Below are 288,358 nucleotides of genomic sequence, written 5' to 3'. Positions count from 1 at the left end.
TTTAATAAAAAAATTACAGTAATTTAATTGATTAATTATATTTTTTTATTTTTTATTATTTTAGTTAAAATTGAAATTGAATAAATAAAAATTTATAACTTATTCATTTTATTATTTAAGTTGTAATTTTGATAATATATATTAAACTAAAAATCATGTATCACATTTTATTAATAGTTTTAAAATATTATAAATTCAACATTTTCATATTTTAAAATAAAGTTTTTTTAAAAATCTAACTAAATAATAGAATTTAATATAGTTTTAAAATATTATAAATTCAATATTTTCATATTTAAAATAAAATTGTTTAAAAAATATAACTAAATAATGGAAACTAATTTGCATCCATCACAAACCCGGATGCGGGTGTTAATGCTGCGCATTTATGAGGGTTCATTCATTGCAGGCAGTTGTCCCTGCACCTGGCTCACGGACGAGGATTGCATATCTCAATGGCATGCGATATCAATTGGACAGAGGACGGAATTATGGTCGCACAGATCGTCTTCAATGCGCGCTTGGTTCGAGAGTTTACGCTCGATGTTTTATTCATGGCCTGGTGTCTGGTTCACGCCATTGCCCTCGGCTCTTTTCACCTCCGCCTGATTTTCTTCCCGCACCCCTGTTTCGTTCAGGTAGTCTAGAAGCACGCTTGGGTTTTAAGTCTTGCCTGGTTCGTCTGTGCTCAGTCCTTCCCTCTTCAGCTCTGCCATTTTCCCTTACTTGGTTGCTCAGATAATTCGAAGATGCCTCGCCATCGAGGAGTCTCTCGCCGTGGAGGAAATACTGGTAATAGAGGCAGGGCCTCTCATTCTGCTCCTCAGAACATAATCCCTATTGCTTCTGCCTCCCCGTCCTCTCCGCCCTCCGGCCATGCTAGACCTCTCCCGCACAACTCCTTTCAAACAACCCGCTTCACCTTCCATAGCAGGCTCAACAGGCCAGTGTTGTCAGCCAGTATCACTGTTATTCTTGCTGAGGAGGAGGATAAACCCAGCAGCTCGGCCCACACCACCACCTCTTAGTCTCAGGATGACAGTGCCCTTCAGGGGGAGATGGCTGGGGTCGTGTTTAATGAAGACAACATGCAGGAAGACGACACTGTTCCTGAGGCACCTCAACCTTCGGCAGAATCGAGTCAGTGTGAGGTGCTTGCTTGCGGGCCGGTTCATTGTCCAGGTAGCATCTTGAATCTGGTAATTCCTCCAAATGGTGGTATCGAGGTGATTGCAGACAATGAATTCGTCACTTGGATTGCCTCGTCCAGCCAGGTGGACAAGGATGCGCCCGACTCTCCGCAACATGTCGAATGATGCTGGTTCATTACCTACGGGTGGCACTCTTGCCTCTGCTCTATTTTATTTTGTGTTATGTGTCTATGTTTTGGGTCTCTGGTTACAGGCTTGGTCTCAGTTCTTGTCTTGTATCGGTGCGAGCCAACTTGATCTGATGTGCAGCAACAATTCTTGGCTCGGCAAGCTTTGTTTTGGCCTCAATTTTGTCCATGGCGGGTATGATAGAATGTTTACCAGTAAAGCCATTGTAGGCGATAGTAATGCTGTGTTAGACTCAGAACAGGATTATTTTTTTGTATGTCAGGGTCTAACAAATCATGTTTTGAAGTCTCTTAATCCTGAAAGGGCAGATAGCAGGATCTGTATGTCTCAGAATCTCTGGCTGAGGGCTGCCTTCTGCCCCCTCTGAGGTCTCGACCTCCATGTACATATTTTTCTCTTTTTAATAGAATTAGTCTTTACGCAGAATTTTTTTTTTTTTTGCATCCATCACAATGACATTTTATTTAACCAAAAATAAAAATTAATTAACATAATAGGGTGGTGATGATGATGATAATTAATGCTTACTAAGACCAATGTGGTTTATCCAACTTTAAGAAAGCAAGAGATTAACTGGTGCTCTTTAATATTTTATTTCTATGATAAAAAATAAGAGAAAGTATCTCTCCAAGATCACTATAGTTTTGGTGACTTAACAATTCAAGGAGGTTGGTAGTGTGGCAAATGTTTTGGAAATGAAAAGCGGATGTGAGTAAGAGTTAGATAATCTAAGAGAAGATGTTTTTCATCTTCAACCCTCTTAGTATTGCAAAGGTGACAAATTCTTTTGTCCCAGGGTGTTTTGGGAATAGACCAGTCCCCAATTTCACTTAGAAGCTCATGAGATAATTCTTATCTTTGCAATGTTCACCAATGCCCTATTTCACTTAGAATCTCATGAGAATTAGTTGTTTGTTCAAAGACAAATAATTTTGGTTAGCAAAGGTGGGGTTGATCACCTCCTTATAATACCTTAGCTTCATTTTTCCCTCTAGCTCCTTATCATCCCACAATTTATCCTTAAATTTGGAGGTAATAGTATTTTTAATACTATCTCTATTCCCGAAGATAATCTCCTCTTGTAGGCCCCAGTGGTCGAAACAATGTAAACTTTGAAACAGGAACTATAAACTCAAAACAGGAAATCTGGCCCAAAAACCCCAAAAAAACATCAAAAACAGTGCTAAAAACTAAAAGTGCGTATACTGGAACGATGTTTTTATTTTTTAGGCGTAAATTTTGAACATGTTTTAAAAATGGCAGTGAATACAAAATTTACTATGAATTTTTTGTGCAAATAATAGCTTCAAAATGAAAGTAATGATACTGGAATAATGATTTTTTTTTTAGGGTCAATTTTCAAAATTTTTAAAAAATGCTAATAAAACCAAATTTTTATGTCTCAAACAAATTTATTTATGAGGAAAAAACGCATTAATGTTTTTGGTAGAATATCATTTTTCTTTCCTAAGTATAAATTTAACATGTTTTCAACCATAACATGCTAGATACAAAAGAAATTGAAAAATTTTCAACTATAAAATTAAGAAACCATGACATTATGAAAAAATTACATCACTAAATGAATTCAAAAATCTTTATTTGTATACTAAATAAAACATACATTATATCTCTAATTTGATATTGCATTGTAGATATTTAAACAATAAAATTTATCATACTTAAGACATATAATCCAACAACACAAAAATGATTCATAACTTCTCATTTAACACCATATGGAAAACATTAATTTTATTTGAAGATACGATGAATACATTAGTTATATAAATTGTCTTAAACAATTATTCAAAATCACTCATATTTTCTTGCACACCATCAAAATTCACATCTTCAGATGAGTGACTGGATGCTGACGAAGATGTTCCATATTCTTCTCTTTCATCAACTAGTGCCCCATCTGAGTCCACATGCATCCCGAACATTCCAGGTTTCAAAATTCTTCTAGATCTACGATTGGTTTCAGCAGACTCCCATGTCAACACAGTTCCTTCTGGTAACAACCTTTTCAGAATCTTTATCGTCTTGAAGCAAAGAGTTCCTCTCTTTGTTAAATTGAAGTCATAAACAAGTATGTCAACATCCTCCAATTGTAATATGTCTGTGCAACGGTGATTTATATTTGTACCCTTTCTTTTTCTTTTCCCACCATTTTTTTTGTCAACTACCTTCTCTGGCTTATACACACCATTGAATGGGTGTGTATTTGTGGCATACCAATGTACTTCAACACCTGTAACATCCTCATTTTTTGTAAAGACCTTTATAACTTTAGCAACCCAAAATGGATAGCCATTGGGATCTCCATCTGCTAGCACTGCAATCATGCAACCCTCCTTAATATCCTGTAGTAAACCCCTATAAAGGTCTTCCATGGCTTCACGTTGTGCACGAGATCTTCTGGAACCAATATACATCTCTCTTTCCGTTGCCTGTGAAGAATTAATAATACCTTGACTTTGTTGTTGTTCAACAATGTTTACTTCCTCATGTTCATTCAACACATTTTGTGGCCAACGAAATGGATTTTTCAAGGGTATATCTTCATTTGTTGTTGTTGAAATGATATCACTTTGATTATTGAAAAATGACTCCCACCAAACTGAATCAACAATGTCAAAGTACTCATATGTATATCTAATACATTTTTTAATTTCTTCTAGGAAATCAGAATAATTTATATGTCTATTCTGTCTGCGTGCATTCTGAACTTCACCAACTGATTGTAATAACAATATTTTTGATGCAAATATTGGAAAATCTGGAATGAACTTCAAAAATTGCAAACCTGATGACGGTGCCCATTCTGTAGTAGTTGAAAACTTATTGCGCCATATTAGTGTTTTCCCATCAATTTTTTTGATACGAAATTGATGTTGGAAGCTAATGTCATTAAGTTGTTCAATGCATTTCCCCTCACCATATGATCCCAGAATAAACCTTCATATGTCAACAGTTTCTTCCAACACATCAAACGTAGGCTCTAGCATGTATGATTTCTTAATACATTCAATTAGTGATGGCAAGCTCCCAACTTCCTTCCTCCTCAATGTGACTGAAAAACGACTGAACATCTGATCAATATGGTCATCAGTGTGCCCAACAAGAAGGAAACCAACCTTTACCTTTTGAAAAATTCTCAATTCAACAAGCATGTTTAGATATCCAAAAACAACCTGATTTTTGTTTTCACGGCAAGTGTTGTGCAATTATAGATACAAAACTTCAGGAAGATTACCAGACCAATGAGAAATCACATCATGAATTATGGTTATGGTCAGATTTGCATCATTATGAATATTTGGAGCTGTGAAGTACACCCTTGGCAACATTTTCCCATTGAAGATCATACAAGCGACCAAGTGAAACTGAATAAAATTTTCCTCTTGTCAATTTTTGGGTGTGCGAACAAAATGTGGTAAAAGTGTTTTCTTCTGGTCCATACCATCAATTATAAAACCCAAATATTTATTTGGATTATCATAACACTTCTTTCGATGCTTGTACAACTTCTTCCTTTCATTTGTTTGTTGTTCGTGATGCTCCTGAAGTTCTTTGACAATTAAATCTACACAACATAAAAGAAATTCATTAAGAAATACGTTTTCATAGTTGATGACTATACAATTTTAAAAGTTAAAGTAATGAACGCTTACCTCTTTCTGAGCCTTCACATTTGTCCCTTTTTGATTTAAGAGAAGCACATGTACTGCAAATCCCCATCCTTGTCTTCTTAGGAATACAGACATTATTGAATTCTTTCTTCCATATCTTCACAAAATATTGATATGTAATAAATTGGCCATGTCCCTCAACACCTTCTGCATATTCTTTGTATAAGTTGTAGATTTCTCACATTGAAAAATTATGTAGAATATGTATTGTCTCTCTATTTGGCATACACTCTCCATGCTTTGAAAAGAAATCTTTCATCCATGACATTGCAGTGTTTGATAATGGCCCAAACTGTTTTTTATGACGTACTTCTGAATAAAATGTGGGATCATTTTCCAAATTTTCTTGAATTCTCGAGAGACGAAACTTCCCAATCGAATGAAACATTTTGAAAGCTTTTCTACACAATAATAAATTCCTAATATGATAATCATAACCCGACAATGTAGATTGCATGCATCCAACTAAATATGAATTTTGCATGCCTTTATTCATTGACAAATATTTGTTCCTACTTTCTAATGCATATGTGAAATCCATATGTTTCAAGCAATTTTTTTGGCAACATTCACTTGAAATGAGAGCACTGACAGAACTTCTTCTCGTCAAATATTCTGCTCTACCCCTTGTATAACTAGAACAGCTTGCATTTATACGAAAAGGTCTGCTCCTACTCCTCGATACAATATTTCTTGGCAACATCTCCATCATTGGATCATCATTTTTATAAGGATTTTCATCATCATTAAGAGGAATGTTATCCACACTATGATCAGCTCTACTTTTCAGATATTGACTTAGAGGATACTCTTCATCTTCCCCTTCTTCAGTGCCACTGTCATAGTCTTTAGAATTCAGACTGAATGGAAAATTTGACTCAATGTTTAATGGATATTCTTCCTCATGTGCATTGTCAGTGCTACTCTCATAGTTCATAGAATTAGGACTACGTTGAAAATGAAACTGTTTACTTATTGAACATGCTACATCATGTCATTTGTCACTGCTACCTTTATAATCATTAGAATTAGGACTAACTGCATGATCTTGTCCTTCATCACTGCTGCTCTCATAGTCCTTAGAATTAGGACTAAGAGGACATTGTGACACTCCAATCTTTTGAAATTCATCATCCCGCGCTTCATCACTGCTGCTCTCATAGTCCTTAGAATTAGGACTAAGTGGACACTTTGACACTCCATACATTTTAAATTCATCACCATGCTCTTCATCACTGTTGCTCTCATAGTCCTTAGAATTAGGACTAAGTGGACACTTTGACACTCCATTCTTTTGAAATTCATTACCACGCTCTTCATCACTGCTACTCTCATAGTCCTTAGAGTTAGGACTAAGTGGACACTTTGACACTCCATTCTTTTGAAATTCATCACCATGCTCTTCATCACTGCTTCTCTCATAGTCCTTAGAATTAGGACTAAGTGGACACTTTGACACTCCATTCTTTTGAAATTCATCACCACGCGCTTCATCACTACTTCTCTCATAGTCCTTAGAATTAGGACTAAGTGGACATTTTGACACTCCATACTTTTGAAATTCATCACCACGCTCTTCATCACTGCTGCTCTCATAGTCCTTAGAATTAGGACTAAGTGGACACTTTGACACTCCATTCTTTTGAAATTCATCACCACGCTCTTCATCACTGTTGCTCTCATAGTCCTTAGAATTAGTACTAAGTGGACATCGTGACACTCCATTCTTTTGAAATTCGCCATCATGCACTTCAAAACTGTTGCTCTCATAGTCCTCAGAATTAGGACTAAGTGGACACCGTGACACTCCATTCTTTTGAACTTCACCATCATGCACTTCAAAACTGCTGCTCTCATAGTCCTCAGAATTAGGACTAAAATGACACCGTGACACTCCATTCTTTTGAACTTCACCATCATGCTCTTCAAAACTTCTACTCTCATAGTCCTCAGAATTAGGACTAAGTGGACATCGTGACACTCCATTCATTTGAACTTCACCATCATGATTTTCATCACCGCTGCTTTCATAGTCCTTAGAATTAGGACTAAGTGGAATCTGTGACTCTTTATTAATTTGAAATTCTCCATCCCCTCTTTCATCAGTGCTGCTCTCATAGTCTTTAGAATGGGGACTAAGTGGAAGAATTGACTTTCTATTCATAGTGGAAGAATTCTCGCTTTATTCATCAATATGAATAGAGTTGTTACGCGATGAAGATGTTGATGGTGTATAAATCGAAACTTCACTATCAGAACAATTCATCCCTTTCAAATAGGAGATGTTGAATGATACAAATGGAGTCTCCTAAGGATATTATATAGCTTAAAGAATGAAATATTCCCTCCAAAATTATTCCCTCCAAAAAGTTTCGCGAAAATATTTCCCTCCAAAATTTTTTGCGAAATAATTTCCCTCCAAAATTTTTTGCGAAATAATTTCCCTCCAAAAGTTTGTTAGATTTATTTACCTTCATTAATTTATTCTACAATTTATTGAAAAACGCAAACTAAATTTTTTTATGAAATAAATCACTAAAATTAAAATTGTAAACTACAACTTGTACATTAATTATTGTAATAGTTAAAGTATATAATATTTACTAACAACTGATTTTTTTTTAATTTTTATAATATATTCTAAAACAAATTAATCCCACATTCAATCCGTTGTAGAACAATTCTACAATATTCGCTCTATAATATTTTAAAACAAATTATGCCACATTAATCGTACGTAAAAACATATTCGTAATTTCACTTGTATATTAAATTTCATTATCACTATTACTCATGTCACATCCAGGTTTTCTGAGGTTCGTTGAAAGACTCGTGAATTTGTGGAGCAGCTGTATTGTTATCAACAACATATTGAACAAAGATTTCTCGCAATTGAAAGGTAAGTTCAATTTTTTTCCTTCAAAATTTTCATATTAAATTAATTTAATGAAGAAGATTTTTTTTTTTAATTAATAATTGTTTTGAGCATGGTGGGCCCGATGAAACTCAATCGCCCAATAACTGTGGGTAGGCCGTCATCGTGCCCCCCATGTCCCACGCCACCCTCCCTCAACCCATGCGCCCTCCTCCCCCACCTCTCAGCCTCCCCCCAACCCATTACCGACCTCTCCCCCTCACCCATGCCCTTTTCACCTTCCTACCCAACCCATGCGCCCCCCCCCAACTCCCCTCCCTTACCTCCCGCACCCCCTAACTCCCACGCCCCTCGCCCAACCCAATCCCCGACCCACGCCCCCCCTAACACCCCTACCCCCCCCACCCCTAACTCCCCTACCCCACCCCCCCTGTGGATCCCCCCGCCCAACCCCACTACCCCCCCCCCTGGCCCATGGCCGGCCCCCTCCCCCTAACCCCCCTGCCCACAACCCCCCAATCCTCCCTAACCCCCCTAACCCCGCCCCCCCCCCCGGCCCATGGGCCCCCCCTCGTGGGACGGCCCGCCCCACCCCCCCCGGCCCACGGCCCTGCCTCGTGGGACGACGCCCCCCCCCCCCCCCCAAACCCCCCTACCCCCCCTTACCCCCCTACCCACCCCAGCCCACGGCCCGGTCCCCCCACGACCCCCCCCCCCCCCCCCCCCCCCCACCCCAACTCCCCTACCCCCCACTCCTGGCCCACGGCACCCCCACCCCACCCCTCGACACCCCACCCCCCCCCCCTCCCCGCCCACGGCCCCCACCCCCTCCCCACAACTCCCCTCCCCATCTCACATTGCCCACGCGGCCCTCCGCCCCGCCGGTCGGGCTGGGCGGAGGGCCGCGCGGGTGGCGCGGCCGAGGACAGCGCCACGGAATCGACCCCCCGCCAGTCGGGTGGTGGGAGATGGGGAGGGGAGCGGCGGGGGGGGGGGTTGGGGGGGCCATGGTAGGGGGGGGTGGGGGGCAGGGGGAGGGGGTGGGGTGGGGGGTAGGGGAGTTAAGGGTGTGGGGGCCGTGTGCCGGGGGGGGCGTGGTGGGTGTAGGGGAGTTAGGGGGGGTCCGTGGGGGGTGTAGGGGAGTTAGTGGGGGGAGTTAAGGGGGGGGGGTAGGGGAGTTGGGGGAAGGGGGCCGTGGGCGAGGGGGGGGGGGGGGTGGGGGCATGGGCCGGGGGGGGTGTAGGGGAGTTAGTGGGGCTATTGGGGGGGTGTAGGGGAGTTAGGGTGGGGGGGGCGTGGGGGGGTAGGGGAGTTGGGGGGGGCCTGTCGGGGGGAGGCTGGGTAGGGGTGTTAGGGGGGGGCGTGGGCTGGGGGGGTAGGGGTGTTAGGGGGGGTGGGGTAGGGGAGTTAGGGGAGGGGGGGCGTGGGCCGGGAGAGGGGGGGTAACGAGGATTGGGTTGGGCGGGGGGCGTGGGAGTTAGGGGGTGGGGAGGGAAGAGAGGGGAGTTGGGGAGGGGGTGCGCATGGGTTGGGCAGGAAGGTGAAGAGGGCATGGATGAGGGGGAGAGGTCGGTAATGGGTTGGGGGGAGGCTGAGAGGTGGGGGGGGGGGAAGGGCGGATGGGTTGAGGGAGGGTGGCATGGGACATGGGGGTAGAGGGGGGTGGCATGGGTAGGGGGACAGGTCGGTTGGGTAGGGGGTTGTGGGGGGCGCATGGGTAGGGGGGTAGGGGGCTCGCCCTCACTTGCCCAGCAGTCCACTTAGCTTCGTCGTCCCTCACTCGAGCTCCCGCCCGCCCATCGACCTGCCCGCCCACCCGTTAGAGGTGGCTGGGCCATTTTGATTATACAAATAACAAATTTATGGTATATTTTCATTGTTAATTTAAGTTAATATGCTTTTTTTTATTTACTAATTTATGTGTTTTTATTTTTTAAGAAAATGGCATCAAGGAAAATTTTTGTGAATCTTTCTAGACCAAAGACTCTTAAAGGTGCATCTTCGAAAAACATTGGTGAACGAACTCCACCTGAGCTGAGGCTACAAATCATTCAAGTGCCTTAAGTGATAAGAAGATAATTTCAGACTGGAAAACTTCAAAAGAGTTGAAATTTCCATCAAGAGCCCGGTATGTGAAAGAAAGAGAGAGCACAAATGTGAATATATATCTATATATTGATATACCCCATAATAATGAAAATTTGGAGGTGATGGGAAGAGTCATAGATATGTGTTCGGTACCGAACACTGAAGTTGTTTATGTACTTAAAAAAGCTCCCAAGTCACATGAAAGGATTAAATACTGACTATCATATTCATTATATGACACGAGAGAGGTATCTACAAAGTTGTGTAAACAAATCGTAAATGAGATAACACAAAACATCGTAAGTATTGTTATTTGTATTTTTATCTTGCGTTCTTGAAAGTGTCTCGCTAAATTTTTTTAATTTTGTTTTTATTGACATATGATATTTTGTTTGGAAGAATTTTGTTGAAAGTTGTTCAATTAGGTTGGGAGGCATTCATTTCATAGAGCATGATATCATGAAAGTTGTCAGCCATTTTTACTCAGTGTCAGAAGAAGATATGGAAAACATGGAAAATGTAGTAATTGATGATGCTACAAAACTACATCCAAAGAATCAGAAAAAAAGGTCTCTGGTGGATAAATCTAGCAAGGGTAAACAAGTTACTTTTGAGGACGATGAAGTTGAAATTGACAGTGAAGCATATGTTGCCATTACTGAAGATGACATTGGAACTGAGGAAAGTCGTAAAAGACCAAAAGTAACAATGCCCAAGAATAAATTTGTTGAGAATGTTATGATGAAGAAAAGTAGAGTTGAAGATCTTGAAGTAGTCATTACCAGCAGTCAAGAACCTAGTGAAACTTCAAAAGAAAGCAGAGAAATCATTACACCAGGAGCTGATTTAGATGATGGCATTATCAAAACAAAACAAAATGCCATTCGACAAAACTTGACAAAAAGAAACTGAATTGATGGTGGTCATACATTTCAGGTAAATGTCAGACAAACCTATAAGGCAAGTGAAGGACAATGCCAATATCAAGTCAGAAAGCCACATCTTCTGCATGTTCACAACTTGAAGACATTGATCAGTTACAATCCATATGCTCATGTGGTTAGTTATGTGCTTCTTGTTGATCCACTTCAAGTTCCCAACAAAGAAGCATTTGATAAGTCAAAATGTTTTGAATACAATTATTACGTGCTTGGGGGGAACTATTCTGTAGAAGCTCAAAGACAATTGATGGAGGAATATCCTAATAACCCACGTTTTGAAACAATGAAATGTATCATTTATGCTGGTTTAAATAAAACAGAAGCAAAGTTAGTGGCATGGGACCGTAATTCAGATAATGAATATAGGATGTCTATGACTTTCATCCAAAGGGTTAGATTTATTCATAGTGAATTTCAAGAAAAATGTGGTGGGGATAGGATACATGTTACTGCAGATTTCCGAAAGGAATGTTGTATGGAAATAGGCTATCAAATTGAAGAGAAAACCAATTCAAAAGGTGGAAAAGACAACAGACATAGTGATTTATTCAAAGGTGTTGATAACATTTTCCAATTGGCACTTAGAACTGGAGATGTTTGGAAGTTGATTGATGAGATTTTTAGCATGTGGGAAGACATTGGCATTAAAAACCATAGGGTCAAAAAGTCTAAGCCATTGATATGTAGCAACAGTAAATCAGCTCCTGAACTGAAGCAACTTCCAGGCGATATGACCATCACGCCTTGGAGGGTGATGCAAGGAGTGAAAGATGAAAAAATTGTCAAAACAATATTATCTCGTGTGAGGTCAGGGGAATTATCATTGGAAGAAATGTCTGAAGAAGTTCAAAAGTAAGTTTGCTGAATTATTTTTATTTATTTCTAGGATTATAGTTATCTTTTAAATAAAACATGTTGTTCTTGGTAGTATTTGTTATACATATCATTATATTAAATTTTTGTTACTTTATCTATGCAGTCACAAAGTTTACATGAAAATTCAGGAACAAATGGTTAGATCGTTGAATGAAGATAGCTGGGATGATGTTGTACGCAACTATCCAGATTCAAGTTCTACATCAACATCAAAAGCTTTTTATCTTGCATTTAAAAAGGTATCTTGATTTATACATTCAGTTTTATTCATCTGTGTACTATTTTTAATTTAAAACTTACACATATATTTGTTTATTTGATAAAAGATGAGGAAGGAAGATAATGGAGCACCAGACAGTTTCAAGACTTTTATTGAAAAAATAAAGATTGAAAGACTGAGGAAGCAACGTATTAAGAATGTTGAACTTGATCCAACTCTTAATCATTTCATTTGGAATGGGCTAGACACTATTCAATATCAAGTAATACAAGGCAACTGTGAAGACATTGCTAAACTCATATCAAAAAGGGATTATGCCCTAGTTATTGCAGATTATCCCCATGGTTTCAATATTCCAAACATTTACTATGATAGTGACCCTTATACTTATCAAGCTTTTAATCAAGTGGTTGCGGGATTTGTAGAAGTGACGTTATCACCATTATGGAGATTTGTGACATCTCATTCAGACACACAATTGGCAATGATATTGTCAAGCTTCAAGGGGAAAACAAATTCAAGGAAGTAGCTTACATGGTAAGACATTTAAAAGGTGTATTTGATTAATGTTGAAAAATTCATTTATGTACAAGTTAACTGAACTTTTACTATTTCATGTTACAGGCAAAAGTCAAATCTTCTTAACAATGAAGATCAACAATTTATAAATGATTGTGAGTTCATTCATATTGATAGTTGGGCAAAAGATGATAGCCCTATGTCTATGATTTTTAATCGGGTGGACGAAAAGAGTCATAGCCAAATACTGACTTATGATGTTGTTGTGAAAAAACTAACATATGAAGACAAAGAAACGAAAGGAGAGATAGTTAACATTTATCAAAAACCACAATTATTGATTAACTATCTTATAGACATATGTTCAAATGAAGGAGATTGAGTTCTGGATTTATTTTCTGGCTCAGGTAGGTTTTTCTATATGGAATTGAATTTCAATATGTTCTTTTTTTAATTAATATGTGACTGTACTAATTTACTTCATTATTTTTTTTGTGCTTGATAATTAGGTACAACACTAGCATGCTGCCTTCAAAAAGGAAGAAATTGCACTGCAATTGAGAAAGATCCATTACAATGCAATTTCATTTAGCAAAGAATTAATGCTCTTCAATTTCTTCCAGATGCAATGCAAGAAATTGGGTTGAAGAAAGGGGACTTTAGTGAATCACGTGTGGCAAAAAAGGCAAAGGAACCCCAACCACCATTACATGGTATGTTTGGAAAGACATACATTGGGAGATTCGTAGACATCAAAGACCCATTAAAAGAGGAAAATGCGCAAAATGAAGCAGAAAATATTGTGGAAGAAGATAATGATGAAACTCTAGAGGACGAAGAGTTTGGATTACGTCACATTGTTGATTAAATTTAAGTTATTCTTGGAAATCAAGTTTTGCAATGTTTTGACTCTGACATTTTATGAAAAGAATAATCAATCAATTAAAGTTGTTATGTGTTCAATATTTGTAATTTGTGATTTTCGCATTGATTTTTAAGTTAATTATTATTTTTTGAAAAAAAAAAGTGATTATTATTATTTTTTGACATGAAATTCATTAAAAAACTATTATTTGACCATTTTTAGTTAAAATTTTTGTATAAAAATTGTGATTTTGACATGTTAATTCTAGCAAAAAATTATCAAAACATGTAGTTTTTTTGTTATTTTTATGTCCATTGTTAAAAAATATTGTTTTTTAGAAACAATTATTTCATGTGGATTGAGAAATTAATTAAGGATGTATAAATATGTAGATTATCTAAAATTCAAACTATCGACTTTCTAATTTAAAAATGCAAAACAATAAAAACCCCACTAAAAAAAAAAATTAAAATTAAAATAGAAAACAAGAAAATATGAAGAAAACGACCATTTCAAAAACTATCAAATTTAGAAAATAATTATTTACATTTCATACACTAGAAAATTTAAAGTCAAAAAATAGGTCTTTTAAAAAAAGGGTGTGATGCAGAATACTCACTTTTTTTAAATCAGCATGAAAATCACTACCATTCTAAAATGTAATGCTCATGAAAAAAATTAAAGTTCAAAAAACTATGTTCTAAAAAAAACATGTGTGTTCTGCATCACCCCTTTTCAAAATCAGGTCATTTTTTTGCTATCTCTACGAAATGGGTAACAATATCAGTTCCTGTTTCAAAGTTTACATTGTTTCGAGCCAAGATTAGGCATCCTTATGCCATCCACATTTGAGATAAAGCTGAGTGTTTCGGCTAGAGTTAAAAATAATTTTGGGAAACCTCTTGAGTTCCATGTTGTAAAGCTTCTTCTTATACCTCAAATACCTAAATATAACCCAAGCTATTGAAGAGATTTGTTGGCGACACGAGCGTCATCTGGTCTCACGGCCAGGAAGAGCTGGATCTATTTTTCCAACATGTCAACAATCAATCCCCATTCATTAAGTTCACTATGGAACATGAAGTTAATGAATGTCTGCCTTTCCTTGATGTTCTCATTTCTAAGAATGAAGACGGTTCTTTCTCCCACCAAGTGTTTAGGAAGGAAACCCATACAGAGCAGTATCTTCATGCCAATTCCCATCATTTCCTTGCTCAAAGGATGGGTGTCCTCAACACGCTTGTGACTCGTGCGCTAAGGATTTTTTACGAAAAGAACCTTAAGAAAGAGAAAGACCATCTTCTTAACGTGTTTGTTAATAATGGTCATAGTAGGCACCAAGGCCTGAAAGCTTTCCTAAAAGACAAAAAAGGTCCCAGAGTTAAGAAAGACCATAAGGATAGGGTATTAGGGGTTTAACTCCCGTTCATCCAAGGAACCACTGATAAGATTGCGAGGATCCTTAAGAAGCATGATTTTCCCCTTGCCTTTAGACCCCTTAACACCATACGTAACTCCCTTAGGTCAGTAAAAGACCCTATTAACCCCAAGTACATGAAAGGTGTCTACGTTATTCCTTGTTCTTGTGGGACCCCCTACATTGGTGAGACAAGGCACTCCATTAATCAAAGGATTCACAAGCACTCAACTGACATAAAACATGGGAGGATCAGTTCTTCCACCTTGGCAGAACACGTAGAAAAGACTAAACATCACATATGTATTGAGGAGGCATGTGTTATTGCCAAGATTGCCCCTTTTCATCACTAGAAATTTAGGGAGGCCATTGAAATTGAAAAGAGGCCAAGTAATCTCAATAGGGATGATGGCTAGAAAATTAGCAGCTACTGGATCCCTGCCCTTTCTTCTTAGCTCGCCTCTGGTCCCCGCCCCTTATGTTGTCCTTTAGTAAGTTCGTCTCCATTCTTTGCTTTCTCAAGGTTTTTTAGTAATCTTATTTAATTTTTCTAGTTCCCTTCTAGGTTGGAAATAAGAGTATATTGGTTCCATTTTATTATGTATTATAATTCCTTTTTAATTAATTTAATTATTATTATTTATTTATAATAACTATTATTATTATTGTTTAGTTAACATTATAACTATTATTTATTATTATTATCTAGTTAATTTCATTACTATTATAATACTAATAGCTATTTTTCAATAACTATGAATAATTATCAATAATATTTCTCTTAAGGGTTATAATTAGACAGATTAGATTATTTAACTAACTACATTAGCTAATCTTCTAATAAATCATTTAGTCCAAATACTATTAATATTACAATAATGAAAATTTATGCCTTTAAATAAGATGAGTTAATTGATGATGATGATGATGATGGTAGTTAACGTCCACTGAGACCAAATTGGTCTATCGGACCTACAATTTTCTTAATTTTTACTTGTCTGGCTCCTCGTCTTTCTTGGCGAGATTGGTGTTGTAGCTTTCTTTCTTTTCTCTACGGTCTTCCAACTTCCTTTGTCTTGCATCTCCTTCGTCTCTTCTGGTTCTTGGGACATTGGTGTCATAGCTTCACGATCTATAGTCGGAGAAGTTTGGTTTAGGAGATCTGCTTTGGTATTCAAATCCTCATCACTGTTGATTTGTTGGGGCGGGCTTTCTCCTTGCTTGCTTTGAGAGTTGTTATTATCTTATTAAAAGCCAAATTAGTTATTCTTTTAATAAACCTTTACTACTTATTCATTGATAATATTAAGGGTTATTGTTAAATAAATTGGGTTATTTAACTAAATAAGTTAGCTATTCTTCTAACAAATTATTTATTACATATACTTTTGATATTATGGTATTAATATTTGAGCCTTTAAATAAAATAAAATTAATTATGAATATTAACTTAACTAAATAAGTTAGTTATTTTTCTAACAAATTATTATTTGATTTATTCCATATACTTTCAATAATATAATATTAATATTTAAGTCTTAAAATAAAACGAAATTAATTATAAATATTATCTTAACTAGTAATAATATATTCTTTCTCCTAAGGGTTAGTAGTTGAAATGATTTAAGTTATAATAAACCTTTATTATTTATATTCTATTAAAACTTTTTATCTATATACAATTAATAACTAAATACAATTCATTGATAATATTAATAGTAAAATAACTAACTTATAAATTATCTAAACTAATTCTCCCTATCCCTATCTCTTTCCCTTGGTCGAATCAAGTCAAATATAGCCATTGCCTCTATCCTTTGGTTCAATGAAGTCAAATATAGTTGTTGGATGATCTTCTCTTTCTCTATTTAACATGTAGTGATAATCTAGTTCACGTTGACAAATAATTAATAATGTTGGATGATCTTCTCTTTCTCTATTTAACATGTAGTGATAATCTAGTTCACGTTGACAAATAATTAATAATGTGATTTACGACAAAAAAACCCATCATATATTTGTTATAGATCAAAAACCTCAATTCTATAACTATATTTTGAATAAGAAAAACACTAATTTCAAAAAAATAAAATTAATTTTTATAATTAATTAATTTATTAATCTATTACTGATCTCTCACAATCAACCCACACACCCGGCGACAATAAAAGAAAGAAGAGAACAAAAAGACCGACCTTATTACTCCATTTCAATTTAATTGAACTTATAACTTCGTTGGGTGGCCCGACTGGCCTCCGAGGCATCGAAATAAATATGATGCTGACGAACGTGCGGAATATTTATTTTTAAGGCATTAATAAACACAATTTGCAACGAGATATCTGATACGGCTGAAAATAATCAGCTTGCTAATAGGCTATAAATCTATATGCTAGCCTTTGAATTATTAGCTTGTGAAAATCCAGGCGCAGGTATATATAACTATTGGGCATTTATGAAGAGTTAGTTATTTGTTGCCGTAAAATAAAAGCCGTAAGATATATTTTTATGCTTTCCGATATATATCACATTGTCTTTACACAAAAATCTGTGTTGGATTATCCTTTTACACTGTTATTAACGGGGGTTCTGATATCACTTGAAACGGGGGTTTTGATACTACTTGTTGAGTCATGATTGCTGTTGGGGCTCTGATACTACTTGTTGGAGTCATGATTGCCATTGGATTATCCTTTTACACTTGATACCACTTGTTGGAGTCATGATTGCTGTTGGGGCTCTGATACCACTTGTTGGAGTCATGATTGCCATTGGATTATCCTTTTACACTGCCACAGCCATTAACGGGGAGCGCAACAATCCCCCCAATGCGAGCCAGGGTGTTTTGAACTTGAGACCTTTGGCTTTGATACCACTTGTTGGAATCATGATTGCTGTTACATCAAAACCCATTGGTGTTAGTAAACAGACACATCGCTAGATTTAAGCACATGCCACGAAACACACACCGAGCGTTACACGAAAACCCCCCACAGGGATTAGTAAACAGATGCATCGCTAGATTTAAGAGCGTTACACCAAAACCCACAGGGATTAGTAAAGCATCGCTAGATTTAAGCGCATGCCACGTGGGAAGTGTTGAATTATCCTTCTACACCACTATTAACAAGGATCCCAACATATTTTATAGCACATGGACAGATTGGTTATTTGTTGCCATAAACTTGCGACAATCCAACAGCAGGTATATACAACTGCTGGGCATTTATGACACATAAACAAGCTGGTTATTTGTTGCCGTAAGATACACTTCTATGTTTTCTTTGTTGCGGTAAGATACACTTCTATGCTTTCTCATATATATTTTATGACACATAGGCAAGACGGTTATTTGTTGCCATAAAATACACTTCTATGCTTTCTGATATATATGACAAGCTGGTTATTTGTTGCCGTAAGATACACTTCTATGCTTTCTGATATATATATATATATATAAATAAACTTCCAAACTTTAGAGTTCGAAGGCTTCCCAAATCTGTCGATAGGCATGCAATATTCTGACAAAGTAGTTATTAAACTTGTGGTTTTATAATGTCTGCTCAAGATCTCAGTGGAAAAGAATTGTCTGTGTTTTGGCTGATGCTGGAGCGTTTCCATGCGGCACAGACCACAGGGAGATCTGATCAAATAATCAGAGGCGCGTACCTGCAGTTTGGTCTGTACCTCACTGAAATGTTTAATAACTATTTTGTCAGGATCTTGCATGCCCATTGACAGATTTTGGAACCTTTCGAACTCCGGTCTGACCTGTGCAGATATTTTATGGAGCTATGCTTGGCTTCAATTGCAAGAATTACATTCGTGCAATTCATTGAGTCGAATTGGCAGTGGTTTTTTAACTTGCGATGGCTGTTTGACCAGCAGTAGACAAAACGTTTCGTTCCCACTATCTTTTTCACGCGGTAAGGCGTTTCTCTCTCCGATTCTGCGAATCATACATTATTCGCCGCCCTTTAGTTTGTTTTACGTTCGCCGGATACGTTCGAGGGTCGTCTATATCTGCACGCCTTCACCCGGTCCGGTAGGTATTGGGTGGGGCTTTGTATTCTGAGATCTCATGTCACGTTGGTCATATATGGATGTCTTCACACAGGATAATTCATTATCTTTTTTTTCGAAGGTTCTTTAATGTATGGATTTTTTTTGGATTCTTTTTGAATAGAAATTTATTTACAACGTTTTTTGAGTATGTGAAAATTAGGTCTATCTTCTATAATATAAATGTGTATAATATTTTATTATACACTTTTTTATCATTTTTCTATTTTACATCTTTGGAGTAACACAATCCAATAACTATTAATTTATTAATTATGTTTTAACCCACTCCAACTTAACCATCACTCTAAATCCATTTAATTATGTTTTAACCCACTCCAACTTAACCATCACTCTAAATCCATTTCATATATTCTTAGTTGTTACTCCAATTTAACCATCACCCTTAAATCCATCTTTTTCCGGGGAACTCTAAATCCATTTTATATATTCCTAGTTGTTCAAATCATCGTTAGTAGACTGTTTTTCTATTAACTTTGTCTTCTCATTATTATGCAAGTAATTTAATTGAAATGAATTGACTATTAAGCAAAACAAACTTTAATCATTTTAGGTGAATTTTTAAGAGTTATAAGAATAAATCCATCTTTTTCCGGGGAACTCTAAATCCATTTTATATATTCCTAGTTGTTCATTCATTTTTAAACCATGAAATCATCGTTAGTAGATTGTTTTTCTATTAACTTTGTCTTCTCATTATTATGCAAGTAATTTAATTGAAATGAATTGACTATTAAGGAAAACAAACTTTAATCATTTTAGGTGAATTTTTAAGAGTTCTAAGAATATTTTATTTGTATTAACTAGTTAATGCTAAAGATATTATTAAATGAAACTTTCATATTTTTGGTCTTCCATATTTTCCATATTTATAAGAGAGTTTCATATTAATTTTTTCTAATTTTAAAATGTATTAATGTATATGTATCGTTGAAATAAAGTTTATCTTTTACATATAGTATTGCATAAACAACCTCCAGGATTAGCTCATGTGGTCTATTTCTCATCATTAATGCACCTTGCTATTCACAAGCCACATGGTCAATTTACCTTGGAATACTGTTTCCATGTACATAGTTTTCATAGACCACATCCTATATAAAAAAAATTACCAGTATTAATGACTAAACTAATTCCTATTTGTTTATTTAAAAAAAAAATTATCTCCTCAATGATATACCTTTTGAAATCAAAACTTTTCTTAGCTTATTATGTCCAAATATATACCTATACATTCATATCCTATTTTATTATTCATATGATTTTTTCCTTCAAATTAATTTACTATTCCTAAATCTACATCTATATCGTCCTTCATATCACTTCCATTGTAACCTTGACTCATATCCTTGTACAACATGCTTTATGTGATTACTTTTTCTCTACATGCTATTGCATCTCAAATTTCTCCACATACTCTCACATCATAATATTTTGCATAAACATTATGTAGCTAATCTTTGAAATACAATTGATAGAAATTGTATATGATAAACTTGATTGATTATCTAAATTCTTAGTTCTTTTAATTTATTTAGGCTGTTTTAAACATATCTTCAACGAGGGTTCTTTGGAATGAAAATATTCTTCTTTTAACGAAGATAACGAAATCTTCAATTCGTGGTGTGTCATCATCTTAATGTATTATGATACAAGTATTCATCATGTTTTTGGAGTTATGGTAGGTTGTGACTTCCTAAAGGTAGTTTTTTCACTTAATATCATTATCCATGTGTCATGAGGTGAAGGAAAATTTGAGCACAACTTGCAAGTTCGAGTGGTTGGGGATTCAAAGCAATGACACTAATTTATTGGATGGAAATCCCACATAATATGCTAGGGAAAAATCATCATTGTCAGATATACACAACATTATTATTTCATATTATTTTAATCCAATGCACTTACACTATGCTTTCACAAACTACCTTAAAACCAACTACTACTACTACATATAAGTCACGCAAAATAATTGCATGTTCAATAGAAAATAAAACAACTATACTAGCAATTGCACCAAATGTTGCAAACAAAACGTTGTAAGGTGATAGTAAAGGAAATTGTAGCATAGAAGAAAGAAGTTCTTAATGGTCATTGTATCTTAAATTTTGTGAATAACATATTGGAAATGGTTTATCAATTGTTGTCACATTTTTATCCTTTGCTAGTGTTGAGTTTGGATAAAACTATTGTGAAAATTTTTGTTTCTTCTACACTCATCTCCAACAAAATAGAGTACTCATAACAAAAACCAAATTGGGCAAGATGGGTTCCTCTGTAACATGACCATAAATAATAAATGATTGTGGAAAACTAAACAATGACAATGTTGGCTACTCACAACCTTCTTCCCTTACCTGAACACCAGCAACAATGAATCGATAACCAAAATCAAAACTCATGATCATCAAAATTAATAAAAAATCACGATCAGCAAAACACGCTCCGACACCTGTGTAAATAAGACATATATTAAAAAATATAGAACAACTTTCAAATAAAAAAACTAAAGATAGATGTGGAGGATAAAGGAGACAAAATATTGTATTCACTTACTACTCCCTACACAAATACAAAGAATACAATTATGCTAACAAAAAGGGCATCCTTGCCTGATACCATCCTCATAGTGTCACAATATACTTACATAATGTTAATGCTTCATTTATAGCTATAAAGCAATGATTGTTGCAAGTAGCCATGTGTAAAAAAATTACAGTAACCAACATGGGGAGTTATATTGTTCTATTAATTGATCTTGGTTACAATTTTGGTATTCCACATGTTCTAGCCAACCATTTGTAACAAATCCATACCCCTTCTAACAAACTTCTTGTAAATATTTCATAACTGGTGTGATGGACACTACACAAAGGTTTGCCATTTTTAATATGTTATGAATGTAGGAAGAACCCTTCTCTTTGAATCCACCAAATATACTCAATAATAATAATAAATTTGGGTATTCACGTATTTTAAACATCACTGAAAATGTACTTCAAGTAGTTGTAGATACAGCCAAGGACCTAATATTGAATAGCACAATTGGTGGGAATTTGTATACGAAATTTCTGATTTTTATTAAAGGACTTTGCCCACAGATGTCCATACAAGCTTGGAACAACATACAGAGAACCCATGATTGACACATCTAGGCATGGTTTTTAGTATTCATCCCACATGACAAAGGAAGAAGAAAATGATGACACAAAATACATGACCATCAAATATAACATGGTTGAGTAGAAACACAAGGGTAAGTAATCCAAAAGACACTAGATTTCTTTGTATTAACTGTAGGCCAAAAACCCTTTGTCTCTTTCACTAAATTAATTCACATCGTTTGTAGAAAGTCTCGAACCCCCATAATGGTTCAAATCTTCATCTTTTGTATAAAATAATTAGAGCAGAGAATGGACACAAAAATTTATCACTGGGAAAATAACAATGTAAATTAATGTTTTCCTGAAGACTCTACAATCATCATTCGTAACGCAATTTTTTTTTGTGTGTTTTCCTCAGGCACTGTCACTCCCCTGGGACTACATTTTGTTCTCCAAGTTATTGGACATTGGGACGAAGTCTATATTTTCCTCCCAATCAATTGACAGTTTTCTAGAAGTGCCTCCAAGTAGTTGTCACCCTCGAGCTTGAATGTCCCAGAGATCCCATAGTTAGAAAATTCCATGGACTCCAGAGGAATGGCATGCCTCCAACCTTTAGGTTCAAAGAGAATCCATTTATATTTAAGGTACATCCACCTACAAGCGATAATGGATTTCCAAACAATTATGCATTGATCTTGGTAATTATGACTTACCAATAGAAATTCGATGCTCAACGTCCTCTGTTCTTCTTATTTTATAGGGTTGCCTTGTCCTCATTTCTCTTTGTGCACTTCCTTCTCCCCTTTGTCCTATTCCATTCAAATTCCTTTAATTTCCTCTTCTAATGCTTGGGTTTCAGTTTCTAGTTAGTTAGGGTTCCCTACAGGTAGTTAGAATCTTTCCTTAACCCTCACTTATATAAAGTTTATTTCATTTACAAATTGTGAACGTAGTAATGTGTTCATGACAACCTTAAGGTATTTGCATTTAATTATGATTTTATTTATGATATATCATAATTATGAATTTAATTATGACATATTCATACCATTGTGTGATATTCTAAGAAAGCACCTTTCATATTATTAAACCATTAACATTTGCAGTTGCAAACATTACAATATTATATAAATGCGAATATGATTTGGGTCATTACAACCCTCCCGTAAAAAACTAAACAATGTCCTTGGTGTTCAATATTGTTATATTTATCATGCATGCAATTCATTTTTATATGTCTTATAGAGTCTTCTCTCTTACTACAAACGAGGTTAGTGCATAAATCAAGTCATCATAAACTAGAACATTACATCAAGTTAGCCCAATCATCCACGTTATTATAAAACATGCAAAAGAGTACTATAGCTTCGATACTTACCTTGATTTGATGAACTCTTCCTTGTATGGACATGGGTTTGTTTGTCTATCGTGGCTAGCACATGGAGGAAATCATGTCTTCCACGACCAAAGTGTGGGATCCAAGTGGTTGCTTGAATGCTTTAGGTACCCTCCAAACTAATTTTTCAGGTATTGCTTCAACAACATATTTCTCTAGGGCTTTTAGGTACCTTCCAAGCTAACGACCTAGGCACACACCCCACCAGGTAGTCTTCTGTCGACAGAAAACAGATGTATTCGTTACTTACCATAGGTACATTTCTGGCATAAAATAGGTGTACTCACTACCAATCATGGGTACATTTCCAGCCTAAAACAGGCCCAGACAGTCCCACATCTATTTGGTTTAAACATGGGCCCATACAAAGCATTTCAGACATACATAACCCACAGGTCCAGACAGTTCCATATCTATCTATCCTAAACACATTACCCAACACATACTCATACACATGGCACAGTACAACTCGAATAACAAAATGCACATACACATGTACCACATATGCACATATACACATGACATGGTATGTTACACAATGTGGTAGATAACCTAGAGACCACCTTGTCTCTATGCATGTGAACCACGCCATAATGTATCACTTTTTCTTCCCATGTTATTAAACTCGACATGGGCACAATATAAAAATTATGGTCACATGATGTTCAATAATAAATCAACAAAATTTCTCTTATGCTCAATAAATTTCCCCATCGGGTTAGAAATATTTTCATACCATTCATATCATTTAATAAAGTTTTAACAATCATCTTTGGCCCACTATGATTTTGTTGCACCACACTAAAAGCCTATTGGATCATCCATCATTTCCATGGACTTAACCAGTCCACTTGGCTGCCATATGATGTTCCATTATTACCATATTCCTATCAATTTTCCCAATAAATTTCAGTGTGATATGCATGTATTGCTTCTTTATCAAGAATTTGTGGCTTCCCTACCACCTTAACCAACTTGTTCCATGGTCCCAATCATGTAAATCAAAGGACAATCTAAAATCATAAGGCAATGTAAGAGGCACCAAATGACAACATCTCAATCATAATGAAAATAAAATCACACACAAAGCAACATGAACATGCAAATTCAACAACCATTGAAAGTCACACAAGAAAAATTTAAAATTTAAAAGTAAAATTAAAAATCACAAAACTAAAATTATTTTAAGATTTACTAAATGTCCCAAGTTCAACATCCATGACATTGTCAATCATCACTCAATGTATATACAAGTTAACAAAATTAATTTCCTTTCTTTTTTTGCTTTTGGGGGCATTCTCGTTTTATGTGCTCCCCCACACAGGAACAACATGAGGTGGGTTTATTTTTCTTCTTAGTTTCATGGTGCCTTTTCCTACCATCATCATTTCCCTTCTCTAAGGGTTGGGCCTAGTATGTCAACTCTTGGAAATTTTCTTGCAGTCCAAGGTATTGCCTTATAAGTTTTGTTATCTCTGCCTTGCAGATACTCAACTTAGTTTCCCATTTCTAGAGCTGAGCCTTCAAATCTTCTATTCCTCCCATATGCTAGCATACACATCTAGTTGCTAGTTCATTTATGAAGAATAAAAACACAAATCTAGATATAGATGGTCATCTTTCTAGATGAACTCAACATGTTGCCCTCGTACTTGCAACCTCATTAGTATGCATCACATAGTTTAGAGGACAATTCATAAAGAGGAATAAACCATCGTGGAAAGTGAGTTTTAATATGTGATACCAGGGAAAAATTTATTTCTAAGGACCATCCAATATATGCAGAATTGTGTGTATTTTTTTCCATTATCCAAAGTCAAATCCAACTCAAGCTGAAAATGTAGTTGACATAGAAAAGCTAGAAGCTTGTGCATAAAATTTTCCCTTGGTAATCCCACAAAACCATTATGAAAACAATGTTCATTCATTGCAACAACAAAAAATCATAGCTATGAATAAGATAGACAGTGGGTAAATTAAGGGATAATGGAGAAGTGAAGAAGAGCACATTAATCACGAAGAGTACAAAAAATACCGCAACACTATACACTCATAAAATTCTAATGAGAACATGGACTAATAACAATATAATTATTTACTATTATTATTCTATATATATTTTGTGTACACTCTAAGAACATTTCAATGTAAAACTTATAAATGAGATTACTTTTCAAAGATACTCGGACACAACCTCACATCTCATGCAAAGGTGATTTTCTACTGCAGCTGGTTATTTGTTGCCGTAAAATACACTTCTATGGCTTTTTTGTTGCCGTAAGATATATTTTTATGCTTTCTGATATATATTTTGTTGGAGTCACGATTGTCTTTACACCAAAATCTACAGGTGTTACACGAGAATACACGGGGAGTGTTGGATTATCCTTTTACACTATTAACAGGGCTCTGATACCACTTGTTGGAGTAGCCAACTCGAGACCTTTGGCTCTGATACCACTTGTTGGAGTCATGATTGCCGTTACACCAAAACCCATAGGTGTTAGTAAACAAATGCATCGCCACCGCCATAACCCCCCAATGCGAGCCAAGGGTGTTTTGAACTCGAGACCTTTGGCTTTGATACCACTTGTTGGAGTCATGATTGCCGTTACACCAAAACCCACAGGTGTTAGTAAACAGATGCATCGCTAGATTTAAGCACATGCCACGAAACACACGGGGAGCGTTACACCAAAACCCAGAGGGGATAGTAAATAGACGCATCGCTAGATTTAAGCGCATCCCACGCAGGAAGCATTGAATTATCCTTCTACACCACCATTAATGGGGAGCCCAACATATTTTATAGCACATATACAAATTGGTTATTTGTTACCATAAGCTTGCCACAATCCAACCGCAGGTATATACAACTGCTGGGCACTTATGACACATAAACAAGCTGGTTATTTGTTGCCGTAAGATACACTTCTATGTTTTCTTTGTTGCGGTAAGATACACTTCTATGCTTTCTCATATATATTTTATGACACATAGGCAAGACGATTATTTGTTGCCATAAAATACACTTCTATGCTTTCTGATATATATTTTATTACACATAGACGAGCTGGTTATTTGTTGTCGTAAGATACAATTCTATGCTTTCTGATATATACATAAACAAACTTCCAAACTTTCCGATATATATATCACCACATGTCAGACAAGAGTTCGAAGGCTTCCCAAATCTGTCGATAGGCATGCAATATTCTGACAAAGTAGTTATTAAACTTGTGGTTTTATAATGTCTACTCAAGATCTCACTGGAAAAGAATTGTCTGTGTTTTGGCGGATGCTGGATCGTTTCCATGCGGCAGAGACCGGGGAGATCTGATCAAATAATCAAAGGCGCATACCTGCAGTTTGGTATGTACCTCACTGAAATATTTAATTACGCCGTAAGGAGTTTCCCTCTCAAATGAACTCCCCCAAATGCCTTTCTGTCCTAATCGTAGCCGTTGGATCTTTTGTTAGACGATTGAACAAAAATCAGCTGTCTGATTTAATAAAAAATGTCTTAAAACATTAAAAAACCTTAAAAAACGTTTCACTTTCCACTTGACATTTGTCCGCCCAGCTTCCGGGAGAGTTCTTGGAGTTTATTGCTGTTTCCGTTTACGGTTTCAGGGAATTTATCGTTGTTTCAGTTTACGGGCTCCAATTTCTGTATAGTTGAATCAACATTGGCAATGGCATCCCCTATATCCTCATGCCCCCAAAACCCTTCTGAAATTGAAATCAGGATAGAAATTGAAAGTTCGCCTCCTCGTTCTCACAATCTTCGTCTTGTAGTTTCAGCAAATTGACGCCTCGTCCTCCGCGACTGCAACGACAGCCTTCAGCTCATGTAATTCCCACAGCAATCGAAACTTCTATTGTGATGTATTTGTCAATCACAAAGGGCCGGATGTTAAGAAAACCTTGGCTAGCTTAGAGACATGGGAAGAGAAATTGTGGAGGCTTCAGGATTAGCCCGTCGTATTTGGCGTTGGACAGAGAACATTAATGATCTGTTGGAGCATTTTTCATACGTAAGTGCCCACATCAATCAAATCTTTATAAATTGTTTGATATAAATGTCTGTAAATTTTCTTATCCTTGTATTTCACCAATAAACAGGCAACCACGGAAGTGCATGGAATTAGGGCAACTGGTGTTCATAACCCAGATAACGATGACAAGAGCTCTCAAATATCATGGTACAAAAGGTGGAGTCACCAGCTGCTTCAGCACTGCGTGAAGAAGCTTTGCCACAATACAGCTACAAAGAAGTTGCAACTTCTTGATAGTAAAGGTGATCTGGTGGAGCGATTTTTGAGGAGGGTGTGATTACCAAACCTTATATGGCTTCGCTGGAATAAATGCCCCTGGTTTTCTCTACCTTCTTGGATACCTATGAAGAACCTTCAGGTTTTAGAAGTGCGGGGGAAGAAATTGAAATCTTCCAGGGCCTTACATTAATCCATCACCTGCTAATCAATACATAATCCATCCCTTGTTGTACCCAAAACATGTTGCCCTATTTCCCAATTGTACTTGTAAAGCTGCTTGCTTTGGATCCCCAACGGCTTTCCTTCCCCATTTCATCGGCTATCTTCTATAGAAGAGGGCTCTGTTTTAGCATAAATAATACTTAAAGCCCGTTTGAAACAGATAATCTTTGTGACATCTGAAACAGTGACTGGACTATAGAGGTAAGTTGAAAGGCTTCGTCCTTTTTCAAATGAGATATCGGTGTTTTTCTGTATATATAACATATGTGTGAGAGAGAGATTCAATGCAACTGTTGCTTCGGATCAGGGGAATGGAATGCGAGGGTTTTGATGTTTTTCATGTCAGCTGTGTATTTTTAATACTATTAATATTACAATAATGAAAATTTATGCCTTTAAATAAAATGAGTTAATTATAAATATTATCTCCTTTCTCCTCGGGGTTGTAGGAGAAATGATTAAAAGCCAAATTAGTTATTCTTTTAATAAACCTTTACTACTTATTCATTGATAATATTAAGGGTTATTATTAAATAAATTGGGTTATTTAACTAAATAAGTTAGTTATTCTTCTAACAAATTATTTATTACATATACTTTTGATATTATGATATTAATATTTGAGCCGTTAAATAAAATAAAATTAATTATGAATATTAACTTAACTAAATAAGTTAGTTATTCTTCTAACAAATTATTATTTGATTTATTCCATATACTTTCAATAATATAATATTAATATTTAAGTCTTAAAATAAAATAAAATTAATTATAAATATTATCTTAACTAGTAATAATATATTCTTTCTCCTAAGGGTTAGCAGTTGAAATGATTTAAGTTATAATAAACCTTTATTATTTATATTCTATTAAAACTTTTTATCTATATACAATTAATAATTAAATACAATTCATTGATAATATTAATAGTAAAATAACTAACTTATAAATTATCTAAACTAATTCTCCCTATCCCTATCTCTTTCCCTTGGTCGAATCAAGTCAAATATAGCCATTGCCTCTATCCTTTGGTTCAATGAAATCAAATATAGCTGTTGGATGATCTTCTCTTTCTCTATTTAACATGCAGTGATAATCTAGTTCACGTTGACAAATAATTAATAATGTGATTTACCACAAAACCCCTATCATATATTTGTTAGAGATCAAAAACCTCAATTCTATAACTATATTTTGAATAAGAAAAACACTAATTTCGAAAAAATAAAATTAATTTTTATAATTAATTAATTTATTAATCTATTACTGATTTCTCACAATCAACCCACACACCCGGCGAAAATAAAAGAAAGAAGAGAACAAAAAGACCGACCTTATTACTCCATTTCAATTTAATTGAACTTATAACTTCGTTGGGTCGCCCGACTGGCCTCCGAGGCATCGAAATAAATATGATGCTGACGAACGTGCGGAATATTTATTTTTAAGGCATTAATAAACACAATTTGCAACGAGATATCTGATACGGCTGAAAATAATCAGTTTGCTAATAGGCTATAAATCTATATGCTAGCCATTGAATTATTAGCTTGCGAAAATCCAGGCGCAGGTATATATAACTATTGGGCATTCATGAAGAGTTAGTTATTTGTTGCCGTAAAATAAAAGCCGTAAGATATATTTTTATGCCCGTAAGATATATTTTTATGCTTTCTGATATATAGCACGATTGTTTTACACAAAAATTTGCTAGTGTTATACTAGAATATATAGGGAGTGTATTCTATAGGGAGTGTTGGATTATCTTTTTACACTGTTATTAACGGGGCTCTCATATTATTTGTTGGAGTTATGATTGCTGTTGGGGCTCTGATACCATTTGTTGGAGTCATGATTGCCGTTGGATTATCCTTTTACACTGCCACAGCCATTAACCGGAAGCGCAATAATCTCCCCAATGCGAGGCAGGGTGTTTTGAACTAGAGACCTTTGGCTTTGATACCACTTGTTGGAGTCATGATTGCTGTTACATCAAAACCCATTGGTGTTAGTAAACAGACGCATCGCTAGATTTAAGCACATGCCATGAAACACACGGAGCGATACACCAAAACCCACAAGGATTAATAAACAGATGCATCCCTAGATTTAAGCACATGCCCCGAGGGAAGTGTTAAATTATCCTTCTACACCACCATTAACAAAGAGCCCAACATATTTTATAGCACATAGACAAATTGGTTATTTGTTACCATAAGCTTGGGACAATCCAACCGCAGGTATATACAACTGCTGGGCATTTATGACACATAAACAAGCGGGTTATTTGTTGCCGTAAGATACACTTCTATGTTTTCTGTGTTGCGGTAAGATACACTTCTATGCTTTCTGATATATATGACAAGCTGGTTATTTGTTGCCGTAAGATACACTTCTACGCTTTCTGATATATATATATATATATATATATATATAAACTTCCAAACTTTCCGATATATATATCGGATGTCAGACCAGAGTTCGAAGGCTTCCCAAATCTGTCGATAGGCATGCAATATTCTGACAAAGTAGTTATTAAACTTGTGGTTTTATAATGTCTGCTCAAGATCTCAGTGGAAAAGAATTGTCTGTGTTTTGGCTGATGCTGGAGCGTTTCCATGCGGCACAGACCACAGGGAGATCTGATCAAATAATCAGAGGCGCGTACCTGCAGTTTGGTCTGTACCTCACTGAAATGTTTAATAACTATTTTGTCAGGATCTTGCATGCCCATTGACAGATTTTGGAACCTTTCGAACTCCGGTCTGACCTGTGCAGATATTTTATGGAGCTATGCTTGGCTTCAATTGCAAGAATTACATTCGTGCAATTCATTGAGTCGAATTGGCAGTGGTTTTTTAACTTGCGATGGCTGTTTGACCAGCAGTAGACAAAACGTTTCGTTCCCAGTATCTTTTTCACGCGGTAAGGCGTTTCTCTCTCTGATTCTACGAATCATACATTTTCCGCCGCCCTTTAGTTTGTTTTACGTTCGCCGGATACGTTCGAGGGTCGTCTATATCTGCACGCCTTCACCCGGTCCGGTAGGTATTAGGTGGGGCTCCGGTAGGTATTGGGTGGGGCTTTGTATGCTGAGATCTCATGTCACGTAGGTCATATATGGATGTCTTCACAAAGGATAATTCATCATCTTTTTTTTTCGAAGTTTCTTTAATTTATGGATTTTTTTTGGATAGAAATTTATTTACAACCTTTTTTGAGTATGTGAAAATTAGATCTATCTTCTATAATATAAATGTGTATAATATTTTATTATACATTTTTTTTATCATTTTTCTATTTTACATCTTTGGAGTAACACAATCTAATAACTATTAATTTATTAATTATGTTTTAACCCACTCCAACTTAACCATCACTCTAAATCCATTTCATATATTCTTAGTTGTTACTCCAATTTAACCATCACCCTTAAATCCATCTTTTTCCGGGGAACTCTAAATCCATTTTATATACTCCTAGTTGTTCATTCATTTTTAAACCATGAAATCATCGTTAGTAGATTGTTTTCTTATTAACTTTGTCTTCTCATTATTATGCAAGTAATTTAATTGAAATGAATTGACTATTAAGCAAAACAAACTTTAATCATTTTAGGTGAATTTTTAAGAGTTATAAGAATAAATCCATTTTTTTCGGGGAACTCTAAATCCATTTTATATATTCCTAGTTGTTCATTCATTTTTAAACCATGAAATCATCGTTAGTAGATTGTTTTTCTATTAACTTTGTCTTCTCATTATTATGCAAGTAATTTAATTGAAATGAATTTACTATTAAGCAAAACAAACTTTAATCATTTTAGGTGAATTTTTAAGAGTTATAAGAATATTTGATTTGTATTAACTAGTTAATGCTAAAGATATTATTAAATGAAACTTTTATATTTTTGGTCTTCCATATTTATAAGAGAGTTTCATATTAATTTTTGCTAATTTTAAAATGTATTAATGTATATGTATTGTTGAAACTTTATTAAAAGTTTATTTTTCACATATAGTATTGCATAAAAAACCTCCAGGATTAGCTCATGTGGTCTATTTCTCATCATTAATGCATCTTGCTATTCAGAAGCCACATGGTCAATTTACCTTGGAATACTATTTCCATGGACATAGTTTTCATAGACCACATCCTATATAAAAAAATTACCAGTATTAATGACTAAACTAATTCTTATTTGTTTATTAAAAAAAAAAATTATCTCCTCAATGATATACCTTTTGAAATCCAAACTTTTCTTAGCTTATTATGTCCAAATATATAACTATACCTTCATATCCTATTTTATTATTCATATGATTTTTTCCTTCAAATTAATTTACTACTCCTAAATCTACATCTATATCGTCCTTCATATCACTTCCATTGTAACCTTGACTCATATCCTTGTACAACATGCTTTATGTGATTACTTTTTCTCTACATGCTATTGCATCTAAAATTTCTCCACATACTCTCACATCGTAATATTTTGCATAAACATTATGTAGCTAATCTTTGAAATACAATTGATAGAAATTGTATATGATAAACTTGATTGATTATCTAAATTCTTAGTTCTTTTAATTTATTTAAGCTATTTTAAACATATCTTCAACGAGGGTTCTTTGGAATGAAAATATTCTTCTTTTAATGAAGATAACGAAATCTTCAATTCGTGGTGTATCATCATCTTAATGTATTATGATACAAGTATTCATCATGTTTTTGGAGTTATGGTAGGTTGTGACTTCCTAAAGGTAGTTTTTTCGCTTAATATCATTATCCATGTGTCATGAGGTGAAGGAAAATTTGAGCACAACTTGCAAGTTCGAGTGGTTAGGGATTCAAAGCAATGACACTAGTTTATTGGATGGAAATCCCACATAATATGCTAGGGAAAAATCATCATTGTCAGATATACACAATTGTTGTCACATTTTTATCCTTTGCTAGTGTTGAGTTTGGATAAAACTATTGTGAAAAATTTTGTTTCTTCTACACTCATCTCCAACAAAATAGAGTACTCATAACAAAAACCAAATTGGGCAAGATGGGTTCCTCTGTAACATGACCATAAATAATAAATGATTGTGGAAAACTAAACAATGACAATGTTGGCTACTCACAACCTTCTTCCCTTCGCTGAACACCATCAACAATGAATCGATAACCAAAATCAAAACTCGTGATCATCAAAATGTAATAAAAAATCACGATCAGCAAAACACGCTCCGACACCTGTGTAACTAAGACATATTATTAAAAATATAGAACAAATTTCAAATAAAAAAACTAAAGATAGATGTGGAGGATAAAGGAGACAAAATATTGTATTCACTTACTACTCCCTACACAAATACAAAGAATACAATTATGCTAACAAAAAGGGCATCCTTGCCTGATACCATCCTCATAGTGTCACAATATACTTACATAATGTTAATGCTTCATTTATAGCTATAAAGCAATGATTGTTGCAAGTAGCCATGTGTAAAAAAATTATAGTAACCAACATGGGGAGTTATATTGTTCTATTAATTGATCTTGGTTACAATTTTGGTATTCCGCATGTTCTAGCCAACCATTTGTAACAAATCCATACCCCTTCTAACAAACTTCTTGTAAATATTTCATAACTGGTGTGATGGACACTACACAAAGGTTTGCCATTTTTAATATGTTATGAATGTAGGAAGAACCCTTCTCTTTGAATCCATCAAATATACTCAATAATAATAATAAATTTGGGTATTCACGTATTTTAAACATCACTGAAAATGTACTTCAAGTAGTTGTAGATATAGCCAAGGACCTAATATTGAATAGCACAATTGGTGGGAATTTGTATACGAAATTTCTGATTTTTATTAAAGGACTTTGCCCACAGATGTCCATACAAGCTTGGAACAACATACAGAGAACCAATGATTGACACATCTAGGCATGGTTTTTAGTATTCATCCCACATGACAAAGGAAGAAGAAAATGATGACACAAAATACATGACCATCAAATATAACATGGTTGAGTAGAAACACAAGGGTAAGTAATCCAAAAGACACTAGATTTCTTTGTATTAACTGTAGGCCAAAAACCCTTTGTCTCTTTCACTAAATTAATTCACATCGTTTGTAGAAAGTCTCAAACCCCCATAATGGTTCAAATCTTCATCTTTTGTATAAAATAATTAGAGTAGAGAATGGACACAAAAATTTATCACTGGGAAAATATCAATGTAAATTAATGTTTTCCTGAAGACTCTACAATCATCATTCATAACGCAATTTTTTTTTTGTGTTTTTCCTCAGGCACTGTCACTCCCCTGGGACTACATTTTTTTCTCCAAGCTATTGGACATTGGGACGAAGTCTATATTTTCCTCCCAATCAATTGCCAGTTTGCTAGAAGTGCCTCCAAGGAGTTGTCACCCTCAAGCTTGAATGTCCCAGAGATCCCATAGTTAGAAAATTCTAGGGACTACAGAGGAATGGCATGCCTCCAACCTTCAGCTTCAAAGATAATCCATTTATATTTAAGGTACATCCACCTAAAAGCAATAATGGATTTCCAAACAATTATGCATTGATCTTGGTAATTATGACTTACCAATAGAAATTCGATGCTCAACGTCCTCTGTTCTTCTTAGTTTATAGGGTTGCCTTGTCCTCATTTCTCTTTGTGCACTTCCTTCTCCCCTTTGTCCTATTCCATTCAAATGCCTTTAATTTCCTCTTCTAATGCTTGGGTTTCAGTTTCTAGTTAGTTAGGGTTCCCTGCAGGTAGTTAGAATCTTTCCTTAACCCTCACTTATATAAAGTTTATTTCATTTACAAATTGTGAACGTAGTAATGTGTTCATAACAACCTTAAGGTATTTGCATTTAATTATGATTTTATTTATGATATATCATAATTATGAATTTAATTATGATATATTCATACCATTGTGTGATATTCTAAGAAAGTACCTTTCATATTATTAAACCATTAACATTTGCAGTTGCAAACATTACAATATTATATAAATACGAATATGATTTGGGTCATTACAACCCTCCCATAAAAAACTAAACAATGTCCTTGGTGTTCAATATTGTTATATTTATCATGCATGCAATTCATTTTTATATGTCTTATAGAGTCTTCTCTCTTACTGCAAACGAGGTTAGTGCATAAATCAAGTCATCATAAACTAGAACATTACATCAAGTTAGCCCAATCATCCACGTTATTTTAAAACATCCAAAAGAGTACTATAGCTTCGATACTTACCTTGATTTGATGAACTCTTCTTTGTATGCACATGGGTTTGTTTATCTATCGTGGCTAGCACATGGAGGAAATCATGTCTTCCACGACCAAAGTGTGGGATCCAAGGGGTTGCTCGAATGCTTTAGGTACCCTCCAAACTAATTTTTTAGGTACTGCTTCAACAACATATTTCTCTAGGGCTTTTAGGTACCTTCCAAGCTAACGACCTAGGAACACACCCCACCAGGTAGTCTTCTGTCGACAGAAAACATATGTATTCGTTACTTACCATAGGTACATTTCTGGCGTAAAATAGGTGTACTCACTACCAATCATGGGTACATTTCCAGCCTAAAACAGGCCCAGACAGTCCCACATCTATTTGGTTTAAACATGGGCCCATACAAAGCATTTCAGACATACATAACCCACATGTCCAGACAGTCCCATATCTATCTATCCTAAACACATTACCCAACACATACTCATACACATGGCACAGTACAACTCGAATAACAAAATGCACATACACATGTACCACATATGCACATATACACATGACATGGTATGTTACACAATGTGGTAGATAACCTAGAGACCACCTTGTCTCTATGCATGTGAACCACGCCATAATGTATCACTTGTTCTTCCCATGTTATTAAACTCGACATGGGCACAATATAAAAATTATGGTCACATGATGTTCAATAATAAATCAACAAAATTTCTCTTATGCTCAATAAATTTCCCCATCGGGTTAGAAATATTTTCATACCATTCATATCATTAGTAAAGTTTTAACAATCATCTTTGGCCCACTATGATTTTGTTGCATCACACTAAAAGCCTATTGGATCATCCATCATTTCCATGGACTTAACTAGTCCACTTGGCTACCATATGATGTTCCATCATTACCATATTCCTATGAATTTTCCCAATAAATTTTAGTATGATATGCATGTATTGCTTCTTTATCAAGAATTTGTGGCTTCCCTACCACCTTAACCAACTTGTTCCATGGTCCCAATCATGTAAATCAAAGGACAATCTAAAATCATAAGGCAATGTAAGAGGCACCAAATGACAACATCTCAATCATAATGAAAATAAAATCACACACAAAGCAACATGAACATGCAAATTCAACAACCATTGAAAGTGACACAAGAAAAATTTAAAATTTAAAAGTAAAATTAAAAATCACAAAACTAAAATAATTTTAAGATTTACTTAATGTCCCAAGTTCAACATCCATGACATTGTCAATTATCACTCAATGTATATACAAGTTAACAAAATTAATTTCCTTTCTTTTTTGCTTGTGGGGGCATTCTCGTTTTATGTGCCCCCCCCACATAGGACCAACATGAGGTGGGTTTATTTTTCTTCTTAGTTTCATGGTGCCTCTTCCTACCATCATCATTTCCCTTCTCTAAGGGTTGGGCCTAGTATGTCAACTCTTGGAAATTTTCTTGCAGTCCAAGGTATTGCCTTATAAGTTTTGTTATCTCTGCCTTGCAGATACTCAGCTTAGTTTCCCATTTCTAGAGCCGAGCCTTCAAATCTTCTATTCCTCCCATATGCTAGCATACACATCTAGTTGCTAGTTCATTTATGAAGAATAAAAACACAAATCTAGATATAGATGGTCATCTTTCTAGATGAAATCAACATGTTGCCCTCGTACTTGCAACCTCATTAGTATGCATCACATAGTTTAGAGGACAATTCATAAAGAGGAATAAACCATCATGGAAAGTGAGTTTTAATATGTGATACCAGGGAATAATTTATTTCTAAGGACCATCCAATATATGCAGAATTGTGTGTATTTTTTTCCATTATCGAAAGTCAAATCCAACTCAAGCTGAAAATGTAGTTGACACAGAAAAGCTAGAAGCTTGTGCATAAAATTTTCCCTTGGTAATCCCACAAAACCATTATGAAAACAATATTCATTCATTGCAACAACAAAAAATCATGGCTATGAATAAGATAGACAGTGGGTAAATTAAGGGATAATGGAGAAGTGAAGAAGAGCACATTAATCACGAAGAGTACAAAAAATACCGCAACACTATACACTCATCAAATTCTAATGAGAACATGGACTAATAGCAATATAATTATTTATTATTATTATTCTATATATATTTTGTGTACACTCTAAGAACATTTCAATGTAAAACTTATAAATGAGATTACTTTTCAAAGATACTCGGAAACAACCTCACATCTCATGCAAAGGTGACTTTCTACTGCAGCTGGTTATTTGTTGCCGTAAAATACACTTCTATGGCTTTTTTGTTGCCGTAAGATATATTTTTATGCTTTCTGATATATAATTTGTTGGAGTCACGATTGTCTTTACACCAAAATCTGCAAGTGTTACACGAGAATACACGGGGAGTGTTGGATTATCCTTTTACACTATTAACGGGGCTTTGATACCACTTGTTGGAGTAGCCAACTCGAGACCTTTGGCTCTGATACCACTTGTTGGAGTCATGATTGCCGTTACACCAAAACCCATAGGTGTTAGTAAACAGATGCATCGCCACCACCATACCCCCTAATGCGAGCCAGGTGTGTTTTGAATGCAACGATCCCCCCATTTCGAGCCAGGGGTTTTTTGAACTCGAGACCTTTGGCTTTGATACCACTTGTTGGAGTCATGATTGCCGTTACACCAAAACCCACAGGTGTTAGTAAACAAATGCATCTCTAGATTTAAGCACATGCCACGAAACACACGGGGAGCGTTACACCAAAACCCACAGGGGATAGTAAACAGACGCATTGCTAGAATTAAGCGCATCCCACGCGGGAAGCGTTGAATTATCCTTCTACACCACCATTAATGGGGAGCCCAACATATTTTATAGCACATAGACAAACTGGTTATTTGTTGCCCTAAGCTTGCGACAATCCAACCGCAGGTATATACAACTGTTGGGCACTTATGACACATAAACAAGCTGGTTATTTGTTGCCGTAAGATACACTTCTATGTTTTCTTTGTTGCGGTAAGATACACTTCTATGCTTTCTCATATATATTTTATGACACATAGGCAAGACGATTATTTGTTGCCATAAAATACACTTCTATGCTTTCTGATATATATTTTATTACACATAGACAAGTTGGTTATTTGTTGCCGTAAGATACAATTCTATACTTTCTGATATATATATAAATAAACTTCCAAACTTTCCGATATATATATCACCACATGTCAGACAAGAGTTCGAAGGCTTCCCAAATCTGTCGATAGGCATGCAATATTTTGACAAAGTAGTTATTAAACTTCTGGCTTTATAATGTCTGCTCAAGATCTCACTAGAAAAGAATTGTCTGTGTTTTGGCGGATGCTGGAGCGTTTCCATGCGGCAGAGACTGGGGAGATCTGATCAAATAATCAGAGGCGCATACCTGCTGTTTGGTATGTACCTCAGTGAAATGTTTAATTACGCCGTAAGGCGTTTCCCTATCAAATGAACTCCCCCAAATGCCTTTATGTCCTAATCGTAGCTGTTGGATCTTTTGTTAGACGATTGAACAAAAATCAGCCGTCTGATTTAATAAAAAATGTTTTAAAACATTAAAAAACCCTAAAAAACGTTTCACTTTCCACTTGACATCTGTGGAGAGTTCTTGGAGTTTATGGCTGTTTTCATTTACGGTTTCAGGGAATTTATCGCTGTTTCAGTTTACGGGCTCCAATTTCTGTATAGTTGAATCAGCATTGGCAATGGCATCCCCTATATCCTCATGCCCCCAAAACCCTTCTGAAATTGACATCGGGATAGAAATTGAAAGTTTGCCTCCTCGTTCTCACAATCTTCATCTTGCAGTTTCAGCGATTGACGCCTCGTCCTCCGCGGCTGCAACGACAACCTTCAGCTCATGTAATTCCCACAACAATCGAAACTTCTATTGTGATGTATTTATCAATCACAAAGGGCCGGATGTTAAGAAAACCTTGGCTAGCTTAGAGATATGGGAAGAGAAATTACGGAGGCTTTAGGATTAGCCTGTCGTATTTGGCGTTGGACAGAGAACATTAATGATCTGTTGGAGCATTTTTCATATGTAAGTGCCCACATCAATCAAATCTTTATAAATTGTTTGATATAAATGTCTGTAAATTTTCTTATCCTTGTATTTCACCAATAAATAGGCAACCACGGAAGTGCATGGAATTAGGGCGGCTGGTGTTTATAACCCAGATAGCGATGACAAGAGCTCTCAAATATCATGCTACAAAAGGTGGAGTCACTAGCTGCTTCAGCACTGCATGAAGAAGCTTTGCCACAATACAGCTACAAAGAAGTTGCAACTTCTTGATAGTAAAGGTGATCTGGTGGAGCGATTTTTGAGGAGGGTGCGATTACCAAACCTTATATGGCTTCGCTGGAATAAATGCCCATGGTTTTCTCTACCTTCTTGGATACCTATGAATAACCTTAGGGTTTTAGAAGTGCGGGGGAAGAAATTGAAATCTTCCAGGGCCTTACATTAATCCATCACCTGCTAATCAATACATAATCCATCCCTTGTTGTACCCAAAACATGTTGCCCTATTTCCCAATTGTACTTGTAAAGCTTCTTGCTTTGGATCCCCAACGGATTTCCTTCCCCATTTCATCGGCTATCTTCTATAACAGAGGGCTCTGTTTCAGCATTAATAATACTTAAAGCCTGATTGAAACAGATAATCTTTGTGACATCTGAAACAGTGACTGGACTATAGAGGTACTTTGAAAGGCTTCATCTTTTTTCAAATGAAATATCGGTGTTTTTCTGAATATATAACATATGTGTGAGAGAGAGATTCAATGCAACTGTTGCTTCGGATCAGGGGAATGGAATGTGAGGGTTTTGATGTTTTTCATGTCAGTTGTGTATTTTTTGGTCTGTATGAACGAAATTTTAAGGAATAGTAGGAATTTGTTGTTCAATAGTGCCATGTTTTTATTGATGTGCATAATTTATGTGCTTCTTGATTAAAACAAATCAAGGTTTTATGGCTTGGAAAAGGATGCGATCAAAGCGGTATATTGATTGGATGAGATCAGTGAATAGTTTGTATTTGTAACAGTAATTCTCCTGTTGGGGGCAGTTATGGGATTTCTGAGGATGATTGTTCCTTGTTCATCAACAGAAGAAGACATTTTGGTTTGTTAGGGAAAGGAATTCATGTCAGCTGTGTATTTTTCAGTCTGTATGAACGAAATTTTAATGAATAGTAGGAATTTGTTGTTCAATAGTGCCATGTTTTTATTGATGTGCATAATTTATGTGCTTCTTGATTGAAAGAAATCAAGTTTTTATGGCTTGGAAAAGGATGCGATCAGAGCGGTATATTGATTAGATGATATCAGTGAATAGTTTGTATTTCTAATAGTAATTCTCTTGTTGGGGGTAGTTATGGGTTTTCTGAGGATGATTGTTCCTTGTTCATCAACAGAAGAAGACATTTTGGTTTGTTAGGGAAAGGAATTATGTGAATTTAGTATTGTTGCTGGGTTTTTTTGAAATGCTGATTTCCTGATCAGGGAGGGTTGTGTTTATTAAATAAAATCTAAGAATAAAAGCGAAGGACAAAAGTATGCTCCCTTGAGGAGGGAATTGCATGGATATAAGATTGTTGCTGGATTTTCTTTTGCAGGGTTCGTTGTCGGAGAGGGTGTTCACTAAATATATCATAGTATTTTATTTATTGTTCATTAAATATATCATAGTATTTATTTATTCTTTAAAAGCCCTGTTTGAATTGCTCAGGGTAAATTGGGGAAAAAGCACCCAGGTCATTTGAGTACTCTTGAATTAATCTGCTCATGCTGTGCTGTGGTTTTTTCTGGTGAGTTTTTTCCAGGCAAAGTAAAGTGTGGCATTGATTTGTTCTTTTTTTGAAAATTCTAATGATCTGAGTTTCTTTCAAATGTGTCCAACCCCTGGGGTCAAAGTTTCAAGTTTTAACCAGTCATACTAACCAACACCAAGATGGACCGACAAAAAAATTTAGGTCAGACCTTGACCACAATTAACTTGCTGGTTATTCAACTCACAGGGCAATGGACACACTCATCGCGTTAAATACAAATGCCAAAATAAAAGCTCTCCCTTCGAGTGATTTCTTTTGCAGAGGTTTCTTCGTTTTGATTGTTATGTGTGAGTAGTTTCCTTCTATCCCAGTGCAGCAAGTTCTCCCTTCTGAATCTGGGAGTATTGCAATTGTTGTAGCTAGCTTGTAACATTCGAATTGGGATTTTTTTATCTAAGAAGCTGCCAGTGACTCGTGAGGGGTTACGTATTCCACCAAAGTTGCCCAAGACTTGCACCTGAATCCAACCTCAAACACAAATACAAGGTACCCAAGGAGGAAAGACGTTGCCATGGACACTTGAAACCTGGTGGGGCATAACGACACCTTACTTTTACCAACCAGGCAAGCCTCTGTTGACCTGTGTTGCCGAGTTTTTGCTCAACTTTTTCTGAGTTTTCGCCAAGTCCAAGTCCAACTCTTACGCTCTAGGCAAGCCTCTGTTGACCTGTTGCCAAATATTTGCTAAACTTTTGAGTTTCCACGAAGTCCAAGTCCAACTCTTACACTCTTTTTTTTAGGGGGGAGGGGGAGAGGAAGGGGAATCTGATAGTTATACTGCTGAAGGGGATTCAGTTGTCATCCATTCAAAGACTACAAGCTGCCATAATTACATGAAAATAGCATTCCCCTTACCTTATTCTATTCATACATCTAGCTTTTCACAACCATTTCTTAAGTGAATCTAATGAGTTGTTGTTGAATAACTATGGATTCTAGAATGGAGAATTCATGAATCTTAGTTACCCCTTATTTGGGAAAATCTTTAGGCATTCTCATAATCTCTGTCACCACAGGAAGTGGGGAGTCGATATCTAGTTAGGCACTCTAGACAGATTTGAAATGCTCACGACTGCCCTTCAGTAGAGTTGTGACAAGAAACAGCTGTAAAATGGCCTTGTATCTTAATCTGGACCTCCTTTGCCTCATAAAAATGTGAATAAAGGAATTGTATGATGTAAGGTTCTTGCAGGAATTTTTTTATTCGCTAAATGGAATAGATCATGCTTAAAAATATGAAGCGAAAAAAAGGAAAAATGTAGAGTCTTATGGAAGGAAGAAATTGTATTTGTGCAAGATTATTGGGTTTTCGTTTGAATAGTTTCTTGCCTTTCTAGGGAATATGGTTGTTCATGGGAATAATCTTTTCACAATATTATTGGCTGATTGGAGAGGATCATGTTTTATGTTCATTGATTGGGATAAATATGCTAGCAGTTTTTTGCAGTAAGGTCTTATTAATCTTGTTGGATTGTGTAGGGAAGGGAGAACACTCGTAAACGAGATACAATTATATATTCAAGTTTTTCTCAGCTGCATCTTCTTTATGGCTTTCACTTTGGTGATCTCCATCCCATTTGTCATTCTTGTTATTGCCATTTGTGTGTGCTGTTACTTTCTTGGCAGAGCGAGGGGTCGTCAAGATATCCGAACACAACCACAAGTATTTGGAGTACCAATACCTCCTCTAGGCGTTTCACCTTCAGGTCCTTCACCTCCTCATTCCCCCAAGCAGGACAAATCAATGAATGTATGAGACCTTTCTTTTGAAACACACATATATTTGTTCATACTATCACACCAAGACAAGTGCCATTCTTTCGTGTCTATTTGTTTAGATGAGATCGATCTTCATCTGGAAAAATATGCTAGTATTATGCATTCTGCCTTTTGTTTAGATGAGATTGATTCCTCATCTAGAAAGCATGAATAGTATTACTGTATTTCATTGATGGGGTTTGTAAATTAGGTGACCAGAAGATTAAAAATGTCTGTATAGGGTGTTGTGCAGATGAATAGATGTGTTTTCAGTATTATGTAGATAGTTACATATTCATTTGCCTCTATGAGTCATATTGTATTCTTCACATAAACAACCTGGATTGCAGGTACATTAATACGATAAGAGCAGTAACTCTTTTCTAATAGTTGGGAATTATAAGTAGCATTCCATCTTTGTTTCTTGTGCGTGTTCACTTTCTCTTTCAGAAATGAGCATATAACTTTCCACATTAGATTCATCATTGTATAATCCCATATTTATGTATTCAAAATTTTCCCTATTATTTGAAAATGTATATAAATATTTTACTTAATTAATTCCACATGGATATGAAATATTTGTTTATTATCCCAGTGAAATATTATGCAATTTTTGTTTATTATTTGTTCAGATAAGCCTTTAGCCTAATTTTCATTTGATAATTGTATGTTAAAGATGAGACACCAGGGATTAGGGTAACATATAACTATCATATGGATTAGGGCATTCATCTCTGTAGTAGATAAATAGTACGTTGTACTATTTGTAAATTATTATATTTGTCATTATCATTAGTATTTCACATGACATGAACATGTGTAAGATGGGATTTGCATGCCCTTTGTATTAAGCTATGTATTTCTCGTGCCTGGGATTCTTATTTTTGTTATTTGTAGATAAGTAGTACGTTGTACTATTTGTAACTTCTTATATTCATCATTATCATTAGTATTTCACATCATATGATGGGATTTGCATGCCCTGTGTATTAAGCTATGTATTTCTGGTGCCTAGGATTCTTATTTTTGCTTCCCATGAACTACATTAACTGGCGATCTGAACTTGTGATGTGTCATAATGCATTTACATGCTTGTGAGCTCTTTTCCTCTTTCTTGAAAGGAAGTGTCAAAGCCATTCTCTAGAATATTCATGTGTATTTTGCATGTCATTTGATTCAAAGCACGAAAATTAAATAACACTGTATTCTTAACAAATTGGATGATTCTAGGGGGTTCGAGAAAGGAACATCATTAACAGGAAGGAACGTCATTGATGACTTGAGTCTGAAAGACTGTCCACCTATTAAATCTATTCAAATTGTTGTCAGTGTGATGATAGTTTATGTATTTTTTTTTAATAGTTTACCTTAGCTCTGATAGTTCGTTTATAGTTTCTTGCTTTTTGTCATTAGGTATCTTCCTTGATATGCATGCTTTTTGGCATCTTCTTACTAGTTGTTTTCTCACCACTGCATTGTACTGTTTTGTGAGCATTTCTTGAACATTAATATGTTTATCTTATCTTAAATTGATATGTTTTATGTTTTTGTGGTTATTTGTTGAACATTAATAAGTTTAATGTGTTGGCTCAAAAATATTTTATACAGTAAAAACCACATATTCAATGTCAATAGGTATAATTGTGAGAATATCCATTCTAATACATGTTATCACGCAAATATGCATGATGCTTTTAGACAGTCAACCATGTCATGGTTGAAAGTCTCTCCATTTAGAATGTTGTTTTCCACAAATTTGCATGACACTTTTAGACAATCAACCTGAAAGACTGTCCACTTGTTAAATCTATTCAAACTGTTGTCAGTGTGATGATAGTTCATGTATTTTTTTTAATAGTTTACCTTAGCTTTGATAGTTCATTTATAGTTTCTAGCTTTTTGTCATTAGGTATCTTCCTTGATATGCATTCTTTTTGGCATATTCTTACTGGTTGTTTTCTCACTACTACATTGTACTATTTTTTGAGCATTTCTTGAACATTAATATGTTTATCTTATCTTTTTTTTCACTTGGAAAAAACTCGTAATTTCTATTAATAAAGAGAAATTACATTTTGTAGATGCCAAAGCATATGCAGATGGAGGCAGGTTGCCTATCAAGACAAGAAGGTTATCATTGTTCTCCACGCAGGGAGTCTTGAAGCAGCTCATACAGGTGAGCTCAATGAATAGAAAAACCAAAAATTATGAGAAAGGCCACAGCGGAAAAAAAAACTATATTTTTGGGAAGATCATGTCTTCCTCCCCTTTTTCTTCTCAACTTTCCGCCATTCTCCTTGGGACGGAATTATGGGAACAAGTTGAAGTGGATTGTCTTCGCCGGGTCGAGAATTTTCTCTATCTGAATCAGAGGTGTCTGGTGTGTGCTGCCTTTTGATTCCACTGTTTTCCATTGTATTTGGATTCTTCTCCGATTGTGGTTCCATAGGCTCTTGAGGAGATGTCTTTTGGGTTTCTGTTTGGTTGCATTCATTTGGGATGGGTTCTTCGTCCTCATTGTCTTCCTCCTCTTCCGGATCTGGGGGGGCAAGTTCCATCCTTTTTGATGGTTGCCTGTTTTCTTCTTTCTCCCACTGTTCTTTTTATATTCTGGACATGCATTCTGCAAGTGTCCAGTTTGTCGACATACTCTGCACTTGAAAGCTGTGTTTTCATAGTCTAATGACTGTAGCCAACTGAGGTCTTTATGTTTTAGTATAATACTTTCCGGTAGCCCTTTGCTAAGGTCTACTTCTACACATATACGTGCGAAGGTAAATATTCCTTCGTCGATTCTTTGTGTGTCCATTTTGATAAATCTGCCAATAGAATTTCCTATGCAAGCAAGTATCTTTGGATCCTAGAAATGGATAGGGAGATTATGGAGACGTACCCATACAGGCATCCTAGAAATAACAAAATTGTTTGCATCAAAATCCGGGAACCATGGAGTGATAAAAAGACCTGATGATCCCGAGAACCATGGTCCTTCCTTAATCACAGCATCTCTGACTTCTGGTGACTGGAATTTGACTATGAAAAATCCCTTGGAGCAGAGATGGATCTCACTGTTTAGAGACCATTTTGTGAGTATCCAATGAAACAGATCTACGGGTTTGGGCCAAAAACCATTAAACCGACATATTATGGCTTGCTTTTCATAGCTGTCACGTACCTTTTCTGCTTCTGCTATATCTATTGTTAGTTCTGGTGTGTGCTGCAATTGCTCCACTATATAAGGGCTTGGTTCAGTTCCGGTCTGCTTTGGAGCAGTAGGTGGAGGTTTTCCCCTTTGTAAAATATTCTTGTAAGATGTTCCTTCATTGTTGTATTTTTGGTGCTTTGGGTTGGATTTGTACCCACTGCCCCCTGTTGTTTTGCTGGTTGCTGCACCTCCACGTAGTCTCATATTGAGAAAACTTGATATGTTTTATGTTTTTGTGGTTATTTGTTGAACATTAATAAGTTTTAATGTGTTGGCTCAAAAATATTTTATACAGTAAAAACCACAAATTCAATGTCAATAGGTATAATTGTGAGAATATCCATTCTAATACATGTTATCACGCAAATCTGCATGATGCTTTTAGACAGTCAACCATGTCATGGTTGAAAGTCTCTCCATTTAGAATGTTGTTTTCCACAAACCTGCATGACACTTTTAGACAATCAACCCTGTCATGGTTGAAAGTATTTTCATTTAGAATATTGTTTTCCACAAACTTGCATGACACTTTCTGATAGTCAACCTTGTCATGGTTGAAAGTCTCTCCATTTAGAATTTTGTTTTCCACAAACTTGCATGACACTTTCTGATAGTCAACCTTGTCATGGTTGAAAGTCTCTCCATTTAGAATTTTGTTTTCCAGTCTCATGGGGGTGCCTCAATCAACTAAATGTTCCTACATAAAACTTCAATTTCATTAGCCCGCAATACAAACTAATTAAATATCTAAAGATAATAGCAATAACAAAATTAAATATCATGTAAGAAATTAGTGTACACACCTTAACAAAAGTAAATTCAAAACAAGTGCACTCTAAATTACCATACCACAAACATAATTTAATTAAATCATGGATTAATCAAGAAGTTGACTGCACCATAATGAGTCCTAGGTGACAAGTTGCCATGAGTTCCTTCACATGCAGTGGACGTGGTGGTTGGAAAACAACAACATGGAAAGGTGAGGAGTGGTCGGAAAACTAGAACACGGAAAGGTGAGGAGTTTGCTATACAAAAATGTCTAGAAAAATGAAACGCCCAACACCTCAATTGTTGATCAAACATGCCTATTACAAGAAATATTTTCCCTCAAATTAGTAAACCCAATTGCTAGAAGTGAGGAAAAGTTGAGAAGACCTAAAACTTTGTATGTGTAACTGGTATTTATCCTTTTTCCTTTGTAGTAGTGCTTTTTGTATTTTTCTAAGTTCACTATGTTCTTTTCATGGTTGAATCTCTCTCCATTTAAAATGTTGTTTTTGAGCCTCGTGGGGGTGTCCCTATCAACTAATTGTTCCTGTATAAAACTTCAATTTGATTAGCACACAATGAAATTTCATTTTTGATTTGTCGATGATAATAGCAAATAAATTTGGAATGGTTGGGATTAGATATCTAAAGATAATAGCAATAACAAAATTAAATGTCATGTAAGAAATTAGTGTGTGCACTTTAATAGAAATAAATTCAAAACAAGTGCACTCTAAACCACCATCCCACTACATAAAAAATTATTCAATGGTTTCCAATACTTTCAAAAAGTTTAGATCAAACATAATTGAATAAAGCATGGATTACCCAAGAATTTAGCTTCACCATGAGTCCTAGGTAAAAATTTGCCATGAGTTCCTTCACTTGTGGTGGAAGTAGTGGTCTGAAAACTAGAACATGGAAAGGTGAGGAGTTGTTCTCTACAACCAAAATGTCTAGAAAAATGAAATGTCCAACACTTGAATTGTTGGTCGAATGTTGTTAAAATTGGCAACTAGGGCCAAATTCCATGTGGGTCATCTTATTCATGGCTGATAATATTTTTATTAGATTCCTCTCGTTGAGAGGTGTAGGATTGATCTAAAGATCATCTGATTCTGATAAGTATTTATGGAGATATGAATTTATTTTGATTATGGAATAATTATCAAGTTGACCTACAACTCATGTAGGCTCATAAGGTCAATAGTCGCATCTATTCAATCATCAACAGTTGTGTATAAATATAGGAGGTCTTTTCTTCATTTGGACTCACTCAACTCATCACATCTCTCTCTCTCTCCTCCGTAGAAAAGAGGCTTTTCTCTCCTGTGCAGAAAGAGACTCTTCTCTCACACGTGTGGAAGGAAGGTGCAGAATTTAGGGCTGCAACTGCAGAACCAAAGTTTGACTAGTGTTGACGATTAGTCTGCCTCTCAAAAATGTGCTGTAGGTGAATCTGGATCTCCTCTAAAGGTCGCATTTTTTGGTGAAGGAATCAAGCCGATCCGATGGTCGGTTTGCAAGATATTGTATGCCCTAGTTTGGCGGATCTAGGGTTTGTTGTTGCTGATGTAAATCAGATTTATGTACTATTTCTCTCTACTGAATTATTGAAGATAAAAGAAGATTTGATCAAATGGTTCCCCACATTGGGGTATGTCCCTGGTTAGCCGCCACATCTTGTGTCTCTTGTCTTGGCTTGTTTTCTGTCGATCGTTTAATGTTCTATCTGCACTTTACTTTATGTACATGTGATTGCTAATTTGTGGATAATAATAAGAAATATAAGTAAACTGCTATAAGCATAGAACATACCATAAATTAACATGGTATCAGAGCTGAGGTGAAGACAAAGCCCGAGCAAGAGCAAAAGCAATCACTGAAGAGAAGATTGGCAAGGCTATCTTAAAAGAACTATGGGGTCCTCAACACTCTTCCTTGCTAAAGACAAGCTCCATGAGAAAGCTGACTATCACGGATGGAAGATGTCTATCGATCTAACCTTAGAAGATCAAGGAGTGTTGGACCATGTGAGAGGCAATATTGTTGAGCCTCCATCAAATGCACTCGCTGCTGCCAGGAACAAATGGAAAACCGGTGAAGTCAAAACAAAGAAGATCATCCAGGACTCTATCAACAAGCGCTTGGTGCCCTACATCTCTGACCTAAACACCTCCAAGGAAATCTACGATAGACTGGTGAGTTTATTTAAAGTTAATGATGCAAATCAAGTTTTTCTTCTTAAAAATAAGCTGAAGGAAATTAAGAAGGGCAAATATGAGAGTATGCAAGCATATTTCTTAAGAATCACTCAAATCAAGAATGATATCCTATCTATTGGGGAGACTATTACTGATAGGGAAATTGCACTCACGACTCTTGGAGGATTACCATCCGAATGGTAATCCCCAACATCACATAAATGTCAAATTAAATGAAATGGAAAAGGTTATGCATTGATGCCATTAGAATATTTGTTTTAAATCGTAGCTACGAATCTAATTATGTTTTCCTCTCTAGTAGTGCCTTCTGTAGTTTTCTAAGTTGACTATGTTCTTTTCATGGTTGAAAGTCTCTCCACTTAAAATTTTGTTTTTGAGCCTCGTGGGGGTGTCCCTATCAACTAATTGTTCCTGCATAAAACTTCAATTTGATTAGCACACAATGAAATTTCATTTTTGATTTGTCGATAATAGCAAATAAATTTGGAATGGTTGGGATTAGATATCCAAAGATAATAGCAATAAAAATATTAAATATCATGTAAGAAATTAGTGTGTCCAGTTTAACAGAAATAAATTCAAAACAAGTGCACTCTAAATCACCATCCCACTACATAAAAAATTATTCAATGGTCTCCAATATTTTCAAAAAGTTTAGATCAAACATAATTGAATAAATCATGGCTTACCCAAGAAGTTGGCTTCACCATGAGTCCTAGCTGAGAAGTTCTCTGAAGGAATCATAGTTTTTTTTATAAACTTTAACAAAAAATTTCTAAAAGTATTTTAGGTGGTTATCAAAAAAAAATTGTATTCATTTTTTTGGAATGGTAAGGTGTAGATCCAAACATAAATTACAGCCTATATGCCTATATCAAGTCCATCTTGCAGGAGCATGCACACTAAACTAGAGGAAAGCCATGAAAGGCATAGGGTAAGATCATATTATGAAAAGTATGCTTCAGACAATAGGATATATTTAAGACATCATATTCGATAGAAGAATATATTTAAGACTTCGTATTGCTTGTAGAGTGAAGAAATTATTGGTGTTGGGCTAAGAGTTTTCTTCCATCTCTAATACATAGAATTTGGTTTTTCCTCTTCCCCTCTTTCTCCCTTTGTATCTTCATCTATACATCTATTGCAGTTGCCACTGCATAAATTCTCCCAGAATTGTTATGCTTGTGGTTTTATTTTCTGCGTGCATAATAATATAAGGTCTTGTTTAACATTTTTGCAATATATTCTTCCTCTTTCTTCTTTGTATCTATATCCAAGCACTGTGCCATATCTTCAACCTAGGCCAGCACTATTTCAATTCCATGCCATCGATGAACAATTTCATTTTCCATTTTTCCATGAGGATACAACTATATTGTAGTGACCCTTGAGCCATCTTGAAATCGATGAACAATTCGATTTTCCATTTTACCACAAGGATACAACTATATTGTAGTGACCCCTGAGCCATCTTGAAATTGCCAGAGTAGACTTTTAAGGTTTTAGTTTTTATGGTTATTAATTAATACTACAAAAGGATTATTGTGTTTGGTAAGTTTATTAAGTTGTCTGGTAATGGCACCTCTTGTAGCTCAATGTTTTTTACCAATTGGTTGGCACATTAAAAATTCAGACGAATTAGTTTATTGCGTTAAGGTGGTTTGTTTCCAAAGTGGACTGTTAGTGGTTGAGTTCTGTCTATTAACTGATTGCTCCATTGAACCTGTTTCCATTCCATGTTTGCTATTTCAATTCAGTTCAGATTGGGATGTTTTCCTTTTATATGAACTATGTATTGATTTTCAAGCATGTTAAATAAATCAACAATAGAAATTTGGACTCTACCATATATCTCCTTTTTCAGATTATCCATGCCTTCCACTAAGAGATGAAGTTTATATTTATGTCTGCAGCTCCTCTTGTAGGCTACAGAAATATGTTTACGATAAGATCTCAAATGAAATACCTAAAGGGCCTTACTGTCTTGTTTACATTCATGCCTTTGTTCAAAGGAGTGAAAACTGCCTCGGTGTGTCTACTTTGTGGTTGATCTATGAATAACTTCCTCTGGATTTTAAGGAAAGGCTTTAGGTGGTGTATTCCCTACATCCAGGGCTTCAATCAAGACTATTTTTTGCAACCCTTGGTTTTTTCTTATTGACTGCAGGGTGAGTATTAAGGTGAGTTTGCATTTTGATTCAAATAATTCATTAGAACTAATTGTTGTAGATGTGCTCATGCAATTTTTTATGTGTTATGCAGTTTATACTGGAAACTGAAGTATGTAAATCATCTAGAATTTATCTGGGATTACATTAGGAAGGGACAAATTGAGATTCCTGATTTTGTGTATGACCATAATGATCAACTGGAAGACAGACCTTTGATGGACTACGATGTTGAAACAAATCCCTTTCATGTTTATGACATGGCTGCCATTGGATCATCTGATTCTTGATACTACTTGAGATGGGCCTCCTAGGCACTGTGCAAACTTTATCCATCAACTATGGCCATTTGTTGTACATCATTTTATTTTATTGCTTTTCCTTCTTTATGCAAATGTGAGTGATCCCTTTCCAAGTGACTTCCCTTGACAGGAGACTGTGTCCTTGAGAGAAGGCACTTTCTTGTTTTTCTATTGTAGTTTAGTTAGCAAAAATCCTTGTGCTATAAAATTATGCCATTCCGCATTGGGTGTACATATATGTAAATAGTCAAACCTAAAAACATGGCAGCATGCAGTTACTATGCTTTAGTAGTTCATCTTTCCGAAGGTGTTGATAGAAAATAGGGTGTGTAGTGCAGAAGCATGGTGCAGATTATTGTCATTGGAAAGAAAATCTACTTTTTTTTTTAAAACTTGGCTTTCAAAAGTTTCAAAAGCATGCCTAGACAACATTGTCTGCAGGGTTTTTGCCTCAAAGCTAGCCAATTTCCACTACTTGACTGAAGAACTACTCTTATAGTCAAATTTGTATTTTCACTGTTGAATTAACTTTTGATGTACCTTCTATGTACAAAATAATATATCCTGTCATGAAGAAAAACTTCATAACTCTTCCTGTTTGCTAAAATTTCAAAAATGTGCAGTGTTTATAATATGTCTGGTCTTCTTCTGCATCTTGGATATCACTGCAGAAGCTCTTGCATGGTTTGTTTGTGTTTGTGTGATCAGAATTAAAAAAAAAAACATGATTAACCAACTGTTCTGGACAGACATATTTATAATGGCTTGAAAACGAATTACTTGTTTTGCAGTGCTTTCCCTTCTCTGAAAAAATCTTCTTGAATGATAATGATAAGTTTACTTGGACAATGTTTAGTTATCTGAATACAAATCCTTTTTGAATGACAGATAGGTTACTTGGATTATGTGGATTTTGGTCCTATCAAATCATGAAGTTTGTTCTTATGTTCATCGATCTTTTCTCAATGATCATCAACTTTACAACATCGGATCAGTAAATTTTGCCCAATTCAGATTCCAGAGCATGAATAGTTCGGCTTGAGAGGAAAACACACCTATGAGCTCACCAAATTTAGCTGAAATGATATTGCCAGTTTGTTCTTACTGTATCACACCTGGGCTATATCATTATGTCTGTATGGTTATCTTGTTGTTTGTGTAGGGCAACTGGATGATGCACATGTCGTTATTAAAAAGATTCCCTTCAAAATTGATTTTCGGGTGTGGGGAGCCTTGCTCAGTGCCTGTAGGATTCAGAGATGGTAGCAGGGAGGATTGTACAGTAAAATTTATATGTTCCATCACCAAAATATGGCTAAGCTTAAATGGTGGGGTGTGGGGAGGCTTGCTTAGTGCCTGCAGGATTCAGAGATGGTCGCAGGGAGGATTGTACACTAAAATTTATATGTTCCATCACCAGAATATGGCTGAGCTTAAATGGTGCAATTTGCAAATGAAAAAAATTAAAGAGGCAGTAGCAGCTGCATGAGTTGTAAAGCAATTTTATCAAAGACTATGGTCCAATACACTGTGAACAATGATCAGGTGTAGCATTTTGGAGTCACTCCAAAATAAGGCAAATCATCAGAATTCTAATAAATGTTAATATTATTGGATGTTTTAGTAAAGTCTCAATGATGTGTAATTCAATCAAACATAACACAATCATTTCTCAATCAGAAATGTCTTTATTCCTAAAATAACCTACAATCTACAATTCATGAAAACTTCCCTTGCCTCATTATTCAAAGCTAGAAAACCCAATTCCACATACAAAGTTGAGAAGGAAAAATAACCTAATCATGCATCAATCTCATCTCCATACAAGCTTTTCAAGGAAGTAGAATTACAATGTCTAAATTCACCTCTTGATTTGGTGTCATAAGTTAACTAGGGGAACCTCCCCTCATCGGCTATTATATTAAACTTGTCAATTACATATCTTTCGTACTCTTACATGATGTGGCCTCGGCATTGAATTCAAGCTTCAAGCTTCCTGCAAATCTTTTCTCCGCATTGTAAATCCATTTTGATAATTCTCTGGATCCCATATACCATAATGAACTAGTCCCCTGTCCCACTTGTGACTTGTAAGACATTCAAAATAATCTTTTAGCCTACTATTAAAAGGTCTCTTGCCAAAGTTCAAAATTAGATGAGGACTGAAGGTTGGAAAAATTCATAGCCGCGTCAATTTTGTTCATTATGCTTTGGGGTTTGCTTTGGTAAACTTGAAATGTGGCTTAGAGGTCACAATCAGAGGAGGACTGAAGGTTGGAAAAATTCATAGTTGCATCAATTTTGTTCATTATGCTTTGGGGTTTGCGTTAAAATCTCCATAGTATTCATGGGATGCATAGCTATAATAATCATCAGACCAGAATGTTTGCAAGAGATCAGGAGACCCATATCTACAATTATATTCCAAGAAGAGGAGGTAGTAGTAGATTCTAAATAAATTAGCAATGCAAAAACATAAATGTTTGCAACAAATTTAGAGAGATCCACCTTCTTGAATAATGTACACACTCCATGGATAATGGATTTCTGCACTTTATGCCTTACGACGTTTCCTTTGCAACATCTGGTGCAAATGCTAGTAACTATTTTGTCAGGATCTTGCATGCCCATTGACAGATTTTGGAACCTTTAGAACTCCTGTCTGACCTGTGCACATATTTTATGGAGCTATGCTTGGCTTCAATTGCAAGAATTACATTCGTGCAATTCATTGAGTCGAATTAGCAGTGGTTTTTTAACTTGCGATGGCTGTTTGACCAGCAGTAGACAAAACGTTTCGTTCCCACTATCTTTTTCACGCCGTAAGGCGTTTCTCTCTCCGATTTTGCGAATCATACATTTTCCGCCGCCCTTTAGTTTGTTTTACGTTCGCCGGATACGTTCGAGGGTCGTCTATATCTGCACGCCTTCACCCGGTCCGGTAGGTATTGGGTGGGGCTCTGGTAGGTATTGGGTGGGCCTTTGTATGCTGAGATCTCATGTCACGTTGGTCATATATGGATGTCTTCACACAGGATAATTCATTATCTTTTTTTTTCAAAGTTTCTTTAATGTATGGATTTTTTTTTGGATTTTTTTTTATAGAAATTTATTTACAACTTTTTTTTGTGTATGTGAAAATTAGGTCTATCTTCTATAATATAAATGTGTATAATATTTTATTATACACTTTTTATCATTTTTCTGTTTTACATCTTTGGAGTAACACAATCCAATAACTATTAATTTATTAATTATGTTTTAACCCACTCCAACTTAACCATCACTCTAAATCCATTTCATATATTCTTAGTTGTCACTCCAGTTTAACCATCACTCTTAAATCCATCTTTTTCCGGGGAACTCTAAATCCATTTTATATATTCCTAGTTGTTCATTCATTTTTAAACCATGAAATCATCGTTAGTAGATTGTTTTTCTACTAACTTTGTCTTCTCATTATTATGCAAGTAATTTAATTGAAATGAATTGACTATTAAGAAAAACAAACTTTAATCATTTTAGGTGAATTTTTAAGAGTTATAAGAATATTTGATTTGTATTAACTAAGAATTATTGAAGAAAAATCTAATTAAGGTTAATACTAAATATGTTATTAAATAAAACTTTCATATTTTTGGTCTTCCATATTTATAAGAGAGTTTCATATTAATTTTTGCTAATTTTAAAATGCATTAATGTATATGCATCGTTGAAACTTTATTAAAAGTTTATCTTTCACATATAATATTGCATAAACAACCTCCAGGATTAGCTCATGTGGTCTATTTCTCATCGTTAATGCACCTTGCTATTCAGAAGCCACAGGGTCAATTTACCTTGGAATACTATTTCCATGGACATAGTTTTCATAGACCACATCCTATATAAAAAAATTACCAGTATTAATGACTAAACTAATTCTTATTTGTTTATTAAAAAAAAAAATTATCTCCTCAATGATATACCTTTTGAAATCAAGACTTTTCTTAGCTTATTATGTCCAAATATATACCTATACCTTCATATCCTATTTTATTATTCATATGATTTTTTCCTTCAAATTAATTTACTACTCCTAAATCTACATCTATATCATCCTTCATATCACTTCCATTGTAACCTTGACTCATATCCTTGTACAACATGCTTTATGTGATTACTTTTTCTCTACATGTTATTGCATCTAAAATTTCTCCACATACTCTCACATCATAGTATTTTGCATAAACATTATGTAGCTAATCTTTGAAATACAACTGATAGAAATTGTATATGATAAACTTGATTGATTATCTAAATTCTTAGTTCTCTTAATTTATTTGAGCTATTTTAAACATATCTTCAACGAGGGTTCTTTGGAATGAAAATATTCTTCTTTTAATGAAGATAATGAAATCTTCAATTCGTGGTGTATCATCATCTTAATGTATTATGATACAAGTATTCATCATGTTTTTGGAGTTATGGTAGGTTGTGACTTCCTAAAGGTAGTTTTTTCACTTAATATCATTATCCATGTGTCATGAGGTGAAGGAAAATTTGAGCACAACTTGCAAGTTCGAGTGGTTGGGGATTCAAAGCAATGACACTAATTTATTGGATGGAAATCCCACATAATATGCTAGGGAAAAATCATCATTGTCAGATATACACAACATCATTATTTCATATTATTTTAATCCAATGCACTTACACTATGCTTTCACAAGCTACCTTAAAGCCAACTACTACTACTACATATAAGTAACGCAAAATAATTGCATGTTCAATAGAAAATAAAACAACTATACTAGCAATTGCACCAAATGTTGCAAACAATACGTTGTAAGGTGATAGTAGAGGAAATTGTAGCATAGAAGAAAGAAGTTCTTAATGGTCATTGTATCTTAAATTTTGTGAATAACATATTGGAAATGGTTTATCAATTGTTGTCACATTTTTATCCTTTGCTAGTGTTGAGTTTGGATAAAGCTATTGTGAAATTTTTTGTTTCTTCTACACTCATCTCCAACAAAATAGAGTACTCATAACAGAAACCAAATTGGGCAAGATGGGCTCCTCTGTAACATGACCATAAACAAGAATTGATTGTGGAAAACTAAACAATGACAATGTTGGCTACTCACAACCTTCTTCCCTTACCTGAATACCATCAACAATGCATCGATAACCAAAATCAAAACTCGTGATCATCAAAATGTAATAGAAAATCACGATCAGCAAAACACGCTCCGACACCTGTGTAACTAAGACATATTATTAAATATATAGAACAACTTTCAAATAAAAAAACTAAAGATAGATGTGGAGGATAAAGGAGACAAAATATTGTATTCACTTACTACTCCCTACACAAATACAAAGAATACAATCATGCTAACAAGAAGGGCATCCTTGCCTGAGACCATCCTCATAATGTCACAATATACTTACATAATGTTATTGCTTCATTTATAGCTATAAAGAAATGATTGTTGCAAGTAGCCATGTGTAAAAAAATTACAGTGACCAACATGGGGATTTATATTGTGTTAGGCCCCTATACTACTAGTGTAACCCCTTATTGTTATTAGTACAACCCACTTATTATATTGATGTACCCATGTAGTGCCCATATTGTTACTATTGTTCCCCATAGAAGCCCACTATTGTTATTATTGTGCCCTTACATTATTATTGTTATGTCGGCTCTGATTATGTTATAACCCCTTGGACTCCTATATATAGAAAGGAGGTCTTTTCATTTGTATCATCCAAGAATTGTTCATTTATGTAATGTAAAGGAGGTTGCCCCCTCGAAGAGGCTGAATTCTAAGGCGTTGATCTATCTTTTCTTGAGCTGGTTTCATACCATTTGGTATCACAGTTTTGGATTCTAGGGTTTCGCTGCTCGAAATAGGTCATTGTGGCATTTTCGCTATAACGTCTTTTTGGTGGCGTTTCAGAAGTTAAAAAAAAAAACCATTTGAGAAGAAATCACGTTGAACCTTGGGTCCGAATTTCAGAGCTTTTTGCGTGATATTTGCGGAGATATGATCTGAGGAAGTTGGTATTTTTGCAGACTCCTGAATTACATTCAAAACAGGTGACCTGGGGAAAATCGTCATAACTTTCTCTCTGAGGATCGGATTGAAATTTCGAAGGTATAGAAAGAGGATGGACTGTAGTTTCTTGTATCCATTTTTCAGATCCAAAGGTTGAAACAGTGACTCGTGGCACGTCGTACAAGTTCGCTCTACTAAACTAGTCTATAAATAAGTCACTGTGGGAGATTTCACATAACTCTTCCTTGGAGAATCCAATTTGGGTCAGACTTGTGGAATTGGAAAGAGGACACAGAGGGCTACTACAGGTCACAAGTTTAGAACTTAAAGATCCGAAAGTACAGATTTAGAGTCATTTCAAGATAGAGCTCTTAAAATCAAGAAAAAACAAGATGAGGAAGTTTGATGGAAAGGATCCGGTAAATTGGATACTTCAGATGGAGCAATATTTTGATCTACATGGTGTACAACTGTTACAAAAGGTACGTATTACATCTTCATATTTAGAACCAGATCAATTTTTATGGTATGAAGGGCTTTGTTCTCGTAAACAACTTGTTACATGGTCAATTTTCACGGAGAAAATGATAGCACATTATGAGGATACAAAGAGCAACACCTTCTTTAGAGCAACACCACAACAATTGGAAAGAGTAAAAGGGCTTTGTGACATATTGGAAAGAAAAATTATGGAAACCAAGAAGCATACCCCTCACAACTATAAAGATGGAAGTGTTGTTTCTCCTAGCCTTCCACAACCTACAAGGGTTACACCACAACAATTGGAAGAAAAAAGAGCAAAAGGGCTTTGTTACAGTTGTGATAGCAAATACACTAAAGGTAATAAGTGTGCTGAGAAGAAATTATTCTACATAGATTGTCAAGAGGAAGAATAAAAGGAGTAAGAAAGGTCAAAAGAAGAAGATATACGCTAGGACCCCACCCCAGAGAAAGAAGAAATGAATCAAACCATATCTTGTAAAGCATTGGCAAGAATTACAACTCCTCAAACTCTCAAGATAAAAGGACATATCAAGAAGAAAAAGGTGAAAGAAGTGAAAGATCTCATTGATAAAGAAGAAATGAATCCAACCATATCTTGTAATTCATTGGTCGAAATTACCACTCCTCAAACTATCAAGATAGAAGGACATATCAAGAAGAAAAATGTTCAAGAAGTGAAAGATCACATCGAGCATCAAGAAATGAATCTGACCATATCTTGTAAAGGATTGGAAGAAATTACCACTCCTCAAACTCTAGAGATAGAAGGACATATCAAGAAGAAAAAGGTTCAAGCAGTGAAAGATCACATTGAGCATCAACAACAAGTTCTCCAAATTTTAAAGGATAACGCCACTTCGGTGCAAAATCAAATGAAACAACAAGTAGATCAACATCGTAGTGAAAAATGTTTTGATGTAGGTGATTGGGTATTTTTACCGCTACATCTCAAGCAAGCTATTTATGAGAAGGAAATGTTGGCAATACTACATGCACTTAAAAAATGGTGACCTTATCAAATGGGAAGACTCTTCAAGGATGAGGATGTGAAAGCATTGTTTTGTGCTATTTCTATTATCAAACCAGATTGGATAAATGAAGCAAGGGATGAATGGAAGAATGACAAAGAAGTATGGCCACTTATTCAAAAGTTACAAAAGATCCCAATTCAAACAATATTGCTAGAAATTGAAGAGGAAGGAAAAATCATATTGGAACTTGGAGCAGTCACAGAAACAAGAACCTGACAGCTACGAAATCGATCAATTTCAGAGTATCTCATCAAGTGGAAGAACTTACCTGCTGAAGATTCCACATGGGAGGACAAGAATTTTATACAAAAGCATCAAGAACTACTCAAGCGTTGAGGAAAATGCTTTTTGAAGGAGAGGGGCATGTTAGGCCCCTATACTACTAGTGTAACCCCTTATTGTTATTAGTACAACCCACTTATTATATTGATGTACCCATGTAGTGCCCATATTGTTGCTATTGTGCCCCATAGAAGCCCACTATTGTTATTATTGTTATGTCGGCTCTGATTATGTTATAACCCCTTGGACTCCTATATATAGAAAGGAGGTCTTTTCATTTGTATCATCCAAGAATTGTTCATTTATGTAATGTAAAGGAGGTTGCCCCCTCGAAGAGGCTGAATTCTAAGGTGTTGATCCATCTTTTCTATCTTTTCTTGAGCTGGTTTCATAACATATTGTTCTATTAATTGATCTTGGTTACAATTTTGGTATTCCACATGTTCTAGCCTACCATTTGTAAGAAATCCATACCCCTTCTAACAAAATTCTTGTAAATATTTCATAACTGGTGTGACGGACACTACACAAAGGTTTGCCATTTTTAATATGTTATGAATGTAGGAAGAACTCTTCTCTTTGAATCCATCAAATATACTCAATAATAATAATAAATCTGGGTATTCACGTATTTTAAACATCACTCAAAATGTACTTCAAGTAGTTGTAGATATATCCAAGGGCCTAATATTGAATAGCACAATTGGTGGGAATTTGTATATGAAATTTATGATTTTTATTAAAGGACTTTTCCCACAGATGTCCATAGAAGCTTGTAACAACATACAGAGAACCGATGATTGACACATCTAGGCATGGTTTTTAGCATTCATCCCACATGACAAAGGAATAAGAAAATGATGACACAAAATACATGACCATCAAATATAACATGGTTGAGTAGAAACACAAGGGTAAGTAATCCAAAAGACACTAGATTTCTTTGTATTAACTGTAAGCCAAAAACCCTTTGTCTCTTTCACTAAATTAATTCACATCATTTGTAGAAAGTCTCGAACCCCCACAATGGTTCAAATCTTCATCTTTTGTATAAAATAATTAGAGCAAAGAATGGACACAAAAATTTATCACTAGGAAAATAACAATGTAAATTAATGTTTTCCTGAAGACTCTACAATCATCATTCATAACGCAATTTTTTTTTGTGTGTTTTTGCTCAGGCACGGTCACTCCCCTGGGACTACATTTTGTTCTCCAAGCTATTGGAGATTGGGACAAAGTTTATATTTTCCTCCCAATCAATTGACAGTTTGCTAGAAGTGCCTCCAAGTAGTTGTCACCCTCGAGCTTGAATTTCCTAGAGATCCCATAGTTAGAAAATTCCAGGGACTCCAGAGGAATGGCATGCCTCCAACCTTCAGGTTCAAAGAGAATCCATTTATATTTAAGGTAGATCCACCTACAAGTGATAATGGATTTCCAAACAATTATGCATTGATCTTGGTAATTATGACTTACCAATAGAAATTCGATGCTCAACGTCCTCTGTTCTTCTTAGTTTATAGGGTTGCCTTGTCCTCATTTCTCTTTGTGCACTTCCTTCTCCCCTTTGTCCTATTCCATTCAAATGCCTTTAATTTCCTCTTCTAATGCTTGGGTTTCATTTTCTAGTTAGTTAGGGTTTGCTGCAGGTAGTTAGAATCTTTCCTTAACCCTCACTTATATAAAGTTTATTTCATTTACAAATTGTGAACGTATTAATGTGTTCATAACAACCTTAAGGTATTTGCATTTAATTATGATTTTATTTATGATATATCATAATTATGAATTTAATTATGACATATTCATACCATTGTGTGATATTCTAAGAAAGCACCTTTCATATTATTAAACCATTAACATTTGCAGTTGCAAACATTACAATATTATATAAATGCGAATATGATTCGGGTCATTACAACCCTCCTGTAAAAAAGTAAACAATGTCCTTGGTGTTCAATATTGTTATATTTATCATGCATGCAATTCATTTTTATATGTCTTATAGAGTCTTCTCTCTTATTGCAAACGAGGTTAGTGCATAAATCAAGTCATCATAAACTAGAACATTACATCAAGTTAGCCCAATCATCCATGTTACTATAAAACATGCAGAAGAGTACTATAGCTTCGATACTTACCTTGATTTGATGAACTATTCTTTGTATGCACATGGATTTGTTTGTCTATCATGGCTAGCACATGGAGGAAATCATGTCTTCCACGACCAAAGTGTGGGATCCAAGTGGTTGCTCGAATTCTTTAGGTACCCTCCAAACTAATTTTTTAGGTACTGTTTCAACAACATATTTCTCTAGGGCTTTTAGGTACCTTCCAAGCTAATGACCTAGGCGCACACCCCACTATCATGCTAATCGATTTCCCAAGGCAAAAAGGGTATCCAAAGGCTCACCTCTACCCTAAATCATAAAGGGTCTCTAGATCTTAGACCTTCACCCAATGATATATATATATATATATATATATATATATATATATATATATATATATATATATATATATATATATATATATATATATATATATATATATATATATAATCCCACTCGTAATTATGGACACCACCAAACCAGGTAGTCTTCTACTGACAGAAAAACAGACATATTTGTTACTTATCATAGGTACATTTCCGGCGTAAAATAGGTGTACTCACTACCAATCATGGGTACATTTCCAGCCTAAAACAGGCCCAGACAGTCCCACATCTATTTGGTTTAAACATGGGCCCATACAAATCATTTCAGACATACATAACCCACAAGTCCAGACAGTCCCATATCTATCTATCCTAAACACATTACCCATCACATACTCATACACATGGCACAGTACAACTTGAATAACATAATGCACATACACATGTACCACATATGCACATATACACATGACATGGTATGTTACACAATGTGGTAGATAACCTAGAGACCACCTTGTCTCTATACATGTGAACCACGCCATAATGTATCACTTGTTCTTCCCATGTTATTAAACTCAACATGGGCACAATAAAAATTATGTTCACATGATATTCAATAATAAATCAACAAAATTTCTCTTATGCTCAATAAATTTCCCCATCAGGTTAGAAATATTTTCATACCATTCATATCATTTAATAAAGTTTTAACAATCATCTTTGGCCCATTATTATTTTGTTTCACCACACTAAAAGCCTATTGGATCATCCATCATTTCCATGAACTTAACCAGTCCACTTGGCTGCCATATGATGTTCCATTATTACCATATTCCTATGAATTTTCCCAATAAATTTTAGTATGATATGCATGTATTGCTTCTTTATCAAGAATTTGTGGCTTCCCTACCACCTTAACCAACTTGTTCCATGCTCCCAATCATGTAAATGAAATGACAATCTAAAATCATAAGGCAATGTCAGAGGCACCAAATGACAACATCTCAATCATAATGAAAATAAAATAACACACAAAGCAACATGAACATGCAAATTCAAAAACCATTGAAAGTCACACAAGAAAAAATTAAAATTTAAAAGTAAAATTAAAAATCACAAAACTAAAATAATTTTAAGATTTACTTAATGTCCCAAGTTCAACATCCATGGCATTGTCAATCATCACTCAATGTATATACAAGTTAACAAAATTAATTTCCTTCTTTTTTTTTTCTGCTTGTGTGGGCATTCTCGTTTTATGTGCTCCCCCACACAGGACCAACATGAGGTGGGTTTATTTTTCTTCTTAGTTTCATGGTGCCTTTTCCTACCATCATCATTTCCCTTCTCTAAGGGTTGGGCCTAGTATGTCAACTCTTGGAAATTTTCTTGCAATCCAAGGTATTGCCTTATAAGTTTCGTTATCTCTGCCTTGCAAATACTTAGCTTAGTTTCCCATTTCTAGAGCTGAGCCTTCAAATCTTCTATTCCTCCCATATGCTAGCATACACATCTAGTTGCTAGTTCATTTATGAAGAATAAAAACACAAAACTAGATATCGATGGTAATCTTTTCTAGATGAACTCAACATGTTGCCCTCGTACTTGCAACCTCATTAGTATGCATCATATAGTTTAGAGGACAATTCATAAAGAGGAATAAACCATCATGGAAAGTGAGTTTTAATATGTGATACCAGGGAATAATTTATTTCTAAGGACCATCCAATATATGTAGAATTGTGTGTATTTTTTTCCATTATCCAAAGTCAAATCCAACTCAAGCTAAAAATGTAGTTGACATAGAAAAGCTAGAAGCTTGTGCATAAAATTTTCCCTTGGTAATCCCACAAAACCGTTATGAAAACAATATTCATTCATTGTAACAACAAAAATTCATGGCTATGAATAAGATAGACAGTGGGTAAATTAAGGGATAATTGAGAAGTGAAGAAGAGCACATTAATCACGAAGAGTACAAAAAATACCGCAACACTATACACTCATCAAATTCTAATGAGAACATGGACTAATAGCAATATAATTATTTATTATTATTATTCTATATATATTTTGTGTAAGCTCTAAGAACATTTCAATGTAAAACTTATAAATGAGATTACTTTTCAAAGATACTCGGACACAACCTCACATCTCATGCAAAGGTAATTTTCTACTGCAGCCAGGAAGTATTAATATAAGCTTACAAAATCAATCACAAAATAAGGGAAAATTTCCATAGCGTAGCACTAAACCTTAAAACACCTATATGACCCTCCACCAATAATTAGGCATTTGGGTGAATTAGCAGCATTTTTAATTTTATATATGAAGAAATTATTTCGATGTTTGAACAATGATTTGTGTATTGAATGTAGGCTTTCTATGTTTTTTTTTTTTTTTTTTACTTCCTTTAAACACCTAGTAAACGACTGTGAAGAAATCAAATGCATTCACTAAATTTTATTTAAAAATGATTAACACATATTAATTCTCCACAACATGCACATATAGAATGCAATGGATCTAGTAACATTTCACATTCCACCATGAAGAAAATTGCCGATAAACCTTAATCATGCTTATTTACACTACCCCTTAAAGAAATGTAGGGTCATGTAAGGATATGGTATCTATTTTTGTTCATTATTGGGGATCATATTATTCCCTACAATTAAAGGATGTTGAGTTTCCAAGATCATGTGGAAAACCATAACATCAAATACAAAATGAGACTTTGTAGTTCATAAAACCTGAAAAGACCATATTTTAGGTTCATTTGTGGACCACATTAATGGAAACAAAACATAGACGACCTTTCTTGACTACAAATGTAACTAAAAATCTATCAAAATAACCTAAAATGTTGAATGTCAACTACATCTACAACATAATGTCCTTTACAGAAATATTATCTTGACAAATATCATTCTTTTGTATTCATGGAAAAGGACAACTACAATAGTATAATAACCATGCAAAACTTGTACCACAATTTTGTTACTAAGACAAATAGAGTTTGAAACATAAAAAAAAATGTAAGCATTAAAACACATGGTCTTTATTGACAAAAATAAACAAATTTTCCACCATGTACAAGTTTGTTGACAGAGTGATGTTGCTTGCATGACATTCAGTTTCTATGGAGAGAATAGCCAACAAAGGAACAAATTAATTTAAATATATCTGGACCAACCACGAGTAAATATCTTATGCCAAACAATAGAAAATAATAATTCTTATTATATGTAGGTATGCAAATGAAATAATTCACCTTTCACCTCGAGGCCTGGCATTGGAACCCGACGCTCTAATACCTCTTACAACAAATAGCCACATTGTCCTTCTTTATAAACTCTCGATTTAGTTCCTTGAGAGAGATAGATACACAATATCAATTATACAATTTAAAGCATATTTTACTATAGATTTTGGATTGTCTTTCAGATATCATTCCACATTGTAAGCTAATTCTCTTCGTTCCTCCACCTTCACAGAGAAAAAAATAAATTCAAGAATAAGGAAAGCTTAAGTAAGTTTGCAATATTTCATGAATATTTATATCACAAGAATATTTTGAAATCTGATTAGCCAAGTTAATTATTTGTTTAACCTCATTTATTATAAAACATTTTTAGACTCTTCAATTGATATAAATCTCAATACACTTAGAAATCTCTTGTGTTGTCGGGGAGTCTGCAAATCAATTATGCAACATGGGGAAGTTGGAACTTGGAGGCAGAGTATATTTTCTTCATAACATTGTCTGGTAAATTTTGACCTATTAACAACGGTGGGATCAAATTCCCCTGAGCTTATCTCGATTATTGATTCGCCGAATATTCGGCAAATCAACCATCAAGATAAAGATGCCCATCAAATTCAATGCACACACTTTGGATTTATTTCACCCACTCGTCAATTGTGTAGTAATTCTTTTACGTTGAAATTATTCCTTGAAGTGAATTGACAGGTCGGGGATTGGAATTTAATTTTAATTTTGAACATTTACTTTATACGAACTGTCTAAATAACGATAATTGAAAATATAAAATGTGAAATGGTTAATATCCTATGACCAACCACACCCTACGTGTTAATCATGAGATCTTTAGAAGGTAAATAGTACTCAAATTGATATATCATATATGTCATTCCTTTGTTCACACCCCACTTCATCCCTCCACAACTTGGTTTTCACACTTGTGCTTCTTTGTAAGCATATACCATAAGTCATTCCTTTGTGCACATCCCACTTCATCCTTCGACAATTTGGTTTCCACAGTTATGCTTCCTTGTAGGCTGCAGAGCTGGTTATTTGGACAGAATAGAATAGGTGTGCTCTAGTATTAACTATTACTAATTTCTAATGATTAAGTATTATTAATTTAATAATAATTATATTATTAATTAATAATATTATAAACTATTGTTTTTAGTAAAATTTTCGTTTTTTTTTTTTAACTATTACTATTTTTTTTATAATATGTGTTTTTAATTTTTATATGTTTTTTTTTTTTAATTATATATATATATACATCATTCTTCAATCCTCTAACAACGAGTTTCATGTGTTTTTAATTTTTATATGTTTTTTTTTTAATTATATATATATATACATCATTCTTCAATCCTCTAACAACGAGTTTCATGGCGAATTATGATACACTGTGGTATCTAGGGAAGTTCCTCCAAAAAAAAAAAATGCCCTAAATATTCACATTTACACTTAATTGAGTTTATTCTTCAATCCTCTAACAACGAGTTTCATGGCGAATTATGATACACTGTGGTATCTAGGGAAGTTCCTCCAAAAAAAAAAAATGCCCTAAATATTCACATTTACACTTAATTGAGTTTATCTTTATTTATTTGAAAGAATAATAAATAAATATTTTATAAATTTTATAAATCAAAGATTTATCAATTGCCTTTAATAACATTTATTAAAAAAAAACAATCAAAATAACTAATTATAAATTTAAAACCTATTTTTTTTTTCTAAATTACAATTTATTTAAAATTATATTATATAATGTATGCCACCCTTTATTAAAATATTATATTTTACTATACAAAATGATCATTTTGATTTATAAACTATAAGCGGAGTTTGATTTTGCTTAACTATCTCAATTTGATAATAAAAGAAATATCATAAATAATTCAATTTAATAAAAATTCAATCTACCATATATATTTATATATTTTATAATTTAATATCTCACTTTTAATATTTTATTAATAAAATTGTATGAGATTCTCAAAGGCCATAAATTACTTAGCTAACATGTAAATATATTTGCATCATTTCTGAAACCATTTTGATTTTTGGTGTTAAATAAAAATTATTTGGGTTTTATACATAATTTCTTATTAATTTAGGTTTGATTCTTCAATTTATTTTTTTCATCCTAATATTTTTTTAATAAAAATCATAGAATCTCAAAGGTCAACTAAAATTGGAACTTGGTTTTGATCCTATTTATGATAGCCTGATATTAAAACATACAACGTTATCGACATAAATTCAAGACTAGTAATTTTTAAATAAAAAATAATTTATTAATAATTGCATAATTTATATAATAGATGACTTAGAGGAATAATATCTAGGAGTTGAAGAATCAAACTTACGTACTTGTGAATATTAGGCTATTATGGTTTTGTTTACTACCACAAACATGTTCGGCATAACTCTCCCCCAACCATAGGTTCAATTGTGCATTTTCTTTCCACAATTTTCCACCCTTGAGTCATCAATTTACTACCTCCTCTAGTCAATCCTTCCTATTCTAAAATTCTCATAGGAAAATAATGCCTCACATCCTCCTAATCATCTATTAAATAAAACAATTTGTTTCAAAAATGAAAAGAAATTCTTCATGTACATAATCCGTGTGTGTTTTTAAGTAAAATTTCATTAAATTACTGAGAGTTTACATAAAGTAAAGACATATTGAGTCTTCGATGGGAAATGTTTGAATTGAGCATATGCAAACAACAAAAAATATTATCTAACGTGGGACTAGCAATGTGCTTGTATTGGGGATGACCATCTACCGATAGATGGGAAACCATAGTTCTTCCTTGAATTCCATGAAACTAGTTCATAACTATAAAAAAACAAAACTAATATGAAAATGTGCAACAAAGACTGAAACGGTGTTGAACCTGATTCTTGGTAGTAATCAAAGCCATGTTGAGAGTTAACTAAAGGGATCATCCTAACCTTCCTTCAACCATGGTGGTCTTTCCCACTCGATAAGCATCTCGCTGAAGCTGGTGTCTACATCCCACTATGGTTTCTCTTCTATTTTCTTATATTTCATTGTTTCCTTGCTACTGGTGGCTTTTCCCTTCACATTGTTTCTCAATGACCCTTATTTTGCAAAGGTATTATGCATGTTCAACATTGGCCCCGACTTCCCAAGACTAGGTGGTTTTACACCTTGAGAAACCCAGTCTAGAGGACTCAAAGAAGAACAGTCCAAGCTGCCAGTTGGTGGGTGTTGTAGGCAGGGATGGTGGAGGGAATTGAATTCCTAGACCACCAGCTAGAACACATAGATCCGCTCTACCCTGGACGAGATGAAAGTTGAGGTCAATGATTCAGCCTTCCACCACGTGCATAGTCTCTTCCTAGTTTCACAGGTGCCAGCTGAGAAGGTTCATTAGTGCCCAATGGTCTTCCCCAATATTTTCATTCTCCTATGCTTTTAGTTTCAAAATAATTCTTCTAATGAACCACAAAATATCTTCATCAAATCGTTCTACTCCTAGAACATGCCATGGAGTTGGAGGTTGATGCTATCTTCCCCTCCCTCCTATCCTAGGATAACCATGCTCACAGAATATGGTTGTCAGCTTGTGTCATCATGAGTTTCCCCTTTAAATACCACCAACCTCCACTTTGTTCTCAACAATGTCAATGGCATATTGAACAAGCACCTATGTATAGAGATGAGATTTCACATCCTAATTCAACATTAAATGCCAATACTATGTCATCCAACCAACACATCTCATGTGGTGAATGAGACCTGCAGTGATGGTAAGCAGGGTGTGTCATTATCCTTCCACCATTAATGTATTCGATCTAGCTATCATGAAGGCTCTCAATACTTTTTTTCACCACTTGTACACCCAAATCCGAGGATACATAATGCATGTGTTATCATGTAATTTATTTTTAATTTTTTATGGCTTTATTAACTTAGTTTTTCCCATAATTTGATCTTACTTATTTTATTAATTTGTCTTTTCCCCATAAATTTATTCTTACTACTTTTTACTCTTTTTGTAAAATAATCTCCTTTATTTATTTATTATGATTTTTCCTTTATAATTTATAATTTTATTAATTATTATTTTCACTTTTATTAATTTTTATTTGATTTATTTTGTTGTTTTTATTATTAATAATTTAATAATATAAAAAATTACATATTCTTCCACCACTTCAAAGTTACAATCTCAATTATTATAAAATTTTATCTAAAATCATAAATAAATATCAAAACATTTAATATATCTTTTAAATTTTAAATCAACACAATAACAATTTTATTCACCTTCATACACATTAGGTTATTTGTAAAAAAATATCACACTACATAGAAAATAAACTTAAAACTTAACACACAATCTTTTAAAATGTCATAACATTTAAATAGGAAATAAACTCAAAACTTGAAACACAACCTTTTAAAGTGTTACACTTACCTCATAAACAAGGGTGATTGTTACATAAGGGTATAGTCCTATCTCCTTATGTTGGGTCTGTGTTTTTTCTTTATTTGAGAACACTTTGCTTCTACAAGATACATATCTGCACTGCTCATGATGAAAGCTTCATCCACACCTCTGCACTCTGCACAATATCAGTTATACCCTGGGATATGCACACTTTGTAATTGTTATAGTAGTTTCACTGAACCAGTGAAGATATAAATAATTACGCAGTTGAATTAAATGAAGGCGAGGAAAACACTCAACAATATTATATATGAAGCAAGTGCATACCTAGAAATTTAAGTCACATAAAATTAACATATCAATTTCACTCTGAGGTGTGGAGGAAGCTTGCATTATGCCAAGTGCGGAGGTGTGGAGAAAGCTTTTGTTGTGTGGATCATGGAGGTGAAAATTAAGTTTTCATTGTCTCGAGTGCGGAGGAAGATTTGATTGTGCAGAGGGTGGAGAAAAAACAAACAAAGCTTCCTCTGCACTCCGTACAATGAAATTAACTCAATTAAAAATAAATATTTAGACATATAACATCTTTCGAACTTTAAAAAATTAAAACATAGAACTATAAAGCTTCAATAATCAAAATAATAAAAGTTTCCATACATTATGTGTTTTCATTGGATATTTTATTAACAAGCTCCCCAACCTACAATGATGGATACTGACTGTGGTGCAGAAGACTCTGCACCAAGTATTAAAAAATTAACTATCACTTAGTAATACTATTAACATATATCAACGTTTAATATCATTAATTTTGACGCATTGTATAATGAATATTGGTTGTAAACATATCAATAAGATTGCAGCCTTGCATATTATAAAATATTATTTTCAGCATTTATTCAATGAATTAACCTATAATCAACACATTGTTCAAATGCTTAGTAGCATTCACTACTTGTAAACAAATCAAGAAGATGCACAAGGATCTGTAGCTAGTATCCATCGTAGAATATTGAAACAATGTATGTACAAAAGTGTGGAAATGGGGGAATAGTGGTTCTACTAGGTGAACTCCTCTTCTGCATATCCTTTCAACATCGTTTAGCCCCGCACCCTTGGATATATTACAATCATCTTCAAACCCACCTATGTGGAACATGATTGTAGGTTATCTTATCTCTATGTTATTCTAACTACTCATATACTGTGATCACAATATTCGTATATCCTTATGAAGAGAAGCAACTTACCAGTGAATCAGTAGATTACAAGACAATCTAAATAGGCATTTCTAATTATAAATAAAAGTCTATTAATGTGTGTGAGGAAGAAGCATTCTGTGGGAGAACGAGAGTGCAAACAAAGGAACAAAAACATTGTTTAGAAATGTTCTATACCTTCGCATACATTCCCGCACACTACATGTTATTATATTAATTAGCGATTTTGGCTTATTAAAGTTTGGGTCATGAAAATTTTGGGTTACGTGTATATCAAGTGCAAAATAAGGGTGAAAAATAATGAATAAGGGTGGGTTTATAACTTTATTGTTTTTTTTACAACCAATAATAATTACACAAAGCTTTAAAGTAAATGTTAGTGAGCATTTGGATGATCAACTGATTACGAGTTGATTCAATCAATAAACATTGAAAAGACTCAAGAAATGTATGTCAAATGATGTGAAAATTGGTGTCTTGCAATGTGCAAAGTAATGAAACATCACCCAAAACAAGCAAACGCGAAAAGATTCTTATATGGCCAAAATAAGTGACAGATGGAAGTACAAAACACTAGCCACATGAGACTTAGTTATTCATTTTTAGCGCGAATCCATAGTGTATCATTTAGAGCTAGCAAAGAGTGCAACCTAAAAGAATCGATGAGACAATGAAATTTATGTCATTTAACCAAAAAATTAGTGTCGGTCTTTATTTGATTAACATATGTCACGGTTACAGGGGCTAAACACAAACATGCTATCCATATCATTTGTACACATCAACAACTAATTCAATTCACCATATATTGCTAAAATCAAGGATTACTCAGAAAAGTAAACATTTTGCTTTCCATAATGAGAGCCATTTTCTATCGTAATGGAACATTAGTGTTAATCCTTGCAATCAGAGCATTAATCCATGTACTTTAAATAAATATTATATCATGAAATCTTTGTAATGAGAACAAGTGGTGTACAGACTGTTGAAAGCATTTAGTACAAAAATGTGTGACAAAGGACAAGTGTGTATGGAAGTCATATATGGAAAAATTATGCCGAGACGAAAATGTTTGTGGAGGTGTGGGAACCTATTGTAATAGATATTGATTGTGATGCAGACGACTCTGCACTCAGTGTTAAGAATTTACCTAAGGCTTAGTCCTACTATTAACATCTATTCAATGAATTGATGTTTAATTAGCCCATAGTTCATGTAGAAATTTGATAGAAATTGGAATTGCTTAAGCTTCAAACTTAAAAACACAATATAGAAAAACATGCATCGACATGCAATAAGAAAGAAAACAAATACACAGTGATTTCTAGGGGAACCCAACTAGGAAAAACCCCTCAAGCCTCTTTTCATTAATCAGTTGAATAGAGAAATTATTAGAATTGTAAGTTCCAACTCTAAGCTTAACCTGCAAAAGAATAATTCTTCTCTCTTCTAAATGAGAAACTCTGGCCAACACTTATCTAATTACTTTCTCACCAAGGCTCTCATTTCCTTATGCAAATTCTAAGGAAATTAGCCCCTAAAATATAGGATTTCCTCCAAATTGAATGCGCAATTCCCAAGGATTGATCTTCTGACTCACGCAACACCTGTACACTCAAACTAGTTTACAACTGTTGTTACGTTGCCTTTTCATCTCCACTTTTATCTAAGGAACTCAAATTCCTTGTAAGCATTATCTTTTGGGTTGATTGATTATTACTAAACTTCAACTAACTCTATCAATAGTTAGATGTTAGTTAACTCAATACAACTGAAAATAACTAAACTGGATTACTAAAATTTAGCAATCACTCATGCATAATTGAACTCCAAGCCCTCTAACTCAAATTTACTGAGCTAATTGAGTGACAAGATCCATGTCCCACTAGTTAACTCCCTCCAAGTTGTCATATTGATGTGGAAATTTGATTTACTCAATTTAACTAAGGATGAAGTCAAATTGAGCATTCCTTGCTACAATTTTTCAACAGTTCAATTGCTTAATGACATTTATTCTGACGCATTGTGTAATGATTATTGGTTGTAAACATATCAATAATATTGTATCCATCAATATTATAAAATAGTATTTTTGGCATTTATTTGTCGAATCGACGGGTAGTCAACACATCGTTTGAGTGCTTAATAGCATTTACTACATGTAAACAAGTCAAGAAGATGCACAAAGCTCTGCAACGAGTATCCATCATAACAAATTAAAACAATGTGCGAACCCCCTCTGCATGCATCTTCCGCACATTTTCCTATTTGATGGTACTATTTTTGGGAATGTTACATAGATTCAATCAACGTCCTGCAACACGAATTAGCAGATATAAAAAAAATTAACAAATATTTAATTTTACAATTAATAGAAGCTTCGTTTCCAATAAATGTAAGTATGTTATACATTTGTTCGGAAAATCAACACATAATTAGGACATCATTCAAGGGCTTCATAGAATATTAAAATAATAATTAAGGCTTAATCCTACGATTAACAAAAGCTCCCTTCCTAGTAAATGTAATCATTTATTAAGTGAATCAACACGCAATCAGGACATCGTTCAAATTCTTAATAACATTTACTCTAATGCATCATGTAATGATTATTTCTTATAAATAAATCAAAGTTGTATGCATCGATATTATAAAATAGTATTCTCAACATTTATTTGGTGAATTGACGCGTAATCAGGGCATCGTTTGAGTGCTTAATATTATTTACTGGTCATATACAAATCAAGAAGGTGTACTTGGCTCCACAACCAATCTCAGTTCTAGCAGATTAGAAGGATGTGCTGAAGGGGGATATGTGTGGGAGAACCTTTGTTCCCCCATTTCTACATCTATGCATATGTTACTCCTCTGCACATATCAAATTCTTGCAAAATGGATTAACGGATATTAAAAACTTAATTAAGGCTTAATCCTAAGATCAATGGATATATTTTCATATCTTAATGGAAAGTGCTATAAAAATCATAAGTGTTCGTACGAAAGTAATGGTGAAATCATCATATATTTAGAGCTTAATTGAATTAAAGCCTGTTGAATTTTGTTATTGGTCATTGTTTCTTGGTTCTTATTTGTTTATGCTATAGATTTGTCACTTTACTATGTCATTTACAGTAAGAATAAAATGTAACATGTTCCTCTTGTCTAAAGGTTTTCCAAGTCAGAATGAACAAGGGAACACAAGCCAATGAAATATGGACCCGTGTTCAGAATCCAAAAGTGAAATGGACGACGAAGCTTAAGTATTCTTATTTCAACTTTGAAAAAAGCAGCATGTCACAATATACATTACTGAGTAAACCCATAATCTTTACGAGGTCAAAGGACAAAGTTTAGTACACTGAAGGGAATGAAGCAACAACTTCAATTGACATCTCTGAGAAATTCATGGCTAATAGATGTACTCTTTATGGAAAGAACATTTATGGTACTCTTTATCTTATCTACTCAATTATAGTATTTTTATGAACAAGGATGATGAAAGAGTTGAGAGACCTATGTAATGATATACAAAATTAGGTAATTGATTGTGATTACATTTTATTCAATACTCAAAGCTAGCTAGAATTAAAGGTAGCAAATTAGAGAATCGGTTTACAACAACTTCAGATTTCTTGGAAGAAATATGTAAGTATGTGTAAAGAAAAGCACCGAATTTGAGATTTGTGTTTACTTAGGTTATGTACATATGAAAAAAGGTTTCCAAAGCAATGTAATCATGATGATTACATCAGGAACACTGCCTTAGAATCCATGTGGGCATATTTATATCTGCTACACCAACTACTTAGACAAACTTACATTGAATGTAATAAAGCGTCAACTGTAATTTGTCCAAACTTCATAATCTGTGAACTTTCTTTTGATTGCATGTAATATAGTTACTATTTACTATTTCCACTATCTGAATTTATGTCAAATTTGAAATTTGCAGTTATTATAAAAATACAATCAGTATGAATTAATTGTACTTTTTTCGTTGCAATTTGTCGATAACTATTGAAAGAAATGAAACTAGTGGAGCATGTAGATTTATCATGCATATTCAGTCTTAAAAGTAGAAAACTGATAAAACAAGTTCAATTATGTTATTGCAAATATTCGTTTAAGAGCTGATTTCATTGAATGGAAATATATAAAAAATAAAAGGATATTGATCCAGTTATTACTATCAAACTATATGTCAATATTGAGTAGTTTTTATTTTTGTTTACCGATACTATTCATGGTGATAAATGGATGAATAATTCAATTCATGATTTTTACTACTAAAATCGTAGGAAATGATCCATTATCTCTTACTCAAACCAATGTAGGCTTAATATTGAATAAGAAGCATCCATGATCAAGGAAACACATGATTGGCTCTACCTCTAGGTCCACTGATAGGTTTTCTCCATAGCCGACATGTGGCATAGCATTCGTTCATGTGTGTGGGAGAAAATTTGTGTTCTTGTTTCCATACATGCATTCATTCGCATAACCTTTCTCCTACACATTTTTTTTATTTCAAATCAAATGTGCAATGAAATCATACAACATAGTTTATCCATATAAATACATATCATTCAAAATACCTAACTCAAATCCTCTAGAAATATATGTGTAAAATAACATGGAAATTAAAATTTAGAAGTTTTGTATGGGTTTGACGTGTGTCGAAGAAGTTTGCAAAGAGAATATGTGCGGAAATAAAAATTTTAAAAATTCAATTTAACTTTTCATCTCATTTACCTAATGTTATAAAGTTCATAAAATCTCATATGCATGTTTACTATTTATACAAGATTAGTAGATAGTAGGTACCAGAACATGTACTTAGATATTAATTATATGTTCTCATACATTTTCTTCTCACACACAGGTTCTCCCTCACACACCCCCTGTTTTTCACATCCTTTAATCCGAATAACTGAATATATAAAAGTTTAAAATGAAAAAATAACTTAAATAGTTATAAGAGTTTTTGATTTCCCGATATTTTTGTAGATTTCTATTTCAAATTTTTTGCTTCTCTTTGTATATACATTCTCTCACATATACATCCTCTTCTGCACATTCTTTTTTCGGCACATATTCTTTATTCTTATTACAGTTTAATTTTTTAACATATGGACTTGTGTATTTATTTTGAAATGAAATAGTGTGGATCTAATCAAATTATCGATGGTTAACAGTAGCAATCGCATCAAAGAGAAGATTTCTGAGAAGGTAGCTTAATCACAATTGCGACCCCCCAAAATGTACAAGAACCATGAATCTTTGCAAATACAACTTTCTTCATTAGATTGAGGATATTTGCAAATCAATCATGACAATCATCATAGCCTTTATTAGAGTCTCTAGAGCTACTAATAATGCAATTCCTTTTTCCCTATTTTAAAATTTTTTTGCAACCTATGAGAAATACATAAATTAATTTAGGAAAATATTTTTTGGTTTACAAAGATATGGTAAAAATATGTTTTTTCACCTAGAGTATGGTAACCACTAAATCAATGACAATCTACATTGACATAGGGTATAGCTAATGAATTAAAATAGGTATACATATATACGTTACACTTGGGCGTTAAACGTTATTCATTTGATGAGTTTGATAAGATGTTATTATATTGTTCATTAGAGGGCATGTTGAGAACTGTGTAACATCCCTCTTCTAGATTCCTAGTTTGATAACGAGATAAGGTGGAATCATTTTATGGTCCAGTTTTATTGTTGTTTTTGTGTTTGGTTTTTTTTATTTGGGTCATTTGATTATTCTCTATTATTATTGGATGGTATAATGATTTGTGTATTTATGTTCTTGCTTGGGTTTTTAATGTTTGGCCTGAGTAGGCAATTCCGGGAGACTGGATTTATGCTTATGTATCTCAGTTCTAACTAGCTTCTTGGGGGTTTTGTATCTTTTCTCTTGCAGTTTGTGACTATTCATTTAGATAGTTTCTTTTGATATTACATCTTGTTTCATTCAACTGCAAGACTAGGTGGGTTGTTTTTGTTCTTGGTAGGGTTGGTGTTATGTTTAATGTAAAGGGTTTTGTCAATTTAGCATGTTCATAGCACCCTTGTATTCTACTTTTTTGTTTTTTTTGGTGAAAAACAAGATGACACATCAGTGAGGAACTCAATGTGTCGAAGGGAAATGCATAGGGAGATGTGGAATGTGCTCCATTATTTCACATAGTAAAAAATTAAAGGTTGTCTACCATATGGAGTGAAGTTATGAAATTGGGTCGTGGAGATAGTTAATTGTATACCCTTATTTTTCATCCAATATACATGTAAACCAAATTCATGCCCCAAACTTTAACTAGCCAAAACCACTAATTAATTGATTAATGTGTAGTATTGTGTGGAAGGGAAGTGTGGAGGGAGAATGTATGCAGAAGTTCGGAACATTGTGAAGAACTTTTGTGTTCCTTGCTCCACACTCCCATTCTCTCACACAACACTTCTTCCTCACACTGATTAAAAACACACTTAATTTAATATTGGATAATAAGTGTTCAATTCACATATGTGAAATCATTAATGCACTTAGTATTCGAAAACTGTGAATACCAAGGTTTGTTGATTCTATTTTGATAAAGTTTTTAAATGACTAGGAACAATAATGTGAAAGGAAAATCAAAATAAGCATCTAAATATTGAACACAAATCTAGTCAAAGTAAAACATTGGCTAGTAGTGAAACAAGCTGATAGAGTAAATGTTATTAAGCACTCGAATAATGTTTTGATTATGCATTGATTTGCAAAATAAATATTGAAAATACTTACATATACTGGCAGGGGAGCTTTAGTTAATCATAAGATTAAGCCTTGTGTTTTTATTTTTATTTTGTAACAAAATATCATTTCATGTTTTTTTATAAATTGCTTAAGATTTGTGTCCAAGACTGAAAATTGGGTTTGAACTAACACAAAAAATAACACTACCCTAAACAAGCAGTAACCTAATGCAATAAAATTAATCTTTAAATGTCATTGTATCGTTACATAAATCTAAATAAAATCATAATTAGGATATTAATAAAATAATATGATGATATCAATTTCCAAAGCATGCCAAATCATGAAACACAATCCTATTAATTGGACGAATGGGAATTTAAGGAAAGTGGATAAGGTTTTTAATAATCAATATTGGAACAATCTTTTCTGATTGATTGCAGATCAGGAAAATAATTACTAGCTAGATTGATTCAATCAATGGTAAATGAATGCCATTAAAATCAATAACAATCAAATGTCCTTTCAGAACTTTGATGTCAATTCATGATTTAGATGTCTTATAGCCTTCAATGTACTATGTGTAGGCTCATTGGCTATGGACTCATTTCTAAAAGCTATGGGAAAGTGGCTTGCTTCGTTTGTTCTTAAACTTGCGAGCATTATAGAGGTTCGATTTATCATATGTCTATTGTTTTTTTATATATCTAAGTATGGTTGGTATCATCATTGTAAAAATATTTTTCTAGTGAAGTGCCTTATGGGATTGTTTTTGTTTTAAGCCAAAATGACTTCAAAGGGAAATTTTGTTTGGATTTTGAAAGATGATTTCGATATTCTTGGCCTTATTAATTTGGTATTTCATTAGACTCCATCAAAGTAGTTCCATATAACTAGTAAGCTGAACGGGGAGCATTGTGTCACTCGATTTCTATTATTTTGTGAAATAATACAAGGGTTTAGTTGTTACTCTTGCAATACTAACACTGACACAAATGGCCCAAGGAAGCAATGGCAGAAGCATGTAGAAAGTGTTATATGTAGTAATTCAAAATAAAGTTCTAATTACGTGCATTTATTTTGGAAAAGTGCTTCTAGAATTTTAATTTAATTATTAATGACTATTAGGTGGATGGCAAGGATTTAACCTCCATAGAATATTATAAAATATTCTTAGTTGTGTAGATAGGCATGCATATATAGGAATAAGGCTTTTAGAATTTTAAATTAATTATTTATAGTTATTAGGTGGATGATAGGGATATTATAGAATATTCTTAATAGTACACATATCAAATGTTGAGATTTATTTTCAAAGTAATTATGCTCTTTCTACTTTTTTAATTGATTTTAAAAACAATGTTATATAAACATGTGTCATATGAATATGAGTTATGGTTTTTTTGGCATGTGTTATTAGTAAGCCATGGTATTGTAAGAAAGCATATTTATATGTTAAAAATATCCATGATAAAGCGAGGTGAATCTCCATGGGAAGAATCTATGAGTTATGGTTTTTTGGGCATGTGGTATTAGTAAGCTATGGTATTGGCCCATGGTATTGTAACAAAGCATATTTATAGGTTAAAAATATCCATGATAAAGTAGGGGTGAATCTCCATGGTTAAGAATCTTGTTACATGTTTTCTTAAATGTATATATGTTTAACTCATATATTAATTTTTTTATAATTAATAATAATAATGAATTATATTTTAGTTAATTTTTAGTATTTCTAAACATTTTTGGCAGTTAGGAAGTGTTTTGATACATATTGGCATTTATAAGTCATTTAATTTATATGTTTGGGCTAGTAGCATTCACAAAATGTTGAGATTATCTCCAAAGCAATTGTGTATTTTTTACTCTTTTAATTAAATTGATTAATTAAAAAATGTGTGATACTAAAATAGTATAGATCTATATGTTCAGATTTATCTCCAAAGAAATTATGTATTTTTTAGTCTTTTAATTAAATTGATTAATTAAAAAAAGTGTGATACTAAAATAGTATAGATCAATCTTATCCATGGATCTATTAAGGGTTGAAGGAATAAAATATCTTCAAGTGTGAACCTCCTTTAGGGTGAAAACATGAGAAAATGTTTATACCTAGAGAGATTTTATCTCTTTAGGCGCCTGATAGAGCCCTGGTTGAGATTGATATTTCTCTTTCAAATATATTTTACTTAACATGAGTATTGAAATAATGATTAATTATGGCTTACATTAAATTTTTTGTTATTATTAAAAAAAAATACCACATATTAATTTTATATTAAGAATTGAATGAGTTACATATCTTCTTATTATTATTTTCGTAGGAAGTAAATGAACCTTTTCACTTTCAATTATTTTTTCCTTTGAAATCTCGAGGATTAGCTCAATTGGTTGAGTGTTGTTGTTAAAGAAACTTTGCTATTGAAAGGTCATGGGTTCAATTTTTACATGTATAAGAATGTCACACTCCAAACTTACTCCCCCATATTGGGTTGTAAAATGTGTCTCTCCCGATAATGAGTTATGATTTTTTGGGCAAATGGTATTGGTAAGCTATGTTATTAGCCCATGGTAATAATCTTGTTACATATTTTTGAAATGAATATATGTTTAACTTATATATTAATTCTTTTATAATTAATAATCATTTAAGATAAAGTTTAATTTAGTTAATTTTAATGATATTCTTTTAGTAATGTGATATGTTGCGTTAGTTTAATTAAATTTTTATAACTTTTTTAGTTTTGGCAATATTAGATGTCTCATAATACCTATGAGCCAGCTAAAAAAATATGAAATAACAATATACATTCAAATTATGAATATCAACTAACATGAAGTCATTACTTATAAGGAAAATATATTTTCTTAAGTAAAATTAAAAATAAATAATATAGAATAACAATTTAAATTAACATGATAAAGAAATAATAATTAAAAAACACTCATACAATATATGTTATTTAATAGTTAAAAATAAAAGATAAAATAGTATGTAAACGATATTTTTATTTTTATATAAAACAAAAATATTTAATTGTTTAATTAACAATATTTATGGACAAATTTAACATCACAGTGGCTAAAGGAAAAAATTTGTTTTAGTCTTGTTTTTCTTTTTTTCCTTTTTTTTTAATTAAAAAAATAATTATGAAGTTTACTGGGCCTTCTATAGACAATGATCAGGCATGCTCCTAAGGCACTTCTAGATGTTAAGTTTATTTGGGTGTTATTCTTGGTCATGACCATGATGTAACCTCACCATTGCAAAATTTACAATAAATAAATAATTATGAAATAATGACATACATTAAAAAGGATAAATACTAATTAAAAAAATGTCATTGATGATAAAGAAAGTAGAGTTATATTTTTAAATAAATTTAAAATACATAATATAAACTACATTAACCTAATAAATAAATAATATTTGAGTTGATAAAATTAGTGATTTTTCCTTTTTAACTTTTTCACTTATCTCGTTCTTTATTCATTGAACATTGGTGTTACTTCTTGGTGATGTCAATTTCTTTTTAACAATGACAACAACATCCATGGGCTAAATGGATGGGTTTGCATTGCAAAAGAGAATTCATTAATTAAGTCGATAGGATTTTTATTATGAGGTTCATCATCACGACATTGTAGCAGATTCGTCGACCAAGAAAGAATATACCAATTCAATAGTGGTAATTGACACAATATGTTGACGGTGGTTGTAGATGTCGACTCATCCATCTCTTAACAATTATGTCCCTTTTGTGTTTAGCTCCTCCCTGCATTTCTCATCTCCCTACCATTCCTGTGATGGCCTTTGATAAGGCCATGTCTATGCCATGATGTTTTGTTGGTTCACCTATCGCTTTTCACCTTCACCACTTGAAATTCCCACTTTATAGAGTCGAGAGTCATCAATTGTGATGGCCTTGGTGGTGTCGTGGAATCACAATTTTTGACTCATCCATCACATAATTCCCTGCATTTAACTATCAGAGTGTTATATGCCTTGTAATATAGCCGTAATGTTATATTAGAGTTTTGCCTCATCGTGTGTTTTACTCTTAAACACATTACAAAACAATGAGCTTCGATATCCTTTCGCCCCTTTTGTTTATCCCCTTTCTGCATTTATTCATTATAGGACAAAGGGTCATGACTGAAGGCATGGCTTTAAGGTGCTAGGGAGTTTTGTTCCTACCTGGCAGCCATTTTCCCTTTCTAAAGTGCTTTGCGCCCCTAGTCCTTTAAGTCCTTCTAGCGACTGTGTGCTAGCCCAATATCGGAGCCCCTTGTATCGGAGGTTTCCAATTAGGGAAATACCATGGGAGTTGTGATATTTCAAATTCTCTAATATGCGACCTCTAACGTGACATCATCATTCCATGTAGCACTTCCTGAGTGGTGACATGTGTCACCTTGAATTCCCCCATAGGCCCCTCAAAATTCCAAAATTTCCTGCCATGTGCCCTATCGTACTGCCACATCATGTAGACATAAAATACCATTGTAGCTTTATCAGAACCAATCATATGTTGCCACGTGTCATGTCGTACTTCCATGTCATGCTAAAACCAAATACCACTGTAGCTTTATCAGAACCAATCATATGCTGCCACACGTCTTTATCAGAGCCAATCATATGCTGCCACATGTATCTTATCAGAAATAATCAGATGACGCCACGTGTCCTGCTTCACGAGAGAGAAAAGGGCTTGTTTGCCTTTGGTTTTACAATGAAATCCTTTGTAAACCTTTATCGGCATTCCCTAACAGTTTTAAATGCAATCGAAACTTTTACGATATCACAACTTTTAAAAGGTTTGAACTTAATAGGTTGCAATTCTCTGATCGTCGACCTTCTGATGTGTTGATGCTCCGACGTGCGATCTCCTCCAAGATTCGATGTTGCGACCGTCGATATTCTATCCTCGATATATCAGACCTATGATATGTGATGCACCGTTATGCCATGATGCTCTGATGTGCAATCTTTGATCTTCGATGTTGTTTAACCTCTGATATTCCTTCTTTCCTAAGGCATGAATCCTTGAAACTTCAGAAGACCATATATTTTGATCTAGGAGTCCATTTTTGGACTTCTACATATCCTTGGAAATTTGGTTCATAACACTTTCTAATGGAGAGGGTCTGATGTAAGCTTCGAGTCTTTTTGTGGCTTAGAAGATGACTATAAAATTCTCTTCTCTTTTTCACTTTGGATAGCTGAAAACACATTTTGCACTAACAGACAACAATATACTTCCGACAAGGCCAAGGCAATGAAAAATATCCAATTTAATTAGGCATTATTTGCAAACCAAACGTCAAAATGAGATGAAACTAGTTATGATAGGAAGATAAGAACATATCGAATTCATTGAAGCAATCCAAACTCTCAAACTCAAATAGTAACATGACCAACCATTCAACTAAAGGGTCCCCATAGTGAAAATTAAGTGAATAATGGGGGGGTTGTGTTTTTACCACAACAATAGCAACACACTGGGAAGAAACATTTCTCTATGGAAAAATGATGGAACTTTAAGAAAAAAGAATAATGTTAAATCAATCAAAGTGCTAGGATTCAAATTTTCAATGAAATCCCAATGACGAATAACAAAGTTTTATCATTTTATATATCTACAAAATTGATTATAAGAGTCATGCTTGACAACAATTATTTAATTGATCCCAACTTAAACTTAAAAAACAAAAGCGTATCATTGTGTTTAATAATAAAGATGAACATTCATTGTCATAGGTAGAGCCATTGCTGCCATCAGACATTCATAGCCTCGACAGGGTTACCTCTTAGCCCAAAAGAAATGTTAGTATCCCATCTATGTTTAAATATTTTAGAGGAGACATAATTCATTAATAACTCTGAAAACCATTTTCCTGGCTTGGTAACTAGATATTGACAATGCCATTCACAAGTGTTAATAGTCATGAACAATCTGGCTCGTGATGAGACCTCTTGTCTTACAGTGAATTGTGATAAGCCATTATCCTAGTTTGGTGAACATATATGGAAATGTCATACCCATCAAGACCCATGATCATGGTAGGTTGGCTCATTACTGAGACCCCCTATCTTTCAGGCATTTTACACAACTTTTAATTTACACTCTGATACTTTTATCATAAATGCGAAGACAATTTTCTCCTTAAGAGATTGGGATGACTTAGAAGAATTATAGAAATGCTAAACATGTTTGTTGTTTTTTGTTCCTTTAGGAAGAATTGTTTATAATATAAGTTGTTGCAAAAACATAATTATTTCTTATATTATAAAGTCAGATTATAAAAATGATAAACAAAAACAAAGTAATAAGAATTTCAATAGCAAATAACATAGTTTTATCATTTTGTATATCTCCAAAATTGTTTATAAGAGTCATGTTTTATAACAATTATTTAATTGATAGTAGCTTAAACTTAAACAAAAAAATATTATCATTGTGTTTAGTAAGAAAGATAAACTCTTATTGTCATAAGTAGAGCCACTACTGCCAATAGGTATTCATAGCCTCGAGAGGGTTACCTCTTAGCTCAAAATAAATGTCAGTATCCCATCTATTTTTACATATTTCAAAGGAGACATAATTCATTAATAACTTTGAAAATCATTTTCCTAGCTTGGGAACCAGATATTGACAATTCCATTCACAAGCATTAATAGCCATCAACAAGTCGGCTCATGATGAGACCTCTCATCTTACAATGAATTGTGATAAGACATTATCTCAGTTTTGTGACCATATACGATAATGTCATAAAAATCATGACCTATGATCATGGTAGGCTAGCTCATTACTAAGACCCCCTATCTTTTAAGTATTTTACACAACTTTTAATTTTCACTCTAATACTTTTATCATAAATAGGGAGACCAATCTTCTCCTTAAGAGATTGGGATGACTTAGAAGAATTATAAAAATAATAAACTTGTTTGTTGCTTTTTGTTGCTTTAGGAAGAGTTGTTTATAATATAAGTTGTTGCAAAAACATAAGTTATCTCTTATGTTATAATGTGAGATTATCAAAATGATAAAGAAAAAAAATATAATAAGAATTTCAAATCTAAATCTGAAAGATAGCAATTTGATAATTAACTTGATATTCTTCCTTTTATCAATGAATTTTATTAACCAAGAGTAAAAAATTCCCATGTATTAGACGAAAGGTGGGTGGAAAAGTCCCTCCAACTAAAAGGTTGGTAAGATCACTAGGATTAATCCCAAACAAAGGTGAAATCTACACACAAGGGGATTGCAAATGGGACCAAGAAATATTGTGGAAACAAGTCCAACCAAGAGACAAGAGAAAAGCAATCCAAATAAAAAGGGAATTAAAATAGAAGCAAACCCACTGAAAGCAAAAGCATGAAATAAGAAAAACTGAAGTGAAACAAGATAAAAGCAATATCTTGAAATAAGCAATAAATATCTTGTTATGTTCTTTGCATTACGTCAAGAATATCAAATGTTGTCTCACTTGGTGAGTTTTTTAATTGAGACTTTTATTTAAATAAATTCTCTAACTTAAAGGAGGGTTGTGATTAAAGTTTTCATATGAGAATTTAACAAGAATGTTATTCCCTTTTATCAAATATCACTTTAAAAAATGTAACTTTGAATAAACATATCTCGAAAGAGAATACGTAGGACAATAAGAACAACTTAGAAGTAAAGGAAATCTCCCTGAATGAGTTTTATTTGCACTGAGGGGTGAAAAGGAACACTGATAGGAGACGTGGGGAATATGGAAGTAAAACCAAGACTTAAATAAAATTCCATCGAATAAATTTAATTTTCATTTCCAGCTGCAACACCAAAAAAATGTCGACTGGTTGCTTAAAACTAAGATCCATCTCTTTTCAAAATCTACATATGCTTGAAATCCATGAATGTGGTACAAACTTCAAATATCTTTATGAAATAATTCACATGAATTCATGCAACAACTAGAGCCATAACTTCATTCCTTGGACTTGGATCTAACAATGTTCATCCACCAAAGCTTGAATGGGTTTCAAATATGCAAAGTATGGCATGTTCTTGCCTCAAGAAGACCTAAACACTATATGTAGTTGAAATATTATTAGATTCAAGAAATTTCAACACAACATTTGGTAAATTTAAAAGCTTTTCATATAGGAAATTTAGATATCTAATCCATAAGTAATTTTGTATAGGGAATGGTTTCACATCAAAATAGTTCATATCATTGTCTTTTGGTGGAAATATTCTAGGAAAAGGGTTTACTCTAAACAATATCCTCTCCAACATAGAAAAGCCATGTCTTCTAAGGAACTGGAAGCCATTGAAATATAAAGATCTCATTAGTACCAAAGCTCAACAATACAACCAAACCATAAAATACCCAACTCAAAGCTTAACGTTATATGCCTCAATACATCCAAAGCATAAAAAACCTAACTCAAAGCTTAACATTATATGCCTCTTATTGTGAGACATGGGACTCAAAAACTCTCCAAAAGGAGCTTGCACGTTGGGTGTCCATGTTTTTAGATAGCGTACCGTACCATATCAATCTGGAGCACGAGAGAAGAAACCAAGTGTTTTGGACAATCCATGGAATTGTGTGTAATTGCAAGGTGAAAAGCAACACCAAAATTGTTTCAAAAGTTCTCCATGGAAGGTTTTCTCCAAGTTGATATTACCAATGTTTTAGTTGCAGGGCCTTTTCCACTCATATTTGGTTTCATATATGGGAAATTTTTACTCTTATCTAATGTAATCCAATAAGAAAAGGAAGAATAAAAGGAAGATCATTCAACTATTATTTTCCAGGTTCACATTGAAGATCTAAAATTGTTATCTTCTATTAGTATTTGAATGCTTGCTTACCTTAATACACACAAGAAAACTATTTTACAATAAGCCATATCCTAAAATGAATACCAAGGTTACAAAATAAATGCACCAATTTAGTATTCTATAACTCTTCTATGTCATCCCCATCTCTTAAGGAGAGTAATTGTCTCCCCATCTATTAGCATAAACTATCGGAGTATAAATTAAAAGTTGCATGAAAACCTGAAAGATAGAGGATCTCCATACTTAGCCAACCTACCATCATCATGGACTTTGATTGTTATGACATTACTATATCTAGTCACCAAGCCAGGATAATGGCTTACATCACTACGCTATAAGACAAGAAGTCTCATCATGAGTCGATTTTTCATGGTTATCAACACTTGTGAATGGCATTGTCATATCTCATTACCAAGCCAGGACAATGGTTTTCAAAGTTATTAATGAAATATGTATTCTCTGAATACTAAATAGTAGATGGGATACTGACATTTCTTTGGGTTAAAAAGGAAACCCTATCAAGGCTATGGATGCCTAGTAGCAGCAATGGATCTACCTTTGAAAATGAGAGTTCATCTTTGTTACTAACCACAATGTTAAAATTTTGGCCTTTAGTTTATGCCGTCATTAATTAATGGTTATTGTAAACATGATATTACTCTTATGACTTATACAAGAATTATATCGGGTCCATTATATCAGAGATTTGATATTGTAGGTTTTACAATTGTAACCATTTAAAGGTTCTGATATACAGGTGGACGTGATATTCCGATTAGACCATCGTTAATACGTATATCGGGTCCGAATATCGGAGCCTGGCAGATATCAGAAGTCGGAGGTTAGAGGCGCATTGGGATATCATAAATTGGAGAGGCATGGATGTAACACCATTGGAATATCAAAACTTTTAAGAGGTGACACATAAAAAAAACTCTGATATGAGGAAGTGGAGGAAGGTTACGTGGTATGTGGGTCCTCCGCAATACTTCAGCCACTTTATAAATATATCACTGAAACCAATATTTGTTTGTTTGTATTAAAGCGATTTGTCATATGGTTCAGAGTTTATATTTGTATGTTTATTAAAAAGGGTTAAGCCACTTACCACATTATAATATGGCTAATGTATGAATCTTGGTCTCAGGGGCTATGTTTTATTAATTAATCTAATTAAAACAAAAGACAAACTACAAGTTTATTAAGTTTAGAAAAATGAATATTTTAATTAACTTAAAAGTCTAAATAGTAAAACTAAAGCTAAATTTGCAAACCATACAAGAAGATGAAACAAGCGTTAATGAAGAAGATGGCTAGGCTAAACTGAAGCAATAAATACTCTAAACCTAAATGGATGCAAAAAGGGTCCCCATGTCTATTATGATAGAATAAAATGGGGGCGTTGTGTTTTCACTACAACACGCCTCTTCCTCTATTTTAGTACACGTCAAACAAATATATCTAGAACTCAAAAAACCAATTTTATAAGTTTTCTAATATTATAAATGGATTATCCTTCCTTTTGTTAATAGGCTTATAGTTTAAATTATATTAGAGTAATATATATGCAATACATACCTTAGAGTTATAGTTTATCTTTCATTTATTCTTCTATTGTACATTTGTTGTGTAAAAGGATAACTTGTCTCATTATACTAGTCGAAACCACCACTTAAACATATATAGATCTGAGTTACAAATCTTGACTTCACATATTTCCCCAAATGTTAATCAGGGCATTTATCCCGATCAACACCGCGAAATAAAACAAATACGTGTTGGAAATGTTTTCCAATATTCTATCTCGAAAAATTTAGTCTCGTGTATCATTAACAGTAGGATCTTCCATTTTCATAATCCTATCGACGTGTCTTTGCACCCTTCCAATACAAATGCTAGTATTCAATATTATCAAAGAACTGTTCATTGATTTTGGTACCTCGCCATGTATTCAAGTTTTTTTATCTTAGTGGAGAAAGTTCTTTGAATAATTAGAATTTTTTATATCATATTTTTTTTTTTTAATGGTTTCTTATGTTTGGTGGGCGCTAAATTGAGGTTTATTGTAACTTCATTAAAATCGATAGAGGATCGAATTTCATAACGAATATATTAGCAATATCATATTATTTTATTTTATTTTTTAAAATTTTGATGATTTCTTATGTTTGGTGGCCCGTGAATTGAGGTTTATTCTAACTTTGTTAAAATCAATGAAAGATCGAATTTCATATCGAATATATTAACGATATTCTAGAATTGTTTCGAGAGAAAATATTGACTTACAAGGATTTGAACACAATCCCATAACTTTAAAATCCACCCCCCTCCCTTGGAAAGACGTCTCCTGCTGTAAACTTCAACTTCCATAAAGTAAAAACAAAATTGAATTACTTAAATACAGTTATGGTCGAATAGTCACTAAACACAAGTTAGTTGGTGGAATAGGTAATCTGATATTATAGGCAGTTCCTATTTCCAACCCTATTGAAATATAAATGCAGTTTGACATGCTAGGGGAATAGCAGTTGCCTTGCATTTATATTTCCCTCAAAGTTGACTTTGGCATGTTAGCAGCGAGGCAACTGCTATTCTCCTTGCATGTCAGACACATTTATGTTTCAATAGAGTTGGAAATAGGAACTGCCATCTGAATATAGAATATTACATTTTGTTGACAAAGTTTTGTTTTTGTTATTTTTAACTAATGAAATCCAAATTAAATGACTTTTAATATAAAATTAAAATAGATATTGCTTTGTGTTGACAAAGTTTTGTTTTTGTTATTTTTAACTAATGAAATCCAAATTAAATAACTTTAATATAAAATTAAAATAGGTCAAAAAAAACACTAAACCTGTTTCCCACTCATTTCAAATCTGGAATAAACAAAATTTTTAATATCAGATCCAATCCAAATACATTAAAATATATTCTTCGAATACATGATCTTTCGACAAGATTTGATATGTCAAATTTAAAAAATAAATTTATTTATATCAAAGTTATTTTTAATTTTAATGAAATTTAATTTAATCCATTCACTCTATTCTATTAAACTTAAAGCTGAGTAAGAATTAAATCCCAAATAAACAAACGAATATACCTTATAAATACCTTACACTTTTACACAATATTAAACATTATGTTACGTGGGTATATTAATTTAAAAAAAACATGTTGACGCGTTGCTAGGTGTATTAATTTGAAAAAACATGTTGACGCGTTGCATATGGAAGATACATTTTTTCACATCAATATTTGTGTAGAATGAAATTCGATCTACTTATTTAATATAAGTATAAATTAAATTACTATTTTCTTATAGAGAATATTTATATAGATTTTTTTCCATATGATGATTAGATGGGTGCTTTAAACTTGGTGAGGTAAGTAGATTATGTCACAATACATAGATTTATAAAAATGTATTTTAATTTAAGATAGATTTATAAAAATGTATTTTAATTTAAGATATATTGTAGATAAAAAATTTGAGGTTAAATTTTTTTAATATTACAAAAAATTGAGGAAATGTTTGTTTTTTTGGAGATTTAATTTGTCGTGATGTATGATAGAGATGGAGTTAAGAAGGATCTAAGCTCAACCATTATATGTGTGTACATGCACCATATTTCAGGTTCATGTTGAGAACACAAGGAATTATATATCTCTCAAGTTGAGCAACAACTATTCAAATATTTTAATCAAAATGCATCTTAACTTTAAATTTATCATAAGTCAAGATAAGCCATGTCACTTAAAATGAAAACATTTTCAACAATAATAATAATAATAATTAAAAAAAATTACCAAAAAATTGATGCATCTAATAAATCCAAATTTAAATAAATCTAATAATATTTATGTATATAGATAGTTATCATAATACAAAACATGGATCGTCTAGATGCACTTCGATGGGTTCATGCAATATGGCTATAGTTATCAAATGGTTAGGAAAGCTAAGGGCATGAAGACTTGGTAGTGTAAACCACTTTGGAAATTGAAATGTCCAGCGAAGTCAAGATTGTTCTTATGGTGCCTCCTTAAAAACAACATGCCCACATGGGACAACATGCAAAAAAGAACAAACATAAGCCTCGTTGGTGTATATTATGCACAAAATTTAGAAGAAACGAGTTTTCTATTTGCTTTCATTATCGAAATTTGGGAGGCCAAGTTGAGTTAACTAGGGTTTACACTTATGTGGAATTGGTAAGTATTTTGGAAGCTTGGCAAAATTGGTGGAACTTAGCACATGATGAAAACTTGAGAAATATTCCTTTGATCATCACATGGGGCATTTGGTTGGCAAGAAACAAAGGCATTTTCAAGGACACCCCTTCATCACCTTCACCTATTGCAGCATAATGTGCCTCTATTTTTGCTTTAATACCTTTGTCTTCTCCAATTCAGACTCCTCAGATCATTAAAGAAGAACAAATCAGACCACATATCCCTTGGACATATTTCGATGGTGTCTCTAACAGATGTAGGGCAGGGTTGCTAATACACATTAATGAACACAAACTATTAAAGGCTTCAGTTGGCCTTTGTTCAAGATCAAACAACTTCGTAGAATTCCAATCATTGAAATATTTATTGTGCTGGCTTCAAGAAATTGAGATTGGTTCAGTTCAAATTTTCAGTGACTCTTTAAATGTTATAAAGTGGTTTAATGAAGTTCAAAGATGTCAAAATCGCATTTTGATTCCACTCATAGAAGACATATTACAACTTAAAAGGGGTTTTGATTCTATATCGATTTGCCACATATACAGGGAACCAAAGGAAGAGGCAGACTTACAATAGGTTTTGGTCTATTGGCACATAACAAAATTGGAGGGAAAGATCTGTGTGTCGAATCAACAACCTTACAAGAGATGATCGAGAGATATTATCATTAAACACTGAGAGTTACATTTTACTTTATGTTTTTTGATGCTTCATATCAAGCTAATTTTTATATTTAGAATGGATATACCGGCTACAATTGTTTTTAAAATAATAGTTTTTATGTAAAGTTCGTTTTTCCCAATAATTAAGAGACCCATATATGAATTTATAGTTTTTTGCTTATAAATTTTAGTAGCCATTATATTTTTTTTTTGGCTTTATCGCTATGCTTTTTTTACTTCATTATCAACTCACAGTTTTCAAAAATGCTTAATACATCTACAACTATAACTTTTTATTGACCGAATAAAAAGCTTATTGACTTAATAAAAAGTTCGTTCGGTTTTTCTCAGCCAAAAAAAAGAAAACATTAATAACTATAAATATAAACTTATATCGATTGGCGTAAAAACATTGATGGCTATAAATTCAACTTTCAAAGTCAATTATTAGAACTAAATCTTATTATCGCTTAAAGTTTGCCGTGGAGCCAATGAATTTGTACCTTCAAGAATTTTGCCCAGGACGCTCGTTTTCTGAAATTTTTGCGCCGAGCAGCGAGCATGGAAGAGGCCGCCGCTAATTTTTGCGATTAGTCGAGATAAGAGGCACCTCCAAAGTGGCCAATCGTAGAACAGTCCTACCAATGAGCAACTGGCGGTCACGTCGCCGTATACAGTTCCGGACTCGCTCCCCCATGTGGCGACCGAAGAATTGTATAATGGCTATCGAAAATCGTATACAGCTCCTCACCATGTGGCAATCAAACAAACGATTGAAGGTGCTTGCTGTTCATACATCTGAATGGAAGCCACATGTTTTCACGTCGTTTCCTTGCAAGAGAATGATATATACAGCGCATCGGTTTACGAAGCAAACCGACGAAGATCAGAAGGAATTCTAGGCTGTGAGGGAAGGGCTTTCACGATTTCTCAGAAAAGATGTATAATAGAGACACTCCATCTGTAGCTGCTGAAAGATAGAAGCCACTGAATGATTTTATAGTTGATACATAATTAAGCAGAAGTTTTGATAGAGGATGTTTCGCGTTCTCACGGATGTTTTGATAGAGGATGGGGTCGCGTTCTCACGGATGTTTCCAAAGCCGTGGATACAATCAAACGATCCAACAACTTCTGCATGCCTTCATTATTTGCAGTAACATAAACCCGCATGCAATTTTTTTTTTTTTAACAATAATATTATGGATTTCTCTCCTTCCTAATATTTGGATGGTGTTGTTGCCTTACCCGTCGATGAGCATTCCATTTGTGAAAAATTTGAATTGAAATAATCACCTCTTACTCGACTTTCGTCACTTTTCTCATGCATACTCGGAACAATTATCAACGCCCTAGGCTCCAGTTTAGAAGGGATGAGCTTGGTATGAAGAACCATGCGGATTTTCCCTATAGTAGTTTAATAGGCTAGATGATAAACTAAGAGTCCCCGTGCCTCACCCCCTTCTCAATTTACATCTCTCCCCCATTTATTCTCTGATTGATATCTAAGCCATCGATCTCTCCTAGATCTTCCTGCAGCCTTGTCTGGCTTCACAAAACATGGGTTCTCCACTGATGGAGACTCCCCATATCCAATACAAATTTTATGCGCATTTGGATTATATTTTTACACTTTTTCCTAATTCCTGCGGCCTTGTCTGGCTTCACAAAACATGGGTTCTCCACTGATGGATTGTCTGGCTTCACAAAACATGGGTTCTCCACTGATGGAGACTCTCCATATCCAATACACATTTTATGCACATTTGGATTATATTTTTACACTTTTTCCTAATTTTTTATAACCTAATTATTAATGACTGAAAAAAATGTGGACACTGAAAACCCCACGATACTTTGAAGTCACCATAATTTCTACTTCAATCCTCTTCTCTTTCAAACTCGTTTAATGTAAAGCAGTAATAACAGATTGGGTAGTTACTGGCCCATCCTTGACGATACATTCCCGCCTTGGCATAACCCTTAATGAAATTTCTGATAATAACTTTCAACGTTTCCAGAACCTGTGAAAACAAAGACTTCGATAATTTTATCTACAAAAGGTAGTAAAATTTCATTTTAAGATAATGTGCAAACTCCAGAGTCTAATGAAATAAAATCATTTTCGTTTAGCCTTCTTCGTTTCCATCTCATCTTCCTTCCTGGTTTTCCGAATCATGGTGAATCGAGGTGAGGTTAAGGAGGTGGCCCTAACTCTCGATGAGTTTACCCAAATCATGGTGAATCGAGGTGAGGTTAAGGAGGTGGCCCTAACTCTTGATGAGTTTACCCAATTAGTAGGGCTTTTGACAGGGGTGCTCGTATTCATTGCCCTTCTATTTATGCATAGAACCCACCGGTATTTATTTGATTTAATATCATCATAATATTTTATATGGAGTGGATTTGAATGTCAATGCTTCCACACTCCCATCATGCATAAGTCACTATGCACAATTATACCATAATTTAATCAATTTGAGATCCTTATTTTATAAGGACCGTATAATAACATGTTATATACATAGTGAATTTTATATATTTTAGGATTTGAATTCATTCACTAAGAATCAATATTTATTCACAAAGAATCCTAGTTTCCTTTTATAAAATTTTTGGGTTATTTCTGTTATTAAAACCTGTCCACAAACATTTTGCGGAGGTGGATTGGTCCATAGGCCTCAGTGTTTGAACCTATGCTCTGATACCATTTGTAATGAACCTCCTTAGCTTACCCGAGAATTTAGCCTCTATGACCCATAAATTTAAAGTTTTGGGTTCATTCAGAGTTAAAGCTTTACCCCTCCTTGCAGATCTTGTCCTCTAAAATTTCCTTAGCCATATTACCATTAGGCCAATGTACAAATTTCTTCGTAATTGTTTTACTAGTTCTATTATATGGAACCTTAGATTCATTAGCATGTATAATGTACATGACCAATCGTTAAAAGTAATCATAGCATGTGTCTTATGAAACTCATGGTTTAATCCCCACCAACATTAATGGACAATAATTCAAGTTTATTGTAATTAGTATGGATGTGTTTCATGATCATAGTCCTTGGAACATAGTGAGTATGTTACTTGACCGATCCTTCATTCACATGCATATCTAGTTGGGCTAGCCTAAAAGGAGGTAGTCTTAGACATGCAACACAAATAAATTAAATCATTGGCCATACACTGAGGAGTATTAAGCATTAATTTTACAATTGTTCCGCATGCATAAGTATTTAATTTATCACATAACATTATAGGCACACTATATTTCTTATTTAAATGTAAGATGTAGATTTCATAGCTATCTCACATATTCATATGTGATCTCCTCTTAAACACCATTAGTATTTACAACCACATATTATGCTTCCACTATGAACTCTACTCTTGGATATAAAAGGATTCACAAGTATAATACATTATCATAAAAATCATTAACACAGGTAACCTACATATAATTGGTGCATGCAAATTCTATCATGAATCAGATAGGTCATGGGTATAAGTACTTTCACTCACTTCATACACTTGTACTGGTAACTTCACATTGTAAGGCAACATGCATAGTGAAAACCATTATATCCATAACAAAGTAGGAATTTAGATAAAACATATTTCATGTAAATGACTTAGATCATAATGAAGGAAAACACCAATAATATACTCATAAGCATCTCATTTAATTCATTCATTCATGGCGATGGTACTTAAATCATCTCATAGACAAACTGAAACTGTAGTAGAGAAAGAGTAGAATCATCATACAGATATCCCGCGCTTCTAACACCAACCAAAACCTCACTTGGAGGGAGGAGCACCACCACCTAGCCACGAATCACCTTTGATTCCCCTTGAGCCGAAAATCTTGCCAAGGATCAACTGTTCTCAATTGATTGATGCACTCGGTATTTAATACCCTCTTTCATGATTTAGTTACCATTAGTAGTGTCTCGCTTTATGGATTTTCCATTTTCTTAGGTCTTATCTGGAAAATCTCATCTTTATCTCCCACGACGATTTTCCACATAAAAGCTTGCCTTTATCTCCCACAAAGCTTTTATGTCTGATGGATCTTTATCTCCCATCCATCCAATGGATATCCAATCCATCCAAGCTTATCTAGAATCATATCTAGAAGCTTTATCATGAAATATTCATCTCTATCCCATTCCTCATGGGATTTGGCAAGAATCTCCTCTCTCTTGGTGCTCCACCCTCTAAGTGATTTATTTTATTAATTTATTTAATAATACATTTGATTTTCATATTACATATCACCTAGCTTTCCTCAGCTTAGGTGTAGAATAGTTTAACCCACAAAGGAGGGTATCAAACCTAGCTTTCCTCAGCTTAGGTTTACAACATTTAACACACAAGGGAGAATATCACACCTAGCTTTAACTTAGCTTAGGTTTACAATAATGTAGTACACAAGGGAGGGGTGTTACATATAAAAAGAGGTAATATAGAAAAAGCAATAAGTTAAAATAGAACTAGTACGAGTAGATGAATATGATGTATTAGAAACAACAGTTACTAGATATAGTAGTTTGGCTTCCCTAAAATTAGAATTTTTTTTTCCTCTCATCCCAATTCTTCATCACGATCCAATTATGATTTTATCGTTCTCTCATTTTTCAAGAGCGTTTGTCATGTCTTCAAGATAACTAGGGAAATGTTCATAAAAGGATTGATATAGTGATCAGGATTCAAAGGATCTTGGCAATGAATAAGACTTGTGTTACTTCAAGTTATTCTTCTAAAAAAGAAGAAAATGAAAAAAATGAATAGATAATTGGTCCACATAGAAATGATTTGGAATGATAGGATATCTCAAAATGATCTCCTTATGTTCCATCTCACCCATTTTGAAATTCCATTAAATGAAATGCTTTCTCTTGCGAATTTTCACACATCTTAAAAGGTAAAATGTGGAAATTTTCTACTCGAAGAGAACTAAGTTTTTCATATTAAAAAATTATTTTTCTTTATGTAAAACTGTATTTTTTATTATTTGTAGAATTTGGCAAAGTAATATTTCAATTGCATTTTTCAATACATTATTAGATTGAAAAACCAAGAGTACCTTTTTGAAGAGGACTAGTAAACAAAGATATTGGTATTTTTCGAAAAAAATTGTTTGTATATTTTATGTTATTGATTTTTTATTTAGCCCCTTTTAAAGTGTCCAAAAAAAATTCAAGTACTATGTTTAAAATAAATTAGATGAAAAATATCATATGAATTCTAAAATGTCAAAGTCATATGCCATTGGATAGAGGATTCCTTCATGAATCTAACATGATCAACTCTGTCATTGAAGGACATATTCTACCTTAAGTCTGCCAAGGTACAAAATGTTGTTGCAGAAAGAATCTGCAAAAAGGGTGCTAAAACTGTGATTTTTATGACTTCGAGAGCTCAATCGAGCACTTGAGTTACAAATTCAAATAGAAAGGGTTTAAGAAATCCTCAATCGAGCCTTTAACATGGTTAAACATAGACTTGATCTAGCTTTAAGGCTCGAAATCTAGCTTTAAGGCCCGATCTAGTTTTATGGCTCGAACAAGCCACATTTTTTAATTCCACGACAATAATTTTATTGAAAATTTATTTATTTTATTTTTGAACATTTTAATTTAATTGAAATTAAAAGTGCATACAAAAAATTTACAACTTAATTTAATATTTAAAATGTAATTTTGATAATATAAATTAATTTAAATATTTAAAGTGTAATTTTGATAATATAAATTAATTTATAAATCATATATCACACTTTCATAATACTTTTAGAATATAATTTTTAACATTTTCATTTTTAAAATAAAATCTCTTTTAAAAATCTAACTAAATGATGGAAAATTAAGGTGTGTTTAAAGCAGGGAAATCTTTAATAAACTAATGTTTTTAATTAATTAATATAATATATAGCCAATTTTACAATTTATATTTATTTAATTGGATATATAAACAAATTCAAATTTTTTAATTAATTCATTAATTTAGTGTTGGAATTCACGATAAGGGGAGTCTGACACCCCATTGTCTCTCATTGTGTAACACCATCCTCCCACATCTACCCAAGCAACTTGTCAGCTGGGGTAAATATGCGATGGGAGGTCACTATGATATAATCTGACCTCCTAAGTGATGCAGCAAAACTATATCTTTACATAATTCGCGCGGCCTGTTGGTTATGGGCCCACATCTTTGGTTAATTTATTTATCACGATCAGGATTTAAATTATTAAAACCCTTGTTTACCAAATTATCAAACCCTGGTCTCTTGTGTGGATCCCAAAAAAAATAAAATCCAGTTCAAACCTTATCGTGTCCGAATCAAATGCTAACCAGCACGCGTCTTCTGGAGCAATATCCATCGAATCTTGTCCATTCATAATGAACGATTATGATCGATCCAGAATTCAACTGGATTAAATCACAATTCATAAAATATTGCGTCCGAAAGCTGGATTAAACCTTGTGCATATTCCAACGTGATTATCGTCAGATCTGATCCCTTCAAACAAACAATGACGATTAATTGAGCTATTAGCCCAGTTCTATAAATTATCGCGCCTGATTTTGGAATTATCGTCTGCACTTGTTGGCATGCGATGGCCATTAGATCTATTGGATATATCGATCGGACGATTCAGATCTCTCCAAATAGATCATCATTGATCCAACCTGTGATCAATGATGATTTGTTAATTCATTCAATCTTCGTTTGCTTTCGATTGACGATCAACAAATTAAAGCCTTTGTCCAGACAATCTTCAAACACTTGACTCCACTAAGGGTTTTAATTTTACACACACAGTTTCCGATATTTAACAGAGGATTCAACCTACAAATTAAAGAATCAATGAAACCAAATCACACAATGAAAGATCACACAGAAACAAGTTTTGAACACAAGCTCCTTTCATTCATAACAGTGTTTACATATATATTCAGAAAATCTCATGCTTTGATCTATTCTCACCACTACTTAGCTCTCTCTAACACTTTATAACATTGTTTTTCACTCTCCTCACAAGCTTATATTTATAGATTAATTACATAATTATGGATTATACTAAATCCATGATTTTTCCCATATTTTGCTCAACTAATTCCTATTCGAGGATATCGTAATCGCAAAGCTCTCTACGAGATCTACACCTATCAATTATCCCTGATATTCTCACATAGTTGATAATATTTCATAGCCAAAAACCTCACACATAGATTTCTCACTCAATCTATACAAGATTCCTAAAAATAATTAAAAACATCACCCCCTAAATAAACCAAATGAACAATAATATTCTAAGTAGGATGCTCCTGCATCACTAAGTCACGTTAAGGAAGAATAACCGATGGAAACAAAACATACAAATATTCAACATTAGCTACAGGACCCTTAGCAACCCATCCAATACTTTAGACAGCATGTCCTTGGGTCTCACTGAACTTTTGGATAGCTTAAGCATGAGTCTCTCTCATGCTATAGGCATGAAAACGTCCATAAACCCAAAGTCATTCTCACAGGCTTGTCTACCAGTGATTAGAGACTAAATTTGTCAGTGTTATTCCAACGACCCCGAGATTTTAGCCATTTTTTCAGGCCTAGAGCCGATGTCACAGCCCAGAACTGAACCATCTCTTTAGAATAGTAAAATAACATGAAAATGATAGTATTAAAGCAAATACTTGTTTAAGACCTTAGCTGGACCCCTACTAGCCACGACAGGCATTTCGTCAAACATATCACGAATATGTAATCTACAAGTGCAAATAACAATTCCGAGCATAGGGATCTCATACTTATATGAGATTCACCATGAAGCATTGTTTGTTTATCACTTTAACTGTCATTCCGTCCATTAGGTCATAGATACATTGTTCATTCATTTACAAGTAAAAACATGATGAGACCCACACATAGCTATTGTCATAAGACATATACATAACTAGCATTATAGGGACAAAAATAACAATGAAATTACAACCATATATAGAAAGTATAATCCATCATAATACTCATATAAATACCAGGAGAAATAAATTTTCATTAATGATGCAAAATCCAAACCCGGGATGGGGCTTCCATGTTCCACCTGAATGTAGAATGACTGAGACAAATCTCTCTTCAGTGATTCATTTCCATGCCATATTCCAAGCATGAATGTGGGATCTCATAGAACACATCAATAAAAGACTATCAATGGCTTCCAGAGGTTATCTACATATACCCATCAAACAATGATTTCACTTCATGATCATACATCACAAAACCATCATCAGATTAGTATCTATCCCATCCTTCTAGGCCTCCGGAGCGTTTGTTCCAACCTAGCTCCTAGGACTAGTAACTCAACCCATGAATGACGACAAGCTCTACAACGTTTGTCCAACCAAGGCTTCCAGGACTAGTAACTCAACCCACAACATTTTTCGGACTTCTAGAGCGTTTGTCCGACCAGGGGCTTCAAGACTAGTAACTCAACCCACAAGGGCTCTAAAGCATTTTTCCAACCAAAGATTCCATGAATAGTAACTCAACCCAAGCTGTTACAAGGCTTCCAAAGTGTTTTTCCATTCAGGGCTTCTAGAATAGTATGCATGAATTCTCCACCATTCTCTGCCATAACCACTAATTTCTATGTTTCTTTTAATAACAAATCAAAATTCTGCAATGATTTTGACTTGTAGCAAAGATTGTTAACATCCACGCATATTATTCTCTCAGGTTTGGATCACAACACTAATACCAGTGTTGATTAAAATGAGAGGATCTTCATTCTGTTTTTTGCATGCTTCCTTTCACGAAACTCTTCCACGCAAGCTCTTTCATTGCTTTGTCTACCCACACACTTTTGGGGGACATTGTGTGTATACAATTAATATTTTTATTAGTTTTTCACGGACACTGTGCGTACACCTACAAGAGCATAAATTACTAAATAAAGCACAAAGCAGAAATCCATTGATAACTATGAAGTGACAAATTGGAAGCACTATATAGAAATCTAGTTAATACTAAATAAAGAACAAAGCAGAAATCCATTGGGAACTATGAAGTGACAAATTGGAAGCACTATATAGAAATATAGTTAGAGTTGTGGTGGGCAAAAATTAATAAATAAAGCATAAGGCAAAAATCCAATGGAAACACTGAAAACTAAGCATAGGCCAGAAATCTAGTCAAACCATGAAGCGACAAAGTACACGACCTAAAAATAATTATAATATTATTTTTCCATGGAAAAATATAACTAGCACACTCATTTATAAATGAGAATAAGGGTAATTATTGTGGGTTATCAATATGCTTTGTATTTTTATTAAATAGTTTAATATTCTATATAAAGTATAATGTTACACTATTAAATGTTTTATTATTGAATGTAAAGTGTGTTAGAACTGTGTTAGTATAAAATTTTGTTTTATTTATTTATTATAATTTAGTTTTATTTTTATTTTTATTAAGTTTCATATTGGAAAGGCTAAAAATAACATTTAAATAAAGTGGGTGTTCACTTTTAAATAAAGTGGGTAAGTGAACACGTAACTTAATATCTAGAAGTGTCTTAAAAGTGAATCCAATTATTTTTAACACATACTTTAAACATAAAATATAAAATTATTATATAACTAGATAGGATATCTTTAATTTAAAATTATTTTTAAAATCTAATAATTTAAAAAATTAAAATTATATTTGAAAAATAAATTGAATGATATTTAAACAAATTTAAATTTTAACTCTATAATTTTTTTTGAATGAATCGAAGATTAATTTTTTTTATGAATCGAAGACCAATAATTTCACAAATTTATTTATTTTAATAAAAAATTACAGTAATTTAATTGATTAATTATATTGTTTCATTTTTTATTATTTTAGTTAAAATTGAAATCGAATAAATAAAAATTTAAAACTTATCATTTTATTATTTAAATTGTAATTTTGATAAACATAAATAAATTTAAAAATCATGTATCACATTTTATTAATAGTTTTAAAATATTATAAATTCAGCATTTTCTTATTTTAAAATGAAGTCTTTTAAAAATCTAATTAAATAATAAAATTTAATATTAGTTTTAAAATATTATAAATTCAATATTTTCATATTTAAAATAAAATTATTTAAAAAATCTAACTAAATAATGGAAATTAATTTGCATCGATCACAAGGACATTTTATTTAACAAAAAAATAATTAATTTATATAATAGGGTGGTGATGATGATGATAATTAATGTTTGTTAGAATTAATGGAGATTAGGTGAATATTGTTACTTAGTTATGATTGAGTTTTTTCTTAGACATTCAGTTCCTATTATTTAGGTATTTGTTTTACTATCCCTAACAAAATGTATTTATTTATTCTTGGAGTTTAATGTGAAGCCTAACTGGGTGAATTTTCTTGTAGGAGCTTCTTGTGATCTACACCTATGAGCTCCTCCTGTGTTGTTTGCCAAATTCATGTCTTCCATGTGCAATTGTTGACATGGTATCAGAGCTGCAGGAAAGAGAGGCTTGCACACTGAGTTGTGGGATGTTACATCATCGCTAGGAAGCTAAAGAGTAATTGCTACAATCGCTGAGAAACTGAAGAGGGATTGCAACAATACCCTTGGACTCACACAAATTTTATTTTTCGCATTTTCGCCGGATTGTGGTGTACCTCAGCGATGATCGTTGCAGGAATCAGCTGTATCTCTGCGACTAGTCACAAAACCCTGGTGTAAGAGCTGCGACGATATGAGTTGCTACATTTTTCAAAGCTGCGTGTGTGGAAAGCGGTGAATTGTTGCATTTTTCTTTTGAGGAGGTTTCCTGTCGAAGGGGAAGATCACCCTAGTTTTGCCATGTGAAGAAGCTAGTTGAGACGGCTTATGGTTGATCGTTGAAGAGAAGTGCATGGAGACTGAATTGTGTAGAGGAAGTGTATTGACTGAGAGAAGCTCGGTGATTGCGACAGCGTTGAGTGAGAGGTTTGTTGTTCTTCCTCCTCCCCACAGTGGTGAAGAAATAATCTTCCCTCAGACAATTTTTTTTTCTCTGTGGTGTGATCTAAAACGAGATCTGGAATTGAAATTCGTATTATTGAGGGAATTTTTTTTTGTGAAGAAAATTCTCAGTGATCAGGGCATTTTTTTAACATTTGAGGGTTGTTGAAGATTTCATTCATCTAATATGAATAATAAAATTGCCAAAGCTTATCTCAATGAGAGTAATAAAATTGATGGTTCCAATTATACAAATTGGAAATTTAAGCTCTAGACCAGAATGCTTATAGCATTGCCACTGGTGATGAATTCAGGCCAACTACTGCAACTAGTGGATCAAATACAACAATGCAAGACTGGGAGAAAAGGGAGATGAAGGAAAAGGTGCTACTCAAGTTATCAGTCAAAGATTGCATCATCCCTCACATTCGAGATTGCAAGACAGCGAATGACATCTGGACAGTTCTCAAAGATATGTATGAGATCAAGAACACTAGTTGAACCTTGTACCTCAGGAAGAAGATTCTCTCAATCAAGATGGAGGAGAATGAGTCTGTTTCTTCATTCATATCCCGGATAAAGGAAGTTAAAGATAAACTATTTGATATCAGTCAAACCGTGGCAAATGATGATCTAGTGACAATTACCATGAACAGCATGACGGATGATTATCAGATGTTTATAACCGGATTGAATGCAAGAGAAAGGCTTTAGGCTTTGAAGAGATCACTGGGATTTTGCTACAGGAAGAGGAAAGGAGGTTGTCTCTAAAACCTCAAAATTTAGATCTTGAATTGATGACAAAGTTCAAGCGAAAAGGGAAAGCAGTGGCTAATCACAGGGGAGGAAGCGCATCAAGAAAAAGGACACCACAAGGTATGAGCTCGCATAAAAATGACTCTGCTCCTAAATGATTTTATTATGGTAAGATATGCCATATTAATAAATTTTTCCATAAGAAAAAGGCAGATGAGGAGAGGTACAAGCAGAGAAGACATGTAGGTCATTTTGCTGATGCAGATGCAGATAAGAATCAGGATGTCAGATTGTTTATGGTTGAGGATGAGACTGCTTTAGCTACTGAGGAGGATGAATTAGATATTTGGTTCGTAGATTTTGGAGCCTCCTCACATATGACAGGTAAAAAGAAATGGTTCAAAAATTTTAGAGAATCCAACATTGGAGTAAAAGTATACCTTGGAGATAATAGAGGGTACGAGATCAAGGGACATGGAGATTTCCTTATTACTATTCCCGATGGAAAGATTAGGAATATATCTGATGTGTGGTATATTCTTGGTATTAAGAAGAACCTGATTTCTATGTCAAAGATTAGAGATCGGGATCTCAAGGTAGAATTATTTAAATCTCATTATATTATTAAAGACTTGTTGGACCAGATGAAGCCTATTGCTACAAGTATTCATATAGGAGGATTCTACAAATTGGATGTGAAGAGTATGCCACAATAATCCTTGATGTCATCGGATAAGTCTGCTGAAAATTTGTGGCATCAGTGACTTGGGCATATCAATTTCAGTGACCTCCTTCTGTTGCAAAACAAAGGTGTGGTAGATGGTCTTCATGTTTTAAAGAAGTTGCATATTAATTGTGAAGCATGTGCATTTGGTAAGCAGCATAGAGATGAATTTACCGCCATTAAAGATAGAAAATAGAGGGATATACTCGAACTTGTACACACTGACTTATGTGGCCCGTTGCAGACAAGATCATTAGGTGGAGCCTACTATTTTTTAATCTTTTTTTATGACTATACACGATTAACATGGGTATATTTTCTTAAATATAAAAGTCATGCTTTTGAATATTTCAAGCAATTCAGAAACATGATTGAGAAGCAGATAGGAAAGTTCATCAGGATTCTTCAACCAGATCAAGGCGGAGAATTCAAGAAAGGGATTTTCATCAAATACTGCAACGAGCATGGGATACAACAACAATTTACAACACCTTACACTCCTTAGCAGAATGGAGTAGCTAAGAGGAAAAACAAAACACTGGTGGAGTATGCTCGCAGTATGTTGAAAGGTAAGAATCTAACCAATGTTTTTTGGGTAGAAGCTGTTAATACTACTGTATATTTAAAGAATAGGAGTCCTAATAAAAGTCTTGAGCATAAAACTCCTTTTGAAGCATTGTTTGGCTTCAAGCCTCTAGCAAGTCACCTTAGAGTATTTGGCAGTAAAGCTTTTGCGCATGTTCCCAAAGAGAACAGGAAGAAGTTAGATTCTATGGCCATTAAATGTACCTTCATTGGATACTGCAGTGTGTATAAGGCTTATAAATTTTTTGACCCTTCTACTCACAAGGTGTTTGTCAGTAGAGATGTAATATTCCATGAACAGGCTGATGATGGAAATCCTGTTCAAAACAATGAAGAATGGCATGTACCCCTACTTCAAGAAGAAGATAATGAAATAGGAATCAATTAGCAATAGGAACATAAGTAGGAACAACAGTAGCAACAACACGATAGTGTGGAAGGAATTGAGTTCAGTCCACAAAGAGAAGAAAGCAGCAGAATAATTGAACCCCCACTGCTCAAGAGATCGAGCATACCAAAAAGTGACCAGCTCGATATAGGGATTGTATGCTCATGACTGGTATGTTAAACATTGCAGAACCCTCTAATTTTTATTAAGCTAGTAAAAGTTCTGAATGGAAGGAAGCAATGAAGGAGGAATATGAATCAATCGTTAAGAATAATACTTGGGATCTAGTAAATCTTCCTAATGATAAACAACCCATAGGTTGCATATGGTTATTTAAGTTAAAATTTAAAGTAGATGGGTCTATTGATAAGCATAAAGCAAGGTTGGTGGAAAACAGCTATTCCCAGAAAGAAGGTATTGATTTTGAGGAAACAATTACCCCTGTTGCAAAATCAAATACTATCAGAATGATTATTGCTTTAGCCACTAAGAATCATTGGAAAATACATCAATTATATGTTAAATCTGCTTTCTTAAATGGTGACTTAAAAGAAGAAGTATATTTAGTGCAGCCTGAGGGGTTTGTTAAGAAGGGAGAAGAGCCCTTAGTATGTATATTAAAGAAAGATTTGTATGGTTTAAAACATGCTCCTAGATCCTAGTACGAAAAAATTGACTCATTTTTCCTCATGCATGGTTATAAACGGAGCAAAAATGATCCCAATTTGTATACTGTGTTTAATGATGAGGGACAGATAGTGTCGATTTATTTATATGTAGATGATGTGATCATTACAGGGAGTGTAGAAAACCTCATTTAACAAATCAAGCAGCAATTATCATAGAAATTTGAGATGAAGGACCTTGGAGAAATGCATTACTGTTTGGGTCTAGAAGTTTGGAGAGATTCAAGCCAAACTTTCTTGTCCAAGGGTTATACAGGCTCTGATTGGGCGGGAAATTTAGATGATAGAAGATCAATTACAGGTTACGCCTTTAGCATTGGTTCCAAGGTAATCTCTTGGTGCAACAAGAAGTAGCATATTGTTGCCTTATCCTCAGCAGAATCATAATATCATGCTATGTGTGCAGTAGCATATGAGGCAGTTTGGTTGCATAGACTTCTCCAAGATGTAGGAGAAGAACAAACATAAGCTACGATTATCAATTGTGATAATCAGAGTTCCATCAAACTGGCTTACAATCCCATGTTTCATAAAAACACCAAGCACATAGACACTCAATTTCATTTTGTCAGGGAGAAGGTGCAGTCCAAAGAGATTTGTGTAGAGTATTGTAATTCTTGTGATAATATGGTTGATATATTCACTAAGCCTCTGGGAAGACTGAAGTTTGATTTGTTTAGGGATACATTAGGTTTGTTTAATAACCCCTTTCTCCATTAAGTGGGAGTGTTAGAATTAATGGAGATTAGGTGAATATTGTTACTTAGTTATGATTGAGTTTTTTCTTAGACATTCAATTCCTATTATTTACGGATTTGTTTTACTATGCCTAACAAAATGTATCTATTTATTATTGGAGTTTAATATGAAGCCTAAGTGGGTACATTTTCTTGTAGGAGCTCTTGGTGATCTACACCTGTGAGCTTCTCCTGTGTTGTTTTCCAAATTCATGTCTTCTATGTGCAACTGTTGACAATGTTCACTAAGACCAATGTGGTTTATCCAACTTTAAGAAAGTAAGAGATTAATTGGGTCCCTTTAATATTTTATTTCTATGATAAAAAAGAAGAGAAAGTAGCTCTCCAAGATCACTATATATTTGGTGACTTAACAAGTCAAGGAGGTTGGTAGTGTGGCAAATGTTTTGGAGATGAGAAACGAATGTGAGTAAGAGTCAGATAATCTACGAGAAGATGTTTTTCATCTTCAACCCTCTTAGTATTGCAAAGGTGATATATTCTTTTGTCCTAGGGTGTTTTGGGAATAGACCAACCCTCGATTTCACTTAGAAGCTCATGAGGATTAATTGTTTGGTCAAGACAAAAATATAATTTTGGTTAGCAAGGGTGGGGTTAATCACCTCCTTATAATACCTTAGCTTCCTTTTTACCTCTATCTCCTTATCATCCCACAATTTATCCTTAAATTTAGAGGTAATAATATTTTTAATACTATCTCTATTCGTGAAGAAAATCTCCTCTTGTACGAATAGAAAATCTCCTCTTGTAGGCCCTAGTGGTCGAGCCAAGATTGGGCATCCTTATGCCATCCACATTTTAAATAAAACTAGGTGTTTTAGCTAGAGTTAAAAACAATTTTGAGAAACTTCTTGAGTTCCATGTTGTAAATATTTTTCTTATACTTCAAATACCTAGATATACAACTGCCATAAACTTGCGAAAATCCAACAATAGGTATATACAACTACCGAGCATTTATGACACATAGACAATCTAGTTATTTGTTACCATAAGATACACTTCTATGTTTTCTTCGCTGCCGTAAACTTGAAAAAATCCAACCACAGGTATATGTTTTCTTTGTTGACGTAAGATACACTTCTCTGTTTTCTAATATATATAAAAATAAACTTTCGTACATTCCGAAATATATATCACCACATGTCAGACTAGACCAGAGTTCGAAGGGTTCCAAAATTTGTCGATACGCATGCAATATTTTGACAAAGTAGTTATTAATCTTGTGGTTTTATAATGTATGCTCAAGATCTCACTAGAAAAGGATTGTTCGTGTTTTAGCGGATGCTGGAGTGTTTCGATGCGGCAGATACGATGGAGATCATATCAAATAATCAGAGTTGCGTACCTGCAATTTGGTCTTTACCTCACTGAAATGTTTAATAACTACTTTGTCACGATAAACAACCTCATGTGGTCTATTTCTCATTGTTAATGCATCTTGCTATTGAGAGGACATATGGTCAATTTACCTTGGAATAATGTTTCCATAGACATAGTTTTTATAGACCACATCTTTTTTATATATATATATATATATATATTTTGCATAAATGTCAATAAACCTAAATTATTAGTTTTTAAATTGCACACAATCCAGATAAATTCTTTATTAATTACAACCAATTAATAAATCTCAATACCATACTCCTAATAAATAATAAACTTTCCAATCCTAACATAATACTCTAAAAATAATTAAACAAATTCAAACTTTATTATCCGATTTAAGACTTCTATGAATTCTTAAAAGTACATAAGTACATGTAATAAACTTTCTTAAATAAACTATAAAATTTCTTTCTCATCTTTAACTCAATTTTTATTTCCTTAATATACTTGGTAATAATACATATTCCATACAACATTTAAAAAAAAAAAATACTAGTATTAATGACTAAACTAATTCTTGTAAGAAGAGCTTCGGCGTAAATCACATAAAGAGAGATCTTTGTCAATTGTCAATCACATCAACTAATTCTTATTTATTTATTAAAAAAAAGCAAGTTATCTCCTTAATGACATACCTTTTGAAATCAGAAATTTTCCTAGCTTATTATGTCCAAATATATACTTATACCTTCATATCCTATTTTATTATTCATATGATTTTTTTCTTCAAATTAATTTACTCCTCCTAAACCTACATCTACATCGTCCTTCATATCACTTCCATTGTAACCTTGACTTATATCCTTATACAACATGATTTATGTGATTACTTTTTCTCTACATGCTATTGCATCTAAAATTTTTCCACATACTCTCACATTATAATATTTTGCATAAACATTATGTAGCTAATCTTTGAAATACAATTGATAGAAATTGTATATGATAAACTTGATTGATTATCTAAATTCTTAGTTCTTTTAATTTATTTAAGATATTATAAACATATCCTTAACGAGGGTTCTTTGGAATGTAAATTTCTTCTTTTAATGAAGATAATGAAATCTTCAATTCGTGATGTATCATGATCTTAATGTATTATGTTACAAATATTCATCATGTTTTTGGAGTTATGGTAGTTTGTGACTTTCTAAAGGTAGTTTTTTCGCTTAATATCATTATCCATGTGTCATGAGGTGAAGGAAAATTTGAGCACAACTTGCAAGTTCGAGTGGTTGGGATCCAAAGAAATAACACTAATTTATTGGATGAAAATCCCACATAACATGCTAGGAAAAAATCATCATTGTCAGATATACACAACATTATTATTTCACATTATTTTAATCCAATGAACTTACACTATGCTCTCAAAAACTGCCTTAAAACCAACTACTACTACTGCATATAAGTCACACAAAATAATTGCATGTTCAATAGAAAATAAGGCAACTATACTAGCAATTACACCAAATGTTGCAAACAAAACGTTGTCAGGTGATAGTAGAGGAAACTGTAGCATAGAAGAAAGAAGTTCTTAATGGTCATTGTATCTTAACTTATCTAAATAACATATTGGAAATGGTTTATCAACTGCTATCACATTTTTATCCTTTGCTAGTGTTGAGTTTGGATAAAGCTATTGGGAGAATGTTTGTTTCTTCTACACTCATCTCCAACAAAATAGAGTACTCATAATAGAAACAAAATTGGGAAACATGAGTTCCTCTGCAACATGACCATAAATAAGAAATGATTGTGGAAAACTAAACAATGACAATGTTGGCTACTCACAACCTTCTTCCATTACCTGAACACCATCAATAATGCATCAGTAACCAAAATCAAAACTCGCAATCATCAAAATGTAATAAAAACTCACGATCAACAAAACATGCTCCGATACCTATGTAACTAAGACATATTTTTAAAAATATAGAACAACTTTCAAATAAAAAAACTAAAGATAGATGTGGAGGATAAAGGAGACAAGATATTGTATTCACTTACCTCTCCCTACACAAATACAAAGAATACAACTATGCTAACAAAAAGGGCATCCTTGCTTGAGACTATCCTCATAATGTCACAATATACTTACATAATGTTCATGCTTCATTTATAGCTATAAAACAATGATTGTTGCAAGTATCCACGTGTAAAAAAGTTACAGTAACCAACATGGGGAGTTATATTGGCTATTACTTCATCCTAGTTACAATTTTGGTATTCCACATGGTCTAGCCTACCATTTGCAACAAATCCACACCCCTTCTAACAAACTTCTTCTAAATATTTCATAACTAGTGTGATGGAGACTACACAAAGGTTTGCCATTTTTAATATGTTATGAATGTAGGAAGAACTCTTCTCTTTGAATCCATCAAATATACTCAATAATAATAATAAATTTGGGTATTCATGTATTTTAAACATCACTGAAAATGTACTTCAAGTAGTTGTAGAGATAGCCAAGGACCTAATATTGAAAATCACAATTGGTGGGAATTTGTATACGAAATTTCTGATTTTTATTAAAGGACTTTGCCCACAGATGTCCATACAAGCTTGGAAAAACATACAGAGAACTAGAGATTGACACATCTAGGCATGGTTTTTAGCATTCATCCCACATGACAAAAGAAGAAGAAAAGTAGAACATGGTTGAGTTCAAAGGAAGTAGAACATCCTTTGTAGAAAGTATCGAACCCCCATAATGGTTCAAATCTTCATCTTTTATATAAAATAATTAGAGCAAAGAATGGACACAAAAAGTTATCACTGGGAAAATAACAACGTAAATTAATGTTTTCTTGAAGAATCTACAATCATCATTCATAATGCAATTTTTTATTTTTATTTTTTAATTTTTGCTCAGGCATTGTCACTCCCCTGGGACTACATTTTGTTCTTCAACCTATTGGACATTGGGACAAAGTCGATAGTTTCCTCCCAACTATTTGACAGTTTCCTAGAAGTGCCTTCAAGCAGTTGTCACCCTTGAGCTTGAATGTCCCAGAGATCCCATAGTTAGAAAATTTCAAGGACTCGATAGGAATGGCATGCCTCCAGCCTTCTGGTTCAAAGAGAATTCGTTTATATTTAAGGTACCTCCACCTACCAGCCATAATGGATTTCCAAACAATTATGCACTGGTCTTGGTAATTATGGCTTACCAGTAGAAATTCGATGCTCAATGTCCTTTGTTATTTTTAGTTTATAGGGTTTCCTTGTCCTCATTTCTGTGTGTGCACTTCCTTCTCCCCTTTGTCCTACTCCATTCAAATGCCTTTAATTTCCTCTTCTAATGCTTGGGTTTCATTTTTTAGTTAGTTAGGGTTCCCTGGTAGTTAGAGTCTTTCCTTAACCCTCACTTATATAAAATTTATTTCATTTACATATTGTGAACGTAGTAATGTGTTCATAACAACCTTAAGGTATTTGTATTTAATTATGATTTTATTTATGATATATCATAATTATGAATTTAATTATGACATATTCATACCATTGTGTGATATTCCAAGAAAGAACATTTTATATTATTAAAACCATTAAAATTTGCAGTTGCAAACACTACAATATTATATAAATGCGAAAATGACTTGGATCATTAGAACCCTCCCATAAAAAACTAAACAATGTCCTCGATGTTCAATGTTGTTATAGTTATCATGCATGCAATTCATTTTTATATGTCTTATATAGTCTTCTCTCTTACTGCAAACGAGGTTAGCGCATAAATCAAGTCATCATAAACTAGAACATTACATCAGGTTAGCTCAATCATCCAAGTTATTATAAATCATGCGGAAGAGTACTATAGCTTCGATACTTACCTTGATTTGATGAATTCTTCTTTGTCTGCACATGGGTTTGTTTGTTTATCGTGGCTAGCACATGGACGAAATCATGTGTTCCATGACCAAAGTGTGGGATCCAAGTGGTTGCTTGAATGCTTTAGGTACCCTTCAAACTATTTTTTCAGGTACTACTTCAACAACATATTCTCCAAGGCTTCTAGGTACCTTCCAAGCTAACGACCTAGGTACCCACCCCACTGTCATGCTAGATTGATTTCCCATGGAAAAAAGGGTATCCAAAGGTTCTCCTCTACCCTAAACCATAAAGGGACTCTAGATCTTAGACCTTCACCCAATGTTACATACATACATACATACATACATACATACATACATACATACATATATATATATAATCCCACTCGCAATTATGGACACTACCAACCCAGGTAGTCTTCTACCGACAGAAAAATAGACGTACTCGTTACTTATCATAGGTACATTTCTGACCTAAAATAGGTGTACTCATTACCAATCATGGGTACATTTCCAGCCTAAAATAGGCCCAGACAGTCCCACATCTATTAAACATGGACCCATAAAAGCATTTTAGACATACACAACCATGTTCTACTTTCCTTAACCCTCACTTATATAAAGTTTATTTCATTTACATATTGTGAACGTAGTAATGTGTTCATAACAACCTTAAGATATTTGCATTTAATTATGGTTTTATTTATGATATATCATAATTATGAATTTAATTATGACATATTCATACCATTGTGTGATATTCCAAGAAATCACCTTTTATATTATTAAAACCATTAAAATTTGCAATTGCAAACACTACAATATTATATAAATGAGAAAATGACTTGGATCATTAGAACCCTCCCATAAAAAACTAAACAATGTCCTCGATGTTCAATGTTGTTATAGTTATCATGCATGCAATTCATTTCTATATGTCTTATAGAGTCTTCTCTCTTACTGCAAACGAGGTTAGTGCGTAAATCAAGTCATCATAAACTATAACATTACATCAGGTTAGCTCAATCATCCAAGTTATTATAAATCATGCGGAAGAGTACTATAGCTTCAATACTTACCTTGATTTGATGAATTCTTCTTTGTATGCACATGGGTTTGTTTGTTTATCATGGCTAGCACATGGATGAAATCATGTGTTCCATGACCAAAGTGTTGGATCCAAGTTTACAGACGCACTCATAAGGTAAATTCAATTTATAGAGACACTTTCGAAATTAGCAATTGATATATGCATAGTTTCTTAGGATATTTGAATCATGTAACTCGCTATGGCATAGAAGTGTCTATTAACTTTCGCTATGGTATACAAATGCTTGTTAATGTCGATTTATAGAAGGGGACTGTGGTGAGAAGATTTGCATACTTATGACACTGAACTGTGTGGTTTGATAGCTTTTAAAGAAATAATTTATTAAACAACTAATATGAATAAATATTTTCGTTGAATTTAAGTTAATTGTAGATTTCAAAATATTATCGACAAGAGTTTCAACCAGAGTGAACTGGATCACTATATTTATGAAATATTCTAAAATTTACCATCAAGATAAAAGTAACCAAAAATATTTGTTAAAATTATTATATCTCGACTAATTTCTATGGTGGTCGGTTTTCACTAATTATTATTTTTATATGCACAAGAATTGCATTTAATTTCTTCTTCAACATATCCAATGAATTGAATGCAGAAGTTATGAAAAGGCAAGGGTGGGATAATGTTCGGACATGTCCCAACGTTTAATGAGTACATACGGAATGCTAAAAATATGTGTGCACTAAATTTGATGGGCATCCTTATCTTGATTGCTAATTTGTCGAATATTCAGCAAATCAAGAATCAAGATAAGATCAGGGGAATTTGATCCCTTTCATGTTGATAGGTAAAATTCTACCAAACAACGCTCTGAAGCAAATATATTCTCCATCCAAGTTCCAACTTCCACCATGTTGCATAATTGACTTGCAGACTCACCGAAAATGCAAGAGATTCAAAGTATATTGAGATTTATATCATTTAAAGAGTCTGAAAATATTTTATAATAAATGAGGTCAAACAAATAATGAATTTGGCTAATCCGCTTTCAAAATATTCTTGTGATAAAGGTTGTCATAGACCTGGGGTCTTAATTGTTTTAACTTTATTTTGTTGGCAAACCAAACATTTCGCCACAAACTTTTGAATATCATATTTAAGGCCATCCTAAAAAATTTCCTTCTTAACCCTGTGCTAAGTTTTTAAAAATCTCGAGTGCCCTCCTAAGGGAGAGGTGTGCAATTCCATATGAATATTTTCTTTGAGTTGGGAATTCTTACAGAGGTATAAGCAATATTTTTACCATAACGAATCATTTTTCCATCTAAATGTATCAGATGTATTGGGGTCTTGTTGTAACTTTTGAATGAGTGCCCACACTTCTTCATCATTCTTCCATTCATCCCTTGCTTCGTTTATCCAATCTGGTTGTATAATAGAAATGGCTCTAAGCAATGCTTCCACATCCTCATCCTTTCTTGAAAGTGCATCTGCAATAACATTTTGCTTTCCTTTCTTGTAGATGATTTCAAAGTCATAACCCAAGATCTTTGTGACCCATTTTTGTGGCTCTTTTGAAGATAATCTTTGTTCTAAAAAGTATTTAAGACTATCATGATATTTTTTTACCTTGAAGTGTCTTCCCATTAGGTAAGGTCTCCATTTCTTAAGTGCATGTAGTATTGCCAACATTTAATTCTCATAAATAGCTTTGTGTAAATACTTTCACTTGGTTGGACGACTATCGAAAGCAATGGGTCTTTCTTCTTGCATTAAAAAAACACCAATTCCATTTCCTAAAGCATCACATTCCACAATAAAGGTTTTTGTGAAGTTTGGCATAGCTAAGACCGGTGCTTGACACGTTTCCTCTTTAAGAAGTTAAAAGGATTTGGTTGCTTCTGGAGTCCAAGAAAATGCATATTTCTTTAGTAATGTTGTTATAGGTGCTGCTATTCTCCCATAATTCTTAACAAACTTGCGATAATACCTCGTCAACCCGAGAAATCCTCGCAGATGCTTTATGGATGTGGGAATTTTCCATTCCTGAATGGCTTTAATTTTTCTATGGTCTACCTTAACAACTTCATGAGATACAATATGACCCAAATATTCCACCTTTTGTACTCCGAAGAAACATTTGGAGGGTTTTGCATATAATTGTTTCTCCTCCAATAGTTTGAGCACTCTATCAACATGTTGAACATGATCCTTCCAAGACTTTTTGTAGATTAGTATATCATCTAAAAATACCAACACAAATTTTTTAAAGAAGGGTTTGAAAATGGAATTCATCAAACCTTGAAATGTAAAAGGTGCATTGGTAAGGGCAAAAGGCATGACCAAAAATTCATAATGACCCTCATGAGTTCTAAATGTTGTTTTTGGAATGTCTTCAGTATTCATTCTAATTTAATGATACCCTAAACGAAGGTCCAACTTGGTGAAGTAAATTTCTCCACGTAATTCATCCAATAATTCATCAATGACAGGAATGGGGAATTTATCTTTAATAGTGAGATTGTTGAGCTCCATATAATCTAGACACATGCACCATGATCCATCCTTCTTGTGCACCAATACTATTGGAGAGGATAAAGAACTTTGACTAGGTTGAATTATACCAGCCTCTAACATTTCTGTAACCATTCCTTCAATTTCACTCTTTTGGGCATATGGATATCTATAAGGCCTGACGTTTGGAGGAACACTTCCTGGAATCAAATGAATAGCATGATCATGATCACGAATAGGTAGGAGGTCTTTTAGAGTCTCAAATACCTTGGAATGATTGTCCAAGACTTTTTAGAGACCTGGAGAAATAAACGATTTCGATGTGGGAACCTCTAGCAAACATAATTGTGTAATTACGCCACATTGTTCTTTCTTTAGAAGCTTTGTCATGCTATTAGAGCTGATTATCTTTCTCGGTTTCCCTACAATACCCCTTAATTCAACTTCCTTTCCTTCTGAAAAAAATTCAAGAAAAGTTTTTGAAAATTAAAAGCTATCGTACCCAAAGATTGTAGCCATTGGAATCCTAGTACAACATTAAAACCACCCATTGGAATGGAAAGCATTGGACTATTCAACACATATTCTCCCATGGATGGCTTGTTATTATGGCACTTTCTAGAGAAATTTATGGTTCTTCCATTTAAAACTATCACTTGACACTCTGGTGCTAGATATAGGAAGAAATTCAATTCCTTCGCTATCTTACAATGAATAAAATTATGGGTGATGCCCAAATCAATCAACACTATTACCTTTTTCTTCCTGACATGTCCTTATATCTTGATAGTTTGAGGAGTTTTTATTTCGACCAATGCATTACAAGATATGGTCGGATTCATTTCTTCTTTGTCTATGCTTTGTTCCTGCTGTGTGTCCTCTTCTTTTGATGTTTATTGCTACTCTTCTTCTTCCTCTTCACAATTTATGTGAAATAATTTATTCTCGGCATACTTATGACCTTTAGTGTATTTTCTATCATAACTGTAATAAAGGCATTTTGATATTTTTTCTTCCAAATGTTGTGGTGTCAATATTGTAGGTTGTGGAAGGCTAGGAGCAACAACACTTCCATCTTTATAGTTGTGATTGGTAGGCTTCCTTGTTGCCATAACTTTTCTTTCAATTTTCTTGCCAACCTGAATGCCTTCTCCAATGAATCAAGTTCCCAAAGGCAAACCTCATGTTGGATGTTATCCTTTAATGTCCCTATGAACACATCAATCCTATGCTCCCTTGGAATATATTTTACCCTTATATTCAATTTTTTGAAGTCCTCAATGTGCTCCACCATTGAACCTTTTTGTTTGAGATTTATCAATTGGCTAAGAAAGGTGTTACTTTTTGTATCTTCATAATGTGCTATCATTTCTTTTGTAAAAATTTCCCAAGTGATAATTTTTTTACGAGATAAAATCCATCGATACCATACAAACTGATTGGGTTTCAAATATAAAGTCACAATGCGTACCTTTTGTGTGTTTTGCACATTATGAAGATCGAAATATTGCTCAATCTGTAGTATCCATGTTACAGGATCCTTGCCATCAAACTTCCTTATATTGATCTTTGGAACATGGTGGGTCTTCAATGCAACATTAGAATCAATGAAATCATGATTAACATTTAGTTTCTTCTCGTCATGAGTTTCCTCTTCTACCTTTTCACCATTAGGAAGCATTTCTTGTAGCAACTTTACCAAACCTCCTTTCAAACCTTCCATGTCTTTCTACAAATCTTCAATGTTTACTTCTAAACCATCCATCTTAGCTTCCATGCCATCCATATTAGCTTCCACGCCATTCCTTAAACCACCCATATTAGCTTCCACGCCATTCCTTAAACCACCCATATTAGCTTCCATGCCTTTCTTTAAACCATCCATCTTAGCCTCTATTACTTTTTGTGTGAGTGAAATTTGTTGCACTTGGTCTCGTAATTTTGATATATCATGTTGCATTTCTTCCTCTTCTTCATGAGCCATGCTAGACCTTTCAGGTTGCTTACTAGGTGTTTTCATTTTATTTCTTCACAACATTAATTAATGATAATTATGCTTCACTATGTCCTTTGAATTCCTTCAAAATAATTTTTCAAACCAAACTTATGAAAATTTTTAAAAGGACTACACACCATTTTTGTCTTTATAGGAGCTCGATATTGAATCTGTTGTATCTCTGTAATTTCGGGTCTCCAAGGTATGAAATTTCATTCTGTGGTAACCCTCTAAGTCCTCATTCCAACCCCTGAAGTCTTAACACTATTGGATTCTCCAAGAAATAGTTATTCCAAATATCCAACGATGACCTAATTATAGACAGGTTCCGTAGAGCAAATTTGTACAAAGTGCCACGTATCATTGTTTCAACCTTCGAAACTAAAACCAATACAAAGAAAACTAAAGTCCATCCTATTTTTGTACCTTTTTACAAATTGTCTATCTGATTCTCAAAGAGAAAGTTATGAAAAATTTCCCCAGGTCACTTGTTTGAGATGCAATTTGGGAGCCTGCAAAACCATAACTTCCTTGGATCACATCTCCAAAAAGATAGTGAGACAAGATCTAAAATTCGGACTCTAGGTTCATCAAGATTTCAGCTCTAATGTGTGTTAATTTTAGATTCTAAAACATTGTAGAAAAAAAATTATAGCTAAAATTCCATGATGACCTGTTTGAAGCAGTGAAACCCTAGAATCTAAAGCTTTGATACCAATTGTTATGCAACCAGCTCACAAAATATAAGAAAATATAGAGAAACAACTTCAAATCAGCCTCCTTGAGCGGGAAACCTTATTTACATTACACAAATAAACAATTCTTTGATGATATAAATGACAAGACCTCCTTTCTTTATAGGAGTCTAAGGGGTCACAATATAGTCAAAGCCGACATCACAATAATAATGTAAGGGCACAACAATAAAATAGTGGGATTCTATGGGGCACAATAATAACAATATGGGGACAATATGGGCACAAAAATAACAATAAGGGGCTACAATGACAATAATAATAAGGGAATACACTAGTATTACAGGGACCTAACATGATTGAAGATCATAGGCAGTTCTGTGTTTGATTCAGAATGTTGCAGTAGATTTGAGTATGATTCAATGTTACATTTCAGAAATGCAGTAATCAAGTTTTTAGTTTCCATTATTTCAAGATATGTACGCGGGTTTCTTTACAGAAAAATGCGTATGCACATGGGTTTCCTTGAATTAAGTAGTGTATGCATTTTGGCATTTGAAAGATCAGGACTGGAGTTGATTCTGTGTGTTGATGTAATATTCTAGGTTCAGTTCTGTGTACTGGTTACAGTGATCTGACTGTTCCAGTTGATTTGTTGAGTTTTGATTAAGTGTCTGATTGAGATTTTAGTGAATGGTTGATTCAGTTGTGTCATAGTTTGATGATTGGGTTTCAGTGATTGGTTGATTTAGCTGTGTCAGAGATTGATGAATTAATTCAGTTATGTTAGAGATTGATGAATTAATTCAGTTGTGTCAGAGATTGATGATTGGGTTTCAGTGATTGGTTGATTCAGTTGTGTCAAAGATTGATGATTGGGTTTCAGTGATTGGTTGATTCAATTGTGTCAAAGATTGATGATTGTGTTACAGTGATGAGTTACAGTTTGATTATTGATATTGAGCTTAAGTGTTGATAATGGGTCTAGTCTGAAAATTTGATGAAAAGTGGCCTACAAGTTATGATGTGTTGTAGCAGGTGGATCCAGTGTGAAAATTTATGAAACGTGGTCCATGGAGGTTGCTGAGGGTTGGAGCCTTCAGTGAGGAAGTCGAAGCTTACTACCAGAAGTAGCTAGTAATCAGATTAGGGGGTTGAAGCTCCTTTCTAGTAGTAGAAGGAGAACAAGTGAAGGTTGTAGCTTTCTAGAGGTTGGTACCTACATATTGGTACAAGTTTACGCCAGTACAAGAACCAAGAGGTTGGAGCTCCCTTCCAGTAGGATCTGGAGAACGAACGAAGGTTGTAGCCTTTTGTAGGTGGGTGCCTGCGTACTGTATGAGTCTGCACAAGTACAAGATTGTAAAAAGTTTTTTCTTGATATTAAAAAGAAGACAGAGATGACAGTGATAGATGGATTTTTACTGCATTGGGTTTACACCTTAAATCCTGGTGTTCATGTGTGTTTCTTATGTGTGATGGTTTATTTTGTTCTTACATGATATGGCTACTGTTTATCTAATGTTTAATAAAGTATTGATGCATTGGATGGAGACCAACATATGATGAATTAACTGAATCATAAGTTCATTGGATGTAGGCTAGTTGTCTTAAGAACAATCATGTACACACATGAGTTCCCTTCAGTAAAGTCGTGTATAGAAATTTGAATATGAAATGTAAAAAGTTCTTGATTTGAAAATACTGATTCACCCCCCCCCCCCCCCCCCCTCTCGGTATTTTTCCCAACATATGTAACTAATATGCTGAATTCATAACTGGTACCAAACTGATTTAAAACTGTTGTATCTTAGACAACATAATTCTAAAAATTTTGTCACTATATGAAATTTGGAAACTGTAATTTTAATTGATGAACCGGTAAAAATATAACAGAAACAAAACTTCCATCAAATTGATGGAGGGAATCAAGAAGCCAACAAGCTTATAGGAAGTGAATGTGTACTTTGGACTGTTGATCTTTCGATTTCTCCAAAGCAGATGTACCCAGAGTCTATTGAGAGATCTCTTTTTGATATCTAGTTTTCTGTTGAATTTAACTCACTATAGATATGGTGAAAAGTAATCTCCTCAAAGAGGTTCTTTATCTCCTCTATCTTTATTTTCTAGGTGGCAAGATTTAGTACTTCCAACTGTACTTGCCAACCAATCAATTACACATTTGGAATCTCCAAGGATTTGAATGTAATTTATATTTTTTAATGATGCTAAAAACATAAGGGCCCAAACAACAATTAGTTTGACTTTTGTGTTTGTTCCACTTCCTAAGTCAATTATGAACTACACATATTTGTTCCATGTCATCTTAATTCCTCCTCCCTACACATTTTTTTCCTTATGCAACTCCATCAAAGAAGCCAACTAGAAGATGGAGGGACAAGCTAGGGAAAATTATCCTTCTCAGAATTTTCCTGTTTTGATTTGAGGAGAATCTCCCAAAAAGTAACATAGTTTTGGTTGCTTGCTAGAGAAAACATATATTTAAACTTTTGAAAATAACCCTGTTCCTGAGAATCCAAACTCCTTAGACTATAAATATTGGAATATTATGCAAAATATTATGATGTGAGAGTATGTGGAGGAAGTTTATATGCAATAGCATGTAGAGAAAGAGTAATCACATAAAGTATGTTCTATAGGGATATGAGTCATTGTTATAATGGAAGTGTTATGAAAGTGCTATGAAAGACTATTTAATGCTATAGGTTCAGGAGTAATAAATTATTTCGAAGAAAAAAATCATATCAATATTTGGATAAAATAAGATATGAAGGTATAGGTATATATATTTGGACATAACTAGAAATTGCACCAGATGTTGCATAGGAAATGACGTAAAGGCATAAATTCCAAAATATTTGTGCCATCTAAAAAACGATTGAAGATAAAAACTAGTAAACAAAATTCCATTCAAAGCTACAAGATAAAGAGAAATCACTTACATTATGCCAAATTGATAGATTGTATAACCTTTCCAACATAGATTGTCTTGTAATATTCAAAGATGGTCTTCCAAGTTCCAAAAGCAAATCTTTGATATATTTTGAAAAAAATATAGGTAGTAAATAAAATAATATTAATTCATGAAGGTTTAAATCTCCTGGTGGCCAAAATTCTAATTTGTATTAAACTTCTTGTATATATCATCAATTTATATTGACAATTGCAACCAACCATTGCAATATTTTACATGGTGAAGAACCCTCTACATGGTTGAAGACATTGATTATTCACACAATCCAATAAACCACGAACCAGATATAACTTGACCAACCCAAAACTAACCAACAAAAATTAATTTAAAAAAAAATAACGTAAATTTTTTATTTTACTATAAGATTATTTTTATTTTTATTTTTATTTTTATTTCAAATTTACCTTAACTATTGAACAAAAACTGATAAAAAAGTGACATACATTTTTTTATTTTAACATAGGGTTAGTTTTTTTTTAATTTTATTTTATAACCACCTCTCATTGGTTTTGAATTTATGACAAGTTTTATGACAAATGTGTTTCTTTCTAACAAATAGTTCTCCCTTTTCTGACAATTTTGTAAATTATTTTATGCTACCCTTCGATTTTAAACTACCTTTTTGTCACATTTTTTTCATAACGAATACCTTGTTTTATGCAATAGAAAAGCTTAGTATTTTTGTCACCCTCACTAATCCACACATATCTACTTTTAAGGTGTCATTCATTATCTTCTTTGTTAGGAAGATCATATCTCTCTTGTTCCAATTTTCTAAGAGTGGTTAGTACATCATTCGAGAAGACCCCATTGGAATTAATATACATGGATTTTATGTTATGTTACATTTCATTTAAATAAGCTAATTAATTTTATTTATGATATTGGGACCATCCTTTCAGGACCTGTTTTAGTCTGGAAATATTTTTTGCAAATTGAGCCATATTAGAGTTCAAGCATGAGGGATGTATGTGTGACCATGTGTCCTTGACCATCTTGTTTAGAAAACCAAGAGTGGTTGAAACAAAGTGGGTGTGAATTTTTATTTGAATCGACCAATGGTCTAGGAAAAATAGGGAGATGATTAGGCAATCCGTTGTGAGATAGTATGAGGGTTGAGAAAATCATTTGAAATGAGGATCCTATTGAGGAATTTGTATTGGATCTTGTTGATGTCCAAAGTGGTTTGTGCCAAGCTAGGAAACCTCTGCTTCATGTCTAGTAGAGGACTTTGTGCTCGATCAACAAGAATTTATCTCCTATCCGCATCTCCTACAAAGTCTTTCATCTTGCCCCAAGAAGATTTGGAGTTAGGTTTTCTATCTTTTCCATGTGTGTTTTGTATGAAGTTTTTGATTCCACAAATTCATTATAGTTTCAATGTGATTTTCAATATATAAGGTGTGAGTAGAAGGAAATCCCGGGAATTCTTTTTTGATGTTATGTAGCATCCCTATACGTTGTATTTAACTTCTATAACAAGTGACGCATTTGATTCCAATACCAGTGAACTAACAGATTATGTTAATTCAATATAGTCTATATTGACTCGTATTCCAATGAAATAAAATATAATGATAGATTGTTACCAAATCCACTTACAAGAATTTCCTTGCAAATGCATTATGTTAATGTGTTATAATCTATATTGACTCCTCTGTGAGTCAAATAAATATAATGAGAGATTGTGCCAAATCCACTTTAGAAGAATTTCCTTGCAAATGCCTCAAGTCCTATATGTTCATTATTTCAATTTCAATTTTCCATATATTTATCATGTTATTGATTTGTTCAATATTTCAGATCCTCATGTGATTCTCTACATATCCAAATTCCATAGTTGGAATGTATAGTCTGGATATGCCATTAAATTGTCAGAAGGGGGGATATGTTGACTTTCAGAAAACTGAAGAGGATTCCAAACATGAGCTAAATTAAGTAATTGAGACGAGTAGATTATACATTGGGATCCCAAGAAACACATTGAAGCACAAATATTGAAAATCAAATAATGTCAATGAAAGTATCACTCAGATCAAAACATTTATGCCCACTAATTTCCTTTGGTATATAAAAGGAAAGGGAACACAAATTCTCAATGAATGAATTCGATTAAAAAACCATGGATCCAATCCGTCATCTAGGACACTTTCATACAAAACCATTTGATGCAAATCACTGGTTAACAAATATCAATATCTCAATGTAAAGTTCTTCACACATACCAATTCAGGTAAGCTTCCAAGTGATTGCCAACATGAAGGAAAAACCTTAACGATAAGTGAGATTTATTTTATGGTTCAATTATTTGTTGTGTCCCATTGTCTTCATTGTGTGGAAATCATGAATTATATTCAGTTGTTTGTGTTTCAATGTCTTTGTCCTCCGGCAATACATGCATAATGTGTCAATGAAAGCTTCTAAGTAATGAAATTTTCAGAGTTTCAATTCATTATGCAATAATTTCTCATATGATGATATTATCTATGATTATACTATGCTTATTGTAGTTATGATATAATTTTAAATGTGAAAACTAACAATTTTATAACTCAATTTTTCTTTTTGAATGTTGAGATGTTTTAATTTGAATTTTGTAAATTTATTAGTGTAAAATGAAAACAAATTACTAAATGGTCTAAGGATGGTGAGTCGATTAATGCAGGCTAATAAACGAAAGCTACATATGTAAGAGCAAAAAATATATTACATGGCACCCTGTTTTTCATTACATGCACATTAAATGCTTATTTCTAAAAAAAATTATTAAAAGAGTTTCTAGACCTTAGTTTTTTGGTATATACAATTGGGTTGTATAATGAGCCCTCACTCAATAAAACATTTTTTTTATGTACTTCCTTAACTCCTATTTTTACTTTTAAGTATTTCTTAGATCTAAACTACTATTTTTTATTTCACAATTGAACTTGGGTTAAGATTCACATTCTTAATTTTTCTCCATGATTTATGGATGTTAAATGTGATAATATACCATTTCTCTATAATACTCAATTAACTAAACGTTCAACAATATAAATCAAAATTCATTTGTCATTATGACATCAAAGTAGCATTAGGATGTATCAATTTTTTTGTTTTATTATTATCCCCAACCCTCTTTTTATAGCCTTTGTGGCTCATGCCATTCATCTCACCCATCCAAAATTATAATTTACTTTTATCTAAAATATGCATGCTAGCATGTTTCATTCACATACACATATACAAATGTAATTACCCAATTTAAAATTTAAAATAAAACATTTTATTCATCAGTTTCCTTAACTTCTATTTCTACTCTTAGTTATTTCTTACATTTTCTTCAAGTTTGTGATTTTTGTATTACATGTATAAGTTAATTACTATATCATATTACTTAGGAGCAGGATGTAAGTGTGACCATGTGTCTTCGACCATATTTTTAAAATCCTCTTTAGAAAACCAAGAGTGGTTGAAACAAAGTGGTTGTGAATGTTTATTTGAATCGATAGATGATCCAAGAAAAATGGGGAGATGATTAAGCAATTAGTTGTGAGATAGCCTGAGGATTGAGAATTCATTTGAAATGAGGAACCCATCGTGAAATTTGTATTGGATCTTGTTGATTTCCAAAATGGTTTGTGGCAAGCCAAGAATCAACAATAAGTTCTCTCCTTTCCACATCTCTTGCAAAGACTTTCATCTTGCCCCAAGAAGACATGGAGTTAGGTTTTCTAGTTTTTCCATGTGTGGCTTGAATGAAGTTTTTTCTTCCACACAAGCATTGTAGTTTCAATGCAATTTGCAATATCTAAGGTGTGATGTTCAGATGACAAGTCTAGGTAGTCTAGAAGGAAATCTCGGGAAAAATGTTATGGTGTTATGTAGTGTCCCTATATTTTGTTTTTAACTTCTATAACAAGTGACGCATTTGACTCCACTACTAGTGAAGTAACACATTATGTTAATGTGGTATACTCTATATTGACACCTGTGCTAGTGAAATAAAATATAATGACAGATTGTTACCAAATCTACTAACAAAAATTTTCTTGCAAATGTGTTATGTTAATGCGTTATACTCTATATTGACTCCTTTACGAGTCAAATAAATCTAATGAGAGATTGTACCAAATACACTTTAGAAAAATTTCCTTGCAAATGCATCAAATCCTATATGTTCGTTGTTTCAATTTAAAATTTCCATATATTGGTTATGTTATTGATTTGTTCATTATTTGAGATCCTCATGTGCATCTCCATGCCTCTGGGTAATACTCGTTCACACTCATAAGTATCACTAGCTAGATTCAAATTTGGACTAGCGTACAAGGAGTGCATTTTCCACATTTGGATAGACAATGTCCTAACGATGAACTTGTGCCCATCAGAATATTTCTTCCTCTACAATCACTCAGTGTTGGGATTCCTTGAGGAGAACTCAACATGCCAAGATATCCCAACTTCTCAAGCATATTCATCAACATAAGTTTTAAATTTTAAAAATTATATATATAGGTAATAACACCAAGTTATATGAGCATAGTGTATAAATTAAATGAGTAATAAATATTTTTTTTGTAAGCTAAGATGGAACCATTTCTATTATATCAGGTTAAAACCAGTGCATACATGCGATGGCCTCCACCCGCCCTGAAGGGAAACCGGGTCTGTTGGCCATCTGAAGTTCTTAATGGCCATCCAAAAACAAAATTTAATGAATCTGTTTGTCCATGCTATATATACTAACCATTAACAAAAACTAACACTGTTTACTAGCTGCATTATAAAAGATAGCAGAGGGTAGCATGCTTTTCAGCTTCCTAACAAAGGAGAAAAAAACATATCTTGAATAATCATTCTTCCATTGCGCTTGACTGATGCTCCTCCTCTTTTATCTCCTGAGTAAGCTTCTTTAGATGCTGTTGTATCTCGTTGAGCTTGCCATCTTGCATCATAATGGTTATCTAAAGGTTGTTTATCTCTTTCTTTAGATTAGGAATGCCTTGGGCCAATTCAGCCATCTCCATGGCCACCTGTTCCATAGCCTTAGCCAACAATCGCTTCATGACCCAATACACATGTAAGGCCTGTTTATACAGGGACATACGACCTCTGGTATTTCCAGGGTTTGGTAACAGGTATTCCTAATCCTCCATCTCAGATTCTGACTATTCCTGGGTCGCCTCCTCTTCCAGATGCTGGATTATTCTCCTGATGTCTGAGCATACTGCACCTAGAAATTCATCGTTTTCCTTCCACGTTTGTTTCCTGCTGTTTTGGTGCGTCCCTATTCCTGATGACCCGCTTGCCACTGTCCTCTTCTCCCTCTATGACCACTTCCTCGTCCTACTCTGCCTGCATTGTATTCCCTTACCTCGCTTCCTTGTCCTAATTCTCTGGCTGGTGCTCCCATGTCGGCTTCCTCTTCTTGGCTCCTGACTTTCTTATCTCCTATATCCTTTGCTACTTGTCTTGTTTTCTCCAGGATTCTCCCTTTACCTCTATCACTTTTCCTTATCTGTTGTTGACTATCCCGTTCCAGGTCATATATCTCTTCTATGTTTGCTCGGGTCTGTTCCTCTCCTTCCCATTGCTCCGGCTTAGTGCCTTCCGCTCGCGGAGGTCTTCCTCCCCTGTTCCCCGGCATTACAGTCCTCTTCATTCCGTCCTCAATTTTCTTGCTCTGAGTTTTCCTCAACCCCGGAGGTCGACCCTGTGTGGTTTCTCCTGCTCCGTCTATCACCTTTTCTTTCCTGCCTCCGTTCACCTCGAGGACGCTCCTTTCATGCTTGCCCTTATGCCTCCACCCGTATCCACTCCCGCTCACCTGCCGACCTCTTCTGATCTGCTGTACCGCCTTTCTCTGCCGCCTGCACTCACCATAATAGCCCACTCCTTCTCGGCTTTCCCTTGTGCATCCTGGTCCTTGTCCCATCACCGTTCCGCCGTCACCTCCACCACCTCTGAGCTTGTGATTATTCCTCCTGCTGCAATTTAACATGATGTCCAGTCTACCTAACTTAACATCCACCTGCCGCGATCTCCTGATGCGAGGTGGCTCATAATTGCCACCCCTCGTCCTTTTGCTGCCTTCCCGTCTCATCATATTAACCACCCTGATCGGGGGTCCTTTCCCCTTCTCCTTATTGCATTGCGAGTTCATTATCCTGAGTGATTATTAGGTTGAGCGTTTCCCATCCCAGTTTGTTCGTGACTATTGGCCATATGCTATCCACTTTACCTTCTTTGCATCCCCAATTTGCCAGAAAGTCTGCAGCTTTGTTTCCTTCTCTCTTTACATGGCTGATGATTTTGTAATCGATACGCTTCAGGATGATAGCCATGTCTTGAGTTAACCCTACCGTCCTCCAGCTCTTGGCCACCTGTTCCCAGTCTTTCCCATTGTCAAGTTTCCTAAGCATTCCTGTTACAATCTGCGAGTCTCCTTCAATCTTCAGGTTCCTATATCCATTTCTTATTGCTATTTTAATACCTTGGTATACGGCCATCATTTCTGCTTCATTGTTGGTCATTATGCCTCCTTTGTCTACGTACACCCATCTGGTGCGGCCTATACTATCTCTAAAGATGCCCCCAAAGCCCGCAGGGCCTGGGTTTCCTTTTGAAGCCCCGTCGAAGTTCAATTTAATGAAATTTTCCCCTGGATATTTGAACTGTACCTGGCTTTGTATCTGCATTCTTTGGTGTCTTTCCTTCCGGGGATAGATCATGTTGTATTCTATATTAAGTCTGGCTAAGATTCCTTTCTCCTTGGGATTTGTTTTCCATTCCTCCTCCTCCCAGTTCTCGGCCAGAATGGTTTCTCTTATTGCTCTTTGAATTTTTTCCAAAGTCTTCCCAGGTGGATTATTTTTATCTCGAAATATCCTTTGATTTCGTTCTTTCCACAGAAACCATATAACAAATCCTACAACTAAGCTCCATACTCTCTTTACTATGGAACACGAAAATTGGCCTTTTCCCCATTGGCATATGGTCTTCTTTATGTCATTCGGGTCTCTGTTAGATTTTCCAAAGAGGTTCCTTACCTCATCCCATTGGAACTGGGCATAAGGACAGGAATTCAGGAGGTGCTCTTGGGTCTCGTTCTCTTGTCTACAAAGGTTGCATCTGGGGGGGCCTTGAAAACCTCTTTTTTGCAGCTTGTCCCACGTCAGGATTCTCTCTTTCCCTACTAACCAAGCAAAAATTGTTACTTTCGGCCACCATTTATTCCTCCATATTTGTTTCCAATCTATGTCTTCCTCTTCTCCTTCTTGCCGAGTAGCTAAATAATATGCTTCCCTGACAGTAAAGGTCCCTTTTGTAGATTTTCCCCATCTGAGTATATCTGGTCCCGTGCTTTTCTTGATTCTTCTTTCATCCATCTCTTTTGTTAGGGTCTCTCTCTGCACTTCATCAATATTTTCGTCCCATTCTTCAGGTTTTCTCCAAATCCGCCATGTTTCATCTGCCTCATCTTCTTTCCAGTAATCTTTAACTAGATTTAATCCCATCCTTATTGCCTTCTGGTAAGTGTTTTGTATGTTTTGAATATCGGCCATTCTATCCCTTTGTTTCCATGCCTCCTCCCAGAATTGGGTTGTACTTCCGCTCCTGATTTCCCAGAAGGAAAATTTGTTTATGAGCTCCATGTTTTGGCTTGCTAGGTCCTAGATTGAGGATCCTTTTGGTACTTCTTCCACTCTAAGGATGCCTTCTGTTGTTGAGTGCATGCTATATTTTTGAGTCCATATTTGTTTCCATATATCTTGTCCTCCTCTCATCCACCTCCACCAAAGTTTTGCCCCCAAGACTTGATTTAGAGTTCCTGGGTCCCTGAGGCCCAATCCTCCTTTTCCTTTTTGTTTCAATATGCCTTTCCACGACACTAGGGCCCATTTCCTTTCCTTCTTGGGTCCTCCCCACAAGAATTTTCCAAAAATTTCCTTCATTTTAGCAAATGAGTACTAATATTGATAGCAATCAAAATACTTATTATTATTTGGAAAATCGAGAATGGGGAAGCTCTAATGCCAAGAGGTTGGAAAGTTTGGAAAACCTTGATTTCATCTAATGAATTCTTATTTGTCATTTGTAAAGCTAAGATGCTAAGATAACAATAGAGGTCAGAATCTTTGGAAACCTTGATTTCATCTATTCAATTGATTTCTATTAATTTATCCATTAAGTTATGTATTAGACTAATTTTTTTTCTTAAAACCCTATTCCCAAATAAACTGCACTTATCAAAATAATTATTAATGTTATTTTTTAATTTATTTATTTTCTATATTTCTCAATATTTTTTTTTTGGGAAATATCTAGGCAGATCCACCTAAAGGGATCAACAAAGCCTAACCCTGAGGGTTACCCTGTGACCTTCCATTAGCAAGGTGCTTTTAGCAAGAACTCGACCAATTGAGCTAACCATGGAGACTATATTTCTCAATATTAATAAAAGCACTCTAAAAAAAATCTAAAACATTAATATTTAAACCTAACCTATGTCAAGCTAAAATTATTGCAAAGTAGAAAGCCTACATATTTAAGCATTCAAAACAAAGACTCCACCAATATTAATATATTTTCATCTTATTTATCTCATGAACAATTCCTTCCTTTCTATAGTTAACAACCAACATTAATGCAACGTCCCTGAGAGGAATGTTTGTTGATCTGAAACTTGCATTGCCAAATTTAACACATAGTGTCAGCCTGGCTTATTGGGTGCACATGGCAATATTAGCATGATATCAAATTTCTGATTACTGTGGTTCTGAAGAAGTATAATAAACTATTAATGTAACACCATAGATATAAAAGCCCTGCTAGCCTAGAATGGTTCTTATTGAGAGATTTTGTATTTGTTGAAGTCACAGGGATTGAGAATTTGATCTAGTTAATGTAAATTATAACAATATAAATTCATTTTCATTTTGTTCTATTAAAAAATTAAAAGTGAGAAGTAATGTTTTTAATGAAGGGGAGGTTAAAATTGGAATTTCATGAAACATAATACTTCACTATCAAGCAATTGCCAATTGAGCTTCTCCATAAGCAAACTGTTAAGTATTATTAATTTTTATTTTTATTTATTTTTAAATAAATGATATGAATCGAGAATAAAAATATCAACTCAATTCAAATTACAAAAGTTTAATTTTGAAAAACTTTAAAACTTAATGCCTGGATCATTGAGCAACTTGGCATTGGAAGCCATTTTAATTATTGCATTTTTTTATGTGATACATTTTGAAACAAAAATCAACTCAATTATGAAAAACCTTAAAACTAATATGAAATTTCAGTGATTGTTTGGCTGGTTGGCATTGCAAGCAAATTGTGAGGAGATTAAGAGGTTTGACATTGAATTTTTACCAATATTGTTGATTTATGAAAAAAGTATGATTACATGTCTTTTGATTTGGAAATATGTATGTTTCATATTTTTTCCTCATGAATGAAAATTTTTAGTTATTTTTTTTGTTAAAAAATTATTACTATTATTGTGAAGTTATAAATTTAGAAAAAAATCTAAACACATTTAATTAAATAATTTAAATATTATTGTTAATTATAAATGTTATTATTAAATTTGAAATTGAGTCAAATGTTGTATCTATTTCTAAAGTTTTTGGTTAATTTTGGAATCTTTGTATTAGATCATTGAAAATCTATCAATTGACCTTCCTACTAACTTTATGGATATTCTTCTTTTTAAGAACCCTAAGTTGCACTTGCATTGCCAAATTTAACATATAGTGTCAACTTGGCCTCTTGAGTGCACATGGGAATATTAACCTGAAATCAAATTCCTGATTAGTGTGATTCCTAAGAAGTATAATAAACTATTAATATAATATCATAGATATAAAAGCCTTGCTGGCCTGGAATGGTGCCTATTGAAAGATTTTGTATCTGTATTTTGTATCTATTGAAATCACAAGGATTAAGAATTTAATCTAGTGAAGATACATTATAATAATATAAATTCATTTTCACTTTGTTCTATTAAAAAATTAAAAGTGATAAGTAATGTTTTTAAGGGATAAGAGGTTTAAAATTGAAATTTCATTTAACATCCTACTTCATTATTAAAGGATTACAATTGAGCTTTTCCATAAATAAACTATGAAGTAATGTTAAATTTTATTTTTTATTTTTTAATAAATGATATAGCATATTTGTCATATTAATAAAAACACTCTAAAACAAAATCTAAAACATTAATATTTAAACCGAGCCTATGTCATGCTGAAATTATTTCAAAGTAGAAAGTAAGTAGAAAGTAAGCATTCAAAACAGAGACTCCAATATTAATATATTTATATTTATATCTTATTTAGCTCATGAACAATTTCTTCCTTTTGCAGTTAACACAACCTCAGAAGAATGTTAATGCAATGTCTCTGAGAGGAATGTTTGTTGATTCGAAACCTATGTTTTCAAATTTAACATAATGTCAGCCTAGTCTGCTGGGTGCACATGGCAGTATTAGCATGATATCAAATTTCTAATTAGTGTGGTTCCGAGAAAGTATAATAAACTATTAATATAGCACAAGATAGATAAAAGCCTTACTGGCGTGGAATGGTGCATATTAAGAGATTTTTTATCCATTGAAGTCACAAGGATTGAGAATTGGATCTAGTTAATGTAAATTATAACAATATAAATTCATTTTCATTTTGTTATATTAAAAAATTAAAAATGAGAAGTACAATTTTTAATGAAGGAGAGGAAAGTTTAAAATTGGAATTTCATGAAACATAATACATCATTATCAAACGATTTCCAATTGAACTTCTCCATAAGAAAACAATGAAGTAAAGTTTTTTTGTTTTAACTAATGATATAAATGTAACCAAAAAAATCAATTCAAACAAAAAAATCAATTCAATTCAAACTACAGAAGTTTAATTTTAAAAAACTTTAAAACTTAATGTCCGGATCATTGAACAACTTGGTATTGGAAGCCATTTTAATTATTACATTTTTTTATGTAATACACTCTGAAACAAAAATCAACTCAATTCAAATCACAAAAATCTTAATTCTGAAAAAACTTTAAAACTCACCTGAAATTCCATGATTGTTTGGGGCTGACATTGCAGGAAAATCGTGACGAGATTGCTCAAGAGGTTTGACATTGAACTTTTACCAATATTTTTTATTTATGGAAAAAGTCTGATTAAGTCTCTTGTAATTTTTTTGCTCATGAATGAAAATTTTCATTTATTTTTGTATTAAAAATTATTTTTATTTTGTATTAAAAATTATTATTATTATTGAGTTAGAACAAAATTTAAATACATTTAATCAATAATTCAAATATTATTAATAATTTTAAATATTATTATTAAATTTGAAGTTGAATCAAATATTGTATATATTTCTAAAGTTTTTGGTTAATTTTTGAATTCTTTATATTAGCTTATTGAAAATCTATCAATTGACCTTCCTACTAATTTTATGGATATTCTTCTTTTTAAAATCTCTAAATTGCCCTTGCATTGCCAAGTTTAACACAAAATATCATCCTGGCCTGTTGGGGGCACATGGCAGTATTAGCAAGATATCAAGTTTCTAATTAGTGTGGTTCAGAAGAAGTATAATAAACTATTAATATAGTATCAAAGATATAAAAGCCTTGCTGGCCTGGAATGGTGCCTATTGAGAAATTTTGTATCTGTTGAAGTTACAGTATTGAGAATTTGATCTAACTGATGTAAATTAGAAAAATATAAATTTATTTTCATTTTGTTCCCAAAAAAACAAAAAAAAACAAAACTAATGTTTTTATTGAACGAGGTTTAAAATCAGAATTTCATGAGATATAATATCCCATTATCAACCGATTGAGTAAGAAAACTGTGAAGTAATGTAAAAAAAAAAAAAAAATATGAATCCAAAACAAAAAGATCAGCTCAATTCAAATTACAGAAGTTCAATTTTGAAAAACTTTAAGTTTTTCAAAATTAATCCCTGGATCATTGAGCAACTCGGCATTGGAAACCATTTTAATTATTGCATTTTTTTTAATGTGATACATTCTGAAATAAAATCAACTCAATTCAAATAACAAAAATCTCAAATATGAAAAACTTTAAAACTCACCTGAAATTTCGTGGTTGTTTCATGGCTTGGCGTTGCATGAAAACAAGAGGAGATTGTTCAAGATAAACAACAACACAATAGGCCAGTAATCAGCGAAGGCCATGATCCAAAATGACTCGTTCCTCATCTCTCGGTATTCGTAGGCTAGTTGTCCAATTAAACTAGTAGTATTGCAACTGAATAATCAATATTATAACCCATCCTATCTTGCTTGAAAAATATTTGAAGGTCAGTCTTTTGGAATGATCATTTTAGTATCACGAATAGCAACGTATTCCAAGAGAAAAGCATCTCAATACCGGGATCAGAACAAAACGTTATATATCTTACACTGTAGACCTAGCCGACACAGAAATCTTAGAATATTTGTATTTAGATATATAACTGCAAGCCCTATCTGACGTCGAAATCTCAAAATATTTGTACTTATTTTTAAATAAAAATTACGTCTTGAATATGAAATATATCTTGCTCTCTCGAATTATCTTATACTGCAGACCCCATCCGATGCCCAAATCTCAGAATATTTGTATTTGTTTCTAAATAAAAGTTACTTCTTGAGTATGAATTATATCTTGGTCTCTCAGAAAAATTAGATTGGCAAACTCCACCATTCTGACTTGTTCGCCATTAATGTGTGCTTATAAGAACATATTTGTGTCCCCGATGTTCCCTTTCTTTGCTGAAACCTGCCATGGAGGGAGAGATGTTCATGGCTTATACTTATTATTTTAAAGATCAATAACTGTTATACAAATCAAGATTTGGTTGACACTTAAAAAAGTGAGATCTAAGGGTGGAAGAACTCTCAATTATTTAACAAGGGATTTGATGATGCATAATAGTACAAACTGGCAACCAAGGGAGTTCTTCTCAAAGGGTTCTTCTCAAAGAGAAACACCTTACAATGTATCAAAGGGTTCTTCTCAAAGGGAAACACTTTACAATGTAACAGGCTAGGAATAGTTTTGTTTTCAAAAAGTAAGTAAATGAAAAGATAAAATTATTTTTGTTTAATAAACAAATAGGAATTAGTTTAGACATTAATACTAATATTTTTTTTTCATCTTTATATTATATGGAATATCTATTATGAGAAGGTATATTAAGGAAATTAAAAGCTTAGTCAAGAATGAGAAATAAAATTTAACATATGTGGTTTTATCGCTTATGTAAGAAAGTTTATTACATGTATTTTTTAGAATTCATAGAAGTCATATTACATGCATTTTTAAGAATTGATAGAAGTGATAAGTTTGAAAATAATATTTGAATTTGTTTAATTATTTTTAGGGTATTATGTTAGGATTGGTAAGTTTATTATTTATTAATAGTATGATATTGTGAATTAGTAAGAAATTGGGTGTAAATTAATTATAGATAAAGAATTTATTTGGATTTTGTGATATTTAAAAATTAAAAACTTAGGTTTATTGATGTTTATGCAATATTATAATTTTTTTGGATGTGGTTTTATGCAATATTATACATGAAAGGTAAACTTTTAATAAAGTGTTAACAATGCATATACATTAATGTATTTTAAAATTAGCAAAAATTAATATGAAATTGATGTTTATGCAATATTAGATATTTTTTGGATGTTGTTCAGGGGCATTAGAGATAGGTGACAACTCTGTCTATGAAAACATTGTTCGAAGCATATCAGATCCACCCAAAGGGATCACTTCTTACCATCTCATTAATAGAGCCTAATCTCCAGAGCATTAAGTAAAATTGACCCCCTGACCTCTCAATAATGAAGTGCATTAATCACTGGAACTCGACCAATTGAACTAACATTTTGGGCTACTAGATGCAACACAATCCCTACCCATATCTATATATATATATATATATATATATATATATATATATATATATATATATATATATATATATATATATCTGTGTGTGTGTGAGAGAGAGCAAAAGTGAAATAAAAAATATATATATACAATCAATTGAAATAATAAAATATGATACACTATTAGAAATTTTATATATATATATATAAATGAAATATTTGAAATTAATTTAAAATATAGATATAAATTTTTGATATACTAAATTTAAACATAGAAATAAAAATCATAATTTCTATTTTAATAAATTTTTCAAGATCATTTTCAATTATTTTTATTTACAAATTTATTATTATTATTATAAATTTAATTTAAAAATTAATATTTTTTTAATTAAGTTTATAAAATTTATTAAAAAGTAAAATTATATGATTATTAATTTTATTTTTTTTAAATAACATGAAGATAAAAATGACGTAAACAAATATCTTTAATTTATATCAACAAATTTTTAATTTAATTAATAAAAAAGTTTTATTTAATTAAATAATAGTTGTTTGGATATTTATATCTTGAATCTCACATCACAAAAACAAATTAAAACAAATTATAGAAAATGCAATGTAGATATCTTGAATTATTCTTAATAATGCAAATCACTTATTAGTTGATTGGTATTTAGATCGTTTAGGTTACCTTACAGGCCTAGATCCTTTATATTACAGTAATATGTTGAATCTCACATCACAAAAAGAAATTACAGAAAACGCAATGTAGATATCTTGAATTATTCTTAATAATACAAATCACTTATTAATGGATTGGTATTTAGATCTTTAGGTTACCTTACCCGCCTAGATCCTTTAAATTACAGTAACACTTTGATGGGATGGATAATATTTTTTTTAACAAACTCATTATTACATTTTTTATATTGATAAATAACTATGTAAATGAAAACCAATTCAACACACTATTTAATTTGCCAAAATCAAGACCATTAGAAATTCTAGATTTTATGATATTATAGTAACTTAATAGTGAATAACTTGGTTATTTTTAAAGTCTTAGATTTTATAATATTATAGTAACTTAAAATAGATAAGTTAGTTATTTTTAAAGTCCTGCTGCTCCAATTTTGTTATGATAATGTATGAGATTTTCTAAAAATTTTATAAGTGCTTTTAATTCAGTAAAAAATCAAATAATTAAAATTTTGAATATAAATATTGATTTTGATCCCTGGAAAAATTTATCAATAATAATGTATGAGAAAACATTATATCAATATTAATTTGATATTAATTTGATATAAGTCTATATATCCACACTAAATGTAATATATATACATATATATATACAAAAATATCTCAACTAACTCATACTCTTACTCTTGGGAGCACATATCTCACCTAAAATCACAGTGTTCATTATAAGTGTGCAAGTGAAAACCCTTAGCTAATGGAATTGTTTGGATAAGCTCTCATGCCAAAATCTCATTTTGGCATTGTCTCTCTTGACAAAACATACTCATATTTTCTGTTGAATGATGTTATAAAACGTTAAGAAAACACAATCATGCTAAAAAAATTTGCACCTATTCAACTACTCGTTAATGCTTTGGTAGGGTTGGGATATTATGATCGTTGTTTTCTATGTACGTGTTGTATGCTTTGGTAGGGTTGGGATATTATGATAGTTGTTTTCTATGTACGTGTTGTATGTCCATAAGGACATTCCATACATGAACATGCAACTGTATATGGTCGTATAGATTTAATTTGTAAAATTAAGTTGTTTAATTAACAAAATTTGAATGCCGCATAAGTAAACTTAAGGTGCTGAATACATGCATGCATTCAAAAATACTTTTGAGAAAACAAAAAAATTATCATCTTGCTTAAAATTGTAGTAGATTTCAAAGATCTTAAAACAATACTTGTAAATTAGACATCTCTAAATAGAGAATGCAAATCTAAGCCCTCGTGGAAAAACAATACAACTCAAAAAATAAAGATACTATTCGTCTTAGTCCATTAACTTTTGACCCAAAAACGACGTACGGTCTCTTTCCCAGCAGTCGCAAATATGATGATCGTCATCTACATAAATCATTAGAGCATGCGTGCAACAAAAGACCCCAGAAGCACGATTCAATTCTTGATCTGGATGCCTGAAGTTGAACTGTATTTTATGATACAATGCCGAAAAATAGACAGGTTTTGTACTTGTTTTATTTAAAAAAATAAAACAATGAAAGGGATGATACTTATAATGTCGATGTCTTTTTGTTTTTTAGTTTATTGGAGTAATCTCAAAGCTTGTTTTTCAACCAATGAGCTGTTCTTTATTTCAGTGTCTTTTAAAAAAAAAATTGGTCCACTTCCAGTAGTAACGTAGTTTCAGGAAAATCTCACTTTTCAACAAATGAGTTGTTCCTTATTTCAGTGTCTGCTTCCTGTGTTTTGGCGGTCATGGGCGTTTAGTTAGTGCGTGCATGAACTAGGTGGATTTATGAAGTAACAGGATATGTTTTTTTATTCTGGTATTTTTGTTTAGTATAATGGACTTTTAATTCTCTTAGTTTAATTTTAAATGTGATTTAATTATTAATTTAATTTAATTTCAATTGTTATTTTAATTTTTATAATAATTTATTTTAGTTTAACATTGTATTTTTTTTAAGATAGATTACATTTTCATTATGTCTAATATAATATGAATTGGTGAATTTACATCCGTCAATTCACATCAAAGAGTGCTTTAATAGAATACCCTCTACCCAAAACCCCATGAACAACTTTATAAATTTATTTTGATTCTTAATTAATATATTTTATATTTTACATTATTCTTTAATTTGGTTGTATTATTACTATTAATATCATTATAATTTACTCAAATATACTTTTAGTTTTATTTTGATTACAAGATGCCAAGGATGATCTTCATGAATATTGGTGACATGAAACATTTCAAAAACTTGAAATAAGAGGAATTTATAAGTCAATTAAATGCTAACAATTTTTTTTAATTAAAATAAAAAATACTTTAATGATTTATAAAATTAAAGATCAGAAATTGTTATGATCAATGCTAAATTGATTACTAGAGTCATACTTTCAAAAATACTAATAAAATGAAATTAGAATAATCATTAGATTAAAATGAATTAAACTATAACTAATTATTAAATTGTGTCAGTTCAATAATGTAAAATGATAAATAATTAATATGATGTATTTATTTCTATTTTTACCACATGCATACATTATGGGAACCAAATTTTAAAATGTTTGATAAAAAGTGTAGGATAGACTATGCAGCATGTTGTTTATATCATAGAAGATAGACATAGTCTTGATTGACAAAAAAAAAAAATGTAAATAAACTTCTATTCACAATTTAAAAAAAAAATACAAAATTTCGTATGAAGAAATTTATAATGAATTACACTGCAGACATCAATAAATGACAGGCCTGGCAGGAGATCCCAGCATACAAGACCCACCAAATACCTACCGCACCCGATGAAGGCGTGCAGATATAGACGGCCGTGGAACGGATCCAACGAACATAAAACAAACTAAAGGGCAGCGGAATATATATGCCTCGCAGAATCGGAGAGAGAAACGCCTAACGGTGTGAAAAAGATTCTGGCAACGAAACGTTTTGTCGGCCGCTGATCAAACAGCCATCGCAAGTTAAAAAAACAACAGCCAGTTCCACTAGCTGATTTTCATAAACGTAATTCTTGCATTTAAAGGCGAGCATGGCGATAAAAGGGCAACTCCACATGTCAGACCAGAGTTCGAGAGGTTTCAAAATCTGTCAATGGGCATGCGATATCAAAGAAGTTATTAAATTTGTTGTTTTATAATCAATTTTTAGTGTGGTTTTTTTTGGAAGTTTTTCTAATTTAATTTCTTTAAAATTTGGCATGAATTTATTGAAATCACAATTTTGATGGGTAACTTATGCATTATCGAAGCAATAGATCCTATGCTATTCGATATTTAAGAGTACTATGAAGGGACTTCCTTTTAAATGACTCTTATGTATGTAATCTAAGACCATTAGATGGTTGCTCCTATACTATAGGATATTCAATGCTTTAAGAGTACTATAACAGGACTGTTGGAATATTAATTCCGATGGTTGCTCCTATACTATAGGATATTCAATGCTTTAAGAGTACTATAACAGGACTGTTGGAATATTAATTCCAACTGCAGCAGAGTTTGCGGACGTGGACCGGGACAGCGATGGCAGGGCAGTGATCAGCGGGAATCCGCCATAAAATCAGCCAGCACGCGGCAGGAAAAACCGCTTCAGCAAAACCACCCGACACTCATCGGACCGCCTTTTGTTGTGAGGTAGTTTCCGTATGCTCGCCTCCGATGCAATCATTTTTAGACGCGTGGTCCTCTGTACGTTCACAAAACCTGCCATATCGGAGCCTAACGTTCAGCAAGAAGTGGGCTCCCGAAATCTTCGTCCACCGTTCGATTGTCTTCAATGATCTCCGCCGTCCATCAGAGAAACCTGCATTCGAGCCAGCATTAAATACCTTGCGTGGAGTAAAATCAAACTTTCAGTTTGACTGCCGGTTCTGTCAGCAAAGGAATTAAATGAAACTTAAATGTGGTTCGTAAATTCTTGGTGGAACATTAAATTTTCATTACACCGGAGATATGGGAACATGTATGTTACGTGTTGTATCCTTTTTTTGTATGGTATACATATTAAAAAAATGTGAAGCCTTTTTTGTGGGGCGGTTGACCATTTGTAAAATGAAGCTGCTGAACTCACGTGTCTGTGAATAAAAAGAATGAATGCACAACAGTGCGAATAGGGAACAGGGGGATGTAATATGTTTTTTGTTAATTGTTGTTCGTGTTGACCATTTGAAAAACGAGGCAGCAACAAAAACCTCGTTGTTGCACAACAGGGTAAGATTAAAAAACGGGGGAGCGCATATGTGCGTGGAATTTTTTTTGACCAGCGTGAAGCAAGGTAGATATTGCACAGCAGTGCATAAGAGAAGATGCACGGGAGTTTTGTTTTGTGAATGATCTTGTATTTTATAAAACGCGCAGCAGTGCGAAACAAAAAGAACAGAGGTTGAAATGTATTGTGGTTTGTTGCTCTAACGTAGGGGAAAGAAATTCTTACAGCTTATGTAAGAATTGTTTTTTTTAGTAGTATGAGTAAAATAGTTTACACCAGTAAATGTGAAAGGGTTTTACAGCAGTAAAAGAAAAAGAAATTTTTACACACCAGCAGTGTAAAATCTCAGGAGGACACAGAGTAACTTCTGTTGTTGTAATTTTTTTTGGTGAATCCCTCTGAGTGAAAGAGGATGAATGTTGTATCAGGCATTATATTTTTATTGAATACAAATCTTTTTATGGTGGTGTAATACTCTGTTCTCAGAAATTTATTTTGAAGCTTCCCTATGCAAAAGATCCTGTGGCAGAAAAACAGAGCATTGTCTCTGTGTGCAGTGTGTTTGTTTGTTTTTGGGATTTTATTAGAAAAATCCCCAATAGTGGTATCAGAGCTAGTCCAGGCTCTTTGAAGACGTCAAAGAAGCTGAAGGAAGGAGTTTATTTGCTGTAACAGCTTCTCCAGCAGAGAGAAGTCTCAGCCAAAAGGATTCAGGTATTTCTCAAATTAATTTTTTGTGTTGCTGTTGAAGAAACAGTGAGTCATTTTAAAAACACAGTCAAGAATTTCAAGCATAGTTTAAAGTGCAAGAAATGGCCAGTGCCAGCACTAGCGTGGGTATGTTTAATACTCAGCTCCCACTATTAAATGAAAATAACTATGACTATTGGGCAATAGTTATGAGAGCTTTTCTTTTCTCAGAAGATTTATGGGAACTTGTTGAGGATGGTTTTGAAAAACCAGCAAATGATGATGAGTTTAGTAGCTTAACTCAAGCAGAGAAAGAGCTGTTGAAGAACTATAAGAAGGAGGATGCTAAGACCCTCTACTTCTTGTATCGAGCAGTGGATGAGAGTGTGTTTCCAAGGATAGCAGCAGCTAAGACATCCAGAGAAGCATGGGAAACTCTCAAGACAGCCTATCAAGGCATGGAGAAAGTGAAGACAGCAAAACCTTAGTTCATTGAGGAGAAAGCTTGTGATGAAAGCTTAGAGAAAACAGTAAATGTTAAAAATTGTTTGTCTCGTGATGAAGGTGATGAGGAGATGGTTGATGTACATCCCCAAATAGCAGTGCCAATGCAAGGGCAGCAAGAGACACCCTTGAGGAGAAATGAACAAGAGGCAACAAATGAAGGAATGAATTCTTTTTTTGCTTTATCTAGTCATGTTGATGACCCTGTTCATTTAGAAGATGGAGTTAAAAATAAGAAATGGAAAAAACCCATGAATGGGAGAAAGGAATTAAAGTTCCTTGAAGATCTGTTTAAAGAATATAGAGTTCGATATGTAACTCTTGCCAAGATGGTTGAGATGGGCTTCACTGCCAACACCCTTATCAATATGACAGAAGAAGAGATTGAAGATTTGATGAAGACCCTGGTAGAACTCTATCATATGGATCTTCTTATAGGGGAGAGATATGAAATTAAAACTCCCATGAGAGCAGAGAAGGAGCAGGTAGCAGATATACTGACCAAACCATTGGATCAGAAAAGTTTTGAATTTTTGATGAAATGTCTGGGTATGTCTAAACGCCCAGCAGTTGAAATTAAAGGGGAGTGTTGGAATATTAATTCCAACTACAGCAGAGTTTGCGGACGTGGACCGGGACAGCGATGGCAGGGCAGTGATCAGCGGGAATCCGCCATCAAATCAGCCAGCACGCAGCAGGAAAAACCGCTTCAGCAAAACCACCCGACACTCATCGGACCGCCTTTTGCTGTGAGGCAGTTTCCATACGCTCGCCTCCGATGCAATCATTTTTGGACGCGTGGTCCTCTGTACGTTCACAAAACCTGCCATATCGGAGCCTAACGTTCAACAAGAAGTGGGCTCCCGAAATCTTCGTCCACCGTTCGATTGCCTTCAATGATCTCCGCCATCCATCAGAGAAACCTGCATTCGAGCCAGCATTAAATACCTTGCGTGGAGTAAAATCAAACTTTCAGTTTGACCGCCGGTTCTGTCAGCAAAGGAATTAAATGAAACTTAAATGTGGTTCGTAAATTCTTGGTGGAACATTAAATTTTAATTACACCGGAGGTATGGGCACATGTATGTTACGTGTTGTATCCTTTTTTTGTATGGTATACATATTAAAAAAATGTGAAGCCTTTTTTGTGGGGCGATTGACCATTTGTAAAATGAAGCTGCTGAACTCACGCGTCTGTGAATAAAAAGAATGAATGCACAGCAGTGCGAATAGGGAACAGGGGGATGTAATATGTTTTTTTGTTAATTGTTGTTCGTGTTGACCATTTGAAAAACGAGGCAGCAACAAAAACCTCGTTGTTGCACAGCAGGGTAAGATTAAAAAACGGGGGAGCGCATATGTGCGTGGGATTATTTTTTTACCAGCGTGAAGCAAGGTAGATATTGCACAGCAGTGCATAAGAGAAGGTGCACGGGAGTTTTGTTTTGTGAATGATCTTGTATTTTATAAAACGCACAGCAATGCGAAACAAAAAGAACAGAGGTTGAAATGTATTATGGTTTGTTGCTCTAACGTAGGGGAAAGAAATTCTTACAGCTTATGTAAGAATTGTTTTTTTAGTAGTACGAGTAAAATAGTTTACACCAGTAAATGTAAAAGGGTTTTACAGCAGTAAAAGAAAAAGAGATTTTTACACACCAGCAGTGTAAAATCTCAGGAGGAGACAGAGTAACTTTTGTTGTTGTAATTTTTTTTGGTGAATCCCTCTGAGTGAAAGAGGATGAATGTTGTATCAGGAATTATATTTTTATTGAATACAAATCTTTTTATGGTGGTGTAATACTCTGTTCTCAGAAATTTATTTTGAAGCTTCCCTGTGCAAAAGATCCTGTGGCAGAAAAACAGAGCACTGTCTCTGTGTGCAGTCTGTTTGTTTGTTTTTGGGATTTTACCAGAAAAATCCCCAATAAGGACCTCCTTTTAATGAATTTATTGAAATCACAATTTTGATGGGTAACCTATGCACAATCCTAGCAATAGATCCTATGCTATACGATATTCAATGCGTTAAGAGTACTTTGACGGGACCTCCCTTTAAACGGCTCTTATGTATGTACACCATTAGAGGCACCATTGCTCATGGCGAGCAATAGATTCTATGCTATAAGATATTCAATGCGTTAAGAGTACTATGACCGAACCTCCCTTTAAATAGCTCTTATGTATGTAGTCTGACATAAGACCATCAAACGCGCCCCATCAGAGCATGACCATCCCATGCGAAGTCTGCCACCAATGAATGCAATGAAATCTTCCGCTGAATCTTATCTTGGGATGTCTCCCCCTATTCCCGCCAGTTACTCTCAGCTTCATTCAGCCATACCCTTACCCTTCCTAGTAGCGTCTGAAGAATGAGCATATGCACAGTAACAACTAACTGGTAAATAGCCATCGTTTGTGTTTGCATGGACTGCCATTTTCAACTTTCCACTCCACAAGATCGACAGTTGCCATTGTTTGCAATCGGCAGTTGCCAGAGTGCTGTTTTCAACTTTCCACTCCACAAGATCCGCAGTTACCATCGTTTTTGTGTTTGCAAGGAGTGTCGTTTTCAACTTTCCACTCCATAAGGTCCCCAGACTAAGGTAATCAACAACGTTTTTAAGTATTTACTATTGATTTTTGACCCTTACAAATTCAGTTTCTCGTGAAACACATATTGCATTAACCCTATAGCCTTCATTTTATTTACGAATAGATAATTTTTTTATTTTAGACATAAACAAAATTAAGAAAAGGATGTATATTAGCCAGCTGCTCTTTCACAGGATCAATCTTCTCAGGCCGCAAAGTATTTTTTTGTTATAACTTCGCATTTCGTAAATTGAGATGACTGATACAGTTTTACAGGTTTGAGTTCCAAGAATATAGTTCCAGTAGAGTCTAGACCGTATAAATTTTGGGATTCTTTGCAACCATCTATAACTTCAAATCCTGAAACAACTTGAAATTATATGTTTTAAAAAAAAATCATTTTGGAAAAAAAATTGAGATTCTTTGAGATCGTCCATTGAAATCCTGAAACTATTTCATAATTTTTTTACTTTTGGTCAAATTTCTATACTTGGATACTATATAATACATTTAACTTTTAAATCCTGAAACTGTACACACCATTTAATTAATAAAAACACAATGTTTTGTTTTTTCTTTCTAAAGATGGAAGGACAATAAGACTCGTGAGTCTAGACCCTAAAATTTTGGGATTCTTTGCAACCATCTATAACTTCAAATAAACAACTTGAAATTATATGTTTTAAAAAAGGTCATTTTTAGAAAAAAGATTGAGATTCTTTGAGATAGTCCATTGACATTCCGAAATTATTTCATAAATTTTTACTTTGATCAAATTTTAGAGTAAAAACACAATGTTCTGTATTTTTTTTTTTTCTAAAGATGGAAGAACAATAAGGCTTGTGAGTTTTTTTTGGATTCTTTGTAACCATTTAGTTAATAAAAACACAATGTTCTTTTTTTTCCTTTCTAAAGATGGAAGAACAATAAGACTCGTGAGTTTTTTGGGATTCTTTGCAATCATCTATAACTTCAAATCTTGAAACTAATTGAAATTATATGTTTTAAAAAAATGAGATTCTTTTAGATCGTCAATTAAAATCTTAAAACTATTTCATAATTTTTATTTTTATTTTGATCAAATTTCTATACTTGGAATCTAACTTTTAAATCTTGAAACTAATTGAAATTATATGTTTTAAAAAAATGAGATTCTTTTAGATCGTCAATTAAAATCTTAAAACTATTTTATAATTTTTATTTTTATTTTTTTTATTTTTGATCAAATTTCTATACTGGGATACTACATAATACATCTAACTTTTAAATCCTGAAACTGTACACACAATTTAATTAATAAAACACAATGTTTTGTTTTTTTTTTCTTTCTAAAGATGGAAGGACAATAAGACTAAGGCTTGTGACTCTACAGAGTGGTACAAGTTTGACAGAACGATATATGTTTGATTGATTGGTTGCAACCAATTCAATGGAGAGGTAGACATGGGTATTATGTCTAGATGATTGGTTGGAATCAATTCAGGGAGGATATTGTTGTGTTAATTGCAGATTTCATATATTTAAGACGCATTTAGTATGGAATAAAATCAATTTACTCTATATTTACTGAATGTTGAAATCTACAATCGACCTAATCTCAGAATCCAGCAAATAAATAAAAATAACTTTACTCGAGCCTTTGATTCACTCCTCACCACTTAAAATGAAAATGGTAAAAAACATGAAGTCCATCAACGGTGAAACCTTGTAGTGTTTGAAACGATTGAATATACGACGCGAGGCACTGAGATTTAGTTTTCAGAATTATTCCAAAGGACTGTATACTAATAGTGAATTGGGCTAGTTTATTGGCAAAACCCTTGCCAGATATACTTAAGAATTAAACAAATGGCTAAATATGCAATTTACATATTTTAATGTTAATTGTTTTTGTGATATAAAAACAATCAGAAATATTTTAGTAATATAAAAACAATCAGAAATATTTTTATCTATGAGATATAGATTAGCTGGTTTAAGTGGAGATTAGTTCTTATCTGGCCTCTGAATCAAATCCCATGGGAGAGGTTGAAAATGAAAACTACTTTTTAAAGAATTAAACTTGTGTGTATGAAGGGTAATTTGGAACCCAATCTCTATAAATTTGGAAATATTAAATATTCATAATTTAAACAATGAAAGCTAGACAATCACTTCAATTTTATTTCGACCTAACTCAAAGCTTTCAAACCCATCTCTATAAATTTAGAAATATATGACAAATTTTATCTAAACAATCAAGGCTAGAAAAAGTTATGACTCACCCCAAATCTATTATGTTTTCGTAGAATATTTCATCTCAACCGCTCTTAAACTCAAACACTGCAAAATTGGAAACGCACAACAAATTCTTTCTAAACTGTCGGGGTTAGAATAAGCTTCCAATCTCCCTAACTCTAATATTTTTCCATAACTTAATGACCCAAATATCTTAAAGCCAGGGTTAAAACAAATTTTATAAAAATCTCCTATCACTTCAATTTTATTTTGTTTCACAACATATTCAATCTAAACCGCCATTACCCAAAGCTCTTAAACTAAATCTCTCCAAATTTATTTTTGGTAATATTTTAGGTGATTATGATAAAATCACTGTTAGGCATGTATTATAAATAAATATATATATATTAATTATAAAATATAGATGGATTATTAAGAATGATTTATAATATAAAGTATAAATATTACTTTATTGATTTTTAATTTGTAGAATAATAATAATAATAATAAAAGGTTAAAAGGGATACACATCTGGATCTCTACCATACTGGGTTGCATGTTTCTTTCATTTAATTTAATTTAATTTTTCATGAGAATTTGTTACGATTTTGGTTTCAAAGTTGCATAATAGAATCTTGGTAGATCCAAAGGTGAAATAGATTTAGGATTTAATTATTATTCATAATTAATTAAATTATAATTATTAATTTTACGTTATTATTCATAATTAATTAAACTATAATTATTAATTTTATGTTTTATTATTTTATTTTATTTTAACCGAGTTGAGCAAGACATTATATCTCTACCATATTGGGTTACATGCTTTTTCAATTTAATTCAATTTAATTTGGCCTACTTTTTCATGTGAATTTGTTATGATTTTGGTTTCAAAGTTGCATATCTACTCATATTTATCTAGATACATTCAATATAGAATACACATTTGTGAAAATATGAAAGATTAGATATAATGAGAAATGAAGTGAGATCTTTTTCAATTTGTTTTGCTATTTTTTACAAGTCACATAGTTTAATTAGTAAAGGAGTAAGTGGTTCATAATCCACACATATTTTTTACTAACCAACATTTTTACTTGATTAGTGTTGGGACTAGGAACTGAGTGTTATTAAATAAAGGGATTAGCCCATGCTTCCTTTGCATTCTTTAGACGATCCTGGGATTGCATCTGAAAGCTTTCTCAAAGCACTTGGTTTTCCATCTCTCTTTTTAGGCTCACATAGTGTAGTAGGAAGGTAGTAAGTGGTCCATCAACTACACATTATTTTCTTTGCAGGTAAAAGACAAACATAACTTAGTGCCAGTAGGGGATTTTGTAAAGGATCATCGTATATCCACATCACTTCACACTTTTTATGTTCACTTTGTCACTTACACACACATTGCACTACACACACTAAGCTACTCTATACTTTGAACACAGGGCATCAAGTTTCAAGAGATTTTGTACATAGTTTATTCGAGCTTAATTTTTCACACCATAGGTGAAACAAGACACCTAAAAGAAATCATAACTTGAAAAAACTAAATTTCCCCACAAGGGCCATAAAATAATTTATAGTTTAGGTTAGGACTATTGCGGGTGGACATCCATTATGCAGCCATGGTCATGTTACATTTTGAAACATAGAAGTTTTCTTTTAGGGTGCTTCAAATACTTCGATCATCCCACGGAAAAGTCTACCCGGGCAGCACAAAGGTCCGATTCAGAGGGGGTTCGGCTTAGGCTCAATGCATGCGGTACTATATGGGGTTATCCGACTTGTATAGTTCTTGGTACTGATCACCAATTACCGAGATGCTAAAGACTCGACTGCCACCGTGAGACGAAGGAATCTTATTGGCCAAATTTTAGGGCATATTTCCCTATAGGTGGAGGTGCAGGAAGCACTAAAGCCTCATTCATTACGTTGGTTGATTCTTTTGTTTGTTGGAAGCGTCACTAGTTCTTTTGAGACGTAGGCCCAGCACCCGTCATAAAAGATATCTCCGCAAGGCCCAACTACTTTGAGAGTGGAAATGATGAATAGGTCTTCATAAGATCTTTTATCATACGCAAAACAAACTAAAACCATTTTTCTTGTTTGATTGACCATATAGCTTAATTTCACTTTGTTTTATGTATGTATTTTTTTTTGTATACATACCCCTCACCTCACCACAGAAGTGACACACAATCCATTTAAGAATACATAAATACTTTACTTTTTCATATTAAAAATAATAAGACAATGATACACAAAACATTCCAATTCCCGTTTCACTTAAATATACATTAAAATAAATTCTACAAATAAAAATTGAAATGAAATATTTAAGTTTACGAACAATATATTGTTAAATAATAAAAATAATTAATCAAATTATAATTAATTAAGAAAACTGAAACCATTAACTATATTTCATTCACTATAATTATAAATTCTAATTACTTATAAATAATGTTTCCTTTTTTTCCCATTAGCTATTGTGGAAATGTAATTACAATTGTAAAATATACTATTATTAGTACCAAAATTTAATAATTTAATAAAATTCAAATTACCCATTAAAAAAATGAAAAGAAGTGTAAACTTACTTCATAATATATTTTGTAACAATTGAAATATGTTCCCAAATACTGTTGTTAATGTCTAATTGTAAATTTTGTTATACTAAAATGGAAATAATAAAGGTACTTGTCATTGAGATTTTGAAATTTGTTACCAAATGATATAGAACCGGTTATGGTTTATTAAGTTTTATGTCTTAGGAGCCAAATCAGTGTTCTTAACATTTATTTATTTATAAGTAGAGAAAGAAATATAACTAGCACATTTTAATAAAAGCACAAGCATGTTGAATAAACAAATAACCTACCAAATTCATCAAATGAAATGACAAAAGTAGGATTCTAATTCTTAGAACTAGTTGCAAAGTTTATCTTTGGTTAGAAAAATTCAAAATAATAAAACTAGTGTAGCCATAAAAATGAGATGGATAATCAATATTGATAGATATCAATTTTCAAGGAGACATTCCTTTCTCAATATATATCAAAGTAAAAAATTTACCTCCAAAGCTTGTGTTTTTGGAAAAAATATGTTTGATTACAAAAGTTCAATGAAACTAGTGCAACCATATAAATTAGATGACTAGTAAATAATAGATATCAATTCATAATCAATAACAATACACAATACTTTAGTATATGTAATATTATTAAGATTTTAAAAAACATAAAACATAAAACTTAACTAAAATATAATTTTATTTTAAGTTATATTATTATTATTAATTACAAAAACAAGTAATACATAAATTAAACATCTATACATTTAGAAAAACATGTAACTAGATTTTTAGTCATGAGGATTTACACTCACTTTACCATGGAGATTTGCTAATGTAAATAAGCTTTGATACAATATCAAGGCTTATCAATACCACATGACCAAAAACCATAACTTGTTTTATATGACACTTGTTTGTATGGAAATTTTTTTAATTAATCAATTTAATTAAAAAGACCGAAAAAACATAAATATTCTAGAACATTCCACGAAAATTAAATTCCTACCACTAATAATTATTGATGATTCAATTAAAATTCTAAAAATTCTACTAATTTTCTTAACTTACTAATTAGCATGTTATAGAGTGGGGTGGTGGGTGATAGAGAGGTTATTACAAATCTTATAGGATTAATTGAAAGTGCATTTGTTTGGGTTCTTGATATTTCAATAAATAATCACGCTGAATCTTATACACTATGAAAAGGTTTGAAGGCTTCCATCAACTTTGATTTTCAAAATTTGAAGGTGGTGATGGATTTTTAGAATGTAACAAGGTGTATGGTTCACATTACTCCATTGAACACTCTTTTGGCTTTAATATTAAAGTGGGTGAAGAATGTATCTAAGACCTCTCTAGGGTTAACTTCTTGCATTCTTTAACAGAGCATAATGATTTGATCGAGATATATGCAAATCAATCCGCACATTGCTTACATGAGCAACCATTTGGTTCCACACAATTTTGACTTGGCAAGAGGTTCCACCCTTTATTCTTTAGGGATTATGGGTATAGGCTTTGGATTTTTAGCTAGAGGAACTAGATTGCAAAATAAGGTTTAGTTTGGCAAGTCTTAACTTTCGGAGCTACTTGATTTGCATGATCCTTATCTTATTCTATAACATTAGTAAGTCACCACCATTGTGTCTTGTTTTCTCAAAGAAGTTTTAATAGAGGGGATTGCCTCTTGGCTTAATTCACAACATTCTTAGTGGTTTTACTCTTGATATTGGGGGGTTTGATGGGGAGAGGTGTTATGTCTCTCCCTTTGATCCCTCTTCAAAGGGCCCCAATTAGCACACTGATTCCCAATATTGTACAATTAGTGGGGGTGTATCATTGCCCACACCCACTACCTTTTTCCTATTTCACTTCCACCATGCCTTTATCCATCAAGCCTAAACAATGCCTATATCCATCACCAAGTGGTCCGGCATCTACCCATGAAGGGAAGTCTTCTCCATGGCCCTTACCCTAGATCTTCAAAGTGAGAATGAGTAGTTAATCAAAATATCTTCATGAATTAATAAAATTTATTCTATGCATTATATTTTTTACAACTAATTGATTAATGTAATTTTTGCAGAAATATCAATTTGGAAATTCACTTGGGAGTACCATACATAAATTATCATTCTTCATTTTAAACGAAAAATATTAATACTTTCTTTAAAAAAACCCACGTAAAACACAAGTATATGATAAACAAAGCACAATATATCATCCCATGATAAATGCAACTTATTGTATAAATACAAATAATTTCATGTGCATTGTAAAGAAATCCTTGTAGGAAACAATCATAGACTCTAGCTAATAGGTTATAGGAAAGAAAACTTTGGTCCCCACTAGGACCTTCCAATTTAGCATTTTAAAAAGTGGTATACGATAAATAATAAATATTAAAAATTAACACACACTATCTTTACATAAACTAACTAATTAGTATCTACTTACTATGGTTTTTTTAATATGAACGAAATTTATTAATGGATCTATGACATTCATCAAGGTATAAACCTTCTTCAACAATGTTTTGTTTTGTTCAATCATGTCTATAACAAGAATAACACATAAATATATTAAATATATTTTTAAATTTCTATAGAGTGAAGGACCTTCCAAGACTACATAGTGAAATGCAAAGTAGTAGTTCTTCATATGTTGATTAACAGTAAAAGAAAAAAACATTGTTGGTTTCTGAAGCTTCATGGCACTTCCAAGATTTTATTGAAAGTTTGTGTTGTTGGCCATTATTTCAACAACCCAACCACTAGCTAATTAGTTGATTAATGAATTTTCATATTTATACTTTTAACAAAATTAGTAAAATACACCATTAGGAGAACAAGGGTCAAGTGAGTACGATGTTTATTAATGTTGTATAAAACTTTATTATTCTATTATCATGAATAAATTAGTTCCTCTCCCATTATCTCTTCTACCCTTTCTTCTTCTCCTCCCGGTGAAAGTCCTCATGATGGTAACTAGGAGGCTAAGAAGAATAAGAGAAGGAAGAAGAAGAAGAAGCAACATAAGAAAGGGTTTAACAAACCAACCACATCCGTGAGTGTTGGTAATGTTGAGGAACCCTCCAACATGCAACGCACACTCAAATACCTTTGAAAGCTTTGTAAGGGTGCTCAACTTCTTAAGGATTGTTCTGGTATACCTAGAGTCTTAGAAGTGTGGTATAAATATTCCCGTCAACTTATGGTTGATCCATTGACTAGTGATTCTGAAGTTCTTGGGGAAAAGGGTAAAGTTAGGTTTCCTTGTAGGTTATTTGAAGGGAGGCATCAAAATCGTCTTTTCTCTCATATGGATGTAGCCTCTAAATTGTCTAAATAAACTTTGCTCAGAACGCCCACTTTTGCTATGGAAAATGTGTCAAGTCTTCCTCCCTTTAGTAAACTTAGTTCTTTCTTGATCAACTCAAGGTCGCGTGGCATTCCTACATTAGTTTTGACCCAGACCGTCAATCTAGGATATTACAAAACCTTCCTCCTTTGAGAGAGGTGTTATATCTCTCCCTCCGGTCCGTATTTGAAGGGCCTCTATTAGCACACCATCTCAAGCCTCAGTGTTGGGCACATCCTTGCTTTTATGAGATTTTCATGTCAGGTATTTCCCTTCGACCCCTTCCACCTCAACCACTCATCACAAGTTGTACCATGAGACCAACATGGTGGCACCACCTCCACAAAGACATCATATGCCATACATGGTTAGTCTAAATTTGTCAGAAATCTCTAAGTTGATTAATGACCCAAATATTACCTTTACCAAAGTGGTTTACCTGAAAAGTATAAAATATTTACCTAAAAATGTGATTTCTATTATTAGTGATATCCATTATTCAAGACCATAATATTTACTCAAACCAAATTATTTTCAATGCATATTTTATAGGTATTTTAAGAATGAATAAGTGGGAGAGGATTAATGGGTTGGAAGTTGAAGACCTAGAGGATATAATTGAATTTTTAGCAGAAGACTTAACATGGACAAAGATTGATGGGGACCAAGTTGCAATTACTCCATATTGTTGACTTGATGATTTTATAAGAGGAGAGGAATTGAGTGAACGTGCACCCACTCAATTTCTTCTTACTTCTCAATGAAGTAAAATAGTAGAGGATATCAGAAAAACATATTTTTCAACATATCTGGAGTACATTATGTGAGTCTTTATATCTTTTTTCATTATACGTATAATTTTTTTCAATATGCATAAATGTTATATCTAATTTGTCGTAAATGTTTTATATATAGTTATTGGTGTGCATATGGTCCGAAGTGAAAAAATAGAATTATGAGTGCATCCTCATATCAAAATGAAAAGCAAAATCGACATGAAAGTATTAAAGTTAGTTGCAAATGTCGCTTCATTATGTGACAACTTCAACTTAGACCAGATGATGTTGTAATAATATATACAACATGTAGGCATATTGATAAATCCAATGTTATTTGTCATTGAAAAGATGCAATCGGTAGGCCTATGAGATTTAGTTATGCACCACATTTAACAAGGGATATGCGATCTATTGTCCAATATTTAATCCAAAGATGTTTTAATGTTACAATGATATGGGACAAGTTCATCTTTGATATGAAGGATGGGCTCGGTGAGTTATACACAAGGACATCTCGAGATACATACATGACAAGACAGGACAAGACATATTAAACATTTATAATGATACCATAAGTCTAGAGCATGTTAAAGATCAAAGTGATCCAGTTAGTGTAGAATGTTGGTATAAGGAACACACTGAGAGCTTTTTCTTCTACCAAAAACAAGATCTTGCTGAAAACATCCCTTTTATCATAGGCATATAGACAAAGTGGATGCGTTCAATGATGCTAAAATATTCTCACAACAATATAATCTCAATGGATTCAACATTTAGTACAAATAAGTATGGGGTGAGTACAAATTTATCCTAAATCTAATTCATTTATTGAACCCCATTTTAATGCTTGTATCTTATATAAATATAATTATGTACTTTGTTTGTAATGTAGTATCAACTTTACACTTTAATGGTTTTCGACAAACATCACGATGTGATTCTAGTAGCTTGGGTGATATCATCACGTAATACTAAAGCTAATATTTCTAAATGGATGTCAAATCTCTTTTCCATTGGGAAGAAAGAACGACCAATTTGGCATGTTCAAGCCTTCATTACAGATGATGCTACTGTTGAAATTGAAGCGTTAAGGTGATGTGTTTATTTTTTTATAAGAGACATATAAATATTGTTAATGTATATTCTCTCTAAAAATTATGTTTTCCTAGGTCTTCAATCAAATGTACAAATTATTATGTGTGTGGCATGTTTGTCATGCATGGTTGAAGAATGTTGGAAATAAAGTCTGAGGAAGGGAAAACAAAATCCACATTTTTCATGCTTTAAGAGAAATCATGCACACATGTGAAGATGATGAATTTGTAAAAAAGAAAGTTGAAAATTTATTTGAAGGATTCAATGACCATACGAATTTTCTGAAATATTTCAAAACAACTTGGTTAGCCAACAACAAAATATATAAGTTTCTTATAAGTGGCTTTAATGACTCTATTTTTCATGTAATATGTATAGTTATTAATTCATAACTAATAAATTATTTTCTATAGATATGTGGGCAAAAGCATACAAAATTTTTCCACATTCCGATCAAAATACAAATAATACAATTTAGTCTTACCATTGGTATATCAAGAAAAGGTACCTAAGTGAGAATAACAATGCATGCCACAGGCGGGTTGATTGGTTGATTTATGTGTTGTTGACAAAGGTTGTATTATATTACAATCATATGCAAAGTTTAAAATAAGTTGGTTTTGTACGACCCATAAAAATTGAGGAAGAGTTGAATTCATCCAAGTGTAGAGCTAACCAAATCCCAAATGAAGATTGTGTGCCTGATGAAATGAGTAACAACAATTATTTTTTTCATAGCCAAAATAACAATATTCGTGATATTTGGTACAATGTCATATATAAAGATTCCAATCTACACTTATGTAATTGCAAGTGGGCCCTGAATGGAAATGTCTGTAAACATGTATTGAAAGTTGAGATGCTGGTTAGTAACATTAATTTGGGTGAAAATGTACTGCCTAATGTCACTAATCCTACTATAGAAATTCCTAGAATTTTATTTTATTTGATTGAATCACCTATATTGGGCCGAGAAATCCAAACAGAGCTTTTTCCATGCTTTGATTCTCCTCCCAATCTAAATTATCATAATGAAACAAGCATTGATGATTTAGATAATTTCTCATATAATGTTGAATCAACCAATGTACGACTAGATAGTGCATTATTTGAAGATGATGAGATGAGACATGTTAACTCATCAACTCATGAGAAATTGAGATCCATAATACCTACAAATTTGGAACAAGCATATGCGTTAAACAACTTGGTAGACAAGCATGTCCAGAATACAACAGAATGGTTTTCAATACTATAACTCCATCCAAGATCACTACCAAGAGAAAACATAGTTTCTTGAGCCCAGTAAATAAGAAAAGCCAATGTGGTTGCAAGTCAAAAGCGGGGAAAGATAAACTACAATTGAAAGGGTTGGATGAGTTCGTGCAAAAAAAGAGAGCATGAATGAGCAACTAGAATTAGCTTCTCAACAACAAAGAAATGTGGACCACATGCTTGAGTTAGTGCAACATTCTATTATACACAAAAATGGTATGGAAATTTGATGTTATGCATTTTTTCATGTGAAATATGATATACTATCATTTGCAATGCGTAGGCATAACTATATGAACTTTTTTTGTTGTTACAGTTGAGGGGCTAACTTTTCGACTTCAATTATTTGATGAGCATGTCGGTGAAAGAAAATATAGCATTGGGAACACTTTTCTAGTCAGTACCATCCCAATTTCCTCCTCGAGGGTGTTTCCCCCTATTGTACAACCAATGGGGATGTATTGTCAGTCACATCCACCACCTTTTTCCTTCATAAATTCTCCCATGCCTATAACCACCTCTCCAAACCCTTACCAATTCCCACCCATACCCTTTAACGATCCACCCTTCTCATTTTTCCAATCATCCACCCTTAACATTCCAATTTCCCCTCCTAGGGTGATCCCTCGCCCTAGGGTTATTTCCACTATTGTACAATCGATGGGGATGTATCATCACCCAAACCCACTACCTTTTTCCTATTTTTCTCCCATCATGCCTTTATCCATCACCAAGTGATCCACCATCTACCCAGGAAAGGAAATCTTCTCCATTGCATTAGATCTTCATGGTGAGAATGAATAGTTGATAAAAAACTTATTATTAATTAACGAAATTGATTATATGCATTTTGGATTTTACAGCTAAGTGGTTATTGAATTTTTGCAACAATATAAATTTGGAAATGCACTTAGGAGTGCCAACAGTGGTGATGGTGACTTATACACCCAATTTCTAGATCAGCCATGAGGCCGGTTTTCCATAATGTCATTCATGGGCATGAAATTCCATTATCTATGTTGGGAATGAAGTTCCATTTTGTAGAAAAGAAAGATGTATAGCTAGACAAATTTGGAATACAAATACATGAATTTGAACTCACGTGTATGACAATGTCTTCATTGACTTTTAAATTCATGATGTGGATTTGATGTTATATTCTATCAATGTTACATTAGTTTTGATGAATGTAGTTAGAATGGATTTATTTGTTTCATTTATAAGTTATCAAGTTTTCAAATTAAGTTACTTTTATATCTATATCTTACTCAATGTTGCATGCATGAACAAACATATCATTACCAAGGAACTTTCCTTAGTTATAATAATAGATGTATCATGTACATGAAGAGAGCATATATATGGATTTAGATTAATTTTAATTCTTAATTTATGAAAAAGAAAACTAAAGTTGAATTTATGAAAAAGAAAAGTACACTATACATGCCATGTAAGAAAATATGCCAAAATAGATAAATATTTGAGCCTTTACCACTTCAATACTAATATTTAAAGATGAAAACTTTATTGATAAGTGGTGTAGTATTATTATATATATATTTTAACAATTCCTTTATTTATCTATAAATAGGGCACCCAAAATATGTATGGTAAGAATACAAAGAAGTGTGTAATATTTTTTTGAGATGTGGATCCCCCTTAGAGTGGCTCGATTTTTACCCATATAGTTTCGAACATGTGACATAATGTTCATCCACCCCATGGTGGGTTGTCTGAGCATGCATGTGCTCATTGACAATTTCAACTTCATCAAATCCATCAGCTGTGTCTTGGAAGTTCGAGCTTCTTATTGAAGTAATATTTAAAAGACCCATACTAATAAGCACTCAGTGTTTTTTCTATTAGAATGGTTTCCACCTAAAAATATATTGTGTATTGTCTTGGATGATGTGAATTGTTAAATGGTATTGTTAATTTATGTTATGATCTAATGCTAATTATAATTAATGCTTTGTGAAGTTAAAATTAACTAATTAAAGTGAAATATCAATTCATTCCCCTCAGTATTTCCAACAAGCATGTCCTAGAGATAATCTTTCAATGTCATCTCAACAATAAGTCACCAATGAGTTCATTTATCAAATTTTGTATACTCTTTTATTCTTACCTCATAGATCCTTCAGTTGAGCTCCAATCGAATATTAACCATCAAATCTACTTCCATAAACCCTTGCAAATTGATTCTTTGAATACATGCACACAAGAATCAAAACATTAGATCTCTGTGACATTTTCTTCAAATTGCTCAAAACATAGTTAGATCTAGGCCCTACAATAGTTAGAAATTATGGAAATAACACTATAATACTTTAGATCATAACGTAATAGCTCAACTACAAAGAATAAACACATAGCTAGTTGATCCAATGCAATCGATCAATCACACTTCTTTACTCTTGTTCAAGAACAAGACAAAATATGAATAAAAAAATGTGTGTGTGGAATATTGATGCCAGATCCAATACATATCATGAAAATGCACACTCAACTAATCAATTTCCTTATATTTTTGTAGCTTCTCTTCCTTATAATGACCATAGGAAAATCCATGGATTTCATTGATGTATTTGTCGACCATATCAGTTGAGTGTTGGATTGACCTCATGCATACAAATTCATTGGGAAATTCGTTGGTTTTACAAGAAAGCCCGAGATTTTCAGACTAAGTAACGTGGTTTCCTAGGTAAAAGTAGTGCACTATAATGTGATATGCAAAGCAAATGAGCTACAATATAATGTGTTTTTTTGACAACCCCACCCATGGTTATCTCATAAAATGCATTGTAAATATTTTTACGAATATGTGAAATTTAAAAAGGGGATTGAGTCAAAGGGACACAAATTCCAGAGCTGGGGAGGAGGATTTCCTACTTGGGATGATTGAGGTTTTCTTGTGTAGAGTAGAAACTTGAATTGCTTGGACAACCATTAAAGGTTGGTGGGTGCATTGTTTTAATGGGTCTTCTCTTAAATTAAATGAGTTGCAAAAGAAATAACTTAGGCCCATACATTGAAGAACCTTAACAAGGAAAAGAGGACAAATTTTTATGGAGGATGAGAACAGGAAGGAAACAAGGATGCAAGATGAAGAACCCCTATAGAACAAGGAAAAAGAGGTAACAAATACCATTCAAAGGAGGATTGGAGTTGGAGAAGGCACCACCTTGGAGCATCCAATGGAGAACATTCAACAAGAAGTGAAGAGAAGAGAAGGAGGACATTGGTTCGATCAACAAACAAATAGGAAGAGAAGAGAAGAGAAGGGGATTGGTCCTAAGGTCCCATGGAAGGTTGTGGATTGAGATACTGATCTTTGGATCCATGTAACAGTTTGGGGTTTCATGGAGTCTTTGGAGCCCAGTAATAGATTGGATCCCTATATGTTGTCGGTTAGGATGTAATCTCTATAACCCTGTAATAGCTTGGGTCCCTGTTTTGCTACACAACAACCCTCCCCATTTCAATTTTTTTTTATATACAACTTTAATAAGAAATGGGTCCCCTTTTAGAATATAAATAAAATCAATAAAATGTTTGAAAATAAATAATAGGTCATATAAAATTTTCTTTTAGGATAGGTTAAATCACAATCGCAATTTGCAAATCTATCAAACCCATGAAAGTCCTCTTGATAAGGTCTGATCTGATTTGAATTACAATAAAACCTTATCATAAATCTTTATTGAAGGAAAACAATTATAAAGGGAATATGTCGCATCGCGCACATCCTTTCTTTCAATAGTGGACTTAAAGTGTTCCATTGAGATCCGCCAATGTGATAACTCTATCGGAAATCGCATATCGGTACTCATCAAGAAGCCATCCCAAGTGTTCCATAGAAAACCTCTGATGCGATAAGCCGTTCAAAATCGTGCATCGCTAAAATAATAAGACACATCCCAAGAGCCCCTTTGAAATCTTCTGATGTGATTTCATTATCATGTAGCACGCTTTCGATAAAGGCAAAACATGAAGGATTACGAACATGTGCGGTTTAAAGTTATAAGTCAATTAAAGAAAATTTAAAAGATTTCTCAATTTTAAAGCATGTCGCCTCCCCATGCCAGCTCACCACTGATCGCAATCACAAACATGCAAAGGAACCATTTAAGCATGGCACTTGTAACTCCCGATCTGCGATATGCGATTAAGGTCCTCTCCTTAACAGTCCAGCCTGCTTACGCATCCTTATGGTCGAGCGATAAATCCCTCACCATCGGAATGGTGAGCCCCTACCGGGCCTCTCCTTAATAGTCGAGCCCCTCCGGTCCTTAAGGTCGAGCAACTAAAGTTTCAATTTACTTATTGGCCCCCCCAAATAAGTAAAAAAAAGAGTCGAGCCCCTCACCATCGGAATAGTGAGTGACCCCTATGAAGAAGTAAGGGCCCTCCGGTCCTCTCCCGGTGGTCAAGCAACTAAAGTTCCTCTCCTTAACAGTTGAGCCTGCTTACGCATCCTCTCCCTCTCCCTCTCCTTAACAGTTGAGCACCTAAAGGTCCTCTCCTCTCCTTATCATTTGAGCCCCCTAAAGGGTCCTTAACAGTGGAGCCTGCTTATGCATCCTTATGGTCGAGCACCTAAAGGTCCTATGGTCGAGCGCCTCCGGACCTTATGGTCGAGCAACTAAAGTTTCAATTTACTTATTGGGTGGGGGGGCTCGTAACCTCGGCCGAGTCGATGGCGGCCAGTCTTAAAGAGCGCTTGACCCGCCCGCACCTCCAGAGTCAGTCCTCCGGTCCTCTCCTTAAGTCAGGTCGAACGGAAGTATCTGAACCATAAAATTCACCTAACGGGTGGCATTTTTCATATATTATTAGGACCCATCCCTAAGCCGAAGGAGTTAACCCAAACTAGAATACTTTCAAAAATGAAGCACCTTCTTCCTAATGCCTCCTTATTTCTCGTGGCTGAAATCAAGTCCAAGGTGGGGGAAATCCACTACCATGCGGGTATCAAAAGAACTAATCCCCCTGGCCCAAAGGCACTTTATTAGAAATTGCATGGAGCCTTCCGTAAATTGAAAGAGGGACAACTCTACTAGATATCCAGATACTTGGAATGGACTCGGCACCGCAGCTGGATGGTGTACAAATACCCGCCATACCTAACCAGGGAAGGAGAGGGAGAGGGCAAAATTCCCCACAAAGGGTGGGATTGAGAGGGTAAAGCTCCACGGCGGGGCAGAAAGGCAGCGCCCTAATCTCATTGTCGACCAGGTTTTGACTCCATTCACCGAATAAGCAATACCACTCTTATAAACGAGACCATTCTCAGAAGCGATGTAAACCTTGCTTTCCTAACGTCAAGCAAGCCCCTACCGGTCCTTGCCCCTGGAGGGACAAGCAGCTTCGCTCCTTGTAAATCTTGATATCGAGTGTGTGTTCATTAATATGAGATCCTCGGTCAATAGGCTCTGGGTTTCAATAAAGAGAAAGCTGAACGGGTCTCGATCGGTTATCCTCAAAAGAATAATAATAAGTTGGGGGCAATTAGTCATCCACCCTCTCGATTAGCTATTCACTTATTGTGGTCCTATTCAAGGAACAATTAGGATTACTATCACTTACGAGCATGTTTACGCCAATTGCTCTCCCACTGCCTTTGGGTGATTGCATCGATTGGTTTACAACTTTCCCTCTAATGAAGGAGATTTCTCGCCTCACATCTTTTGGTAGGTTGGGATGCCCTGATGTTGGACTGAAATTCACGCTCTCTTTCATTCAGAGGGACTTCCGGTTCGCGTTATCCTACGGGATGGAAGGTTGGTTGGCATTTGATCTAAGTATATGTGGTACTTCTTGCCTATAGCCACTCTCCCCTCGATAGGTTGTACCCCGCTTACCTTGGGTAACTTCCTCACTTAAGAGATTGTTTCTATGTATCTAGCTATTCTACCGCCAGCCGAAAGACGGTCCCAGAGCCATCATCTGGTAGGTTTCTCACTCGCCCTTTTCTATCGAACTGGTAACGCACAGTGGCCAGTCTCTTAGAAGAAGGGTTTGCGTCCCCCATTGTGTCAATTGGACGGGAAATCTTTCCCAATCAGACCCTTTTCTTTGTCTAAAGGTGATTCTCATTGGCGTTGGATCCGCCAAGCTTCCGGCTTTCGCCGGCGGGCCAATAGAACTGGTAGGGGTCAATCAGGTCAAATACTCCACACTTTCGATTGGCACTTCTCCGGTTGTGACGATTAATTACCTTACATAATTCAGTCATTTATGACAGGTTTGATACTTATGTAAGTCAGTCATTGGTTGGACTGGTCTACGTTAGAAGGCTATCACTTACAAGCATATGAATCCAATTGCTTTATCCACTGCTCTTGGGCGATTTCATCGATCATGCCACTTTTACTAAGCTGGGGGAGGAGAGATATTTCACCCCTCACAGTCAGTCGGTTGGTTTGAGTACCCGATGTCGAACTTTTACTCACGCACCCTTCCATTCGGATAGGTTCTTTGGTTAGTGATATCAGGGCTTCTGATGTGGGAAGTTAGGCGCTGGCACATTATATATGTAATTATGCATTTTCTGCACGCCCGCATATATTTTAGTTGCCCAATACTTTGAATTATACTTTATCCCTTAGCCTTAATACTGGGTCTATTGGTTCAAGATCGTCCTTTGTTTTCGTATTATATATGTCGTTTTCCTTTCATTCCAACACCGATAATTTGTTCCCCACATTCCATAGTTCCTATCCTCACTTCCAAGCTTGTTACTTTGTATCTAGCTATTCTCCCGCCAGTCGAAGAACGGGCCCAGAGCCATTATCTGGGGGGATCTCACTCACTCCTCTCCCCATACAGCTGGGTGGGTACATCGATCAGCAGCGAGGAGGAAGGTTGTTTCACCCGTTGCGCACCTACTAGATTTCTTTCTTGCCGCCGTCCCAGCAGCGGATGTGATTCAACAAGGTCTCGAAGGGGCTTGCGCTTCCTAGTGCAAGGGAGATTTCAATTTCTATTACGGAGTTCAATTTTCAGGGACTAGATCTATTTTCACATCTTCTAAAGGGTACTTAGTGGGTCCACATGTGGTTTACTTTCTATATTTGGAGAGATATCATTGTTTACCTATACCTATGCTTTTTATATAGTGCGCTCTCCTCATGGAAGCTTCCTTACTCTTTCCTTGCTCCCCCCGATTATGGATGACATGGGGAGGCTGGATGAATGAATGGATGGTAGTCAAGTGGATTTCTCCCTATTCTATTCGTTCTTTAAGTCAAGTACGAAATGATACGCTTTAGCCAGCCTTGGCTTGGTTGGAATGTTGATGGTGAATCAGCTCCCACTCTTTGCCTTTCAATCAGGTATTAGGAGTTGCTTCTCTTCCACAAATCTCTATTTACCTTCACCTATCTGGCTATCCATTTGTATAAGAGATAACCCTTCAATAGCGGGGATCAGTCATTAGCGGCCTTTGCTAACCAATCCGATATAACTCATCTGGCGACACCCCAAAACTAATCATTGGGAAACCAATCTCCGGTCCGAGAACCAATCAGCTGGCTCAAGTCACGCCGGAAGCTTTGCTGAACTTCCTTGCCCTCAGAAGCGCAAGCCCCTCCGGGACCTTTGGTAGAGCATAAAAGGCCTTCTGCACTTCCCGTGCACCCAACCATTTTCGTCTCGGCCGGTGTGTGTTGAAGAACGTCGAAATGATTCTCCTCAACCGATGCCGACATGGGTGAATTCGCAGTACCCATACATGTAGAGGGCCAACCCATTGAGTATGCGAATGAAAGGTAGCCTGCCCGATCTATCCTTTTATTTACCGGGTGGATCTACCTACTGTTTCTTTCGAAAGGAAGGGCCAAAGCGGCTATAATTACATCTATCCAATCGGGTGGGAAGGATCAGGTTGAATGGAATCTATAGCTCATTCTCTCTTACCTAAGAGCGTGAGTGAGTGCGTCTACCCAGATAGAGAGATTGAACTGTAAGTGGTCAAAGTCAATCATATCTACAAACTCTTTGGGAAGGAAGGCCAGCATGCGAGGTAGGTACCGATTACTGCTACCGCTAGCTGATACACGGGATAACATCATCGCCGTAGATCTTTGCCGAGAGCCGCTAGTTGATGCTGTCGATCCACTTGATACAGGTGGTGGATATTTTTTCTTTCGTCTGTCTGTTCACCGATGTCTTATTATCTTTTTTGGAACCGACGCACGATGCTGACTTTTCTCCCTTAGCTACTGGATATGCTACTGGAAGGAATGCTGTTGCTGGAGGATCTTAAACAAGATATACTGGTACTGGATCAGAAACTAGATCTCGATCTCTATATACGGATATCTGGCTCGCTGGTGGGTTATGGGTATGGGTCTACAGCTACATAAATATGCAGAGATAGAGGTAGAGGTAGATGCATTTGATCCAGTCGATTTAGTTACCGGTCAAGAGTCAGTCGATCCAGCTTATCCACCACCATCAGAACCTGCATCTTGCCCAGCATCCCTTCCCGTCATAGCTTCCCTTCTAGTTCCCATAATATCGTATGTAAGATACCCCGTGCCGGAACCTTTTTATTCACTTAGCAGTAGGAGATTGAGATCCAAATCCAGATTCTGTTGACCAAGCAGCGAGAGATGGTCAAAGCAACATCAAGGTATATAGAACAAAGTAAGCCATGCTCTCTGAGTCAAGGACTAGGAAAAAGGCAGGGGTTTCAGAAGCATATGAACCAGCCATACAAGGAGCTACTTCCAACAGCCAAACTATCACCTTCGCATGGGCATACCAGAATGAATTAAGCGGCTTTTGAGCGGGGTCCTGCCGGAATTCATAAGTAAACCTACCGAGCTATTTATTCGGACCTTCGCGTGGTTCCATATCTAGTTCCAAGTACATATTCACCTGCGATTGGTGCTCCTACCCTTGTCTTTACCTCGGCCTATGGCTCTATTGCTAGGTTATGTTTCAACTGAATCCAATGGGAGAAACTTGGTCAGATGCCTTTCCCGCTCCTGCTCTGGGCTTAGATGCTGCTTGGTAAAATGAATCAACGGGTGAAGGCGGAGAAACTTCAATTGGTTCTAGTGCTTGCTTTGTTGCTATAGCTGTCTCTATCTCTGCTGCTAGGTATCGATTTCGATCTCCAACCAGATCTGCTTCTTGAACCGGATCAACTGAAGCTTGGACTGGATATGACTCAAACAAGCTACCAAAAAAGAAGGGATGCCCCGGACTCGAGAACGGCTGCCTCTGGATCTTTATCTCTAACTTCATCCGCATCTGTGTCTGGCAGCGCAGTCTTGAACGATTATGGAGAGCGATATGTTAATTAGTAGTCCAAGGCTTGCCTGGAATTCAATCTCCATCTCAATCTGTGTCTGGAAATGATCGAGGTGTTGGCTTTGATGCTTAAACGACTGCTAGTGGTGCTTATACCTTTTCCGAAGCCCTTCCAGCCTTGACCGTTGCATTAGAGTCTGCCACAGACAACAGCTTCCACTGGGCAAGGAGGTATCCAGGCAGGCTAGGCTATTGAAACTGCACTAATGATTTGGACGCATAACCACCAGCAGAGGCATTATAGACATAGGCAAAGACAAAGGTTGCAGAGCCTAGTGAATTGAAACATCGAGCAGCGGAGCCAGCATCCTTGCTAGTTCTAGATACAGCTCCAGGGCCAGTAGTTGATGAAAAAGGAGCATAGGCGGGTAAGCAGTTAAAGCAGCATTGGGAGTAAGCAGCAGCTTTCACATCTTTCCCTGAAGTCCATGTGCGGGTACAGTTAACTGGGCAAAAGCACCACCCGTAAGGGCATATCAAGCGGTTGATCTTGAACCAGAGGCATATGAAGCAACAAAGGCATGGGCAGGAGTTGGAGCAGATCCCGCAGATCGATATTGAGATCTAGTACCACCCGTTGGAGAGCCAATGCTAGTCGATGAACCAGTTTAAGCGCTTGATTCAGAGCCAGTTCGCAATCGAGATCGAGACAACTAATTGCCGGAACAGAGCCCGTTTAGCGAGTATTTCCTTGCCCTCAGAAGCGCAAGCCCCTCCGGGACCTTCACTATATCGCCCAGCATCCTGACTAGTCCCAATTAGAGATCGAGACCCCAGAAGTAGATTGAGTTGATCGAGAAGCAAAAGCAACAGAACCACTAATAGCCCAGCGGCCAGCGTGTCAGAATAAGAAGCAAAGAGAGCACCCCCAGAAATTGCATTTTCTATTTCACCCATTGATCAACCACCTTGCTATAGCCCCAGATTCTATTCCAGTTGATTGAGTTTACCCCTAGCATCCCTTCTAGGTGCTCCAGTTGGAGATCGAGAGCCATTACCTCGCCTAGATTCAGATCGAAATTGAGCAGTTCCAGTTCTAGTTCCATAGCCATATGCGGATATAGTGACCATTGAAGATCCCCTTCCATATCAAATTGCAGAGCCAAAGCTATCCCTTCCATTTATAGATCGAGATGGAGATTCTGTCTTTCTAGACCGATACCCCTACCCAGCAGGAGCAGTTCCATACGCTAATAACTTCCAATAGTGGACTTAGCTAGTGATCCAGTAGTTGACCCGGCAGTATACGAGTGAACACAAGCATCAAAGGCAGAACCAAAGGCAGCTAAGGCAAAGACATAGCTTGTTGGGACAGAGGCAATGGTTTCTCCATATATATTGATACTCGGCATCAATGACAAAGGCAAGGGCAGCTTCAGGACAAGAGGTGAGGGCAGTAATTAACGCTCTGGATCCAGTGCTAGATAAAGATCGAGAAGCACCAACTAGGCAGAGGCAGAGGCATATCTATCTATATACAATACGATGCCCCGTTAATATGATATGGTGTCCTGTTGCTCAGATGCCTCCTCCATTGGTGGTTATTAATCTCGATCAGGAATGCTCTTGGTTTCGGAACCGGATCAAGATCAACTGCTGCTACCATTACCTATGCTTCTGTGTCTTATACCTTAACCTCTGCTGGTTCAACTGCTGCTTGAACAGGGTCAAAAGACTTTCGAACAGGCTCTGCCTTTGGTACCTATACTTATGCTTCTATCTATACTGGAGGATCTGTTGCTACTTTCACTATCCTAAAAACCAAAGGTATCCATCGAGAATCGCATTGTTTTACTCACCCCAAGGCCTTGCTTCCCGTTGCTCTCTCAGCCAAGCTCTCCAAGGGGGAAAGTAGGGTATCCACCAGTTGCTATAGGAGTAGGCTCTATAATGGGCTCCGCAACTGGAGGATATGGAGTTTTCTAAGTCTAGATTCCCAAGTGGATGCAGTAATAGAAGAGCTAGCTTATGGCTCAATGGGTTGTCACCAGTCGAGGGGGGCCTAACATGGGCATGGGAGATGGAGCAGGAGAGAGGACAGATTGATAAGGGACAGGGAGGGCTTTTCTAATCGCTTTTCGGTGTGAATCGAAGGTTGAAAGCTCCGTAGCCAAGTAGTATACTTACTAAGGTGACCGACTCTAAGTAGGACGTGACGCGCATTACTTACGAGCATGGTGGGGCCTATCCTTGGGGCCTCTAATGTTAGGGGGGAAGGGGCTCTGTTTCAATCTTAGTTAGCCATATCCGTTGGTCATTCTTTCTATTTTCTATTATTGAAATATCAAATCAATAATGAAGTGAAAGGCTATTGCTGGTAATTCTTTATATTACCGAAAGCGCTTTCGGCTACTAGAGATAGAATAAGTCAAAGCATAATTACATATATAATAGAAACATTGTCTGCTAAAGCGTAATTACATATATAATAGATCTCAGGCGGCCTTATAGTCGAGAGTTCGGCAAGCTCACCCTAACGGGCCTTTTAGTCGAGCCCCCTACCGGGTCCTAACGGGTCCTACCGGGCCTCGGGGATTGGGGTGGGTGGGTAAATAGTGGTCGAGCCTGCTTGCGCATCCTCACCATATGAATAGTGAGTCCCTACCGGGCCTGATGGTCGAGCCTGCGTTAGCATCATGACTGGAAGAAATGCATAATTACATATATAATGAGATATATATTTGGATATTACGGATCGATGATTCGAGCTACGATCCCATACGACGCTAAAGCGTAATGACATATATTCTTCTATGTATTTTTCGTAATATCTTCTCCATTGTAAGGAAGAAGTTCGCAGCCAGAACCAACAGTCCTGTATTTGGGGCCACCCCCCAGCTCCTGGACAAGTACCAGGAGGACAAACATGATATCCGCGAACCTGAGAACAACAGCTATATAGTTTGGTTACACAAATGAGTCGATACGATGATCTCGATGATGGATGAGTACCGCTAGCACTCGATCCATGATGATGATCACGCTCCATGCGCCCATGATGATCGCTACCGCTCGATTATACGCCCCGCTACATACGCCCTCATGATGATGACCACTACCGCATACGCCCCCATGAGGAACGAGACCGCTCGATACCGGACCGGATGAGTAACGCTACCGCTCGATACCCGGGGGAGTAAGCTGCCGCATAGCCGAGACACTGGATACCTCGTGAGAGATGGGCGGTACACCGGACGGAAACAGATACTCAGAGATGGGCCAATGGATGGATGGATCGATACTGAAGAGAGAAGGAAGGATCCATAGTTGGTTCAATTCGCCCGCATCCCGCCCGCCATTCTCGCATTCGCGCATCCCCAATCCGCCCGCAGCCACGCAGCCACCCGCCTGTAAGTTCGTTCGTATTCAGTACGCCCAGTCCACCGTCACCGCCCAGATACCCCATTCCGTGAAATCCGCATTCCCCAGTCACATTAGATTACCCAATCCGCTTTCAGTTCCATCCATGAAAGACAGACTGAAGAAGTACAGGCAAGTCTATATACGTGAAATCCCCCATCTCGAGAGTGTGAGTGAGGGATCAAGATATGAAGATGAAGTGTGAGGTGCACAACTTCTCCATGCATTATGCCAACAGAACTGAGAGATCCAATGGATAGGAAAGAGTGAAAGCATACCCTTCATTCCAGCCATACAATTCTGTTCAAGCCAATCAACTTCTAGCTCTACTCTCTAACCTATACACCTCTTAGTTAGAGGAAGTGATCAACATCCCTTTCTTAGATTCTATTATGAATGAAATGAGATTCTATGGATACAGATCCCTAACATGTGTCTAAAGTGGCGATCAAATGAACGGAAATGGCCTTTCAGGGGCTTGTCACTCACCTGTCTGAATGAGTGGGTACGGTCATCCTTAAAGTGGGTAGGTCTTGTCCTTCATAGGGCAAGGAAAGCATCTGGCACTTAGATTATCTACGTAATTACATATAAAAAGAAAGACCCAAATTGAGAATGAAAGAGTTTCAACCTTACCGATCAAGAAGTCATTATCAGAACTTACCTCATCCATCAGGGAGTCGTTCTAACACTTACCTCAGAAATCAGGGAGTAGCTCAAAGACTAACCTCCTCAATCGGGTAGTTGGTATAATACTTACCTCAGAAAGAAAGGAGTCATTATCAGGCCTTACCTCCTCAATGGAAGTCAGAAACTACTTGATATGGTCCGTTATCCCCAACTGCTCTCAAGTGGTTCTCTCTTAATAGCAGGAATCGGGCCTTCTTGGAACTAGGAAAATAAGGTTCAACCTTACAAAGCAACCTTACCGATCATTGAGCTGGGGATATATTGATTTCACTAGCGGGCAACCCCTCCCTTCACTCACCTGGGCAGGAGATATTGTGATTTGACTGGCGGCCCCTCCTTCATATGCTCACCTTGCCAGGAGATTGGGAATTGACCGGCGACTGGGACTAGCAACTTCCACCGGCAACTGGAAAGGAATATTGGGTTGAGACTGGCGGGGAGTATTAGGAATTGACCAGCAACTGGCGACTAGGATTGGGATAGGTAGTACTTACACTAGGCGATCACTTCCTTGGACTAAGGATATGGGTAAAGGAGACGAAGCCTTACCTACCAGTTTCTTTCTTGATTGGAGGAATTATGAAAGGTAACGGGTGAAACTACTGGATGGAGATTTTGATTGATAAAAACCTCCTCCAGACGTGATACATACGCAGGTACCCAACCAATCATACATTGACCAGGTCAGTCGAAGTCCTTTCCTGGCTATCTTCATAGGGCTTTCTTTCTCCTTGCCCAGATATTGAGATTGATTTGGGCTGGCTTTTTGGGGTGGGTAAAACTATCTACTGGATAGGATAAATTGAAGGGACTTTCTTTACTGTCTGGGTGGGGTGGGTGAAACTAGATCTACTGGATAGGATAGATTTGGTACTGGCCGGGGTGGTTGAACTATCTACTGGAGATAATAGATTTATTGATTGATTGATTGGACTTATTGAGGAAGGCGAACCTTACTGCCCCGAGAGGGCGGTTCGCTACGCTCAAAGTAATCCCCCCCCTCGACTGGCAGGCTCTTCTCTTCTGGGATACTGGCGCTTGACTCTATTACTGGCTGGCTCGGGCTCGGGCTCTTGCTCAGGCTCTGACTATATAGTCTAGGGTTTGCTAAGATTATTCATTACTAAAGTCGATAACTTCTCTTCCAGCAGCTAAAAAGGTAGGTTGCCCAATGTGAAAGTACAAAAGTAGGGAGCAGACTTGAGTTGTCTCCGGCTTGCTTGGCTACACCAGCTAATTCTATATCCTACTTGATAGAAACCAACTCCTATATATTGACTAAGAATACCTACAAATCCTTCCTACTCATACTAATGAGAGTACCTACATCATAAGTCAAAGTAAATTTCCTATATATATAGTGTTTATAAACACCTAAACCAGCTTACGAGGTAAATGAAGGATATCAAGTGTGTGTCAATTGGTATTTGAAGGAGATAGAACCGTGTGTAAGAATCTTGAAAGTGGTAAATTGAGGAAGTGTGTCAAGTGGTAAATTCAGCAATGATTAGTAACAGTAACTCAATGATTGAAATAGTCATTTCTTGCTATACCCTCCGGGGGATAGGAACTTGCTCTATGCGATTAGTCATAGTGATTAGTCGGATGCAAGTCATAGCAATTAGTCTGATGCATGTGTTATTCAATAGTAAATACTCGGGACTCGGGCGGCGAGCCAACCGGCAATTGAGGTTCAAGAGACAAGGCACAAGACAGAATCGGCCTTTCGATCATTATTTGAGAATACTTGAAAGCTCATCCTTTGCACCAATGCTTCCTACCATCGCATTCTTTGCACTAGTGGGATTCAATAATATGCTTGCATGTATCAATACTAGTAAGTAAAGCCCCTATGCTTGTAAATTGAGTGGTTCACACATGATCTATAACACTTTCCAACCTTGAACAAGCCAATCGGTCACTCTCATCACCTCTAAGGATCTAGCTATAACTTCCACAAGACTCTTGGCATCTTTAGAATCAAAATTGAATGGGTACAAGCAGGCTCATTTCATTATCACTTCATTTTGTTTGACATTATTCGGAAGCTTGATTCCTAAAGATAGAACCTGGAACCGTAGTTCAAGAGGTGTAGTTGGTTCCTGTATCTGATTGAAGAGCAAGGGATCATTCTCTTCCTAATGCTGTGTGAACCCAACCGGTCAATCCTGCTCCTAATGCTGTGTCTCAAAAGGTCAATATCTCTCCGCGTCAAAAGCCAACATAACAGTGGTTAGGATCTCTATATTGGCTGTTCTTTATTAGTCCTATGAAGAAATCCCTTTGCATACATAGGAGCCATAGTTCCACAACAAGACCTAGATTGGACAAAGATATTGTTCCTCTAGATATAGACCACCTTTTGATTGATCTGATCAGTCCCTTGTCATTTCTAAGTCAGTATAGTAAGTCAGCATAGCATAGGAATCGTTTTGAGCTTGTCATAGAAATAGGAAGTGATGAGTAAGTAAGTCAGAGTAGTAAGTCAGTAATAGGTTCTATCTAGGGCCTCGTTGTGAGAAGTTATAGGTCGTAGTGGGCGAGGGTGACGTGATAGGCTGTAGTGGAGAGCTTTGATATATTAGGAACACGTTGGGTTAGTATGAGGTTCTTAAGGATTACTTTTCGTTATAGTGAAAGTCGAGTTAATAGATCGCTAGCTTGAAAGAAGAATTCCTCCACTCTATCAAGAATCTATCTACTCTATTCCTCTTTCTATCAAGGTAATCAAATAGATAATCCCCTTGTCATTACTTTATAGAGACTAGTGACTATGACTATAATACTGAAAGTCTGTCTATATTCCTATGAAACTAGATCTTCCTATCATACTGTTACTATACATCAAGAAGTGTTACAGCCGGACTAATCTTCATATCATACTTCACTCTACTACACAACATGCATATAACTCTTAGACAGACATCATATATTTCTTTATGACAAAGGTATGACAGCCATTACACAAGCAAGTCTCAATGAGCCAGTCGTAGGTTACATGTCATGTATGTCACTCCCAACACCTCATTATATTATTCACATCTAACTTCATTCACTTGAACTCGTCACAGCCTCACTTTCTCACATAAAGTAAAGTCCCCAACTTCAAACTCCTAAGCTAAGTTATGACATGATATGACCATTATAAAATAGATTCGATACATGAGAGGAAAGCGAGTCAGTGAAAACAATGCGCTATGACAGCTACCACCAAGCTTCGAAACTTCAAAAAAGTGAATGTCTTCATCTGAGTGGAAGACATAGGCATAAGAAGGGGAGGTCTCAAGTAGTACCATCATGGTGGGTAATGGGAGGGAAGAGTTGACATCGTAACTGGTAGCCACACCCGATGTGAGTGAGGGGTTATTCAAGTAGGTGGAATCAATAGAGGTTGAAATTGCGCACAGTGATTGAGACTCCAACCATGGCATCTGCAAGGGTGTAACATACAAGGAATGGAATGAAGGTGGCGTAGGAACCCTCACCATATGAATAGTGAGTGACCCCATGAAAAAGTAGGGGCGATGGCGGCCCTCTCCCTCTCCTTAACAGTCGAGCACCTAAAGGTGATGGCGGCCTTAACAGTCGAGCCTGCTTACGCATCCTTATGGTCGAGCGATAAATCCCTGTGTTCCGTATACGTAAGCCCCGTCCCGGGGTCTGGGGTCCATCCTTCTCTCGGCCACTGCTGGGTCACTTCTATCTTGTATGTTGTCAACTTGGCTCTCTCATCTGTTGGGGAACTTGATACACTCGCATAAAAGCCGTTGTTAACTGAAGCCCTGAACTGAAGCACCTAGCCCCATGTCATTCACTCTCTGCACGAAGCCGTTCAAAGAAGCCCTGAACTGAAGCCGTTCATTCACTGCACATAGCCTCGACCCGGGCACATAGTTGACAAAAGCACATAGTCCATTTTATTCACCCCTTTTTTTCCCACCCTCGGTCTATCTATCGGTTGGCAGTAGTCGTCCTCCGGACCATCCCTCTCACAGAAGACTGGCCATAAAAAGATTTCCAGGCAAGCATATGTATCTACTATGACTGGCTATGCCCTTCCTTCTGGCTAAGATCGACTATGTCTGACTGGCATATGAACCTCATTCTTGTGAATTAACGTATGTAAGCCTCTTCATTCCTTCCATCCAGCAGCCCAGGTAGGAACTATGGTTCGGTAGCGTTAAGTGATGTAGGAACTATGTTTCCGTCTCGTTAAGTATTATGCAGGTAGTAACCTATGTTCCGTACGTAAAAACCCGTAAGATGTGCCAGTGTGGTAACGCCTCTCCCGTAAGATGTATAAGTGGTAACTTGCCTCCCCACTCCTAAGTTTAGAAATCGAATCAATGCCTATCCCGATAGATCAGTTTGTTCAGTTTGCATTATATAAGTTATAACCCAACAATAGGAGGAACCTAAAGGTGAGCACTAATCCGCAGGGGCCTACTACATAGGTGCTACTAAGGATACTACAGCTACACGTACAGCTATACACATTCCGCATATACCACTATGATTGCCAGGAGCCATTCATGCCCAGTTGAACGTAACCTGTTCTCTTTCCCACGTACACAGTCAGTGAGTGAGTACGTTAGTTAGGTTTGTGAGGTTAGGGGCTTTCCCGATAGACCGAACAGGATGGAGTTCTTATACGTGACCTGTTCTCAATACCACGTGCCCTGTAATTAGGTGGTGGTGGTCATTCTATGCGCGGGAACTGTTTATCATCCCCCCATCCCTGGAATGATGTTGGGATTCTAAGTGTCGTGTTACCAGCTCGACGTTAACTGGAAAGAACAACAGGTTGTCAACGAGTTTGAGACCCACGGGATTTAGAAGAAGGAATAACAGTTTCTTGCGCTTGCTTTCTTAGACTTTCCTGGGAGTCAGGATACAGGGTAGGACGAAAGGAGGATATTGCCTTGGCAAGGGCAACAATGAATACGGCTACGTATACGGCAGATACAATGGCAGATATGGCTGCGGATACGACGGCTACAACGGATATTAGCGGATACGGCAACTGCAGCCAACGTAGTAGTTAGTTTGAGGTGCACCAATAGAGAGAGGAGGAATCTGACGCTGCTGGCCGGTATCAGCGGCCAGAGGGTCCGGATGATGTAGTCTGTGAGGTCACGGACAAATGACAGCTTTCACCTTAGTGGCCTATCAAACCTTATCAATTCAGTTAAACCATTACTGAACGAGACGGAAACATAGTTACAGCAACACATAGAGCTAATCAAAGGGGCCTAAGCCACAGAGGTTACTACACAGGGCCACTAATCGCAGGGAAGGATACTAGTAATGGGGCTACACATAGAGCTACAACGTAGAGGATTCCTTTTAGTCCTACGGCTACTCACAGGAATCTAATACACAGAGAGGGGACCTAATCCGCAGGGCATACTCAATCAATGGGGACTAATTGAAGAGGACTAATCAAAGGGGACTGATCAACAGAGAAGGGGATACTCAATTGGGCTACTCCTACAGCAGCTACACTAGAGTACTTACTTAATACACATAGAGGTTACACGATGCATGAGGTACAATGGTTACACGAGGCAGGTTCGATTACAGTCATAGCTGGGCTGGCATACTCGGATACTCAGGCTGGAGACACTCATTGAGAAGTCACATTGAGCACTTCACATAGACGATCATTGACAGAAAGACAGAAGGGCATTCCCATACATAGAAAATCATACCTTGAACTCTGCCCTCTAACCTCTCGACCTCGACCCTCGACGAAGGAACTCGACCTCAAACTATTAATCTAAATCTTCCTGATACGGAAGAACCTCAGCCCTCAAAATAGATCCTTGACCCTCAAACTCGACCTCGAACTTGAACTCTTACTTTTATTACTTCGATCTTGACCCCGAAACTCACCTATAACCAAAACTAACTATACCTCGAAACTATAGCCTCTAACGCCACGGGACATTCTCTTCATTTTCTTTCGGGATTGATTTTGGACAGTCTTACGGGTGGATGCGTGGAGAGGGCTTTTCGGATTGAATTGATTGATTCACCTGATATCATCTTCCGATAGAACCGTTACCAACTTGACCCATCTTACGAGATAGGTGGAACACTGGACACTAGCAACATCGACCGAGATAGGCCATCCAGAATAAGAAGCTCTATTGCCTGATCTTGTATCAAGCCCCCTTCATTAACAGCTGTCGTCCCCTTCATTCGCTGAATAGCTCCTTACCACCAACCACACCTGCCCAGGCCGCAGCACCCAAGGCCCAGGATGTATTCAATATCATTCCCCTGATTCTCTATTACCCATTCGCGCATTACCGCATATTCCCCATTCAGTTCGCATTACTGCATTCTGTCCCCACCAGCCAACGTTCGCCCTATCTTTCCTAGAAAAAGACCAGGGTGGAAAACCTGATACCAGCGGTCATTCGGGGTACTCAAATATATTGTTTCTTAATGAAGATTGACTTTTCAAAAATTATCTATATGATTGCCGGGATTAAATCATCTTTTAGGTTCAGCGGGTCGCTGCTTGCTGGGAGAAGACGGGATGGATGCTATTACCTTGCCCCCTTGCCCCCTTGCCCTAAGCGGACAAGCGATCAATCCCTATCTTTATCGAGGCTTTATTATATTAAGGGGTCAAGGGTCGAGGTGTAGTAGTTGAAGTTCGAGGGTATAGTTTCGATAGTTATGGCAGCTATGGGGCAAACCTCCTGGCACAGTCAAAATGACTTTCAATCCGCGATGAAAACAGGGGATTCGGCCATATGAAACATGGGATTCGTCTATAATTGGCTATTAGCAATGGGCGGGCTATAAACAATGACCACCTCCTGGCTATCAACTGGCTGGGAATGACCGGCAATGACTGGATTGACTCCTCCTTCCTGTATTGACTAGCGGCTATCAAGATCCCCCGGTGACCGGCTCTGGGTTACCACTGGCTAACAACCGTCTAGCAATGACACCTCCTGGGATTGACTATCGGCCATCAGCGACCTTCTGTCTGTCTATGCTCAGCTACGTGCGTGGTGGGGCTAAGGCTTGTATGGTGGGCAGGTGCTATGTTTTGCTATGCTTGGCTATATTCTATGCTATACTCTCTTATCTATGCTTGGTAAGCTATCTCTATATTGTTGCTATCTATATCTTTCTCTGCTGCTCTATACGCTATGCTATGCTATGCTATATGCTGTTCTGCTAATTCATTGCTACGCTATTTGTGGCTATGCCAATGCTCATCATTTGTAGCTACGCTAATTTGGCTATGGCTTGTACGGTGGGCGCTATGCTCATTGGGCATTGGCTATGCTCCTTCAGTGAGGCTATGTCGTTTATGTGAGTGTCCCCTTCCCTGTGTTGTGCTGTCCCTTGCTGTGCCGGGTGGATGTGTATTCAGTAGATGCAGCCTGTTGCCGGTGGGATCGTCTCTTGGAATCGCCAGCATCAAGTAGAAAAATAGACTACTAGCATGCTTGCTCGCTTGCCGCTCTTAGAAGTAGTAAGCTTTCTTTTTCTCTTTTTCATTGAAACCTGGCATTCATTGAAACTTGGCATGTAGTACCAGCATTTGATGGACAAGTGAAACGTAGGGCAAGTATATTGCCAACGTCCATAAACCCTATAGCCTTCAGGGCCCTATGAACTGGCCTATGAACTGGGCAGCTAACAGGACAAGGTAAATGTCTCCATGCGAGCTCATATATCAACGTATATTGATGAGAACTAAAGAGATTTAGCTACTGCTGCACTAGACTAGCTAGAGATGCCAATCGAGAAGTCACAATACCCATTTTAAAAAGGACCGTTATAAATTTGCGATGTGACATACCATCACGACATTAAAGTTTCACATTGGAAGTTACAAGGAAATCATTAACAAGTAGTTATGGTTGAATCCTTCAATAAATTCATCCGTGGTGGCTTAATATATCATAGATCCATAGCATCTATTACGCTTAATTATTGTTAGTATTGTGCGCTGTGTATTAGCTTTGAACAAGTTTTTCCATAGTTATGTCCTTTTGTTTCATTTTTAGAGCGAATATGAAGTTATCAATCTAGAAAAATGTCTAAGAAATCTCAGAAAGTAAAGGTCCCCGTCATAGCGAAAGATGAACCAGCAAAGTTGGTACTGATAGCTGATACTACCTGTTCAGGCCTCGGTAAGACTTCATGGGAGGGCATATATAATCTACTCGAAGTCGAGGATCCAACCGAAATTGAAGAAGAAGAAGCAAAGACTGGTTCAACTGATAAATCAGAAAATACTCTTAACGATTTAGCCAGCTCCTTCCTCCACAAAATAGCAGCCTGTGTGAAAGTGTTACCATACAATGACCTGGTGAGATGGGTAATAGAGAGTATCAACATAACAGACAGAGCATACTATACAACTGATGGAAAGATGTTCGAGTCATTCAGGGCAGAGGATGTCAAGAAGATGTATCATTTGCCGAACCCCCAGAAACATTATAAGGAGGCATTTTTAGAAGCTTTCGCCACGAAGAACAATTTAGAATCAGACCCTATCAAGCAATGGAGACATTTCCCAAACAAGCATAAACATGAATCCTCTAGTATGTACTCCGTAAACTCCTTAGAATCTCCCTATTGTTATGCTGGTACTATGATATGTAGACTCTTTAGAGTATCTGACTCAGCTAGGTTTTCCATAGAAATGGTGCCTTTAATGGAAGCAACAATTAACTCTTATATCATGGATTGGGCAACCATTTTATCAGATAAAATGGCCAAACAAATCCTTGATTACAAAAGAAATAGGTTTGTAACTACTAGACAATACCCCCATTCTATATGAGCGCCTATATTATGGATACCATTTGCTCAATTCTAACTTCCCTATTCTAGGTTGGAAATGGACTCCTCAAGACCCAACCCCTATTCACATTTATCATAAGTATTTGTGGAAGGCCCATTATCAAGATTATATATATAGAATTTGCCATGATTTTGTTTTACCTGTCCATTAGGCCATATTCAACAAACCTGCTCCTTGGTTATTCGATGAGGTGAGCATTGACCTAACATCAATCGGCAGTTGGTTCGGTGAAGAAAAGTTTACATATGTCTGACTTTTTGGCAGCACCACAGATCCAAATGTTCCCCCCTTGTACATTCCTGATAAGCTATTGGCTAGAGAAATAACTTACCAAATAACATAAACATGAGTGTCCAGGAACCTCAAAGAGTCCTAGAAACAAAAGTGGCCTTCATTTCCCCTCCGCTATGGTACTTATTCACTGCATGATTTCAAACATGCAGAGAAAGAAGCAGAGAAGATAAAAATTATGAAGTTAGCAGTCATTCCTAACAAACAGTATGATCCAAAAGCAGTGGCTTACAACTTTACCACTCAGGTGAAACTTGCCAAATTTGAACATGAGAAAGATGGCTATGACGACTTTTTCTCTTCGACTGAGTCATTTTCACGGGTAAAACATCTAGCAAAAATATAATTAGGAGCAAGGGAGATAGATAAGTTTATGTAATTCAGGACACAAAGGTTACAAACACTGCCCCTGGATTTATTGAACACTACCCATATGGTGCAGCAAGAAAGCCACAGTGAAGAACAAACTACTAAGAAGAGTCTTGAAAAGGAGAAGAGTCCCAAAAAGGAGCAGACAAATGAAAAGACTAGCGAGCTCCTAGATACCAATGTACATATTGATTCCAACTTAATCAAGGAATGATAGCAGTTTGATCAAATGATCAAGAACCAGAATGACTCCCAAAACATCATTATGCCAAAATTGCTCGCAACACAGGAGCCTATTGTTACTAATATTCCAATTGAAGGGGCAGTTGGCACAGTTAACACTCAGCATGATATTGAAATAATTCCAGAAAACCCTTCTAAAGTGATTATATTGAAGGTAGAGGAAATACCACTCCTGGATGTATTTTACAATCCAAAGCATAGGGTTGTGGTCAAAGGACAGAGGAAAAAGAGAAAAATTGACCAGGGACCATTCTCAACTCCTCAAGTTGAACTGATGAATGTGGTATGGAAAGACTCAAAAGTTAATCCTTCTAAGGATTTAACTAAGTTATCTCAATATGTAGGTGCCTATATAGCCACTACAATTGACAAGGCCTCCGAAGTTAGCCGACTAATCAAGGAAAAGGATCTAAGGATCAACCGACTTGAAGAGCAAACGACAGTGGAACAACAGAAGATCGGAAAACTTGAGAAACAAATAGCAGAGAAAAAATAGCAAAATGAGAAACTAAACGAATAGTTAAATCTGGAGAAATAAAAGATCGATCAGCAAGCTCTCCAGAAACAATAAAAGTCGTCTCAATAACTCAGCAAGATTCAAGTGGCAATTCAGTAGGAAAATAAGGCTAAAGAAGAACAAGTGGCACAACTGCAAATACAGGTGGAGAAATTCAAAGGTTATTTGAAGATTGGTGAATTCAAGAAAGAAGCCCTGGAAGTGACAAAAGCCTTATCTTGGCAACTAAATATCCTTTGCCATAAAATATCATTGGTTGACCCATTGTGCACTATCACTGCATCACTCATTGAATAGGAAGTTGACACCTAGCTAGAATTTGAAAACACAGATGATAAGGTAACAAAATTTCTCTCTTGGCAAAGTTCAGAAGAAGGCATGGCTGCTAATCTACCAAAAATCCAAGAATCGCACAAAGAAATCTTGTTTTTGGAGTGGGATTCACAGTTAATAAAGGCTGAAAGAACTAATTCCAGATCCAGGGATATAATGAGCAGTGTGATCGAGTTGGTAAATGACAACTTATATGGAACTAACTTGACCTCCGATTGCTCTCCAGGAAAGCCCCCGAAAGCAAAAACGCTAGAATATTAATGGAGACAGGATCTGGCTAGCAGAGAAGAACAAATCAACAAAGTGAAAAACTTGAATTGGGATGCATTTTGGTTTTTCCTAGTCAAGCCGCATAGCCAGCAGATGGCCACAAAATTCCTTGCCGACGTTGTCAATCTCATGGTTCCTGAACTTTTAGATGCTACGTACACAACTCAGCTACATTCCAGGTTGAGTCATCCTGCGGAAATTCAGCAAATGCTCTCAATTTTTTAGCTGCTAGTACAAGAGAAGGAGTAGATACAATGAATCAGTTAAAAGGCTATCGCGCTGTTATTTTGATAAACCAAATCCCAGATTTTCATATTTGCAGTTTCAACAGCTCAAAGTGATTTTCATTAACAATTAGTTTTTATTTTATTATTTAAACCCTTTCATGTCTTTTAAGAAAGGGTGCTCAATTTGCATAAAAACTTGATTTGAGAAGTTACACTTTTGTACTTCTGAATATATTTTTTAATCAATAGTGGATCAAGGTTCTACATTTTTTATGAAGAATTTTTTTCAAGACTTACACTTTTGTATCTCATGGAAGTTATTTCAAATAAGAAAGTGGAATCAGAGTGTTATTTGCATTGGAAAGACTCAAATGCATGTGGTATTTCTATCACTATTCTTTTGTCTTGTTTCCTTATGTGATGAAGCATTCCTTTTAAAAGTTGCTATTGTTGATGTATGTATGCTCTTCAAAATAATTCTTTATCATGTCATTTCTGAAGATTTAGAATTGTTATACTTTAAAGATATATGTCAGCGATATACATTGTTATGAATGCGATATGTTTTATTTATAATTACTTTGTTTAATTTCTTAAACAAAGTAATCATTATCTATGAATGCATCTTTATATTGATCAGTAATTCATCTATATGATTATTTGTCTATTAGAAATAATCAGAAATCACATTGTTAATACATTACCCAGGTTAGATTTGTATATTTTTGAGTTATAGGTTAAAGCACTTATCATCCTTATACACTATAAAACAAAACATCCATCAAACCATTCATTATATGGGAAACTGGTCCCATGATATCTAGTCGGAGCCACCACACCAAACAAAAAAGGAGTTGTACTAAGGTCTAGACTGAGTGGTTATCCCAAATGTTGATGTTAGGATTCTAGAGGCATCAATAGTCCCCTAAAGGCTGTGGGTTGAGATAGTCGGCTCTAGAGCCCTAGATAGCTTGGGAAGATGCTAATCTTGAAGAAGCAGCAAAGGAAGACTTGATTGAATACCTTTCCTTATTTCCTTGTTGTTACAGTGGATTCTAGACCTTCTGGAAGGGAGTGAATCATTGTGTGTGCACTTGGGGTGAGGTGGAGAACCTCTGGACTCCTTATGCTAAAGAGGATGGTAGCATTCAATTGGTGGGACTAAGAAAGAGGTATTCTAGGATTCCTTATCTTTAGTTGGCAGTTTCTTATCGATTCCTTAAAGAAAACACCCCCCTCAGACTCTGGAATCTGGCTTGGGGGTGACAGATGCAAGTAAATGTGCCTGCAACTGTCTATGGTTGGGTGGAGAGTCCTCATCCCAGACTCAGTTTCCTTGAAAATTTAAAGATAAGTATCCACTTATGTCTGCTTACTTGTTAGTGAATCATGATGCATTTATGGTTGCAATAGTTTTGGACTTAGGACTATATTTTTGATATTAATATGATGTACATGTATATGCACCTCTATAAAAATATGCCACTTATAGCTACGAAAATCACATATAAACATGTGTGCATATGGCATCTCTGAAATGGACAATGTCGATAATAAAACTAGGTGAATATATATATATATATATATATATATATATATATATATATATATATATATATATATATATATATATATATATATATATATATATATATATATATATATATATATATATATATATATATATATAGATATATATATATATATAGAATGAGGTGTTGTGTTAAATTGTTTGTTATTGTGGTTCATGACAACTAACATGCAACATAAAGTAAAGTGCCATATACATTAGTTAGCTTGGGTTGTATCCCTGTGCTGAACCTTAATCTATGCACCATGGTTCATTTGGAATGATTATAGCAGTTAAATAAATAGGATAAAAACATCATGCCACGCTATAGGCTGTAGTAGGAGGCATAATAACTTGGAATGAAACTAGGAATATTGGGCATAAATACCCTTTTTATTAACATGAAATAATTACATAAGAAACCGCTCACTTAGCAAGGTATGTTGATATACATGGATGTTCCTTCATTGGGATATAAACCCTTGAACCTATGAAAAAGTCGTTGTGTCAATGGTGGAAGGGTTATTCTCCCTTCGTGTAGGGATAACTGAAACCCCTGAGGAAAGCTTCACCAACCATGTATTATCAGTAGCCTGGATGTCTTTCGCTAGCATTAGGGCATATCTAGCTTGGCCCTTAAAGACTCTACATCATGCCCCTTGAAGACTCTGCATAGCGCCATAGAGTTGCTTATAGCCTTGAAATGGATTCTGACACTCTCGACGTGTGGTAGGTGAGGTGGAGACCTTTTAAGAGTTCACACCAAGCCCATGGTAGGTAAGGGTTGTAGGAGTGCCTACCCCAACATGCTTGGAATTCCTTGTCCGAGAACGGGGAATATAGATGGGCCAACAACTCCTTGGAGTTGTATTGATTCAAGTTCCGGAGGGGTAGCAATATAGGGCACCTTAATAAACGATCGATGTCATCACCGACTACTAGCATTGATCCGAAGGTCTGTAGGACCTCTAAGACATAGCCATGATCAAAATAAATAGCTCAAGGAAATCATGGCAAGGTTTAGACTTTCTCTTACGATGGTCGTAAAGATCCCTGTCTTATGAATTGTGTAAGGAAGGGTCAAGATCCCTTAGTTGAGTCATGGTAGGGATCGACTGTTAGTTCAATTACACACATAGAGGAGCACCATAAAATTATAGCGCAGTCTAACTAAACCTTATCTTTATCGAGGCAGAACCCTAGCCTTGGAAGCTTCGCATTGGTGTGGCCTGATTTCCTTTAACATGATTGGATGAAGAATTATGATAGGGTTGGTAAGATGATGTCAGTTAGGATTTGTTGGTTGACACACCAACCCAAAAGTTCTGTAATTGGTCATAGGTGGCCCACTAGCTAGGTGGTCCAGAAGATCTAGCCCAGAAGAAAAGGGGTAAGTACAATAGGGAACTCCTAGGATAGAAATCAGCGGGATGACGTTTCCTGGAGGGCCCCACCCGTCAATTTCAAGAAGTGGTGCAAAATAAATGCAAGGAGAAAACGATTGAGATGATGTCACCTGATGCCACCATAGAAGTCTCACCCCAGAGATATTAATAAGTCAAGTGGAAGAGAGCATCGAGATAGATCCAACAATATGATGTATCCTGATGGGCCTCTAAATTAGACATAATTTAAGGCCCATGCCTCTAAATTAAACATAAATTAAGGCCTATGACCATCCTTCATCACATTAAACCTCTCTTTCTACATTAGATAATGTGTTTTTAACTTTAATATATTCATTAGGAAGGTTTATGAATAATTGGATATTTGTGCTTAATATTATTTATTTATGTGGAATATTATGAGAACATTGGGCAGATTATGAAGATTTGGAGGAGGAGATACTTTAGGGATTTGCTCCGTACTACAGGAGGATCACTATTAAGTAATAAATCAACAATATATTATGGAACTATGGCACAAATTGTGGAACTCCAATGATTGAGAAAATCTAGGAATGTGTTCCCTTCCATTTAATGCAGATTCCTAGTATTAGGGACCAGATCCACTAATAAAGGGATTTTGATGGGAAATATTAATCCTTTCATGGGGAATGATTCCAAATCATTTTGTATAAGTACCAAGTTGAATTTTCCTCTAGGGGGAGATGTTCATTAGTGTTCTTGTGGAGAGATCTCGTATTTCTGCAGGTCCATTGTATTTTCTTGCAAGGATGTAATTGTATTGATGAAAATAATAAAGATTAGTGTCATGTTCAACTTCTAAATCTTGTTCTCCTCCATAGGTCTCTGAGTTTCCTTGGGATTGGCCATCCCAGAAGCCTCAGAGCCCTTTTGTATCATTTTCTTTCCTTCTTTTCACTTCTTATTCACATGCATCTCTTGTTTTTATTTCCTTCTACTTCTGCATTTAGTATTAATGATTTCTTGTTGTAGGATTGAGTTAAATGGTTAATGTAAATTCTTTTGCAGGATCACAAGAATCATTTCATCCTTGGAAAAGATTTGGAAGGTCATAGTAATCATTGAACTACTTGGATTAGCTTTCTTATTCCCAAATCTAGATTTCTGGAACTCCTTTGTGGAAAAGAACAGTAAATTTCTGCTATTTTTTTGAGCATTCTAACGAGCTTCAATCGAGTTGGTTCCAATTGCATTATATCAAAAAAAAATTCTAGTTCATAACAAAAATTATTGCACTACATTTTCACTTGATTAGGTTAGGAATTTTTTAGATGTACTAGCTCACTAGTTCACGAATTTCTAGATTTTCGACTAGTAATGTTTTTCTATTTTTTTAGCATGGGTTAACAAAGGTCTTTTTGAGTGATTCCACTTGGAATGGGGACCTAATACATCATATTAAATAAAAAAAATTGTCCCATCCAATTTGGATTTGATTTTATTTGTCATTTGATGAATTATAATTTCGTATATTAAATCTGTAACATCCTATAGTAAATCAGGGGATCCTGTAGGAAATCCTGCAGCATCTTGTAGGAAAGCCTATTTTGATTTTGAATTGAGAAAAATCATCATTGGAACTGGGATTAGGCATCTAATTTACCTCCATGCCATCAAGACCATTTTAACTCTCTTTCTCCACACTTGTCTCCCCTGCCAAAGATCAAGGAAAGATTAGCATTTGCATTTAAAAAGAAAAAAGATTTTAAAAAATGAGTTCTTTCATATTTACACATGCACACAATAGTTAATACTCTCTAGATCAGATTTCGTGCTCAGTTAATTTAAATCATCACATGTGATAAATAGGTTTAAGCTAGGTTTCTTTCACATTTAGTTCATGATCTTTATGCAATTAGAATAGGTTTCTTTCCTTGTACTTTGTTTCTTGCAATAGGTTAAGGTTCTATTACATCATGAAAAAAAAGGAAGGACACATTGTATGTTGCACATATAGTGCCTATACCTCTTAAGTTTGTATGAACCCCGGGTTGATAATTAAAGTCGGTAGCCTTGGGAGTTGCAACATTCTTGTTGCAATACCGAGGCTCATTACTTTTTGGTGCTGTTGTCGGGGAGGTGTCAAAATATGCATTGTTTTCTTCCCTTGTTGATTCATTTCTTTTTAATTTTTGCAAAAGCAAAAAATAATTGCATTAGGCATATTTCCTTTAAAAAATAGAAAATCACATTACATTATTGTTTTCGTTCAATCATAAAAACAAAAAAAATCTCCAACACCAACCCACTCCCCCCATTTGATCACGTGGTGTAGTAAGAGCCACATCACCATTCACTTTTGAAGGTAGGAGAAGAATATGGCAAAGAATGTAGAAGAAATGGATGGAGATGATGACAATGATGAAGATCCTCTCGGATTTCCCATTTAAGATACTGATGGTAGTCTGCACATGAAGAACATTTCTCCATCTTTTCTTCCAAATTTCATGGTTTAAGGTCAGAGGATCCGGAAACCTTTCTCTTTGAATTTGAAATCCTTTGTAGATCTTATGGTTACGTATTAAAAACTCAAAAATTGAGATTTTTGCCGACAAAATTGAATGATAGAGATCTTAAATGGTTCATGAGTTTAGGGACTAATTCAATAAGATCATGGAATGATATGCAAAGGATATTTATAGAAAAATATAAATATCATGATCTTAAAGAATAAATCTTTAGAATGAATCAAAGAGAAGATGAGAGTCTAGAGGATCTAATAGAGAGGTTCATGTATAATGTTAAGAGGGAAAAACTACATCATTTAGGATCCAACACACTAAAAACCCTCTTACGTAGAGAAATTAGGGATGAATGGATTGATCTCTTTAATCTCATGAGTAGAGGTGATGTATATCAATTATCATTTCAGGAAATTTGTGAAACATGCAAACACATATCAAGAGGAAAAACAAGAGTAGGTAAATCAACATCAAGATGGGTAAGTCAAGCTAAACTTTGAAATTTGTTTGATGATTTTAAAACATAAATTATTAGAAATCTAACAAAACAAGTAGAAATGTTAAGAATGCAAGATGAAAGAAAAGGAAATGCTGAAATTTGTGTTGCAGAATCACATGATGTTAAACATTGTACATCATTACCAAGGTTGAAGGAAGTTTACCAAGAGGACAATGAAGAAATTCAATCACTAATGCAGCTATGTTGTGTACTTCCAAGAGGACCATGGCAACCTATTCAAACTAGTATGATGCAAGAGCCTAATTCACAATTTCAAGGTTATGAATATCCACCTCAAAGTAATTGGAACACACCCTTTCCTTAGCAACATTCGCCATCTCAACCCCAAACCAATCTTGGCAACAAGGTTGGAAAGGAACTTATGGGATCCATCCATAATATCCTCAGTATTTTCCTCAATATACAACTCCATTTTATCCCTACCATTCATCTCCACCACAACCACATCCATCTCAAATATCCACTCCCACTCAACTATCTGTACCACCATTTCCAAACCCACACATTGAACTAGCTCAGCGTACTTACAATGTTGAGGTACAACACTTCGAAACATCTCCTCTTGAGATCAATGATATTCACCATAGCCAAGGAAGAGTATTGAAAAAAAGAGATTATCTTGGTATCATTGAAGGACAACATCCAGAAGAAGAAGATTCGAAAGAGAAGATCAAATAATCATGGGTTGCACTTGATGAAGAGAAGACATCAAAATTAGAGATTGTGAAAGCTCCCTCATGGTTACCATCCAATCCTCCATGTATTCAAGAAAACAATCAACAAAAATAGGAAGATTTCAAGGTCATGGTAGAAGAAGACATAAAGAATGATCCAAATCAGCAAAAGGACTAGGGAAATCACAACTATACTGAAATATGGTTCTAGATAGTCACTAAGTTGCAACAATACTCCCTTCTTCAATTGCGCTTAATATCATAAAAGTAAAAGAATTTGATCACTCAAATCCAGGTACATGTTGAAACATACATTTAAAGCCTACAAATCATTTTGTCTGTCAACTTGATGTGCACATGGCTCCATTGGAAGTATTATTATAATTGAAAGTGATTTTTTTTTCAAGTAGAGTATGGTAAAAAAAATATAAATATTGAAAAATAAGAGAAAAAAAAATTCTCAGGTGAAAACATCTTTTGAGGCGCCTCATATTGTCTCATTAATTGAAAAAATATATGAAGCAGTCAATGGGTTGGGAAAAAATAAAAAAGAGGAAAAAAGAAAAGATCCTAGGTGAAAACCTCCTTTAAGGTGCCTAGGTAGACCTACTAGTTGAAAACCTCCTTGAGACAACTAGTAGGTCTAGAAGAAAAAAAAAGGAAAAAATAAAAAAAAATTGCTTCATGTATCTCTCTGATAAATGCATGTACTCTCCAACATCTACAAGCAACAAAAGCAAGTTGGTACCAAAAGAAAAATTGGTCAAGCCTAGTCAAAAGAAGTCAAATTTTGACATTCTCCTCCTTTGCTCAAATACTCCAACAAGGCCAAGGCCATGCCAATCCATCACCCTCATCTATTTTCACCATCCACCCATCATTCTCAAGCTTCTATCTTTCACTTTTCTTGCTGTCCTAAAAAACTACAGGATGCTCTGTTTTACTATAGGAAAAAAAAATACATAGAGCAGAAATTTGTTTTTGCCATAACTTGAAAAACATGCATCCATTTGCCAAACTATTTGAGAAGGAGATGCATATGGATTATGGTAACATGCTCAAGCAATTTCAACAAATTCCAATGTACAATTTTCAAGAAATCAGCCTCCATCACCTATAGTCATTTTTACATTTTCTCAATATTTGTGCATCCATTTAAAAATATGTTTCATGGGGAGATACATATGGATTATGGTAACATGCCCAAGCAATTTCAGAAAATTCCAATGCACGGTTTTGAAGAAATAGGCCTCCATCACCTTCAACTAGTTTTAGTTTATCTAAAGATTCGTGCATCCAATGACCAAATTTTGGTTATGGGGAGATGCATAATGATGATGGAAACATGCTTAGAAAGTTTTAGGTCAATCCATTCTACCATTAGGGAGATATGGACAAAACAAGTCGGCTACTTAAGGTTGTCCTTAAAACCTACAGGATTCCCTAAAAACCTATAGGATCCTTCAGGATACAAAACAACACCTACAGGATTTGTAGTGAGCAGTTTTAAAAGGGAGAAACAGAGGTTGACTTCATCAGAAAGTGATAAGGGGGTAGGAGCTAAACTTTCCCACATTTTTCCAAGTGAAAAGAACATAGAAAAGCCTTCTATTGTGTTGAAAAAGTTTGCAATCTAGGGGAATTATATACGCAAAATTTTCATCTAAAATTCCTCATTCATTAAATTTAATAAGGAGACATATATGACCCTCCACATCCATCAGAGAAACATGACAGGGATATTTAACAAGAGGGATGAGTATTCATCAACATCACCATCCAGTACCTGCACATCAAGGAACAACATCAAAGAAAAAAAGAGAAAAACACATGCAACAAATACAAGCAAGGATTTCACTCTCCAACAAAAGACATCTACAAGAAGGCCATCAGGTAGGTACATGTACGAAATATTCTTGACCTCTTCCGTTGAGCATATTATAGTTAGAAATTTGTTGTCAATGTGTGAGAGGTGAGGTTTTATAAGCTAAGGATGGGTCAACAGTCTCAACATCCTTCAACTAGTTAATTTCATCTAACTCCTTCACTCATGCAATGTTGAAAAGTCAAATTATGAAGGGTGACGATTTCAAGGAATGTGGACAGAAGTTAAAAGAAGAAATTTTTACAAAGGCCAAGTTACCACAACACTCCAAGCCCTCCATCCACTTCATATTCACTATCTGTTCATCATTCATCCGTCCCATTTCATTCTTGGAAAAAAACAGAGCATCCTCCCCATTTTCACAAACCTACACGACTCCCTTTGATCCCTAGCATTATCATCCAATCCCTCTTCATCATTTCTCATCACTCCCATACAGTTAGAAGATCCTGAAAGAGGAGGAATGACTACTACAGGAAGGCAAAATGTTGCTACAAGAAGGAAAAAGTGAACAAATTATGCTAAGCCCCAAAATGGTAGAGCTTAAGAGAGACCTAATCAAACAGAGAACTTCAAGGCCATTAAGCAGTCATCTAGGCCACAAGAGAGAAGAAGAAAGCAACAAAAGGAAATGAGGCATTCACCATCAAAACAAAACTCAAACTGCAGTGATGAAAAGATGTTTTCCAAGAGGTCTCCAATCTCTTTCTAGCTTTTGTCTAAGGCCTAAAAATGGGAAAAAGGCATGGAAGTCAAGTTGAGGGCCTGTCCTAGGCTCAGAATATCATTTATGTTAAAAAAGGCTTTCCTGTAGTTTTAACAGGGTTCCCTGTATTTTTGACAGGAATTACTACAGGATGTCCTAATTCTCATCTAAATACGTTTTGGAGGTGTTCGAGGTGTCCAAATGGCAGAATAAGGTAGCAGAAGGTTGATAAGGGTGTGGAAGATCTTGTCAAACTGAAAAATATTCAAGAACCCATCTTGAATAAGGGGAAGAAAGCAAGCTAATGGTCTCAAGAAACATTGATTTTTCCTTTCAAAAATATGTTTTTGGGCTTGTCCTTGCATAACTTACAACCAATATTCTTAATGCACAAGAGAGAGGCCACTAGGACCATGAATGAGGCACAATGAGGTCACTAAGTTGCTCAGAGGATGAGAAACACTTTCAACATGGGCCTCTAAATTAGACATAAATTAAGACCCATGCCTCTAAATTAAACATAAATTAAGGCCTATGACCATCCTTTAGCACATTAAACCTCTCTTTCTGCATTAGATAATGTATTTTTAACTTTAATATATTCATTAGGAAGGTTTATGAATAATTGGATATTTGTGCCTAATATTATTTATTTTTGTGGAATATTATGAGAATATTGGGTAGATTATGAAGATTTGGAGGAGGAGATACCTTAGGGACTTGCTCCCTACTATAGGAGGATCACTATTAAATAATAAATCAACAAGATATTATGGAATTATGACATAAATTGTGGAACTCCAATGATTGAGAAAATCTAGGAATGTGTTCCCTTCCATTTAATGCAGATTTTTAGTATTGGGGACTAGATCCACTAATCAAGGGATTTTTGGTGGGAAACCTTCCTCCTTTCATAGGGAATGATTCCTAATCATTTTGTATAAGTAACAAGTCAAATTTTCCTCTAGGGAGAGTTTTCCATTAGTGTTCTTGTTGAGAGAACTCGTATTTCTGCAACTCCATTGTATTTTCTTGCAGGGATGTAATTGAATTGATGAAAATAATGAAGATTGGTGTCATGTTCAGCTTCTAAATCTTGTTCTCCTCCATAGGTCTCTGAGTTTCCTTGGGCTTGGCCATCCCAAGACCCTCAGAGCCCTTTTGTATCATTGTTTCCTTCTTTTCACTTCTTATTCACACACATCTCTTGTTTTTATTTCCTTCTACTTCTGCATTTAATATTAATGATTTCTTGCTGTAGGATTGAGTTAAATAGTTAATGTAAGTTTTTTTATTGGATCGCAAGCATCATTGCATCCTTGGAAAAGATTTGGAAGGTCATAGTAATCATTGAGCTACTTGTATTAGCTTTTTTATTCCCAAATCTAGATATATGGAACTCCTTTGTGGCAAAGAACAATAAATTTATGTTATTCTTTTAGCATGCTAATGAGCTTCAATCGAGTTGGTTCCACTTGAATTAGATCACAAACACATTCTAATTCATAACAAAAGTTATTGCACTGCATTTTCACTTGATTAGGTTAGGAATTTTTTAGATTTACTAGCTCACTAGTTCTCGAATTTCTAGATTTTCGACTAGTAATGTTTTTCTATTTTTTAAGCATGGGTTAACAGAGGTATTTTTGAGTGATTCCCCTTGGAATGGGGACCTAAGGAATCCTAGTAGATAAAAAAAAAAATCATATCCAATCTAGATTTGATTTTCTTGGTAATTCGATGAATTATAAATTCGTATAGTAAATCTGTAACATCCTGTAGTAAATCAAAGGGTCCTGTAGCATCCTGTAGGAAAGCCTGTTTTGAGCCCAAATTGAGAAAAATCACCATTGAAGCTAGGATTAGGTCTCTACTTGACCTCCATGCCATCAAGACCATTTTAACTCTCTTGCTCCACACTTGTCTCCCTTGCCAAAGATCAAGGAAAGATTAGCATTTGCATTTATAAAGTAAAAAGATTTTAAAAAATGAGTTCTTTTATATTTACACATGCACACAAAAGTTAGTACTCTCTAGATCATATTTCATGCTCGGTTAGTTTAAATCATCACATATGATAAATAGGGTTAAGCTGGGTTTCTTTCACATTCAGTTCATGATTTTTATACAATTAGAATAGGTTTCTTTCCTTGTACTTTCTTTCTTGCAATAGGTTAAGGTTCCATTTCGAACATTTATTTTTTTGTTATTAATTTAGGATTTGACTTTAGTACATGCACTCCATTATATCATGATAGCAAATGAATGACACATTGTATGCTACACATATAGTTTCGATACCTCTTAAGTTTGTACGAACCTCGAGTTGATAATTAAAGTCAGTAGCTTTGGGAGTTGTAGCATTCTTGTTGCAATACTGAGGCTCATCATATCCCAATTTCTTCTCCATTGGTAGAAGAGTGGTCCCACCAACCACATAAGCCTAGTCGTTAGCAAAGGCCCATCCTTAGGAATGGGTAGGAAGGGACCCAATAAGGTTGACGTGAGGCGGGTGTGTGGCAAAGCCGCACTATTTCCGTAGTTCTATTGTTCAGGAACTAACCCACCTGTCGAGTCAACCTGACGAGTTCACCCTGGAAGATTAAAGTAATGAGTCAATTATAAATTTTGGGAGGAGACTAGTGGGATGTCGTACCCAATTAGTGGAGAAGGGGTCCCACCAGCCAAGTCAGTCCAGCACAATGAAGGGCTTCGACAGGTAAGTGGAGCAGGCTGATCCCAAATGGTCAAAAATCCCAATTGCTCCATAGGCCAACAGTGGACTGCCACGTGGCAACCCGATGAGGTGGTAGGGTAAAAATATTTGGGAGGCAATATCTCACAATCTGGGGATCAGATTGAGAAAAAAAAATTATAGCACCATATTCGTCTTGATGAGACAAATGCAACGATGATGCTTGCTCTGAGTTTAAAGAAGTTTTGGAAATTTAAAAAAATTTATACCCCATTTTCATAATAGCAATTTGAAGATTGGGTATGCATAATGACCATCTCCTACTCTGGAGTTGGGAAAGGGGTGATGTTACATTGTTTCTTAGAACATAGGGTGTGTTACATCCATAAGTAAGCTATAGAAAATCATCACTTTTTCGGGTATGCATCACCTTACCAAGCACCTCTACATCATGCTACAATTCTACTGCCAATCACAAAGAGTGTGATAAGAACATGATCCAAATTGACTTCAAGGTCAACAAAATAGACATAATGCCAACAACCTGATGTTTAATTTGGAATTAATTACTAACATTTAAAATAAATATTAATAACACAAAGTATTTATGTATGAGCCACAAATAAAATATTTCAAGTACGGTAAAATATTTCCACTAACTTAGGCATGTGGAGATATCTCCCTATATCTCCTTCTTTGTCTCTTTATCTCCCCCCATATTGCCTTCTTTGTCTCTCTATTTACATTTATGTTCGTTTGTACTTGTTTACCCCCATCTCTTTCTCTCTCTCTCTCTCTATGCCTTCCAATCTTCTCACTATCTCCCTCTCTCACTCCTTATCTCTCTCCCCTTCCATCTATGTGTCTTCCTCTCCCTCACTTACCCTTCTCTACATATCTCACCCATCTCCCTCGCTCTCTCTTCATTCATCCTCTCCCCTATCCTTAAGTTTATCTCCATGTCTTCCTTGTCACTCTCCCTATCTCTCCACCTCTATCACTTTATGTCTTTGTTCTTCCCTCGCATATATATCTAGAATTAATATATATCATGATATATTAATATATATCGTGTTATATTAATATATATTATAATATAAAAAAAAAAATTAATATTGTATTAATCTAAAGCTATTAAATTTAATAATATTAATATTATAATATATTAATATGAATATTAGATTTATTAATAATAATAATAATAATAATAGGGTTTATAATATTTTTTTGTATAATAATAATAATAATTTAGCCCATAGGCGTCACCTAAATAAAACCTATTATTTGAGTATTAGTAAGTATAAAAAGGTTTATGGAGTAAATATAAAAAGAGGTTTTATTATGTACCATACCTCTTGTTCATTTATATTGTTATTTATTTATCATATCTCTTTTGTTTACCATGATATTTAGCCCATAGGTTTGGTATATAATTAAATGTTGATTTCTAATTCTATTTGATATATTTTTATTTATTTATCATACCTCTTTATACCTTTTTATATTTATTTATTTACCATACCTCTTTTATAAATATGGTATTTGGCCCATGATATTAATAATTATTTGTCCAATGGTATTTGGCCCATAGGCATCAGTGATGGAAAATTTTAGGGGCTAACTTTCCATGATTTTTCAAAAAAACGATTAGCCAATTTCAAATTTTTATAAAAGACGATTCACCCAAATTTTAGAATATAAAAGTATTTTACCTTAAAAATCGCCAACATTATATAGAGACTATATATAAAATCATTATAAATTTGAACATTCTTACAAATATATCACTAAACATTTAATGGTTTGCATATTAGGGATTAGTGAGATTCACCAATGTTTTTAAACTTCAAGAAAATTTTCCATCCTTAAAATTTTCTTTGGGTCACATCACCTAAATAAAACATATTTTTTGAGTTTTCTTAAATATAAAGAGGTTTATGGAATAAATATAAAATGAGCTTTTATTTATTTACCTTACCTCTAGTTTATTTATATTTTTATTTTTTTGTCATACTTTGGAGTAAATATAAAAAAAAATTATTTATTTACCATACCTCTAGTTTATTTATATTTTTATTTATTTACCATACATTTTTTCTATTGTTCGTAAACCCATTTATATTTTAAATTTATATTGTGTTATACATACTAATAATTAGATTGATTTTTAAATAGGGCTGACATTAGATTAAAAATGTTAATTACATTTACATGTTTAAGTTTACATGTGAGATCTACCCCTATACTGGTTGTTTGCCTTTACATTTATGTTTACGTTTTTAAGTGAGATCTAGCCTCATAATGGGTTGTTGAGTGCTGGGTTGTTTTCATTTACATTTATGTTTACATTTACATACATTTTTATGTGAGATCTAGCCCCACACTAGGTTGTAGAGTACATGTTTAAGTTTTTATGTGAGATCTACCCTATTGGGTTGTAGAGCGCCTCTTTGCGCAATAAACAATATTAGTTAATCATATTTTCTAATTTTTGATGATGACATTCAACAATACAACATTTTATTAGTTGTTTTATTTTTGTGATGAATTATTTGTCTTTATTATCGTTTAGTTTAACTAAGCTATATTTAGGACTATGACTATGCATTAGTTTGTCCACACTTTAACATTGGGATTTCAATTTTTGTTATTTATTATTATTATTTAAATTTGCTTTTTGTATCGTGATTGGTTGAGGTTTTACTATGGATTGTTTTAGTTACTAATTTTTTATTTTAAAGTTTTATTTCTTTTCTATTTTTCTTATTTTTATTTTATTTTATTTTTTCTATTATTTCCATTTTCCCGACTTTTTTGTATTTTTTTCAATTTATGATAAGTTGACTTTTTTTGTATTTTTTTTCAATTCATAAATTGAAAAAAAATACAAAAAAAAGTCAACTTATCATAAATTGAAAAAAAATACAAAAAAAGTCAAGAAAATGGAAATAATAGAAAAAATAAAATAAAATAAAAATAAGAAAAATAGAAAAGAAAAAAAACTTTAAAATAAAAAATTAGTAACTAAAACAATCCATAGTAATATATATATATATATATATATATATATATATATATATATATATATATATATATATATACCCGGATGCGGGTGGGCACACATGTTAACCCCCGCGACCATGGTGAGGCCACATGGAGGCAGTACGAGCTGCCAGTTCTCGCGCGTGGATGGAGGTGGAAGTTTAAGGTTTTCAAGAGGCAGGACGGAGGCAGTCAGCAGGTTTCAGAGCCGACGGGACGCGGCTTCAATTCCGTTACAGGGATTACAGAGAATGGCATTTATGCAGGGGATGTGGGTGCATAAAACCAAGGGATCGCAGCAAAGCCGAGGGGATGCTGCAATCAAACGTTATCAGAGCCAGCGCAGGTTTGCATTAACTTCTGATATGTGGGCGCAGAGCTCAACAGGAGGAAGGGGAGGCGTCAAGGACAGCTCTCACGCAGATACTCTGCCCAATTGTGTATATATATGCACAGACTATGGCATTCAGGCTCAATTGTGGCATTCGAGCTTCAGAAGCACTGGTATTCTGCTTCGGTCCCATTGTGTTACTCTGGTTTGTCTCCATAGTGTTGAATTTGGCAATCTGGGCAACATGTCGAGGGAAAGGGGCATTCCACGCAGAGGGGGGCGTTCAGGAGTCCGCGTCAGTTCTGTTCGTGGCTGTGTGCAACCGGTTTCCCCCATTAGGGAAGAGCCCCCCTCGCCAGAGTCGGATGACTCGGAGCAGGAATGCCTGCTTCCTGAAGGCACTTATCAATCATTTCGATTTCGTTTTCCCAGTCGTTTGGTTCGACCGGAGGTCGTGGTGAACTTCTCAGTGTTTTTCACGGAAGAGGATCCCTGTGCCCCTTCCAGAGCTCGTGATAACGACATCTTCGTGGGGGACGTGTCTGGCACGGTCTTCCGAACGCGGCGCGAGGAGACGATTCCAGCTCCTGGGACCATCGCCCAGCCTGTGGAACCTCGGGAGGACTCAGGTAATGATCTTTCAATTCAAGAAATTATGCACTTGCCTGATTTGAACGCGGAGGTGGTTGACCCAGCAGCACAAGCCCCCATGGATCCTGAAGATGGGCTGGTTATCTGGATTGACTCTCCAAGCCAGGGCGAAGGTGAACAGGCGGACTCAACCAGCCAGCACGGTTAACCCTCTTCTTTGCAATTTTCATGTCTTTTGTCACACAGTTTTTATACACTGTCTCCCTCATTGGCATTTCCAGTTTTCAGACTCACCATAGCAATAGCCACGGGCTTCATGTCATAGCTGCCAGGTTTTTTTGTAATACTGTGGATAATGTAACAGGGCGCTATTTCAATAGTAGCCACAGTCTTTTTGCTGGTAGGAAGTCAGTCTTTTTGTTTACAAGGTATTATCAGGAAAGTCTGTTGTCTGGTTCTAAACAAAGGCGGATAGACAGTCGTCATGCCTTCTCAGTCTCTGGTCTGGCCTCGGCCTCCATGTAAATTCCAAAGCTTGTACATATTTTTCTTTTAATTTAGCAGTAGTATTTACAGAGAAAAAAAAAAAAAATATATATATATATATATATATATATATATATATATATATATAATTTATTTGTAAAGTAATTGGTTGATGTCTTATTATGGGTTGTTTATTAATTTCAATTTCTATTAATTACTAATTTTTGGTTTTTAGTTTTATTTCTTTTTATTTATATTTTATATTTTTTCCCCTTTTTTCTATTATTAACTCCTTACCCTAGAGAAAACTTTCCTTCTCTTCCCATTTTCACTTTAAAATTATTATTCTTATTTTTTTTCGAAAATCTTAATAAAATATTATTCTTGAATGTCTTTGGCCACGGTGTGATAAAAGTGATTTTGTTCATTTATAACTTTCTACAAAGTTTCCTTTCTCGATTTTCAGTGATAAAAGTGATTTTGTTCATTTATAGCTTTCTAGAAAGTTTCCTTTCTCTTGAGATTTTCACTATAAAATTATTTTTCTTGAATTTTTTTGCCAAAATCTTGGACAAAAGTGATTTTGCCATGGGATTCATTTATCACTTTTAGTGAAGTCAATTGTTACACGCAGGCTTTTATCACACCCAACTTCTTTGAGATTTAAGTCAAGGGGGAGGGCAGGGTCCATGAATGCCAAGGCTACGGAGATAGGGTAGGATTTTATCACACCCAACTTCTTTGAGATTTAAATGAAGGAGGGAGGGCAGGGTCCATGAATGCCAAGGCTAGGGAGATAGGGGAGCTTGCTCTGTAATTGAAGCTAATTTCCTTTACATTGTCAAGCACCGCATCACTCAACTTCTTTGAGATTTAAGTTAAAGGGGGAGGGCAGGGTCGATGAATGCCAAGGCTAGGGAGCTTGGGAAGATTTCTCTGTGATTAAAGATAATTTCCTTTCCATTGTCAAGCACCACATCACCTAACTTCTTTGAAATTAAGTCACGGGGGAGGGAGGTCCATGAATGCAAGGTTCGGGAGCTTGGAGAGCTTGCTCCGTAACTGAAGCTAATTTCCTTTCCATTGTCCAGGGCCGCATTTTATGTACGATTCTATTTGTAAGATATTAAAGAAGTTATGTCCGTAAAATATTAAAGAATAAGATATTATAGAAGTTATGTCCGTTCAACATTTTTTTCCAACATTTATGAGAGAGTAAGATATTGAAGAAGTTCTGTCTCTCAAGCATTTTTTAGCAATGTCATTTAGTTTAAAAATGAAGTAATTCTATGTAAAACAAATACTTGTCCGTAAATTGGAAAGGTCAAAGGTTTGACGCTATTTTTTGAGATTTAATTTTTTTTAGTAAGTATTACTTGGCTCGTATGGTTATTCCATTGTTGTGCACCAGGGAGCAAAAATGGCAACCAACTTTGATATTCTCCTTGTGTGGCCATTTTTGTTTTGATTCACATATAGATTATTTTAGGTTCACTAAGACTTTATGTTTGAATTTTTTTGGGATTATATGTATGAGAGAAACCAAGTACATTCTAAAAGAAATTCACTGTATTAGGAGTTCTTGTAGTAATACATTTCATTTAAAAGTGTATTGTAAATGAATCTTTCCTGTGTTGGTGCTTAAAATATAAATTATTCTAGGTTCACTGAGAATTCATATTTGATTTTTTTTTTTTGGATTATATGTATTGAGAGAAACCAGGGACATTCTAAAAGAAATTTAATGTATTAGAAGTTTTTGTAGTAAGAAATTTCATTTAAGAATAAGTGTTTTGTAAGTGCATCTTTCTTGTGTTGGTACTTAAAACTGATCTTGTTTTCTAGTTACAATTTTTAATCAATAATGTAGTTTTTTAAAAGTTAATTTAATTTTATTTATTTAGAAAATAATTAAGTGCAGCCAGACAATTGTTAAGAATACAAATCTATTTTTAAGTATTTAAGAAACTAGTGTATTAGGAGTTCTTGTGATAAGAAATTTCATTTCAGAGTAAAATCTAGTGTTTTGCAACTCAAATTTTCCTAAAATAGTGTTTAAATTTGTTGTGTTGGTCACATTTTCTAGTTATATTATTATACTTGTCACAAGCATGCTATTAATCATTTAGTGTTTTGTTTCACTAGCCATTGTTTAGGTTCTTAAAGTTCATATATCATGTCAATTTTTTCTATTATTTAGGTTCTAAAAGTTCATATATCATGTCAATTTTTTCAACTATTTAGGTTCTCAAAGTTCATATATCATGTCAATTTTTTCTATTATTTAGGTTCTTAAAATTCATATATCATGTCAATTTTTTCAATCTTTAGACTTTCAATTTTATAGACTTGTCCATTGAACAATTTTTTGAAAGCAATTTGAGAAAATGTTTTATTTGAAAAGATTGAACATGATTGTTTAATTCATATTTCAATTTCTTTTTTCCATATACAAAGAGTAAAATCTATCAAATGTTATAGATTTGAAGGAGTTTAATATTTCATATTAGCATTCAAAGTGTGAGCTTTAGTAAAAGACTCATTAAAGATTTTACCAAATTGCCCACCAATGAGAGAAAATCCAGTGACTAATTAGAGATTGTTCATCAATTTTTGAAAGTGTAAAGTTCTTATAGGAAAAGAAATTGTAGATAATTATTATCTATTTTATTTAAGAAGATTTTAAAATTATATTATTTTTCCATATTAATTTAGTTAAAAAAATTATTTGTTTTTATTTAATTTTTGGTCCAAAGAAATTGACAATTAAGTTTGATTGGTACTCAGTTTGAAACCTTATATCTACACATTATTATATATCATATCACAAATTAGAGAACAAAGCACATTTTAGCAAATTATACATTCATGTTGTGTAGTCAATTGAGGTTCATGGACATGTGGGGATTCTTGGAACATACTCAAGAATTTGTTTCATTTTCAATTTTAAAAATTCTGTGAGATCATTGTTTTTTACTTCAATTTAGCTATATTTAAACTAAGTGGCAGGTACTAGCTACTACGTAGCACTTGTTTACACAATATACAATATATAAATTCTATGAAAAGTATACAATATATATATATTTTAATTAAAAATAAGAAATAAACTTTAAAAATAATATGTGTGTGTGTGTGTTTAAATGGCATGGGTTAATTTAAGCCGAGTACTTAAGAACATACATATTTTAACATACTATAAGGAATATTTTTTCCCTTTTAATTGTTTTTGTTATATATATATATATATATATATATATATATATATATAGCTTGAGTGGTTCTAATGGTTAAGATCATGTGGTTTCTCTTAAGAGGTCACAGGTTCAAAACCGGAGAGGGTAGAGTAAGTATGCCTTCGTAGACTTAGCAGTCAAATCACTACGGGGAGGTGGGTCCATTATCCCATAAACAAGGGTGTCTCATAGATCCATTGTCCCATACACAAGGGGGTCTCATACACCAATTTGATGTCTTGGCCATGACCTTTAAATTAGATAATAATAATAATAATAATAATAATAATATATACTTTAAATTAAAATGGATATTAAAATATTTGATTTATAATTAATCTTGAAAATTTTAATTAACATATTTTCTAATGAATTGTATATACATATTAAACACTAAATTATACATATTTTTCACACTAACAATTTCCAAGTCAATACAATGGAAAAAACAGACTCTTACACTAAAAAAACAATGAATACATTTTTTCAAGCCAACTAAATGAAAAAAAAAAACAAATTCTTGCCCAAAAAAAAATAAATCCTACATCCATATAAAAAAACCAATAAATACCCTTTGAAAAAAACAAAATCTCCTCTTACAAATGAAAATGATAAATCCTACCAATACAATTAGATTACTACACCTACAAAGGAAAACAATGAATACACTTTTCAAAGAAGAAATTCCTACTCCTAAAAATGAGAACAATAAATCCTACAAAACTTGTGTTATATAATGCATACCTTCAATGTTAAATGAAAGGAACACATCTTTATAATTTTAGGGGTGCAGAAAGCCAAATGAAAAAAACAAATTCCTGCCCCTAAAAGTGAAGATCATGAAATCCTACGGGTTGATATGAAAAGAACAAATTTGTACCCCTACATATAAAAACAATGATTTCCTACGGATACAAGTGGCTTTATTTAATGCATAACTTGGATGTTATATAACGTGAGCAGGAACCCATCATTGTTTAAATCGTCCTTACCTGTCACGGTCCTTTTGTAGCACATGGTGGTGGGATGGATGACCATATGGCCAACTACCCTTCCTGTATGCTCATGTATGTATGAATATATCCATGAATCCTCCGCTAGAGTTACGGTCACGGTCACTGTCATGGTACTCTTAATGCATTGAATATCATATAGCATAGGAAATATGACTCCTCGTTGCTCATTGGTAGGACTATTCTACGATTGGCCACCTTCGAGACACTTCTTAGGCCGACTAATCGAAAAAATTAGTAGCGAACTCTTCAATGCTCGTTGCTTTTGTAGTTAATCTCCATGGATAATTCTTTTTAGGGTGCAAAAATTTCAGAAAACGAGCATCCCCAAAATGCTGGGCAAAATTCTTTTAAGGTACAAATTCATAAGCTCCATGGCAAACTTTAAGGGATAATAAGATTTAGTTCTAATAATTGACTTTGAAAGTTGAATTTATAACGATCAATGCTTTTCCGATGATAGCAATCGATATATATATATATTTATTTATACCCATTATTTTATTTTATTTTTGAATCGAACTATTAGGTGAATAATTTTTTTATTAAGTCAATAAAAAGTTAGTAGATGCATTAAGCATTCCTGAAAACTGTGAGTCTATAATGAAGCAAAAAAAGCACAATGATACTGAGTAACATAAGTGCTACTAAAATCCATAAGCAAAAAACCATAAGTCCATATATGGGCCTCCCCATTATTGGAGAAAATGACCCTTACATAAAAACTATATTTTTAAGAATAATTGTACCCAGTATATCCACATACAAATAAAAGTGCGAGTGATGTCATACAAATAAAAGTGTCGGCGCTGTCAAAATATAAAAAACCAATCTAGTTGATATGAAGCATCAAAAAACGTAAAGTAAAATGTAACTGTAAGAGCTCAATGCAAATATGCCTGGATCATCTCTTGTAAGGTTGCTGATCTGACACACAGATCCTCCCCTCCTCCAATTCTGTTATGCACCAATCGCCCAAAACCTGTTGTAGACCCTCCTTAGAAAGGAGGTCTGCCTCTACGTTTCGCTCCCTGTATATGTGGCAAATCGATATAGAATCAAAACCCATTTTAAGTTGTAATATTTCTTCTATGGGTGGATTCAAAATGTGATTTTGACATCTTTGAACTTCATTAAACTAGTTTATAACATTTGAAGAGTCACCGAAAATTTGAGCTGAAGCAATCTCAATTTCTTGAAGCTAGCACAATAAATATTTCAATGATTGGAGTCTTGTGAATTTGTTTGATCCTGAACAAAGGCCAACTAAAGATTTTAATAGTTTGTGTTCATTAATGCGTATTAGCAACCCCGCCCCACATCTGTTCTGAGCATCAGAGGCACCATCGAAATATGCCCAAGGGATATGTGGTCTAATTTGTTCTTCTCTAATGATCCAAGGACTTTGACTTCGAGAAGGAAAGGGTATTAAAGCAAAAATAGAGGCACACTCTGCCACAATAGGTGAAGGTGACGAAGGGGTGTCTTAGAAAATGCCTTTGTTTCTTGCCAACCAAATGCCCCATTTGATGATCAAAGGAATATTTCTCAAGTTTTCATCATGCATTGAGTTCCACCAATTTTGCCAATCTTCCAAAAGAATTCCAAATAAATGTAACCTCTAGTAAACTGAGCTTGGCGTCCCAAATTTTGATAATGAAAGGACAACTTAAGAACAAATGGAAAACTGGATTCTTCTAATTTTTTGCATAATATACACCAATTAGGCCTATGTTTGTTCCTTTATTGTAGGTTGTCCCATGTGGGCCCTTTGTTCTTAAGGAGGCACCAGAAGAACGGTCTTGACTTCGCTGGGCATTTCAATTTCCAAAGTGTTTTACACAACCAAGTATGCACCCGTTGAGCTCTCCTAACCATTTGATAACTATAGCCACATTTTGGAGAGTATTGCCATGTAGGTGCATGAACCCATCGAAGTGCATCTGGACGATCCATGTTTTGTATTATGATAACTATCTATATACATATATATTATTAGATTTATTTAATTTTGGATTTATTAGATGGATCAATGTTTTGGTAATTTTTTTTAGTTATTATTATTATTATTTTTGAAAATGTTTTCATTTTAAGTGAGTTAGCTTACCTTGACTTATGATAAATTTAAATTTAAGATGAATTTTGATTAAAATATTTCAATAGTTATTGCTCAACTTGAGAGATATATAATTCCTTGTGTTTTCCACGTGGACTTGAAGTATGGTGCATCTACACATATATATTGTCTTAGCTTAGATCCTTCTTAACTCCATCTCTATCATGCATCAAGACAAATTAAATCCCTAGAAAACAAACATTTCCTCATATTTTTGTAATATTAAAAACTTTTAACCTCAATTTTTTTTATCTGTGATATATCTTAAAGTAAGATACATTCCTATAAATATGTTTGTATTGTTACATTTCATAATAGAAATATACTTTCTTTTTTGTTGAAGCAAGAGACGGTCCTTCTATTGACTTAAGAACGAAAATAATTTACTTAGGTTACAACAAGCACTCAAAAGCGCAAACCCCCACTAGGAAGAGGGAGAATTAAACAATGTGCCCTAAAACCCGCTTCTTCTTTTTTTTAAAGAACCATATAGTTCACTCACAAGTAGCCTCCGATGATCTGTCCCCTTTTAATCAGACGGTCCACAAACAAAACACGTGGAGCAGTGGCCCGCAAAAAACCCCCTAAAGTGCTCGACCCATTATGGCCGTCGATCTTCCCCTTCTAATCCGACGGCTAGTATTCATATCGCACAGCTTAGAAGCAGGATGAATACCGCGTGATGAGGGTGGTATTCCTTCCTCGATCCCCGCCACGTGTTGCTCTCTGAGTGGCATCACTAGCTTTTCCTAAAAACCATCTTTGGGTTTGAGGGCACCCGATAAGGTGGTAAACCGTAAGAGGTTTTGACCTTTCAGTCCCACAAACCTGCATGATCATCTGTGGCCGTTGATATTCCCCATCCTGATCCAACGGCCCCAATCGAAATCGCACAACTCAAAAGCTCGAGGATTACTGCGTGATGAGGGTGGTATTCATTCTTCTTCCTCCGCCACGCGTCGATTGCTGAGTGGCATTGCGTGCCATCCGGGAAAATAGCTTCCTGGTCAAAGGGCGCCCAATGCAGGTGGTATATCCTGAGCAGTTTTCAACTCCGGTACTCAACTCTCCTGGTTCCCAATGCACTTCCCGAGGAAGACGTGCCCTGAAGGGTCACCTTTTGCATGGAAAACACCAGGACTTGTGTTGGCAGCCATTGTCGATCTTCTCGGTAGCCCATTTCCTCAGAGCTTTTCCTTTTGCGCAGATAGCTTCTTGCCCTATGACTTCCTCCATCCCGACTTCCAGTAGCACCCAGGCTATTGTAGACTTTGTTGAAATCCTGAGCAGTCCTAAAGTGAACCTCCGCTGAGAATTTGCCTAAAGTGAACTTATTCCTCATTTGCATAAAGTGAAATGTTGTCTCTTTGTCTGTTCTGATAGTGTTGTCTGTCTATGAGGGCCCGAGATGAGCATTCATCTCTCACTCTGTCATCTGTTACCTCCTCCCACCAGCAATACATGTCAGTAAGCTTGCTTCTAACCCCCTCATTGGCTAGCCAGTCCGCCACTTTGTTGGCTTCCCTGCGAACATGCACAAACCTGAGAGTTCTTAGAATTCTTAGGTGTGATTGGATTCTTTGGTAGACTTGTAGAAGCTGCCAGTGACCTAAAATTTTCTCTGGTGCTGCTCCTACACTTAGCCTCTTGACCGAATTAATGACTAACTCCGAGTCAACTTCTATGATGACATTATGTGTGTTGTGCTTACGCAGTATTTCCAAGCATAGCTCCATTGCCATGAGCTCAACCATGTTGTTGGTTGCCTTCCCTAGATAACTGTGGAAAATTACCTGTATGTTGCCCTCCTCATCTCTCATGACCCCTCTGTACCTTGCATCTCCAGGATTTCCTTTTGAGGCTCCATCTATGTTAAATTTTAAAAAACCTTGTGAAGGGGGTTTCCAGAAAGCCTTTCCTTCTATGTTATGCTTGGTGATCTGCACAGGACTCTGAGGGAGATGTACCTGAAGCTCCAATTTTTCCAGGATGCTAGCCTCTCTGTTTCCTCTGGGTTTCTCAGAGGAAACTCTCCCCAAGATGTGGACAGTCTCCTTGAGTTGCTTGAGGATTAGCTTAATGATGCTGCTCACCGGGCCCAATTTATCTTTGAAAATCCTGTTGTTGCACTCCTTCCATACATTCCAGATCAAAAACCCTGGGATCAAAGCCCAGGCTGAGTTTATTGTCTCATTATCCGAAAAAAATTTCCTCCAATTTTTCAGCGTAGCAATGATGTCATTTTCCTGCCTGTTTGTCTACTCGAAGACATCTCCAACCCAGTTCCATAGTGAGGCAGTGAAGGAGCAACTATTGAGGAGATGATTTGTGGTTTCTTCCTGTTGTCCACACAGGTGACATCTTGAGGGGCCAACAAAGCCTCTCTTTCTTAGATTATCCCAAGTCAAAATTTTACCTTGTTGAACCAGCCATTTAAACAGTTTGATCTTCATCCAGTGAGGGTTATCCCAGAGTTCTTTCCATGTCTTGTCAGTGCTTGGAGAGTTAAGCCCAATAGTGATTCTTTTGGCCTCTTTAAGGGTGAAGAGACCCGCTTTATTCCTCCCCCATCGTAATTGATCATCCGAGGTTGAGGTTAAGATTTGCCTCATTTCCACCATACCTTGGAGGGCCTTAACTTGAGTACTTAGCATGTTCATCTCATTGTAGGTTGGAAGCTTCCATATTCTCCATTTTTCATTGCTCCTTGACTGATCCCAATAGTCACTTACCCTTCTTAAGCCTTTGTTGATGGTATCCATCTGGATACTTGCTAATTCCTCTCTGCTAAGATTTCCCTCCTCTTGCCAATTGTCCTCCCAGAACCAGGCCAAATTTCCGTTTTTGATCTCCTAAAAACTGTGTTTTTGAACTAAGGCCCTGTTCGCCTAGGCTCTATTCCAAACTTGTGAACCTTTTACTTGTCCTATCATTTTTATGAGGTTCATATCCGGCCAATTCATTGCATACTTTTGTTTCCATACTTTTGCTCAAGGGGCTCGTATTTCCTTTAGCCATCTCCACCAGACTTTAGCTCCCAGAACTCTGTTCAGAATACCTGGGTCATGGAGACCCAGGCCACCATGGGATTTAGGCATGCAAATCTTTTCCCAAGCCACCAGAGCCCATTTCTTCTTTTCTTCACCTTTCCCCCAAAGAAAGTCTCTTTGAATGTTTCTTATTTGAATATTGACTCCAGTTGGTGCCGGAATGGCTGATAGCATATAGATAGGGATGGTTTGGAGGATAGCCTTAGTGAGAGTTAGTCTCCCAGCTAGATTTAGGGCTCTGTTTGTCCATTTACTGACTTTGTCTTTCAATTTATTTAGAACAAGCTCCCAAATGTCCTTATGTAATGGTTTGTTAGTGAGGGGAACTCCCAAATACTTCGAGGGAAATGAATCTCTTTGAAAGCCCAAAATTCTGGAAATATTTCTTTGGATCGAAATGTCAGTATTGAAAAAGAAGATCTTTGATTTAGTAAGACTTACCTCAGTGCCCACTGCCATTGCAAATTCATACAGAATTTTCTTAAATGCTTTGGCTTCCTTGACTATGGGAGTGCCTTGAAGCATAGTATCATCCACAAATTGCTGGTGTGTCACTGTGTCTCCCCCTCGAGTGAGTCTTGGACCTTGAATTCTGCCTTCCTCCTTGGCAACTCTTATTTCTCTACCCAACCCTTCCATCATGAGAATGAAAAGGAAAGGGGAAAGAAGATCACCTTACCTGAGACCTCTTGTAGGCTTGAAGGTTCTGGAGGGAGAGCCATTGAGAAGAATAGAACAACTAGCAGTAGTAACTAGAGCCATGACCCAACTAATCCAGTTGTAGTCAAAGCCATAAGCTTTAAGCATTGCTCTTATGTAAGTCTAGCTGAGTTTGTCATAGGCTTTCGCTATGTCCAGCTGAATTATCATCCTTGCTTGCTTATTGGTAATAAGTGAATGAACCACTTCATGAGCTTGAATTATGTTATCTAGAATTTGTCTTCCTTCCACATAACCCATTTGCTCCTCTGACACCAAGGTAGGGAGGAGTGGTTTGAGTCGGTTAGCAATTACTTTGGATATTATTTTGTACACCACATTGCATAATGCTATAGGTCTGAATCTATCCGGAGAGGTGGCCTTTTCTTGTTTGGGGATTAAGGTAATGAAAGATTCATTAAGTGCCCTCAAGACTATTTTAGAACTGCGCGAGTCTTCCACCACCTCCAGAATATCATGCTTTATAGTCCTCCAACAAGCTTTGAAAAATCTACATTGAAGCCATCAGGGCCTGGAGCTTTCCCATTGTACATCTATATGATGACTTCCTCAAGCTCTTCCTCTGTTATTGGTATGTTGATATTGTAATTGTCTTCTCTGGAGACCAATTTAGGAACGTACTATGTAAATATTTTCGTAAACTGAGATCTGTCTACAGTGGTCTCCTCAGCAATTTCCTGGAAATGATGGACAAGAACCTCTTCCATCTCCTCATGCGTGTTTCTTTCAACTCCATGATGGTCAATGAGTTTGACAATTCTATTGTTGTTTATGTGATCTATAGTGGATTTGTGAAAGAATTTGGTGTTCCTCTCCCCTTCCTTGATCCATTGGACCCTGGATTTCTGTCTCCAAAGTATTTCCTCTTGTAGACATCTATTCTCCCATTCATGCTGAAGTGAATCTACAAGCTCTTTCCTTTCCTCTGTGTAGCCTTCTGTGATAAGAATTTGGTTTATTTCCTTTAGTTTCTGTTCCGCTTCTCCTTTAGCTTTGAAGATGTTACCAAATTCATTTTTATTCCAGTCTTTGAGTCTGCCTTTAATGTGCTTGAGCCTGCAATGAAGAAGGAACATCTTTGTGCCTTGAAAGGGAATCTTTTCTTTCCACCATCTTTCAATGTTTTTGAGGAAATCTGAGTGTGTGAGCCATACATTCTCAAACTTGAAGGGGATGTTCCTAGGTTTTCCAATTAGAGAAGCTTCCAATTGGATGGGCCAATGGTCAGAACCACCAAAAGGTAGGATGAACACTGCTAGACTTCATCCCATGCATAGAAGCTCCTCTGAAATAATGAATCCGTCTAACTTTGAGGCCACTTGGTTAGAGCCCCCCCTTTTGTTATTCCAAGTGAAAATTCCATTGCTAGTATCCATATCCACCAGTTTCATGTTGGTGAGGAAATTTTGGAAGGCAACTGACTCCCGACCAAGTGTTCTAGTTCCCCCTTTTCTCTCCATGAGAGATTTTATCATGTAAAATCTTCCCCTAGAATCCAGGGTAAAGCTGGGTATCTCTTCTTCATATCCTCCAATGTAATAAGGAGCCAAAGTTTGTCCTCCACTGGTTGGGGACCATAGACATTGGTAATCATATAACACTGCCTATCACCCACAGGTTGGATGATCAAGGAAAGGTGATGTTTGGATGCCTCCACATCTTGTATAACAAATTTCCTACGATCCCATAGAGTGAGAATGACACCAGCCGATTTATTTGACTTGACCTCAAGATATTCATATCTATTTAACCATTTGTTCTGTTTTTCTATGATCTTCTCCACAGAGCATTTTGTTTCCTATATGAACACTATGTTAGTTTTCTCCTCTCTGATCCTATCGCTTAGATTCATGTGTTTCTTTCTGATCCCAAGTCCTCTAATGTTTGAGGTTGTGATTTTCATTGAGGTGGGGTTTTGAAGGACTAAATGAACAGGCCTTTCATCCTTCCTAAGTCAATCATGAGTTTTTGAGATTCTAGTAGCAATTCTTTCTGTCTCTTTCTTCCTCTCTTTCTGCCTGGGTTTTTCGCTAATTTTCCTTCTGTTAATCCTGGTGAGGAAACCCCTTTGCTTTTCTGATTATCATGTCCTCTTTTTACTCCTACGGCTATTTGGTGTGACTTGTTGAGGAATATTTACTGAACCTTGTCAAATTCCTCCTGTGGTATGGAGTTAATACCCATGATCCCTCCTTGTTCTAGAAACTTTTCTAACTCCAGGTTTTCCCTTTCCAAGATCTCCTATAAGTCTTGGTCCTTTGTACCACTTTCACTTTGAGTCATTTCATGGTATTTTTCTATTTCCATGGTACTCAATGGGTTTGTTATGTGTTCATTTTATTCCTGTGTGAACTCCATACTTGTCTCTTTACCTTTCCCTCTTTCTCTCTAATTCTCTATTTGTATTTGATTTCCCATATCTTCTTCTTATTCTTCTAAGATCTCAAACCTATTATGACTGTTTGGTTTGTTATCATTAGGGTTCTTTTGTGTCTTCCTTCCCCCTCCTTTACCTTTCCCTCCCACTTTAGTAAAACCCATATGGTCTTTCCCTTTATTGGTGTTTTGGTATTCCTCCCTTTTGTTAAGAGGGAAATCTCTGAATAGGTGTCCATGCTCATGACATTTGCGACATCTGAAAGGGATGTGCTCATAGTCAACTTCCTGAACCCATTCCTCATCATAGACTTCAAGAATGACCTCATCTGGAAGAGCTCCAGAAAGGTCCATTTCCACACATATACGGGCATAGGAGGTATACTTTCCTCATAGGGTTGCTTATGAAATCTTTAAAAAATGACCTAGATTATTTCCTATTGCTTTTAAAGACTCTGGCATCCAATAATATAAGGGTAAAGAGTCGAGTCTAATCCATACGAGTACCGATGTGAAAGTTTCTCGCTTTGGCACAAATTTCATCGTCCATGGCACATATAGAGACCAGCTGCCGCATAGAAGTATGGTCCTCCTTCAAAAATCCTATCTATGTCCTCCATGTTCGTGAACACCACTGTAAAAGAACCTTTGGATCCAAGATGTATATTTAACTCCCCTTTTGGTTTCTAGTTGTATTTTATCCAAGTGTATAACGCTTTCTCTGTCGGCTAGATTCCCACAAACTTGCATATGATAGCTTAGTTTGTAATATGATCCCCGTGCACTTGAAGAGCAGGATCATTCAGAATAATCCGTGGTTTAGTGTTGGCCTTGGGTTTGTAGGGCCCCATCTTGGTTCTATTTTCTGATCCCTGATCACTGTCTTCAGCTTTATCCTCCTGTCGGTCTTCCTCGTGGGTCCCTTGTTCTACATGGGTTTTGCTGCCTTCCTCTTTCTGGGTTTCAGGAATTCTTGTCTTGTCTTCCAAGGAGTGTGGAGGCTTGTTCTTGTTCCATGCTCTTCCTCTGTTTGAAACCACATTGTTGTAGGAGGGAGTGGAGCTCCCTCCTCCCTACACTGCCATGGTTGCCTGTTAACCCTGTCTCCTCTATTGTTGAACCCTAGAACCTCTCTTCCCGCATGATCCTACCAGAGCTATTCTGTCATTCCATAATAGAAATATACTTACCTCACCAAGTAGCAAAGTTTTAAAATACCCATCTAATCATCATAGGAAAACATTTCTATATAAATAAATACCCATCTAATCATCATAGGAAAACATTTATATATAAATATTCTCTATGAGAAATCTCATGCTCAAATTTAATTATGATAAAAAGTGTTATTGGATTTTGGAATAAAATGACTATTGAAACCTTTTTTTATTAAAAAACTCTTTTCTAATGCTATGACACTATATATTTCTAATGCCATGACACTATATATTAGTTAAAATTTAAAATATCTTAACAAATGGATCATTTGACTATCTAAACTTTCCAATTGTAACTAAAATTGTTTATTTATTTTTTAAACTCTCAAAGTGGCTCTTTTGTTTAAAAGTGAACCATTATCATAAAATACATATAATTACAACAAGTGAATCATTTAACTATCCAAACTTTCCAATTATAACTAAAAATTGTTTTTTTTTAAACGCTCAATGTGGCGGCTTGTTTGTTTAGGAGTGAACCATTATCATAAACTACTTATAATTACAACACCTACCATGCATATAAAACAATGCATTTATAACAATTTCATCCAAACAATAACTTATAAGCTTTACAATAACTAACCAAGCATTAAATACACAATAACCAACCAAGCATTAAATACACATACACAAATTTTTGGACAAAAAACGAACTTCAAACCAGGCATCAAAAACATATTTACACAAAATTGATTTTGTACCAGAAACCAACTTCAAATTTATGTTAGCGTAGTATAACTTTATATTTTATAAAATTTCAAATTTTATATTATTAGAAAATTAAAAAGAGAGAAATGTATATAAAAATTGAAAAATTATGAACTCACTTTAAAATAGTAATTTAATTTATAATTATATTTAAAAAACTATATTAAATAAGTAGATCAAATTTTATTTACACAAATATTTATGGGAAAAAAAGTATAAAAGAATATTAAATATAACCGTTGCTATTGACGAGCCAAATTGTTGAGTTATGAAACTCTGGAAGCAAACCAACGCGTCAAAATGCTTTTTCAAATTAATACACCTAGCGACGCGTCAACATGTTTTTTTAAATTAATATACCCACGTAACATAATGTTTAATATTGTGTAAAAGTGTAAGGTATTTATAAGGTATATTCGTTTGTTTATTTGGGATTTAATTCTTACTCAGCTTTAAGTTTAATTGAATAGAGTGAATGGATTAAATTAAATTTCATTAAAATTAAAAATAACTTTGATATAAATAAATTTATTTTTTAAATTTGACCTATCAAATCTTGTCGAAAGATCACGTATTCGAAGAATATATTTTAATGTATTTGGGTTGTATCTGATATTAAAAATTTTGTTTATTCCAGATTTGAAATGAGTGGGAAACAGGTTTAGTGTTTTTTTGACCTATTTTAATTTTATATTAAAAATTATTTAATTTGGATTTCATTAGTTAAAAATAACAAAAACAAACTTTGTCAACAAAAAGCAATATCTATTTTAATTTTATATTAAAAATCATTTAATTTGGATTTCATTAGTTAAAAATAACAAAAACAAAACTTTGTCAACAAAATGTAATATTCTATATTCAGATTGCCTATTCCACCAACTAACTTGTGTTTAGTGACTATTCGACCATAACTGTATTTAAGTAATTCACTTTTCTTTTTACTTTATGGAAGTTGAAGTTTACAGTAGGGGACGTTTTTCTAGGGGAGGGGGGTGGATTTTGACGGAAAGAGGTAACCAGCCATCCCCATGGTATTTAATGTCTGGGGATATGCACGCAGCTTAGCCCAATAACACGCAAAAGTCAAAATATTAGTTAATGTCGAAACTTGGCTTTCGCGTATTATCGCGTTAACCGGCGTGCATATCCCCGGTATTAAATACCCTGGGGATGGCTGATTAGCTCTTTCCGATTTTGACTATATCTAACTCTTTTAAAGTTATAGGATTGTGTTCACATCCTTATAAATCAATATTTTCTCTCGAAACAATTCTAGAATATCGTTAATATATTCGATATGAAATTCGATCTTTCATTCATTTTAACAAAGTTAGAATAAACCTCAATTCACGGACCACCAAACATAAAAAATCATCAAAATTTTAAAAAATAAAATAAAATAATATGATATTGCTAATATATTCGTTAAACCTCAATTCACGGACCACCAAACATAAAAAATCATCAAAATTTTAAAAAATAAAATAAAATAATATGATATTGCTAATATATTCGTTATGAAATTCGATCCTCTATCGATTTTAATGAAGTTACAATAAACCTCAATTTAGCGCCCACCAAACATAAGAAACCATTAAAAAAATAATAATATGATATACAAATTTCTAATTATTCAAAGAACTTTCTCCGCTGAGATAAAAAACTTACTTAAACACAGGGTGAGGTACTAAAATCATTGAACATTTCTTTGATAATATTGAATACTAGCATTTGTATTGGAAGAGTGCAAAGACACGTCGATAGGATTATGAAAATGGAAGCTCCTACTGTTAATGATACACGAGACTAAATTTTTCGAGATAAAACATTGGAAAACATTGCCAACACGTATTTGTTTTATTTCGCGGTGTTGATCGGGATAAATGACCTGATTAACATTTGGGGAAATATGTGAAGTCAAGATTTGTAACTCAAATCTATATATGTTTAAGTGGTGGTTTCGACTAGTATAATGAGACAAGTTATCCTTTTACACAACAAATGTACAATAGAGGAATAAATGAAAGATAAACTATAACTCTAAGGTATGTATTGCATATATATTACTCTAATATAATGTAAACTATAAGCCTATTAACAAAAGGAAGGATAATCCATTTATAATATTAGAAAACTTATAAAATTGGTTTTTTGAGTTCTAGATATATTTGTTTGAAGTGTACTAAAATAGAGGAAGAGGCGTGTTGTAGTGAAAACACAACGCCCCCATTTTATTCTATCATAATAGACATGGGGACCCTTTTTGCATCCATTTAGGTTTGGAGTATTTATTTCTTCAGTTTGGCCTAGCCATCTTCTTCATTAATGCTTGTTTCATCTTCTCGTATGGTTTGCAAATGTAACTTTAGTTTTACTATTTAGACTTTTAAGTTAATTAAAATATTCATTTTTCTAAACTTAATAAACTTGTAGTTTGTCTTTTTTTTAATTAGATTAATTAATAAAACATAGTCCCTGAGACCAAGATTCATACATTAACCATATTATAATGTGGTAAGTGGCTTAACCCTTTTTAATAAACATACGAATATAAAATCTAAACCATATGACAAATCGCTTTAATACAAACAAACGAATATTGGTTTCAGTGATATATTTATAAAGTGGCTGAAGTATTGCGGAGGATCCACATACCACGTAACCTTCCTCCACTTCCTCATATCAGAGAATCCCTCATATCAAAGTTTTTTTTATGTGTCACCTCTTAAAAGTTTTGATATGCCAATGGTGTTACATCCATGCCGCTCCAATTTATGATATCCCAATGCGCCTCTAACCTCCGACATCTAATATCTGCCAGGCTTCGATATTCAGACCCGATATATGTATTAACGATGGTCTAATCGGAATATCACGTCCACCTGTATATCAGAACCTTTAAATGGTTACAATTGTAAAACCTACAATATCAAATCTCTGATATAATGGACCCGATATAATTCTTGTATAAGTCATAAGAGTAAGATCATGTTTACAATAACCATTAATTAATGACAACATAAACTAAAGGACAAAATTTTAACATTGTGATTAGTAACAAAGATGAACTCTCATTTTCACAGGTAGATCCATTGCTACTACTAGGCATCCATAGCCTTGATAGGGTTTCCTTTTTAACCCAAAGAAATGTCAGTATCCCATCTACTATTTAGTATTTCAGAGAATACATATTTCATTAATAACATTGAAAACCATTGTCCTGGCTTGGTAATGAGATATGACAATGCCATTCACAAGTGTTGATAACCATGAAAAATCGACTCATGATGAGACTTCTTGTCTTATAGCGTAGTGATGTAAGCCATTATCCTGGCTTGGTGACTAGATACAGTAATGTCATAACAATCAAAGTCCATGATGATGGTAGGTTGGCTAAGTGTGGAGATCCTCTATCTTTCAGGTTTTTCATGCAACTTTTAATTTATACTGATAGTTTATGCTAATAGATGGGGAGACAATTCCTCTCCTTAAGAGATGGGGATGACATGGAAGAGTTATAGAATACTAAATTGGTGCATTTATTTTGTAACCTTGGTATTCATTTTAGGATATGGCTTATTGTAAAATAGTTTTCTTGTGTGTATTAAGGTAAGCGAGCATTCAAATACTAATAGAAGATAACAATGTTAGAACTTCAATGTGAACCTGGAAAATAATAGTTGAATGATCTTCCTTTTATTCTTCCTTTTCTTATTGGATTACATTAGGTAAGAGTAAAAATTTCCCATATATGAAACCAAATATGAGTGGAAAAGGCCCTGCAACTAAAACATTGGTAATATCACCTTGGAGAAAACCTTCCATGGAGAACTTTTGAAACAATTTTGGTGTTGCTTTTCACCTTGCAATTACACACAATTCCATGGATTGTCCAAAACACTTGGTTTCTTCTCTCGTGCTCCAGATTGACATGGTATGGTACGCTATCTGAAAACATGGACACCCAACGTGCAAGCTCCTTTTGGAGAGTTTTTAAGTCCCATGTCTCACAATAAGAGGCATATAATGTTAAGCTTTGAGTTAGGTTTTTTATGCTTTGGATGTATTGAGGCATATAACGTTAAGCTTTGAGTTGGGTATTTTATGGTTTGGTTGTATTGTTGAGCTTTGGTACTAATGAGATCTTTATCTTTCAATGGCTTCCAGTTCCTTAGAAGACATGGCTTTTCTATGTTGGAGAGGATATTGTTTAGAGTAAACCCTTTTCCTAGAATATTTCCACCAAAAGACAATGATATGAACTATTTTGATGTGAAACCATTCCTTATACAAAATTACTTATGGATTAGATATCTAAATTTCCTATATGAAAAGCTTTTAAATTTACCAAATGTTGTGTTGAAAATTCTTGAATCTAATAATATTTCAACTACATATAGTGTTTAGGTCTTCTTGAGGCAAGAACATGCCATACTTTGCATATTTGAAACCCATTCAAGCTTTGGTGGATGAACATTGTTAGATCCAAGTCCAAGGAATGGAGTTATGGCTCTAGTTGTTACATGAATTCATGTGCATTATTTCATAAAGATATTTGAAGTTTGTACCACATTCATGGATTTCAAGCATATGTAGATTTTGAAAAGAGATGGATCTTAGTTTTAAGCAACCAGTCGACATTTTTTTGGTGTTGCAGCTGGAAATGAAAATTAAATTTATTCGATGGAATTTTATTTAAGTCTTGGTTTTACTTCCATATTCCCCACTTCTCTTATCAGTGTTCCTTTTCACCCCTCGGTGCAAATAAAACTCATTGAGGGAGATTTCCTTTACTTCTAAGTTGTTCTTATTGTCCTACGTATTCTCTTTCGAGATATGTTTATTCAAAGTTACATGTTTTAAAGTGATATTTGATAAAAGGGAATAACATTCTTGTTAAATTCTCATATGAAAACTTTAATCACAACCCTCCTTTAAGTTAGAGAATTTATTTAAATAAAAGTCTCGATTAAAAAATTCACCAAGTGAGACAACATTTGATATTCTTGACGTAATGCAAAGAACACAACAAGATATTTATTACTTATATCAAGATATTGCTTTTATCTTGTTTCACTTCAGTTTTTCTTATTTCATGCTTTTGCTTTCAGTAGGTTTGCTTCTATTTTAATTCCCTTTTTATTTGGATTGCTTTTCTCTTGTCTCTTGGTTGGACTTGTTTCCACAATATTTCTTGGTCCCATTTGCAATCCCCTTGTGTGTAGATTTCACCTTTGTTTGGGATTAATCCTGGTGATATTACCAACCTTTTAGTTGGAGGGACTTTTCCACCCACCTTTGGTCTAATACATGGGAATTTTTTACTCTTAGTTAATAAAATTCATTGATAAAAGGAAGAATATCAAGTTAATTATCAAATTGCTATCTTTCAGATTTAGATTTGAAATTCTTATTATATTTTTTTTCTTTATCATTTTGATAATCTCACTTTATAACATAAGAGATAACTTATGTTTTTGCAACAACTTATATTATAAACAACTCTTCCTAAAGCAACAAAAAGCAACAAACAAGTTTAGTATTTTTATAATTCTTCTAAGTCATCCCAATCTCTTAAGGAGAAGATTTGTCTCCCCATTTATGATAAAAGTATTAGAGTGAAAATTAAAAGTTGTGTAAAATACTTGAAAGATTGGGGGTCTTAGTAATGAGCCAGCCTACCATGATCATAGGTCTTGATTGTTATGAAATTTATGGTCACCAGACCGAGATAATGTCTTATCACAATTCATTGTAAGATGAGAGGTCTCATCATGAGCCGACTTGTTGATGGCTATTAATGATTGTGAATGGAATTGTCAATATCTGGTTACCAAGCTAGGAAAATGATTTTCAAATTTATTAATGAATTATGTCTCCTTTGAAATATGTAAACATAGTTGGGATACTGACATTTCTTTTGGGCTAAGAGGTAACCCTGTCCAGGCTATGAATACCTGTTGGCAGTAGTGGCTCTACTTATGACAATAAGAGTTTATCTTTCTTACTGAACACAATGATAAGATTTTTTTTGTTTAAGTTTAAGCTACTATCAATTAAATAATTGTTGTAAAACATGACTCTTATAATCAATTTTGGAGATATACAAAATGATAAAACTCTGTTATTTGCTATTGAAATTCTTATTATTTTGTTTTTGTTTATCATTTTTATAATCTCACTTTATAATATAAGAAATAATTATGTTTTTACAACAACTTATATTATAAACAACTCTTCCTAAAGGAACAAAAAAAAACAAACATGTTTAGCATTTCTATAATTCTTCTAAGTCATCCCAATCTCTTAAGGAGAAAATTGTCTCCGCATTTATGATAAAAGTATCAAAGTGTAAATTAAAAGTTGTGTAAAATGCCTGAAAGATAGGGGGTCTCAGTAATGAGCCAACCTACCATGATCATGGGTCTTGATGGGTATGACATTTCCATATATGTTCACCAAACCAGGATAATGGCTTATCGCAATTCACAGTAAGACAAGAGGTCTCATCACGAGCCAGATTGTTCATGACTATTAACACTTGTGAATGGCATTGTCAATATCTCGTTACCAAGCCAGGAAAATGATTTTCAGAGTTATTAATGAACTATGTCTCCTCTAAAATATTTAAACATAGATGGGATACTGACATTTCTTTTGGGCTAAGAGGTAACTGTCGAGGCTATGAATGTCTGATGGAAGCAATGGCTCTACCTATGACAGTGAAGGTTCATCTTTATTATTAAACACAATGATACGCTTTTGTTTTTTAAGTTTAAGCTGGGATCAATTAAATAATTGTTGTCAAGCATGACTCTTATAATCAATTTTGGAGATATATAAAATGATAAAACTTTGTTATTCGTTATTGGGATTTCATTGAAAATTTGAATCCTAGCACTTTGATTGATTTAACATTATTCTTTTTTCTTAAAGTTCCATCATTTTTCCATAGAGAAATGTTTCTTCCCAGTGTGTTGCTATTGTTGTGGTAAAAACACAACCCCCCATTATTCACTTAATTTTCACTATGGGGACCCTTTAGTTGAATGGTTGGTCATATTACTATTTGAGTTTGAGAGTTTGGATTGCTTCAATGAATTCGATATGTTCTTATCTTCCTATCATAACTAGTTTCATCTCATTTTGACGTTTGGTTTGCAAATAATGCCTAATTAAATTGGGTATTTTTCATTGCCTTGGCCTTGTCGGAAGTATATTGTTGTCTCTTAGTGCAAAATGTGTTTTTAGCTGTCCAAAGTGAAAAAGAGAAGAGAAGTTTATAGTCATCTTCTAAGCCACAGAAAGACTCGAAGCCTGCATCATACCCTCTCCATTAGAAAGTGTTATGAACCAAATTTCCAAGGATATGTAGAAGTCCAAAAATGGACTCCTAGATCAAAATATATGGTCTTCTGAAGTTTCAAGGATTCATGCCTTAGGAAAGAAGGAATATCATAGGTCAAACGACATCGAAGATCAAAGATTGCACATGAGAGCATCATGGCATAGCGGTGCATCGCATATCATAGGTATGATATATCAAGGATAGAATATCAATGGTCGCAACATCGAAGCTTGGAGGAGATCCCACATCGGAGCATCAACACATCAGAGGGTCGGCGATAAAATAATTGCAACCTCTTAAGTTCAAACCTTTTAAAATTTGTGATATCATAAAAGTTTCGATTGCATTTAAAACTGTTAGGGAATGCCGATAAAGGTTTACAAAGGATTTCATTGTAAAACCAAAGGAAAACAAGCCCTTTTCTCTCTCCTAAAGTAGGACACATGGCATCATTTGATTGTTTATGATAAGATACATGTGGCAGCATATGATTGGCTCTGATAAAGACATGTGGCAGCATATGATTGGTTCTGATAAAGCTACAGTGGTATTTGGTTTTAGCATGACATGGAAGTATGACATGACACGTGGCAACATATGATTGGTTCCGATAATGCTACAATGGTATTTTACGTCAGCATGATGTGGCAGTACGATAAGACACATGGCAGGCAATTTTGGAATTTTGAGGGGCCTGTGGGGGAATTCAAGGTGACACGTGTCACCACTCAGGAAGTGCTACATGGAATGATGATGTCACGTTAGAGGTCGCATATTAGAGAATTTGAAATATCACAACTCCCATGATATTTCCCTAATTGGAAACCTCTGATACAAGGGGCTCCGATATTGGGCTAGCACACAGTCGCTAGAAGGAATTAAAGGACTAGGGGCGCAAAGCACTTTAGAAAGGAAAAATGGCTGCCATGTAGGAACAAAATTCCCTAGCACCTTAAGACCAAGCCTTCAGTCACGACCCTCGGTCCTATGATGAAGAAATGCAGAAAGGGGATAAACAAAAGGGGCCAAAGGATATCGAAGCTCATTGTTTTGTAATGTGTTGAAGTGTAAAACACACGATGAGGCAAAAATCTGATACAACATTATGGCTATATTACAAGGCATATAACACTCCAATAGTTAAATGCAGGGAATTATGTGATGGATGAGTCAAAAATTGTGATTCCACAACACCACCAAGGCCATCACAATTGATGACTCCCGACTCTATAAAGTGGGAAGTTCAATTGGTGAAGGTGAAAAGCGACAGGTGAACCAACAAAACATCATGGCATAGACATGGCCTTATCAAAGGCCATCACAGGAATGGTAGGGAGACGAGAAATGTAGGGAGGAGCTAAACACAAAAGGGACAAAAGTGTTAAGAGATGGATGAGTCGACATCTACAACCACCATCGACAAATTGTGTCAATTACCACTGTTGAATTGGTATATTCTTTCTTGGTCGACGAATCTGCTACAATGTCGTGATGATGAACCTCATAATAAAAATCCTATCGACTTAATTAATGAATTCTCTTTTGTAATGCAAACCCATTCCATTTAGATCACCAAGAAGTAACACCAATGTTCAATGAATAAAGAACGAGATAAGCGAAAAAGTTAAAAAGGGAAAATCACTAATTTTATCAACTCAAATATTATTTATTTATTAGGTTAATGTAGTTTATATTATATATTTTTAATTTATTTAAAAATATAACTCTACTTTCTTTATCATCAATGACATTTTTTTAATTAGTATTTATCCTTTTTAATGTATGTCATTATTTCATAACTATTTATTTATTGTAAATTTTGCAATGGTGAGGTTACATCATGGTCATGACCAAGAATAACACCCAAATAAACTTAACATCTAGAAGTGCCTTAGGAGCATGCCTGATCACTGTCTATAGAAGACCTAGTAAACTTCATAATTATTTTTTTAATTAAATATAAAAAGGAAAAAATAAAAAAAGACTAAAACAATTTTTTTCCTTTAGCCACTGTGATGTTAAATTTGTCCATAAATATTGTTAATTAAACAATTAAATATTTTTGTTTTATATAAAAATAAAAATATCTTTTACATACTATTTTATCTTTTATTTTTAACTATTAAATAACATATATTGTAGGAGTGTTTTTTAATTATTATTTCTTTATCATGTTAATTTAAATTGTTATTCTATATTATTTATTTTTAATTTTATTTAAGAAAATATATTTTCGTTATTATTAATGACTTCATGTTAGTTGATATTCATAATTTGAATGTATATTGGTATTTCATATTTTTTTTGCTCGCTCATAGGTATTATGAGACATCTTATATTGCCAAAACTAAAAAAGTTATAAAATTTTAATTAAACTAACACAACATATCACATTACTAAAAGAATATCATTAAAATTAACTAAATTAAACTTTATATTAAATGATTATTGATTATAAAAAAATCAATATATAAGTTAAACATATATTCATTTCAAAAATATGTAACAAGATTATTACCATGGGCTAATAACATAGCTTACCAATACCATATGCCCAAAAAATCATAACTCATTACAGTGTAGAGGGAATTGAACCCATGACCTTTCAATAGCAAAGTTTCTTTAACAACAACACTCAACCAATTGAGCTAATCCTCGAGATTTCAAAGGAAAAATAATTGAAAGTGAGAAGATTCATTTACTTCCTATGAAAATAATAATAAGAATATATGTAATTCATTCAATTCTTAATATAAAATTAATATGTGGTATTTTTTTTTAATAATAACAAAAAATTTAATGTAAGTCATAATTAATCATTATTTCAGTACTCATGTTAAGTAAAATATATTTGAAAGAGAGATATCAATCTCAACCAGGGCTCTATCAAGTGCCTAAAGAGATAAAATCTCTCTAGGTATAAACCTTTTCTCATGTTTTCACCCTAAAGGAGGTTCACACTTGAAGATATTTTATTCCTTCAACCCTTAATAGATCCATGGATAAGGTTGATCTATACTATTTTAGTATCACACTTTTTTTAATTAATCAATTTAATTAAAAGACTAAAAAATACATAATTTCTTTGGAGATAAATCTCAACATATAGATCTATACTATTTTAGTATCACAGATTTTTTAATTAATCATTTTAATTAAAAGAGTAAAAAATACACAATTGCTTTGGAGATAATCTCAACATTTTGTGAATGCTACTAGCTCAAACATATAAATTAAATGACTTATAAATGCCAATATGTATCAAAACACTTCCTAACTGCCAAAAATATTTAGAAATACTAAAAATTAACTAAAATATAATTCATTATTATTATTAGTTATAAAAAAATTAATATTTGAGTTAAACTTACATACATTTAAGAAAACATGTAACAATATTCTTCCAATGGAGATTCACCCCTGCTTTATCATGGATATTTTTAACCTATAAATATGATTTGTTACAATACCATGGGCCAATACCATAGCTTACTAATACCACGTGCCCAAAAAACCATAACTCATAGATTCTTCCCATGGAGATTCACCTCGCTTTATCATGGAGATTTTTAACCTATAAATATGATTTCTTACAATACCATGGCTTACTAATACCACATGCCAAAAAAACCATAACTCATATTCATATGACACATGTTTATATAACATTGTTTTTAAAATCAATTAAAAAAGTAGAAAGAGCATAATTACTTTGAAATAAATCTCAACATTTGATATGTATACTATTAAGAATATTCTATAATATCCCTATCATCCACCAAATAATTATAAATAATTAATTTAAAATTCTAAAAGCCTTATTCCTAAATATGCATGCCTATCTCCACAACTAAGAATATTTTATAATATTCTATGGAGGTTAAATCCTTTCCATCCACCTAATAGTCATTAATAATTAATTATAATTATAGAAGCACTTTTCCAAAATAAATGCACGTAATTATAACTTTATTTTGAATTAATACATATAACACTTTCTACATGCTTCTGCCATTGCTTCCTTGGGCCATTTGTGTCACTGTTAGTATTGCAAGAGTAACAACTAAACCCTTGTATTATTTTGCAAAATAATAGAAATCGAGTGACACAATCCTTACCAGGAACTACTTTGATGGAGTCTAATGAAATACCAAATTAATAAGGCCAAGAATATCGAAATCGTCTTTCAAAATCCAAACAAAATTTCCCTTTGAAGTCATTTTGGCTTAAAACAAAAACAATCTCATAAGGCACTTCACTAGAAAAATATTTTTACAATGATGATACCAACCATACTTAGATATATAAAAAACAATAGACATATGATAAATCAAACCTCTATAATGCTCACAAGTTTAAGAACAAACGAAGCAAGCCACTTTCCCATAGCTTTTAGAAATGAGTCCAGAGCCAATGAGCCTACACATAGTACATTGAAGGCTATAAGACATCTAAATCATGAATTGAAATCAAAGTTTTGAAAGGACATTTGATTGCTATTGATTTTAATGGCATTCATTTACCATTGATTTTCATCAATCTAGCTAGTAATTATTTTCCTGATCTGCAATCAATCAGAAAAGATTGTTCCAATATCGATTATTAAAAACCTTATCCACTTTTCTTAAATTCCCATTCATCCAATTAATAAGATTGTGTTTCATGCTTTGGCATGCTTTGGAAATTGATATCATCATACTATTTTATTAATATCCTAATTATGATTTTATTTAGATTTATGTAACGATACAATGACATTTAAAGATTAATTTTATTGCATTAGGTTACTGCTTGTTTAGGGCAGTGTTATTTTTTGTGTTAGTTCAAACCCAATTTTCAGTCTTGGACACAAATCTTAAGCAATTTATAAAAAAACATGAAATGATATTTTGTTACAAAATAAAAATAAAAACACAAGGCTTAATCTTACGATTAACTAAAGCTCCTCTGCCAGTATATGTAAGTATTTTCAACATTTATTTGGCAAATCAATGCATAATCAAAACATTATTCGAGTGCTTAATAACATTTACTCTATCAGCTTGTTTCACTACTAGCCAATGTTTTACTTTGACTAGATTTGTGTTCAATATTTAGATGCTTATTTTGATTTTCCTTTCACATTATTTTTCCTATTCATTTAAAAAATTTATCAAAATAGAATCAACAAACCTTGGTATTCACGTTTTCCGAATACTAAGTGCATTAATGATTTCACATATGTGAATTGAACACTTATTTTCCAATATTAAATTAAGTGTGCTTTTAATCAGTGTGAGGAAGAAGTGTTGTGTGAGAGAATGGGAGTGTGGAGCAAGGAACACAAAAGTTCTTCACAATGTTCCGAACTTCTGCATACATTCTCCCTACACACTTCCCTTCCACACAATACTACACATTAATCAATTAATTAGTGGTTTTGGCTAGTTAAAGTTTGGGGCATGACTTTGGTTTACATGTATATTGGATGAAAAATAAGGGTATACAATTAACTGTCTCCACGACCCAATTTCGTAACTTGACTCCATATGGTAGACAACTTTTAATTTTTTACTATGTGAAATAATGGAGCACATTCCACATCTCCCTATGCATTTCCCTTCGACACATTGAGTTCCTCACTGACGTGTCATCTTGTTTTTCACCCAAAAAAAACAAAAAAGTAGAATACAAGGGTGCTATGGACATGCTAAATTGACAAAACCCTTTACATTAAACATAACACCAACCCTACCAAGAACAACAACAACCCACCTAGTCTTGCAGTTGAATGAAACAAGACGTAATATCAAAAGAAACTATCTAAATGAATAGTCACAAACTGCAAGAGAAAAGATACAAAACCCCCAAGAAGTTAGTGAGAACTGAGATACATAAGCATAAATCCAGTCTCCTGGAATTGCCTACTCAGGCCAGACATTAAAAACCCAAGCAAGAACATAAATACACAAATCATTATACCACCCAATAATAATAGAGAATAATCAAATGACCCAATTAAAAAAAAAAAAACAAATACAAAAACAACAATGAAACTGGACCATAAAATGATTCCACCTTATCTCGTTATCAAACTAGGAATCTAGAAGAGGGATGTTACACAGTTCTCAACATACCCTCTAATGAACAATATAATAACATCTTATCAAACTCATCAAATCAATAACGTTTAACACCCAAGCGTAACGTATATATGTATACCTATTTTAATTCATTAGCTATACCCTATGTCAATGTAGATCGTCATTGATTTAGCGGTTACCATACTCTAGGTGAAAAAAAATATTTTTACCATATTTTTGTAAACCAAAAAATATTTTCCTAAATTAATTTATGTATTTCTCATAGGTTGCAAAACAATTTTAAAATAGGGAAAAAAGGAATTGCGTTATTAGTAGCTTTAGAGACTCTAATAAAGGCTATGATGATTGTCATGATTGATTTGCAAATATCCTCAATCTAATGAAGAAAGTTGTATTTGCAAAGATTCATGGTTCTTGTACATTTTTGGGGGTCGCAATTGTGATTAAGCTACCTTCTTAGAAATATTCTCTTTGATGCAAATGCTACTGTTAACCATCGATAATTTGATTAGACTGACACTATTTCATTTCAAAATAAATACACAAGTCCAGATGTTAGAAAATTAAACTGTAATAAGAATAAAGAATGTGTGCCGAAAAAAGAATGTGCAGAAGAGGATGTATATGTGAGAGAATGTATATACAGAGAGAAGCAAAAAATTTGAAATAGAAATCTACAAAAATATTGGGAAATCAAAAACTGTTATAACTATTTAAGTTATTTTTTCATTTTAAACTTTTATATATTCAGTTATTTGGATTAAAGGATGTGAAAAATAGGGGGTGTGTGCGGGAGAACCTGTGTGTGAGAAGAAAATGTATGAGAACATATAATTAATATCTAAGTACATGTTCTGGTACCTACTATCTACTAATCTTGTATAAATAGTAAAACATGCATATGAGATTTTATGAACTTTATAACATTAGGTAAATGAGATGAAAAGTTAAATTGAATTTTTAAAATTTTTATTTCCGCACATATTCTCTCTGCAAACTTCTTCGACACACGTCCAACCCATACAACACTTCTAAATTTTAATTTCCATGTTATTTTACACATATATTTTCAGAGGATTTAAGTTAGGTATTTTGAATGATATGTATTTATATAGATAAACTATGTTGTATGATTTCATTGCACATTTGATTTGAAATAAAAATACGTGTAGGAGAAAGGTTATGCGAATGAATGCATGTACGGAAACAAGAACACAAATTTTCTCCCACACACATGAACGAATGCTATTCCACATGTCGGCTATGGAAAAAACCTATTAGTGGACCTAGAGGTAGAGCCAATCATGTGTTTCCTTGATCATGGATGCTTCTTATTCAATATTAAGCCTACATTGGTTTGAGTAAGAGATAATGGATCATTTCCTACGATTTTAGTAGTAAAAATCATGAATTGAATTATTCATCCATTTATCGCCATGAATAGTATCGGTAAACAAAAATAAAAACTACTCAATATTGACGTATAGTTTGATAGTAATAACTGGATCAATATCCTTTTGTTTTTTATATATTTCCATTCAATGAAATCAACTCTTAAACGAATATTTGCAATAACATAATTGAACTTGTTTTATCAGTTTTCTACTTTTAAGACTGAATATGCATGACAGATCTACATGCTCCACCAATTTCATTTCTTTCAATAGTTATTGACACAATTGCAATGAAAAAAGTACAATTAATTCATAATGATTGTATTTTTATAATAACTGCAAATTTCAAATTTGACATAAATTCAGATAGTGGAAATAGTAACTATATTACATGCAATCAGAAGAAAGTTCACAGATTATGAAGTTTGGACAAATTACAGTTGATGCTTTATTACATTCAATGTAAGTTTGTCTAAGTAGCTGGTGTAGCAGATATAAATATGCCCACATGGATTCTAAGGCAGTGTTCCTGATGTAATCATCATGATTACATTGCTTCAGCAACCTTTTTTCATATGTACATAACCTAAGTAAACACAAATCTCAAATTCGGTGCTTTTCTTTACACATACTTACATATTTCTTCCAAGAAATCCGGATTTGTTGTGAACCCATTCTCTAATTTGCTACCTTTAATTCTAGCTAGCTTTGAGTATTGAATAAAATGTAATCACAATCAATTACCTAATTTTGTATATCATTACATAGGTCTCTCAACTCTTTCATCATCCTTGTTCATAAAAAGACTATAATTGAGTAGATAAGATAAAGAGTACCATAAATGTTCTTTCCATAAAGAGTACATCTACTAGCCATGAATTTCTCAGCGATGTCAATTGAAGTTGTTGCTTCATTCCCTTCAATGTACTAAAATTTTTCCTTTGACCTCGTAAAGATTATGGGTTTACTCAGTAATGTATATTGTGACATGCTGCTTTTTTCAAAGTTGAAATAAGAATACTTAAGCTTCGTCTTCCATTTCACTTTTGGATTCTGAACACGGGTTCATATTTCATTGGCTTGTGTTCCCTTGTTCATTCTGACTTGGAAAACCTTTAGACAAGAGGAACATGTTACATTTTATTCTTACTGTAAACAACATAGTAATGTGACAACTCTATAGCATAAACAAATAAGAACCAAGAAACAATGACCAATAACAAAATTCAACAGGGTTTCATTCAATTAAGCTCTAAATATATGATGACTTCACCATTACTTTCATATGAACACATGATTTTGATAGCACTTTCCACTAAGATATGAAAATATATCCATTGATCTTAGGATTAAGCCTTAATTAAGGTTTTGATATCCGCTAATCCATTTTGCAAGAATTTGATATGTGCAGAGGGGTAACATATGCATAGATGTAGAAATGGGGGAACAAAGGTTCTCCCACACATATCCCCCTTCCACACATCCTTCCAATCTGCTAGAACTGAGATTGGTTGTGGAGCCAAGTACACCTTCTTGATTTGTATATGACCAGTAAATAATATTAAGCACTCGAACGATGCCCTGATTACGCGTCAATTCACCAAATAAATGTTGAGAATACTATTTTATAATATCGATGCATACAACCTTGATTTATTTATAAGAAATAATCATTACATGATGCATTAGAGTAAATGTTATTAAGAATTTGAACGATGTCCTGATTGCATGTTGATTCACTTAATAAATGATTACATTTACCAGGAAGGGAGCTTTTGTTAATGGTAGGATTAAGCCTTAATTATTATTTTAATATTATATGAAGCCCTTGAATGATGTCCTAATTATGTGTCGATTTTCCGAACAAATGTATAACATACTTACATTTATTGGAAACGAAGATTCTATTAATTGTAAAATTAAATATTTGTTAATTTTTTTATATATCTGCTAATTCGTGTTGCAGGACATTGATTGAATCTATGTAACATTCCAAAAAATAGTACCATCAAACAGGACAATGTGCGGAAGATGCATGCAGAGGGGGTTCGCACATTGTTTTAATTTTCTATGATGGATACTCGCTGCAGAGCTTTGTGCATATTCTTGACTTGTTTTCATGTAGCAAATTCTATTAAGCACTCAAACTATGTGTTGATTACCCGTCAATTCGACGAATAAATGCCAAAAATACTATTTTATAATATTGATGGATACAATATTCTTGATATGTTTACAACCAATAATCATTACACAATGCATCAGAATAAATGTTATTAAGCAATTGAATTGTTGAAAAATTGTAGCAAGGAATTCTCAATTTGACTTTAGCCTTAGTTAAATTGAGTAAATCAAATTTCCACATCAACATGACAACTTGGAGGGAGTTAACTAGTGGGACATGGATCTTGTCACTCAATTAGCTCAGTAAATTTGAGTTAGAGGGCTTGGAGTTCAGTTATGCATGAGTGATTGCTAAATTTTAGTAACCCAGTTTAGTTATTTTCAGTTGTATTGAGTTAACTGACATCTAACTATTGATAGAGTTAGTTGAAGTTCAGTTGTGCAGTGGGACAACAATCTAACTTAGAGAGTTGTCACTTAAATAATCAATCAACCCAAAATAGATAATGCTTACAAGGAATTTGAGTTCCTCAGATAAAAGTGGAGATGAAAAGGCAACGTAACAACAATTGTAAACTAGTTTGAGTGTATAGGTGTTGCGTGAGTCAGAAGATCAATCCTTGGGAATTACGCAATCAATTTGGAGGAAACCCTATATTTTAGGGGCTAATTTCCTCAGAATTAGATAAGTGTTGGCCAGAGTTTCTCATTTAGAAGAGAGAATAATTATTATTTTGCAAGTTAAGCTTAGAGTTGGAACTTACAATTCTAATAATTTCTCTATTCAACTGATTAATGAAAAGAGGCTTGAGGGGTTTTTCCTAGTTGGGTTTCCCTAGAAATCACTGTGTATTTGTTGTTTTTCTTATTGCATGTCGATGCATGTTTTTCTATATTGTGTTTTTCAGTTTGAAGCTTAAGCAGTTGCAAGTTCTATCAAATTTCTACATGAACTATGGGCTAATTACACATCAATTCATTAAATAGATGTTAATAGTAGGACTAAGCCTTAGGTAAATTATTAACACTGAGTGCAGAGTCGTCTACATCACAATCAATATCTATTACTGTAGGTTTCCGCACCTCCACAAACATTTTCGTCTCGGCATAATTTTTCCATGTATGACTGCCATACACACTTGTCCTTTGTCACACGTTTTTGTACTAAATGCTTTCAAGAGTTTGTACACCACTTGTTCTCATTACAAAGATTTCATGATATAATATTTAGTTAAAGTACATGGACTAATGCTCTGATTGCAAGGATTAACACTAATGTTCCATTACGACAGAAAATATCTCTCGTTATGGAAAGCAAAATGTTTACTTTTCTGAGTAATCCTTGATTTTAGAAATATATGGTGAATTGATTTAGTTGTTGACATGTACAAATGATATGGATAGAATGTTTGTGTTTAGCCCCTGTAACAGTGACATATGTTAATCAAATAAAGACCGACACTAATTCTTTGGTTAAATGACATAAATTTCATTGTCTCATCGATTCTTTTAGGTTGCACTCTTCGCTAGCTCTAAATGATACACTATGGATTCGCACTGAAAATGAATAACTAAGTCTCATGTGGCTAGTGTTTTGTACTTCCATCTGTCACTTATTTTGGCCATATAAGAATCTTTTCGCATTTGCTTGTTTTGGGTGATGTGTCATTACTTTGCACATTGCAAGTCACTAATTGTCACATCATTTGACATACATTTCTTGAGTCTTTTCAATGTTTGTTGAGTGAATCAACTTGTAATCAGTTGATCATCCAAATGCTCACTAACATTTACTTTAAAGCATTGTGTAATTATTACTAGTTGTAAACAAAACAATAAAGTTATAAACCCACCCTTATTCATTATTTTTCACCCTTATTTTGCACTTGATATACACGTAACCCAAAATTTTCATGCCCCAAACTTTAATAAGCCAAAATTGCTAATTAATATAATGACATGTAGTGTGTGGGAATGCATGCGAAGGTATAGAACATTTGTAAACAATGTTTTTGTTCCTTTGTTTGCACTCTCGTTCTCCCACACAATGCTTCTTCCTCACACACATTAATAGACTTTTATTTATAATTAGCAATGCTTATTTCGATTGTCTTGTAATCTACTGATTCACTGGTAAGCTGCTTCTCTTCATAAGGATATACGAATATTGTGATCACGGTATATGAGTTGTTAGAATAACATAGAGATAAGCTAACCTACAATCATGTTCTACATAGGTGGGTTTGAAGATGATTGTAATATAAGTGTGCGGGGCTAAACAATGTTGAAAGGATATGTAGAAGAGGAGTTCACCCAGTAGAACCATTATTCCCCCATTTCCACACTTTTGTACATACATTGTTTCAATATTCTACGATGGATACTAGCTACGGATCCTTGTGCATCTTCTTGATTTGTTTACAAGTAGTAAATGCTACTAAGCATTTGAAAAATGTGTTGATTATAGGTTAATTCATTGAATAAATGTTGAAAATAATATTATATAATATGCAAGGCTGCAATCTTATTGATATGTTTACAACCAATAATCATTATACAATGCGTCAAAATTAATGATATTAAACGTTGATATATGTTAATAGTATTACTAAGCGATAGTTAATTTTTTAATACTTGGTGCAGAGTCTTCTACACCACAGTCAGTATCCATCATTGTAGGTTCCCATGCTAGTTAATAAAATATCCAATGAAAACATATAATGTATGGAAACTTTTAATATTTTGATTATTGAAGCTTTGTAGTTATATGTTTTAATTTTTTAAAGTTCGAAAGATGTTATATGTCTAAATATTTATTTTTAATTGAGTTAATTTCATTGTACCGAGTGCAGAGGAAGCTTTCTTTGCGTTTTCTCCACCCTTTGCACAATGAAATCTTCCTTCGAACTCGAGACAATGAAAACTTCATTTGCACCTCCATGATCCACACAATGAAAGCTTTATCCGCACCTTCGCACTTGGCATAATGCAAGCTTCCTCCACACCTCAGAGTGAAATTGATATGTTAATTTTATGTGACTTAAATTTCTAGGTATGCACTTGCTTCATATATAATATTGTTGAGTGTTTTCCTCACCTTCATTTAATTCAACTGCGTAATTATTTATATCTTCACTCGTTCAGTGAAACTACTATAACAATTACAAAGTGTGCATATCCCAGGGTTTAACTGATATTGTGTAGAGTGCAGAGGTGTGGATGCAGCTTTCATCATGAGCAGTGTAGATATGTATCTTGTAGAAGAAAAGTGTTCTCAAATAAAGAAAAAACACAAACCCAACATAAGGAGATAGGACTATACTGTTATGTAACAATCACTCTTGTTTATGAGGTAAGTGTAACACTTTGAAAGGTTGTGTTTCAAGTTTTGAGTTTACTTCCTATTTAAATGTTATGACATTTTAAAAGATTGTGCGTTAAGTTTTAAGTTTATTTTCTATGTAGTGTGATATTTTTTTACAAATAACCTAATGTGTATGAAGGTGAATAAAATTGTTATTTTGTTGATTTAAAATTTAAAAGATATATTAAATGTTTTAATATTTATTTATGATTTTAGATAAAATTTTATAATAATTGACATTGTAACTTTGAAGTGGTGGAAGACTATGTAATTTTTTATATTATTAAATTTCAATAATAAAAAAAACAAAATAAATCAAATAAAAAATAGTAAAAGTGAAAATAATAATTAATAAAATAATAAATTATAAAGGAAAAATCATAATAAAAAAATAAAGGAGATTATTTTACAAAAAGAGTAAAAAGTAGTAAGAATAAATTTATGGGGAAAAGATAAATTAATAAAATAAGTAAGATCAAATTATGGGAAAAACTAAGTTAATAAAACCATAAAAATAAAAAAAATAAAAAATAAAAAAATTACATGAAATCACATGCATTCTGTATCGTCAGATTTGGGTGTACAAGTGGTGAAAAAAAGTATTGAGAGCCTTCATGACAGCTAGATCGAATACATTAATGGTGGAAGGATAATGACACACCCTAATTACCATCACCGTAGGTCTCATTCACCACATGCGATGTGTTGGTTGGATGACATAGTATTGGCATTTAATATTGAATTAGAATGTGAATTCTCATCTCTATACATAGGTGCTTGTTCAATATGCCATTGACATTCTTGAGAACAAAGTGGAGGTTGGCGGTATTTAAAGGGGAAACTCATGATGGCACAAGCTGACAACCATATTCTGTGAGCATGGTTATCCTAGGACAGGAGGGAGGGGAAGATAGCATCAACCTCCAACTCCATGGCATGTTCTAGGAGTAGAACGATTTGATGAAGATATTTTGTGGTCCATTAGAAGAATTATTTTGAAACTAAAAGCATAGGAGAATGAAAATATTGGGGAAGACCATTGGGCACTAATGAACCTTCTCAGTTGGCACTTGTGAAACTAGGAAGAGACTATGCACGTGGTGGAAGGCTGAATCATTGACCTCAACTTCATCTCGTCCAGGGTAGATCGGATCTACGTGTTCTAGCTGGTGGTCTAGGAATTCAATTCCCTCCACCATCCCTACCTCCAACACCCACCAACTCCTCGGGAAGCTTGGATTGTTCTTCTTTGAGTCCTCTAGACTGGGTTTCTCAAGGTGTAAAACCACCTAGTCTTGGGAAGTCGGGGCCAATGTTGAACATGCATAATACCTTTGCAAAAGAAGGGTCATTGAGCAACAATGTGAAGGGAAAAGCCACTAGTAGCAAGGAAACATTGAAATATAAGAAAATAGAAGAGAAACCATAGTGGGATGTAGGCACCATCTTTAGCGAGATGCTTATTGAGTGGGAAATACCACCATGGTTGAAGGAAGGCTAGGATGATCCCTTTAGTTAACTCTCAACATGGCTTTGATTACTACCAAGAATCAGGTTCAACACCGTTTCAGTCTTTGTTGCACATTTTCTTATTAGTTTTGTTTTTTATAGTTATGAACTAGTTTCATGGCATTCAAGGAAGAACTACGGTTTCCCATCTATGGGTAGATGGCCATCCCCAAGACAAGCACATTGCTAGTCCCACGTTAGATAATATTTTTTGTTGTTTGCATATGCTCAATTCAAACATTTCCAATCGAAGACTCAATATGTCTTTACTTTATGTAAACTCTCAGTAATTTAATGAAATTTTACTTAAAAACACACACGGATTATATACATGAAGAATTTCTTTTCATTTTTGAAACAAATTGTTTTATTTAATAAATGATTAGGAGGATGTGAGGCATTCTTTTCCTATGAGAATTTTAGAATAGGAAGGATTGACTAGAAGAGGTAGTAAATTGATGACTAAGGGTGGCAAATTGTAGAAAGAAAATGCACAATTGAACCTATGGTTGGGGGAGAGTTATGGTGAACATGTTTGTGGTAGTAAACAAAACCATAATAGCCTAATATTCACAAGTATGTAAGTTTGATTCTTCAACTCCTAGATATTATTCCTCTAAGTCATCTATTATATAAATTATGCAATTATTAATAAATTATTTTTTATTTAAAAATTACTAATCTTGAATTTATGTCGAAAACGTTGTATGTTTTAATATTAGGCTATCATAAATAGGATCAAAACCAAGTTCCAATTTTAGTTGACCTTTGAGATTCTATGATTTTTATTAAAAAAAATATTAGGATGAAAAAAATAAATTGAAGAATCAAACCTAGATTAATAAGAAATTATGTATAAAACCCAAATAATTTTTATTTAACACCAAAAATCAAAATGGTTTCAGAAATGATGCAAATATATTTACGTGTTAGCTAAGTAATTTATGGCCTTTGAGAATCTCATACAAGTTTATCAATGAAATATTAAAAGTGAGATATTAAATTATAAAATATATAAATATATATGGTAGATTGAATTTTTATTAAATTGAATTATTTATGATATTTCTTTTATTATCAAATTGAGATAGTTAACCAAAATCAAACTCGGCTTATAGTTTATAAATCAAAATGATGATTTTGTATAGTAAAATATAATATTTTAATAAAAGGTGGCATACATTATATAATATAGTTTTAAATAAATTGTAATTTAAAAAAAAAATAGGTTTTAAATTTACAATGAGTTATTTTAAATAAATGTTATTAAAGGTTATTGATAAATCTTTGATTTATAAAATTTATAAAATATTTATTTATTATTCTTTCAAATAAATAAAGATAAACTCAATTAAGTGTAAATGTGAATATTTAGGGCATTTTTTTTTGGGAGGAACTTCCCTGGATACCACAGTGTATCATAATTCACCATGAGACTCGTTGTTAGACTATTGAAAAATGGTGTACCAATAAATAAATAAATATATATATATATATATATATATATATATAATATATATATATAGATATATATATATAAATAAATATAATTTAAAAATATATATGTAAAAATTAAAAACACATATAAAATATAATTATAAAAAAATAGTAATAGTTAAACAAAACATGAAAACATAAACATTAGAAAAAAATAGGAAAATTTTACTAAAAACAATAGTTTATAATATTATTAATTAATAATATAATTATTATTAAAATTAAAATACTTAATCATTAGAAATTAGTAATAGTTAATACTAGAGAACACCTATTCTATTCTGTTCAAATAACCAGCTCTGCAGCCTACAAGGAAGCATAACTGTGGAAACCAAATTGTCGAAGGATGAAGTGGGATGTGCACAAAGGAATGACTTATGGCATATGCCTACAAAGAAGCACAAGTGTGAAAACCAAGTTGTGGAGGGATGAAGTGGGGTGTGAACAAAGGAATGACTAAAGATCTCATGATTAACACGTAGGGTGTGGTTGGTCATAGGATATTAACCATTTCACATTTTATATTTTCAATTATCGTTATTTAGACAGGTCGTATAAAGTAAATGTGCAAAATTAAAATTAAATTCCAATCCCCGACCTGTCAGTTCACTTCAAGGAATAATTTCAACGTAAAAGAATTACTACACAATTGACGAGTGGGTGAAATAAATCCAAATTATGTTGACACAGACTTATCTCGAGTGGGTGAAATAAATCCAAAGCGTGTGCATTGAATTTGATGGGCATTTTTATCGTGATGGTTGATTTGCCGAATATTTCGCGAATCAATAATCGAGATAAGCTCAGGGGAATTTGATCCCACCAGTGTTAATAGGTCAAAATTTACCCCACAATGTTATGAAAAAAATATACTCTCCCTCCAAGTTCCAACTTCCCCATGTTGCATAATTGACTTGCAGACTCGCCGACAACACAGACAACACGAGATTTCTAAGTGTATTGAGATTTATATTAATTAAAGAGTCTAAAAATGTTTTATAATAAATGAGGTTAAACAAATAATTAACTTAACTAATCAGATTTCAAAATATTCTTGTCATTTAAATATTCATGAAATATTGCAAACTTACTTAATCTTTCCTTATTCTTGAATTTATTTTTTTGTCTGTGCAGGTGGAGGAACGAAGAGAATTAGCTTACAATGTGGAATGATATCTGAAAGACAATCCAAAATCTATAGTAAAATATGCTTTAAATTGTATAATTGATATTGTGTATCTCTCTCTCAAGGAACTAAATCGAGAGTTTATAAACAAGGACAAGAGTTTATAAACAAGGACAATGTGGCTATTTGTTATAAGAGGTATTAGAGCGTCAGGTTCGAATGCCAGGCCTCGAGGTGAAAGGTGAATTATTTCATTTGCATACCTACATATAATAATAATTATTATTTTCTATTGTTTGGCATAAGATATTTACTCATGGTTGGTCCCAGATATATTTAAATTAATTTGTTCCTTTGTTGGCTATTTGCTCCATAGAAACTGAATGTCATGCAAGCAACATCACTCTGTCAACAAACTTGTACATGGTAGAAAATTTGTTTATTTTTTTCAATAAAGACCATGTGTTTTAATGCTTACATTTTTTTTATGTTTCAAACTCTATTTGTCTTAGTAACAAAATTGTGGTACAAGTTTTGCATGGTTATTATACTATTGTAGTTGTCCTTGTCCATGAATACAAAGGAATGATATTTCTCAAGATAATATTTATGTAAAGGACATTATGTTGTAGATGTAGTTGACATTCAACATTTTAGGTTATTTTGATAGATTTTTAGTTACATTTGTAGTCAAGAAAGGTCCTCTATGTTTTGTTTCCGTTAATGTGGTCCACAAATGAACCTGAAATATGGTCTTTTCAGGTTTTATGAACTACAAAGTCTCATTTTGTATTTGATGTTATGATTTTACATGATCTTGGCAACTCAACATCTTTTAATTGTAGGGAATAATATAATCCCCAGTAATGAACAAAAATAGATACCATATCCTTGCATGACCCTACATTTCTTTAAGGGGCAGTGTAAATAAGCATGATTAAGGTTTATCTGCAATTTTCTTCATGGTGGAATGTGAAATGTTACTAGATCCATTGCATTCTATATGTGCATGTTGTGAAGAATTAACATGTGTTAATCATTTTTAAATAAAATTTAGTGAATGCATTTGATTTCTTCATAGTCATTTACTAGGTGTTTAAAGGAAGTAAAAAAAACATAGAAAGCCTACATTCAATACACAGATCATTGTTCAAACATCGAAATAATTTCTTCATATATAAAATTAAAAATGCTGCTAATTCACCCAAATGCCTAATTATTGGCGGAGGTTCATATAGGTGTTTTAAGGTTTATTGCTACACTATGGAAATTTTCCCCTTATTTTGTGATTGATTTTGTAAGCTTATATTAATACTTCCTGGCTGCAGTAGAAAATCACCTTTGCATGAGACGTGAGGTTGTGTCTGAGTATCTTTGAAAAGTAATCTCATTTATAAGTTTTACATTGAAATGTTCTTAGAGCGTACACAAAATATATATAAAATAATAATAGTAAATAATTATATTGCTATTAGTCCATGTTCTCATTAGATTTTGATGAGTGTATAGTGTTGCGGTATTTTTTGTACTCTTCGTGATTAATGTGCTCTTCTTCACTTCTCCATTATCCCTTAATTTACCCACTGTCTATCTTATTCATAGCCATGATTTTTTGTTGTTGCAATGAATGAATATTGTTTTCATAATGGTTTTGTGGGATTACCAAGGGAAAATTTTATGCACAAGCTTCTAGCTTTTCTATGTCAACTACATTTCAACTTGAGTTGGATTTGACTTTGGATAATGGAAAAAAATACACACAATTCTGCATATATTGGATGGTCCTTAGAAATAAATTATTCCCTGGTATCACATATTAAAACTCACTTTCCATGATGGTTTATTTCTCTTTATGAATTTTCCTCTAAACTATGTGATGCATACTAATGAGGTTGCAAGTACGAGGGCAACATGTTGAGTTCATCTAGAAATATGACCATCTATATCTAGATTTGTGTTTTTATTCTTCATAAATGAACTAGCAACTAGATGTGTATGCTAGCATATGGGAGGAATAGAAGATTTGAAGGCTCAGCTCTAGAAATGGGAAACTAAGCTGAGTATCTGCAAGGCAGAGATAACAAAACTTATAAGACAATACCTTGGACTGCAAGAAAATTTCCAAGAGTTGACATACTAGGCCCAACCCTTAGAGAAGGGAAATGATGATGGTAGGAAAAGGCACCATGAAACTAAGAAGAAAAATAAACCCACCTCATGTTGGTCCTGTGTGGGGGAGCACATAAAACGAGAATGCCCCCACAAGCAAAAAAAGAAAGGAAATTAATTTTGTTAACTTGTATATACATTGAGTGATGATTGACAATGTCATGGATGTTGAACTTGGGACATTAAGTAAATCTTAAAATTATTTTAGTTTTGTGATTTTTAATTTTACTTTTAAATTTTAATTTTTTCTTGTGTGACTTTCAATGGTTGTTGAATTTGCATGTTCATGTTGCTTTGTGTGTGATTTTATTTTCATTATGATTGAGATGTTGTCATTTGGTGCCTCTTACATTGCCTTATGATTTTAGATTGTCCTTTGATTTACATGATTGGGACCATGGAACAAGTTGGTTAAGGTGGTAGGGAAGCCACAAATTCTTGATAAAGAAGCAATACATGCATATCATACTGAAATTTATTGGGAAAATTGATAGGAATATGGTAATAATGGAACATCATATGGCAACCAAGTGGACTGGTTAAGTCCATGGAAATGATGGATGATCCAATAGGCTTTTAGTGTGGTGCAACAAAATCATAGTGGGCCAAAGATGATTGTTAAAACTTTATTAAATGATATGAATGGTATGAAAATATTTCTAACCCGATGGGGAAATTTATTGAGCATAAGAGAAATTTTGTTGATTTATTATTGAACATCATGTGACCATAATTTTTATATTGTGCCCATGTCGAGTTTAATAACATGGGAAGAACAAGTGATACATTATGGCGTGGTTCACATGCATAGAGACAAGGTGGTCTCTAGGTTATCTACCACATTGTGTAACATACCATGTCATGTGTATATGTGCATATGTGGTACATGTGTATGTGCATTGTGTTATTCGAGTTGTACTGTGCCATGTGTATGAGTATGTGTTGGGTAATGTGTTCAGGATAGATAGATATGGGAATATCTGGACCTGTGGGTTATGTATGTCTGAAATGCTTTGTATGGGCCCATGTTTAAACCAAATAGATGTGGGACTGTCTGGGCCTATTTTAGGCTGGAAATGTACCCATGATTGGTAGTGAGTACACCTATTTTACGCCATAAATGTACCTATGATAAGTAACGAATACATCTGTTTTCTGTCGACAGAAGACTACCTGGTGGGGTGTGCGCCTAGGTCGTTAGCTTGGAAGGTACCTAAAAGCCCTAGAGAAATATGTTGTTGAAGCAGTACCTGAAAAATTAGTTTGGAGGGTACCTAAAGCATTCGAGCAACCACTTGGATCCCACACTTTGGTCGTGGAAGACATGATTTCCTCCATGTGCTAGCCACGATAGACAAACAAACCCATGTGCATACAAAGAAGAGTTCATCAAATCAAGGTACGTATCGAAGCTATAGTACTCTTTTGCATGTTTTATAATAACGTGGATGATTGGGCTAACTTGATGTAATGTTCTAGTTTATGATGACTTGATTTATGCACTAACCTCGTTTGCAGTAAGAGAGAAGACTCTATAAGACATATAAAAATGAATTGCATGAATGATAAATATAACAATATTGAACACCAAGGACATTGTTTAGTTTTTTACGGGAGGGTTGTAATGACCCAAATCATATTTGCATTTATATAATATTTTAATGTTTGCAACCACAAATGTTAATGGTTTAATAATATGAAAGGTGCTTTCTTAGAATATCACACAATGGTATGAATATGTCATAATTAAATTCATAATTATGATATATCATAAATAAAATCATAATTAAATGCAAATACCTTAAGGTTGTTATGAACACATTACTACATTCATAATTTGTAAATGAAATAAACTTTATATAAGTGAGGGTTAAGGAAAGATTCTAACTACCTGCAAGGAACCCTAACTAACTAGAAACTGAAACCCAAGCATTAGAAGAGGAAATTAAAGGCATTTGAATGGAATAGGACAAAGGGGAGAAGGAAATGCACAAAGAGAAATGAGGACAAGGCAACCCTATAAACTAAGAAGAACAGAGGACGTTGAGCATCGAATTTCTATTGGTAAGTCATAATTACCAAGATCAATGCATAATTGTTTGGAAATCCATTATCGCTTGTAGGTGGATGTACCTTAAATATAAATGGATTCTCTTTGAAACTGAAGGTTGGAGGCATGCCATTCCTCTGGAGTCCCTAGAATTTTCTAACTATGGGATCTCTGGGACATTCAAGCTCGAGGGTGACAACTACTTGGAGGCACTTCTAGCAAACTGTCAATTGATTGGTAGGAAAATATAGACTTCGTCCCAATGTCCATTAGCTTGGAGAACAAAATGTAGTCCCAGGGGAGTGACAGTGCCTAGGAAAAACACACAAAAAAAAAATCACGTTACGAATGATGATTGTAGAGTCTTCAGGAAAACATTAATTTACATTGTTATTTTCCCAGTGATAAATTTTTGTGTCCATTCTCTGCTCTAATTATTTTATACAAAAGATGAAGATTTGAACCATTATGGGGGTTCGAGACTTTATACAAACGATGTGAATTAATTTAGTGAAAGAGACAAAGGGTTTTTGGCCTACAGTTAATACAAAGAAATCTAGTGTCTTTTGGATTACTTACCCTTGTGTTTCTACTCAACCATGTTATATTTGATGGTCATGTATTTTGTGTCATCATTTTCTTCTTCCTTTGTCATGTGGGATGAATACTAAAAACCATGCCTATATGTGTCAATCATTGGTTCTATGTATGTTGTTCCAAGCTTGTATGGACATCTGTGGGCAAAGTCCTTTAATAAAAATCAGAAATTTCATATACAAATTCCCACCAATTGTGCTATTCAATATTAGGTCCTTGGTTGTATCTACAACTACTTGAAGTACATTTTTAGTGATGTTTAAAATACGTGAATACCCAAATTTATTATTATTATTGAGTATATTTGATGGATTCAAAGAGAAGAGTTCTTCCTACATTCATAACATATTAAAAATGGCAAACCTTTGTGTAGTGTCCATCACACCAGTTATGAAATATTTACAAGAAGTTTGTTAGAAGGGGTATGGATTTGTTACAAATGGTTGGCTAGAACATGTGGAATACCAAAATTGTAACCAAGATCAATTAATAGAACAATATAACTCCCCATGTTGGTCACTGTAATTTTTTTACACGTGGCTATTTGCAACAATCATTGCTTTATAGCTATAAATGAAGCATTAACATTATGTAAGTATATTGTGACACTATGAGGATGGTATCAGGCAAGGATGCCCTTTTTGTTAGCATAATTGTATTCTTTGTATTTGTGTAGGGAGTAGTAAGTGAATACAATATTTTGTCTCCTTTATCCTCCACATCTATCTTTAGTTTTTTTATTTGAAAGTTGTTCTATATTTTTAATAATATGTCTTAGTTACACAGGTGTCGGAGCGTGTTTTGCTAATCGTGATTTTTTATTACATTTTGATGATCACGAGTTTTGATTTTGGTTATCGATTCATTGTTGATGGTGTTCAGGTAACGGAAGAAGGTTGTGAGTAGCCAACATTGTCATTGTTTAGTTTTCCACAATCATTTATTATTTATGGTCATGTTACATAGGAACCCGTCTTGCCCAATTTGGTTTTTGTTATGAGTACTCTATTTTGTTGGAGATGAGTGTAGAAGAAACAAAAATTTTCACAATAGTTTTATCCAAACTCAACACTAGCAAAGGATAAAAATGTGACAACAATTGATAAACCATTTCCAATATGTTATTCACAAAATTTAAGATACAATGACCATTAAGAACTTCTTTCTTCTATGCTACAATTTCCTCTACTATCACCTTACAACGTTTTGTTTGCAACATTTGGTGCAATTGCTAGTATAGTTGTTTTATTTTCTATTGAACATGCAATTATTTTGCGTGACTTATATGTAGTAGTAGTAGTTGGTTTTAAGGTAGTTTGTGAAAGCATAGTGTAAGTGCATTGGATTAAAATAATATGAAATAATAATGTTGTGTATATCTGACAATGATGATTTTTCCCTAGCATATTATGTGGGATTTCCATCCAATAAATTAGTGTCATTGCTTTGAATCCCCAACCACTCGAACTTGCAAGTTGTTCTCAAATTTTCCTTCACCTCATGACACATGGATAATGATATTAAGCGAAAAAACTACCTTTAGGAAGTCACAACCTACCATAACTCCAAAAACATGATGAATACTTGTATCATAATACATTAAGATGATGATACACCACGAATTGAAGATTTCGTTATCTTCATTAAAAGAAGAATATTTTCATTCCAAAGAACCCTCGTTGAAGATAGGTTTAAAATAGCTTAAATAAATTAAAAGAACTAAGAATTTAGATAATCAATCAAGTTTATCATATACAATTTCTATCAATTGTATTTCAAAGATTAGCTACATAATGTTTATGCAAAATATTATGATGTGAGAGTATGTGGAGAAATTTTAGATGCAATAACATGTAGAGAAAAAGTAATCACATAAAGCATGTTGTACAAGGATATGAGTCAAGGTTACAATGGAAGTGATATGAAGGACGATATTGATGTAGATTTAGGAGTAGTAAATTAATTTGAAGCAAAAAAATCATATGAATAATAAAATAGGATATGAAGGTATAGGTATATATTTAGACATAATAAGCTAAGAAAAGTTTTGATTTCAAAAGGTATATCATTGAGGAGATAATTTTTTTTTTAATAAACAAATAAGAATTAGTTTAGTCATTAATACTGGTAATTTTTTTTATATAGGATGTGGTCTATGAAAACTATGTCCATGGAAACATTATTCCAAGGTAAATTGACCATGTGGCTTTTGAATAGCAAGGTGCATTAATGATGAGAAATAGACCACATGAGCTAATCCTGGAGGTTGTTTATGCAATACTATATGTGAAATATAAACTTTTAATAAAGTTTCAACGATACATATACATTAATATATTTTAAAATTAGCAAAAATTAATATGAAACTCTCTTATAAATATAGAAGACCAAAAATATGAAAGTTTCATTTAATAATATCTTTAGTATTAACTAGTTAATACAAATCAAATATTCTTATAACTCTTAATAATTCACCTAAAATGATTAAAGTTTGTTTTGCTTAATAGTCCATTCATTTTAATTAAATTACTTTCATTATTGAAATTACTTGCATAATAATGAGAAGACAAAGTTAATAGAAAAACAATCTACTAACGATGATTTCATGGTTTAAAAATGAATGAACAACTAGGAATATATAAAATGGATTTAGAGTTCCCCGGAAAAAGATGGATTTAAGGGTGATGGTTAAATTGGAGTAACAACTAAGAATATATGAAATGGATTTAGAGTGATGGTTAAGTTGGAGTGGGTTAAAACATAATTAATAAATTAATAGTTATTGGATTGTGTTACTCCAAAGATGTAAAATAGAAAAATGATAAAAAGTGTATATTAAAATATTATACACATTTATATTATAGAAGATAGACCTAATTTTCACATACTCAAAAGGTTGTAAATAAATTTCTATTAAAAAAATCCAAAAAAAATCCATACATTAAAGAAACTTCGAAAAGAAAAGATAATGAATTATCCTGTGTGAAGACATCCATGTATGACCAACGTGACATGAGATCTCAGCATACAAAGCCCCACCCAATACCTACCGGAGCCCCACCCAATACCTAACGGACCGGGTGAAGGCGTGCAGATATAGACGACCCTCGAACGTATCCGGCGAACGTAAAACAAACTAAAGGGCGGCGGAAAATGTATGATTCGCAGAATCGGAGAGAGAAACGCCTTACCGCGTGAAAAAGATAGTCAGAACGAAACGTTTTGTCTACTGCTGGTCAAACAGCCATCGCAAGTTAAAAAACCACTGCCAATTCGACTCAATGAATTGCACGAATGTAATTCTTGCAATTGAAGCCAAGCATAGCTCCATAAAATATCTGCACAGGTCAGACCGGAGTTCGAAAGTTCCAAAATCTGTCAATGGGCATGCAAGATCCTGACAAAATAGTTATTAAACATTTCAGTGAGGTACATACTACAGACCAAACTGCAGGTACGCGCCTCTGATTATTTGATCAGATCTCCCTGGTCTCTGCCGCATGGAAACGCTCCAGCATCAGCCAAAACACAGACAATTCTTTTCCAGTGAGATCTTGAGCAGACATTATAAAACCACAAGTTTAATAACCACTTTGTCAGAATATTGCATGCCTATCGACAGATTTGGGAAGCCTTCGAACTCTGGTCTGACATGTGGTGATATATATATCGGAAAGTTTGGAAGTTTATTTATATATATATATATATATATATCAGAAAGCATAGAAGTGTATCTTACGGCAACAAATAACCAGCTTGTCATATATATCAGAAAGCATAGAAGTGTATTTTATGGCAACAAATAACCGTCATAAAATATATATGAGAAAGCATAGAATTGTATCTTACCGCAACAAAGAAAACATAGAAGTGTATCTTACGGCAACAAATAACCAGCTTGTTTACGTGTCATAAATGCCCAGCAGTTGTATATATCTGCGGTTGGATTGTCTCACGTTTATGGCAACAAATAATCAATTTGTTTCTGTGCTATAAAATATGTTGGGCTCCTCGTTTATAGTGGTGTAGAAGGATAATTCAACTCTTTTCGCGTAGTATGCGCTTAAATCTAGCGATGCGTCTGTTTACTAATCTCTGTGGGTTTTGGTGTAACGCTCTTAAATTTAGCGATGCATCTGTTTACTAACTCTTGTGGGTTTTGGTGTAACGCTCTGTGTTTGTTTCGTGGCATGTGCTTAAATCTAGCGATGCGTCTGTTTACTAACACCAATGGGTTTTGATGTAACAGCAATCATGACTCCAACAAGTGGTATCAAAGCCAAAGGTCTCGAGTTCAAAACACCCTGGCTCGCATTTGGAGGATTGTTGCGCTCCCCGTTAATGGCTGTGGCAGTGTAAAAGGATAATCCAATGGCAATCATGACTCCAACAAGTGGTATCAGAGCCCCAACGGCAGTGTAAAAGGATAATCCAATAGTAATCATGACTCCAACAATGGCAATCATGACTCCAACAAATGATATCAAAGCCCCCGTTAATAACAATGTAAAAGGATAATTCAACACTCCCTGTGTATTCTCGTATAACACCTACACATTTTTGTGTAAAAACAATCGTGATATATATCAGAAAGCATAAAAATATATCTTACGGCTTTTGTTTTAGGGCAACAAATAACTAACTCTTCATAAATGCCCAATAGTTATATATACCTGCGCCTGGATTTTCGCAAGCTAATAATTCAATGGCTAGCATATAGATTTATAGCCTATTAGCAAGCTGATTATTTTCAGCCGTATCAGATATCTCGTTGCAAATTGTGTTTATTAATGCGTTAAAAATAAATATTCCGCAAGTTCGCCAGCATCATATTTATTTCGATGCCTCGGAGGCCAGTCGGGCGACCCAACGAAGTTATAAGTTCAATTAAATTGAAATGGAGTAATAAGGTCGGTCTTTTTGTTCTCTTCTTTCTTTTATTTTCGCCGGGTGTGTGGGTTGATTGTGAGAAATCAGTAATAGATTAATAAATTAATTAATTATAAAATTGAATTTTATTTTTTTGAAATTAGTGTTTATCTTATTCAAAATATAGTTATAGAATTGAGGTTTTTTTTTATCTATAACAAATATATGATAGGGGTTTTGTCGTAAATTACATTATTAATTATTTGTCGACGTGAACTAGATTATCACTGCATGTTAAATAGAGAAAGAGAAGATCATCTAACAGCTATATTTGATTTCATTGAACTAAAGGATAGAGGCAATGGCTATATTTGACTTGATTCGACCAAGGGAAAGAGATAAGGATAGGGAGAATTAGTTTAGATAATTTATAAGTTAGTTATTTTACTATTAATATTATCAATGAATTGTATTTAATTATTAATTGTATATAGATAAAATTTTTTAATAGAATATAAATAATAAAGGTTTATTATAACTTAAGTCATTTCAACTACTAACCTTTAGGAGAAAGAATATATTATTACTAGTTAAGATAATATTTATAATTAATTTTATTTTATTTTATTTTAAGACTTAAATATTAATATTATATTATTGAAAGTATATGGAATAAATCAAATAATAATTTGTTAGAAGAATAACTAACTTATTTAGTTAAGTTAATATTCATAATTAATTTTATTTTATTTAAAGGCTCAAATATTAATATCATAATATCAAAAGTATATGTAATAAATAATTTGTTAGAAGAAGAGCTAACTTGTTTAGTTAAATAACCCAATTTATTTAATAATAACCCTTAATATTATCAATGAATAAGTAGTAAAGGTTTATTAAAAGAATAACTAATTTCGCTTTTAATAATTTCTCCTACAACCCCGAGGAGAAAGGAGATAATATTTATAATTAACTCATTTTATTTAAATGCATAAATTTTCATTATTGTAATATTAATAGTATTTGGACTAAATGATTTATTAGAAGATTAGCTAATGTAGTTAGTTAAATAATCTAATTTGTCTAATTATAACCCTTAAGAGAAATATTGTTGATAATTATTCATAGCTATTGAAAAATAGCTATTAATATTATAATAGTAATGAAATTAAATAGATAATAATAATAAATAATAGTTATAATGTTAACTAAACAATAATAATAATAATAGTTATTATAAATAAATAATAGTAACTAAGTTAATTAAAAAGGAATTATAATACATAATAAAATGGAACCAATCTACTCTTATTTCCAACCTAGAAGGGAACTAGAAAAATTAAATAAGATTACTAAAAAACCTTGAGAAATCGAAGAGCGGAGACGAACTTACTAAAGGACAACACAAGGGGCGGGGACCAGAGGCAGGCTAAGAAGAAAGGGTAGGGATCCAGTAGCTGCTAATTTTCTAGCCATCATCCCTATTGAGATTACTTGGCCTCTTTTCAATTTCAATGGCCTCCCTAAATTTCTGGTGATGAAAAGGGGCAATCTTGGCAATAACACAGGCCTCCTCAATACATATGTGATGTTTAGTCTTTTCTACGTGTTCTGCCAAGGTGGAAGAACTGATCCTCCCATGTTTTATGTCAGTTGAGTGCTCATGAATCCTTTGATTAATGGAGTTCCATGTCTCACCAATGTAGGGGGTCCCACAAGAACAAGGAATAACATAGATGCCTTTCATGTACTTGGGGTTACTAGGGTCTTTTACTGACCTAAGGGAGTTACGGATGGTGTTAAGGGGTCTAAAGGCAGGGGGAAAATCATGCTTCTTAAGGATCCTCGCAATCTTATCAGTGGTTCCTTGGATGAACGGGAGATAAACCCCTAATACCCTATCCTTATGGTCTTTCTTAACTCTGGGACCTTTGTTGGATTTTAGGAAAGCTTTCAGGCCTTGGTGCCTACTATGACCAATATTAAAAAACACGTTAAGAAGATGGTCTTTCTCTTTCTTAAGGTTCTTTTTGTCAAAAATCCTTAGCACACGAGTCGCAAGCGTGTTGAGGACACCCATCCTTTGAGCAAGGAAATGATGGGAATTGGCATGAAGATACTGCTCTGTATGGGTTTCCTTCCTAAACACTTGGTGGAAGAAAGAACCGTCTTCATTCTTAGAAATGAGAACATCAGGGAAAGGTAGACATCCATTAACTTCATGTTCCATAGTGAACTTAATGAATGGGGATTGATTGTTGACATGTTGGAAAAATAGATCTAGCTCTTCTTGGCCGTGAGACCAGATGACGCTCGTGTCGTCAACAAATCTCTTCAATAGCTTGGGTTATATTTAGGTATTTGAGGTATAAGAAGAAGCTTTACAACATGGAACTCAAGAGGTTTCCCAAAATTATTTTTAACGCTAGCCAAAACACTCAGCTTTATCTCAAATGTGGATGGCATAAGGATGCCTAATCTTGGCTCAACCACTGGGGCCTAGAGGAGATTATCTTCGGGAATAGAGATAGTATTAAAAATACTATTACGTCCAAATTTAAGGATAAATTGTGGGATGATAAGGAGCTAGAGGGAAAAATGAAGCTAAGGTATTATAAGGAGGTGATCAACCCCACCTTTGCTAACCAAAATTATTTGTCTTTGAACAAACAACTAATTCTCATGAGATTCTAAGTGAAATAGGGCATTGGTGAACATTGCAAAGATAAGAATTAATTCTCATGAGCTTCTAAGTGAAATTAGGGATTGGTCTATTCCCAAAACACCCTGGGACAAAAGAATTTGTCACCTTTGCAATACTAAGAGGGTTGAAGATGAAAAAAATCTTCTCTTAGATTATCTAACTCTTACTCACATTTGCTTCTCATTTCCAAAACATTTGCCATGCTACCAACCTCCTTGAATTGTTAAGTCACCAAAACTATAGTGATCTTGGAGAGCTACTTTCTCTTATTTTTTATCATAGAAATAAAATATTAAAGAGCCCCAATTAATCTCTTGCTTTCTTAAAGTTGGATAAACCACATTGGTCTTATTAAACATTAATTATCATCATCATCACCACCCTATTATGTTAATTAATTTTTTTTGGGTTAAATAAAATGTCATTGTGATGGATGCAAATTAGTTCTGTTATTTAGTTATATTTTTAAAACAATTTTATTTTAAATATGAAAATATTGAATTTATAATATTTTAAAACTAATATTAAATTCTCTTATTAGTTAGATTTAAAAAAAAAAAAAAAAAAAATATGAAAATGTTGAATTTATAATATTTTAAAACTATTAATAAAATGTGATACATGAATTTTAGATTAATCTATATTATCACAATTACAATTTAAATAATAAAATTACTAAGTTATAAATTTTTATTTATTCAATTTCAATTTTAACTAAAATAATAAAAAATAAAACAATATAATTAATCAATTAAATTACTGTAATTTTTTTATTTATTTAATAAATAAATTTATGAAATTATTGATCTTCCATTTATATAAAAAAAATTAATCTTCGACTCATTAAAAAAAATTATACTGTTAAAAATTTAATTTTTTTTAAGATATAATTCAATTTATTTTTTCAAATATAATTTTAATTTTTAAAATATTAGATTTTAAAAATAGTTTTAAATTAACAATATCATATCTAGTTATATAATAGTTTTATATTTTATGTTTAAAGTATGTGTTAAAAATGGTTGGATTCACCTTTAAGACACTTCTAGATATTAAGTTACGTGTTCACTTACCCACTCTATTTAAATGTTATTTTTAGCCTTTCTAATACGAAATTTAATAAAAATAAAAATAAAACAAAATTATAACAACTAAATTATGATAAAAAATATTAACAAAAATAAAAATAAAACAAAATTATAACAACTAAATTATAATAAATAAATAAAACAAAATTTTATACTACTCACAGAGTTCTAACACACTTTACATTCAATAATAAAGCATTTAATAGTGTAACATTAAACTTTATATAGAATATCAAATTATTTAACAAAAATACAAAGCATATTGATAACCCACAATAATTACCCTTTTCTCATTTATAGACATGTGTCCTAATTATATTTTTCCATGAAAAAATAATATTATAATTATTTTTATGTCGTGTACTTTGTCACTTCACAATTTGACTAGATTTCTGGCCTATGCTTAGTTTTCATGGTTTCCATTCGATTCTGCCTTATGCTTCATTTATTAATTTTTGCCCGTCACAACTCTAACTAGGTTTCTATATAGTGCTTCCAATTTGTCACTTCATAGTTCCCAATGGATTTCTGCTTTGTGCTTTATTTAGTATTAACTAGATTTCTATATAGTTCTTCCAATTTGTCACTTCATAGTTACCAATGGATTTATGCTTTGTGCTTTATTTAGTAATTTATGCTCTTGTAGTTATATGCACAATGTCCATGAAAAACTAATAAAAACATTTATTGTATACACACAACGTCCCCCAAAGTGTGTGGGTAGACAAAGCAATGAAAGAGCTTGCGTGGAAGGGTTTCATGAAAGGAAGCATACGAAAAACGGAATGAAGATTCTCTCTTTTTAGTCAACACTAATATCACTGTTGTGATCCAAACCTGAGAGAATAATATGCGTGGATGTTAACCATCTTTGTTACAAGTCAAAATCATTGCAGAATTTTGATTTGTTATTAGAAGACACATAGAAATCTGTGGTTATAGCAGAGAATGGCAATGAATTATGCATACTAGTTCTGGAAGCCCTGGTTGGAAAAACACTTTGAAGCCCTGTAACAGCTTGGGTTGAGTTACTATTCATGGAAGCTTTGGTTGGAAAAATGCTTTGGAGCCCTTGTGGGTTGAGTTACTAGCCCTGAAACCCCTACTTGGACAAACGCTCTGGAAGTCCAGAAAATGTTGTGGGTTGAGTTACTAGTCTTGGAAGCCTTGGTTGGACAAACGTTGTAGGGCTTCACAGCGGTCATGGGTTGAGTTACTAGTCCTGGGAGTCGGGTTGGAACAAACGCTCTGGAGCCAGACAAGGATGGGATAGACACTGATCTGATGATGGTTTTTTCATGTCTGATCGTGAGGTGGAATCATTGTTTGATGGGTTGATGTAGATAACCTATGGAAGCCATTGATGGTTTTTGATTGATGTGTTCTATGAGATCCCACATTCATGCTTGGAATATGGCACGGGAATGAATCGTTGAAGAGAGATTTGGCTCAGTCATTCTACAATCGAGTGGGATTTGGAAGCCCCATCCCGAGTTTGGATTTTTCATCATTAATGAAACGTTATTTCTCCTAGTATTTATATGAGTATTATGATGGATTATATGTGGTGTATGTGGTTGTGATTTCATTGATATTATGTCCCTATTATGCTAGTTATGTATATGTTTTATGACAATAATTATGTGTGGCTCTCATAATGTTTTTACTTGTAAATGAATGAATAATGTATCTTTGACCTAATGGACAGAATGAAAGTTAAAGTGATAAAGAAACAATGCTTCATGGCGAATCTTAGATAAGTATGAGACCCCTATGCTCGGAATTGTTATTTACACTTGTAGATTACATATTCATGGTATGTTTGGTGAAATGTCTATTGTGGCTAGTAGGGGTCCAGCCAAGGACTTAAACAAGTATTTGCTTTAATACTGTCATTTTCATGTTATCACACACCGAAGCATCAACACTTTAGAAGGTCGACGATCGGAGAATTTCAACCTCCTAAGTTTAAACCTTTTAAAAATTGTGATATTGTAAAAGTTTCGATTGCGTTTAAAACTGCTAGGGAACGACGATAAAGGTTTACAAAGGATTTCATCGTAAAACCAAAGGTGAACGAGCCCTTTTCTCTCTTCTCAAGCAGGATATGTGGTGTCATCTAATTGGTTATGTTAAGATACACGTGGCAGCATATGATTGGCTGTGATAAAGACATGTGGCAGCATATGATTGGTTTTGATAAAGCTACAATGGTATTTGGTGTCAGCATGACATAGAAGTACGACATGACCCGTGGCAGCATATGATTGGTTCCGATAAAGCTACAATGATATTTGACGTCAGCATGACATGGCCGTATGGTAGGACACGTGGTAGGCATTTTTGGCATTTTGAGGGGCATATGGGGGAATTCAGGGTGGCACGTGTCACCACTCAGGAAGTGCCACATGGAATGATGATGTCATGTCGAAGGTCGCATATTAGAGAATTTGAAATATCAAAACTCCCATGGTATTTCCCTAATTGGAAACCTCTGATACAAGGGGCTTCGATATTGGGCTAGCACACAGTCGCTAGAAGGACATAAAGGACCATGGGTGCAAAGCACTTTAGAAAGGAAAAACGGCTACCAGGCAGGAACAAAATTCCCTGGCGCCTTAAGGCCAAGCCTTCAGTCACAACCCTCAGTCCTATGATGAAGAAATGCAAAAAGGGGATGAACAAAAGAGGCCAAAGGATATCGAAGATCATTATTTTGTAGTGTCTTTAAGAGTAAAACTCTTGATGAGGAAAAACTCTGATATAACATTATGGCTATATTACAAGGCATATAGCACTCTGATAGTGAAATGAAGGAGTTATGTGATGGATGAGTTGAAAATTGTGATTCCACGACACGACCAAGGCCACCACAGTTGATCACTCTTGACTCTATAAAGTGGGAAGTTCAAGCGGTGAAGGCGGAAAACGACAGGCGAACCAACACATGGCATAGATGTGGCCTTATCAAAGGCCATCACAAGAATGGTAATGAGATGAGAAATGCGAGGAGGAGCTAAGCGCAAAAGGGAAAAAAGAGTTAAGAGATGGATAAGTCGACATCTATAACCACCGTTGACAAACTGTGTCAATTACCACCATCGAATTGGTATATTCTTTCTAGGTCGACGAATCTGCTACAATGTCGTGATGATGAACCTCATAATAAAAAGATTATCGACATAATTAATGAATTCTCTTTTGCAACGCAAACCCATCCATTTAGCCCATGGATGTTGTTGTCATTGTTAAAAAACATTGACATCACCAAGGAGTAACACCAATGTTCAATGAATAAAGAACGAGATACGGGTAAAAGTTAAAAAAGAAAAATCACTAATTTTATCAACTCAAATATTATTTATTTATTAGGTTAATGTAGTTTATATTATATATTTTTAATTTATTTAAAAATATAACTCTATTTTCTTTATCATTAATGACGTTTTTCTAATTAGTATTTATCCTTTTTAATGTATGTCATTATTTCATAATTATTTATTTATTGTAAATTTCGCAATGGTGAGGTTACATCATGGTCATGACCAAGAATAACACCCAAATAGACTTAACATGTAGAAGTTCATTAATCACAATTCATAATACTTTTTTAATTAAAATAAAAAAGTTAAAAGAAGACTAAAACAATTTTTTTCCTTTAGCCACTATGATGTTAAATTTCTCCAGAAATATTGTTAATTAAACAATTTAAATACTATTTTATCTTTTATTTTTAACTATTAAATAACATATATTGTATCTGTGTTTTTTAATTATTATTTCTTTATCACGTTAATTTAAATTGTTATTCTATATTATTTATTTTTAATTTTATTTAAAAAAATATGTTTTCGTTATCATTAATGACTTTGAATTTTAATTATTATTTCTTTATCATGTTACTTTAAATTGTTATTCTATATTATTTATTTTTAATTTTATTTAAAAAAATATGTTTTCCTTATCATTAATGACTTTGAATGTATATTGTTATTTCATATTTTTTTAGCTCGCTCATAGGTATTATGATACATCTTATATTGCCAAAACAAAAAAAAGTTATAAAAATTTAATTAAACTAATACAACATATCACATTACTAAAAAAATATCATTAAAATTAACTAAATTAAACTTTATATTAAATGATTATTGATTATAAAAGAATTAATATATAAGTTAAACATATATTCATTTCAAAAATATGTAACAAGATTATTACCAGGGGCTAATAACATACCTTACCAATACCATATGCCCAAAAAATCATAACTCATTCTTGGGAGAGACACATTTTACAACCCAATATGGTGGAGGTGTAATTCGTTCCATGCTCAACCTAGAGTACGTGCATATATATAAAGAAAAATTGAGTATACATATTTGGTTAATTTTAATTAAAATCGTTATAAAACATCACTAATATTACTCTCACCCTTTTTATTCAACTCCTTGTTGATATCAACCTTATATTTTAACTTTTGAGTGTGATTTAAGTTTTCATGAGCGAAATATGTATACATTTTACAACCCAGTATGGGGGTGGTGTAATTCGTTAGATGCTCAACCTAGAGTGTGTGACTCTATATATATATAAAGAAAAATTGAGTATATAGATTTGGTTAATTTTAATTAAAATCATTATAAAACATCACTAATCTTACTCTCACTCTTTTTATTCAATTCCTTGTTGATATCAATCTTATATTTTAACTTTTAAGTGTGAGTTATGTTTTCAGTGTGAAAAATATGTATACATTTTACAACAGAGTATGAGGGAGGTGTAATTCGTTCCATGCTCAACCTAGAGAGTGTGCCTCTTATATATATATATATATATATATATATATATAAAGAAAAATTGAGTATACATATTTGGTTAATTTTAATTAAACTCATTATAAAACATCGCTAATCTTACTCTCACTATCTTTATTCAATTCCTTGTTGATATCAACCTTATATTTTTAAGTTTCGAGTGTGAGAAATATGCATAATTCTTAAGTATTTAAATATTCAACCGGTGTAGAGAGAATTGAACCCATGACCTTTCAATAGCAAAGTTTCTTTAACAACAACACTCACCCAATTGAGCTAATCCTAAAGATTTCAAAGAAAAAAATAATTGAAAGTGAAAAGATTCATTTGCTTCCTATGAAAATAACAATAAGAAGATATGTAATTCATTCAATTCTTAATATAAAATTAATATGTGGTATTGATTTTTTTAATAATAACAAAAAATTTAATGTAAGTCATAATTAATCATTATTTCAATACTCATGTTAAGTAAAATATATTTGAAAGAGAGATATCAATCTCAACCAGGGCTCTATCAAGTGCCTAAAGAGATCAAATCTCTCTAGGTATAAACCTTTTCTCATGTTTTCACTCTAAAGGAGGTTCACACTTGAAGATATTTTATTCCTTGAATTTCCACGGTTAAGATGGTTCTATACTAGTTTAGTATCACACATTTTTTTAATTAATCAATTTACTTAAAAGAGTAAAAAAAATATAATTTATTTGGATATAAATCTCAACATATATGGATCCATACTATTTTAGTATCACACATTTTTTTAATTAATCAATTTAATTAAAAGAGTAAAAAATACATAATTACTTTGGAGATAAATCTCAACATTGTGAATGCTACTAGCTCAAACATATAAATTAAATGACTTATAAATGCCAATATGCATCAAAACACTTCCTAACTACCAAAAATATTTAGAAATACTAAAAATGAACTAAGATATAATTCATTATTATTATTATTAATTATAAAAAAATTTAATATATGAGTTAACTTACATACATTTAAGAAAACATGTAACAAAATTCTTCCAATGGAGATTCACCCCCACTTTATCATGGATATTTTTAACCTATAAATATGATTTGTTACAATACCATGGCTTACTAATACCACATGCCCAAAAAACCATAACTCATATATTTTTCCCATGGAGATTCACCCCACTTTATCATGAAGATTTTAAACCTATAAATATGCTTTCTTACAATACCATGGGCCAATACCATGGCTTACTAATACCACATGCCCAAAAAACCATAACTCATATTCATATGACACATGTTTATATAATATTGTTTTTAAAATCAATTGAAAAAGTAGAAAGAGCATAATTACTTTGAAAATAAATCTCAACATTTGATATGTGTACTATTAATAATATTCTATAATATCCCTATCATCCACCTAATAATTATAAATGATTAATTTAAAATTCTAAAATCCTTATTCCTAAATAGGCATAACTATCTACACAACTAAGAATATTTTATAATATTCTATGGAGGTTAAATCCTTGCCATCCACCTAATAGTCATTAATAATTAAATTAAAATTCTCAAAGCACTTTTCCAAAATAAATGCACGTAATTATAACTTTTAAATTATTATAATTAATTTTTTTAAATTATCTTAAATGACTACATATAACACTTTCTACATGCTTCTACCATTGCTTCCTTGGGCCATTTGTGTCACTGTTAATATTGCAAGAGTAACAACTAAACCCTTGTATTATTTCGCAAAATAATAGAAATCCAGTGACACAGTGCTCCCTGTTCAGCTTACCAATTCTCTGAAACTACTATGATGGAGTCTAATGAAATACCAAATTAATAAGACCACGAATATCGAAATCGTCTTTCAGAATCCAAACAAAATTTACCTTTGAAGTTATTTTAGCTTAAAACAAAAACAATTTCATAAGGCACTTCACTAGAGAAATATTTCTGACAATGATGATACCAACCATACTTAGAAATATAAAAAAAAATAGACATATGATAAAGAAAATCTCAATAACACTTGTTAGTTTTAGAACAAATGAAGAAAATTGCTTGCCTAGATATTTTAGAAACGAGTTTAGTGCTAACTGGCATACAACAAGACTCAAGAAATTAAAAAAGCAATAGACACATGATAAATCAAACCTCTATAATGCTCGCAAGTTTAAGAACAAACGAAGCAAGCCACTTTCCCATAGCTTTTAGAAATGAGTTTAGAGCCAATGAGCCTACACATAGTACATTGAAGGCTATAAGACATCTAAATCATGAATTGACATCAAAGTTTTGAAAGGACATTTGATTGCTATTGATTTTAATGGCATTCATTTACCATTGATTTTCATCAATCTAGCTAGTAATTATTTTCCTGATCTGCAATCAGAAAAGATTGTTCCAATATCGATTATTAAAAACCATATCCACTTTTCTTAAATTCCCACTCAAGATAGTCCAATTAATAGGATTGTGTTTCATGATTGCTATGCTTGGCATGCTTTAGAAATTGATATTAGAATACTATTTTATTAATATCCTAATTATGATTTTATGATTTTATTTGGATTTATGTAACGATACAATGACATTTAAAGATTAATTTTATTACAGTGGGTTATTGCTTGTTGAGGGCAGTATTATTTATTGTGTTAGTGCAAACTTGATTTTCAATCTGGGACACAAATATTAAGAAATTTATACAAAAATATGAAATGATATTTTGTTACAAAATAAAAATAAAAACACAGGGCTTAATCATCCGATTAACTAGACCTCCCTTGCAAATATATGTAAGTATTTTCAACATTTATTTGGCAAATCAATGCATAATCAAAACACTATTCGAGTGCTTAATAACATTTACTCTGTCAGCTTGTTTCACTACTAGCCAATGTTTTACTTTCATTAGATTTTTGTTCAACATTTAGATGCTTATTTTGATTTTCCTTTCACATTATTGTTCCTATTCATTTAAAAACTTTATCAAAATAGAATCAACGAACCTTGGTATTCACGTTTTTCGAATACTAAGTGCATTAATGATTTCATATTTGTGAATTGAACACTTATTATCCAATATTAAATTAAGTGTGTTTTTAATCAGTGTGAGGAAGAAGTGTTGTGTGAGAGAAAGGGAGTGTGGAGCAAGGAACACAAACTTTCTTCCACAATGTTCCAAAATTTTGCATACATTCTCCCTCCACACGTCCCTTCCACACAAGACTACACATTAATCAATTAATTAGTGGTTTTGGCTAGTTAAATTTTGGATGCAAAATAAGGTTAGACAATTAACTGTCTCCATGACCCAATTTTGTAACTTGACTCCATATGGTAGACAACTTTTAAATTTTTAGTATGCGAAATAATGGAGCGCATTCAACATTTCCCTATGCATTTCCCTTCGACACAATGAGTTTTAACCAAGAGTTACGTGAGTGCTTTAATTTTCTACGGGTTCACATTAGGCTAAAAACTAACATTTTAAAGCTAATCTCAGTTTTTTTATTTTTTTATTTTAATATAGGTTTTAAATTTTTAGTATATGGATTAAAGGATGTGCAGAAGAGGCATATGTACATGAGAACATTTATTGCCCCATTTCTGCACCTATGCATACATTCCCCCTCCACACATTGCAAAATCTCAATTTTGATGTAGATATTTTGACATTCCACAACAATGTTTTGGTGAAATGTCACATAAACTCAACCGAACCCTTGTGGTGTAGATCACTGCATATTTAAAAATTAATTAAGGCTTAATCCTTGAGTAAACATGGCATTGTTTGAATGCTTAATACCAATTAATTTGAAGCATTATGTAATGTTCACTAGTTTTAAAAATATCAAGAATGTGCAAATGGATATGTAGCTAGTATCCGTTCTAGCAGATTGAAACAATGTGCGAAAGAGGGATATGTGTGGGAGAACCCTTATTCCCCTACATCCGTACTTCTACACAATCTCTCCCTTTGTGCACTTCTTCTGCATGTTGTAAAACATCAACTTTCATGGTATCTAAAACACATATTTTCCTGTTCTGCAACAATGTTTTGTCGAAATGTCATATAAGCTTAATCAACTTCCTGCATTGAAGAGTAGGTTATATTAAACATTAATTAAAGCTTAATACTATGATTAACTAAACTCATAACTTTGAAACTAATTTTATATTGGAATTTTAAAATTAGTTTTGTAACTTGACTTTGTAGGATGGAAAGCTTTTAAATTCTAAGTGTGTGGAATAAAGGATCTGCAAAAGAGCATATGTGAAGGAGAACCTTAATCCCTCTACTTCAGAACCTCCACACACATTCTCCCTTTGTACACTTCTTCTGTACATTGCAAAAAGGGCAATTCTCATCATAGTTGACACATGTTTCAACGTTTTACAGTAATGTTTTGGTGAAATGTCAAATAAACTCAACCAACCTCGCAACACAGATCACCACATATTAAAAAAATAATTAAAGCTTAATCATATGGTTCACATATGCTCTCTTGTTTGTAAATATAAATCTTTTCATCATTTGTTTGGTAAACCGACACATAACGAGGACATCATTCAAGGGTTTAACAACATTTACTCTTAGCAGATTGAAATGATGTGTGAAAGAGGCCTATGTGGGAGAGAAATTTTATTTTCCCACATCCGCACCTCCACACATATTACCCCTCTAAAAAATTCTTCTCCATACTGCAAAACATCAATTTTCATGTTATTTGATACACATATTTTCTTATTCTACATGAATGTTTTGATATAATGTCACATAAACTCAATTAACTTCCCACATTGCAGACTAAAGCATGTTAAAAAATTAACTAAGGCTTAATGTTATGATTAACCAAAGCTCCATTTTCTGTAAATGTAAGGCTTTTTGGAATATTATTCGAAGAATCGGGGCATAGTCAAGACATTGTTCAAGTCCTCAATAACATTTATTCGATAACTTGCTTTGCTACTAGCTAATGTTTTTACTTTGACTAGATTTGTGTCCAATATTTAGATGTTTATTTTGATGTTTCTTTTACACACATTCCAAATTCCGCACATCCATAGGCGTTTTTTCTATGTATACTTGTTCCATACATTTGCATTTTGCACACTACTTTCCCATACACTCTACTCCAGATGATTGCTTTCTCATATTTGTATTTTTTTCGCACATTGTTGTACTCAATGCTACCGATTGTTTCTACATTACCTCTTGTCATTACAAATAATCTGTGGCATAACATTAAATATTTTTTACAATTTAAAAATTGGGTTTGGAACTCCATGCTTTTTATCCATACGCTATGTTTCTTTTTGAATGTTTTAAATTGCATTGAGTTTACGAAAATGTTCTGTGGATAGGTTTTCAAATCCTATAATTGGTAAAACAAATTTAGCAATCACTTTATCTGCGCACATAGTCACATGCCTTCATTCTTCCACTACAAAGTAATAAGTTCCTCTAATTATATAATTATGGGGAATTGTGGCTCTATATGTTTGCGTTGCATGTATATAACTCGTAATATGCATTTATTTTTGCCAAGATATAAAATGGTATGAGTTTTTATGAATCTTAGGTTTTTATTTATGCAAAATAATTACATTTTCGAGAACAAATCAACAAAATCTTACAAGCCTCACTCTTACTAGATTTATTGGCCAGTAGGTAATTAGCAAAAATACAGTAAAAATTGCGAAAAATTGCTTCACTACCCAAAAACAAAGAGGAACATAGAACCAATTTTTTTTTAGGATCAATACACAACTAGGAGCCATTGAATATTAGGGATAGTTACGAAACAACATTATTTGGTCCTGAACTAGTTGATGACGGAGGTTGAAACATATAATGTATATGTTTCTCCATGTGAGCCAATTTTCCCTCAAAGGAGTCTAGTTTTACCTATAGACGCCACTAGCCCTTTTGCAGACTCACTAATATATTATGCATCTACCACTAGTTATGTTGGATATCATTTGTGAATGATATTCTCATATTATGCTCATCATGTATGTCTCTTATGAGCTTTTCTAGAAGAATATTTATATATCTAAGCTAATTGCCAAAGTTTTGTTGATCAAAATTAGGGTTGTTAATATTAGTTCTATTGACAAGTTAAGAATTTATAGCCTCACCTTAACCATTTCTTAACAGGTAACAATGGATTTACTCCCCTCATTCACCAACCCCTTGCGCTACTTTTCCTCACTGACATGTCATCTTGTTTATTGCCAGAAAAAACAAAAAAAAGTAGAACACAAGGGTGCTATGAACAAGGTAAATTAACAAAACCCTTTACATTAAACATAACACTAACCCTGCCAAGAACAACAACAACCCACCTAGTCTTGCAATTGAATGAACCAAGATGTAATCTCAAAAGAAACTATCTAAATTAATAGTCACAAAATTCAAGAGAAAACATATAAAACCCCCAAGAAGCTAGTCTGAACTGAGATACATAAGCATAAATCCAGTCTCCTAGAATTGCCTACTCAGGCTAGACCTTAAAAACCCAAGCAAGAACATAAATACACAAATTATTATACCACCCAATAATAAAAGAGAATAATCAAATAACCCAATTAAAAAAAATATACAACAACAACAATGAAACTGGACCATAAAATGATTCCACCTTATCTCATTATCAAACTAGGAATCTAGAAGAGGGATGTTACATAGTTCTGAACATGCCCTCTAATGAACAATATAATATAATCTTATCAAACTCATCGAATAAATAACATTTAATGCCCAAGCGTAACATATATATGTATACCTCTTTTAATTCATTAGCTATACCCTACGTCAATGTAGATCGTCACTGATTTAGTGGTTACCATACTCTAGGTGAAAAAACTTATTTTTACCATAATTTTGTAAACCAAAAAATAATTTCCTAATTTAATTTATGTATTTCTCATGGGTTGCAAAACAATTTTAAAATAGGGAAAAAAGGAATTGCGTTATTAGTAGCTCTAGAGACTCTGACAAAGGCTATGATGATTATCATGATTGATTTGTAAATATCCTCAACCTAATTAGTGAAGTTGTATTTTCAAAAAATCATGGTTCTTGTACATTGTGGGGGGATGTAATTGCGATTAAGCCACCTTCTCATAAATCTTCTCTTTGATGTGAATGCTACTGTTAACCATCGATAATTTGATTAGACCCACACTATTGCTTTTCAAAATAAATGCACAAGTTTGGATGTTAGAAAATTAAACTGTAATAAGAATAAAGAATGTGTGCCGAAAAAAGAATGTGCAGAAGAGGATGTATATGTGAGAGAATGTAGTACAGATAGAAGCAAAAACTTTGAAATAGAAATCTACAAAAATAATCGAGAAATTAAAAACTGTTATAACTATTTAAGTTATTTTTTCATTTTAAACTCTTATATATTCAGTTATTTGGATTAAAGGATGTGAAAAATAGGGGGTGTGTGCGGGAGAACCTATGTGTGAGAATATAACGTATGAGAACATATAATTAATATCTAAGTACATGTTCTGGTATCTACTATCTACTAATCTTGTATAAATAGCAAACATGCATATGAGATTTTATGAACTTTATAACATTAGGTAAATGAGATGAAAAGTTAAATTTAATTTTTAAAAGTTTTATGTCCGCACATATTCTCTCTGCACACTTCTTCCACACACCTCCAACCCATACAACACTTCTAAATGTTAATTTTCTTGTTATTTTACACATTTATTTCTAGAGGATTTAAGTTAGGTATTTTGAACGATATGTAATTATATCGATAAACTATGTTGTATTATTTCATTTCACGTTTGATTTGAAATAAAAATACGTGTAGGACAAAAGGTTATGCAAATGAATGCATGTATGGAAACAAGAACACAAATTTTCTCCTACACACATGAACGAATGCTATGCCACATGTTGGCTATGGAGAAAACCTATTAGTGGACCTAGAGGTAGAGCTAATCATGGGTTTCCCTGATCATAGATGCTTCTTATTCAATATTAAGCCTACATTGCTTTCAGTAAGAGATAATGGATCATTGCCTATGATTTTAGTAGTAAAAAATCATGAATTGAATTATTCATCCATTTATCGCCATGAATAGTATCAATAAACAAAAATAAAAACTGCTCAATATTGACATATAGTTCGATATTAATAACTGGATCAATATCCTTTTATTTTTTATATATTTTCTTTCAATGAAATCAACTCTTAAATGAATATTTGCAATAACATAATTGAACTTGTTTGATCGGTTTTCTACTTTTAAGACTGAATATGCATGATAAATCTACATGCTCCACCAGTTTCATTTCTTTCAATTGTTATCGACACAATTGCAACAGAAAAGGTACAATTAATTCATAATGATTGTATTTTTATAATAATTGAAAATTTCAAATTTGACATAAAATCAGATAGTGGAAATAGTAAATAGTAACTATATTACATGCAATCAAAAGAAAGTTCACAGTTTATGAAGTTTGGACAAATTACAGTTGATACTTTATTACATTCAATGTAAATTTGTCTAAGTAGCTGGTGTAGAAGATATAAATATACCCACATCGATTCTAAGGCACTATTCCTGAAGTAATCATCATGATTACATTGCTTCAGAAACCTTTTTTCATATGTACATAACCTAAGTAAACAAAAATCTCAAATTCAGTGCTTTTCTTTACACGTACTTGCATATTTCTTCCAAGAAACCTAGAGCTGTTGTGAACCCATTCTCTAATTTGCTACCTTTAATGGTAGCTAGCCTTAAGTATTGAATAAACTCTAATCACAATCAATTACCTAATTTTGTATATCAATACACAGGTCTCTCAACCCTTACATCATCCTTGTTCATAGAAAGACGATAATTGAGTAGATAAGATAAAGAGTACCATAAATGTTCTTTCCATAAAGAGTACATCTATTAGCCATGAATTTATCAGAGATGTCAATTGAAGTTGTTGCTTCATTCCTTTATGTGTACTAAACTTTGTCTTTTGACCTCGTAAAAATTATGGGTTTACTCAGTAATGTATATTATGCCATGCTGCATTTTTCAAAGTTGAAACAAGAATACTTAAGCTTAGTCTTCCATTTCACTTTCGGATTCTAAACAAGGGTCCATATTTCATTGGCTTGTGTTCCCTCATTCATTCTGACTTGGAAAACCTTTAGACAAGAGGAACATGTTACATTTTATTCTTACTGTAAACAACATAGTAATGAGACAGCTATGTAGCATAAACAAATAAGAACTAAGAAACAATGACCATTAACAAAATTCAACAGGTTTTCATTCACTTAAGCTCTAAATATATGATGATTTCACCATTACTCTCGTACGAACACTTATGATTTGATAGCACTTTCCATTAAGATATGAAAATATATCTATTGATCATAGGATTAAGCCTTAATTAATTTTTTAATATCTACTAATCCATTTTGAAAGAATTTTATATGTGTGGAGGGGTAACATATGAATAGGTGTATAAATGGGGGAACAAATGTTCTCCCGCACATATCCCTCTTCCGCACATCCTTCCAATATGCTAGAACTGAGATTGGCTGTGGAGCCAAGTACACCTTCTTGATTTTTATATGACCAGTAAATAATATTAAGTACTCGAACGATGCCCTGATTATGCGTTGATTCACCAAATAAATGTTGAGAATACTATTTTATAATATCAATGGATACAACCTTGATTTATTTATAAGAAATAATTGTTACACGATGCATTAGAGTAAATGTTATTAAGAATTCGAATGATGTCCTGATTGCGTGTTGATTCACTTAATAAATGCTTACATTTACCAAGAAGGGAGATTTTGTTAATCGTAGGATTAAGCCTTAATTATTATTTTAATATTCTATGAAGCCCTTGAATGATATCCTAATATTCTATGATGCCCTCGAATGATGTCCTAATACTTGTAATTCCTTTTTTTTTCTCAGATTAGAGTTGACACAACCTTTTATACATGGTTAATGAGATAAATGAGTTCAATGGTAAGGCATTATTCTTGTGACAATAGTTTTTTGTTGCAATAAACTTTTTTGTTATATTTATGAAGCCTTCGGCTATATCAACCACATTAATATTTTTAATGTGGTTGTACTAGTGAGTTAGTAATTGATAATAGTTGTATGTTAATAGTTAATAGTTAATAATAGTTAACAAAAAAATTAGAAGTTTAACTCATGGAAAACTCATTTTAACTGTTTACCTTATGTGTATTCATATTGATAGAGATAGCACTCATGCACTCATCTCTCTAAACTAATGTCTACTTTCTCAAAATCTCCCAAACAAGATTTGGGGTTTGGTCGGTTTCCACTTTTCTTTTGAGTAGTTACGGGCATGTTCAAGCCTGAGTTTTCTCCATGCAGTATTGCATTCAAAAAAGGTACATTGTTTACTATTCTAGATGACATCTTAGATACTCAGGTAACCTTTGACAAAATCAAAATATTTACAGACGCACTCAAAAGGTAAATTCAATTTATAGAGACTCTTTCGAAATTAGCAATTGATATATGCGTAGTTTCTGAGGATATTCGAATCATATAACTCGTTATGGTATAGAACTGTTTGTTAACTTTTGTTATGGTATACAAATTCTTATTAAGTTTGATTTATAGAGGGGATTGGGGTGAGAAGCTCTACGTACTTAGGACACATGATTTCTTTCTTTTAAAGAAATAATTTATCAAACAACTAATATGAATAAATATTTTATCTGAACTTAAGTTAATTGTAGGTTTCAAAATATTATCGGCAAGAGTTCCAACAAGAGTGAAGTTGATAGTTATATTTATGAAATATTCTAAAATTCACAATCAAGATAAAAGTAACCAAAAATATGTTTGTCAAAATTGTAATATCCGGAATAATTTCTATGGTGGTCAATTTTCACCAATTATTATTTTCATATGCACGACAATTGCATTTAATTTCTTCTTCAAAAAATCCAAAAAATTGAACGAAGAAGTTATGAAAAGGAAAGGGTGGGATAATGTTCATACATGTACCTACATTTAATGAGTACATACGGAATGCGAAAAATACCACGCGGTGCGTGCATTGAATTTGATGGGCATCCTTATCTCGATTGTTGATTTGCTGACTATTCGGTGAATCAACAATCGAGATAAGCTCAGGGGAATTTGTTCCCTCAGTTTTTGATAGGTCAAATTTAAAAGACAACGTTATGAAGAAAATATACTCTCCTTCCAAGTTCCAACTTCCACCATGTTGCATAATTGACTTGCAGACTCACTAACAACGCAAGAGATTTCTAAGTGTATTGAGATTTATATCAATTGAAGATTTTGGAAATGTTTTATAAAAAATGAGGTTAAACAAATAATTAACTTGGCTAATCAGATTTCAAAATATTCTTGTGATATAAATATTCATGAAATATTGCAAACTTACTCAAGCTTTCCTTATTCTTGAATTTATTTTTTTCTCTGTGCAAGCGGAGGAACGAAGAGAATTAGCTTACAGTGTGGAATGATATCTAAAATACAATCCAAAATCTATAGTTAAATATGCTTTAAATTGTATAATTGATAATGTGTATCTCTCTCTCTCTCAAGGCACTGAATCAAGAGTTTATAAAGAAGGACAATGTGGATCTTTGTTGTAAGAGGTATTAGATCGTTGGGTTCCAACGCTAGGCCTCGAGGTGAAAGGTGAATTATTTTGTTTGCATACCTGCATATAATAAGCACTATTATTTTCCATTGTTTGGCATAAGATATTTACTTGTGTTTGGTCACAGATATATTTAAATTAATTTGTTTCTTTGTCAGCTATTTTCTCCATAGAAACTGAATGTCATGCTAACAACATCGCTTTGTCAACAAACTTGTACATGGTGACAAATTTGTTTATTTTTTTCAATAGAGACCATGTGTTTTAATGCTTACATTTTGTTGTTATGTTTCAAACTCTATTTGTCTTAGTAACAAAATTGTGGTACAAGTTTTGCATGGTTTATACTATTGTAGTTGTCCTTGTCCATGAATACAAAAGAATGATATTTGTCAAGATGATATTTTTGTAAAGGGCATTATGTTGTAGATGTGGTTGACATTGAGCATTTTAGGTTATTTTGATAGATTTTTAGTTACATTTATAGTCAAGAAAGCTCATCTATGTTTTGTTTCCATTAATGTGGTCCACAAATGAACCTGAAATGTGCTCTTTTTGTTTTTATGAACTACAAAGTCTCATTTTGTATTTGACATTATGATTTTCCATGATCTTGGCAACTCAACATCCTTTAATTGTATGGAATAATATGATCCCAAATAATGAACAAAAGTAGATACCATCTCCATGCATGACCATACTTTTCTTTAAGGGGCGGTGGAAATAAGCATGATTAAGTTTTATCTGCAATTTTCTTCATGGTGGAATGTGAAATGTTACTAGAACCATTGCATTCTATATGTGCATGTTGTGGAGAATTAATATGTGTTACTCATTTTTTATCAAATATAGTGAATGCATTTGATTTCTTCGCAGTCGTTTACTATGTGTTTAAAGGAAGTAAAAAAAAAAAAAAACCTAGAAAGCCTACATTCAATACACAGATCATTGTTCAAACATCGAAATAATATCTTCATATATAAAATTAAAAATGCTCCTAATTCACCCAAATGCCTAATTATTTGCGGAGGGTCATATAGGTGTTTTAAGGTTTAGTGCCACATTTTGGAAATTTCCCCTTATTTTGTGATTTATTTTGTAAGCTTATATTAATACTTCTTGGCTCATTAGAAAATCACCTTTGCATGAGATGTGAAGTGGTGTCCGAGTATCTTTGAAAAGTAATCTCATTTATAGGTTTTACATTGAAATGTTCTTAGAGCATACACAAAATATATATAGAATAATAATAATAAATAATTCTATTCATATTAGCCCATGTTCTCATTAGATTTTGATGCGTATAGTGTTGCGGTATTTTTTTGTTCTCTTCGTGATTAATGCGCTCTCCTTCACTTCTCTATTATCCCTTAATTTACCCACTGTCTATCTTATTCATAACCATGATTTTTTGTTGTTGAAATGAATTAATATTGTTTTCATAATGGTTTTATGGGATTACCAAGGGAAAAATTTCTGCAAAACTTCTAACTTTTCTATATCAACTACATTTTCAGCCTGAGTTGGATTTGACTTTGGATAATGGTGAACAACACAGACAATTCTACACGTATTGGATGGTCCTTTGAAATAAATTATTTCCTGGTATCACATATTAAAACTCGCTCGCCATGATGGTTTATTCCTCTTGATGAATTGTCCTCTAAAATATGTGATGCATACTAATGAGATTGCAAGTACCAAGGCAACATGTTGAGTCCATCTAGAAAAGATGACCATTGATATCTAGATTTGTGTTTTTATTCTTCATAAATGAACTATCAATTGGATGTGTATGCCAGCATATGGGAGGAATAGAAGATTTGAAGGCTCAGCTCTGAAAATGGGAAACTAAGCTGAGTATCTGCAAGGCAATACCTTGGACTACAAGAAAATTTCCAGGAGTTGACATACTAGGCCCAACCCTTAGAGAAGGGAAATGATGATGGCAGGAAAAGGAACAATGAAACTAAGAAGTAAAAGACACCCACCTCATGTTGGTCCTGTGGGGGGAGCACATAAAATGAGAATGCCCCCACAAGTGGAAAAAGAAAGGAAATTAATTTTGTTAACTTGTATATACATTGAGCGATGATTGACAATTCCATGGATGTTGAACTTGGGACATTATGTAAATCTTAAAATTATTTTAGTTTTGTGATTTTTAATTTTACTTTTAAATTTTAAATTTTACTTGTATGACTTTCAATGGTTGTTGAATTTGCATGGTCATGCTGCTTTGTGTGTGATTTTATTTTCATTGTGATTGAGATGTTGTCATTTGGTGCCTCTTACATTGCCTTATGATTTTAGATTGTCCTTTGATTTACATGATTGGGACCATGGAACAAGTTGGTTAAGGTGGTAGGGAAGCCACAAATTCTTGATAAAGAAGAAATACATGCATATCATACTAAAATTTACTGGGCAAACTTATAGGAACATGGTAATAATGGAACATCATATGGCAGCCAAGTGGACTGGTTAAGTCCAAGGAAATGATGGATGATCCAACAGGATTTTAGTGTAGTGCAACAAAATCATAGTGGGCCAAAGATGATTGTCGAAACTTTATTAAATGATATGAATGGCATGAAAATATTTCTAACCTGATGGGGAAATTTATTGAGCATAACAGAACTTTTGTTGATTTATTATGAACATCATGTGAACATAATTTTTATATTGTGTCCATGTCGAGCTTAAGAACATGGGAAGAAAAAGTGATACATTATGACCTGGTTCACATGCATAGAGACAAGGTGGTCTCTAGGTTATCTACCATATTGTGTAACATACAATGTCATGTGTATATGTGCATATGTGGTACATGTGTATGTGCATTATGTTATCAGAGTTGTACTGTGCCATGTGTATGAGTATGTGTTGGGTAATGTGCTTAGGATAGGCAAATATGGGATTATCTGGACTTGTGGGTTGTGTATGTCTAAAATGCTTTTATGGGCCCATGTTTAATAGATGTGGGACTGTCTGGGCCTATTTTAGGCTGGAAATGTACCCATGATTGGTAATGAGTACACCTATTTTAGGTCAGAAATGTACTGATGATAAGTAACGAGTACGCCTGTTTTTCTATCGACAGATGACTACCTAAGTTGGTAGTGTCCATAATTGCGAGTGGGATTATCTATATATATATATATATATATATATATATATATATATATGTATGTATGTATGTATGTATGTATGTATGTATGTATGTAACATTGGGTGAAGGGCTAAGATCTAGAGTCCCTTTATGGTTTAGGGTAGAGGAGAACCTTTGGATACCCTTTTTGCCTTGGGAAATCGATCTAGCATGACAGTGGGGTGGGTACCTAGGTCGTTAGCTTGGAAGGTACCTAGAAGCCTTGGAGAAATATGTTGTTGAAGTAGTACCTGAAAAAAGAGTTTGAAGGGTACCTAAAGCATTCGAGCAACCACTTGGATCCCACATTTTGGTCATGGAACACATGATTTCGTCCATGTGCTAGCCACGATAAACAAACAAACCCATGTGCATACAAATAAGAATTCACCAAATCAAGGTAAGTATCGAAGCTATAGTACTATTCCGCATGATTTATAATAACTTGGATGATTGAGCTAACCTGATGTAATGTTCTAGTTTATGATGACTTGATTTATGCACTAACCTCGTTTGCAATAAGAGAGAAGACTCTATAAGACATATAAAAATGAATTGCATGCATGATAACTATAACAGCATTGAACATCGAGGACAATGTTTAGTTTTTTATGGGAGGATTCCAATGATCCAAGTCATTTTCTCATTTATATAATATTGTAGTGTTTGCAACTGCAAATTTTAATGGTTTTAATAATATAAAAGGTGTTTTCTTGGAATATCACACAATGGTATGAATATGTCATAATTAAATTCATAATTATGATATATCATAAATAAAATCATAATTAAATGCAAATACCTTAAGGTTGTTATTAACACATTACTACGTTCACAATATGTAAATGAAATAAACTTTATATAAGTGAGGGTTAAGGAAAGTAGAACATGGTTGTGTATGTCTAAAATGCTTTTATGGGCCCATGTTTAATAGATGTGGGACTGTCTGGGCCTATTTTAGGCTGGAAATGTACCCATGATTGGTAATGAGTACACCTATTTTAGGTCACAAACGTACCTATGATAAGTAACGAGTACGTCTGTTTTTCTGTCGGCAGAAGACTACCTGGGTTGGTAGTGTCCATAATTGCGAGTGGGATTATATATATGTATATGTATATGTATATGTATATGTATATGTATGTATGTATGTATGCATGTATGTATGTATGTAACATTGGGTGAAGGTCTAAGATCTGGAGTCCCTTTATGGTTTAGGGTAGAGGAGAACCTTTGGATACCCTTTTTGCCTTGGGAAATCGATCTAGCATGACAGTGGGGTGGGTACCTAGGTCGTTAGCTTGGAAGGTACCTAGAAGCCTTGGAGAAATATGTTGTTGAAGTAGTACCTAAAAAAATAGTTTGAAGGGTACCTAAAGCATTCGAGCAATCGAATATTTTGATTTCGTCAAAGGTTGCTTGAGTATCTAAGATGTCATATAGAATAGTAAATAGTGTACAGTTTTGAATGCAATTCTGCATGGAGAAAACTCAGGCTTGAACGTGCCGGTAACTACTCAAAAGAAAAGTGGAAATCGACCAACCCCCAATCCTGGTTTGGGAGATTTTGAGAAAGTAGACATTATTTTAGAGATATGAGTGTGTGACTGCAATCTCTCTCGATATGAATAAATATAATTTAAACAGTTAAAATGAGTTTCCCATGAGTTAAACTTCTAGTTTTTTTTGTTAATTATTATTAACTATTATCAATTATTAATTCATTAGTACAACCACATTAAAAATATTAATGTGGTTGATATAGCCAAAAGCTTCATAAATATAACAACAAAAGTTATTGCAACAAAAAAACTTTTGTCACAAGAAAAATGTCTTATCAATGCACTCATTTATCTTATTAACCATGTATAAAAGGTTATGTGTCAACTCTAACTTGAGAAAAAGACGAAGAAGGAATTACACATATTATTGTGAAATAGACCATTTTGCTAAATAAAATTTTCTTATATATTAATTTCCCCATCTAATTAGAATATGAACTTATTGGAATAATCTCAAATCCCTAGGGATTTGGCAAGTGGGGAGCCACTTGGCACAAATCTAATTTAACTTGAGAAAAAAAATACACATCTTATTCTAAAATGGACCATTTTGCTAAATAATATATATATATATATATATATATATATATATATATATATATATATATTTACCCATCTAATTAGAATATGAACTTATTAGAATTGGAATAATCTCAAACCTCTACGAAATTGGTGGGCAGGGAGTAGCACAAATATAATTTTCTTAAATTTATTAAAATTCAATGCAACCTAACAAACTTTGTAACACACTACAATAGTTGATAAGCATTCAAATGAAGCATATATTGAGCATATTCCCTTGAGAATCAATCTAGGCCTTAATCTAGTTTCTAACTATTGTACACAGTGTAATTATATATACATATTTTAAATTATCAAAAAAAGAAAAATAATGTAAATACAAATAAAATGTGAAAAAAATATATATTAAAAGTTTAATACTAAGTTTATCTAAACTAAAAGTCCAACTACCATCATAGTCGATTGAAGTGTTCTATATTGAGTATTTTGAAGTTGTTTAAATTATATTTATGTTTTATAAACTTTGGAACATAAATAAGTTGATAAGGAATATTTAAAAGTTAATATATATGTGTGTGTGTGGGGGACGCGGTGGCAGGGAATAAGTTGATAAGGAAAATAAAAAGGAAATGTAATGAGAGAACATAAGTTATGAAGGTTTTATGTATATTAAATAAATAAATATATTGTTGTTAGATGAAGGTTTTAAAACATTTTTTGAACAATGGCCTAGATGTGACTTGAATCAAGTTCTATATATTGTAATTGTGTTAGCTCAATATTACTCTACACTCCCTAATCTTAAATTTACTTTGGTGAAATTTACTTTCATTAATTATGACAATATTTTAATAGTATTATAAATATAGTCTTGATGCGGGAGCATCCAGCCAAAAAGGAAATTATTGTAAATAATAGACATAGGGGTCATGCATTAGTTTCCTAAACTCCAAGCTAATTAGATATTTTCAAAATAAATAAATAAAACTAGGAGAGCTTTTAGGCATAAAGGAGTGGATGTGGACCTTTAAGTGATAAGGATAGCTTTTCTATTTTAGAACAGGGAAAAAGATGAAAAGATGCTTTTGCCATATGTATGCATTGCATGAGCTTTAGTTGAGTGATTTTAGGATTTTCTTATCATGCTGAGTTTAATAAATTAGGGAGCCTCAAAGGCATGGAAGGAAGAAGAGAAGTGGGAGGAGTGAATGTGAGAAGTGAGCAAGGTTTCTCCTTGAGAGCCTTCGGGCAGTTTGTAAAAGGGCCATAGATTTGCATATCTGGCCTTGAAGAAAACTCTATGGGAATGGTTGTTTTATTGTAAATATGAATATGTTTGAGGTTAATGAATTCTGAGATAGGGTTTGCCTCTGTTGGCAGCAATCGATGTCATATAATGTTAAAATTGCGTGGCCGCCAATGGTTCTTATGTGTTTTCTCGTGCGCATATACCATGTAATGATTATTGAAATAGTTTGCATGTCGTTGATGGAATACTGGCTTGAAGTCGCAGTTATGCTTGGAAGCTGTCCATTATGTGCATATGTTCATCGATTTCGAAGTTACTGATAGAATAACACCGATTACAGGTTGAACGCTTGTAGGTTGAACGTTTGTATGTTGAATGCTTGTATGTTGAACGCTTGCAGGTTGAATCCTGATATATTATCTGCGCATATTTAATAGCCAGTTGGGTTTCGGTGTTTATATGCCTGTTGTATGGTAATTGCCGAGGTGCTGTATTGGCATAAAAAGATCGATATTAATTGTTGAAGATGTTGTGTGGGCCTGCGCTCTATTAAAGAGGTCCGTTTGTTTGGCGACTGCGATTTATGCGTTGACCGAAACTATACCAGCAGAGGTATATATGCGTGGTATATATGCAGAGATAGCCAATACATGTATTTCTCGGTGCATAACCAGCGGCGATATTAGAACGGAGTGTGAAAACCTACAGTGGATGGCGTAAGTGGATATCAGTATTGTCTGCATATTGTATGCGTATAACCATTGATATATATATATAACAATGTATGCGCAGGGTTAATTTGAAGATTCGTTACTCATATGACTGGTGTATGTTTAAATCGCCGAGGAAGAGGTATTGTTATAAAAAAGGTTCCATAAAACTGTTATGCATGTGCCGACTTATTAACCATGACTGTTATATATAGGTATAGCCTCGGTTGCAGAAGGTTGGAGGATCGGAGATATATATCTATCCATTCCCGGCGCAATATATATATATGCCTGTGGCCCATGGTAAAATTACATTTAAAATGTTGTGTTATTGGTAATTGAACTCTGATCAATAAGAACAGTAAGGCGCACTCTTTGATTGAGTCCAGCTCATATATATATTTGAAATTGCTTATGAGAATGTCCATTGGATTTAATTCCAAGCATGGGTTTCTAAATCATAAGATCACCTAAGCTTTTATATGCATACATGCGTGGGAAAGAAGGATCCTGGTAGGAGTGGCCTGGGAGAGGCCTAGGCTGCATCAGGTGGTATCAGAGCTACAGTAGTCCTGGTTGAAGATTCAATTTTTTTTAGTTAAGTTAATTGCATGTGATGAATGAATGTTGGATTTTGAAACTGATGAATATTGTAGCACAGAGAGGCAGTGCGGATGATGAAGTGAAACAAGATCAACAGGATCTTGAAAGGTGAGCTGACAGGTATTATTTATCTCTGGTCTAAAGGTTATGCTTGATAATTTGATTTACAGGCATAGTGAAGAAATCTCAGCAGAAAGAAGCAGATCACAGCTAGAGTGCAGTGATAAAGGAGTCCAGCAAAGGATTCTAAGTGAATGTGGCAGAACCTAAAGATTCAACCGAGGTTGAATAAAGTTGGAGATGGGAGAAGCCTACAGGAGCAGTAGAGGATGCTCGAAAGGTTCCAGCAGAGGACCAATGATTACCAAAAGACCAAATCCGGAGGGAAGGATTGGTGAGGTAAGTGGCAGCAAGAGAGTTTGTTGTGGTAGAAGCTTCATGCAACTCATAGGTGAGGAACTTATGGCGAAGGAGATGACTACTGAAGGTCATAAAGGAGAGAGCAGAGGTTCAGAAAGAGGCCACAGAAACAAAGAGAAGAAATATGCCAAGGCGAATGGCATAAGACAACAGTTGACTCAAGAAGAGTATGAGAAAGAGAAAGTTGAGATAGCAGTTCAGCTTGAGCTATTGATGGAGTTGTTACGGGAAAATGAGAAAGACCAGAGATATGGGTTATTGATGAGGAAGAGAGTGAAGTGGCAGAGACTACAGCAGAAAAGAGATTTACAGATAAGCATGCAGTTAACAGAGGAGAAGATCATTGATGATTTCTTGAGTTATTGGGAAAATCCAGATCAGATGGATAATGTAAAACCATGTATTTTTGTAGCTGACAATTGTGATGTGATTACAGGTTTTACTGAGGAGGATGTGCAACCTTGTGCAACTGTTACAGCACAAGAGGAAGTTCGTGTGGATGCAGAAGAAGTGGATCAGTCTGTAGCATGGATAAGTAAAGCAACAGTTGAGACTGTTGAACTCTGTGATTTTCAAACTGACAGCTTGTGTGTGAATGCAGGGACTGTAAGTGATGATGAGATGCTGCAACAATGCCATAGAGAAATTGCATTGTTAGAGTACTGGTTGGAAAATCCAAGATATGACAGGGAGATTGCAGAAGAAAGAGTTCAGTATAGTGCACGAGAGCAGAAATACATCCTGGAGATAGATGATAAGAAGGCGAGACTAGCTGACAATCTCATGGTGAATGCGAATCAGCATACTGATGTGCTGACAGAGAAGCTGGGAAGAAACTCAGAGCAGCATATTGAAGTGTTGCCAGCGAAAGCTGAGGAAAAAGTTGCAGATGAAATTGCAGGTGACAAGCAAACGAATGTTGCAGAGGGACAGGAAGTTTGGGAGGCAGCAACATTCATAGTGACAGCGAGAGCAACATGTAGAGCGACACTAGCAGCAGAAGAGGCACTGAGGCCTTATATTTTTTATTCTAACAATTGTTTTGTGAGTACAGGTCTTACTGAAGAAGCTGGAGAAAATCTGCTAGACAAAGAAATTGAAATGATGAGGCGGATGATGATGAAGGAATTCCGGAAGAGACCAGCAGCAGTGAAACAAAAGAGAAGCAGCAAGAGGAAGACAGCAGAAGATTGCAAGAGTACAACTAGTGGAGCAAAGCAGCATAAAATGTGGAGACCTGGAGAATAACAACAGACAGAAGCAGCGGCAAGTGCAAAGTTACAACACAAGATATGGGATCCAGGCAAACATGGAGCTGAACACATGATCAGGAGATCATGAAAATTTTCTACCTTGGGAGTATGATGCGGGAGCATCCAGCCAAAAAGGCAATTATTGTAAATAATAGCCATAGGGGTTATGCATTAGTTTCCTAAACTCCAAGCTAATTAGATATTTTCAAAATAAATAAATAAAACTAGGAGAGCTTTTAGGCATAAAGGAGTGGATGTGGACCTTTAAGTGATAAGGATAGCTTTTCTATTTTAGAACAGGGAAAAAGATGAAAAGATGCTTTTGCCATATGTATGCATTGCATGAGCTTTAGTTGAGTGATTTTAGGATTTTTTTTGTCATTCTAAGTTTAATAAATTAGGGAGCCTCAAAGGCATGGAAGGAAGAAGAGAAGTGGGAGGAGTGAATGTGAGAAGTGAGCAAGGTTTCTCCTTGAGAGCCTTCGGGCAGTTTGTAAAAGGGCCATAGATTTGCATATCTGGCCTTGAAGAAAACTCTGTGGGAATGGTTGTTTTATTGTAAATATGAATATGTTTGAGGTTAATGAATTCTGAGATAGGGTTTGCCTCTGTTGGCAGCAATCGATGTTATATAATGTTAAAATTGCGTGGCCGCCAATGGTTCTTATGTGTTTTCTCGTGCGCATATACAATGTAATGATTATTGAAATAGTTTGCCTGTCGTTGATGGAATACTGGCTTGAAGTCGCAGTTATGCTTGGAAGCTGTCCATTATGTGCATATGTTCATCGATTTCGAAGTTACTGATAGAATAACACCGATTACAGGTTGAACGCTTGTAGGTTGAACGTTTGTATGTTGAATGCTTGTATGTTGAACGCTTTCAGGTTGAATCCTGATATATTATCTGCGCATATTTAATAGCCAGTTGGGTTTCGGTGTTTATATGTCTGTTGTATGGTAATTGCCGAGGTGTTGTATTGGCATAAAAAGATCGATATTAATTGCTGAAGATGTTGTGTGGGCCTGCGCTCTATTAAATAGGTCCGTTTGTTTGGCGACTGCGATTTATGCGTTGACCGAAACTATACCAGCAGAGGTATATATGTGTGGTATATATGCAGAGATAGCCAATACATGTATTTCTCAGTGCATAACTAGCGGCAATATTAGAACGGAGTGTGAAAACCTACAGTGGATGGCGTAAGTGGATATCAGTATTGTCTGCATATTGTATGCGTATAACCATTGATATATATATAACAATGTATGCGCAGGGTTAATTTGAAGATTCGTTACTCATATGACTGGTGTATGTTTAAATCGCCGAGGAAGAGGTATTGTTATAAAAAAGGTTCCATAAAACTGTTATGCATGTGCCGACTTATTAACCATGACTGTTATATATAGGTATAGCCTCGGTTGCAGAAGGTTGGAGGATCGGAGATATATATCTATCCATTCCCGGCGCAATATATATATATATATATATATATATATATATATATATATATATATATATATCTGCGGCCCATGGTAAAATTACATTTAAAATGTTGTGTTATTGGTAATTGAACTCTGGTCTATAAGAACAGTAAGGCGCACTCTTTGATTGAGTCCAGCTCATATATATATATGAAATTGCTTATGAGAATGTCCATTGGATTTAATTCCAAGCATGGGTTTCTAAATCATAAGATCACCTAAGCTTTTATATGCGTACATGCGTGGGAAAGAAGGATCCTGGTAGGAGTGGCCTGGGAGAGGCCTAGGCTGCATCAAGTCTTTGTAAATATATCTTATACATTGAATAAGAATTTTACAATACTATAGATATTATTTAAAATATCTCACCTTTTTAAAACAAATATACTGAGATTATTTTATTTATTTAAAGCAAATACACTAAAATTATCTTATTTATTTAAATGAGATCTCTATTCTTATCATTATTATTATCATTACTTATTTTTAATATTTAAAATATGTGTTTGCTCTTATTAAGTTATAATTTTACAAAAGAATATAATATACATATTCAAATTTTCCTAATAAAGAAAATAAAACTCCAAAAATCTTCAAATTAAATTATTATTAGTAATTATTTTTTACATTACTATATATTTTAATTTTAACAAAATTTGATTATAAATATATAACATTTATTAATATATAATAATATAAAATACCAAGTAAATTTACATTGTGAAAGTTGATCAATGTGATGTAATGAGAAAACAAACATAAATTATGAATGCATATTGCTTTGATGTACAATTTGTTAACACATATTAACTCAAATTAGAAAGAAATTTTAGATCTTTTGGCCTATTTTAAAGGCTATTGTTGAGTACCATAAGAAAGTTTCTTCTAAATATCACAAAAAAGTTTGCAAGAAGAACAAAACTTTAATAAGGTGGTTGAAAGTTAAATGGAATTTATATAAATGGATAAATAAAGAAGGAATATAGATCTATCTTAATTCCAAATCTATCATGAAAAGAAAAAGTTGATCTTTATTAATTATGACAATATTTTAATAAAAACAATCCAATTTCAAATACAACTATTTCAATTTAATATTATTCCACGCAATAAGATTTTATTAATTCTAATTTTAAATATAATATTTAAGTAACACTATATATTATATAATTTTATTTTATGTAATTAAAATAATTTGATCTGAATTATTATTATTATTATTATTATAATATAAAATAAAAAAATTCAAAAAGAAATTCAATAACACAAATACAAATAAAATGGTAAAAGAAATATATATTAAAAATTTAATATCAAGTTTATCTAATCTAAAAAAATTAAGTGTTATACATTAAGTATATAATTATGTTAATTTTGAAATTTTTTAATTTAAATAATTGAAAATTTGCCATTATAACGAAATGAAAATGTGTAACAGAAAAAAGACTTACCTCACATAACAAGAAACAAGACATTTACCAGACAAAGAAGAGAATGTGCTGCCCTGAAATCACAGAGAGAAAATATGAATGCATATTATTTTGATGTACAATTTGTTAACAAATATTAACTTAAAATTTGTTAACTTAAATTAGAAAGGATTTTTAAATTTTTTTAATTATTCAAAAAATTATAATTGAATACATATTAAAATTTCTTCTCAAAATAACCCAAAAAAATTGCGGAAAGGACACAACTTTAATAAAATAATTGAGATTATTTTAATTAAAGCTATTACTATGTTAATTTTACATATATATTCAAACTTCATTACATTGTTCTCCTGCCTCTGAAATTAATAATTTAATTTCAAAAAGCAATTTAAAATATAGAATATTATTCATCAACATCTTCATTCGTATTCGTGACCTTCATTTAATTTACATACCAACCTCATGAAAAGAACATTAAAGGATTTCCATTGTAACAGGCATTTACCTTAACAATTGTATGAGAATCACGCTCACAAACACTTAAGTCTGTCAACATAATTTGGATTTATTTCACCCACTCGTCAATTGTGTAGTAATTCTTTTACGTTGAAAATATTCCTTGAAGTGAATAGACAGGTCGGGGATTGGAATTTAATTTTAATTTTGCACAACATTTACCTTATATGAATTGTCTAAATGATTAACCCAATTGAAAATGGAGTTGTCTATCGAGGTAGAAGAATTGCAGTTAAAAGTGATTGGAATCTTGGTTTAAAAAAATCAAATTTTTTTGTAAAGACAGTATTTGAATCGTGTTTTTGATGGTGGAAATGAATTCAACACCATCAAAAACATATAAGATAGCTAAAATTTTGAAATTGGATTTACAAAAATCCTTACCAATTTTTCTTTAAATATAATCAAAATTTCCATAACACCTCATTAAACTACACGATTAAAAATATGAAATGTTCCCTACGAATTAATCATAAAACCTTTAGAAAATAAATAGTACTCACAAATAAATATATCATATATGTCATTCCTTTGCCCACACCCCACATCATCTCTCCACAACTTGGTTTCCACAATTTGTGCTTCCTTGCGGGCTACAAAGCCGTCTATTTGGACAGAGGAGGTGCTCTCTAATATTAACTATTACTAATTTTTAATAGTTAATTATTATTAATTCTAATAATAATTATATTATTATTTTTATTATATATATATATATATATATATATATATATATATATATATATTTTTGTCTGTTTAATTATTATTAATTTCTTTGTTATAACTGTATTTTCTATTTATTATATGTTTTAGTTTTTATTTCTAATTCTTAAGTATTATTAATTCTAATAATAGTTATATTATTATTCTTATTATCAATTAATAATGTTATAAACCATTGTTTTTAAGCACAATTTTCTTTTTTTTAATGTTTTCATGTTTTTGTTTAACTAATACTAACTTATTTGTTATAATTGTATTTTCTATTTATTATATATTTTAATTTTTATATGTTTTTGTTGTAATTGATTTTTTTTTCTAATATCTGATGGTATACTATTTTTCAATCCTATAACAATGAGTCTACAAGTCTGAGGGTGAATTATGATACATTATGGTATCGAAAGAAATTCACCTCAAAGAAAATGTTCTAAATATTCACATTTAGTCTTAATTGAGTTTATTTTTATTTGTTTGAAAAAATAATAAATAAATATTTTATAAATTTTATAAATCAAAACCTTTAATAATATTTATTTTAAAAAAACAATTAAAATAATTAATTGTAAATTTAAAACTTTTTTTTTTTTTTAATTACAATTTATTTAAAATTATATTATGATGACGATGATGATGATTAACGTCCCCTCAGACCAAACATTGGTTTATCGAACCTAAAAATAAATTATTTAATTTGATTTAAGATTTTATTCCTATGCTCAAAATGTTTGGAGAGAAGCCTTCCGAGCTCACTATAATTTTGGCATTGTAAAAGGCTAGGAAGGTCAGTGTTGTAACAAAGATTGTGAAACTGAGATCTAATGTGGTTGTACGCGGGGCACTCTAAGAGGAAGTGGTTTTCATCCTCGATGTTCCTATTCTCACATAAATGGCATATCCTTTCCATCCATGGTGTTTTAGGAACTGCCCAATGACCTGTTTCACTATGGAGCTCATGAGAATTCGTTCTAATCTTTGCTATATTAATTTTCTTCTTTGAGCTTGTTAAAATAGAGAGATACTTTTGATCTTCTAGGGTGGTGTTGTTGACCTTCTTATAATAACTTAATTTTCTTTTAGCCGCTAAATCTTTCTCACACCACATTTTTCTTTGAACCTAGAAATAACAATATCTTTAATGTTATTTATGTCTTGCAATGCATCATTCTCGTTGATCTCCCAATAGTTTAACCAGGCCCTTGTGTCTTTATGCCACCCCCGATTGAGCCTTAGGTGGTTTTGGCTGGAATTTAAAGCTAGATTAGGAAGTCTATGATCGTCTATGTTATTGAGTTTGTGCTTGTACAACAGAAACCTAATCATAGCTAGGCTCTCAATAGGGGAAAGACCTACTTCTATAAGGAGAATAGGATAGGGTGTATTACTTTTAATTTTTAGGTTATAAGTTATAAAACGCTTCTGGATTTGCTCAATCTTTCTCCATGATTCTCTGGAGATGTTACATCCCTAAACCTCACAGTCATATAAGATAACAGCAGTGACTAAAGTTTCAAAGAGGAACTTCTTTTTATCCCACATTACGAGGTTTGTTGTTTTACAATTATTTTCAAGACCAAAATAAGCTTTCCACCCCCCATTAATCCTTTTCTCAATGCTATGGTTCCAATTGAGCTTGTGATGAATATCAATTCCTAAGTACTTGTAAGAATACACTTCTTCCAAGTTATTATTGTCATACATAAAATTAGCGTAAGTGTCCTTCTTGGATTTGATAATCATAACTTTTGTTTTGTCAGTGTTAACAGTCATACCCATGGTAGAGCAGAAATCCTTAAGAAGCCTGAGTTGCTTATCAAGATAAGATGGGCACCTTGCCAAAAGAACAATATCGTTAGCATAGAGAAGAAGGATGACGACTATCCCAACTAAGATCGTGCCATCACATCCTGCTTCCTCTAAGTAGCCTTCAAGCTTATCGATGTAAATGCCAAATAGGGTAGGGGAGAGGGGCAACCTTGTTTAACTCCGATGTTACACTTAATATCTTTTGACCACCCCTCATTTCTCTTTAGCTTGACAATTACATTCTCGTATAACCTTATAGCGGCAACTCTTAACTCGAGAGGAACCTTTAGCTCTTCTAATCTATTCCAAAGGTTGTATCTAGGAACCGTATCGAAAGCCTTTCTAAAGTCCACAAAGCAACAAAATAAATTGGATTTATCATTACGACATTCCTCCGAAATGATCCTAAGCGTAACGAGGTGGTTTGTTGTTGAGTGATGCCTTCTAAAACCTGCTTGGCCTTTAGCCTGCTTACCTTCACTTTCAAGCCATATGCTTAACTTCTTTTCCAAAATACTACCATATAACTTGGCTAAGAGAGGGTTGATCATAATTGTCCGATAATTAGAGGGGTTATTTGTATCCCCACTTTTAAAAATAGGGATAATGAGGCTCTCAGTCCAAGGTTTAGGGAACCCTTGCTTGACTACTTGATTGAAAAGCTTGTGAATGTGGGGGATGAGGACAGGACCCCCAATTTTGAAGATTTCCGCCTGGTAACCTTCAATGTCCTTAGCTTTCCCATTAGCGAAGCGATTAACCCCAAACTTAATGTCTTCTAAAGAGAAAACTTCTTTCATTGTAAGCAGGGTTTCCAAATTATCCATGACATTGGAGATTCATAAAGCTTTTTAAGATAGGAATTCCAATCGTGAAAAGAAATTTTATTATTATCTTTAGTCTTCCTAGTTAGAATCTACCTCCAAAATTTCTTAGGAGCTACCATAGAGAGGTGTAAGAGATTCTCCTGTCTTTGACGAATGTTAGACTCTTTTTCCTTTTAGTTAGGACTTTGTATATTTTTATCTTGTACATTCTAAGAGATTCATCAACAACTTCCTTAATTTCTCTCCTCGCACTTTTACAATCTTTGTCATACCATGGATTGGTTTTGCTATTTCTTTTATTATTTGAAACTTCAATTGAGAACTTGTTAATAGAATATGAGAGGGTTGTAGTAAAATTATGATAGAGGTCTTGTATGTTGTCTATACTAGATAAAGGAAGCAAATTAGTTTTTAATTCATTTAGAAAGAGATCATTTTTATTTCTATCAAATATTAAGTTCTTTTGACTGTAAGTATTATTTTCTGTGGGAATTCTATCCATGACAAAATTGAGAGTTATAAGTAAAGGCCTATGATCAGAGTCAGGTTCGTGGTCGTTTAAGATATCAAAATTTATTATTTCGTTGTATAATGGGAGATTAGAAATAACGTAGTCTACCACGCTGCTACCAAGTCCATGGGTGCAGGTCATCTTGTTGGAATTGGGCCACTTCTTTAGACTTTTGCAAATTATGAGATCTGAGCACTACAGAGCTTGACTAGCTCCGACCCAAACAAATTTTCCCCAAGGTCTTCAGAGCTCCTTTTGTACCTACTAGCCAAAGTAGGTTCTTCGTCTAACCAAAAAAGATTAGAGTTGGAATGATTGGTTAGAATATAAAATATGCCACCCTTTATTAAAATATTATATTTTACTATACAAAATAATAATTTAAATTTATAAACTATAACTCGAATTTGATTTTGGTTAACTATCCCAATTTGATAATAAAAAAATATCATAAATCATTCAATTTAATAAAAATTTAAAAATTTATTTATATATATATATGTATATATAAACATATAAATTTAATATCTCACTTTTAATATTTTATCAATAAACTTGTATGAGATTCTCAAACGCCATAAATTACTTCGATAACATGTAAATATATTTGCATCATCTCCGAAACCATTTTGGATTTCAGGGTTTTGAAAATATTTAGGGAATATTTGTAATGTCTAATTAATTAAAATTATTACATGTTTATTATGTTCTTGTAATTGATGAAATCCCCGGATATACAAGATTACTATTCACATGCATTGTTAATCTTTTTGGCTCTTCACCAATATTAAGTAGCATATAAGCTACGATATTTATACATAATTTCTTATTAATCTAGGTTTGATTCTTCACTTTAGTTTTTCATCCTAATCATCTTTTTAATAAAAATAATAGAATCTCAAAGGTCCACTAAAATTGGAACTTGGTTTTGATCCTATTTATGATAGTCTCATATTAAAATATACAACATTACTTACATAAATTCAAGACTAGTAATTTTTAAATAAAACTAATTTATTGATAATTACATAATTTATATAATAGATGAGTAAGGGGAATAATATTTAGGAGTTTAAAAATCAAAATCACTTACATATTTGTGAACATTGGGCTATTATGATTTTGTTGACTACCACAAACATGTTGTGGATAACTAACCCCTAACCATAGGTTCAATTGCGCATTTTCTTTTTACAATATCTCACCCTTGAGTCATCTAGCTCTACTAGTGGATCCTTCATATTCTAAAATTCTCATAAGAAAAGAATGCCTCGCATCCTCCTTATCATCTATTGAATAAAACAATTTGTTTCAAAAATGAAAAGAAATTCTTCATGTACATAATCCGTGTGTTTTTCTAAGTAAAATTTCATTAGATTGCTGAGAGTTTACATAAAGTAAAGACATATCGAGTCTTTTATGGGAAATGTTTGAATTGAGCATATGCAAACAACAAAAATTATTATCTAACATGGGACTAGCAATGTGCTTGTCTTGGGGATGGCCATCTACCCATAGATGGGAAACCATATTTAGTCCTTGAATGCCATGAAACCAGTTCATAACTATAGAAAACAAAACTAATATGCAAATGTGCAACAAAGACTTAAATAGTCTTGAACCCGATTCTTGGTAGTAATCAAAGCCATGTCAAGAGTTAACTAAAGGGATCATCCTGGCCTTCCTTTAACCATGGTGGTCTTTCCCACTCAATAAGAATCCCGCTAAAGTTGGTGTCTGCATCCCACTACGGTTTCTCTAGTTGGTTTGCCTTTGCTACTAGTGGCTTTTCCCTTCACATCATTGCTCAATGACCCTTCTTTTACAAAGGTATTATGCATGTTCAACATTGGCCCCGACTTCTCAATACTAGGTGGTTTTACACCTTGAGAAACCAAGTCTAGAGGACTCAAAGAAGAAGAGTCCAAGCCATCCGAGGAGTTGGTGGGTGTTGGAGGCAAGGATGGTGGAGGGAAGTGAATTCTGAGAGCACCAGCCAGAACACGTAGAGTTGCTCTATCCTAGATGAGATGAAAGTTGATGTAAATGATTCAGTCCTACACCACATGCATAGTCTCTTCTTAGTTCCGCAAGTGCCAGCTGAGAAGGTTCCTTAGTGCCCAATGGTCTTCCCCAACATTTTCATTCTCCAATGCTTTTACTTTTGAAATAATTCTTCTAATGGACCAAAAAGTATCTTCATCAAATCGTTCTGCTCCTAGGAAATGCCATGGAGCAGGAGGCTAACGACATCTTCCCCTCCCTCCTATCCTAGGATAATGTTGTGCCCTACAACAACCCCCCATTTCATATCATCTGTATTCATAAACAATCAACATATGAAATGGGTCCCTTTTAAAAAATTAATTGGCATTAATGATTTTGTTCGGAAAGGATATGATAATCAAATGTGTTTGTGAATTGAAGCCTTTTTCAAATAACAATGTTCCCAAAATAAAACCAATCTTTCGTTATTGCGATAAAGCGATCGCAAGATCGCATATCGCAATAACAAAAGAGACGCATTTAAATGGCACTTCATTCTTTGCCGATGCGATATCGCTATCGGCGATCGGCGGTATTCAATGCATACACAAAAAGAGCACATATCTTACACCCCGATGCGACGCTATATCGGCGATCGGCTATCGGCACTGCCTCTTGTGGGAAAACGCTTTAAGTTATAAACCCCGACCTGATGCGATATCGCTATCGGCCGTCGGCGGTATCCCATGCACTCTCATAAGGCGCTCAGGTTTTCCCCGATGCGATGCGACATCGCTATCGGAAGTCGGCAAATCACTTAATATGCATCTGGTAATGTATTCACGCGCTAGTCCGATGCGATGTCGCAATCGGCATTCGCCAGGACTTCTTTCAAACGATAGTGTAACTCTTTCCCCCGATGCGATGCGATATTGTTGATCGGTAATCGGCATTCTCAAAAAGTGATTGCTTTGAGCCTTAAAATTATATTTAAATCCGGTTGATAAAGCGCAGATTTCAAAATGCTGTTAAATGCAGGGATAAGGTAATGCATGCGTATTTAATAACTTTGCCCCTTCGATAACGAATAAAGCATTTTCATATCTGTTGCACGCGTTAGGGGGTCATTCAGCCGAATAACAGTGTAAAGGTCATTTAATGGGTAGCAGGCCTTAAAAACACCATTAATGCATATGCGATCTCTTACCAGTGATTGGATCCGCAGCCACCTTTTGAAAATTAATATCGCCACGCTTCAAGTGATATATATCTTTCCCATTATGCTTTGTCTTCATTATTTCTCGTGTTACGATTTCTCTTGCATTTGTGTAGAGTTCGTTTGTTGAGAAAAGCTTGAACATGATGGGGAAGAAACACAAGAGGGCTACCGGTTCCACTACAACACCTGTTGCAGGTCAAGCTGCTACAATTTCGAAGAAAGGCCTTATCTCGGACACTACGTGCACTGGTCTTGCTAGGACCACATGGCAGGGCACATATAATCTGTTGGAGGCCGAGCAACCGCAAGTGACAGTGAGAACGGCTAGTGTAGATGTACTAAGGAAGTCTGATGCAACGCTCAAAGACTTGGCTGACTCCTTTTTACACAGAATAGCGGCCAGAGAGCAGGTTCTCCCTTACACAGATGTGGTGCGCTGGGAAATTGAAGAAATCCCCATCACTGATAGAACTTTTCATACAAGGGATGGAAGGATTTTCGGGTCGTTCAAGCCTGATGACCTGAGGCAAATGTATCATCTCCCTGAACCGGAGCTAGTGTATAACAGAGCCTTCATGGAGAAATTCACAAAAGAAAATGAATCACCATCCGAACCCCTCCGAGATTGGAGGCAGAACCCAGCCAAACACAAGCATGAAATTTCGGGTAAGTACTCCAACGTTTCTTTGGCTTCTCCCTATTGCTATGCGGGGATTATGATGTGTAGATTGTGGGGATTACATGACTCCGTTAATATCAATATTGACATGGTTCCCTTAATGGAAGCGGCTATCAATAGTATAATTATGGATTGGGCCACTATTCTTTCTGATAAGTTGGTCGTAGCCATTCGTGAATTTAGAGCCAAAACTATAGTCACCGAAAGGAAAATCCCGCCATTTTATTATACTGCTTACATTATGGATACCCTGTGTTATAATTCTGAGTTTCCTGTCCTCGGTTGGAGATGGACCACCCAAGATCCAACACCCATTCATTTATACCATCAGAAATTGTGGAAGTCCTCTTACAAGGACCATTTGTACCAAGTTTGTAATGGTTTCATGGTGCCCATTTACTATTCTATTTATGACAAGCCCATTCCCAGAATTTCCTATGAAGCTTATTTTGACTTACCAGCCGTAGCAAGTTGGTTCGGGGAAGAGCATTTCACCTATATCAGAGTTTTTGGGAGTAAGGCTAGGCCGCATGTCCTCCCTTTATATATCTCAGACAAACTGTTAGCCCGGGAAATCTGCTACCAGATTATGGCCGAGAGTGTCACACAAACTCTCAAAGAGGAGAAGAAGAGAGGTTGGCCCTCTTTTCCTTTAAGAATTGGGGTTTTTACTCCGCTTAATTACAAGCATGCAGAAAAAGAAGCGACAAAACTCCAAGCTTTATCCCTGGCCACTATCCCAAACAGACTCTATGATCCAAAGAAAACTGCCTACACTGCCCTAGAACAAGCAAAATTGACAAAAGTTGATCATCAAGAGGATATGTTTGATGACCTGTTCGCAGGTGCCGATACTATAGGTCAAATCAAACAGCTTGCCAGAATGAAATACAATGATGAGGCGTTGACTGAGTTTAACAAACTTAGGGAGCAGAGGTTGCAAACTCTGCCTCTAGATTTATTATCCACAACCCCAGCGTCTTCCTCAAGCGAGCCTGGTCGGCAACAGATACATCCACCTCCTGTTACAACTGAAGAACAGGATAAACAACAGGAGGAAAGGCAGAAGAAGCTGCAGGCTGAGAAGAAAAGAAAAGAGCAAGCAGAGAGGCAGAAAAAGGAGCAGATAGAAAGGCAGCAAAAGGCACAGAAGGATCAAGAGCAGAGGAAGAAGAAGGAAGAATAGAAACTAAAGAAAGAGCAAGCAGATAGGCAGAAAAAGGAATTGGAGGAGCAGCAGCGGAAAACGCAAGAAGCACTTGAAGAACAGCAGAAGTTAGAACAAGAAAAAGAATGGAGCAAAGCCCCTACAAAGCAACATAAGCAAACCTCCATCGATCCTGAATTGATTAAACAATGGAACCAATTCGATTCCATTATCAGTGGTAAGGAAGGCTCCAAAGACACAGACACCCCTAAAACAAGCGATGCGCCTGATACCACTTCTTCTCAGGTTCTAGGAGGAACCAGCGGCCCACCCATTTCACAGGATGTCGAGGTAATCAATAAGGACCCTTCCGATCAAATTGTTCTCCAGGTGGAAGAAATTCCTCCCCTAGATATTTTCTACAGCCCAAAGCATAGAGCCGTTATTAAGCGCTCTAAGAAAAGACGAAGGCTTGATCAACCTTCTATCTTTCCTGAGCAAACAGTCATGGGCAATATGGTCTGGAAGGAGGATTTGGATCCCTCCGATGATCTAACAAAGCTGTCGCAATTCGCGGGAGCTTATTCTGCAGCAACTATCGACAAAGCATCGGAGGTAAGTCTTCTGTTGAAGACTAAGGATCATGAAATATATGCATTACAGGCAGAGGTAATTGAAGCGAAAAACAAAGCAGCACAGGTGGAAGAGCAGTTGCTGGCTCAACAGCAGGAAAACAATTTGTTAACCCAGCAACTGCAAACTGAAAGACAAAGGATAGACCAAAGTGAAACTCAAAAGGCAAAAGAATTGTCGGAGGCATTGTCACAGTTGAAAGCATCAAATGAGCTGATGATGAAATCGAAAGATGAGCGAATAGCTCAACTATCAGCACAGCTCGAAGGTATCAAGAGCACACAGAATGTGAAAGTTTTCAGAGCAGAGGCAACTCAAATAAATAGCGCATTACTGTCTCAGATCAGACTTCTATGTCAACAACTTGCTAAGGCTGAGCCATTATGCGAAATATCTACAACAGTGTGTGAGCAAATAGAGAAGGCCAGAAATGAGCTAGATCAGGCCGAAGAAGCCATATCCGATTATCTTGAGTGGCAAGACACTGTTGAAGGGAAAGCGCCGAATTTGTCCCGAATCCATGAAGCATACAAGGACATACTCTTCACGGAATGGAACACTCAGGTAATGAAAGCAGAAAGGGCGGCTTCCAGGTGTAAAATAATTGCCAGCAATATGATCGACCTAGTCAATGATACACTTTATTTGGCAAACATGATCTCCAAGTGCACACCTGGAAGCATAACAACAGCAGATATACTTGAACAAACAAATTATCATGACTTGGAGGAACAGAGGAAGTTAATTACCGGAGTAAATACTTTAACCTCTGATGCATATTGGCTCTTTCTAATCAAGCCACATACTCAAAGGTCTGCTCTCAAGTGTCTAACAGATGCCCTGGGATGCCTGATCCCCGACATTCAGGATGCTACATATGATGCCCAGCTAACTTCGCGTCTCAACACTCCACCGGAAGTAGAGCCAATGCTGGCGATATGTCAGCTGGAGTAAAGGCAAAGAACCCACCGAATGAAGCATTGCCGCCAACTACCAGATCGCCAAGAAAGATGGAAAAAACATTTATTGATGCCAATTTAATAGCTTTTCAGTTGTTTAGATATTTAGATTAGTATAGTATTTATAGACCCTTTCATTGTTTTGGAAAGGGTCGTAAAAATTTTGTAATAGACTAAAAGGCTGAAGTTTGCACTATTGTGCTTTAGTCTATATTCTTTTGTGAAACTCGACCAACGGTTCTTAATTTTGATTAGAAGGTTGTTTTACACAATTGCGCACGACTGTCTGTTGTTGGGAATGCTTTCTGATTTGAAGGAAGGACTGCGACATAGTGATTAATATACTGGATTGATCGAGCAGCTTACATGGTACTATTATCTGTATCTGTGTTCTTTCTTATTGTATGAATTACTTTGTTATTATCTTTGCTATTGTTGAATGCATGTATGCGATATAATAGCGAAACTTCATTTCATTTCACTATTGAATGTTTTGGTGATTTGTTATCTCTTTCACCCATGCATGTATTAACGATATAAATGATTAAGTGTAGTAATTCGCTATAATCGCGCTGCATAACTAATTATGCAGAGGAATCTTAAATGGTTTAAACATCTATGCTTAAGTGTTAGAGTCATCTATATGCCTGCCTTAAAGTACAGATTATCAAACGCTACGCTTTGAAA

The sequence above is a fragment of the Pinus tabuliformis genome, chromosome 5_2 (genome assembly GCF_031772625.1).
Source record: "Pinus tabuliformis cultivar Carrire ecotype Pingquan chromosome 5_2, CPIR1, whole genome shotgun sequence".
Lineage (NCBI taxonomy): Eukaryota > Viridiplantae > Streptophyta > Pinopsida > Pinales > Pinaceae > Pinus > Pinus tabuliformis.
The sequence above is the reverse complement of the archived record's forward strand: the minus strand, read 5'-3'. Positions refer to the sequence as shown.